This window comes from Oryzias latipes, chromosome 8 (genome assembly GCF_002234675.1).
Source record: "Oryzias latipes chromosome 8, ASM223467v1".
In the NCBI taxonomy this organism is placed as follows: Eukaryota; Metazoa; Chordata; class Actinopteri; order Beloniformes; family Adrianichthyidae; genus Oryzias; species Oryzias latipes.
Genome location: NC_019866.2, coordinates 20,689,125 through 20,907,882, shown reverse-complemented (window position 1 = coordinate 20,907,882; position 218,758 = coordinate 20,689,125). Strand labels below are relative to the sequence as shown.

Sequence of the window (218,758 nt, the reverse complement as noted above, 5' to 3'; positions counted from 1 at the left end):
CTTAAGATGCAGCTGCACATGTCTACAACCCTCTTCAGACCTGGACAACACAAAAACCCACAGCACCCATATGATTCAACCCCCCATACGGATGCGACGAAGGTTTTAGCCACAGCAGGAGAATCTGTACATACGATAACAGACTGAGCTGAACTGCTCTGCTTACTATCCAGGTAACCCTACAGGACTCAGGACGTTGATTGATATCAATGTCCTTCTTGTTAATAGATTATCAGTCAGCTCTTACCTGAATTCACCTGTTTTAGCTAGAAATCTGCAGTTGGAGCAAAAAAACCCCAAAAGGCTGAAATTGTATTTTTTATAAAGTAGCAACTTTTTTCTTATGTTCTCTAACCATCTTAACAAAAAAGGTACTTTTATCACCAAAAAATAATCATCAGTTTCCTCTTTTGTGATCCACAAATGAATCTGAGGTGTTACAGTTCAGTTTCACATGACATTAAAAAAACAAAAAGGTTGGTGAGCTTATTTCAGTAGATTTTTAATGAAATTATTGATTCCCAGCTTTAATCTAAAACACATTTTCTTCACTGGGAGGCTCAGTCATCACAGCTCTGCATGTTTAAGAAGTTCTTTATCCACTTTCAGCCTAAAACGTAATAACATGCTCTTACTTTTATTTGCCAGTAGTAATGTGGATTCTTTCCTCAAATCAAAGGTTTGAGCATTTGCTTGGAAAATCCATGACCCCGAAAACATGGAGTTATTGGGAAAACATCAGATGAGTTCAGATAAAAGCCAGAACCCGATCATCTTCCTCATCATTTTTCTGCTGGATCTACTGATTCACAGACTTCACAGGCTACGAGGAGTGACAGTAAGATTGGTTCAATGCTGGCATATTACTAAAAGCATGATATCACTGATTTGTCTAATCCAAACCGCAGATGTTAGTGTTGTTGCTGAGAGGTTTTGGCATCGGTGGAAACCCTTAACCTAATCCTGAGGGAGTTCTCCACAAAAACAGACAGCTCTGAAGCCACTACAAACGAAAGTCCATCTGTTTTGGCTTGTGGATGGGATGTTGATATACTGCTCCTGCTGTGCCCAGACCAAATCAGTCCAAAGGGGCCAACCAAAGTCTCAGTCAGCGCTGAAAATCAGAGCTTTGCTGTCCAATGACAAAACCTGCCAATATCAGGACCCGAAAAACCGCTTTAGCCAGAAATGCGGAGCGAAGAGACATGAGATGGGGCTGAGGTTTTGTGGTTCAGGTGCTTTAATGTGGCATTACCTACTTTGCTTTTCAGTTAGCAAATCCATAAGGGATTGACAGACATAACTAACAGAACTGCAGGGATCTGATCTTGAGTTGCACAACATTGACACTGGAAAGTGGTTCCTTCTCATGATCTGGGAGGGGGTGGGGAGTGAAAAGAGTTCTGGGTGTGTGTTTGCACTGATGAAGCTGGAACAACAAACGGATCATGATAGCTTTTGGCCTTCGTGTTACTGAAAGCAGTCGTACAGTTGGGGTTGGAGCTCCCTGCAGCAACATCGGCTTGGAACTTTCCATGCAGATGAGCGGCGCTGCTGCTGTGATTGTCCTCCTTGGAAAACAGAGCGGGGCAGGGCAGGTCTATTGGTGTGACATGCTGGGGCTGTCCTTGTGTGGTGGCAGGGTCGCTCCTGCTTGTGTGCTGCAAAGACAGCTGGCAGGAAACAGTCCAAGCTCCCCTGACATAAACTCAGTAGGTCTGCCGGTAATGTTGAGATGGAAAAGATCCTGATTTCTTTGTCAGATCGACCCCATAAGAACACACAACAGGGATTGCCTTCTCGCTCTCTGCTAACTAGTGAGAGCTTGGAGGCTTTCTGCAGTGTATCACATTTGAGACATGCACGTAGTTTTGTTTTATAACTCTATTTACAGTGGTCGTCTGGCTGGTATCAAATTAACCTAAAAAAATAGGCTAATCCAGATTGACAATTGCCTCTGAACCGCTTCACCACAGTGAGAATGACAGAAAAACCCATGATACAAGCAACAGCAGTACTTTTTCATTTAAAAAATGGACAAATAAATAAAGGTTAATAATTTTTTTCCAATATTGCACAACTGTAAAGTACACTGATATCTATTTTATGAAGTCTCATGTTCTAAACAAGTACCCACTGGTTCCAAGAACCCATTGGTGTTTTGTTTCAGGTCCCCCAGCAGGGACTTGAACCAGGGTCCTTCTGGCTGTAAGGGCAAGAGTGCTAACCACCGTACAGCCTCTATTGAGATATAAACAGCTATTACTCAGTCAGTATATTTGTCAGAATAGTCATTCCTGCTCTGCTAGCTTTATGTTCTTGATTATAATTTTTCCTATTTTTTCAGTTGTTCAAGCGATTTCAGTTATAAACTAGCCAATACGATGCAGCATGTGGTGACATATTCTCTTAAGCCCGCTTTAAGTGAAAAGGGGTGTGGACTTCCGGTAAGCTCACTCCTAATTCCTAATTGGTGAAATTCAATGGTAAAAATACACATGAACTAAAAGAGTACACACACATTCTCCCTTATTCTAGGAGACAATAGTTTCTTCTTCTTCAAAAAAAAAGGTCTTCAGGCCTCATACAAAGCCCTGGAGAAGACAAAAGTGCAATAATTTGCTTGCTTCGATTTTTTCTTTTGTTTTTAGTCAATTTTTCATGAGTTTTTGTACAGGCTGGCTCTGACTTCACCCATTCACTTGTGCAACCCGTAGAACAGTCACAGCTGCCTGCACTTTGCTTCTATTATTTCTGAAGTTATGGAGCCCTCTTTGTCTCCTCAGTGTCAGCTTGTCTTATGTTCTTTTAATGATTTCTTGTCTTCAAATTACTTTTGAGTTTGCCAGTTTTTTTTAACCTCGGGCATTCCCTACTACTTCGTTTTTTTTTTGTTATTGTATGAGAAGAACCTGTAAAAAGAAAGGTTCCAGAGAGTACAAATCACCACACCACAGTGCAGCCCTTTTCTTGTAAACAATTTCCTAAATTGAACATAACTGTAAGCTAATTTCATTCACTAAACTATTTAAATTTGGAGGCCCATAAAACTTAAAGCTTTCAAGATATTAGATGTACAGGATGCTTAACCTTTGACCTTGAAGAAGCTCACAGTTAGATATACTTTTTGTGATGAGGTGTGATAGTAAAATTGTTCACTTTCGACTAGTTTCATGCCGACATGGCAAAAACAGTTTCAAATCTAGACTTTGATCAATAAAAACCAACAGATTGTGTTTTACATCTTTCAGTCATCTCTTCTGCATTGTTTCATATAATGAAAAGCATGACAGAAAATTTGGAGCCCTTATAAAACGAAGGGGACAGGAATCTCCTTCGCTGACATGCACTAAGACAGAAAAAGAATCTATTTACCGAGAAGCTGAACCAACAAATCCTTGATTGACTTCAGTATGAGTTAACAACATTTTAATGACTGATTGTTCTTTCATTACACAGCATGAAAGAAAACAAATTATTGACATCTTCCAAAGCAAGCTGGTTTGCTTCCTGCCTTCAGTTACAAACATACAGCGTCATAATTTCTGTTTTCTATTCAGACACAAGCTCAGCACCTATGGGGAGACCTCATGGCAATCATCCTAATCAAGTCAGATTTTATGCATGAGATCAGCCTAGCCCCCTCTCTGATCTGGAAAACTATTAGCAATCACAGAGTTTTGTTTTGCAGAAACCCACTTGGCCTCTGTCTTCTTCACCCCCATAAACTGGAGCTGCAGCACAGATGCTGTTTTGTTTGCTCCCAGGCACCCAACTCACCAGAGAACAATCTAACACTGTGTTTTCTCAGCTGAATAAATGTATTTGCAAACCCTGTTTGCTCTGCGTTCTCCCAAAGACGGCAAAACAATCATATGTTTAGCAGTCAAAACAAAACTTGGAATCATAACTCTGAAAATTAGCTTGAAGACAAACACATCATGCTAAGTAAGCAATCAGAACTGGTCAAATAAAGATCAGGAATGTGGCTTGTTTTTGTGAATATGCTTTGCAGCTAAATGGCTTTAGCTTGTCACTCATTTGACTGCCACTCCTGCAGCCAGGTGGCAAGCCGCATTCCCACTCATTCACTCTGCAGCCCTCATTCACACGGAGAACTTTGCAGAATGGAGGATTGAGGCTCCATGAAACAAAGAATGAAGCACCTTTGGAGATGGAAAGGCTTAAAGAAGCACTTCATATCGATGTGTGAGACCGGCACATATATATATATATATATATATATATACAAAAAAAGGGCATACGTACACACACAATGCATCATGCCCATTGCCTTTGACGCTAACACCTCAGCGCATTCCCCACCTCCCCCTCTTCTTCCTTCCACTCACTCTTTCACTCAGACCGACACTGCCTCTCCATTTCTGTCTTTTTTTCCTCAATGCGCGCGGTTCAAAAGCTGCATTTCTGGCTTACCACATCGGAGCACAAAGACTTTTTTATCAGGCATCCTTGAGAAGTCCCACAAGAGAGGCCTCCATGCCATCCAGGACAGGAGAGGGCACACAGGCAGAGTTAGTTCTCGTTTTTCTAATTACCATTTCCATACAGGATTAAGCCACTTGGCTTTTGGATGCTGTGTGTTATATTTTTCACCCATAGTACCCTGCCTCCCTCTGTGTCCTTGTGGTCCAAGTTAAATGATCAGTATATAGTCCTTTAATTGGATGCATAAAACATTTTTCATATGCTGCTCTTGGCAACCCAAATTATGACTCTTTAATTTAAATAATTACTCTTTAAATACATTCAGGTTCTTTACATTTGCAGGAGTCAGATGGAGCATAAATGTAACTTTTCCATCTGATGTAAAGTCATTTAAAAACATTCCATGAAATGTGGAAAAAAAAAACGATTGTTAAAATCTGGTTTTCCTCTTTGCTGCTGGGCTGCAACCCCTCTTCCTTCCTCTCCTCCTGCCTGCCTTCCTTCTCCTCTGAATGCTCTGATATCTGAAAGATCTGGTTCGGAACAAAAAAAATAGTCATGAACTAGACAAAGAGCAAAGTGACTTCAGAGTCTGGGATCTTCAAACAAACTCTGCCTTGGTATCATGGGGACCAGGAAGTGGAATTAACTGCTATATTAGCTGACCTTCATCTCGTTGTTTGTCCCAACCTGCCTGGCTGGGCCTATGGCTGGCCCGTAACCACGGTCTCCCGGCCCAACAATGCCGGCATTTCCCTCGGCAAGAAAGCACAGAGCTCAGGGTTTACTGAGCAAACAAGATGAGCACTGCCAACGCTCCTCGCTCCCACATTTCACAACCGTTTTCTATATCACCGTTTCTCCCTCTTGTCCGTTGCCCATCCATAGGGAACCCAAGGCAGCTCTGGGTCGAGAGCGAGACAGAAGTTAAAGGAAATGTTGACCTTTGTTTGGATTTAGGGTTTGGAAAGCTGTTCGTGTTGACGAGGTCCATCTGTAACTCTCAAGACATCTCGTTTTAGTTTCCAGATAGGTGCAGGGTTCAACTGCTTCTCACATAAAAGATTGCTCATTTAAACTTCTAAAAAACTTTGCCAAAAACTTTTACTATGGGAAATTTCTATAACTTTAAACACTTCATGCTCTGACGTTCCCAAAAATAAGAAAATTGGATGCGAGTAACTGAACAGTCACAGTCTGCCCCTGGTTTTTATGCATTGTTCTTTAGGGTTTATCACCTAAAGAAAAAAAAAACTCTAAAAACAAACTGTGGGCTTAAGTCCTTAGTGACTTTGGAGTGTACACAGAGCCCACGGAGCCCACATAGACTACTTCTAAGACTTAAGATTGCAATGCAGCACATGGAGAGAAATCTGCATTCAAGCAGGATTTAACAGAAATGTTTGAAATACTTGTTGACCTCTCATCACTGGAAGGTGAATTACTCTTGATTTCACAAAATAATTTGTCATCTGGTATTCAAAGCAAACTTTTATCTGCGGTGCAGAAAAACAAAAGTTTAAAATGACACAACTACCACAGCTTTTTTGGAATTGGAATTAAAGTTAATTAAAGTTTAATGAAATAAAACTAAAGACAAAACACTAAATGCTTTAAATATTGTGATTACTAATTAGAGTTTGATAATTCTCTTGAAAGAGAGTGGATTTCTTTAAGCAAAATAAAACAAAAATGTGCAACTTGAGAAAATCGTAACATCAAAATATATCACATTTTATTGTATGAACGACACAAGAATGTCTGACGTAGTTTAATTAAGGTTAAACATCAATTGCCTGAAGTGTCAGGTTGTGTTTACAAACTGTCACAAATTAGTTTGAAACTGTCACATAGTTGGTTTAGATTGAATTGCTATTTAAACTTGTTTTTTCAAGTTATTAGTTTATCTGACAGGGACATTGGACAAAAGTTTATTTCAAATTTTCCCTACTTTAAATCTCCTTTAAAAAGCACTTAAATGTGTTTTTTCCAAAAATGTCAGAATTTTACATTAATGAAAAATCACAATCAATGTAAAAACATTTTTAACCTGATAGGTTTTTTTTTTAATCCAATCGCTTAGAGTTTAGAAGGTTTTAGCTGCTTTTGCCATTAGTCAGAATGTTGTTCCTTTCCATTGAACCAGACATAAAAAGCAGAGTTAAAAAGAAAGTAGTCCTGTGCTGCTTGTAAATCAGATCCCACTCATGCCTGAATACATTTGGGAGAACATGAAACAGAAATGTTGCGTAAAAACTGAAGCAGGAGGAAAAGAAAGGTATTTTTTAATTTTACAGCCAAAAAAAGGTTTTTTTGAATGTGTGTCAGTAGGACTTAAAGGAAAAGCTGGAAAATGTTTGTAGGGTTTGAGAGCCCTGATCTAATCCCTCAAAGTTTAGTGGATGTTTAGATGTGACACTTGATGGTACTTTTTGGTCAGTTGTGTGAACTTCCGCCTGTGTGTGTTTCACAGAGGGTGGTGGGATTCATTCTTCTCGCTGCATCAAAGTGAGGAATCAAAAGACCACCACCAGCAGGGGGATCAAACACCCCCGAGTCATAGTCATCATCCTCAAGGTCACGGAAAGAGGACGAGATGAGGGGGCTCCGAAAGTGAAATTCCAGTTTAAGAAGCATGCTTTTTAGGAAGTTTTATCAAAACCTTTAATTTGAAATGTTTTGTTCTGCAAACATCTAAAATACGTCAAATAATGTGGAGTTGTTGGTTTTCAAAATGTTTTGTCCTATGAATCAAACATGGATGTGCTCATCCTAACTGCAGCACACTAATTGATTTTTCTATAAAAAAGATTTAAATTGGCTTTGTCAATCAAAGCACTGGATGCACCCACGTACCATCTCAGTCTGGCCTCTAAAGTTGCTGCCGAAAGCAGCCTGAAAGATCCTGAGCACAAAGTGTACTTTTATTCCAGAAAAGATCTGGAGTGGCGATTTTTCAGACTACAATACACAGTATTGTAGCTGCAGACAAAGACTTCCCAAACTAATCCCTTGCTCATGAGGACACATCAGCTATTGATGAATGACAGTTCTTGATGCAGCACCGTCTGACAGGTCATAGGTCACAGGTGTCCAGCGAAGGCATTCCGCCCCGTTCTTCACACACGGAAGATTCCCATATTGTTGATCTTTTTTTTAGCATAATGTGAGAAGAAAAAAACATCTTCTCCAGAAAATTGTGTGAACCTCTAAATAAACAGACTCTCCATTATGTTTTTTTTTTAAATATATGCAGTTCAGTTCAACTCTAGATGAAAAAAAACTTTTTATCAGAGTTTTGGGGGAATGCTTGTGGAAAAGGTTTAACCGCTTGAGCATTTGAGTTTTTTACTGATGGTCAAGATAAATAGAGCCACATTTTTCTCCACAAAATCTTTTCTGTGCAGATGATTTCTCTAGTTTTCATTAAGGAACAGTTCTTAGGGTTAACCTGTATGCTAGGCTGGGGAAAAAAACCTCTTCCAGGGTTATCAGATACAGCAGCGCAGAGCAGTCGTGACTAATGTGAAACTCACATGTGCATGCACAAAAGAGCTGGCCATGCCTGTGAACCAACAGGTCCAACGTTTGTGTGGCGAGCAAACAAGCACTTCAGAGTCAAACTAATTTCACACCTGAGCCTTCTTTGTGTGGCAAGGAGAAACGTTGATAAAGCGAACACTTCTAACAACACGAACCCATTACCCGAGTGTGTCAGTGCATCCAAATGCTTGCACTTCTCTTAGGAGCAGGTGTGAATATTTTTGCACCTTAAAAAGCAGCCCCCATGTGTCCTGCACATTAAATACACTTAATGAATTCTGGATGAAGGAAGCTTTTGCATATTTCTGCAAAACAAAGCAACTGCGACATGAAATGAGGGGTTTTGATCACACCACCTGTTGAGATTAAAGCAGGATTATTTTTGTTCACCTTCATCAAGCTTACCACAGCCTGACAAGAGCTGCTTGTATTAAAGATATTTTCATTTCATCTCTCTGCTCTTGTTCTTCGGCATTATTAGAAATGCATCTGTTTGTTTTCACTCATCTCTCTTTGTGCCAGAACACCATCAGGAGCTGAACCTTAGACCAGCCTCCAAACAGGCCCTCCCTGGGTTTTACTGAGGAAGTGTGTGATCCATCTCCAGTTTGATGCAGATGGAGCTGGAGGATGTCACACAGGAGAAAGGAAAAGGGTGGTGTTGCATGATTGTCTGGTGCTTGTTTTCTGGCTGGGAGTGGATGAGGACTGCTGACAGACACGTTCCCCTTCAGATTCTTTCTCACAGAATCACCTCTCAGAACCATTTTAGACCAAACTGAAAGACTCAAAGTCATAAGTAATAAATGCTCATGTTTATCAGCAAGTTGAACCAATTCTGTACAGTGGAGGAAATAAGTATTTGATCTCTTCCTTATTTTGTGGGTTTGCCCACCCACAAAGAAATGAATAGTCTGTCATTTTAAATGGTTGGCCCTGTGCAGAAAAACACTGATCATAATGCTTCTACCTCCATGCTTGACAGCGTGGATGGTGTTCCAGGGGTCATAGGGAGCATTTCTCTTATGAGGGTCTAATTGGTCTGTGTGAACCAGAACTCTTAATAGTTACATGGGGATCAAATACCTGTTTATTTCAATGAAATACAAATAAATTCATATAAATTCCTAAAAATAGATTTCTTAATTTTCTTTGTGGTTTACTATTTTTCAATGTTCAAATGAAGATAGGGAGAAAATTCTTATTTCCTTCACTGTATTTGAAGCTACAGATTCACTGGAATTTTTAGAAAGGATTATCTTGATGGTTTACACAGAAAAGGAAACATTTCCTTAGTAGTTACAGTCCTTGGTGTTTTTCAGTTCCTTTTTTATTTTGGAAAGTTCAGCAGTCTTTTTGACTCCAATGCCTCACCCTTTCTTAAAATTGTTTTCCTTTTGTGTTTCTTCCAAATTACCTCCTTTAACAATCAAGTTAATGTGAAGTTGGCATAATCTCTTTCCAGCTTCATCTAACCTTTAAATTGGTTTTTCTTTTAACAAAAACACCCTGAATCAAGAGTATCAATTTAGTCTTTCCATTTATGTCCATCAGAAGCACCGAAGACTGAAAAGCTAAAGTATTCTCTCACTTAAACTAAAGTAAACAAAGAACCATAGTAGACGTTACAACTGTAGTATAAAGAATGAGGAGATATTTTATGAAGCAGAAGCTGCATTCATGTGAGTTTAAAGGGGCTATATCATGCTTTCTGTAAGCCTTTCAGAGTAAAAAAATAAAATCCATATACCGGTATATGATAATATATTACATTTATCACACTCAAAAGTTATTTTTGCAGCTCATTTTACTACCCAGAAGTAAAACGATTTAATCTCTGTGGCACAGCCTCAGTGTTGGTGAAGCCCATTTCATGACGTCAACCTAGAGCTGACCTTGGCCGCGTGTCTGTGTTTCACAACATCCACATTTTTACAAAGATGGATGTGCATATTGTGCATATCAAATGAAAGCATTTAGCCAGTCACATCTAGCTCCATGGAGAGTGTGTGTTAACCTGGGGCAGTGCTGGCAGCACAGACTCATCCTGGAAGGGGCTGTTACTCACTTTGTGACATCATTATGTGAGAACCCATCGTTTTTGTGGATTGGGAGGGGCTGGTGCTCAGAGCGCCTGTTTCTGGAGGAATGTTTTCAGAAATGAGTGAAAGGAGCAAAATACCGCTTTGGGGTGGTTTTTCGTGAAGAATTAACATTATAATACACTTAAAAGCTCAAAAAAGTTGATTTTTGCGTGATATAGGCCCTTCAACAGAACTACAAAACTGAAATATTAGAAAAATGAAAGCACATTAAAAAAATCCATGGGCTTAGCTAAAGGAGACGTATGAGGACTAAGTATGAGGAAAGGGTCACCTATAGTCAGGACTAGGGGTTGTCGATCTGATACATAGTCGACATGACTTAAAATCGATCCAGGTTGTCTTTAGCCACAAATTCAACCAGTGTGACTCAGAGACAAATGCCTGGATACTAAACAGTGCAGGTGAAGTTTTCCAGATTCCTTGTATTTCTTGCAATAAACCAGTATAAATTAAACATGTGTACAAACAAGAATTCATTTCAAATCCATTCACATTTAGTTTTCTAAAGTTCAGTCCACTGTTGCTTTATCACATCAAAATAAGAATGTATAATTCGAACATTCAACCCACACTGTATGGTCATGTCTTTGCTAAATTCAAAGTGTTTTCCCACACAGGTCTGTAATGATGGCATGATCATTTTTTGCTACCATCACATGTGTGCAGTCCACTGTGATTTCACTTTTTTCACTCACACTTTTATATTAAAACATACCTACCATGTCTCAATCCAAATGGTATTTTTCAATATCGATTAAATCGATTTATCCAATTTTGAAAGGATTTTCTTGGTAAAGTCGATTCAGTACAATTTAATTAATGACTTGTCAGGTATAGGATCGCAGGAATGGAAATCGATCAATCAATTTATTAATTGATTGATACACCCTTACCAAGGAATGACAGTGTTGCACATAAACAAAAGAAGATACTGATTATCTGAGTTTGAAACTCTTGGATCTTCTCAGACGATACTCCAAGAACAACTGGCTTCTGATGACTCATGGTTTAGCATGGCAGTGTGATCCATCTACACAATCACCATGTGCTTAACTAAACACAAAGGTCTATATAAATATATGGACAAAAATCTTTGTTTTTAAAAACAAAACAAGAAAAAAAGTTATCAAAAAAAATAAAAGTTGTGAATTGTTTGTGCCATGCATACTTTAACGTTTTTCAAGCTTGAACGGATCCAACTGCTTCCCAAAACTCCATTAACAAGGCGGATTCATTCTAAAAGCCTGTCAGCAGAAATATATTGTACAAAAGTTACATTATTATCAGCATCGATGCATCTGTTTTATTTTTAATAATGCTAATTGTGATGCCAAACAAACAATTTCTTCAACACATGGACTGCCCCACAGCCTAGCAAAAAAAGGCAGAAATTATGCTCAATATGGCATTTTAGTCGAGTTTCCCCTCATCCTTTTAGTCTACTTGGCAAAGTACTTACACTTAAAGTTCTCCCATGGATTGGAAAGTTGTGAAGATACATGTTTACTAGAAGACCAGTAAACTGACTTTTGAATTGATTTGATTTGATTTGAAATGGTTTATTTCAAGCAATCAAATAAGAATAGTACACAAAAACTTCACAATCATCAGTTGTACATTCATACAATGACGTATCAAACTTGGGATAATTAGACATAAAATGAATTAATGAATTCTTCTACATTATTATGCTTTATAATATTGCAATTACATATATTCAATGATAACCATTTTTAAAATAGGAGTTTTGAAGCCACAATGAGGACATCTGCATCCACACCTTTAACCCTGCTTTTCTTTTCTCTAAGTCTTTTACTGTGCTACAGGTCTTCACATCCACCTTCCAAACCCCTTACATGGACTTTGAAAGGTGAGACAATGACTCATGGCTGAGTTCATTTGAGTAAACAGAGGAGGAGGTCAAAACAAAGTCGAGTCCCTGACATCCAGAGACACAATCCCAAAAGTCTGATGGGGTGGTAGGGGTCAGGATTTCCACTGCAACAGCTGAAACACATTGAAAGATGGTAATAATTAACCCTTTTCAATGAGACGTCAGATTGCAGGAGTCAAGGCTACATCAGTGATGTAGTGAAGGGGGGTATATACGTGACTTCTACTGGAGAAGGCAGATCATATGCATGAGATAGATGTGAGTCCTGAACCCCTTTCATTGCTTTCTTTCACCTCACATGCGGCATTGATAAGAAAACTCTGTCTATGTGTAGACTCAACAATCAAAAGCTGCTAATATGTGTGTTTGCTGCAAAAACCTCACGCTTCAATAAAAGTGAGCATGGTACATGTGTCTGAAAATGCTCCTTTCTGTGTCTGATATGCATGCAATGCCTGGAAAAAAATCCTCCTCTCCAGGGGAAGTGAAGTGAGAAGCTGGATGGACATCTCTCTGCCCAGCATCTGGCTCTTGGAAGTGTCTGAGAACACATGGGCTCATTAGTTCCACCTCTGAGTGGACTCCTGCCTGATCCAGGCTGATCTGATCTCACAGGGTCTGGGCCAGCACTCCCCGGGGATCCATAACCACCCAGGCTCTGGAGTGAATATCTCAGTGCTTACTCACACTTCTTTATGGCAGGTGATTCTTTAATCCATTTCTACAAAATGGAATGGCTTCAAAGTCTCACTCTATTGTTTCACCCTTGATGTCTTCATCCTCAACCTACCTTAAAGTTCAATCTTTCTCTTTAAGGCAAGTAAAATTAGGGTCACCGATTGTTCCTATTTGAGTGTCTGCAAAAAAAGAAATCTGTATTAGATCTTCTAAAAGGTTTGTATCGATGATGACTCGTTGCTTTAAGTCCTAGAGACGCATGTCAGTCAGAAAAAACTAAGTGAAAAAAAAAGTTTTTGACTGAACAACAGACTTCCTGATATGGAAAACTGTTTTAGGTGACTAATGCCTTAGTCACAACCACCCTCATGGGTGGACATGGGCTGTCTGTGGGCATAAATTGGGCATACCTGTAAAGGGCACGCAGGTGTCTCGCATGTTATTTTAAGATTTCAAATCCGCTCGGTGAGCCCAGAGAGAGAAAATGTTATGCACTTTTTTTCCATGGGTATGCTGTGAGTGACAATTCATAGCAAACACTTAAACAACTTAGGGGTAGGTAAGGAGGAGAGGCGATGGCACGTTGTGCAGATTTTTCATTTTTCAAACCCTCCGCTGGGAGGCCCTTAGTGCTGTTTAAATGATGCAAAGAAGCATTTGAACACCCTGTGATTTAACAAGTTCAAAACCATGGAGGAGTCTGACATTTTCATCTTGTCTACTGTGAGAGACATAATTAAAAGAAATCTGGAAATCACATTGAATGCTTTTTTAAATCATTTTTTTATACACTACTGCTGCAAATAAATATTTAAACACCTATCAGCTAGAATTTTGACCCACAAAGACCTGTTGGTCCGCTTTTAAATAGTGTCATTCGACTTATCCTAAGTTAGAAGCACCTATATGAAGCTGTTAGCTGCATAAAGAAGCAAATTAAAGTTTAATATCGTGACGCATTTCTTCTTTATGTGCAGATTATAAACAAAACAGCTTAGTTTAAGTTTTTGCTACTCATATGTGAGTCACAGGGAAGTTGTGTGATCAGGAATTTACATTCTGTTTTTAAATGTGTGTTATTGTGACAAGAACAGGCAGACTTCTGGATCCAAATACAGCAGGTTCATTAGCTCAGCTAAAATTCCAAAAGCTAAGTCAGAGTCAGGCAGGCAGGGGTCATTGACAGGCATAAGATCATCAGAAGAGAGACAGGGTAGTCAGGATCCAGGCGAGAGTTGGGGCAGGCAGCAGCCAAACAGAGTCAGAAAAAGGGTCATGAGACAAAAGATCAGGTCAAAATATAACGCTGAGTAAGGAAGGCAAAGTGGGACAAACTTCACACTGAGCTTAACTCAGTGCATAGCTTACTTATGTTGTGGTTGACGAATGAATGAGAGTCAGGTGTGAGGCATTCAGGTGTGTGCTGGGGTTGCTGGGAGCTGTAGTGTGGTTGGAACACTGGAGACAGTTCCCACCGGTGACCAGAGGGGGAGACAGAGCTCTTACTTCTGACAATTAGGTTTCAAATTCAAAACTGTGAAATAACACAACAATTATGTTATGTTGAAGCGCAAATTATTAAGTGCCATACACGAATAAAACAAAATATATAACACACATGTGCAGACTGTATTAAGTGGAAATGAAGCTTTAAAATAGTTCCACAGTGCTGTTAAAATATTTTGTGGTAAATTATTGAGTCAAAGTGGACCATGTTCTCCACATTTATTGTCTACACTGTTGTTTGTAGCTGTGGTAGTAAGGTCTCTGGTGTTTGTTGTGGTGGCAATCCCCCAACCATGATGTGGATCCGAATTACGATATTCCATTAAGCTGAAGAGGTCCTACCAAGCCAGGCTGGTTGTGGGACTCCCCTGGTACCTCCCCTGGTAAGACAAAAAAACAACAACAGTAGGCCAGCAGGAGTCCTGCTAAAAATGTGAATTTATTCCAACAGGTGATTTCCCACACAGTGAACCTGTGTCAGTGACGTGCGGTGAGGTTAATGGCTGGTGAGGCACTGACGTCATCAGTCAGATTTACAAACATATGAACCATACTGAGTAACTTATTCACCATTTAATTGACAACAGTTAACGTGTTTTGTTTAAAATATCATTTCAACGTGTTTTTTTTTCATATGCAAACTGCAGCATAGAAAAAAGCACAAATGTTATTATCGTCTTACCTTTACTTGTAAATAAAGTCCATACGCCGCTCCTTCTGAAGAAAGTGACTTGCCGCTTGCTATCACTTCTAGTATTTTTTAGCGTCATAATCTCAGGGCTCACTGGCGCCCCCTAACATGAGGCACAAGAATGTCTGGCCTCACCCAGCGGCTTTTTCGCCGGCGTTTAGCGCTCAGCACAAGAAACACGTCCCTCACATACAGTTATTTATAAAAACAAACACTGTACATCATATACATCTCCTAAATTATGTAAACTCAGCTCATATAGTACAAGTGATTGAACCGACATATAGAGAGATAGCAGTACCGTCTGACTGCATAGGTATTGCGCAATCCAAAGTGAGGCTCAGCGGGCTGGTGCCTAATCGCACGTCACTTAGTATCTGAACGGCAAATGCGGAAATTCAGCGATTTTGAAAAGAAAAAAAACCCCAAAATGGTAAATTTAAATGGAAAATGACTGCAAGGCACAAATTACTTATTAAATATAATCATTGAATTTATTTTTTCTCTTTTCTTCCCATAATGACAGGTGAGGCACAGCCTCATCTGCCTCTCCTGACTGCACGTCACTGACCTGTGTACATAGTACTCACAACATTCATTGGCAGAATATGTTACTAGAGATTGATGTTCCACTGATGTTATCTGTTCTTCTTCTTATTATTATTATTACTTTATGTTTTTTGTGATGATCAGAGGTTTTCTTCTTTTTAAAATCAGAACAAAATTAAGCATCCCCGGCAACCCCCACCCCTCCCCGTCGGGCAGCGGTAAAATCCCCAGGGGTTGACCGGTCCCCAGCAACATAAAGGTTGGGGATCACTACTTTAAAGCACTCAACTTATTGTGTTCCTGTTCCTCTTTCTTCATTATAGTGTCTTCCGCCATTTTTTGCTGCTTAACTTTCATTCAACAATATAGCATTCAACCCTGCATTTTCTTCTGGAAATACAGCTCTTTCTAGTTAAATATGTGATTTTTTTTTTTTTATAACTTTATTTTTATTAGTTTTTGTTACATGAACACAAATCTCAAACAACATCACAAAAAAACAAGAGAGAAAAGAAAAAGGTCAAGTCTAGGTGTTCCCCATGTCTATCTGTTGTACAGTGTCCATTTTTTCCACTTTCGGTGTAATTGTGCCTCTTGCAGCTTCAGCCTGTATGTTATTAATTCCATTGAATATATGTTGTTGATTGTTGAAGTCCATTGCTCCTTTGAAGGGATCTCCGTAGTGCCCCAGTTTCTGGTTATTGTTTTTTTGGCGGCTAGTGACATGACTTTAAATAAATATTTGTCACTTTGGTGGATTAGGTTTCCTGAAAACATGTACAGATAAAACAGTTCTGGCAACAAAGGGATTGTGTATCCCAGCACTTTGCATGTGAGATCGCCCACCATATTCCAAAAACCTGTTACATTCTGACATTTCCAAAATACATGAGAGTGGTCAACATTTATTTCTCCACATCCGCGCCAACAGCTCTGATTTGTTTTCAAATGTTTGTTCTTCAGTTTAGGTGTTATGAAAAATCTAATAAGGTTTTTCCAGGCAAACTCTCTCCACGTTCGAGATCCAGTGGTGGTATGGTGGTGTCTCCACATATCTAACCAGTCCTGTTCAGTTATCCTTATGTTTAATTCTCTTTCCCAGTTATCTTTTACTTTCAAAGTTGTGTTTTCGTCATATTCCATTAATGATTTATATAGCATACTAATCCATTTAGTATTGTTGTCTTTATATGTCTTTGTTATTGTGTGAACTATCCCGCCTTCATCCCCAGAGGAGTCTCTCTGTATTGCTTTCTTATGGTAGTTTCTCATTTGTAAGTATCTGAAAAAATCCTGTTTTTCAAGGTGAAATTGTTTAGTTAAGTTCTCAAAACTCTCCAGCTGTCCGTCCTTTTCTAGCAAGCACCATGCTGTTATTCCTTTTGTAGTCCAATATTTAAAGGTCTGATCATATTCTGCTGGTTTAAATTGCCTGTCATATGCTACCCATTTTAATTTTTTTGCACTATTTAAGATTTTGTATTTTTGGAGTAGTTTGAACCATATAGTTAGTGTATGATTTGTTATGGGATCTAAATGCCTTTTCTTTGTTTCATATAACTCTTTATCACCAATAATGTTTTGAATAGGTTCTTGTAAAGTTTCACATTCAATATTTTTCCATTTTCCAGTATAATGGGGGTTACACCAACAGCATAAGTACCGTAATTGTGAGGCGATGTAGTACTCTTTTAGCTTTGGTAATGCCATACCTCCTTTGTTCTTTGGAAGCTGGAGGGTGCCATATTTTATTCTGGATCTTTTATTGTCCCATATGAATCTGGATATTGTTTTATCCCACGTTGCAAATTGAGTGTTGGAGACCTGTGCTGGTAGAGCTTGAAATAAAAATAAAAACCGCGGCAATATATTCATTTTCACTATTTCGATTCTAGAGCTGAAATCTAGTGGGAGTGTTGACCATCTTTCTATGTCTTTTTTTATTTTGTCTTGTACTTCTGAATAATTTTTAATGTTTATATGTTGAAAGTCTTGTGTTATTTCTACTCCTAAGTATTTAATACTTGTCATATTCCAATTGAATTTAAAGTTGTTTCTAATGTATTCAGAGGGAACATAGTTGAATGTTAGAGTCTGAGTTTTTGAAATATTAATTTTATATCCCGATAAATTTTCAAATGTTCCCAACAGTTTCATAAACTGTGGAATTGATGATTCTGGTTGTTCGAGGTACGCTATTAGGTCATCAGCAAACAATCCTATTTTATGTTCAACGCCATTCATTGAAACTCCTTTAATTTCAGGTTTTTCTCGGATTGCCTGTGCCAGAGGCTCAATAAAAAGAGCAAACAGAGTTGGGGAGAGTCCACAACCCTGCCTAGTGGATCTTTCCAATTTAAATGTTCCTGTTAAATTCCCGTTTATTTTAATTTTAGCCGTTGGTTGTGAATATATTGTTTTTATAATTTCAACTGATTTGTTATTAAATCCCATTTTTTCTAAGACTAAGAATAAAAATTCCCAATTAACGCAGTCAAAAGCTTTTTCCGCGTCAATACTTAAGAGAACTGTACTTATATGTTCTCTTTGGGCTCTTTCAGTTAAGTGTAAGGTTCTTCTAATGTTGTCGTGTGTCTGGCGACTTTTTATGAATCCCGTCTGGTCCTCATCAATAATGTCAGGTAAAAATGTGTTTATCCTGTTACAGATTATAGACGTGTAGATTTTGTAATCTATATTTAGTACTGAAATAGGCCTATAATTGGCGCACGACTGTTTGTTTTTCCCTGGTTTCAACAGAACTGAAATAATTGCTTCGGACCAGGAAATAGGCATTTTATTATTTTGTAGGGTCCAATTCAAAGATTTGTGTAATATTGGAGTCAGCTCATCTTTAAATATTTTATACCATTCAGCTGGAAACCCGTCGCTGCCTGGTGATTTATTGTTTTTCAAAGAGCTTATGGTTTTTAATATTTCCTCTGTAGTAATTTCAGCTGTAAGTAGTTTATTTTGATTTAATCCGATAAATGGCAGATCCATATTTTCCAGAAAGCTTCTTTTATCTTGTTCACAGGCTGAAGGAGGTTGTGAATATAGCTTTTTATAGTAATTAGTGAATATTCTCTCAATTTCCTCTGGATTATTTGTTACTTTATTGGTTTCGGGATCAAGGATTTCATAGATTGTATTCAGAGTTTGTTGTTTTTTAATTCTTTTGGCTAGTAATTTTGTTGATTTAGGCCCTACTTCCTGATAGCTTTGTTTGAAATAAATCATCTTTTTTTCTATTTCGTCCTCTAATATGTGGTTGATTTGTTTTTTAATATTTTGTATTTGTTGGTATATTTCTGTTGTATTTTTATTTATGAGCTGCTGTTCAAGTTCTTTTAATTTTACCGAGTATTCTTCATATTTTTGAATTCTCTTTTTCCGCAACCATGCTGTCTTCGCTATTAGTTTTCCTCTAATTACTGCTTTAAGAGCATCCCATAGCACTGTAGGGTCTACCGCTCCATTGTCATTGTCATCCATATATTGTTTTATGTCGGCTTTTATGTCCTTTATAATTGTTTCATTATTCAAAATCCCAACGTTCAGTCTCCATGTTGTTTGTTTCTTCCTATTTGATATATTTATTTTCATGTGCTGGATATTATGGTCAGACACATCTGCACCCTCAATTTTACATTCTTCTACTCTATTAATATCTGATTTAAAAACAAAGAAATAGTCTATTCGTGAATGTACTTTGTGACTTGCGGAGTAATGTGTGTAAGCTTTCTTACGGGGGTTTAAGCTTCTCCACACATCCAGCAATCCCAGTTCTTCCATGGATAATTTAACAAATTTGGCAATAGCCTTTTTATGTTTATGTTTACTAGTTGTGTCTAATTTAAAGTTTAAGGCTACATTGAAGTCTCCTCCACAGATTAATATACCCTCTGCCTCTTCAGCAATAACGTTAAACAGGGATTTAAAAAACTGTTTATCACTTTCAGGTGGGGCGTATACATTTACTATTGTCAAAACTGCATCTCCCATTCGTCCTTTAACAATGATGTACTGCCCGTCCTTCCCCTTTATGACTTTGTCAGTCTCAAATTGAGTTCTGTTTGATATCAGAATAGCGACTCCTCGTTTGCGGCTTTGTTTGTATGAACTGTAATATGTATTTCTGAATCCTAGTTTTTTAAGTTTCTCGTGTTCTTGATCATTTAAATGGGTTTCTTGTAATAGAGCTAATTGTATATTTTCTTTTTTTAATTTTTGCAGAATTATCCCCCTCTTTTTGGGTGTGGTTAACCCATTCACATTTAACGAGGCAATACTCAAACTACACATTTTATCTTATAACAATCATATTTATGCACCTAGACCGTGACCATGTAAACAAAAATTGTAAAAAACTGTAAAACCTGAACACAAACGTAAATTGTGACTTCCACATGGAGAAAAGATGATCCATCTCTCCTCTCTCGTCCCCGTTGGTGGGTGGGCAGGATGTCCTCATTCCAGATGGGAGCCTGCCTCTAGACATAAGTCTAGCTTTGTCCAACGTTCCTTCCTCCTCAGTCTGTGAGCTCCGTCTCGGCCTTTTTTGTTTAATTCGGCTCCATTTACGGATTCCCTGTGGTTATTTCCTCTGGTATTCCTGGAGCCTCTCTTGTGCACGCCGCGCTGTCCCTCCGACGCGCTGCCATCCCTCTGCTGCTTGGGTCCGGTCCGGTCCCCTGCTGCTTTCGCTGCTTGGAGTGTTGACATCGATCCCTCTCTTCTTAATGTCTTCTGCCGCTTCCATCGCGCTGTTGTAGCTTTGTACGCCTTCCTTCCAATGAATCCTCAGCTTTGTGTATGGGGTTTGAAAACGGATTCCCCGCTCCTTCAGAACTTTTTTAATGTCCGAGTATGAGCGCCTTTGTTGTACAATTTCTGCTGGGTAGTCGTGGTCAAACTGGATGAGCTGATCTTTCACTTTTATTTTCTTTTGCCATGCTTTTTCAGGATCGTGTCTTTCGTTGCAAAACTTAAGAAATTGACCACGACATGCCTCGGGCGCTGGCCTGCTTTGGGTTTCATCGGGGGGGTTCTGTGTGCGCGCTGCATCTGAAGATCAAAGTCCGTCGGAATGAGAAGCTCTTTTTTAAACAAATCGTTTAGATAAGTTATAACTGAGCCCCCTTCAACTTCTTCTGGTAGCCCGAAGATTCTAATGTTATTTCTCCGGGCTCTGGCTTCAGATTCCGTGACTTTGTCCCGCAGAAGTTGCATCTGTTTTTGCATTGTTTTCAGCTCACCGTTCGCCTCCATGTTGCTCTCCTCCAAAGTTGCGATGCGAGTCTGGGCTTCGGCTAGGTCTGCTTTTTGAATTTCCAGCGAGTTGTGGTGCTCCTTGAACTGTCGGTCCATATCTTGCCTGAGGGAAGATATTTCCTGTTTCAGTTCGTTCTTTGCCCCTCGCAGCTCTGTGTCCAAGTCATGGATCTGAGCGCTAATTTTTGCTAGCCTGTCTAGCATTAGCTTTGTGTCGCTGGGGCTTCGCTGGTTTTCGTTGTCCGAGTTAGCTTCGCTGGCCGCTTCTTCCATCTCGTGCTCGATATTTTCTGGTTCGGTCAGCTCGTTCACTTCTTTTTTTTTTCTTTGGCTTTTCCGCAGCGTGTTTCCTCCACTCATATCTTCTTTTCTGTTGTTTTTTTTCGAGTTTGTGGAGTTTTTAGTGAACCGAGTGTGGGAGCCTCAGACTGAGCGTGTCTCCTCTATGCCGGCATTCCGGAAGTCTAAATATGTGATTTTAAGTGCACTTGCCAAGGTTAATGAAGATACGTGATAAACAAAAGTTGTTTTTTTTATTCTAACTGGAAAGGTTTAAATTACACTAGAAATCCCAATTGTGATTCTGCTGAAGAATATTTAAGCATTTACTATAATACTTGAGGAATTTTAAAACCATCAATACACACGAATGTGATCCAGCAGCTAAATCAAGCAAAATGCATCTTAAGAGAACCATTTAAAAAAGAAAAAAAGAACATGAGTTTGAACTTGCGGATTAAAATACCAGCACTGGATCTGATGCCAGATGCTCATTGTAGGGCAGTACTTGGCAAAGAAGGTTAGAACACAATGGTTGTTTTTTTATGTCTTTGCCAAATTTTATTCAAAGTACAAAAATGGTAGATCTTTATAAAGTTTTTTTGCAGCTAAACCCTGTAAAGTTCTCTCACTCAGCAAAAATGCTTGTCTTTCTTTTTATCCAGAAAGGTGCAGCAGTCTCACCCACAACTGAGCTGAACCAGGCCGCCCCACACTTACTCCAAATATGTGCACAAGTGCACAGGAGAAACGCAGTGGGCCCAGAGGATTCAGCGCCGGATCATAAATCCACCTTCGAACCGGCAGGCTGAGCCGGAACATTCAGACGCAATGGCTGTGGGTGATGTATGGGTCCAAGTAACCTCTGGGTATTAAAACTAAAAAAAGCAAACCTCACCCACAGCTGGAATAAACGGTTAAACCATTCGGATGAGCGTTCAACCCTTTCAGCGAAAATAGATTCAAATTTTAGATTTAGGTTTTTTCCAGAATTGTTTCAAGGACCTCACCTGAGTAATGCAAGGAACTTTCTTATATGAAATCATTAATGAAAACATAAATTGAGGACACTGTAGAAATTGTTTGCCCCAAACGAGGCCCAAAAACCATTTCCTCATGGCTCTCTGGACCCAGACTCACCCTGCCAGGACCTCCTTTTCCAGCGATCTCCCCTACAGATCCCACCAGCACTAAAACCCACACTAAAACCAGCACCTGCAGGGTGTGGAGAGAGCCAGAGCTCACACTGTGACAGCACCTGAATGGATGAAGGCCCTGCTGCACATTAAGAGTGAATGATATAAAACGTCTCTGTGAATGTTCAAGTTCAATGGAGTATAAAGTTCTCTTTAATATTTCTAAAGGAAATAAAAGTTTTAGGAAGACAATGTTTTCAGCCTTCACCTCCTAGATTTCATGTATTTTTTTTAGCTGTTTTTTTATATTTATTTCTCACTCTAAATGACAAGTTCACATTTATAAAGTAGAAATGCAGATGGATCATGGTTTAGGAAATGATCACTGAGGAACTACCCCGTCCCCTCTGACCCCATGCAGCTGTCATCATCTCCATTAAACTGGCTAAGATGCGCTGCTAAACACTAATCATGTCATCGCCGCTTTGGTTTGGAGCGAAAGTCCTACTTAGCGAGATAGCAGCTCGTAATTACCCGGTCTTTGGGGGTTGTGGCTTGCGGTGGGTCCGGTCTTCACCAACATAGACAGTTATTATTTTAGAGTTTGGCCACACAGAGCTGCTGCTGCTGCTTCTGCAACTAATCATTGATGAAATGTTTCGTGTGCCTTGATGACTCTTTTCATGACCTTTTTTCTTTTCTTTTTTTACTATTTCTTATTATCATGTGAAAAAAGGTTAACTTCAGAGACTGAGGAATGAGGTTCTCCTCTCCATGTAAGCTAAACAGTATAACCAGAATATATCAGCCGAACACTTTTTTTTTTTACAAACACCAACATGTTTTAGAAAAAACTAACCTCTAAGTTTTAATCTTGGCAAGATGAAAATTAAAATGAAAACGCATGAAAATGTTTATATATTTGTTTTCTTTTGGAGCTATTTCTATTTGGGAGTTTGATATCCACAGAGTTACAGAAAAGAGAAAACCAATCTAAACACAAAAAATCCTCATCTGTTTGTTTTTGATGAGAAATCAAATTATTTATTGATTTTTATCTCTTATATCAGATGATCCCTTAATCCAAACATTTAAAAAACTTAACATCTTCCAATTACCAATTATTTAACTTGATTAAATTTTTTTTTTTTAAAAAGGAACATTTACATTTACCCTGTTATTTTGTCAAATGCAAAGCCTCTCTCTGACATTTTTACTTACAACTTAACATATACTATTTATAATTTAATGTCAATTTTTTTCTGAAAGAGGAAAAAATTCTAGGTGAGAACGAAAAAATGGATGCAAAGCAAACTATCATTGTGAAACACTCACTGTTGCAAAATACGGCAATAGTTTGGGGATTTTTTGTAACTAATAAAGATTTTAAAATATTTATTGTTCAAAAGTTTCATAAAAAAAATAGGAAAAATATATATGTTTTGTGACAAAGAAAAGCCTTTTGGTTACGTTTTCAGCTAAAACAAGGGAACCTTTCACTGAAATCTAATATTTGCTTAGCCCTGTTAAAAATGCTTGAAAATCTTTTTATTGCAAAATTTAATAATTCTTGAAACGTTGTGTAAGAAATACCATAACTAGTTATTTGAATTTGATAAAGTAGACCTGTAATTATATTATCAGTGTGTTCATAAGGAGGAAAAGGCTTCAAGTTTTAGGGTCAATTTCCCATATTCACACTTAACTTCTGAAATATCAAAGGCTTAAATAATCATCTCTACAGCAGATCATGCTGGAAATATGTTTTAGTGGATTTTTTTTTTTTTGCAGATCTAGATCAAGTCAAACATCATTTTTAAAAGGCTGGTTTTATTTTTTCATGTTTTATGTTTCAAGAGAATTCATGAAACCATCGTTCAGTGAGATTAAACGTCCTGAAAGAAACTGGACTCTAATCCTGGAAAGAATCAAAACTGTTTATCTCTGAGTGTTTGTCAGTATTTCCATTAGTTCTTAGAAATGTAATACTATTAGAAATATTTATAGCTCTGAGGTATTGTATTGGATTTCCTCCATTTGTTTCAACAGCTCAACTGACTAACATTTAGACATAATTTAAACAAAACAGGATTGTTTTATTATCATTATATTTACAATTATGCAGAAATCCCTGTTGGAACAAAAGGGCATCATGAACACCAGCCTGTTTCCTGCTCTGCCTACAGGAACATCACTGAAAAAATGAAAACTAGATATGTTACTTCTATTTTTTATTCCATTATTAAGATTTGATTGTGCTTTTTCAAAGCAATTTCTATGTACATAAAAGGTATTGTCTACAACAAATTTTGTTCCTGATTTGTTCAATTTTTAAAAAAATAAGGTGAAGCTCTGATAGCTTACCCACTTTGGGCAGAAACCATCTAGAGTCTTAGGACCCTAGGACCTCAGAAACACTGACATGCTGCCAGGTTTAACACAAATCAGCACAAAAGTGTGAATTCCAAACATTTATACAAATACTGTGTTTTTTCCCTTTTTTAATGTTTTTGTGGTTTTGTCAAAGCTTTTATTCCTTTGAAATGACAGTGAAAAACCTCAGCACAATGCGATTCTGCTATTTTGTTTAGTAATGTGTTAAAAATAGTCTTATCACCTAGCTAATTTGTGACTAAAACCACATTTATTTCCTCCAAAATCATTTTTCTGTTCTTTAAAAAATTTACCTGCAGCATTAATAAAATATGGTCTTTCATATCCGAATATTTTGGTAACAAAAACATTAAAATACTTACCAAAATGTGCTCAACTTTAAGGCCAACTTGCAGTAAAAGCTCTTGATTGGAACCGTTGAGAGGGCTTGGTTCTCTGACAAACACTGCCCCCTACAGGACTGAACAGGAACACAAAAGTCAACGGAAACAAATGCACTTTTCAGTCCATGTGCATAAAGACGTACAGTGTTTTTGGTCACTCTTCCCTCTGACATGAACATACCACGCATGCAGTTCTTTTGCTTTCAAATTTGGTCATATTTCACGCTGCCTTGAAGCCCCCCAGCTGCACACTGAAAGTGCTTTTTGCCTGGAGCCCCCAGAGGTCATTTACATCTAAAAAAGAATTATGAGTATTGCTTTTTCATTTGTCTTGTGCGCACATGAATGGATCTGCACCCACACAGCTGGGTGGTCCGCTCAGCTGAACGTGACCCCAATAAAGACCTTTGGGCTGAGCAGCTCTGAGCTGCGCCTGCCCCACCATGAACTTCGCTTTTGTCAAAGTGTCGGGGGGTAATGATTCACAACACAATATGCAAAACATAAAAGAAGAAGTGAAGGCTCTGTTTCTGACTGAAATACACTACAATCACACCAGCTTCTGTTATAATTCAATGACGTGAATTCCTTTTGTCTGTGTTGTGTGAAAACATTCACTCAAATGAGATCATGTTTTTTTTTCATTCGTTCACATCTAATATTCTTCTTTTATTCTTTTTTTCCACATCTTCCAAATACTTCAAGGTTTTTTTTTAAACATCAATTTATATTAAAAAAAAGAAGAAGTATGTACACTTTTATGTTGACTACTTTTTAGGTTTTGACAAAACTCAACTCTTTCAAAAACTGTGCAATTTGAAAGCTAAAAGATCTTTAGCTTTCTTTCTGCTTTAAAGACTAGTCAAATAATCTGGAAGTAGTTTAATAATCTGGTGGTGATATCAATTTTCATATGAATTAATCAGAATCAATCCTTTTTCTTGGCAACGTAAATGTTTAAAAACCATTTCAAGTATATTTTACCCCCTCTATGGTTATTTTGTTTATTTATTTGGCTTTTTTATTCAAAATTACTCAAAAATGAAAGAAAAATTAGCTATAATTCATCATTTATTTCAGCATTTTAAACATATTATGAGGCACTTTTAGCACATTTTACCATTTACTTTGCAACTTTTTAACCATTTTAACATTTTACATGTTTTATTAAGACATGTTTGGACACATTTTTTTCAAGTATTCCAAAATTTAGGACATTTTTCTTTGATTACAGTCATCTTTTGTCTTGTACTGTACTCCAATTCTGTTCATAAAAGCATTTCTGCTTCCTGTTTCAACCAAAGAAGTTGTTTTCTCGACACAATCCATTTTTTCTTTGTACATTAATCATATAACAGCATCGTAAAAACCTAGATTTCATTTTTCAAATTTTAAGAAAGAACTAAAACAAGTATGAATTGGTAGTGCTCTGTTGGCATGGAAACAGCGGATAACATCTGCTTCTTCAGCCTCACCTGCCCCTCCTTGACACTGTGAACAAAAGACAGTAAGGGTTAATCACGTTTTGTCAAATTATTGTTCTCTCCTTTGAGATGTGCAGATTCTCAGGATCCATTTGAAACCGTACTGACAGTCCTGCTGACATCGTCGTCCCCTGCTGCTGGAATTCAGGAAGTTCAGATTAGAGTTTAGAAATCACACAGCTTCATTTTTTGGTAATTAGGAGAAAAGTGATCTTTGGAAAATGTTTTAGTCTTGTAAACATTTAACTATCCTCAGTCTGCTTGCTGACACATTTGTCTTTAATGTTCTTCATAATAACTTGTCATTAAATCTTTGACTGAAATTAGCATCAACACTTACCAGACACTTTATTAGGTCCACCTTGCTAGAACCGGGTTGGACCTCCTTTTGCCTTCAGAACTGCCTCAATCCCTGGTAGCATAGATTCAACAAGGTAGTGGTGCTGGCCGTGGTGCATTGGTAGAGCGGTCGACCTCTGATCGGAAGATTGCTGGTTCGTTTCCCGCCATGTATCAAAGTATCCTTGGGCAAGACACTGAACCCCAACTTGCCTCTTGTGGAAGGTTGGCGCCAGTGTTCATCAGTGGAGCCGCCACCAGTGTGTGAATGTGTGTGTGACTGGAAAGCGCTTTGGGCCTTCTAGGAAGGTCGAAAAGCGCTGTACAAGTATACGCTATTTACCATTTACCAATATGGAAACATTCCTCAGAGTTTGGACCATATTGTAATGACAGCATCACACAGTTGCTGCACATTTGTCGTCTCTACATCCATAATGCTGATCTCCTGTTCCACCACATCCTGACGGTTCTCTATTTGGTTGAGATCTGGTGACTGGAGAGACCGTTTGAGTCCAGTGAACTTATTGTCATGATTTGAGAGCTGATTCCATCTTTATGACATGGCGCTTTGTCCTGCTGAAGTAGTCATCAGAAGATGGGTGCACTGGGTTCATAAAAGGATGGACATGGTCAGCAACAATACTAATGTAGGCTGTGGTGATGGAGCTACCCTCAATTGCTGCTAAGGGGCTCAAAGTGTGCCAAGAAAATATCCCCCACACCATTACACTACCACCACCAACTTGAACCGTTGATACAAGGCTAGATGGCTCTATGATTTCATATTGTTAATACCAAATTCTGACTCTACCTTCTGAATGTTGCAGATGAAATGGAGACTCAACAGAACAGACGTTTTCCAATCTTCTACTGTCCAGTTTGAGCCTGTGTGAATTGTAGCAACAAATACGTTCATTTGTCTGCAAGTGGATGCATTATACTGGAGCGGAACATTCACCAAGAATGTTTTCCACACCACAAATATGATTTCCTTCTAGCTGGATTTTTTCCTCTGCTCCTAATATACAATATTTTTGCTAAAGAAAACTCAAAAATGCAACTTTAAGCTAAGTTTTCTTCATATTTTTCCCCCAGCATCAGAAAAATGCCACAAGATCATGTAAAAAAAACACAATTTTCATTCGAGTGGAGTGGTCAGCAGGAATGCAACATGTGCAAAATGGTGCAGGCACAGGAACTGTCTCTCTGTGCTCTACCAGGACTAAAAATGTCCCTCAAGTGGACTGAGCTAGTGTGTAGCCCAACAATACATGTTGTGGTTCACCTTTCGGCACATCCTGTTAGGGGTCACCACAGCGAATCAGCTTTCACTGATTTGCACAGGTGGTTTGGTGGAGAGTTTTCATGCCGGTATTTTCACATTTCAGCATGACCCAGATAGGCAACAGCATAAAGGGTCTTGCTGAAGGACTCACACTGGATTTTTAGTTCATCAATTCATTCATTTGTTTATTTATTTTATTTTATTTTATTGTTTGTTTATTTATTTATGGTTGCCCTCCTTTCGGCGTATCTTTTTGCATTTCCTTTCAGGGCTCACCGCAGCAAAAGTTTACACTTCACCTCTCACATACTGATTTGTTGTGGCTTTCAGGCCTTCAAACATTTAGGCAACATTCAGTTCTAAAGGAAAGTTTCATTAATGCTTCTCTGCAGAAAGCTTTTTTTTTTATGGAGACTGAACCCTCCTATTATCCTTGGGGTCAATTTGACCCCATTCAATGTTTATCATTCAAAAAAGTATAGTTGACTTTTTTGTTTTTGCTTCATGCCTTTTCCTAATTTGATGGGGACAACTAATTAACCATAAAATGATCATGATGAAATTCTTCCAATGTGCTGAACACATATTGCATGCATTGGTGTTCCAATGGGGTCAATTTGACCCCAGTGGAAGAACTTTCCAGCACCATGGGCATGAAGGTGTGTGTCTGATTGACCTACCGTACTCACACCTGCCGGTCCCAAGCCCGGATAACAAAAGAGGAGAGGTGATTGAGATTTTATAGTGACTAACCACAAATATGTTACAAAAAAGGAGATAAAAACATGTAAATAAATGTGTTCAATAAATAAAAAAAATGTTAAATAAATAAGAGGAAAGTGTGGTTCACCAACATCAGCCAACTCGCCTTTTTCGTCATGCATTCAGCTCATAATATTTAAATTGCTGTTTTTAACTGTTAACTTATTTTGTGCTTTGGACTTTTATTGTTGTATTTTCATGGTTTTACATACATTTGTACTGTGAAGCGACCTTGAGTGTCCAGAAAGGCGCCATATAAATAAAATATAATAATATAAAATAAATCAGCCAATATGCTTCATTCTGTGGGAATCATGAATCTGCACCCCAAATTAGAAAAGATTCGGATGAAAGATTTTCAAGATACACTCTAAAACGGAAAGTCTGACTTGATGGTGGCACTACAGCAAAGGTCATATCATCACCAAAACCAATAGGGTACATACTCTTGTGGTCATTAGTGTTGTTAGTAAATTTGAGATTTGTATTAAAAAAATTTAAGATACGTTCATTCTAATTTAAAAGTTTGGCCTGATGCTGGCGCTAGAGAACAGGTCAACTCACTGACAGGTTTCATTATCAAGGGGTTATTTATAGGCCTGCACAAATATAGCACAAATATATCGTTGTCGCAATATCAAGCTGTGCAAGATGCATATCGCAAAAGACAGCAAAAATTGCAATAAATGGTTATCTTAAATGTGCTAAAACAATCTTATGACAACTTGAAACATTTAACAGATCAAATAAATCCCTTTATGCAATTGACCAAGCGGATGGATCCCTTCACGGTGTTGACCAATCATGTGGAGCCCTATTATGTTGTACGTTCGCCTCCTATGTTGACGAGGGTCATTTGGAGCATAATTTTTAAACTGTTGCAATGAAAAGGGGAAAGATGTTTTTGGTTGTTTTTATATTTGTTTATATACCGCAAATTATATCATTATCACAATATTAATCACCAATGTCGCATATCGCATATTCCCTAACTGCTTCCCTAACATAAACAGGAGAAAACATGTGCAAAAGAAAATGGCAGTTCACCCCTAAAACTTCATTAAAACATCACTACAAAAAAAAAGACTACACAGTGCATTGAACACAAAAACCACACAAACTAAAAAAAGCACACAATGCAACAAACAACAAAACAGGTGGAGAAGAGTACCAAGCTGCAGTGGAGACATGTTCCAGGAAATCTGTCATGGTGCCTCTGTCAGACTCCTCCCCCTCCAGCTTGGCTCCACCCTGCTCCTGATTACTCTCTAGCTGCCGTCACTCCACTCATCAACCTCTGCTGCTTAAAAGGAGACCCAACGCCACAAATCAACGCCAGATCGTTGCCCCTTATGGTGACTAGCCTGGTCTCGTTTAGCTCTAGCACATCTTGTCTAGTTTCTAGTTCTGGCTCTAAATCTTGTCTCCTTGTCCCAGGAATCCTGCTCAAGAGTGACGTCAGAGCGGACTCCACTGCCTGCTGTCAGGAAGAACCAGAGGACTGCCGCGTTCGTACCTCCAGCCGTGCCACAGCTTATCACTAACCGGATCACCTCTCGCCAACTCTCTTTGCCATCCTCGAAGAAAATAATAAATCCTTCTTATCTGCCACGTCCCGGTCCTCTTTCTGGGTTCCAGCATCTGGGTTTGCTCAGCCTTGAAATCATGACAAAATCTTCCTTTTCGTGGTCTGGGGGTCCACATGATGCTTTTTAAGGGGGCCTCCATCAGTTTGGGTCCAATGGGAGCCACTCCTTCATGCTCCCAAGAACAAACATAAACCAAAAACGGCCACAGCCGTAACATCCCCCTACCCAAAATGGAACTTCTATTTCCAAAGAAGCATTAATCCCTAGAAGGAGAATCTACAGAAAGCGGTTAGCTTTAACAGCACCCCACACAAATCCAAGACGCAGCATTCTTAAGACATGAAAGTGGCGCATGATTATCCGGAGTTTGTGTGATGCGCTTCTTGAGGGGCATGGGCATCTTCAATTTGTGTGGGGTGCTCTGTGAAAGACCTCTTGTGAAAGTTGGTTGGTGTTTCTTCGCATAATTATGATTTAATGAAAGCAGTAAAAATGCAAAATTGTGTTTTCTCTTGACATTCCTAAAATTTGGTTACATTTTGAGCATATGTGTAATGGATATGCAGCTACAGGGAGACCTAAATAACAAAGGCTTTTTGATGAACGTTGATTATATAAACACTTCACGACTGTGCAGTGCTGCATATCATTGCAAAGCTGTTTTTCTTTGCTTCAGAATCCGCTGGAATTCTGTTAATTGCGTTAAGGGTTGAAAAGTTGTAGTAGAGAAAGACTGTCAACACTGGAGCTAAAGCTCCAATGTTAAAGGGTTTTAAGTTTGAGGCAATGGAAGAAAGCAGTTCTGCTTCATTGCAAATGTTCTAGTTAGCCGGTTTTAATCCATTTCCTTATCTATACCAATGTAGTACCTTAAAAGTTAGGACTAGAAACAGAGAAAATGAGAAATTCAAGCTCTTAAAGGTTTTGTGGGTTGCTCCTAAAAGAGCCTTTGTGGGTCTTTGGAAGAAAAAAAAACATAATTCTGAAGCTGCTATGGATCTGCTCTCTCTGCAGGAAAGTGGAACATGAAGGAGACTCTCAGCCGAGGATCATCTCTGGAAGAGATGTTGGAAGAAAACTGTTTCAGGCCATGGCCTGTTTCAGGTCATGGTCATGGCCATCACATTGATGTCATGGCCTTTGATCAACAGATGACATCACAGTATGAGGCAATAACTTTTCTATGTAAGAAAGATTTTTTTCTTGTAAAAGGTTACAAGCAAAACTTGTAAATTTACGAGAAAAAAAAGTCGTAGATTAACGAGGAAAAAACACCAAAGATGTTTGTTTAGCGGAGCCTTGCTTGAAGATGAAAGATGTGGAGCATTTTGTGAAGCTTTATTTCCGGATTAGGTTTCAAAAACAAAGAAATTCTGAACCTTCTGGTGACTCAAAATCAGATTATTGTTAGTGTTGCCGCTTTTCCGGGGTTTGGTGTTGGTAAAGCGGAGTTTCATAAAATAAGGGGCTCAGAGACACATTTGGGTGAAGAGGAGCGTAACTGTATTTTCCTTTTCTTCACACACCCAGAAGTCCATTTGTCTCAATATGTCATGAACCTGTCATGCGCAGATGCCCCCTCCTCCAGATGAAACGACTGGTTTCAACATAAAACAACAAAGATGAGACTTGTCTGTTACATTAGCATTAGAACGTTGAAAATGCCAGAAAAGTGCGCCTCCTCAGAAGGAAGCGTCACACAGACTTAGAAATCTTGTCTTTTGTGGAGGAAGAAAGGATTGAAGTGGGCAGCTGCAGGGTTACCGGCAACTTCATCAACGGGCTGCAGAGATCCTGCAAACCACCAATCAATAAATAAAACATTAATAAATCCTAAAGCAAACAAATGAGATTCCAAACATGTGGAATTGGAGGCCATATTTATGCCATCCAGAGAGACTATGTGATCAGACAGAACATCTTTAGGACCTAGTGTAATGATCACTTTTTTCCTACCCGTTGTTTATGTCACTCATTTAATTAGAAAAAAGCGTTTCCATTGCAGTTTTGTGAAATATGTCCAGTTTGAAATGCCTCAAAAACCACCTCCTTCAAGCGCAAAAACGTATTTTCGATGAATGTGAGTGTTTTCAAAATTGTCGTCTTTCCATTAGACGGATTTATTATCGAAAAACAAATTTGCACAATTTCAATGTCAGTGGAATCTTTTGACATTATAGGTGTTAAAGGGTCGTCTACGATGGGCCTGAATTGGAAATCTCATCAACAAATCAGTCAGCATAAAGTCTCCATAAAGATCATAGCGAAAATTAAAAAAGCAAACAAATAATAAGTAAATATCATTACGTTTTGGAAATCAGTTAAAATTCCACAAATGAATAAAGAAATGATTTAAAAAAGTAAAAAATTAAACTTTTTTTAAGTCATTTCCGGAAATCAAAATGAATTGTTAAACACATTTTTTTTTGTTTTTTGTCCATCTTTGTGTGTTCTGTAACCATCAGTCATCAGCGGACTCAATCTTCTGCAGAACTGAATGCGTCAGAAATCTCAATCCTAGTAAGGCCGGGCTTTAAAATGCTCTCTCTTGTTGTTCCTGTTAATATTCTTAACATTTACCCTTTTTATTGAAGAATTAAATTTTATTTTAAAGCTGTAACTGTAGAATATTCAAGAAATTCAGTGAAAGAATTATGGTCAGAACCCAGATTCCTTCCAGCAATTGAAATGAAGACTTCAGCCGCCTTGAGCAGAGTATCTCTGTGCAATGTGAGCCTTTTGCTGCTTTGTCTTTTGTACTGCAGGTGTGAGTGGAGTGAGCCAGGTGGAATGACGCTGCAGAATATCTGGTGGTCTGTTGTAGTCAGCTGTTTGACAAAATACTTACAAAAGGTTCTGTTCCATTTTCTTGAGCGTGTGAGGGTTTCATCTCACCAGCAGAGGGCGACATAACAAAAGAAATCTGAAGTTGGCTTTGTCTTTTCTTCAGGTAGGAATCTTGATTTTACTCATAATTACCTTGTGGGTAAAAAAAATGTAAATATTAATTTATTGAACTGTTTTTCTGCATGAAGTTCTCAGAATTTCCTGTCTTTTTTTTACCCTAACCAGGAAAGATAGTAGGATTTTTACAGCTAAATTTAGTACAAAGATATTAAGCAAATGTTAAAAATTTGCTGACATAAAAACAACGCTGAGTGAGTCCTCTGTAAAGTAACAATGGGTCTCCAGCTGGAGAAATGTCAATTATTCATTTCTCTTAAAATAATTTGGACGAATTTGTTGAAAAGCAGAAAAATAATAGAGGAGAATTACCATGAAATTTGGATTAATAGAAAATACTATGATTGGTGCTCAGGCTGGTGTGTGGAAAGACATGAGCCTCCATGACTGCTTTTTTGCTGCGCCTTATAACAGACCAGAACAAGTGAAAATAGGACTGGTGGTGGATGAAATAGGGCATGAATAGAAATAGCTCTGCAGCCTGGCTCCCCGTCTCTCTGGAGAGAGTGCTGTGTCAGTCGTCTCATGTGTGCTGTTGAGCCGATGGCCGTCTCTTCTCCGTCCAGGTGCGCGTGCGGTGGATCTGGCCAGCGACTCACCAGCTTCTGGAGCCATGAGAAAGCAACAACAAAAAAAAAGCCTCTGCCAAAGGCATTGAGATGAAAGACGCTCACGAGGAATGTGGAACTGCCAGTTCTCAGGTGGGGCCCACATAATCTGGGACCTGATGGAAGCCAGGACTCACCCACTCACCACCCGCTGTGTTTGCTGAATCCAGCTTCGCTCGCTGATGAAGGAAACCATCTTTGTCAGACCTTGAAAAACTTCCAGAGCACTGTATTTAGTCAGCACTATAAACTCGACCACATTAGGATTTATTGATTTCCTCCTGGGGGCTCGCTGCTTAATTATTTCATGCTGGCATTTTGTGAAGAACATCAGAAGTGTCGACCTGGCCCCCAGAAGAGGACAGAAAAGGGGGGCACAAATATCAGGATGATGCCGCATTCAGACCATATCTATTCTGCTTTTGCACATCGGACACATGAAAAAAACTGTACACATGATTAAACGTCATAGGACTCCACGGTGGTCTAGTGGTCAAAGCTGTCGTTTCACAACAAGAAAGTTATTGTTTGAATCCCAGCTGGGATCTCTGTTGTCCTGGGTTTTCTCCGGGAAGTCCAGCGTCCTCCCACAGTCCAAAATCATGCTTCACGGGTCGATTGGTGTCTCTGTGTTTGTGCGATTGTGTGACCCTGCAACAGACGGGCGACCTTTTCAGGGCGTACCCCTCCTTCATCCCACAGTTGGGTTGGTTCCAACCCAGTCACTCCAAAAGGGACTCAGTGGGTTCTGAAGATGGAGGTATGGTTGGGAAAAACATCACAAGTTCCCAAAGTATATCAAAATCTTTGACATCGTGATGACATGAGCTAATTGAACCACATTTCATTCACAAAAAGAAATCTACAGAACTGAAAAAAAGCTTCATTTTGATAATAATGGCCCAGTGAAATTAAGTTTGGAACACTAAAAGACTTCTCAAGTAGATGCCACTAAAAATGAAATGAAACCCTCTGGAGGACAAACCGGCTGGTAAATCGGTTAACTGGAATCACTTCAGTGACACAGATGAGGTCTAGACAGGGACTCTTAGAACTGAAGCAAGATTGAGGTTTCAGTAACTCTAGGCATTTATTAAAGCTTTACAAACATATTGCATGTAGAAATGCTAACCAATTGCATAGGACAGGCTAAACAGTAAGTTAATGCTTTAATATGCATTTACTAACCTTAGTAAAGGGACCCTTATTGTAAAGTGCTGCATAGATTTGCATAACCCGTGATTGTTTCTGTGAGTTATTCAGATGTTCCAGGATAAGATTTAAACAAAATGTCCTAAGTCTGAATTCTTAAAAGAGAATATGTGGAAATCTCTGTATGCAGGGGTCATTTACATACATTAATACTGAATATCAATGTGATGTTGCCAACGTTTCTGGGCCAAAAACTGTTTTAAACCCCTTAACGCCTATTGATGCAAATATTAAATAAACCACCTCAGATCCAGAGTTAACTTAATTTTACATCCATATGAAAGCAAAGCATGAGTAATGTAAAGCTGTAAATAAATACAGGTATCAAAAGGAGTATCACAATGTGGTGTGACTAGAGTGGCCTGGTCAACATAGGAGGCAGATGACCTTAAAGTTCAGGAACTGTTTTTTTTATTTTTTATTTACAGCTCACCCACGCTCATCCTCCCTCACACTGAACTCCTGGCCACGCCCAAGAAAGAAGCCACTTTAACCAGACAATGAAGAAAATATGCAACAAAAGATAGAAATGTCTTGTAAATCATGCAGTTAAAGTCCTGTAAACAAAGAAAACATAAATAAACAACTCAAATCATTACAACTAAATGGTATACAAAGAAATCCAAATCCTTTCCACTTCCTGTGCCCAACTCCTAACCAGGAAGTGAAGGCCTTGGCCACCATTTTGGTCTGTGGGCACCAGGAGGAGAAAGTGAGAAACATGACAAAAATCAAACAAATCTAAACATTTGGTAGCTGTGTTTTACATAGGTGATGTGTCTAAAAGTGATGAGCAATTACAGACAAGTGACAAGTGGATACAAGTACTTTGTCAAAAGGGGTTAAAATTCTTAAATTCAGAGTAAAAATGGTTAAATGTGGAATATAAAATGGTAAAATCTTGGTGAACTCCAAACCATTTCTATTCTGGAATATGATGTCATAGAAGGAAACTCCAGATGAAATCCAATGTTTATTGTCTTGTGATATGTTGCATGTGCAACAACATTTTCTAGAGTCAATGCCTCATCCAAGCTTTCAACATGTTAGAATAAAATAGAAGGTAAATCTTCTCTTCCCTGTCCCACTCCAATCATCTTTGAATCATCCCCAGTGGTCTTTTTGTTATGACTATGCTTTTTTTAGCTAAAGTCAAAAAACCTGCATCGTCCTCTAGGACAAAGTTTCTGCAGAGCAACAGGAGTCCATTAGAAATTCATCTCTGAGTTGTGGGCAGGACTGTTGGCATGGAGCAACTGCGCCCCCCTTCCCCTCCCCATGCGTGGAGCAGAACGGGGTGCTTATGTCCTTCACAATGATAAAAATGACAAAAGAACACATAAGAAACACCAAAATCCACAGAATCTGGCGTAAATGGGAGTTATTTTTCTTTTGTTTTTTTTTGTGTTTAATAGATACTGCATAAAAACTATTCCATCTGTTTTGATGGAATGATCTCATTTGATTGAATTTATGTCCTGATGGTATTCTGGGTCAGAAGCCTCCTTTAGGATGCTTTGGGCTTTCTGGATGCAGTGTGGTTTGCCCAGTGTTAAGATAAGCAGCCATCAGTCTTTAGGACAAGGTTGATGCACCGCCTGGAAAGGTTCTAGACGCAGAAGAGATATTCGATCAACTGTAGACATTTGAGGCATGAAAGAAAATTATTTTTCCTAGAACTCTGCTGTTCTCCTCAGTTGATGGTTCTCCAAAGAAGAGAAAGTGTGCAGCAAATATTTTTATCAAACAGTGACATTTGCATCTCTTCCATTGTTTAACTTTTTTTTTTTTTAGGAAAAACTGGTAGTTTGAGGTTTGAATATTGATAAAGGAGGAAAACAGCCTCTGCTGTGCATTCATAGACAACGTAATTTTTGAAATTAGCTCATTAAAGCGTTTCTTACTGGCTCTAAAAATAACATAAAAGAGTGGAACAGAAGGCCAAAACAAGGGGAAACAACAGCCAGACCGAGGAGATTATTGCTTGGCTGCAGACTTCTCTGCACCGGAGGGCAGCTGATCAGAGCCGGCCCCAGGTCACTGCTTAAAAAAGAAGAAAGTTGGCTGCTGTGATCCACTTTCTTCGAGGAAACCGGTGAAAATGCTTTGATCCGGGGTATTGCTGGTCTTGACAAATCTCTGTTGTGCTGACAGCGTCTAAGCAAACCTGCAGCAAAAGGTTGTTGAAGGTTGATCTTGAAGGCAATCTGGAATTACAGAGACCACAACAAGCAGTCTGCTTATCCCCTTTGGAGGGAGACGTTTAATCAAAGTGTCTGGAGTCCAGCTTGTTTTGACTGTAAAGGTGACACATGCACTGAGGAAACATGTTTGGCCTGAGGTACTGCAGCAAAAAGAGGAGTTTGGCTTGAGAGGGGAGTTTCATTTATTGTGACCTGACCTCTCTTATATACTTGGCTCTGCTGCTCTCTGATCAGCTCCTGAAAGCTCAACTCTGAGCGGGATTGCTGCTTTCAATAAATAACAGCGTTTATGTTGCATTATCATCAGCACTAAATGAAGGCGAGCACAGCAAAGGCTGCCGCTTCTCGTGGAAACTTGGCCCTGCCTTCCTCCTCCTCAGGCTGCATCTGCAGCGATGACGAGACTCACTCATATTGCTTTCGCTCAGCACAACAATAAATCTGCTCTTTTCAGGCTTATTATAAGTGACACCCCCGTGTGATTAAACATATCTGTGTAGTGAGCACAGAGATAAGCTCTCCAATAAGTCATGGCTCGGTAATGAGAGTAAAAATCCAGAACAGTAAACTGTGATAAATGCCTTTCCAAGGCTTAGCTAATGAATTTTCTCTGAAGGCTGCTGCTGTCACTCTCACTGACTCACAAACAACAGACCCCTTATTTATTTATTTATTTATTTATTCAGTCATCTATTTATTTATTCAGTCATTTATTTATTTGTTTGTTTGTTTTCAGTTTAAGATTCATGAAGAAATTCTCAGTTTTTTAGATTCAATATCATCTATAGTTTTAAAACTGTGGCTTAATTCCTGGTCATTTGCAGTTTGTTTGTTTGTTTTTATTTATGCCAGAGATGACCCCCCCCCCCCCCCCCCACTCAGGTCCAGGAAAGAGGATCCCAGCTTTTTTAGAATTGGGGTGATAATCATGGAGGGCCCTTGTTGCAATCTGCCCCAAACACTGGGTAAGGTGCTGCAAAATGAGCTCGTAAAGTAAGATTTTTATTTTTTTAGTTATTCAGGAAAATGTTTATACATGGTGACTCTTTGGCTTTGAAGAAAAATAATACCAAATTAAATAAAAACCAAATTAAATAACTTATGGGATAGTTAATTACATTTTGCCAATTAGGTCTAGATTTTTAAACTTAAACCAAAAATTGAACTGTTTTTTATTTTGACCAATGAACACTGCTGACATTACACTAAATCAAGAAGCACTGAGAGCATTACCTTTACCGTAAAAGGTTTGATCTATTGTCAGAGTGGTTTATTATTAGAGTACATTTAAAGCTCATATTCCTATTTTATGTCTATTTGCTGTTCAGATGCCTTTTTCTCAAAGTATAATTGCAAATTGATAATCTGCTGCACAAGAAGATCTTATTTAGCACAAGAATTGTTTTATTTTTGAAAGAAACGTTTATTGAATAATGTTATTCAAATAATAAAATAGAAATATAAAATTGTTCAAATTCAAAAATAGTAAATATTTAAAAGCCACATTCTATAAACGAATGGCTTAATGGTTACAAAAACAAAAATAAGTGGTATTTTCCTAATCAGTGAGGTGGAACTTTGCAGCTCTTGCTGGTAGGTCAGGAAGAAACTGGTCACGTTTCATTTTTAGCTGATTAACAAGAAGATCTGCAGCAACATGTTGAACTTTATAGAGGCTTGCTGCGTTGGACTGGTTACCCATCCAGGCTGTACCCTGCCTATGCCTCACACCAGCTGGGATAGGCTCCAGCAAACACAAAAGGGATTGAGGAGACTGAGAAGATGGACGTATGAATGTAGAGGGTTGGTGTTATAAGATCAACGTAGAAAAGTCTGACCCTCCTGATGCTGTGGAGCCGCTGCTTTCAAATGGTTTTGCAAGTCAGTGCAAGTTTGAGAGGAAACTACACTTTAGAGGATTGGAATTAAAACACATTTCAATAAATGCTCAGACTTCTACTGATTCTGCACTGATATCTTGTGTTTGGGGACCACTGCTGCTCCTGCATGCCCAGTATGTGAAAAAAAATTTTTTCATTTAGGTTAACATTGAAAGCACAATCAACAAACTCCAAAAACTAGTTTTTCTGGGTTGAAGAAGGTGATGCTTTCAAGTATATAGGGAAGCAGAAAAGACCAGGACTTCTATCCTTTAATAGGAGATTAAACTGAACATATTTTTCTCTCATCCAAGGAGAAATGTCGGAGACAGGCAGAGATGTGTGATGATGCCGTCATGGCGTCCTGTGGATAAAGTGGAGCTGTGTTCCATCAGCATAATGGCACAAAAGCTTGCATGTTTCAGCTCAGAGAAGAGGTGTAAGACGGGGTTAGAAAGGGGACAAAGAATAGAACTTCGGATGATTGTTGTCCTATTTTATCCTGGTTAAAGAAGTGGTGTTACTACAAAAAGAGCCACTGAGGGATGCGTTCTTGGACTTCCATGTGGTTTCCACCAAAACTATGATACCTGCAGCCTGCAGACAGATCTTTCTGTAGTTCCTTACTGAAATTAAAAAACACTTTTCTTCTTTTTCAAATGTGCATGTGGGGAAGGGGTTAAGTAAGTTCAGGGGTCTGCAGCCTTTAACATTAAAAGAACCATTCAGGTCGCTTTCCTGTTGACCAAAACTTAGTGGGAGCCACAAAGTCTTGTTTCACCCTTTAGAAAAATAAAACACTCCTTCTCTTTGGTATTTGGACATTAATTAAAAAAAGGAAAAATAAAGAGAAGATAGAATTTTGCCCTGCCTATGAATTTGGTTTTTACTCTTGAGAAAGACACTTTTAAAAATGAAGATACCCTGCACTCCTTCTCTACTTTAAAAGTTGTTTTCTTTTGTTTTACATAAATGTAGTTTTGTGTGTCATCATGCTCTTCCCAATCTTAACCTGAGTGTAAATATGACTTTTTTAGTTTAAGATCCAGTTCTAAAGTATATACAAGTACATTTTTTCCCCTTGGACATCACCTGAACACTGTTTTACAGCACATAATTTTTTTATATGTTTCCTAATAATAAACAACTCAAACTTTTTACCAATAATTTGCTCAAAGTTTAAAATGTGTTCATTCTGGAGGAAAAACAAGGCCTGTTGATTCAACTGGAATTGTTTTTTCAGAGTTTATCTGGCTGTAATAGGAGCGTCTTAGCCATAAATTTATCAATGTTAAATTTAAATTAATGCTGCAAAACATTTATTTTCTTTCCAGAAAAAAGGGGGGGTTAAGGTGCCTTACAGACCCCTGGGTATGATCATCATCAGAATTGGAACTGGATCCAAAAAACGTCACAGATTGGTTTGACATCCGTGTTAAAATGACAAAAAAACGTGTTTTGTTTTTTATCCAACAGCCCTCTGTGTGCGCGTGGATGAGTCTGGGCTTTGGGCGCCTCTTAGCTGCGTGTGTGGAAGTGGGAGGCGCACTCGCACAATCAGAGGCATTTTGCAGGCGAAGTTGAGCGCTGCTGTGGAAGCGCGCCGCCGCGGCCCCTGTTGTGCTGGGAGTGACAGCCCTATCGGAGGGAGAATGAACGCCTTCAGTAAGTGCTAGGATGGATGAGGAGGCTTTGGTGTCAGGTCGGCTTGGATTGACAGCGTGCTGTTGTGCCTCCGCGATGGTGGCACCTTTGCGCACTTCGATCCGGAGAAGGAACAGCAGCGGCAGAGAAGCGGAACACCTGCGCTGAGACCTGCGTATTTCAGGTTCTTGTCATGGAGAGACAAAGCAAAGTCAGAGATGAAGCAAAGGAGGAGAAGCGCAAAGACAAGAAGGCGAAACCTGGAAAGCTCTTTCGGAAGAAATCGCTCAAGTCCGTGGGCAGCCTGATGAACAGAATCATCAAAAGTTTGGGCACTTTCACGCACTTTGGAGACACTGACACGCAGGACGCGGAGGACGACGATGGGGGGTTTCGAAATGGCGCACCTTGCACCCTTAGCGCCAGCTCAGGGATAATCAAAAACGATTCTCAGGGGGCCAAAAAGCCCCCGAGCACGTCTTCTTCTCTGTGCACCGGCAGAGAAAAACTACTCTACCAATACGGAGACAAAGTCCCGGGCGTGCTGGGGCTGAAAAACCACGGGAACACCTGCTTCATGAACGCGGTGGTCCAGTGTCTGAGCAACACCGACCTGCTGGCGGAGTATTTGGGGTTGGAGCGGTACAAGATGGACCTGAGTCAAAGCAGGATAAACGGAGTGGTGAGGAGCGGGGAGCCCAGGCGCGTCAGTGGAGAGGTGACGGAGCAGCTGGCCTCCCTGGTGAGGGCGCTGTGGACGCTGGAGTACACCCCGCAGCAGTCTGTGGACTTCAAGGTACCCCAATAATCATCTCCAGACGCACGTCAGCTCTGGAGTTCTGACGCAAAATGCGTCCGCGGCGCATTTCATCACTCAGATAGACACAATAACACGTTGTTACAGCATTAATACGAGCTTAGGGCACTAATTACAGGTCCCCCCTCATTGTCCAATATGTCAGTCGGTGTCTGGCACCAGCGTGCAGGACGGTGCCCTGTGACTTCAGCGCTTCCCTGCTGGCTGATAATGAGGCTGCTGCTTGCTGTCACACCAGTCTGAGAGCAGAAGTTTAGCAGGTGTCTGCCTCTGCGCAGGACTTTAGAACCCCAGTACTGAAATGTGGAAAAGCTCCAGTGATGTAATAATAGGCTGGTGCCACGCAGAAGGTGGGGTCCCACTATAAGAGCTTTCCTGCCAGTGGCTATTCCAGAGCAAGCAAAGCCCTCAGGCGTTCTCCTGCTCACACTGTGGCGGGAATGCAGTTTTATCTGCCTGCAGCTTCTCGCTCTGGATAGCTCTGCGCTGCATGAATGAGATAATGTGGAGCAGGGAACAAATAACTCCTCACAATGGATCTATTTTTGGAGATGCTAATTATCTGTGGGCATAAAATATCTTGACCACTTTTGCGCAATTTTGTGTTTTGTTCTCACATTAGAATAGGTTGTAAAGAAAGGATTATTTCAGGGTGCACATTTTTTTCTCTCTTGCTTTTGTTTTTACAGCTGCTGCGCTCTCTCAGAGCTCCCCGCTGCCAACCAGAGTTCATCTTACTGCCAATAAATCTCCATTTGTGCATATTCGTTTCCCTCTTATCTCCCAGGACTCTGATATCATGCTTTAGTCTGACATTCAGGCAGAACAGCTCAGAAATTCCTGCCTGGATTACATGAGAAATATTTAACAAAAACTCCTTTTTTCCTGTGATGTTTCTTGCTTTGGTGCTCGGGCGTGCACAGTCCTGCTCTTCTTGGCTGTAACTGGACTGTAGGAGGTCCTGTGTTTGTGCAGCCAGATCCCTTTGAAATTCCCTGTTGAGTAACACCAAAGCTGCTTGGAGGAAGGATTGGGAACTATCAGACAACTTCAGGATCATTTGGCTCAAAATGCTTTTACCAGGTTTTGTTTAAAATGGACATTAGTTGTTTTTGAGGTTTAGGTAATTTTTCAACTCCATGAGTTGTTTACCCGCTCTGGCCTGTTGTTCAGTCCTTGGAGCATTAGAAAGGCTTAACAAAAGCAGCCAGATTAACCCAGTAAGAGCTAAACTGAAAGAGTGGTATGAGACAAAGCATGTCTTCAGTGGATAATTTAGGTTTAGACTGTTTTTTTTGCATCACATGACTCAAAGATGGAACTCACCAAAGAACCAACTCCATGTAATAATCCTAGTTTTAGTTCAAAACTCCTTGAAGGTGACAGTTCAGTGTTATGCTACGTTCAAACTAGACATCTGACGTACTAAACATGCGTTCTTGAACACACATTTACACATTTAGTGTTCACACTGGATGAGAAGGAAAGGCCTTCTTCTTTTTCTTTTTCTAACGTTTTCTCACGTATGTCCGCCATCTACATTTGGAAGAGGCTTGGTATGAAATGATAAAGCGTTGCCAATCTTGGGAATCTTGCTCCGGGCTTTTTCTTTCCCAGCTCTATTCTTATAAATAAAAATCTTGGTGTCATAGAATCCCAGCCGTGCACAAACCCCCAATGATTAATTTCTCCTCCATGATTATTTTTTGAAATGGTTGGTACTTTAGTGAATGAAAAAGTCCCAGATTGGTTTATCTTTCAACACGTGTTCAGTGGCCATGAGTTTAGTACTTTGAGCCTGAAAACAGTCATAGAAACTTGCGTAGCAACACGTGGTTGCGAGAGTTTTGAATGCAGAAGCCCAAAATATACGCACAATTACCGGGACTTTTAATTGAAAGTACGTTGCCAAGGGCGGTGTGAACGTAGCTTTACATGTTTTACAGAAGCATCTTTAAATATTGTCCACTAAAGATGAAGTGTGCCTTACTGGTGAGTCAACTTTGACTTTCACTAGTTGACCTGGCCTGACATGGAAGGAATTGTTACGCCCCTTTTTATTTCTTTTTTTTTTTTTTTTTTTTTTTTTTTTTTAACTTGTCCTGTCCAACAGCTAGGCAGACAGATGAGAGCTGAGGGCCTCTTGGGTTGGACATATTTTACTTTAACAAGAGGGGTTATTAATCTTCAGACAAACCAAAGGTATGTCTGAATAAACCCCTTTTGTAATTGAGGCCAAACTTTATTAATTTCAAACATGTCTGAAAATCTTTGGTGTTGGACCGGACGGAAAAGGAAAGAGGGGAAGAAGAGAGAGGGACGTTAGAGAGAGGGGGGGTAGGGGGTGATAATAGGAGGGGAAGGGGGGTAAGACCATGAAGCAGCATAAAGCAGCAAGTTTACTGGTTGTTAATCATTATGGTAAGGTTCAAATGAAAAAAAAAACAAACAAAAAAAGAGGGCGGAGCCTGTCCACACACACACTCAAATGTTATAAACACACCTGTTAGTTGCAAAAATGTCCACCTGTCGACATGTACACAAAACAGATAGTGTTCACACGCATACTTATGCCTTAAAACCAACTAGTGTGAAATATTTCAGTCATTCAGTCTGTTGAGCTAACACCTGTGCTCAGGTGAGTTACGCCCCTTTTTAAGTCTAGGGGCCCCAGAGGAGCATAACATAAACAGTAATGGTTTTGTCACCAAACTTAAATGAACAAAAACACCAAAAGTATTGCCTCTGTACAAATATAATACATTTATTTACAAATGAATAAATAACAACCACCAAGAACTAAAAGTGAAGCAAAAAGACTTCAGGGTGAACCAAGATAACCAAAATAACAAACAAAACAAAACCAAACTGAAAAGCCTTCTTGCTGTGAGGCAAAAGCACTAATCACTGTGCCACCGTGCAGCCTTCTAATTTCTACATTTCCAACATTTTCAGTTTGTATTTTTAATTAAATTATGTAACATTTGTACTCATTTTGATATTTCCTTCCATGTTACTGTTATTAACGCTTTCAGATCGGGAGAATCCGGCAGGTTTAAAAAATTCACAAAAATGTTCACATGTTTATTGGGTTCAGATTACTGTCACACTGCTCTTTTTAGAGCAGCAAATCTGGCTAGAACCTAATATTTGTTTGGCTTTTTCCATCAGAAACTGGTGGGCATTCACTTTCTTTCCCTACATCAATCTGAAACCGCAACCTGCTTTTTCTTGGCTCCATCTGAATGTTCTGTTAAATGGACAGATTGAGTCTTCTGCATTCACAAGTTCATAATCCTCAGTACAGTTTCCCTGAACTAGTCTAGGTAGTTCAGCGTTTGAGGGTTTACCCCCCCTCCTCCTATTGATGCTGACTGATGATCAGGAGGTATTAGGAACTATTTCTACTGCCTTTAGTATGTCCTGACTGTGGATTTGAGTTGTGCAGGCTTGGGGCTGACACTCTACCACCTGACCAGTGCACTCGTCTTTTCATTTAAAAAAAAACATGTGGTTAAAATATTCCCAGAAGGATTGTCTCTCAATCACAGAGTTGTTTTTAGTATTTTGAACTCATCTTTGTCAAATTAACTGAAGGTCACTGGGGGCAAAAAGGGCATCTGACATACAGGGGGGTATCAATGGGAAGTGGTAGTCCTACTTTGGTTTTATCCATTCTTTTATGGTTGATTTACTGGTTGATTTTTAAGCAGAAGCTGGAGGTTGCAGAACTGAAGATGCTAATGTTCTTCACAGGAGAAAAAAGAATGGAGTAAATACATAAAGATCACAGCTCAAGGTAGATTTTCTGGAAAAAAGGAAGAAATAAGTCCAAATAACTGACTATTGAACGTGATTATGTCAGTAAAAGGAAGCTAAAGTTAGAGCTACTAGGAAAGAGCCCCAGAGATAGACCAAATAAGAGGAACGTGTATGACGAGAAGGAGGACATGAAGGGGTAGTCATCACGAGTGGGGTTGGATGAAGGAAAATGACTTGCCCTGGTGAAGAAAACAAGAATAAAGTACATTTTCAATGAAAGTTGTCTTTATTTTGCATATTTTATTTAGAATTCTGTCACAATTTGCTTCAAAAATTAAACAAAAAGCAATTTAAAATTTGGGATGTATTTGAGAAAAATGTGAGAATTAATAGATTATTTTAAATTATGATAAAGTGAGCAATTTTTAAAATGTATTTCAGCACTTCAGTTTCAAGACATTTACAAAATTGCACCTTAAGAGTAGAAAACAACATTTAATGAGCAGTTTGATAGAAACCATTAAAGTAAAAGGTTGTCTGGGCTGTTTGTATAGAGGACGTCAAAGCAGGTTTCTTTGATCATATTGACCTCCACCCTGTTTGATAAAGTGAAATCAGGTCTAAAAGGTCTAAAGTCTTTTTTTACTCAGTTGACTGTAAACATCTTTCTTGAGGAAAAACCTCTCTAAGCACTAAAGGGGTCATTTTCAGTGTTTTTTTTAAATATATATTCTTAAGTTAAATGCTTGCACACATGACACCCTGCAGACTGACCATTATGTTGCAGACGTTAATAGAAAGCATCATGGCTTTTTCTTCAGCCCTTAATTATATCAGTGGGACAATTGCCACCTTTAAGGAGCTCTCACTAATCACTGTTATTGCTGTGCTGTAAAGACCAGCTGCACAGCAGCTGAAGGTCAGCGCAGGTCACAGCTCCCTTTAATACCAGAGTACCACCTTAAAACATGCCTGTATGTTTAAGGAGCATCAGACATAAAATGCTATTTTAGACTCCATCTTTTATCGTTGTTGAGTCTAAATTTCTTCTTGTTGTCTTTGCAAAAAAATAAGAGGACTTTCTTCTGAATTTCTTCACTATAGTGCGATTCACAGAAATGCAATGTTACGTGTCAGCAGATTGTTTTTGCAATTCTTCTTTTTTACCGCGCCTTTTGAGTAAAAGTTTTGCCCCCACCACATACTCAAGAACTCTCCCAAATTTGCATACATTCAGGACCTGGCGAAAATGAATTTATGAAATGTTATGAAATGTAATTTATGAAACGCTGTCAATGTTTATGTTGCAGCGTCAGCTGCAATTTATTTGAGTAAGTTTCATAAAATTTTACCCACGCGCAACCAGGTTAAAGTCCCACTCCGATCATCTTTTGATGATCGCAAAAAAGTCCCAAGTCTATTACTGTTTTTAAGGAATTTACATTCTGTAAATGAAACAGCAATGATCATAAATGAATTCTCCTCCATATCAGACTATTCCATTAATTGGAATAAGTCTGTTTTATTACCACTCAACAGGAATATGGAACAAAGACTCACAATTCCAGTTAAAACAGGAAATATCAAATATCTGGGTATCTACTTTTCCCCCAAACTATCAGAACTGGTGCAGCTAAACCACACCCCATTACTGAAAAGCATACAGGACGATCTAACACGCTGGACCAACCTGCCTCTGTCCCTTATGGGCAAGGTAGCCACGGTTAAAATGAAAATCTTACCCAAAGTTAATTATCTCTTCTCAATGATTCCCACACAACCGCCATTAAAATGGTTCAAAACATTAGACTCATCCATATCAAGCTTTCTATGGAACAACAAACCTGCAAGAATTAGTCTAAAAACTTTAAAATCTGCAAAAAGCTGTGGAGGATTAGAACTACCTAATTTCCACAAATACTTTCTTGCAAATAGATTACAATATATCTTAAAATGGTTAAAAAATAATCCAGAAACCAACTCATGGTTAGACTTGGAACAGGTGTTATGTGGAAAGATCAACCTGTCACAGCTACCATTTATTAGCCAAACAGTTAAAAAACAGGATTGTTTCAAAAGCGTTAATATAAATGCCACCTTAACAGCCTGGTGGGAATTTCTCAAAATATCAAAATCATCAATTCAACCGTGCAAAATGACACCCATCTGGAACAACCCGGACATCCTTATTAACAAAAAAATGATTCACTTCCCAGCTTGGCAAGCAGGGGGCATAAAACAACTAGAGCACGTAATTATTGATAGAAGATTCATAACCCCCCAGGAACTTCAAGACAAACATGGAATAAATAACTTCTTGGAATATCAGCAACTTAAATCAAGTATTACTAAAAAGTATAAAATTAAAGACGACGATTTAAAGCTACCAGATGTAGTTACCACTCTGATTAATTTTTCAATGAATAGAACTCTCTCCAAAATATACAAACTTTTATGTAATTTAGATAACAATATTGCCCTTCCAACAAAAAAATGGGATGCAGATTTGAGCATCAGCACAGATGAAAGCTTCTGGTCAGAACTTTGTCTAAACACCTTTAAACTGACAAAAAGTCCAAATCTGCAGCTAATCCATCTCAAAACTCTTCACAGAATTTACTACACTGGACAGAGGATGTTCAAGATGGGTCTCAGTAACTCAGACATTTGCGAGCACTGTGATAATAATCTACCCGACAGCTACATGCACGCACTGTGGTTCTGCACTCCTGTCAGGGCTCTCTGGCAGCAGGTATGTGCCGATTTATCAGTCTGGCTTAAGGTTTCAATCACTGCCTCACCGTCACTTTGTGTGCTTGGTGACATGAGTGCCATCGATATAGAAGAAGGATTAGCATCTATCATTTTCATAACTCTTTGTATTGCCAAAAAAACTATTTTAATAAATTGGAAAAACAAGAAAAATATAAACATAAGTCAACACAGAAATCTGCTGTTTGATCATATCAGCTTGGAAAAAATGTCAGCCCAAAGCTCAAGTAACTTTGAAAGAATTCAGTCTCTCTGGTCTCCTGTGGTTGACTCCATGACTTAGGGGGTGGAGGGCTTGGTCGTCGCTGCTCCTTGCCCTTCTGCCGTGGTTTGGGGTGGGGGTCGGGGCTTCCGGTGCCTGGCGGGGGCGGTGGGGGGCTCCGTTGGTCGGGGGGTCGGGTCCGGTGCCTGGGTGGGGCGGGCTGGGGCGCTGCGTGGTCCTCTGGGCTTGGGTGTGGGGGTGCGTGGTGGGGGGGTGGGGTGGTGGTCTGGCTTGGCTTGGGGGGGTGGTCCCTTTGCCTGTGCTGGGGGGGGTTGGCGGGGGGCCCTGCTCGGGTGGGGGGGGCCCAGCGGCGCCGGATGGGCTGCCCATCTGCACCTGGGGCTGGGATCGGCCCTTCCCTGGCTCTGGGACGGGACGGGACAACCCTCTCGGGGCCCCCGGTCGCTCTGGGTGTCACCCGCTTCGGCTGCGGGGTCTGGGGTGGGGTGGGGTGGGGGGCTTGTCGGCCCTGTCCTGTGGGGGGGCGTTCTGGGGGGGAGGGGGGGCCCATTATTAGTACGGGTCGGGGGGGCTAGCGGGTCGGGGTCTCCGCTGAGGCAATCAGTGGTTGCCTCGGCCGGTTGGCCTCCTCGGTCCCGTCGAGGCCTGACCAGAGCTCTTCTAGGGCCGGCGTCTGGGGGTGGGGGCCTGGGCTTGCTCCGGGGGGGGGCGACGCTTTCTGGCTCCTCTCTCTCTGTGTGGGGTGGGTGGTGCCGGGCCTGGGGTGTCGGCGCCTCCGGGGGTGGGCCCCTGGGCTGGGTGGCCCTGGCCCCTTTGCTGGGGGTGGGCTGGGGGACGGCTGTTTGACCACCGGGGGACAGTCTACCAGCTGTCCCCAACTTACCCCCTTCCTTATATAACCTCATATTAGGGTGAGGGGGTGGGGGGTTTAGCCTGCGATGCGCCTTGGGGGGGGGGCTACTTGGGAGTGGCCCCCCTCCTATGGTTGCCGTATGGAGTGGGCCCCCCCTCTTTCGGTTTTATTTGCACCTTAGACACGTAGGGTCCTTGGTAGGGGGGGTGCTTGGACATCACTGCCAGCAAGCAGCAGATGTCCTCCTGGCACCCTACCCGCCAATTTTAACCGCACCTTAGACATTTAGGGCCCCTTGGTGTGGAGGGTGAGGGGACATCACTGTGAGTAATCAGGAGATGTCCCCTTAGTGCCCTACTCGCCAATTATAACTGCACCCCCCTTAGTACACACACCCCTCCCCCTTCAATATATACATTCAAACATAAACACACACACATGCACACAAACACCCTCTCAAACACCCATACACGCACACACATTTTACAAGGAAGGTGGGACCTGGGTCCATCTGTCCCCTACCCCGTCCCTGGTGGGGGGTGCGGGCCCCTTGGCGATGGCGGCCGTGTCCCTTGGGTGCCGGCTCCCTGGGCCCGGCGGTGCTCTCTCCGCACGGTGGGGGGGTTCATATTACACCTGAGCCGGGGGTGTTCGTGTCCCTGGGGGGTGGGTCCTGGTCCTTGCCCCTGGGCGCTGGGCCCCGCCAAACTTCCAACATGGCCGAGCCTGGTCGGGCCATATTTATAACATCCCTTATGGGCCGCCCTTTTTTCCCCGGGGTTCCCCCCTCCTGGGCGGGGGCGGCGGGCCCCTGCCTTGCTCCTACCTGGACCAACCGTGGGCCGGGTGGGTGGCTGCCTGGAGTGCGGAGCGGGTCTCCCTTGGGGGGTCCTGGCTCGTACCTGGGGTCGGGGCGGGGGGATGCCCGGAACTCCTGGGTGGTGGTGGGGTGCTCGTCTGGGGCTGTGGGCGTCCCTCTCCGGTGGGGCCCTGCGTTGGGCTCTTCCGGCGCGGCGGGGGGCTGCTTTCCTGGCTGGGCTGGGGCGGCGCTCTCTTTCCCTCTGCGCCTCCCTGCTCTCTGGCTCTGGGGGCCTCGCGGCGGTCCTGCTGGCCCTGGCCTGGGTGGCGGTCTTGGTCGCCCGGGGGGCGGTTGTTCCCTGCCTGTTCCCGTGTGGCGCTGGGGGAATTCCGGCTGCCGCTGCTGCTGCGGCGGGGGTATGGGTGTGGGGGTGGCTGGGCGCTCCTCCTCCTTCTTTTCACATTCCACCATCCATTTTAGAAGAACATAAACACTCACCTGAGCACAGGTGTTAGCTCACCTTTGCACTAATAGTTTGCATGATTGAATGAATGAAAGATTTCACACTAGTTGGTTTAAAGGCATAAGTATGCGTTCGTGAACATCAAACATGATTGAAATCAAACATGATTGAAATTAATAAAGTTTGGCCTCAATTACAAAAGGGGTTTATTCAGACATACCTTTGGTTTGTCTGAAGATGAATAACCCCTCTTGTTAGAATAAAATATGTCCAACACAAGAGGCCCTCAGCTCTCATCTGTTTGCCTAGCTGTTGGACAGGACAAGTTAAAAAAAAAAAAAAAAAAAAAAAAAAAAAGTCCCAAGTCCTTTGTAATGTATTGACTATGCTTGACATTTAAAATGTATTAATACAAATTCCTGGACTTAGGCCTCTCTTGCACGGGTTTTGCTTTATCCCATAGATGGCAGCACTAGTTATCCAATATGGCAGCGCCCCTGTTTAATTCAAGAAGGGCCCAAGTCCAGAGATTTTAGTTTGCTAGTCCTCTGAAATGATAAAAGTAAAGTGCTTCATATTAAAGCCTTTGTAAGCTATGAACTGGTGCTAAATCTGGGTAAAGTATTAATCATTTGGTGTAGCCTCTTTTGTAGCAGCTCTAAAATTAAACTCCTAGGAGTTTTGATAATCACCTCCTCTTAACTCCTCGAGCATCACTGAGAAACTACTTGGAAAAAACGTTGGCTTTAAACTTTGTAGAGTTGACGTGGCGAGCACGCAAAAGAGGCGTTCCTCTGTTCCTCGCAAATGTCTTACCAGAATATTATGAAAATGTAAAATGTGAATCGTTGGCTCAAACTGAACAAAATTATATGACAAACATATAAGGATTGTGGGCGGGGTTGACAAAAAAGTTTATTTTTTTTTTATTCTCTGGCTTTTTGTGAACTCTAGTGTTTTAACTTTCAGATCACTCACCCCGCTCTCCACTGAGATGTAATAGTCATAAGAAGCATATCCCACATTAGTGATTACTGCCGTTCCCTCTGCCATAATCTGTCATCGCCGACTCTGCTTCCTCCGGCTGACAGCTGCAGTTCATGAGGCTAATTCCTTGCTTAATTAAGCTGGGTGCCATTTGCATTGGCAGTCGCATGGCACTGTGTGGGAACTGGAGTTCTCTTTAATCCACTTTTAAGCAAAATGTTATTCAGAGCTCCCTCATGAAAGAAAAACTCTGAAAGTGACTGACATGATCAGCGCTACATGGTAGAAAATTATATAGAAGTGCATTCTGAAGAGACTAAAACAAAGGTTGACTTTCAAACCTAATATTTGAGTCAAACACCACCAAGTCATTAAAAGGACGTTGCAGATTCAAGCAGTGATTGGTGTAATTTCATTTCATTTTTCTAAATAAACCTTTTATTTCCAAAATCCAAAATTGCAAACTCTATTGTCTAACAATCTAGTTGAAAACACATCAATTGTGTCTTCTTTTCCCTTCTCTAGACAGTTGTGTCCAAATACGGATCCCAGTTTCGTGGGAATTCTCAGCATGACGCCCTGGAATTCCTTTTGTGGCTGCTGGATCGAGTCCATGAAGACGTCATCCTGGCACCTCACAATAACAACAACAAGGTCAAAGCTCCTGAGAAGGTGAGAACTACAAAGGCCATCAGTGTAATTAAAGGGATCATTCTTCAGTAAAAATGGACTCAGAAGTGCTAGCTCTTTTTGAGCTTGTTGTTATTCCAGACGCTCTAGAACGGTAAAGATCTTTACTGCTCATGAAATTATGTTGAAGCACCTTACAGATGCCTGAGGATACATATAACTAAGAATAGAAATAAAATAATAATGTCAAGTATTATAATGTGCTGCTGTAATTGTTGCGCAAAATCTGCCCTGGGAGTATATTTGCAATGCTCAAAAGGGAAACAGATCTGTAGCAGAAGCGGTGTAAGGGATATTTAATGGTGGTTCAGGTGCAGCATGTTCTGAAATTGTCCTCTAAGTTGAAGAGCCAACAGGCGAGTCATCAGTCATGCAGAGGATGATGACAAACTCACTGACTGACTGACCTGTAGACGTTCATAAGCAGTTCTTGTGGGAGTCTAGCTTTGAAAGTTGTCTTTTTGGTAAGCCAAGCCAAGTCCTAGATGATAATAATGATTTCTATTCACTTGTCTTCTCTTCTTTGTTGATGGCAGAGGGTGATGCATGGGGGGCTTCAGTTGGAGTTTAGGATCATCTTGCCTTTTTTATTGTGATAATAAAGTTATAGACTCACCAGGTTCTTCTTGTCTGCTTTGATGTGCCATGGTTGGTAATCATTGAGCCCATCTTTTGCAAACTGGTTGAGTTTGGGGACTGCATGGTGGTGCAGTGGTTAGAGCTCTCACCTCATAATGAGAAGGTCATGGTTCAAATCTCATTTGGGTTCTTTCTAAGTGGACTCCTAATGCATGCATGCATTAATTTTTCAATGGTTTCATCCTACAGTCCAAAAACATGTGTCATGTGTCTTTAAATTGTCCTTAGATGTACATGTCAGTGTGCGGTTCTGAAACAGACTGGTGACCTGTTTAGGGTGAACCCTGTTTTGGCCCAATAGTACCTGGGTTGATTCAAGCAGCCCAGTGACCCTGAAAGGCATTGAGTGGGTTCTGAAGATTGGTGAATGGGTTGAGTTGGCAGCAATAAGTGAATATAGATGGATGGGCTGAGGATCTCTGACTTCACTCCTAGGTTTTCTATCAGGCTCATTCAAGGGTAGTAAGTTTTAGGTCTAGGAAATCACCACCCCGATTAGATATGCATTTTGTATGTTCTTGTTTTAATGCATGCTGACAACTGTTTTCCCAGTTCACGTTTATGTTGTTTATCATCAAGCGCCAAAGTGTGACCGTGACAGCAAGGTTCGTCCAGAAATGATGTTATGATTCGACAGACAGGATCTACCTCTTTATCTCCGTCGGCATTAGATCCACATCTTTAAACTTGTTCTGCAATTTTTATGCAAGAGATGTTCAATGCACTCTCTTCTTCTTTGAGTCTTTGTCTGCGATCAAGAACTATGGAGATTAGATATTTTCTCTAGGCATGCCACCTTGTAGAGATGCGCCTGCAGGCGCGCCTCATCACGATTCTGATACTGGACTGGGAATTGAACTGCTTTGCAGTGAGCCGGTGAAAAGGAAGCCTTCATGTTTTATTTAAGACGTGTTTTGACTATACATTAATCTGTATTTTTAAAGAAAGGTTTGAGGTGAGAACTTTTTAAAGCATCAACAGGCTGCATAATTGCAAAGCACCTGGCTCAGTGAGTGATAGTCCCACAATAGTTTGAAAGAATGTGATTAGGTCTGCACAATAAATTGCAAATTTATCGTTATCGCAATCCAAGCTGTGTAATGTGCATACTGCAAAAGACAGCAAAAATTGCGATAAATGGTCACCCTAAATGTGCTAAGACAATCTTTTGGCAGCTTGAATTATTTAACAAATCAAATAAATCTCTTTATTCATTTGGCCAATTACCGTAGATGGATCCCTTCAAATTCATGACAAATCGGATGGAGCCCTTTTATGTTAGATGTTCGCCTCCGATGTAGACTAGGGTCATTTGGAGTATAATTTAAGATATGTTGACTCTTATTTAAATTAAACTGCAGTGAAAGGGAAATTCTGTTTTTAGTTGTTTTGCAATTTTTTCATATATCGCAAGCTATCGCAATTGTCATCATCACATCGCAAATCGCAACTTTTCCTCATATCGTGGACCCATAAATGTGATGGAGATTAGTGGTGGCAATTGCGGCTTTCTATATTTGATTTATTTATTTATTTTTTGTTTATTTTTTATTTATGGGGTTCAAGGATATTGTAGAACCCAGAGTATAAAATAGGGCAAATGCAAATAAAATGCATGAGTGGAGAAACCAAGCATTTTCCTCTATCAGTATTTGTGCAAAAATGCTGAAGAGGTGCGGAAACAGAAGTTTGCTTAAACACTTGTGTTTCTAATGAAAAATGTAAAAAAATTTGTCTTTAATCATTTTTCCATATTCAAATATGTTAGATGTGGTAGAGTCAATATGGACAGCACACTCTTGTGTGAGTGAAAATCTGATTTTGTTTCTGCTTTTTTACTTTTTATGCCAGACGTGTCCAAAGTCTGGCCTGAAGGGCCAAATGTGGCCTGCATTCAAATTTCCAGGTTCCTTTCATAGAATCAATAACATGCGCCCCCAGTATATTCTAAAAACGGTGACTTCGATTTCTTGTTTGTTTTTGGATAAATTATGTTTTTTAACTTTTGGGCACCTGTGACAACACTGTTGTGTGACTCTTCTGTGACACTTTCAAGAATATTTCTAAAATGTCAACTGTAAATAAAAAAGAAAGCAAATGACAGTAAGGGCCACCACTTCCAGACCAGTGGAAATTGGCAGAAAATTTCACTGAAAAAATTGTCAAATATTTTTATGAATTTAGACATTATTTCTTCCACAATGTATTGCTTTAGTGATATGTTTGTGCTTTACTGAGAAAATACACAAGTAGCCTGTCAAAAACTCTTCAACCTGCCCATTCCATCACCCTGCTCCACTAAACTTTATGTCACAAGAACAGGCAGATGGCTGGTTCCAAATGCAGCAAGTTTATTAGCTCAGCTAATAGTCCACAAAGCTAAATCAGGGTCAGGCAGGCTAGCAGAGGTAAATAACGAGCATGGAAGCATCAGAGAGGAAGCAGCAGTCAGGATCCAGGCAAGATTTGGGGCAGGGGGCAGGCAAACAGAGTCAGAGACAAAACATGGTCAGGAATTCAGAAGGTCAGATCCAGCTATAAAGCTCAGTAATGCAGGCAAAGTGGCACAAACAAATCTGTTAGGGGCGGCAGTGGTAGGGTGGCCGACCTCCAATCATAAGATTGCGGGTTTGATTCTCGCCTTGCCTGCCCGTGTGTCAATGTGTCCTTGGGTAAGACACTGAATCCCACCTTGCCTCTGGTGGGAGGTTGGCGCCAGTGGGAGGTTGGCGCCAGTGTTCGGCAGCGGAGCCACCACCAGTGTGCATGGGTGAATGGGTCTGTGACTGTAAAGTGCTTTGGGCCTTCGAAGAAGGTAGAAAAGCGCTATATAAGCATACGCCATTAACAAACAATATTTCGCACTGAGTGACTCTCAGTACAGTGCTTAAGTGTACTGTGAGTGATTGCAAACTAGAGTCATGTGTGTGGCATCCAGAAACTGTGCGCTGGGGTTCGCTGGGAGACGAATTGCACTTAGAACTCTGGAGACGGTTCCTGCTGGTGACCAGAGAAGGAAAAACTACCTCTGACTTCTGACACTTTGCTATGGGTAAGGTAAAACAGGGCTTCTTCTGAACCTAAACTCATCCAGCTCACTGGGGTCAAGAAGAACCACATAGAGAGGAAAGCTTCATTCAGCTTCATTTAAACAAAAGGATCTGCTAAATCAAACATGTAACCATCATCTCAAATGACCCACAAGAGTGGGGAATCTGTTCAGCTGCACTGCAATGGTTGAATATTTTTTAAATAATCGGTGTTGCTTCAGGAGGAAGACTTTGTGTGAAGAAAAGCAGATTACAACCGACAGAATATAGTTGATTTTCAAAATAAAATTCCACAGTTGAACTTTGGGGTTAACATGCATTTTCCTTCTGAATGGACTCCATTGGTGGCCACTGTGGTTCTGTAACACTCAATGAAAAACAACAAACAAGGCACCCCACTCTTCATGAACTTCAAACTGTGTTTTCATGCTCTGTGTCTGGACATTTACAAGAGAGAGACAAGAAAATGTATCACCCCACTATTCAATACTTTGAATTTTGAGCTTGATTTGCTTGGAGCTTCCCAAATCGGGACACCCATGTCTTGAAGCTTTCGTCTCGCCCTTTATTTGATCAAATGTTTGGATTGTGGATTCATTGAAAAAATTTAGGGGGCTTTGTATAGCTTTTAAATGAATCTTCCAAGTTACTCTTATTACTAAATGCTTCCAGGTATCCATAACACCACCTAAGGAAAGCGAAAGAGTATTCAGCAGGAATCAAAATACATTTTCAGCAACTTTTTTGTGAGTGATGGTAAATGAAAGACGCTCCTCTAAGTGCTTAATTTTATACGTCAGTGGCTTTAACACTTACATTTAGAAGATACAGAGGTGTATGTAGAGTGAACCTGTTTTATTTTGCAGCTCAGTGAGGGGAAATCCTACTCAAGGGGTCACGCTCCCTCTCAGAACCCTAACTGCAACATTAGTCTTGAAGCAACACAAGGAAATGGGGATTCATTAACTAGTAAATTATTAACGGTGACTGCAGCCAGGTTTGGATCATGTTAGAGTGTACATCTGGAAAGCCAAAAGCTGTAAAATGGAAGCCACGGAAATCTCTTTTGAGCCTTTAAGGAAGGATGGATGCATGAGCTTAGTAAAAACATTCCATATGTTCATTCTGACAGATTTACGGATGAATCAGGAAGATTGATATGTTGACAAGCTAAGTGACGTATTGTAAAATAACAACAGGAATAAAGACATATTCTACACCTAAGGTACCGTTTCTTCTGCTCTACAAGGTGCACCGTCAACGAATGGTCAATTAAGCGAGACAAAACTGTCAGATATCCGTCCATCAGTCAGTCAGACTTTATCAACTGTGTTCATAGTAATTGTAGAACTTGTTTATAACACGCTACACATTAGATTATTTACAATACCTGTAACTCCAACCATGTTTGTAGCACGTAAATAACAGACTGATACCGCTAAAACAAATGATTCTGTGAATACACTAACTCCTGACTTTGTTAGTAACAGTTTAAATAAAAAAACAAAGTCCTACACCGCTTTATGTTAGCCATGTTGGTGCGTTAACAACAAAACCTAAACTAATTTGCAACTTGTCAAAAACAGACTGACATTTTGACAGTCAAAAAACTGTAATGTAAAACAATCTATTACTTTTTTTGCTGCTTCTTTATTACTTAGGACAAATTGTTTGGATTCACATCAACTTGTTGGAATATTACAGTGGAGAAATAAATGGGTTAAGTCAAATGCTGGTTTGCAGCCACGACCACTGGGATGCAACATCAAAAGCACCAATGCAACACGGTGCAGTCAGTGTGTTATGTCAACACCCCTTCATACCCCTTGTTTTTGTCCAGTCCCCTGTTGCTCTTTTTCAACATTTTACAAAGTCAAGATTATCTCTGGTGTGAAATTACAGATCATTTCGGAGACATTTGAAGTCTTAATAAAGTGCACAAATAGATGTCTCAGCACTCTGACAGAGAGGGAGTGCAGCAATATGGTATTTGTCCAAAGCAGAAAATCTCCTGTGACAGTTGTCTCTTATGTTTGTCCAAGCCGTCTGCTGTCAGTAAGGGTGGGCTCTTTGCAGATATCAAAGTTGGGATGGATTTGACTTTTATCAGAGGGAAGTTGAAGTTAGGTTTTTCTCACTCAATGTCACTGTTAAATGGAATTTTAACTCTGTCTTCTTGTGACCCCTGGTTTACTCCTCTACAGTGGCCTTGTAGTGCAAATCATACCAACAAATCCCACAGTGCAAGAATATCATAAAGATCACAATGACAATTAACAAAGCAAAACCAATGTAAAAGAAATATAACATTTTATAAGTTAAAAAAAATCCACAAACCAAACAAACAAAACATTTTGGAAAACAAAAGTAATTTAAAAAAAATGTAACAAACAAGGTTGGTATTATGGGACATCATCTAATCAGCGAGGTCCCAAAAAAAACTTTTCCCATTATAACTTTTCTGGTTTCTTATTTTGTTTCATTTTTGAACATTTCATTTTGTTCATTTCAATTTGTTGTTGTCGTTGTTCTGCTTTTCTGATTGTTGTTGTGGTCTTTAGAAAGGTTTTTGCCCTGTGTGATTTGCCCTTCAGAGCCACCGTACTCCTCACCTTGACGAGCTCTCTTTGTCTTTGGCAGCTGTTGCACACCACTGCAGGAATGTGCACAGGAGCTGTGGCATGTAAGCACTGTTTCCCCAGTCAACTGGTTGGAGTATGAAGAGTATTTTAGGGAGATGAGGAGAGCTATATGGGTTGTTTTAGTGTCAAATAAAACTTTATTTCTAAAACAATTTGGAACACAATAGTTGAAAAAAGTGCTTTACAGAACAGAACATATGATGGTATGCAGCATTAAAACACTTAAACTCATACCTGGTAAAATCACGCGTTTTGTTGGTCTGTGGTCCTCAGCTGCATCTTTGCTGGAGCTCCAGTTGTTCTGAATGTCTGCCAGAGTCAGTCGGGGTCACAGCCAGTTTACCGATTTACCAGTCGATGCACGTTCTCAGTCACAGTCAAGGAGCCAGGGAGCTCCATCTCCTGCTGCTCGCCCAGAAGCCTATGTGCTTTGGCAAATTATTTTCAAGCTGGTGTTTTTGGTTAACTTTTATCACATTTGTGTGAGAAGCACCCTATCAAACATTACTCTCTGGACGCGGTTGTCTGTGTCTGATTTCAACAATGCGTCCTGGGAGGTTTAGGTTGTACCTTTGTGTTTGCGCTGCTCAGAGTCCCGTTCCAGAACTTACTGCTGACTCCTTCCTGGCTTTGACTCGAGCACTTTGGTGTGTTGACCGTTCATCGCTAAGGAAACTGTGCATGTGTGACTGTCCCTGTGCATGCGTTTGTGTGTCTCTGCTGCATGAATGTGCCTCTTTGTATGTTGTTAGAAGAAAAGGACATTTGTTTTTCACTCCAAGAGTACTGAGTAGAGTGCTAGCATGGAGGTGAAAAGTAAACATTAGTCTCAGAGAAATGGTGAAAATGAACATCAAGCGTGTAATCCTCTCTGGAAGCTGGATTGACAGTGTCCAGTGAAGAACATCAGTCTTAAGGTGAGGCTACTGTCAAAAAGCAGTAGAAACAGTAAGCTAAGTCTGTTATCAAAGTGGTCAAACAAAAGCATTTCTCACACAACCCAGTGTCTGTCTTGGGTTATGTAATGTCAGTGACCAGCATTCTGACACGTCCGACCCTCTGTGTTGTCACAGAAGGACTCCAAGTTTGTGAATAAACATGTAAAAACGCTTGTTGTCAAACTCAACACTTGGGTCTTTGTGTTAACACAAAAACACAGAAGGAAAATGCCTTCATGCTGCAACATCGAAGGCATTGATCCCATAAGATAGTTCTTTGTGTGCTGTGAAGCAAAAACTGTAATTAGTCAAATAACATCTGCATGCTTGTAGTGAATATTTATTTTCTTGCTATTGGAAATTCAGAAGCTGAGCTGCAAGAAGTTGTAGTGGTCAACACTCACGCCTCACAACCACAAAGAGCCGGTTTAAATCCCGCCTGGGTCCTTTTCTGTGTGGAGTTTGCATGTTCTCTTCGTGGATGTGTGGGTTTTCTCCGGGCTTCCTCCCACTGTCCAAAAACATGCATTATAGGTCAAATGGGGAAATTGTCCCTAGGTGTGAATGTAACTGTGTGGCCCTGCGATGGACTGGTGACTTGTCCAGGGTTTACCGTGACCTCACCCAGCAGTGGCTGGGATTGGCTCCAGCAACCATGTGACACCCCCAAAAGAGATTAAATGGGTTTTTAAAATGAATGGATAAGCACTTCATCTTTGTTACTTGATAAATAAACAGCACTTTGACAAAAAAAATAGTATCAATAACTTTAAATAGATGTTAAGAACCAGATTACGAAAACTGGGCACAAATAAATAAACAAATATAGTTAAGTAAAATATAACGGGATGGGACCATAAATATATAAGTCCTCTCCAAGCAATAATCATAATCTATTTGAAAATCATTGTTATTAATGGATTTAGTGGGTTGTGTGTGTGTACTGTATGAATGCAAATATGTCTATTTATTATTAGGGGTAATTGCAATGTCAAGAAGATAACATCATTATATTTCTTTTGATTTTCCCATCAATTTCATACATTTGATATATCTGTATGTATATATATTTTTTGGCTTTTTTTCCTTTCCTTCGCTTGTGCCATAACAAAAATGGTAAACTCCAGATGTTTTAATGGGTCTGTTTGTTCAGGGGGGAGGCACATAAATTCAAGACATCAGTAAATTCAGCAAGATCTCTAGAAAATATTTAGCATTATTGTGAATATGCAGAAAAAAAACAGAGATACCATACATACACATACTTGACAGATATTAGACTGTTTCCATTTGATTAAATTCTACTATGGGATCTGAATGGATGAATACAAACATGTATGCAAATCCAGATCTGCTCTCTGCTTTGGTTCTTCTAAATGAGGCTAAATCTAAACAAGGAGAATCCATGGATGAGCCAAAGGTTGATGTTTTGTTTTGTTAGGGAAACCTGTTCTGATAAACGATATGAATATCTAAAGCAGATTTAAAATTGTCTTCCATTCAAACTGCCTTAATTATGTCAAACTATCAGCATATAATGTTTTCATTTCTTTACCATAGCCACAATCTCCCCTTTCTTTCTAAGGGGATGTGATGTGAGCTGTGTTGGTGGTTGCATGCACAAATGAAATCATCAAATCTGTGAAGCAGACATTGTGCCAGAGTTTCAAACTTAGATTTTATTACTTATTCCAGTGGTACACAGAGTGACTCTTCAAACTCTTCTTTGCCTGTGTGTGGTCAGCGCTGCTCTCCATTGCTGCCCAGGCAGAATGTAAATGGTCCACTTGCGATTCTCGGGCCTTTTCCTCCTTGTGTGAGCGTCCTCTTCCCTCTGCTTTTGAATGGAACTTCCCTGCCAGAATGAAATGGTTTCCTGTGGTTCAAAGCAAGCCAGCTGGAAAATCTGCTTGCATGTGAGGTTAAAGCAGGACCGCTTCGTGTTTAAGGGCCTCTGTTGCCTTTAACTCACATTGGTGCAGATCGGCTTAATCCTGAAGCCCCTGACAGATGCTTGGATGAGCAATATCAGTTTTTGTAGTAAATGCTTACTTTGCAGCACTTATCACAATGAGAAAAACAGCATTCTAGTCGTTTTTAGAGTCAAGAAAAAGAAATTAACCTTAATTGGCTGTGTTTGAATTGCTTATCCCGTAAAGCCAAAAAGTGGTACTAATATCTGAGGGTATTCCCACAATGCAATGCTCTCTACTGTGATGAAAATGGCTGTTTTGTTAAGCATTACAGCTATCCGGTGTAGATACCATAACCGTTCGGCCTGGAACTTCCGTTCGGGGTCCTGGGACTAGTGCTGACGTCACATTATGTGATTGGCTGACCGTTGGTCCTATGACGTGTCAGATAGTGACTGGTCTGGACAAATTACGATACTACCATAGAAGAAGAAATTATGAAGTCTGTTGTAAACAAACACAGCTCCGATACAGAGCAAGATTGTCTTTTAAACGTGCCGTTATTATTGAATGATTATTGTTGAATGCATGTTCGCTTATAGTTTTTTTTTTTCCGTGCGCCCAGTCCTTAATAATTGGCAGAACGGACCTGAAAGAACAACATTTAGCCGTGCTAATAACATTTTATGCCACGGCTGAACTTAAACTGGAATTACAAGCGGATTGTGGCAAAATCTCTTTATAAAAATTACAAAGAATTGTCAGGATTTCAGTCCTGTCTCGCCATTTCTGCTGTTCTCCTCTCACCGGCTCCTGATTTCTGAATGGCTCCAGCTGTGACGCGGGGTATATGAGGTGGGTGTGTCTGCTCACTCGTTGCCAGTTCGAGATTCTTCACCCTGATGAACCTCAGGCCACGCATCACGCTCCGCTTCGGCACCGCACGCTGTGAATCTGGTCTTCTCGACACTCACACGGAGCCTGCCGCTACTGTCACGTAAGGAGCCGCCCCTCCCAACTCCCTACGCTCTTTAAGACTGTCTGCTTCTCTCCTCCCTCGGAGCCTGCTGTCTACACGGACCTTGCTGTCTTCGCCCGCACGGAATTCCTCGGCGGTGACGTCACACTGCGTCTCAAGCTCCACAGGACCTAGCAGTTTCCTTCCTTTGGACTTTGGACATTTTTCTCTTGGATTAAGGAACTCTCCAAATAAACTTTTTTTACACCCTGTGCGTGCCTTAACTTGGGTCCTCATTGACTTACAACAAGAATATTGTCAGACACAATTTATGAGGGAAAATAACCTTAGCTTACAAAAGGGAACATGAAATAAAAATTTATAGAGCCCGATCAGATCTCAACGTACGTAGTTTGTCCAAGCGGGGTTACCGTAGTGTGACGTTATCTTCAGTCGAAAGGACCCCGAACAGAAGTTCCAGGCCGAACGGTGTTTGTACCTACATCCCAAAGAGTGACAACAAAATCTCATTCTGATACAGCTAAAGTGCTTAAGTAATTTTACTCAGCAACATCTCTCAGTTGGATTGCACAGTGGTGTAGTGGTTAGCACTCTCATCTCACAGCCAGAAGGCCCTGGTTTGAATCCCAGTTTGCATGTTTCTCCTCGTGCATGGGTGGGATTTTCTCTGGTTCTTCCCACAGTCTAAAAACATGCTTCATGGGTTCATTGGTATTTCTAAATTGCTCCTTGGTGTGGTCCTGCAACAGACTGGCGACATTTTCAGGGTCTACCCCACCTTCACCCAACAGTAGCTGGGTTGCTCCCGCAGACCTGTGACCCAGACGGGATTCAGCGGGTTCTGAAGATGAATGGATGGAACTTCTCTCAGTTACTGAGTTTGGATCTGAAATGTTTCTTGCTTCCGGTGGCAGCTTTGTGGGCTTAGAATAGCTGACAGTAGTAAAGACACAATTAAACCCCTTATCGTCTGACTACTCCAGGCAAAGAAATACAAAATTAGTAGTTTAGCACACACACAAAAGAAACCCTGCTAAGCCAGCCTCATAAAGTTTGGACAGATGTGTAATAAAAGGCAGCGCTTACCTTTGTTTGACTTCTGACAGAAGTGGGACAAAGTACGTGACATGTTAAAGTTTAAATCAGTAGCATAGCAATAAAGGTCATTGTTGGAATGCTCATTAATTTGTCTTCAATCATGCACTGCACTTGGAGAAAAACAACCTCCTTCATCTGATTTTGTGAAGGGAAGCAGGTGAATGAGCTAGCTGTTTGCTATATTGCTATAAAGACATTCACTCACAGAAATTACTCCAGATTCTGCTGGCTCGGATTGGCATACAGTACCCGGCCCAAAAACCATTTAAATGATTCAGATTTGCTGAGCCAGCTCCTTCCAGAGGAGCGTGTCAATTCAATTGGCTGAAACCACACAGACTGGAGTGATTTAAAGAGTTGTTGATGGAACTGTTTAAGCAGAGAGGCGTGCCCGTCATGCCAAGTCGGATTTTAATGCCTTATCTTCAGCTGGACTGAGTCCTCCTGTCAAGGCAGTAATTGTCAATGCAGCTTCAGCATTAGATGCCAGTGTGTGTCGTGTTTAAGTTTTCTTTTTTGTTTTTTAAGTTGTAGCTTTCATTAAATTATTTAAGTTTCTGCTAAATTTGTCTTCCCTCTTCTGCATGCGGTTCTTCTGAAACCATTCTTTCATGTCACAATGATCTGACCACCATGGACCCAGCAGGAGCTTTCTGCAGTGGCAGCCCTCTGGCAGCCCTCACTACTACTTTCCCCTCGACCCATCTGACCGTTCTGACACATTTGAGGGGGATGCTCTGTTATCCTGCTTGTTCTGAGTGGTTTGACAGGTCACTCCTCAGCTTGCCTCTTCTGTCAAGGTCTGTGGAATGCCCTTCATCCTTCCTGTCTGTTCGATTTTTACACGTTCTGACATCCTGAAGTCTTTTCTCTTTTCTTCATGTTTAAGTTTTGTTCCTTGGTTTTTAAGTTAGGATTAAATTAATCCATTAACAGTTTTAGGAGCCTACTCTAAGAAAGGGAGGTTGATTGCTCGTCATCCCTGTCTGCACTTCAATTATGCTTTATACATTGTTTACATACTGGGAGCAGTTATTATGGGGTGGGATTACATGAATTTGCTTCTTCCCACTACCTTTCAAGTAATTCATAGTTTGAAAATTGTTATGTTTAATGGTTTCAATGTGTGTTTACTGTATGTTTGAGTGCAAACATGTCTATTTGTGGTTGGGAGCAATTATAATATAATATAACTTTTTTTTTCTCTAATGAATTTATGAATACATTTCTTAAATAGATTTGTTATATCTATGTTTTCTCATTTTTTAATTGCCTTTTTTCTTTGTTTATATTGCTGAAGTTGCTTGAAATGAGCCAAATTAACTAATCGGTCAATCCAAACATGTGCCGATACAGTGGATGGCCAAAGGACGCATCCTATTTTGCCTTTATGCATGACCAATGGTTGCAATGTCTCGTCTCTCTATTGATGATGTTCTGTCTCATTTCATGCCCAATCTTTTAATCCAGGGAAGGATGCCATGGCATGTGCCTGCAAGCTAGCCAGGTTTTCTGCTCCCAAAAAAAGAACAAGAGCGATCACAGCAACCAAACAAACTGTACTCTTGCTTGGTATAAAGCAGTGTTACCTAACTCTGACACTTATGACACACTGTCCTGCATATTTTCCATGTTGCACTGCTTATGCACACCTGAATCAGCTCATCATCAAGCTCTGGAGAGGGCTAATAATGACAGTGATCAAAGGCAGGTGTGTTTGAGCAGGTTAGAGTTGAAAAATTGCAGGAAATTAGCCACGGTTACATGGGCAAAATATCTTGATCGGATCAATGGTTGGATTAAAATTCAACCGTGCACATGGGCACAGAAAACCTTTTTCCGATTAGAACAAACGTTCACATGGGTCACACTTTCGGTCGGAATAAGTCATTTGGGCATGCGCAGTAGTGTTGAAAAAAACGGAAAAGGAAATGAGTCCCACAGTAAACAAACCTTGCTCTCATATCCATTTATGCAAACGTGCTTTTATTAATGTTATGAATATTATGTAGCGCCTGTTCGCTCATCATTTTATTTTTAGTCCCTGTGGTCAGTGCTTTTTTTGTGGAAGAACGGAGCTCCCAGGAGAGGCTAACATGCGCTAACATTAGCCTTGTTTGATGAACACAAAATCCATGAGGGAAATGCTGCAATCTGCATCTTGGCTGCACGTAAATATGTGGGAATAACATCAGCCTTTATTTTGTCGTGACACAACTGGAAAGACAACTCGATGTGATTGTTTGAACGGTTTCGAAGGACTGAGCGTCATTCTGCTTTGAAAAGTTTGCACACCGCCCCAAAGCCGCTGTGTGAGCTGGCGGTCCGAGCTCTGCTAGGACACACGGTTCTCCTGCGTCCGGCAGCCGCTAACCCAGAGCGGCGGGATGGATGATTGCAGTCCGAATTCTCCCACACATAACAAAACAACAAAACGCACACGTAACAAAGCATCCTCCCCTCCCCTCAAACACAAAGTTATTAATCCAGCTAGTCTGGTCAGAGACCCAGTTCGCTCGGTCCACCGGCACCCAAGCCAGGACCGCGCAGGGTCCAGACGTCACAGGGCACGAAGCGCTCCTCTCCGGCACCCCCTTTGCAAGCGGTGTGAGAGAGGGGAGAGGCGAAGAGCCAGGGGCGAGAGCGGAGCAGCGCTTCTCACCGGGCCTCCGCAAGGCAGCGGATCGGTCCTGTTTGAGCTCCAAAGCTTTCTCTGGAGCGAAACACCATCTATGCATGGCGTTAAACCAGAGCAGTAGTGACACACGATCGGAATGAACTGTTTACATGCACAACGATCGGATCAACAATCAGCATAACCCACCTATCTTGATCGGAAAGAAATTTTGATCCGAACGAGTCAGATCGGGCAGAGTATTCCGAACGGCGTGTTTTCTTTACGCATTTTTCTTCTGATCAGGCATTCTTTCTGATTAATTTTGCCCATGTAAACGCAGTTAGTGTTCCCAGAGGACCAGGGTTGGGAAACTGGTATAAAGGATGTCTTGTGAGTAAGCCCTATGAGTTTCCTCAAAGTGGGCATTCAGATTTCTGCATTAAGGTTTCATACAACTATACCTTACCCACTATTTAAAAGTTAGCAGTAACTTTACCTTTGTGTGGGTCGTCAGAAGCATGATGAAGCTCTCATAAAGGAATAAATGTTTTATTTAAATCTCAAAGTTGAAAAAAAGGTTTGTTGCTTGTAAATATGGAAGTTTTTTTGGTTCACTCTATACAAAATGCCATCCAGTCCATTTCCAGGGGAACACCCCACAGGGCATTTAAAGAAAGAAATACAGCAGCAGGTAATAAAGTCGGGTTCATTCTTGCAGTGAGTGAGTTCCTGCTGAGAATAAAAAGTGGTGTTTTAGAAAAATGGGGTGGCGGAGGAAGAAAACTGTGGCCGATCATGGACACCATTTATCATTTTAACTGTGTGGTCTGAAAGGCTGCTTTTTGCCACCTTGCTCAGCCTTCTTTCTGTGTGTTTGTCTGTGGTTAGATTATTTTGCAAGTGTTTTTGCCAGGTTTTTGTTTCATTCCCAGCAAATTTCCCTGTTAAGCTTATCTTGATGCACGACTCTTTTGTGTGAGAGTGAAGGAAAGATAAAAATCCCACGTTGGACAGTCCATCTTGTCTTTCTTTGTCCTTCTTTCTGTGACCATGTCTGTCTGATTCATTTTTTTCCTCTGCTCTTTTTTTTAATTGCTCTCTCTGAAAGTCCTTTATTTGGCTCTTGGTTGAGATGAAATTCAGTCTCCGCCTCGCCCTTTTATGGTGCACTTGATTTGTGCTTCAGCACAGAGGCCAGTAAGAGTCCCTAGGACACTCTACTGCTCGCACAAATTCTGCTTGAGCATTGTTGTTTCTATTGAACTAGAAAATGTAGAATGCACGACCCAAAAGGACTTTTGTACTCTATTGTCTTGGTAATCAACCAGAGTACTGTATTTTTAATATTAGGAATACTTCCTCACAAAGTTGCAATAAATCACTCTGGTTTCTAAGCATATCTGATGATAGCTTTGTTTTGGTCAGCCTAAGTGTGTTATTTAGCTGTCTTTCTTTGTGTGCTTTGGGACGAAGGAGCATGTTTTGTTTAGAGAAAAATAAAAGTGTTTATTTTCCATTTGACTTGTTTTAATCAATCAGCTACTCTATGGAGGACTCCCAAACAAAATTAACTTGGTACAGAAAAATCATAAAGTTACCACAATCATAAAGATTTTAACTGTGGTATTTATTATAGTTCAGTATTATTATTATTGTTGTTTGTTTTGCATTTTACTGCTATTAATTAGCTATTATTATCACCGCTCCCCCAGGATATAGGCCAAATTGGGTCCGTAAATTTCACACACCCAGGTGAGTGTCAACTAATGGTATTTTAACTTAAGGTAAAAAAAAAAAATTATAATCAGGTTCTTTAAAGGGCTTACATCATGCAAAATTAACATTTTGAGCTTTAAGGGTATTATGATTTTAAATACTCACCGCCCCAGGCTAACACACACACCCACTTTGTCCATGGAAATAACTGTGATTGGCAGAACGCTTTTGTAAGGCTCCTCAATATGAACATCCATCTTTTCAAAAGTTCAGATGCTGTTTGTTTTTGTGGGAGAAATGCAGAAATGCTGCTGAGGCCGACTCTAGGCTGACGGTATGTGGGCGGTACCCACAAGGAGCGAAAGGCGGCACCTCAGAGATCAAATCGTCTTACTTCTGGGTAGGAAAAGAGCCTGCGAAAATAGCTTCATAAAAAAATTGTTCTTAAGTGTGCCAAAGGTACACTATTATCATATACATGGATATAGTTTAGTCTGAAAGGCTTAAGAAAATGTTGATATAGGCCCTTAAAGAAGAATAGAGAAGAGGTTTTGTTTTACCAAAGGTTTTCCTGCAGATCTGAGTAATGGTCCTACGATCAAAACTTTAGAAGATAGATTATTTTATTAAATTTCACTTTATGAAACTAATTTTTCAGATGGTCAGTTAAAGTTTATTCTCTGATGTCTGGGTGCTCTGCATGTCCCTAAATAAAACTAAATGCAAGTTTTCACTCTCGGATGATAATGGGCTGAGAGAAAAGCCTCCAGCGTCAGTTTTATTTATGGACTCTTAAAATAAGAGGAAATGTACTGAAGAAGACTGTCCATTATTTATCAACACTTTGTATGTCAGCTGAACACGCTACATAATAACTCTTTGCTTTTATTCTTTCTGAATCTATCAATAAATACTCACATGCATTATCTTCTGCCCCATTTTTCCCGACTCTCCTCTCCCGACCCCCTCAGTTCGGATCACCAGAAGGATGGAGGTGCGGCTGGTTATATGTTCTCAGCCACTCCACTATAGTGCTCTCTTTAGCTGGATGTCCAACCCTGCATCGTGGTGTTTCCACAGCTCGTTTGAATTATTCACGTTAGGGCCATTACTCAGGTTAGCCTCCCCCCTATACTCCTGTAAACCCATCAGCATGAGAAAGGTGGTCGGTGAGGATGGGGTCACCTTTTCCTGGATTTTCGGCACAAGTGGCTGAATTCCTATACAGGGGGTTTACTCACTGAGGAGAATCACTCCACGCAAGAAACTTAGGGTGAATTATTGAAAGCCTCCTGATGGGGGAGAGTACTTCTGAAATCTGTGCAGTCTCAGACTTGCGTGAGGAAGTACTGATGTCCAGTAGCGAGCAGGGAGTTTGTCTGTGAATCTGAGTGATTACAGGAGAAAACGTTGCTTGATGAGAAGTTGCTAGGGATGTCCCAATCAGGTCTTTTGACAACAATCCAATTATAAGTCATTTGATTATATGTTTTGTAAAATATTGAAGATACACTCCAATGAAAATGGTATTTTTATTGTTTTTAACATTTTTTGAAAAAATTCGATTTTTTTTTTGTGCAAGGCCGTTCACATTTCCAATTAAAATGCGAACTTTTGTGATCTCCTGTGTGACCGTGAAATGACCCAGAAGTGACCCGCATGCGAAGAAAAGTCCTCAACAGGGAACAACGTCACTGATGTTTGCGGAAGTAGCTACCGTTAACAATGGATGTCAACAACAGTGTTGTCAACAGCGGAGCTCCTTTTGTATTATTACATTCATTTTCACAAAGGAGCCAGCACAATTACAATCTTCTCATTTTAAGAAGGCATTAGAGCCAGGATCGTCTGTACTCACTGTTGTGGAATGGGGATGTGTATGTGCTGGGGCCGCACGCGTTTGTGTGTGTGTGTGTAAGAGAGAGGAGGCATGCAGCGCAGTAGGGAATGACAGGGGCAGTGGGGGCGCGCATTCATGTTGTGTGTTATGGAGGAAGGAGAACGATAATAAAAGAAGGCTTCTACCAGAATAAATGCGATTTACTCTTTATTAACCCGCTCTGGAGAATCTAAGGGTCCGAACGGGGAAATGAACCCCGAAGGTGGATCCGCCTTTGGCCCTGGAGAATGTCTCCCCCGCACTTCTGACCACGGTTGGAAAGGAAAAAAAGTCATCGCGGGAAAGGTTCAACTGCTCGGCCATTTCGCTGGCAATCTTTTCAAAAACCGCCCGGTTGCGATAAGAGTCCTTGAGTTTGGCCTGAATAGAGCTGTCACCCTAAATATGAATCCAGAGTCACGTGATGAGGTGCCAGGAGGTGGCTGCATAGTAGATGAGCTCCGTACCCCGTCTTAATTTTTACACGTCAAATTACGAAACTCTTCCCGTCTGCATAATTTAAACGCAGCTAAACTTGTTAAGATACAAGATTTTTTTCCTCTCCCAGCCGAAACATCGCCATGAGTCAGAAAAAACGAAGTATACAAACGCGCCTCCCGACTGTTTCTACTGGCGAAGCTAGCTCTGCTAATCAACATGAAGGCCAGAGGACCGAAATAAGCGACCTGCTTGCAGAAATTACTAAAGTGGGAGCTACACTGAACGTGGTGGCAAGTGATGTTTCGCTTATTAAGTCTGACACGACAGAGTTAAAGAACGCCGTAAGTGCAATCCAACTACGGCTAACTGGAGCCGAGAACCGCATTTCGGACATGGAGGACCAAGTTGCTAATGTGGCTAAAGACAAGAAGCTGCTAGCTAAGAAGCTTGATCTACTTTGGGCTCGTGCGGATGATCAAGAAAACAGACATCGGCAGAAGAATATAAGATTGGTGGGACTGAAAGAAGGAATGGAAGGAAACGGCGCTCTATGTGATTACATTAGGAAGTTAATCTCCGACGGCCTCGGGCTGGATGGAGTGGAATACGAGATTGAAAGCTGCTACAGAAGCCCGGGACCACGTCCAGGACCTAACCAACCTCCACGCATCATACTGGTGAGATTTCTGCGATTTACAGCCCGGCAGAAAGTCCTCATGGCTGCCAAGAAGAAAAGAGGCATATTGTGGGAAAACTGTAAGCTGTCATTTTTTGAAGACCTGACCAAGGAGCGTGTGGCTCAGCGGAAGCAGTTTTCCCCAGTGATGAAGCTGTTGTGGCAACGCCAGGTGAAACACACACTGGCACATCCAGCAACCCTCAGATTTACATGGAAGCAGGAACGCATGAGCTTCACAGATGCGAAGGAAGCTGAAAACTTTGTTAAAGAAAACATGGCCGTGGAGACGGAGTAATGCAAGAAGAGGGGAGAGAGGAAGATTTTCACACATGACGGGGAGGGGGGGCATCGAGGCGTGGCTACATCCAGAAGACAGGTGGAGGACAGGTAGAGTCTTCAGAACCCACACGGACCAAAATAAAGTCTACACTTGGTTGGAGAGTTACTACACTGCCATGTTCTGTTTTAGTGCAGTGTTTAAGTTTTCGTTTTTATATTTTTGTTAATTATGGGAAATTTTCAAACAGTGAGGAAGTTGTTTATGTTGCATGTGTATTTGTTCTAAAATGTCATTGGATTCTAGGTCACGTTAAACGAGAAGCTGATTCTGAAATTCTATAACAATGGGTAATATGGATATAAACCTGGTGTCTTGGAATATAAATGGCTGCAGCACACCGATTAAAAGGAAAAAAGTTCTCAGTTACCTCAAATCTCATGGTACTGATGTTGCATTTATCCAAGAAACGCATTTTGGAAAAGATAAGGAAGCCTTAAAAATGAGAAGAGACTGGGTTGGCAAAGTGTTTCACAACTCCGTGTCGAGTAAAAGCCGTGGTGTGATGACACTTATCAACAAAAAACTTAACTTTGTATTTCTAAAGCAGCTTCAGGATGATGATGGACGACTGCTATGCATTCAGGCCCTTATTAATGGAATTAAGGTTGTCTTGGTGAATGTATATGCCCCAAATGGGGATGAACCTGACTTTATTTACAAGATTAGTAAGATGCTGAGTAATTTAGAAGGACATATATTGATAGGTGGGGACTTTAACCAGGTGCCTGATGATTTTCTAGATAAAAGTACTAACAATGTTAAGTTCAACACCAGAAAAGGGTTAGCATTAAATTCCCTTAAGGAGGAAATTGGGTTGGTAGATATCTGGAGACTTGTGCACCCCTCGGAAAGGGAATATACATTCTACTCACATTCCCACAAATCTTATTCCCGAATTGATTATTTTCTTATCTCAAACTCTAGCACTGAACTAGTTACTAATTGTGAAATAGGTGTTATTGCTCTCACTGATCATGCACCAGTGGAACTACACATTCAATTTCAAATGGGTAAAATTAAGCGTGGTAGATGGAGACTAAACTTGGGTATCCTGCGTGATGAACAGTTTGTAGCATCATTAAAAGAGGAAATCAAATGTTTTTTAGATATAAATATTGGGTCAACCGACAGACTGGCCACGGTATGGGATGCTCTCAAGGCATTCATGAGAGGAAAATGTCTGGGCTATAGCTCTAAAAAAGCAAGAGAGAGCAGGGAGAAAATAAAAATACTGGAAAATCAAATAAAGGAATGGGAAAAACAGCTAGCACAAAACTATAATGAAAGTACATTTAAAGAAATTTGTAAACTGAAATTTAACCTCCATGAAACATATAACAAAAAGGCGGAATATGCACTTTTTCGGCTTAGAACAAACTTCTATGAGAAGGGTGAAAAGACGGGAAAGCTACTTGCTAGACAACTCAAACAGCTGGACAATCAAAACGTCATCACAGCAATAAAAAAGAATGATAGACTGGTGACATCATCTGGTGAAATTAACACCGTCTTTGAACAGTTCTACCAAAAACTGTATACATCAGAAATTGCTGCTAGCACAGAACAGTTAGATGCTTTTTATAATAAGGTGACGATACCACAGATTTCACGAGAGGGGAAGGATGCAATGGACTCTATTTTAACGGAAGCTGAGGTTAGGAAAGCAATCAGTAAGATGAAAACTGGGAAATCACCTGGGATAGATGGCTTTCCAGTTGAATATTACCAAACATTTACAGAAGTACTGTGCCCATTCTTAACTAAAGTACTTCAAGAAGCCTATGATTTTGGGACACTCCCTGAAAGTTTTAACCAGGCAATAATATCATTAATACCAAAAGGTGACAAAGACTTAACGGACCCAGCCAATTACAGACCAATAAGTTTAATAAATGTGGATTGCAAAATACTATCAAAAATATTAGCAATGAGGCTAGAGAAGGAGTTGCCAAAGATTATTCATAAAGATCAAGTTGGTTTTGTCAAAAATAGACTGTCAGCTGATAACATGAGGAGATTACTACATCTTCTATGGATGAATAAACATAGTTCGAACCCCGTAGTCGCAATATCCCTCGATGCCCAAAAGGCTTTCGATAGGGTTGAATGGAATTTTTTGTTTACAGCACTAACAAAATTTGGATTTGGAGACAACTTCTGCCGGTGGATTAAGACATTATACTCGAGACCAAAAGCTGCAGTTTTCACAAATGGGGTACTATCTCCTTTTTTTGATATCTCTAGATCAACCCGTCAGGGATGCAGTCTCAGCCCGCTCTTATTCACAATATTTTTGGAACCCCTGGCTATCCAAATCAGGGAAGACCCTAGAATTAAGGGCGTATATGGAGGAGATAGGGACCATAAACTATTTCTGTATGCGGATGATATTCTAATACTGAGCCAAGACCCCGCTAACTCCATACCAACTCTACTTGAGGTTATGAATGAATACTCCAAACTTTCTGGGTATAAAATAAATTGGCACAAATCAGAGGCAATGCCAGTATCTCAAACTTGCACCCCAAGTTTGCTGTCTGGCTTTAACTTTAGATGGGTAGATAAAGGGATGAAATATTTAGGTATAGAACTGAACCCAAGTATTCTTGACATTATGGCAGATAATATGGAAAAATTACTCACCAAAATTAAAACTAATTTAGATAAGTGGAGTAAGTTAAACTTGACATTATGGGGTAAGGTTAATACAATAAAAATGGCTGTGGCCCCGCTAATTAATTACTACACCGGAATGTTACCAATGAGCATCCCAAAACAAATCCTACTAAGATATAATAAAATGATTAAAGAATTTCTTTGGAATGGCGGGAAACCCAGAATCAGTATGGACCGGCTTTGCCAACCAAAAAAAGATGGTGGATTAGCTCTACCTAATATAGAACACTACAGCATCTCCTTTGAGATGTCAAGACTGACAAAGCACTGGGTTGGTAGAGAACTGGACGCAGACTGGGTCCTAGTAGAACGGGGCATTACGTTCCCATTTACACCGATGGAGATATTAGTGCAAAAGCCAGGTGAGCAGAGAGGCAGGACCAATAACCCAATCTTGGAATTCTCAAAGATGGTGTGGTTGGAGGTGCATAAAAAGTGTAAGCTTTCTCCACATCTGCAAAAGTATGCATCTTTATGGCACAACCCTAAAATTAAGATTGGTAAGCGATCTATCTACTGGGCACAGTGGTTGCAAAAAGGTATTAGAACAATTGGGGATGTATTCCAAGGGGACATTTTCATGTCATATGATGACATTAAGATGAAATATAATTTGGAAGGACATGGTAACTTTTGGAGGTATTTACAACTTAGAGATTGCTTAAAAGGGAAAGTCGGACTGTCGCAAGATGGGAATCCAATAGAAAACTTTCTAAGACTACCCACACTGCTAGGCAAGGCATCCAAATGGTATAAAATCTGCCCATGGGCTAAAAAAAACACAAGCAAAGGACTTAAAACAATATGGGAAAGAGACCTGCGTTGTATAATCGATGATGATTCATGGCAAACAATTCTTTCTGACAATGGAATTTACATCAGGGAAGCCAGAGGCAAATTTATTCAATATAAAATACTTAACAGGTACTACTACACTCCATCTAGACTTCATGTGATCGGAATCAGTGAAAATGATCTGTGTTGGAAGTGTCATAAGGAGAGAGGTACCTTTATTCATGCAATATGGGAGTGCCCACTTATTTCTAGACTTTGGAGTAAAGTGTTGGAATGCATACAGGGCTGGATAGCATGTGAACTTCCCAAATCAGCAAGACTATGTCTCTTAGGGGATAGAAAAGAGGTGCCGCTACTAAGCAAAACTACTTTCAGAGTATTGAATACTGGACTGGTAACATGTGCTCGTCTGATTTTGAAATTATGGAAAGAACCCCAAATCCCAACGCTAAAAATGTGGAAAGAAAAAATGATAGAAAATAGCGCCTGTGAAAAGATGTTAGGAAGAGTGAGTTGCAAAAATATATATGTGGCTGAAAAATGGGACAGCTTTTGTCTTTACTTATCAATGATGCCTTAATGATGACACGTTAATACACTATGTATTGGAAATTGTTATCGGTAATCCTCACTTGTGTATGTTTATGTTCTGTTTTTATTTTTATTTTATTTTTATTTTAGTGTTTTTTTGTTTTTTATTGGGGGGATTTGTCATACATGTTAACTGTGAAAACTCAATAAAATACTTGAATTAAAAAAAAATATGAATCCAACCAGTGACCTGGCTTCCCTTCCACTGACTGGTCTCAGCAGCATTGTCCGCCATGGTTGATGTTTATGTTCTCGTTCCCGCCTACTTCAACGCAGAATTATGACGTTTGTAGCGTATTAATGACATACATTTTGGACACATGTGGCCTGGCCGTTCAGACGGGGCATTTCAAAAGATTGGATACGTATCGGATTCAGGACAACATACCCAAGTGCCCTGGGTCGCATTTGAAAAGATCGGATCCGTGTCGTCCAGACTATCATGAATAGATCAGATACAGGTCGCATAGGGGCAAAAAAAATATATATATATTTTAAAATAATCCATCAAAAAGTACCCTCCTCACTGAGAACTACGTGACTTGATTGACATGCAGAATGGCCGATTGAACATTCCTTCAGACATACGTCATTGCACACGCGCTTTTAAATAGACTGAGCACGAAGTCTTTCTACCATCGGAAAGCCGCTACTCAAAAGCAGCTCGTATGCCAAAGAAGTATGGCCACCCCTGATTTAAACCTTTCAAAAAATGTTTCAAAAATGAAATACATAGACTGTGATCAATATTAGAAAATAGCATTTGGATTGAGGCATGATGGGTTTATTTTACCGTAACATAAAAATGACCAAGTGACATCACAGTGAACAACAGACATTTGAAGGCAGCAAAAAATGATCAGTCCGTCATTTGAATATTGTAAGACTTGTGACCATAAAGTGTGGGAAAATGTTCTAATGATGTTCAGTTCATGTTGAAAAACAACAGGTGAATGGATTTGCCATTCATTCTTGTTTACTTGTTTGTGTGTACACATATTTAATTTACACTTAATTACAAGATAGACGAGATTGGGACAACCCTAGTTACTGGAAGACATCTACCTTACAGAAAGGAGACATATCAGCTTGAACACATAATGTTTAGATCATGTAAAAAACATGTCTGATTTTTAAATTGTGCCCTTTGCTGCAACAATCCAGACTGTGTTGATGGTGCTCTCTGGCACAAAACAGAAAAAATGAAAATAAATCAGAAAAATGGAAAAGTTCCTGTCCTATCCTTTTATTTTATGTGACCATGACATCTTGTGGTCTTTTGATTGACATGAGACATCACATCCAAAACTCCACAAAATGGCTTTAATGGCCATGTTCCAACAACTGACAGGCTGCTTTTTTTCCTCCATCTGTTTGCCCAATTTCAGATAGAACAGGTTTGATGGGGTCCCATCCTGTCGTAAAAGATTTTTCTACACAATTTTTTTACATCCGCAATCTAACTTATCATTTCAACGTGTTTCTCAACCCCTGTTTGTCTTTCATTTTTAATTATTTAATTTTAGCTCATTTAAGAGACACTAAAGCAAACCCAAGACTTCCTAGAAGCATAAATTCTACCAGGCAAAAAAAACTATTCAAAGCCAAAATAAAGATTTAATCTGAATAATCTACACTGTTCTAGTGGTACGACTAAGAACAACATGTTTGCAGTAATAAAAGTTAGCTAAAACAAATGGGTCTTTTCTAATGAGTCAGTCAGACCAAGTAAACTCGTGACCTAAATAACACACATTAGCTGCGGTTACATGGACAAAAGTAATCGGATTAAACGCCTGATCAGCACAAAAACGCGTCATGTAAACACACTGTTCGGAATACTCTGACCAGATCAGACTCATCCGGATCAAAATTTCCTTCCCATCTAGATAGGTGGGTTAAGTCAAATGTTGATCTGATTGTAGTGTTTTTAAGCATTTTATACCGATTGTGTGTAATTACTGCCCTGGCTTTTATGCCAGGCATAGACAGTGTGGCGCTTCAGAGGAGGCTTTGGAGCACGAACAGGACAAGCCGAAGGGTGCTTTTTTGGGGTGTGTGGTCCGGAGGAAACTTGGGACCACAGTCCGACTCAGGAGAACCGTGTCTCCCGGGAAAACTGTGTCACCAAGCAGAGGAGGGTCTTTGTGTGTGAGCTGGCGGAGGCAGCTTTTGAATGCAGGAATGCCGCTCCGCACAGTCCTGAGAAACCGTGCCAACAACCGCGTGAGTTTGTGTTACCAATCGTGTCCAGACAAAATACAGGCTGATGTCAGTCCCACATATTTATGTGCACCCAAGATGCACATTGCAGCATTGACTCAAAACTAAATGTTGTTGGCACGTATTAGTCTAATCCTAACCCTTCTTCTGGGTCTGTTCGGACAAGAATAAAGCACTGGTTGCACAAATTCAGAAAATTATAAGCGAACGCGCACCTAATAATAATTATAACAACAATAAAAGCGTGTTTAGAAGATTATCTCGTTCTATGCTACAGCTTTGTTTGTTGACAACGGAACTCGCTAATTCTTCTTCTGTGACCGTTTCCGGTATTTCAGATAGTTCTGTGCATGTCAGAAAGATTTATTCCAATCAAAAGTGTGGCGTACGTAAACATTTGATATAATCAGATAATGTTTTTCTGGGTCCGTCTTTGATCTGATCGAATGCATTTTGCACATGTAACCGCAGCTTCTCTTTGACTTCCATTAATTATTCGAGCATTTATGCGATCAACATGACTCCGCTGATTGTGACGTAGAGAAAAGTGTCTTTTCGTATTGGCTTCACGTTAGTTCGGGGTTGCATAATAGCACAAAGCCACTATTTCTGTGACAGAATCAGTTGATTTAGGATGATTACAAAACCACTTCACTACTGTAAATTGTTGCACATCAGGCTTTTCTCTACTTCTAAATTCGAAAGGGGTTACATTTTGGTAACTTGATTTTAAAGCAATTTGGCATATTTGAATGCCAGCCTTTTTTAATCATCTAATTGTTACTTGGCATTTATTTTTGTACGTTCTTTTTTTTTTGTTCTTTTTGATTATCTTGACTTGGGAAAATCAGCTGATTCCAGCTTTCTGCCACTGCTTGCTGGCCTGTTTGCTGCAGATGCTGCCTCCCCATCTGTTGTCGGCATCTCTCTCCTACAGTGACGTTCTGGAAACAGCAGCAACGCCGGGACTTTTATTTACATCTTAATAGTTTTGTGCAAGACTCACAAACATCCTTTTATATTGCGTCTCCTCACTGGATTTTAATAATTGTCCAAAAAAAAGCAATAGTTTGAGTCTGACTGGAAGCTGCTTCCTTTCTTTTCTGTGCTTCTGATTAAGGCAAGGGTAGTTAGAGCTCAAAGTGTGTAATTTCTTTAAACTTTGGTCATTTCTGCATATTAAACACTCAGTCTGGCTGTAACGCCAGCAGCTATTAAGCGTGCATAAGTCAGTTTAAAAAAAAACATCTGTCTCACAGTGAGACTTTTAAATTAAGGCTGCCTGCATGTGAAATCCCATCTCAATTTGTGGGACAAGAGAAGTGAAATAAAAATGATGTACATTTCTGCAAAACGACACTTGGTTTTTCCTTGCAGCTCTGTGATGATGAGCATAAATCAATCTGCTCCTCTCTGTTCCTCAGCTTAAAAATCACGCTTTGAAAAGTCTGGCCTTATGCCAGCAATGCAGAGCCAGCAATGAGTTTCACGCCCACCACTCAAAAACAAGCTGCATCTTTGTCATTTATCTAAATCCTAAAAATCTATACGTAGAGGAACAATGAAGTGAGCATTAACAGAAATTATTTCACGCTGTGGAAGCCTGAATCGTTGCTTTCGCGAAGTGCGTTGATTTCTGATAATGCACACTTCAAAGGCCATTATCCCGCTTCTACCATGGTCACTTAAAGAAGAAATAAATATTCAATCAGTTTTTAGTACTTTATTCTTGTCATTTTTTTGGGTTCAGATCGTTTTTTCACTAAAAGGGGACTATTTGTTACATAGTGTGGTGCGTTGACATCACGGTAATTTGACGATGCGCTGAGCAGGCACGGACTTTGACTGCAGCGGCAAAGGAAAGCGATATATATGCTGATCATATATATCTGATCGTCACGATAGGTTAAAGGAAGCATTAGTTCAGAAAGAAACTCTTACCTCACCTCTTACCTCTTGTTGTTGTCCAGATGATGAAGCAAAGGTTTGTTTTGAAGAAGCCAGCGCAGCTATATCGAACATTTAAGCTACAGTACAGACCAAAAGTTTGGACACACCTTCCCATTCATTAGAACGAGAAGGTGTGTCCAAACCTTTGGTCTTTACTGTATGTGAACGGAACTTCTTTTTTAGGCGTGCGGTTATCACTGTGGACTATCACTTTTTATACCATGGTCCAGGTGAATTCTCAACTCTGATTGGCTGCTGGGTGTGCATGAAAATGTGATATACCACTGAATTCGTCCTTCAAACAGAACACACCTAGGTGTGTGAAATTTGTTCTCCGCATTTGACCCATCCCCTGCGGGAGCAGTGAGCTGCAGACACTGCCACGCTCGGGAACCACTTGGTGGTTCAACCCCCCCAATCCAACCCCTTAATGCTGAGTGTCAAGCAGGGAGGCATTGGGTCCCATTTTTAGAGTCTTTGGTAGGACTCGGCCTGGATATGAACTCACGACCTTCCAGTCACAGGGCGGAAACTCTAACACAAGGCCACTGAGCTGGTTAAGAAACCCAAACCTAGAGGAACAACTAACCTGTTTACCTCTGATTTCATCAAGATTAAAAAACTGTTAAGGCCCGTTCACACCGGGACGAATTTCGCCGGCAATTTTCGCCGACGTTTAACGCCTCGTGACTAAACAAAGGGCACCAATGTGAGTGTGCACACCGAGGCGAAAAAACGCCAAGCGCCAAAGCATCAAAAAAAAACAACGCCTCGGGTTCGTTTTTTTTTTCCGACGCGTCGCGTCGAAATCTATTCGACCAATGAGAATGGCGCTTTTGCACACGTTTCTGGAGCTTCTGAAGTTACAGTAAAACACAACTTGGGGGCGCTCAAACACAAAACCGCCTTGCTGAGCACACATACCAGCGAAGAAGTTAGACGCCAAGTAGCGTCTACACTGCCGCGAAGAAATAATGACGGACATTCTTAAATATCCCCTTACCAAGCACCAGTTGGAGCTACTGATGCTTGAAATATTCATGTTTTCTTTGTATGATTCTGACAAGCGCGTAAATACTTGCTCTCTTCTTCTGAGTGAAAAGCGACTTTAAGAATCGTAAAGTTACGCAGCGCCACCTTGTGTACAGGAGTATTTCTGTTTACATTAAGCGCCATCTAATGTCAGGGAAGGAAATTGCATGTTCGCTCGGCTCATCGTCAGCGAAAATCGCCTGGGTGTGAACACAAAAGACGTGGCGAAAAACGCTGGCGAATAACGCCTGGCGAATATTCGTCCCGGTGTGTACGGGCCTTTAGAACAGACTGTTTGATGTGTGCGTTTGTTGTGCCTCTAGACAGTTAATAGAGTAGCGTCAGTGCAGCACAGACGCTCCCTCTGTAACCCGGTGCATCATAGGAGAAGTAGTGCAAAAACTGACACCAATGCCAGACAGACTCATGTCTTTGAGCTTAATTATTTTATTTTATTTTTCCACGGTCTGACACCAAATTCCACAGAAACAGCTACACTGCTTGACACGAGTTTTAGCTGTAATGTTTGTTGGAACTGAGAGACTTTATGAACCACTTCTGATTGGTCAGAATGATGACGTATGATTAAGCCTCCAAGTATGATTGGTGGAGACAGTTAAGGGGGGGGGGGGGGGTTCAAAACAGTGCCCGCGGTATCTGCTAAAACTGAGGCTAAATCACGGTACTGTCATTCTGATCAAAGTCTCTTGTGTCTTTGATAGAATTAAATATACACGAAGAAAAAAGTATTTTAAAATTTTTCATATTCCTGACTACTCAGTGTTTAATCAGGGTCTGTTTGGATGAAGACAGCTGATATCCTGGAAATGGTAATTGTGTTTAGATCAGGGAAAATGAGTCCTTTCTGAGTCGCTCTGAGTCGTTGTATCTATGGCAGTGGCGACAGTATGTTAACGTTTGACTTTGATAAAAGTAAAAAAAAAAGTCTCATTAGTCTGACATTTAGTATATAGAAATAATTTTGTTAATTGTAATTGATCTAAAACAGGAAAAGTTTACTTTAACTTCATGTCTGGCGATGAGAGAAAAAAAAGCATAGTTGTGTTTTTATTTGTGGAACGCTGGACTTTATTTCATTGAAATAGGCTGTATATTCAGATTAAAAAAAAAAACACAAGCTCATAGTTCATGAAATGTCTCATCTAATGTATTTTTTTTTTCTTCCTCTAAAAAACATGTCTGATTTTGTTTTCCTCTTTATGGGTCCAGCCTGTTAATGACATTTTTATCAGGCATATGTTTGCAGCAGGCAATTTCCCAGATAGCATCTCAATTTTAGTCTGGCACTTCTTGGGGTGATTCCCTTCATTTGGTCGGGGTTATTTCTCATCTTTAAAAACGTTTTTTAGGACCAGAAGCAGCTACAGCTTTCTCCTTTCTGGCCACGATCGTTCAGATCACTGAGTTCTTATCAGAGCTGCATGTCAGCAGGCATGTAAGGCTGTCCCTTCTCCTCAGCGAGCCTCAAAGCAGATGCTGTTAACTCACAGCTGACACCTCACAGGCCCGGCCAAGCCGGCCTGGGCTTTCTGAGAGGTGATAAGAAGCAGCAGCTCTGCACTCAGTGGCCTCTTGTTATCTCAGGATGAAGATAGCAATGGCATCTATTACCATGTATGTGGAAGGAGTAAAATGTTGTACTCAACGTCTGTCCCTCTAACTAAAAACTGCTAACCTTTCACGTGTTTTTTTCATTGTGGAGGAGGAGAAAATACAACATTTGAAAAGAACATCTGACTTCCAGGAAGAAAAAGAGCCAAACTTTCTCCTTGTATTTGCCTAACCAAGCACACATTGAGAGGGAGTCGAGTTTCCGTCCTCAGCTTGGTCTTTCCGAAACGGAAATGTCTTCACAATATGAGTCTTCTGTTTACGCACCTCATACTGATTTCGTAGAAACACACAAATCCACTGCTTTCTCCTCTGCTTTGGAAACTCTAAACCATCTCTCAGCTTTGTTTGTGAGTAGATATAATGGTGAGCCTGACAGCTTGGGAACAGTGGCAGCCAGTAAAAGGACCAGGAGATCTGAGAAATAGTAAACAGAGCCAGGAGCGTGTGTCAACAGAGAAATCTGGGAGAGTGCGTTCCTTTTGGCCACATGAAAAGCACAGCCGGGACGATACAACGACTTGATGGATTCTCAAGTACCTGACGTGCGGGACTGAGTCCAAAACAAGAGAGATGTTATTATTAGTCTGCTGCAAAATAGCATTTTAATTAGAAATGGGAGGGGGAAAAACCACACGTAAAATGCTGTAAAGTCTGGTTTTTTATGCAACTCAGAATTATCCAGACGCCATTCTATCTCATCAAAAAACCAAAGCAGAAGCAGATCCTGAGGCGTGGGAACCAAAACTTGACTTTAAATGTAAATTTACTTTTAAAGATTGCCCAACCTGTAAATATATCACATTAAAAGGAACAGCAGATGATTTTATTCAGAACAGGGTATCAAATTTTGAAAAAATACATACTTGAAGAAGCAAAAAATGCTGCAGGATCTTGAGTTTACCAGCAAATATCGGAGAAAATCTCACTATTGGTGGAAGCTGAATGCCTTGGAAAAAAAGAAGGAATGAACGACTCAGAATTAAAAATGAGAACATGAACTATTTCACAAAATGATGAAATGTTTTGCCATTTTGTTGTAAACTTACTATTTGAATGTTTTAATCATGCAAAGGAAAAAAATACTTTTATTTTTTATGCGGGGTTCTACATATGAAACACATGACATATGATTAAAGAAAATTATTAAATCCTTCTAATACAATAAAATTAAATAAACAACCATTGATTAATCAATCTAACAATTTTAAAATTAAACTAAAATGCTTACGGAAATCAAAAATTGTTGCCAATCTCTCAGGATAAATTGTGTTTAGTATGAAAATGATTTAAAAAGACTAAACAAACTAACCTTTTAGGCAGGATTATTTAACGAAAGATTAAGATGTTTGTTAGGTTCTAAGGCTTAGATTGTTCAACCAATGATACATACGGGCAAATCTGAACATTTTATTAGTGAAAAAATTTCATCTGTTAAGCATAGTCATCACAATGTTTACAGTAAGCCTATTTATCTGTGACCTGAAGGAATTCAACATTTTTCATTGTTCAGAAGCAAATCCTCACATTAACCACTTTTCCATATCAAATAGGAGTTTGCATGAAAAAGTCTGAATTGTGCACAATTTTTTAAAATCAGTGTTAGAACACCGGCACTGACAGAATGCAGCTGGAGATCAATGTATTATGATCTGTTTTATTCACTTGATAACAGAGTTATGGTATCAAGATAATTGTCATGGTTTGAGTTTCTTTTGTATTGGTTTTTGCTTTCTGTCTTGTTCTGTCATGGTTAAGTTCTGTTTCCTGTTTTATTTTGAAAGGTTTCCTGTCTTGTCTTGTTTCTTGAGTTTTACTTCCTTTGGTCCCCATCTGCCCTGATTGTGTTCACCTGTGTCTTGTCTGCCCTGTCTGTTTATAAGTTCTGTCTCTGCCTTCCTCCTGTGCTGGTCCATTAACTTCTGGTCGTGTGTTTAACGTCTTCATGTGTCTTCGTCCGTTCATGCCATGTTTCATGCCCCGCCACAGTGAGTTTTTGTTTTGTCATCCTGCTCTGCAGCGCTTTTTGTTATAATTAAACCCGTTGCCCTTGAATCCGTTTGCCTCCCGTCTCTGCGCCTGGGTCCTACCGGCTCTCGAGCCTCCACCACATGACAATAATTGCCCGGTTTTGGGGTCAATAACATTCTAAAAAGCTCTATTTTGTTTTAGTTTAACAAATTAACTTCAACACGCTTAGGCAAATTTGACCAATCGATGTTTTGAAACTGGATGTATGTGTCTGTGACCCTGTGGAGTTATTTTAGACAGTTAACAGGGGAAATTCATATTCAAGCCAAGCAACAGTCATATTCAAAACAAAGACAAATTGTTCACAACAGACATGTTGAATGTTAAAGTAAATATTGTATTCATATTTTTGCTGCAAAGTTGTCTTAATGAACATGTTTCTTTTTGACAAATTCCTTACCTCATATCCTGACAATTTCGGAAAGAAACTCGCATTTATCGAAAAAACATTTTTTCGCTCTGAGGACGTTGTTTCTGCCAGCCTGCAGAGTCCACAGAAAAAGACAAATATTAAGAGAAATGAAAATAACCAAACAAATAGATTATAACAGAACCTGACAGTGCAGTGAAAACAGTCATGGTGCCTTTTCCATTTTAAGCTCATTTTTGCAGCAGAATTCAGTGATTAAAGTCAGAGGTTATCCATCTAGTGTTTGTATGTCTGTGGTTACAACCCACAGTTGAGAAAAATACAGTCTTTAAAGTCCCTCCCTACCTTTTCTAGGCAGCAAAATTACCTCACTGCGTTGCAGAAATAAATAAAAGGCACATTTTAGATAGTGTTTCCATCTAAGTGTACGATTAAAACATTTATAAAAAGAATTATAAGATATTCCAAATTTCTTTTATTTCAGACTTGGTCAATATTCAAAATCTTTTTTAATGTAAAACTTGTAGAAAGGTCTAAATGTTATGAAAAAAGTCTGAGTCTGTGTGTGTGTGTGTTTTCTTTTTACTGGAGCAGGTTTTCATCCTGTTGTCATTTATTGCGCACAGCAGTGTGTGAAACTCCCTGTGTTTAGTGTCCCACACTTGTTTTTTGACCTTGCAAGCCTTCCACTTTTCAGACTCAGTTTCTCTTTATTTCTAATTTGTCTTTAATCAAGGTCAGCCTCCTCTTTGCTGTGAGGGGAATAGATTCGAGTAAAGATGGGGCCTCTCAGGGGGGTTTAGGCAATGTCAGTTCTCCATGCTGTTTTTTATAGGGGTTTTCAAAATAAAACAGTTACTACAACATGTATGACAGAGAAAGCCACTTTTTAAAATGTGATATTGCTTAATTGGTGTGTCTTTGAAGAATGTGAGTTCTGTGTTCACGGGTGACCTCCTTTCCTGCAGGGTCCCGGTGGTGCTGATGAGGACCCTGATCCGAACCAGTGTCAGCAGCTCAGGGTCCAGCACAGCTTTGTCCAGGAACATTTCCAGGCCCAGTATAAGTGAGTTTGCTCTACAAACACTCCATTCACATCTGCTTGAAATTACATCTGCAGCAGCAACAAAGAAACAGCAAGGTCCCTCAATCTTGCAGACAACACAGAACACTGCCTGCTATTACCATGTGATCATGTGCCGGAGTAGGAATTATTCACTAATACAATCACTATCTCTAATACTATGTCACTATCTCCCTCTGGTCTTTTACTGTCAAAGAGTAGGCCTCTGTATACAGGAATCCATCTGTCAAGCGTTTTTTCTCAATTTTCAAACAAACGTCTCATTTTTCTCTTTATCAGTCCATGATAGTGTGGTAATAACAGGTTATTGGATTTTCTCACATTGAATTGTTTGTGGTGTTTACTCAAAACACAGCTAAACCGTCATCCTGTCAGATGATCTACACGTCCTCTTTATAAAAGCTTAAATAAAATAGATACTGCACATGCACATTTCCAACTCATACTATCAAACAGAGATTATGCCAAGCCAAAAGCTGCAAAAATCCTATCTACTACCAAAAGAAGCATTTTGGCCTTCTAGTATGCCACTGCGTATATTGTTGCTTTCACACCAGGTCACAACCAGGATTCGATAGCAGGGAACCAGTACTTTTGCAAAAAAAAATAAGCAAATGTTTGGAACAAAAAGACTTGTCAGTTTTTAAAACAGCATGGAAGGCTGTTCTGGAGCCGACGATTTATCAGCTACTTGTCAATCAAACGACCATGCCCTCAATTGAGCTGTTTCAATTTAAAAATACATTTTCTTGACCAAAGGGGGTCAGACGAGACAAAAATTCCATTATGATGATAACATTATGAAGTTCATAAACAAACCAAACAATTACTCTGCACAGTAAATAAAATTGAAAAAAGGGGGAAATTAAATCTAAATATGTTAATTTTATGTTGGAACAGACTTAATTGTGTAATAACAAGCCACTTTTAATGACTTATTGGAAAACCAGCTTCAGGGAGGATAGATAGATAGATAGATAGATAGATAGATAGATAGATAGATAGATAGATAGATAGATAGATAGATAGATAGATAGATAGATGACTTTCTTAATCCCACAATGGGGAAATTTAATTTATCTGTGGCAGCAAAAAACGACATTCAGAAATAATCTTTATAATATAACATCAAAAAAGGAAATCGAAAATGACATTCATATTAAATTATTAAAGATTATTATGAAAATTATTATCAAAAACGAGATTCATATTAAATAAATATATAAATATTAAATAAATAAATACAGCTGTGAAAGTGTAAAAAACATGTGGTCAACTGCAAAACATGTGATCAACTATAAAAAAAAAACATGTAAAAACGTTTTTTTTTTAAGTACAGAAATAAGTAAGTAACAAAGTACACACCAAAAAAAACAACTGTTCAGGAACAAAAACAATTGAAAATTGAAAAATAGCAACAACTGCAACAAAAGTAAAATGAATAAATTAGTGAAAGAAGAAAAAACACCCCTGGGACCGTGGAGTGTCACTTTAACCCTTTAACAACAAAGTGTAGCCCTTTGGTTTTGGCGCAAGTCCCACGCTCTTTTTGCATTAATGCATAAAAAACCTGTTCAAATTAATTTAAAGACCCTCTTTAATGGATGTTGTATTTTTGGTTTTTCTAACATGTTCTTGTAGCATTTTATGATTAAAAAAACAGCATTTAAGTGTATCTATTTAAAATGATTGATAAAGCTTGTAAATTTTTACATACAAATAGCTCCAATATTGCTCACCATTTTTGTTGCTCCGCTAATGTTAGGTAAGGGTTGTGAGGGGCTGTAAGCTAGAGGGAGAGAGACACACACAACTCAGAGGCAAGTTTCTAATGAACTCCTGCCTTTCTGCAGAATCGGTCTTAAAAATGCCGCAGGTCTTTTGATTTTACCTAAATCTGCATAATCATGAGTAAAACACCACTGGGAAGGCTTTCTCAACAGATCAAAAGATGGTTGTAGTGGGACTTTAAGCTGTCAGTGTGTCAAACGTGATGTACAGACTTTAAACACTCTTGTGCCAAAATGGGTGCAGAAAAAATTATTTCATTTTTAAAAATATTAGGAAGTTGCTTATATAAAGCCCAATTATGAAAACAGTGCATTTTCGATCCAGTGTGGACGACAATAAGGGATGGAAACCATGAGCTTCTCCTCTCGTCTCGTATCCCACTTATGTCAAGCATTTCATCAGTTGTTCCATAATTGTTTTATCTTGATATTTTGGGCATTAAGGGGAAGGTCCCACATGTGGAATCATATCTTGAGCTTTGCTGAGATTTCCACACCCATGTAGGAATATTTTCACGTGGGCTCAAAGTGGTTCGCTGTTCTGTGCGTGCTCAACATTACCAGCTAAAGATGTAGAGCTGAAAGCGACTCACAGAGGAGAGAACACAGAAATCTCCTTTGATGACTGAAATTCAGGACCATGCCAATGATTTTGAAGGAAAGAGCCACTCAGAAGAATAAATCCATCACACACTATTTGATTTCAAGGAAAGTTAAAGCTTAAAAAAAACAGTTTTTTCACCCTGGTGTCTTGTTCCACCACATAAGATGTTTTTTTTGGGGAAGAAACCCAACATTTCTAATACCCAGCAGGAATAAAAGTAAAATAAACTCCTGGAGAAGAACTCTTTTCATTCTTGTTGAGTGCCTCTTTCCTCACTTGAAAGAATTGTGCGGCCAGAACTCAAGTCTTTCCCTTTCAAAAGTTCTCATATTCAAATTGCTGAATATCATTCTCAGCTTTGATGTTTCCAGTTGTATTTAGATGAACAACCTTCCCATCACCTCTGCAGCCAGTGGTTTTCCCTGCTGTAGTTTTTTTTTCTCCCTTATGAACCTTTAAAAGGATGATGTAAGTCTTCATTCCCTGCGTTTCCTGTTGCAAAAACTCCCATCACTGACAGGATTTAAATTAATAAAGCGCTCCTCAAATGCCCGATTATTACATCCGAAAGATCTAAAGTGATTCAGAAATCCTCTCAACCCTGAGCGGTAAACGTCTTATTTGGCTGTACCTCATCCCATCTGCTAATTCCTCAAGTAACTGACAGCTCTGTGTGAGTACCAGTAGCACATCTGTCGGAGCGCGTCTTTTAATTGCTACGCTTGCTGTCAGTGTTTTCAGCTCTGACACGTCGGGTGTGTCTGCTCAGGAAGGAGCGGCAAAATCTGCCCCGATTGAAAGGGCAGAGATGGGGACTTTACCCTGCATGGGCCTATTTGAGTGACGCAAAGATTCCAAAGAACAAACATTACGAGGCTGACGTGTGAGGATGACAGGATCTCTGAAACTTAGCTCCAAACAAATACTCCTCTTCCTCCTGTCCTTCTTTTCCCCTGAAAGGCTTTGATGTTCCACAAAAGCCTGTCCAACAATGCAACCTCTGATGTGATCCAACATCTAGAGTTGACAGAGCGGAGCATTATTCCTGTAATAGCAGAGTTTGTCCCTACGCAATCATCACAGCTATTAAACATGTTAAAACAAGTGAAATCCCTGTTTTATTCTCATGATCATATTTTTTTCTCATTTAATTTCGCTGTGATAAATTCAGTGTTGTGTGTTTGTTTGTTTTTTGTCATCTCTGATTTATAATCCTCATCTTCTTTCCCCCCTCTGGTCAAGAAAATCAGATTAGCAGGAGATTGACATTTTTCAGCATGTGAGTGACTCCCTAAAGTTTGTGAACGCTGCAGTGAAAATGTGTGGGGAGCAGCCTTGGCTGTATGGAAGCCGGCGGTGGGCAGCCGAGCGTTTCAGATTACAGACGTGGTGCAGTTTCGGGGGGAGTGAAGCTCGTCTTTCTCTGATGCCACTTTCTCTGACAGATCCTTCACTCTTCCTCAGATCACTTGAAGCGAGCTCCTGTTTGGTTTTATTTTGACATGCAGCGAGGGATTTGAGTGGTTTCATGGCAAATCTGGATGTTCACCCTGATAACATTAAGTGAGTTAATGCCCCCTTAAAAAAGATAAATTCATTCTAGGCTGTAAAAAAAATTCACTTTGACTTATTCCAAGTCAGATTTTTGTTCCTTTTTTAAAAGAAAATTAATTATATCAGCAGAATCATGTTTTATCTCCAATATGCCAGAAAATGTTTTAACATTTGAATAAATCCCAAAAAATAAAAAAAGAGGGTGATCTTTCACAACATGTAGTATTTCCTCCTCCTTCATTTATGCCTGAGAACCAGGAAAATGTTTTCAGTTCACCTCTCAGATCATTTTAGTGGACTTTGACCTTTTTACAGGACAGGGACAGGTTTAAAGTCATACCATATTTTCACCTCTTCCTGTAAGAGGTCGCTAAAACTGGTATTTTCCAAGTATAAAAATAAATGTTACATGTTTGAACAATTTTAGTAGCCGCATCCTCGTAACATTAGACAGCTGCATCATTATTACGGTGTTCGGGAACAGCTGTCACAATAGATCCATATTTGGAGTAATAACTCCTGGTTTTTGTCCATTAAATGCAGCTCTCTTTTATTTTGAAGTTGAAGGCTCTTCTTCTGTTTCCTCATTGGCTCTTTTCTGTAAAAACAAACTGTTGAATTTTATCTTTATGGAATGGACACAAGACCGAACGAGGTGACGTGCATCAAGAACAGATTCAGATGTGGTGAACAGAATCTAGTAGTTTTTCAAAATAAAACTTTCTTCAGAATCAGATTTTAAATGAAACAGAAAAACTGTAGTTTTTTTTTCTTTTTTGTAATGCAGTACCACCTGTCTGGACCGGTGCGGTCCTTGGCTGGGGGGTTGGGGATCACTGCTTTTCCATAGATGCAGTTCTTCACTTGCTTTAAAGCCTGCATGCCGTTCACCTATGATGCCTTCTACAAATGTGCAAGTTTTCCACTCTGTTGACAGTGATTCCCCACCATGTTGATGATTCAGAATCTTTCTTTTCAATGAATGTTCATGAGCTCCAGAATGTTTTTACCACATGTCATGGTTTTTTAATTGGCAACATTTTTTAACTGTCCTAAAATGTGTGTTTTGGTATCATGTTTTTTGATGTTCTCTTTCATATGATACATACTGAGCTGTATTTATTGCAGCTGAACTGCTCAACTGGATGTTTGCAAGTGACCTGAAGTTTGTACTTTATATTTCATGACACTTACTCGGTTTTAGGGCAATTCTCCCTATGATCAGGACACACTTGTGTTTTTGGTTCACCTACGCCTGGAGTAATCTAATCTGGCTCCACTTACAGTTGTTTTCCAAATGTCAGTGCAGGTTAGAACCCTGTTAGTTAGTCCTGACCCTTCAAATTAAGAGTTTATCAAAACCTAAGATGACATTTAATATGTGGTGGGTTTTCTTGTCTGCTTTTTCAGAAAGACTTGTCGTTTTTTAAATTATTTTCTTTTTCTTTCATGGTTTTCAGGTTATAACGAAATCTATGGTTTTTGCACTATAAGTTGAGCGCCCCCTGTAGGTCAGAAAGCTACAGCTGTCCCGTGCCCACCATCTTCTAAAAGTTGAACTCTCTTGCTAACGAGACAGATGCACAAAACCCCATTGTGACAGGTCAGGACTTTTATTTTGAAGAATTCTGTCTAAAAATTGGAAATCCATAGAAAGAAGGCTGTGGTTTAAAAAAGCAATAGAATCCCAGAAAAAAAACAGCAATTACAACAGGATTTTCATTTATCCTTATAATGAATATTAATTATTTTCATGTCAGCTGAAAATTGAATCATGACCACACAATTTTTTTTTAACTACTGTTGCAAATATCACACAAGTCGAAGTTTGGAAGAGAATTGTGTTTGTAGGGACTGGGACAGTTCTTTTGGTGCTGTAAATGGGTCACAGGTAGTTTCTTTTTTATTATTATAATTATTATTATTAGGTGTCATTGAATGCTCATAAAGGTTATAAACTTCTATGTAGCAAAAAGTCAAAACTTGAAGGTTGCAGGCATGGATTGTTAGACTACTGCCTTGTCCCCAGCGCACAGGGGTTTCTTATATTCCTTAAGAAAAACTTTTCATTATGAATGTTATTAGTATGTTCTTGTTTGCATAATTATACACCCATTTTCTTTCATTGTCCAGCAGAATGGCCATAGTTTCCGCCCTGCTGTTAGTAGTTTGTTTTAAAACTGCAAAAAAGAACAAAATTAACAGAACATTACCTCTTCCTTGCTTTATTCTGCTGTTGTGTTGTAGAGCAGCACATCTATGTTTCAGTGTGATTTGTACGCATGGAGAGCCACAACTCTTGCTGTTTCCTGGTGAGAGTAAGACATCCGTAGGGCAGCCATTCTACTCTGCAAAAGGGAGACATCCACTAAGAGCCCTTTTCAGATGGGCTTTATTGAATAGAGCCCCCCCCCCCCCCCCCCCCCCCCCCCCTCAACTCTGCTCCCCCATGAGTTTGTCAGGTGCCCTCTCATGGAAAAAACCCATTTGAGCACTTCATCTTCGCCTTATTTCCTATACATTCACCAAGTGTAAAGGTCAGAGGGCATTAGTACAAAGTTTAAAGAACTATGCAATCTATGAAGGGAAAGGAAATAAATAAAAGAGGTTGCTCAAAAATTTGGAGTTTTTAAAAAAGTGATAAGAAAACTAGAATTCACAATTGCTGGGGGGAAAAATGCAGAAATTGTGAATCTAGACCAGACACGTAGATTTCTTTCACATAGAGAACTAGCAAAAAAATATCAAAGGAAAAAAAACTAAACAGCATAGTAATAATAATAATAACAATAATAATAATAATAATTACAACCCCAGTAGCAGAAAAAAAATTCAAAATGTTCATAGTTTAGACTTCAGAGTTTCATGTAATAACCGGTTGCACTTTTGTGACGGTGACACATTGTAAACACAAGCTGCATTGGTTTGCTCCATTTCTTGAGTACTTGTTGCTTTTGAGAGACTCTTTTAAAAAGTTCTTTTTTTTCCCTATGGGTAAAATTGCCCCAACAACTAATAACTCAAGTAATGAATGCTTGTCCAAAGTACGTTCAGGTAAGTTAAGTAAGTTTATAGCTTTGATTTAAGACTGGTCGCACATTGAAGAAAGCTGAAACCTCATAGGGAAAATCAGTTGTAAACTGGGTTTTAGTTAGAAAATAAAAATAAAATTATTTTTAAAAATCACCAGTTTAAACAACAATCTGCTTTACGGTAAAATTAACAAAAAGGGGGAACACTGAGGGGTGGAGGATGCCAAATTTTAATGGAAACAAAATCTGCTGATCGAAGCAAATGGATAAACACACTTCTACTGATTTTGCACAGAAAAAGGCTCACCGTACTTTAGCAGGAAACATTGTGGACTCTCTAGCCTTTTCTTTAATCCTGTGCAGAACTTGTGGTTCAAACAGGAGGAGGGCAGTTTTTCAGAGGCTGCGGTTGCTGATCTAGCGAAAGCTGAGCATGTGCACGTCAGTAAACCGACACTTTAGGTGTTCAGTGCAGGAAAAGTGCGTCTGAGAAAGGTCAAAAACAATTAAAAGATGCAAACGGCAACATCTAGATTTTTTTCATGCAGCTCACACATTGATTAACCTGCATGGGCTGGACTTTATTTCTGTTCTTTTAAGCAGCTCGGCACCAACTTGCTCTAAAAGCCTGAGTTGTAAATCAAAACACAATCATTCCATCTCGATTTATATCACCTGTGCTGCCAGTGTACAATAAGCTCTTTTCTGCAGTTACTATTGATTTATTTCTGCAAACATCCATTGTGGCTTTCATTCTGGGCAGAACAAACCAAATGATTGGGAATGTGTTTACACCTGTGCTGATGCTCCTGCTGCAGCGCCCTTCATGCTCCACTCACACTGAAGCTAATCTAATCTTAACTCAGATCAGAGTTTCCCTTACACCGTCCCCAGGGTCTATCATCCTGCGCGCTGTTCATGTTACCCCACTCTAACACACCTGATTCAGCTCTTCATTAAGCTCTCCAGCATCTGGGTAATGACAGTCATTAAAGTCAGCTGTGTTTGAGCAGAGAAACTAAAAACAAGCAGGCTGCCGGGCCTGCAGGAAAAAAAAAAAAACCACAAGATGTCAAGCTCAGCTCCACGTGTTTCCAGAGTTCTACCTTTCTGAGCTGGCCTCTTAAACCTCAGCTTTTCAGCTCGATTTTTAGCTCTAATAGAACTGTTAAACCTGGTTTAAACCTGAGAGTGAAGCCAAGTCTTTCAGTAATGTGAAAACCAGAAGCAGTTGACACTGTTGTAAAATCAAGACTATATAAGACTGAAAAAATAAAAAAAATCTTTAAATGAAAATGTTTTTAAACTATCAAATGGTACAGATTACAAATTTGCAATCATTACCATTTGATAATTTTTGAAGGTGTGATTTTTCAAAAGAATTTGAAGACCCACTCTGAAGGAAATTGTTTTTGGTGGGGTGCAGAGTTGCTCTGTGCCAACAGTCCTGCCCACAACTCAGAGGCAAATTTCTAATGAACTCCTGCTGCTCTGTTCAGGGAAGACACAGGTTTCTTGATTGTAGCTAAAACAAAAACATCACTGGAATCTCTTTACGATAGATCACAAGATGATAGTAATGGGAATTTAATGCGCCTTTACCTAACAGAGATATAAATGTCTCAGCTCCACACCTGTGTGGAAAACTGCAGTAGTTGTTGCTTTGTGTGTTTTAAATGTGAACACATTTTTAAGCAGGTTGTTTTCCTGGTTTAGTTCATATGTAAACTTTAGAAGTTTAAATCTGACAAAATGAGTATTGAATAATAATTAAACATCTTCACTTGCAGCCTGCTCGGTGGTGCAGTTGTTAGGGCGATGTCACACTGCCGCTACGTACATTTAGCGCATATTGCACGGATGAAAATTGGTCATACGTGAATATACTCGGAAAAATTGAGAAAAGTTTTGGTTCTTTATGTGAAATTTTCACAGATGAATCACTAATTAACCATGTTAAAACCACAGATGAAGTACAAATAAACCATACGTAGAACATGAGCCGTGCGTGATTATTGCGCTGTGTATTTGCAATTCCTTAATGATGTGTGTTAATTGCTTAATTGTTAACGTGAGATGTACCAAAGTAAAGTTATAAATTGGTGGTACATGCGTGAAAAGTCAGTTGGACATACGTAAAACGGTCGTGGAAAGCCACAAAGTTGCGTATGCACAATTGCGTGAGATTTGCGTACACACATTGACAAAATTTGTTGGTACCCTTTGTTTAGTGAAAGAAAAACTCACAATGGTCACAGAAATAACTTGAATCCGACAAAAAGTAATAATAAATAAAAATTCTATGAAATTTAACCAATGAAGGTCAGACATTGCTCTTCAACCATGCTTCAACAGAATTATTTACAAAAGCAAAATCATGAAACAGGCCTGGACAGAAATGATACCCCTAGAAAATACTGAAAATAATGTGAGCAAATGATATGTTAATGTTCACTAATTAGTATCATAGTTGTCTACAATCTTGTAATCAGTCAGTGGGCCTATCTATATAAAGGGCAACAGGTAGCCACCGTGCTGTTTGGTGACATGTACCACAATCAACATGTACCAGAGGAAAGAGAAAATTATAGACAAGCATGTTAAAGGAAAAGACTATTAGATCCTCTCCGAGCTGCTTGATGTACCTGTGAATAAGTTGCACATATTCTTCAGAAATTGTAAGATTCATGGGACTGGTCGAGGCAGCAAGAAGAAATATTGACGACAAATCAAGGAGATGGATAATATGAATGGTAACAAAAGAGCACAGAAAAACCCCTTAAGAGGTTAAAGGTGAACTTCAAGCTCAAGGAACATCAGTGTCAGATTCCACCATCCGTCGTCGTTTGTCACAACGAGGACTTAATGGGAGACGAACAAGGGGGACACTATTGTTGAAAACCAATCTTAAAAAAGCCATCATCTAGATTATCTACAAAAATTATTAAAAGAAAAGTATACTTTGATGTTTGTGTGATTTTTTATTTGCATGCATGCTTTTTGTATGTTGCGTTTTTTATAAAGCAAAATACTTCAAAGTCCCACTCCAGTTTTCTATTGGTCTATTCTAAAAGTCTATTAATTATGATTGTTGTTTGTAGCTTAAAAAAAAACAAGTGTAGTTTTCTTGGACATAGTTTCTGCAGAGAAGCTCATTAGAAACTCACCTGAGCGTGGCAGATGGTGCAGAGTAACCCCGCCCCCCTTCATCTCCCCCATTGCTGAGAGCTCTCCATTTAAATTCTCCCACTAGCGTACGGCCCCTCACAACCCCAGCTTAATATCAGTGACACAACAAAAATGGCGATCAATATCGGAGTTATCCAGCCGTACAGTTTTGATCCAGATCTCAGCTATATTTTCATTAGAGTGGGCCTTTGGAAATATTGTTTTAGTTGTTGTTTTTACTTGATTCCAGATCTAACTGACTTTATCTTCCTTGAAACAAATTAAGAGCTTTTTTAAATTTTCTTGACTTGAAAAAAAAGTCAAGAAATTTTTTTTTTTACTATATAGCAAGATAGAATAAATATTATTATCTACCTGCTTATTGTTCTCTTGGTGAGCTCATGGGAACCAGTTTTAGAGAGTTTTGACAGTTTATTCCTGATGGGAAACTGTTGCAGCAGGAACGTCTCTGCTGTGCGGCTCATGCGCTCGTCTCTACTCACATGCAAAAGGAAAACGAGAGTGTCACCATGAAAGGTTCACTCAGTGAGAGTGACGCAACAAGATGGAAACCTCCACTGTGTGTTTGCCTTTGTAGCAGCATTTACCCCAGGGGGTGCTTCTCGTGCTAATTCCACCACCCCTTCCCTGGCCTCTCTTGTTCTCTCATGTTGCATCACTCATCCTTTCGTCTCTCACAATCAGATCAAGGCCGAAGGCTGGAAGGATCTCTGTGTTCATTCTCACTTTGTCGTCCACTTTGATAACCAGATTAAAACATCTGTGTTGCTGGCAGACATAATTAGCAGGACTTTGACTTTTTTGGACTATTTATTTGTGTATTTGTCGTGTTTTGACCGTTTTCTTGTGTTTCCTCAGATCATCCCTGACCTGCCCCCACTGCCTGAAACAGAGCAACACCTTTGACCCATTCCTCTGCATCTCTCTACCTATCCCTCTCCGCCAGACCAGGTGAGCCCATATTCAAATAATTCACTTTGACATAAAGTACTCACATTTATAAACACTCTCTGATATTTCCAATTATACTGTTCTTTATTATTTGCTTTTCACAAAATCCATATATTTGAAGTAATAAAATATTCCCTTTTTAATCATTTTCATATTTACTGTTTTAGTAAGTTGCATGAAACAATTTTGTGAGTTTTTGTTTTTATTAGACACTTTACTCAATTTCAACTCTTTTATTTCTGATTGAAGTAAAAGCAAAAAGTGCCTATAAAGTAATAAAATTACTTTATTCACCTATTAACTCAAAAAAATACAAAGATACAAACATATTTTAGTAAAACAAAAACAATTTTATTGAAAGGAAAAAATTCCTTAAATAAGCAGCATAACATGGGAAACACTAAAGGTACTCGTGTAATGGTTTAATTTTTCTTAATTTGTACATAATCTGACCTCTGTTCACCCCTGTGCTCATACTGATCTCTGAAGGCAGAACAAATCTTTGTGAAAGCAACCAAAGTTGCTGGAAAAAACTTGAAGAAATTATTTTTTATTCCTTATATGAGGAATATCCCACCACAGTAACATATTTAGCACACATCAGTCCACACATCTCTACTCAACAGCAAAATGAGCTATTTAAAAACCTGTTCTTTAAAGCCCAATTTTGCATAATTATATGCATGTACAAATCTAAAACAAAAGCTTCTTTTTTAAAGCTTAAATCATTTATAGATCAATATTGGTTTTAGCAGTATGACAAAAGCTCATATATTCTGATTATTTTTTAACCTAAAATTCTTGAATGTTTATGGTGTTAGTTTAGTTGTTGCCTCAGATATTCATGCAAGTTTGTTTAGGGAAGTCTGTGTTTGCTGAAGTCCTGATGTCCTGTCCTGTGGAGCTGAGCTGTTAGGTTTAAATGGAGGAGCAGCGGCGCTCCTGCTGAGACAGCGAGTGTGAGCTGTAATGAGGCAGATGAGCTCCTCTCACCCCACCGTTACAAACACACACATCAATGCAGAAACACCGACGCACTATCCTTAAGGCCCGCACACACCGGGACGAATATTCGCCAGCCGTTATTCGCCAGCGTTTTTCAACACGTCTTTTGTGTTCACACCCAGGTGATTTTCGCTGACGATGAGCCGAGCGTACATGCAATTTCATTCCCTGACATTAGATGGCGCTTAATGTAAAACAGAAATACCCCCTGTACGCAAGGTGGCGCTGCGCATCTTTACGCTTCTTAAAGTCGCTTTTCACTCAGAAGAAGAGAGCAAGTATTTACGCACTTGTCAGAATCATACAAAGAAAACATGAATATTTCCAGCACCGGTAGCTCTAGCTCCAGTTCCAGCGATGAAGAAATTATTGTTCTGTTGAATGATGAAAGACGCCGGAAAAGACGCCGATTTTGGGTACATCCCATAGTTACGAGAAGAGAAGAACATAAGGAGTTTTATCGACTGGTACAAGAGCTGAAAATGTATCATGAGCGTTTTCTGGGATATTTTAGAATGTCCGTCAGTGAGTGCATCTTCTTTGTCTTATTTCTTAGCAGCAGTGTTGACGCTACTTGCCGTATATCTTCTTCGCTGGTATGTGTGCTCAGCAAGACAGTTTTGTGTTTGAGCGCCCCCAAGTTGTGTTTTACTGTAACTTCAGAAGCTCCAGACACGTGGGCAAAAGCGCCATTCTCATTGGCTGTATAGTTTTTGACGCGGCACGTCAAACCAAAAAAACGAACCCGAGGCGTTTTTTTTAAAATGACGCTTTTACGCGTGGCGTTTTTTCGCGTCGGTGTGCACACTCACATTGGTGCCCTTTGTTTAGTCACGAGGCGTTAAACGTCGGCGAATATTGCGTGCGAAATTCGTCCCGGTTTGTACGGGCCTTTACACTGATCCTCCTTCACCCACACAGTTAACAGCTGTGGTTCTCCTCCGTTTTCAGGTTAAAGCTGTTTGATGTACAATTATATTGTCAGTTTAAGGGTGCTTTCACACCAGCAGGTTTGATTCACATCTGGATTTGTTAGTTTTTATGATCTGCAGAAGTGACAAACGTGTGAACCCTGGTCCCCCTGGGAGCCATGGTCTCTGTTCATCTGCTGGTAAACCATAAAGTGAAGCAAAGAGAGTAAGGCTACACGCTGCAGGGCTTAATGCTCTATTCCGATTTTTTTTTTTTTTTGGCAAGGCCGTTCCCATTTCCAATTAAATGCAAATTTTTGTGATCTCCATGAAATGACCCAGAAGTGACCCTCATGCGCAGGATAGTATAACTGTGAACGACGTCACTCGTTTGCGGAAGTAGCTAATATTAACAATGGATGTCAACAACAGCGTAGGGTTTGGCGATGTCCCTTAAATTGGCCGTTGACGATGTTTGCTGTCAACCATCGGGATGGATGATGATATCGTCGTGGGGGGGGGGGCTATTTTTAATATTTCGGTCTTATATAATTGCTATTCGTTATTTTACTTTATTACTTTATTTATTTTATTTCCCAACTAATGACTCATCCGCAGTACTGAGGGAAATAACTTTAACAAAAAAAGTAACAAACTAGAAAAGAAACGGTTTGCTCCCGCACTTAACTAGTCAAGTGGACCGGCGGAGCGCGGACTTACAGCTTTGTGTTTGAGGGGAAGGGGGGGGGGGGGTGCTTTGTTACATGAGCGGTATGTGGGAGATTTAGAACTGCGATCCGTTCCGCAGCTCTAGGGGAACGGGCTACCGAACTCAGAACCGGGTCTAAAAGTGTGTGTCTGAGCAGAGGATCGTCGTGAGCACACACACAGCGCTTTGGGGCGGTGTGAGCTTCAAAGCAGAAAGGCCGCTCAGTCCTTAGAAATCGTTCAAACAATCACGTGGATTTGTGTTTCGAGTCGTGTCCCGACTAAATAAAGGCTGATGTTATTCCCACATGTGTAAATGCAGCCAAGATGCAGATTGCAGCACCACCCAAAGCTAATGTTGTTAGCCCGTGTTAGCATACTGCTAATTCTGGCTTCTTTCCGGCTCCGTTTTTCAACAGAAAAAGCAATGACCACACGGATTAAAATTAAAACGATGAGCGAACAGGCGTTTCATAATAATCGTAACATTATTAAAAGCACGTTTAGAAGATCGTCTTGTTACAGAGCTGACATATCAATGTATATAGCCGCTCGGCAACATTGTTTTGTATTGAATTGTTACATTCAATAAAGTTTGAGAAAAAAATAGCCGCTCGGCGGAACTGATGTCCGCTTCCGGTTTTTCAAACCCTACTGCGCATGTGCGAATGATTTATTCCGACCAAAAGTGTGAGCCATGTGAACGTTTTTTATATTCTGAAAACATTTTTCTGGAACCATGTACACGTTTGGATTCTAATCCGACCATTGATCCGGTCAAGATATTATTCACATGTAACCGCGGCTTATGGTGTCGACTCGCAGCGTGGCGGGGGCGTGGCATCACGATGGTGTCTCTCCATCGGGATGTCAGTCACCCATCACGATGGACGATGGTATCGTCCATCGGCACAACCCTACAACAGCGTTGTCAACAGCGGAGCTCTATTGCATTACTACATTCATTTTCACAAAGGAGTCAGCACAATGAATATTTTCTCATTTTAAGAAGGCATTAGAGCCAGGATCGTCTGTACCCACTGTTGTGGAATGGGGATGTGGATGTGCTGGGGCCGCACACTTGTGTGTAAGAGAGAGGAGAGAGCGCATGCAGCAAGGTAGGGAATGAGAGGGGCAGTGGGGGGCGCGCATTCATGTTGTTTTATGGAGGAAGGATAACAATAATAAAAGGTTTCTCCCAGATTAAATGCTATTGACTCTTTATTAACCCACTCTGGAGAATCTGAGGGTCCGAACAGGGAAGTGAACCCCGAAGGAAGATCCGCCTTCGGCCCTGGAGAACCACCCCCCTGCTTGGCCGAATCCGAATTCATTCCCTGCCTCTCTGGCTCCTCCCTATTGTTCCAATTGTAGGGGCATTTGGAGCTTTATTGGTGTCGGAACTTGTTTTCTTAAGGGAAACTATTTTCTTCACGTGCGTGTGCTCTAAAGCACAGAGGTTTACACCTAAATCATGAGGGTTTTTTTAGCATGACTTTTTAAAGTCATAAAACCGATAAGTACTTTCAAAGCGCTGGCAGGTATCCGCCAACATAGATGACAGGCGACTATTGATGACGCCAATGATTGGTAGTAAAGTCTGAATTTTAGGACACTGTTTTTGAATAGGTGTTCTCTTGTAGGGATAAATGTAGGGATATGGAGAAGGCGTAGGGGTATGGAATCAATTTGAATTTGAAAAAATGCTGCTGAATACTCACAAAAAATCAACACTTTTATTTTATATAAAAAAAGGGCTCTTAATATATTCATGTATAAACAAAGTAAGTAATAATCAAAATAGTTGTATTTTAAACTAGACTTTAGGTTATAATATATGTGTAAAATTGGACTTTATAACATGGGAGGAAAAGCAACATTTATTTGAGAACTGAATGTGTTCAATTTAACAAGATACTTGCAACAAAGAAATGGGGAAAGTTATATAGATAAGGTGAGTTGAGGATCAACAGGTGTTTGAATTATTCCAAATACATGGGTGAACTTGATAGTGGTGAAATAACCAAACCTCTTTAATTACAACCAATGAGAATTACATTGTATAATGTACAATAATGATTACGGAAATGTTTTAGTTACAATTAATAATCTATTGATTTTCTTTACTTGATCTGCAATGTGCAGCAATAATAACTAGTTTAATGTTACCGTTACTGGTGACCGTTAAAGTTAACTGAAATCATGAATTCATGTTTTCTGAAGATAATCAATCATCAATAAGCCCTGGATTTTGTAACTTGAAAAAAATCTATCTGATCAGAACTGGATTACAAAAATTATGTAAAACCATAAAATGAATTAACTCTAAGGGATGGGATTATATAAGATCGATTCTTCCCACCCCCTTTCATGCAATAAATCAAGCTCTGCTTGAATTTAGTTAATGATCACTGTATTTAATTAAGCAAATGTGGTTTAAGTGTCTTTTTATATTATTTATTTATTTTTTAAATATATGACTTTTTTTCATCTCTGTAATGAGTTTGATAAATCCGTGTAAATTCTTTGTTGCTTTGACTGAATAAATCAAATCAAATCAAACAGCAACAGTAAATAAAACTTTAAAATAAAAACGTGTTAATTATATATTTACTTTTATCATAAAGTGTATCTGTACAAAAACTACTTAATGAATTTTATTTCTCACTAGTGTGATCTTAAACAACAATATCTATCAAGGTGTTTGGAGATAGTTGCATAAACTCAAGGACTAAATGAAAATGAATTTTAGAAAGTTAAAATTTGAATTTTCAGAAAATTTAATGTTACACATCAAAACTCTGGCATCAAAATTCAGACAAATAGTGAAAAAGCAGAACAAACGGTAGAAAGGTAAGTTCCAGGTGTAACAAGGTGGGATCGTGAGCAAGATGCACGCCTGATTAACAACAAAATCCAGAAAACAAACCTTTGATTTCCGAAATGAAGCTCTTGAAAAATAAAATCAATTAAACGCAGTACACCTGGTTACCAATAGGTGTTATTCACACATGTAAATCAACTCCAATTTTGAACAATGCAACTTGATAACACTAACACCATTAGCACACCTGGCTTGTAAACACTTTTCTATCTGTGGAGTCAAAATTCTTGTATTTTAGTTATGTTCTTTTTGGTTTTATTTTATAAAGGCTTGCAGACGAGTTTTTCTTTTTTTTAAATCTAATATCTGACCATTTTCAGAAAGGTCAGAGTTTGATATATTTGTACAAGATGGTGACCACATGAGAGCTAAACCAAATGACAGAACAGTGACTCAAAACCAACCAAAGGGTGATCTGAGCCATCCATCTCTTACAATCGTTGGACCCGGCTGAACACAGGGGACAAATAAAGCCACAAGACAAGCATCAATAACAGACAGGTCCACAAAAAACATGTTATTGCCTAAAATGGTGTTGGTCCCCACCAGTTTTTTTTATATTTGAACATAAAGCTGCTCTAGAGAAAATCAGCTGCTTCAGCATCGATCTAACCACTTTTCTTCACTTGTGAAGCTTTTTACATGTTTTACTTTTTGCACCAAGCGGAGACTTTGACTTCCACTAGTTCTCTGAAAGCTGTGAGCCTGTTTTCATTGTTGGCATCCTATCTGGCAACCCAGGGGTCGTCTGAAATATCTGTGTGGGGGCGACTTCAAGTGCTTTTGGCAAAACAAAAGAAGAATGTTGACTTGAGAAGAAGCACAAACTGTTACTCTGCTGTCAGAGGAAACATTTGATAGCAAGATCTAAAGCCACTTCTCTTTGAAAACAAGTGATAAAGTTAAAAGAAAATATATCTCATATCTAGTTTTTAAAAAATAAGACAAGTTTCTTGTGCTCTTTAGGCGGTAATGAGCATTGGAACATGTTTCTGCACAAAGGTGCAAAACTCTGTTAAAACTTTAGGAAATACCCTTTAAAAAAACACTTAAATTCTATATCCATTCATTTAATCAAAAATAATGACAATTTCATGCAGTCATGAACTCCTTCACTAGTTTATTTTTTGATTCACACCTAAACAAAAATAAATACAAACACATTTACATTTACCGTCTTTATTTCAAGCCTTGCAAAAAACGGTTTTAGTAAATTTATGAGTCCTTTTTGTTTTATTTATTCATTCATCGTCTAACCAATTTTTTCCCATTCGGGTTCACCTTTTCGGGCTGCTGGAGCCTATCCCGGCCACTCGTGGGCAAAGGCAGGAGAGATCCTGGACAGGTCAACAATCTATCGCAGGGCCACAAATCAAACGCCCATGAACACTCACATTCACACCTAGGGACAATTTAAAGTAACAATTAACCTATGAAGCATGGTTTTTGGATGGTGAGAGGAAGCCACCATACCCCCTCCCACCCATTGGTGTTCTGTTTCAAGTCCCCCAGCCAGGACTTGAAACAGGGGGGCTTCTTGCTGTGAGGCAAGAGCGCTAACCACTGCCCTTAAACCAGCCATGTCCAAAGTCCGGCCCGTGGACCACATCGGGCTTGTATTCAAATTTCTACCAGCCCACTCCAAGCTCCTGTCATAAAAACAATTATATGTGGCCCCCAGCAATTTCTAATAAGTTTGTGTAGAATGTCTTGATTGTTATTGGCTAAATTTGTTATAAGTCGTTTATTCTAAAAAAGACCATGTGTGAACTTGTGACTAATAATCAATCCTTCTTTACATCTCAAAGTTGAAATTGTTCTGCTTTTTAGACGTCAGTTTTTATTAACCAGATTATCTAATAAGCAAAACATCATTAATTTTCCATTAATGCAGTAATTCTTTTCCTCTAAATGCACCTAAACTCTGATCTAAAGATAACATTTCCAAGTTTTTTTTTCTAAGTCTCATTGATGCGCTTTCCTTCGAAGCTGTTACTCATTTCAAGATTTCCTTAAAGTTCAGCCAACATCCTTCCTCATTTAGGAAACTGGAAAAGCTGCGTTTGGACATCATGCCAGATCATACCTCTCCTTTTTTCTGCCTGCATTTAAAGTGAAAAAAAAAACCTAATGAGAGACGGAACAGATGGAGTTTTTTCATGCTTTTTTCTGAATAAGGAGTCTAGCTGTAAACTCTTACTGTTTATCATCAGAGTGACATTTGCAGGGCTTGGCAGGCCTGAACTGGGCCAAATCCCACTTCCAGCACGAATACTTTTTGATTTCAGGTTATTTTTACAGTTAAAAAAAGCTTTAAAGTAAAAACAAAAAGAAATCAGAGGTACATTTTTGACCAAACAAAGCGACATTTCACTCTAAAACAATGATGAGGGAAACTGTCAAGATAAAAGTAGTCCTGTAAAATGACAAGTAAAATTGTTCATTTAGTTTAAAACTATGAGAATTCTTGCATGGCCCATTCTGATTAAGCTGAAAGTTTTGGCACATAAAGTAGCCAACACCTGACATCTGTATGTTTCAAAATATGAGATTGATCAACAGATTTGTTCTCAAACAGGTGAAGCACAGTGTGTATCATAAGTTGTGCTAAAACATTTTAACAGATTTTTGAGCGCAATTTACCACAAAAAAAAATCAATGGAGGTCAGTAAGCACAACTAGCATTCAGTGCCACCAGATTATAAGATTTTCTATTTTTGATCAAGTTAAAGGATTTTAAGTGCACCTTCTGGTTTGAAAAATACAGTAAGGGTCACTTAACTGGCTGGGATTTCCTTTTGGTCAGTTTGATTTACAAATATCTGCCTGAGGTGCACCACAAAAAATGAAATAAACTGTTTTTTATTTAAATCACTGCTGACATTATGCTATACTACTACATTTGCTGCAGTGAAGAGTTCCTGTGGAGCAGGATGTCTTATTTTGAAAGGAAGCAATGAGTCAAAAGTTATAAACCATTTCATTTTTTTCTATTTTTAAAAAAAAAAGGCTATTTTCTCTTTGTTTTTTTTTAATGTCATACATTTTTAAAACAGTAACAATAATATACATATAAAGCAGTGTTTCATTTTTCTGAAGGAAGACTTTGTGGCTCCTGTTGGGTTGCTGTCAGTAAGAAATTGACCCAAATTGTTCTTCTAAGTGTTGAAGGTTGCAGACCCCCGATCTAAATGTTTCCTGAAAGATTTCCTCAAAAAAAAGACATATTTTCTTAAAAAAAGCAGTCACATACAAACCTGAACATGTGGCTTCTGATCAGAAGTGAAGGATCTGAGCTGTCTCTGTGACTGACAGGTGGGATTTCATTTCAACCTTTAACACGTCTGCTCTGCCTTTATCTCTGCTGCTGACGCCCATGATGTTACCCCATGAGACGCAGATCTGTTTCTTTATATTTATGTCTCTGAACCCCCACTTGACTTTCAAAAGAAAAGTGTTTTACCGGTTAATTATATAAATCCTTAAACCACAGGGTCACCAAATTAATACAAATAACAAATGCGCTATTATGTAAGTCTTTATAAGCACAGGTTCCATGTTTGTCTTGAGGTTGCTAGAATGACAGAATTCAAGCACCGCCACCAGGTAACAGATTCCAAACCACAAAAGTTCAGAGAAGGAGAAGCCGCAGGTATGGATTGTTCATATGGTCCCTGTGTTAGTTATACCTGAAAAAAGAAAATGAATTCATAAGTAAGATATTTAAATAACCTCTAAGACCGGAGCTAATATTTCAACTGTTATTTAATGTTATTTAGTGTGGAAGTGCATATTATTGATATGAATATTGAAATGCTTTTTTTTCCCTCCTGGACAACATTTTTTCAGTCAACGAGCAGCTTCCTGCTTTAACCTCTTTAGACCCGAGCTAATAATTGAGCTAACCCTCTTTACACAATGCCCCAGTTCAGCAGAATTAACTACTGTGGTAATGTGATGTCCATGCATGTGGACACCAGTTCTTAATATGGATCTATTTTCATATATTTTTCATTTAAAACCCCAAAATTGATTACTTGTAAAACTAAATGTTTTTGTCACATCAGTTACATAAACTGACTAAAATTGAAAATATTTATCAGTAAAATTATGAATTCTTACTTTCAAATCAAATTAAAATCCGATTTTTTTTCTCCAAAAAAATGCAAAGAAATTACTAAAAGAGTTTGAAGGATCAATTCTGCATGTTCTAATTAAAAATCAATTCATTATTGATTGCCTTTTTTTCGACCCCAGTCCTGTGTCCCTTCAGTCTTCTGTCTGTCAGTCATGCTCTGATGTTCCAGCTGGAGACGCTGCCCCAGAACCGGTGAGAGCCACGTGCTCCTCCACATTGTTAAAAATGCAGCTGAGTTTCCATTATTTCCCACACACAAATCTGAGTCCTAATCATCCATTATTGATATTAAAAAGCATTGATTCATTTATGAAACTCTTCCATTGTCTTTTCTGCTCTGAAAACAAGACTACAGTAGAACAGGAGCAGAAATCTGAGCGGAGCCCGTCAACTCTCCCGCTGTTCCTGACTCTGTTTTTGTCGGCAGGCCGCTGTGTGTGACGCTGGTGTTCAGCAGCAAAGGCCAGAGGTATCTGCGGGTGGGACTGGCTGTGCCTCTGTTCGGCTCTGTGGCCTGCCTCAGGAGGATGGTTGCTGAGGAGGGGAAACTCTCCCTGGACCAGGTAACTGAACACAGAACAAGTTCACATAGTTGTAAAGGCTTTTAACAATAAAATTACAATAATACACTGCTCAAAAAAAAGATGGAAAACCTAAATAACTCAATGTTATTCCAAGTCAATCACACTTCTGTGTAATCGTATTGTCAAATTAGGAAGCAACACTGATTGACAATTAATTTCACATTTTTGGAATAGACAACAGGTGGGAATAATAGGTGATGACCAAGACCCCTTCAATAAAGGAATGGTTCTGCAAGTAGTGACCACAGAAAACTTCTCCGTATTTATGTTTTCTGGCTGACATTTGAATGCCCACACTGTTTTCACTCCAGCAGTTCCATGAGAGGACATCTACAACACAAACAAAATAAACAATAAAGAAAAACTCAGACATATAATTTTGTGTTAAATTTTTCTCAATTATTTCCACTATCATCAGAAAACAACAAGAACAGAATAACACCGTTTTCATTAAAGTGGGTCTTTAAACGACTAGCAAGAAGTGAACAAAGCTGTTGGAACAATAAAATTCAGAAAGATAATAAAGATACCATCATAGCTGTTAAAAGACTCACTTTGTCTAAAAGAATTTAAAAGGTTTTGTATGCATATGACAGAAAATGGGTTTTTCATGTATTTGCAGATGGTACAACACACATTTAATGTTTTCCTATCTTAGTTCCCAATAGTTGTTTTAAAACGACACCCTATTCGGTTTATGTTCCACTATTTAACACTTTTGAAACACAAAAGCAGTATTGTGCACTAAAGAATGCCAAACAACTTGTTGCATTTAGATCTACTACAAGCTTTCCATTTGTTAAATTGTTCCATTTTAACCTTTCTCTTTTCTGTTTTGGTTTTTTGCCTTTTTTAACCAAATGATGGCAAATAAAAGTTCTGAGTTGGGGTTTTTTTCTGAGTGTAAGTTTCACTCTTGCAATGGATCAGAATGACGCGGCATTGGGAAGTAAGTTTGTTTGTGTTTGTCTGTTGATCTCCAGGTGATCCTGACAGAGGTTTACTCCACAGGATTTCAACGCTCCTTCTTTGATGAAGATGATCTGACGAGCATCGCAGAGAACGATGTCATCTACGCCTTCCAGGCTCCGCCGCTCTACATCAGAGGCGGCTCTGCCCGGATCTCAGGTGGAGCGACTCGGGCCTCAAACTTGACATTCAGAACGTCTAATTCCAGCATTGTTTTTGCTGCTTCATGACTGTTTGAATGTAAACATTGGTGCAGATTTGTTAGAAAACACAGCTTAACGTTTTTTTCTTCTCAAAGAAACCTTAAGGGGGGTTAGCCCTGCCACAGGTGGTCCTGGGGGAGCACATTAAAAGCATACATTTCCCAGTGAAGATTTCCCATGAGTCCATCAGATTTATTTCTTCATCATTTTTCACAGCCCAGGTTACAAAAAAAGTATTCAGAAGTACTTCAAAGTATTATCTCATCATTTCTTTCCCACCCCCGTTCTAGACCCCCTGGCAAATCACTTCCGATGTCTACAGCAGGTGGAAACCCAACACTTCTGTGTGCACAGCAGATTGTTCTGTCACTCCTAGTGACATGTTTTCCCAGAGAGAATACACGTTTTATCTTCAGATGAAATTGCAGGAGTAGTGTTAGAAAAAAATCCACTGCCACCCTGGTCCTCCATCTGTGTTAGCACAGGTATCATGGAGGCACATGGTTCTGATAGAAACCCGGAAATGTGATTACAGAAAATCCCTGCTAACAACAGAGGAGAGAACTGCAGCAGTGACATTTAGTGTCAGGTATGATGATGAGCCAATAGATAACAGCCTTAGGAGTGAGAAAGGAAATTGGGTTTGGATTGGTTTGAGCTCAGGAAGGGGCTGAGAGTCAACCGGTAGTGTAATAACAACAACAAACCACTGGGGGTGCAGAATTTCCACCCCAGGTAACTAGTACCTTAAGATGGGTCCCAAGCATCAGAGAGAAATTGGAACTCCTGTGCAAAAATTTCATAATCTGAGATTCACGGGAAAGTGCCAAATCAGAAAATCCAGTCCAAAATCCAAACAGGAAATAAACAAACCTTCCCTTGTTGTAGAACAGACAACACGAAACTCATAAAAACTTGATGAAAGTTGAGCAATGGCTGTTATGTTTTACCGAGAACAAATATGTTGGACTAGGAGTATAAAAGGGAACAGGAAACTTGGCCAGAACAGATCCTGAGCGCAAAATTACCTGCCGTCAACAATCGACACCAGACGACCAGCCAGGGTCCCAAACAAACCAGTCGATGAGAACAGGATCCAAAATGCAGGGACAGGAACCCAGAACCTTTCTTCAGGACCACAACTCTCCCAATTGAACCTGAATTTTTCAAGGAGTGTAAGGGGCCCCATTAATGAACTGGGTGGACAGCAGAGGCTTGAAAGGTGGATCCAAACTATCTGGTCCAGGCAAACCTGATACATGCAACGTCAAGTGTGGGCCGGACACATCCAGGTCATAAAAAGACTTAAATAAACAGATCTATCACTTAAAACATAAGGAAGGGACCAATGAAATGAGGGGCCAACCCTTTGGGGGGGGGCCCAATGAGGCAAGTCAAGAGTGAAAAGCCAAACCTTCTGACCAACCTGATGAGAAAGCGCAGAACCCCTCCCCTAGTTTGCCAGCAGTCTACAACCCTTAATGGTGTAAATATGTGTTTGTCAAACACGACCCCAGGCTCAGTGAAACCATAACCCCAACCCTGACAGATTGGTGAGCCGAGAGAAGCAGCAGGTCTAATTTCTGAGAGCAAAACAGAGAAGATTCAACCCATGAAGTTTGGAATGGAGACAAACTTGTGGCAGAGGATGGAAGAGAACTGTATAGCCAAGTAGAAATGTGCCTTTTTCCATTTTGATAGGGCTTTTCTCCTCGTTTGCTTTATTTGTGATGATTTTGAAGCATTTTGTCAGAGTTTAGTTGGAAAAGATTGTAGAAATTAGTTTTCATTGGCTTTACTTTTGTTGTTCAGTAAAAGTACAGATGTGAGGTAAAACATGTCTTCAAATAAGCTATTTACATACATGATCAATGTCTTGACTTTCTTCTCACTCAAATAAGTTCAACAAAATCTAGGGGGCCACAGTTTTAAATCCTGTTCTCCCTTCTAAATACTTTTAAATTCCTACATCTACATTCTTCTATACTTTATACCAGTTTTCTGTTGTCACATGAATTTTCAAATCAACCTTTGTCTGTAAAGTTTTACTGTATGTCATGTAATGAGGTAATTCTTGTAAAACCCCCTCTGCTAAGACAAATATTGAGTGAACCACGGTTAACATTTTAAAAGCTTATCATCATTTTAAAGGGAGGAAGATGTTTAGCTTCCATGGATACTGCAAGTGTTTGATGAAAGCGACAATAGAACACAAAAATTAGTGTGTTACAGAAGGATCAAGTCTTTAGCATGAATGAAGCAAACTTTCCTCTAAAGGATAAACTGCCTCTTACATTCACCAACTTAATCAGTGATTAAAATCTCATTTAGTGAAGACATTATGTTTCCATTGCCCACACTCTATTCTAGTTCGGTGATTCTTTGATGAGCTTGTGTAGTAGGGCTGTTTTACACTCAGCTCATGGTAAGAAGCTCCAACTGTGTTTGTTTGCAGTCCATTCTTATTGACCAAATCATGACACGTTTTAAGTGACTTGAGTCCAGACAGGCCTTAGTGCTTCTTTAAATGAAAATGTGGCAGTAAAACAAGCTGGGGTGTTTAAAGAGATCCTGGATTTGAAAAAGTCTAGCAAGGTGACACACTAAAGGTTGAAGATTGCTTTAATCATCTCTTATTTGTTACTGGCCAGCGGGGGCGGAGCTACAGAGCTCAAGATATTTGAATTTAGAAAAACAATATTAATCATCATAAAACTGAGGAATGCGTATTTTTAATCCTTTCATTTGTAATGGCCTTCCATTTTCAGGAGGTATTTTGCCACCTTTCCAATGTCTGTTCTAGCTCCGCCCCTGCCAGCCAGTCATAGAAAGTTGATTTCTTGTTTGCTTTTGAACTTAGAATTGAACATTTGAGATGGTTTGAAACTTAAAATGAGCATTCTTTGTCTCCTCTCTTTTCCCACAACGCCGTTGTGCAAACAGGTTATTAGATTGTGGGATTGAAGCTGTTGCTGTGTGACGAGAGGATCCCTTCAGATTTAGAGGTGTTTAATTATGAGCTTTCATGTTGTCTGGCTGTGTTTGGTGTGGCTCTGTCTGTGTGTGTGTTTGAGAGTGGAAAAAGCCTGAGAGTGTGATGGAGTGATGACTTCACAGGATTCCTGTGGTGACTTTGAATTAGCTTGAGTTCTTTTGGGAATACGAGATTATGATCAACAGGTGAGTTGACAAAACCACCAATGGAGTCTGCATTTCTCATGGTTTAGTGATGGGAATAAATGATGAGTGTAGCACAGTTAACAGAAAAACAGCTTCCTTTAAATCAGGACAATGTTTAAGTAAAAACAACTTGTGTAAAATACAAAAAACCCTCAATGTTTATTAGCCTGAAGATCCACCTTCAGCGTAGTGCTTAAAATTATGCTTCAGATAGCTTCCTTTCTGTATTTTATCATGTTTAATGCTGTTATGGGGATTTTTGATGCAGTGGTTGTTACTTTGATGTTTTAAACATTCACTTATGCAATATAGATGTTAAAGCATTTTAGCATTCAGTGTGGACACTGTACTATCGCTACCCAATACCTCTATCACACTAATTCCCGCCGGAAACAAACCGCAATTATTAATTTCTCCTTCATGATCAATTTTCAAATGGTTGGCACTTCTGCGACTTAAAAGAGGACAGTATGTGTCCCCACCAAAGCCAAGATCCTGATTGGTCAACTTGGTTTAACCTTCAATGCAGGTTCCATGGCCACGGGTTTTTACCTAGAGCAAGAAAACTGAATTTAAAACTTGCCTAATGACACGTGAACATGAGAGTTTTGAATGCAGAAGCCTGAAATGCACATTTATGTGCATTTACATAGACTTTACATTGGAAGTAGACGCTTGAATGTGCGTTTCTGATCATAGACTAGGTGCAAGAAGAGCCAGCTAACAAGGTAATGAGCACTAGGTAAGGCAAAGACACTTGAAAAGCAATCAGGACATTGGCCTTTAAGCTATAGTAACCTATAGTAAACTATATCCATATATGTGATCATACACTACCTTTGCCACTAAAGAACAAGTTATTAATGAAACTTTACGTATTTTTATGAACTATTTTCCTACTTGGAAGAAAGACGACTTGATATCTGAGGCTCCGCCTTTCACTCCTTATGGGTGCGCCAATTTCATGATGTCATCTTAAAGCCGGTCTCGGCAGCATATCTGTTTTGCCTAGAAAAAAAACATCTGAACTTTTACAAAGATGAATGTGCATATTGTGCATTCCATATATCTGCTTTTAGTAGCCCCGGCGTTTATTCCATCAAGGACACAACGGTGATGACTAATGGGTTCATTTTGCTGTGAAATTTGGTCACAAAATACAGACAACAACACAAGATGAGGAGTTCAAGATTTATTGAAGTGATGAGAAGATTGTATTGTGCTATGATTAACACTGGCTATGAATGTTTCTTTTCTCTTCGAAGCATCGATCTCATAATCAAAAATCATGTGGATCATTTTCCTGGAGACACGCGCATCTTTCCGTCGTTGCTCAATAATGCATGTTTGTGATTGGTTCAACTCCTGCCCATGTGTCATGATGTGAGGGTTACTTTTACGAGCTGTGGAAGTGTTTTGCAGAGTCGTGTTGAAAGAAGTAAAAGTAGTATATATACGATAACTTAGAACAGTTGGTTTTGTGACTTTTTAAAATTTTTTGTCAAAATCTTTGTTATAGTTATGAACATATTTTACAAGCCATCAATAAATGTATTTCATTAGCAGAAGCTGTGGAAAATGTGTCCACCCACTCTGACACTTCATGAACAAATAGCAAGGGAAGATTTTAATAAGGTTTTTGTTTAAACCATAAATCTTTTTCAAAACGGTGTCAAGTCATACCCCACAAAAGCTCACAATCAAGTGATGTTTATCTATGTTTTCAGAGAATTAGAGTGAGAGGTTTAAAGACTTGCTTGATTAGAACGACATTTGTTAATGAAAAGCTTTGAATACTAATTCATTGTTGAGGTCAGGACGTTGCAATCAGAACTTTCATGCTAAAGGTTTGGCAGTTTACACTCTTAATCTTTCTTCTCACTTTCTGTGAGAAATCTTAATTTTATTCCTGAATAACAGTTGTGGAATTTTCTCAAATGACCTATACTAAAGACTGAAATCACTTGATCTGGTCTGCATCTCGCCCGAAGGACGCTCAGCCGTGACATTTGCCTTATCGGTGATGAATCGGGTGTCAGGTGTAAGCAGTTGGGTTTAATGAGACGTTGCAGTTTGGGGAAGACGCAGCCATTGTGACCGATCAATATTTTCCTGTCCATGTCTGTAAGTCTGATTTACCATGTGATTTATCACTGAGACTCTGCAGAGGCAGCCTGTGTGCGAAGCCCCACATACCGTCAGGCATGTAATGAGTCTCTGCTGACGTCACATATCGCATCCATCTCCTAATCTCTTCTTCAGTCACCCTCGTCCGTGGTGGCAGAGACACGTTGGGAGCGCGCTGAGCACGCTTGGCACCCCACCAGGACGGGATGTGCAGAACAAGCTGCATCAGATAATGCCCCCTGCTGAGAGAGCAGGCATCCGTCTGTTTTCCAAACTGAGTCACTGCTCCCCAAATAGAAAGCTTCAGTCTCGCGCCTTTACATAACTAAATTCTTCTCTTCATCCAGTTTTTAAAGGCTTAGTTTCAGTGCTGATATTCCTGGTAGATGAAATCTGCTTCTTTCAAGAAGAGCGTGAGAGTTTTGTTGTTTAAAAAGGAAACGTGTTAGTATTTCTTTGACTGTCTTTGACTTTGACTTTACTCTCACAGGGTACCATCACAGCCTGCCATCATCGCCCTACTTTACTGGTCCAGAAGGTCAAAGGTTACCTCCATCTGGAACGTTGTCGTCAGAGTTCCTTAATCAGGGAGTTGCCGTCAAGATTCTGCTGTTGGTGTGCAACGCTGCAGGAGCCGGCCAACAGACTACAAGGTGATTAACCAACTTTCTGCCACATCCACACTTCACTCAACAATGCGGGTTCAAGTGGCCACTTACAATGAAATGTCTATGTAAAGGCACGTAAATGCACGCTATCACATTTAAAACTATCGCGTCCCTACTCAAGCTCCTGCGACAGTTTTTGGGCTCTACATGTGGCCATTAAATGTGGGTTGAAAGTTAAACCAGGTTGAACTTTGACCTCTCAGGGACTTGAATTTGGTGGTGTTGTATAGATGGTGCATCTTTTAATTAATAGAAACATTTGAAAATTGATCACGGAGGAGAAATTAATAACTGCGGTTGTTCTGCCCAAACCTAAATTAATAAGTTTGGATTTGTCTGCGCTTTTTCAGAAGTTCAAAGCGCTTACAATTTGTCTCCATCATTCATTCACTCCTCATTTATACTTTGGGATGGTGAGCTGCGGGTGTAGCCACAGCTGCCCTGGAGGCAGACTGATGGGGGCGTGGCTGCCAGTGCGCGCCTACAGTCCCTCTGACCATCACCGGGACACAGAGGCGCAGCTACCTAATTTCATAGGGGTATGCGGCCACATTAAAAAACGCCCCCCACCTCACCTCTCACACACACACCACACAAAGACAAAGACATAAATGCACATAATAAAACATCCCATCCACCCCTCCTAAGGCTATCTAAACACCCACACAACATTTTTATTTTTAAATGTATAAATTATCTGAATATGGATATGACCCAGCAGAACATTTTGTGAACCATTTTGAACCGTGTATTGCTTTAATGATTCCCCAAATTTATGTGGTGATGGCCATTCAGAAGAATCTTCTGAGTAATGTCTTGCCCCAGCCTTCTCCTCTGTACCTCTCTGTTCTTCCCCCTCTTCATCATCATCATCATCATCATCATCTGAACCTCTCTCCTCATTCTTCTCAGTTGGGACTGACTTGTCATGAATTTCTGCACTTTTTTTCCCAAAATAAGTGAACAGGTGGTCAGCAGAAGTTTAAACCAGAATGTTGTCGAACATCTCCAAATGTTCAACTAAAATCCAAAGTGTCATTCAGCCAAAGTGATATTAAAAGCAAAAGGCTGTAATTTAAAATCAATCCAAAAAAAATGTATTATCCAAACATTTAACAATATAAAAAGAAACAAAAATACCATCTACACCACCATCACACATACTTCTCCCTTCTGCCCATAGGACAGCTTTTATCATCATTTAGTGCTGTTACAGTTATAGGATAAAAACCTTTTCAGTGTTTTGGTACATCTAAGAAATTATTTAAAACAAAATCAGCACAAACAAGCTCCCTTTTCTCTCTTTCTGATTATTGAGGCTGTAAATCCTGCTCAGTACAGCTGCAAGAAGACACTTTTGTCACCATTTTACTGGTAACTTTAACCTGAATGTTTTTCAAGACGGTTTTTAGCACTGCTATAATGTTTCTGCTGACTCAACCATTGATATAAACTTTTCTTCATTCACACCACATCTTTGTCCCTTGTGCGTTTGCTGTTTTGATCCCCGATTGTTTGTTTTTTTTGCCTTTCCATTTAATCCAGTCATCAGATGATCACACAATTTAAATAAAACAATCAACAGCGCGCCCTCGCGCTTGTCTCCACAAGAGCGTGCTCCAGCATGCTCTCTCGGACATGTGCTGGGTTGCGCTCTCTGTTCAAGACCCGAGGGAGGGGGGAGCGGCTGCGGCGGGGGTGCCCCATTTAGTTACGATGTGCTTCTGTTACTGATCATATCATGTAAATGTATGTGCACAAAAAGCTGTGAAATTTAAAAATATGGACTATAAATAATTTTCACAACTTCGGTTTGGCGCCCCCTTTGCCCGGTGCCCCTATGGGATGCATATGCTGCATACTTTTTGCGCCACTGCGGGGACATTCATACACATTCATGTTCACTGGAGGCAGGGAGGGTGAAGTTTCTTCCCCAAGGACACAACATCGGTTGACTGGGGGAGAGGGGGGATCGAACCGCCGACCCGTCGATCCTTGGCCAACGTGCTCAAACACCTTAGCCACTGGCGCCCATAATATGACATACTATTACACCAAGTCTTTTATTTATTGGAATAGAGCTGTGAAAGAAAAAGGCTGGAGCAAGATTCATGAGATTTGTGCCACTTCCACATTTTACACCAAACCTGCTCCAATTGTGGGGGATATGCTGTGTGAACACCATGGGATAAAGGTGTCGTAGAATAAACGTGCGTCTCTAAACACACGTCAAATGCCAGGTAGCTTTAGTCACATGCACCTGTATGGGAAGTTGAGCCGTACAGGTTTTTGGTTTGTCCAGACCTGTGGAGGGTCGTAAAGAGGAGCATCTGAAGGGGAGCGAGGGTGTGTCTTTCAGTTCCCTTGCGTATTGTATAAGTGTTCACTACAAACCTGTCGCCAGTTGCATGCCTACAGTTGAAATGAGAAGTTTACATACACCACATAAAAACATACATATGCTTTTTTTATCTCACCGTCAGACATGAATTAAAAGTAAACTTTTCCTATTTTGGGTCAATTACATTAAAAACTATTTAAATTTGCTAAATGTCAGATTAATGGGACCAGGGTTATTTTCGACAAGTTTGTATTACTTTTATAAAAGTCAAAGGTTTACATACGCTAAGATCACTATGCCTTTAAAAAATTTGGGAAAGCCCAGATGCTGGTGTAATCTCTTTGGAAGCTTCTGATATGTTTGACAACATTTGAGTTAATTAGAAACACCCCTGTGGATATATATTAGGGCAATATATATTAGACAATTGTAGGAAAGTGTAAACATCATGGGGACGTCAAGCCATCGTATCACTCAGGAAGGAGACGGGTTCTGTGCCCCAGAGATGAACGTACTTTGGTCTGATATGTTCAGAACAACCCAAGGACAAAGGCAAAAGATGTTGGGCTGAAAGGGTAGTCTGCCAGGCAGAGGCCATTGCTCAATAAGAAACGTAGAAAAGCCAGATTAAAGTTTGCTAATGCACACAAGGATAAAGACTTTCATTTTTGGAGACGTGTCCTTTGGTCTGACGAAACTAAAATGGATGGCCACAGGGACCATCGTAATGTTTGGAGGAAAAAGGGGGTAGAAATGAATTTGTTAATTGTAATTGACCTAAAACAGGAAAAGTTTATTTTTATTTCATGTTTGACTGTGAGGGGAAAAAAGGCTTTGTGCGTTTTTATGCGATGGATGTAAACTTCTGGTTTCAACTGTATAGCAAAAAAGTGCATACAAATCTTTTCTCTGTGGGTTTACAAAGCGGTCTATGACCTTGATATTTTACGCAAACCACTTGCACACTCTGTAAAGATTTGCCCGTTTCCACCCCAAATGGCAGTTGTGACTGAAGCTTGAGACAGCTGTTATTTCATGAAGAGACAAGAATCGAAGCAGTGAAAGTCACTCCGTGTTTAGATGGGTTGCAATAATATTGGATGAAACTTTAAAGGATTAAAGTTGGAAAATGTTTGTTCTTTGTGTCATTTTTTGTTGTAAATATCAACCTTAAATTGTTGCACAGGAAAAAAAAAAGTAAAAACAACTTTTCACTTTATAGATAAACACTTTTTTTCTTCAGAAGTGCAAAGTTCTGCAGAAAGCAGCAGAAGTTCCGCCAAACGACACTTGGATGGTAAAGGGGTTCAGATCCTTTGCACTTGACTTTATTTGCTTTGGGAGAGAAAATTCCACAGCCTCCAGCTGAAAGTACATTACAGCGAGTTGTGCTTCCCAAACCGATCATTCACCATTCTTCTACTCTCTTATGAAATTGATGTAGACTATTAAAAGAAATGTGATGAAAACGGAGGGAAACTGTAACATGCCTTTTTTCAAAAAAGTGTTTAATTTGGATGCTAAATCTGCTGTTCTAAAGATATTTTATTTGTCTGGTTTTGCACTAATAAAAAGATGTTTTTAGTTATAAGAACCTTTAGTTGGCGCCTGCCCAAATTTTGCAAGACATGAATGTTTTAAACAGAGTTTCACCAACTAATCACCCACTAAATTAAAAGCACCTGTTCCTCAGATGCCGTTAAATTGGTTCAGTTTGGTTCAGTTGTCTAAGTTTGGTTAATATGGGAAAGTCTTCAGACTTGACCATCCAGAAGACCATCATTGATCCCCTTCATGGTCTGGGTAAGTCACATAAGTTCCTAGCTAAGGATCCTGGCTGTTCACAGAGCGCTGTGTCCAAGCAGATCAACAAAAGGTCTAATTAAAGAGCAAACCATGGCAGGAGAAGCAGCAGTAAAAGAGACGGCCGTCGACTTCAGTAGATAATCAAAAGTACAAGATTCAAGAACCTGCAGATATCCAGAAAGAGTGGAATGGGTGAAGGAACCGTTTCAAAAACCACCACATTCAGGAGATAGGCTACAACTGTCGGGTTCCTCAGGTTAATCCACTTCTGAGCCTGGGCCAGCAGAGGAGAAAGAGGACTGGACTGTTGGCCAGTGGTCCTCGGTCCTATTTTCTGCTGAAAGTAAAGCGTGTATTTCATTTGGGAATCAAGGTCCAAGAGTTTGGAGGAATACTGTTGATGAGCAGAACCCAAGTTACTTCAAGTCCAGTGTGAAATCTCTCCAGTCAGTCATGATTTGGGGTGCAATGTCCAACTCGGGTGTTGGTAAACTCTGCTTTCTGCAATCCAATATCACTGCAACGATCTAGCAGAATGTTCTAGAGGACTTTGTGATTCCTTTTGCTGAGGATCTGGATGGAGAGGCAGATTCCAGCAGGACCTGGCCCCTGCCCAGACTATTAAAGTAATGCAGATGGACATATCATTTAGAAAATACTATATTTTTGATAGATTTGGTGTGTTTGTGGTCTTTCTCTTTTTGCAAAAACAGAGAGGTAAATGGGGATTTCTCCACAGTATTCCAATTATCTGAAATTCTGTTTTTGTGGGTTTTATGAGCTGTAACCCCAGTTTATGAAAAAAATGAACAAAAAAGTGTATGAATGAATGAGAACTGTGACTGGGAAACACTTTTGGCCTTTTAAGATAGAGAAGTGTTTTATACGTTTACACCAATTACCATTTCAAACCATGCCATGTCTTAAAAGGTGGTGCTATTTTAAAGGAAACCTTTTAAAAACTAGATGAGCTTAAAATAGTTTCCAATTCCAAATCATTCAAATCCGCAAAAAGCAGCTGCTCATTTATTTCACATTTCCTATGATGGAGAGAACCGTGTTTTTTCTGACACCAAGAAAAGGAACACATTTTACTGTGTGGTGGGACTTGGGAAGATTAGTTCCAAGTCAAATAGCCAAGGACTCGAACATCTGGTGAGATGTAGAGATCCATCAGACCCCCGTTTCCCTGACGAAGTCCAGAGAGATCGATAGAGGTGAGAGCAGGAGAAAAAACTCTGATCTCCCCTGTGAGCGCTGATGTCTTGGTTCGTCCTTCATACGCCTCCCTCATTGCTCAATCCACCCACATATCTTGCTTTCATCAGATGACAGCTGGAGGACTGGACTGTGCCAAGAAAATGACATTGGATGCATGCAGTTCTTTCTCGCTCCGAGTGAAATTTCAGATTAACTTTTTAAAATGAAAAATTCTGCTTTCTGTATCATACTGACACTCATTTTAAAGAAGCCAAAATGTTCAAAGCCTTTGCTTTTTTTTGTTTTTAAGTTGACAACGAACCTGGCTTCTTCATCCAGTATTCTAGAAAAAATAAGAAATATAAAAACAGCTTTATCCTGCTGCCTTGCAGTCTGCAATTTAATTCATGATAATTTCAGGTCTTTCTCCAGTCCTTCCTCTGCCCTCTGTTCTTATTTTGCTCCCCAGCCACAACAACACTGTAATTATCATAATCCTGAGCAGGAACTCAACTGATATTAGTAGAAGAGAAAACACTTTAGAGCTTTGGGTTTCAAACCTGCAGGAATATGAATGCGCCGTAATGCAAAGCTCTTCCTTCTTGTTTCAGGTTTGGACCTCCTTTTTTAATGAGAGAGGACCAGTCTATTTCCTGGGAACAGCTGCAGCAAAGCATCCTCAGCAAGCTGTATTACCTGATGATTAATGGAGCTCAGGCGCAGGTATACTGATCATTATTTGATGATGATTAAAATTTTATTTTCTTCTGATGTTCCTACTTCTCCATCAAGCAGAAAAGAGTACAGGTGCAGGAGCGGCTGTACGCTCCCTGATGTGTCAGCAGCACTGCAGACTGTATTCAGGGTCTCCAAGGAGTCTGCTTTATTTTATTTTTATTTTCATTTTCTGATTGGTTTATTAGAAAAATATGGAATCAAACAACTTTACTGACTGAAAAGAGAGCACCTTTCTGTAGCGAGAGTTACAGAAGCAGCCCAAATAAAAAATAAAAAATAAAACTAACTTCATCTTTTAGCTCCTCTCCTTTCTATTCAATACAAACAGTTTCAAGTGATGACCTCACTCGCTCTTGGATTAGGTCTCACCTGATTGGTCAACTTCTCTGATACGACCACTTAAAACGTTACTGTTGGTGCTTTCTGTCTTTTGATTGGGTCACTGTAGAGTTTGTCTGCACAGAAACAGAGAGGCAGAGGGAACTGTGTAAACGGTGAGAAAGACTGGGGCTATGAGTTCTTCTGCAGCTTTAAGTAAAAGTATTCAAGCTTTATGAACACTGTAGACACATTTACAGAAAGCAGTTATTTCCTTAGTCACAACTGTCCTTACGGGTGGATATGGGGAAACCTGAATGGGGTCCGCACAAAATTTTAGGATCGTAGATCGCTCAGTGAGCCTATAGAGTGAAAATCTCCACGCTCATTTCCTGGCGGACATGGTGCAGGTGCCAAGTCGTAGGAAATGCTTAAACAACATGTAAGGGTGAAGTAGGTGAGACGCACACACGTCGTACGGATGTTTCATTTTTCCAAACCCACCAAAGACTGCGCAGTGTGCAAGAATCCCCGGAGTGCTGTTCAGTTAATAAGTGTGCTCTCCTCATGCCCCATTTTTTTGCAGCTTGTCTGTCTGTAATAAAGAAATTAGACGGAGTGTAGTTTGTGTGGACATCCTACTGACACCCATGCATCACCCACACCCCCCGTACACACAGTATGTGTGCGCAGTCAGTAAGGTGTCAGCGTGCACCTCATTTATGAATGGGCTGGGCAAAGTACAACAACATCACACCTACATCATAAGTGTGTGTATGCTTCACAATACACTTATCACACGCACAACAATGGTATGTTCCATTTTTATAATCTTTTTTTTTTCTTATTATATATTTATTATTTTTCAACATACTAACAGGACAAGACAAAACAGAACAGAACAGGCCCACGGATACAGAAATTAAATGTGCTGGAGTCATAACCAAACCATACATCAAAAAGAAAGATCAAACAACAGTAGAGCCGGTGTTGTACATACGTGTTTGAGGTCAAAATACAAATGCTCTTTTAATAATTGTGGAAATGTCTAGTCCAACATACACCAAGAAAGGTTCCCATATCTTTCCAAAAACATTTCTGACAAGTTAAATAGTCGAGAGACATGTAACTAAAAACAGTTTTTTGCCATTGTGCTTTGAAGGGAATTTTGACAGAGATCCAGTTTATAAGGATACACTTTCTAGCACAAAAAGTGAGCATTCTGTAAAGTTTCTTATTATATTTATCACTGATAACAGGGTCAGGTAATCCCAGCAGCAAGAACAAGGGATTTTTCTTCAAGTTAGCCGATAGAACTTTATTCATTTCCAGACCAATAACACGCCAGAACTGCTGAACTTTTGAGCACGACCAGAAGCAATGTGTTAGGGTACCGAGCTCAGTTTACACTTCAAGCACAAGGAGGAGGAGCCAGGTTTAAATTTCTGCCGCTTATAGGGGGAGATGTGGGCTCTGTGGAGAGTCATGAGTTGAGTTGCTTTGACTCTATTACAAACACACAGTGTTTTTACACCTTCCCAGACATCTTTCCACTCCTCCTCAGTAATCTCTAAACCAAGTTCTTTGTCCCATAATTTTTTCAATTGTAGCACGTTAGTTGAAGTCTTACATTTAAGAATATGATAGAATGCACTTATGGAACTTGCTGGTTTTATCAAAAAGACCTGTCTCTCAACATCTGATATATCATAAGAAAGTGGATGTCTTACATTCTTGCTAACAAAGTCCCTCACCTGCAAATATTGATAAAAGTCAGTGTTTGGGACATTGTATTTTCTGACTAACTGATTAAATGACATCATTGTATGCCCCTCTAAATTTTTATAATCTTAAAGTGGCCGCACTGAAGACACACCTATGCTTCCTTTGCAATGCAGCCGCTCCTCTCTACGGTCTGGACAACCCCAAAACCCGTAGCACCCATTCCCTAATGGTCAACCACCATATGGGTGCATGTGACTAAGACTTAACCCACTACAGAACACTGGCATCAAGAAGCAGCTGTTTGCTGTGGAGTTGTTTCTTTGCACCGAGAAGTATTCATGACAGTGAGAATTTTGTCTTCTTTTTCATGTGTGGGGCCCGCTAACTTCTCACTGCACAAAACATCCAGAAGGGATGGCTTAGTTACACATCAGTGAGACGTTTTCTGTTTATGTGAGTTCAAAACTATATTTAGAAGCATAATAACATAAATAACAATTGTTGATCTGCTCAACACATTGAATCACAGCTGCATAACTTCCAAAATTTAAAAAGAAAAGATGAAAACGAACATCTTGCAACTCTCCTTGGACTTTATAAAATATTTACATCTACTGCTTGAAATTTGTTGCAGCTGAAGAAAATGTTCTTGTGGGGAGAAAATTTCACACAAAGGACCCCGCTGGGATTTAAACTACAACCTTTTTTTGCTGTGAGGGGGCAGTCCTAACCCCCTCCGCGCTCTGCAGCCCCATCAGAAACATACTGTGTAGGTTTTGTCTGCGTGCGAGTGTGGGCGGGTTTGGAGCTGCGACTTCCTGCCAGGCTGGCTGGCACACACCTGTTTCTGAGCGGGTCTGTTGGCTCAGGACAGCAGAACATCCACCCACAAAGTCAGCATGAGAAAGCAGGAACTCCAGGTCCACTCTGCACCCACCAGCACCACTCCAGAGCCAGGGGAAGCAGTGTGGGCAAGGTCATTTTTCACTCCTATTTCACTGCTCAATATTCAGCATTGAGAATCGTGGAACTCCTTTCAAAATGGGATATAAAACAGTATAGGGAGAGTTGTGTGAATATTTTAAAATATTTATTGTTAAAATGGCTGCTATGTGCCATTTTTTATGACTTGAATCACATAAAAATGCAAATTTCCTTCCATTGGTCAGATGTGCTCTTATATGTTAATTAAATTTTGATTGATTTTGGTCAAACATTTACTGGTTGGACGTTTTCTTTTAAAACTTTTGGAAGGACTGATTTCTGCCCCTCAGTGAACATTAGAATAGATTTGCATTTATATTGCTGCGACAGTCAGTGAAGCATGGTAATGAAGTCTGTTAAAGCAGGCTTGTTGGCCTATCAGCCTCCTGCGCCTGGGTTAAGCAGGAGAACGTCGGCTTTGTTTAGAAAACTGTAAAACAAAGGAGATGATGATACAAAAGCAAACTGTAGCTCTTTGTCAAATCAATTATTTACTTCTCTGAGGACAAAGGCTCCATTTTCCTGCTTGTACATTCCAGCGTCTTTTCTGCCGTGCGCAGACGCAGTAAACAGGCGTTTAGAGTGCAGGCAGGTTTTACAAGAAATCATCGCCTCACTTGCTGCTTCCTACTCTACTCCTCTTTGAAGACAAAAGAACGGAAGAGAAGAGGCAGGTGCAACATTTCCTATATTTTTGTGCTCCGTTCTGTCAGCTATGTAGTTAAAGTAGGCTTGTAGAGTTTAATGGGTCTGGGAAAGGCAGCACTGCTCAAAACAGACATTTTTTCCTGAAACCTCGCTCTTGTTAACATCATCTGTAGTTTTCCTTTTCATAAGTGGGAGCTTTAAAGATGTTGAAGTGACAGTCATGCTTGGACAAGATGGAATGATGCCTCGCAGCGCAAAGATGTTTTTTCAGCAGCAAACTTTATTACAGAACCAATCTTTTTTTTTCATTTAACTCCTCTGTGTTTCAAGAGCAGACCCACCAAGGCTGGAACAGTACTGGAAAATTATATGGTAGAAAGAGACAGCACATAACAGCAATGCCCAATGGCTGTTCTCTTTGAGAAAAGAACATAGCAACATCCCTGTGTTATGTTGAATGGGGCTGGACCCAGAAGCAGGATAGAAACTGTAGTTTGATGAAATCATAGTCTTTTATTTATTTTTAAATATTTAGTTCCAGTGGTGGTAGAGGATTCTTGCTTGAAAGACGTGGCTTGGATGGATGACAAAATGGATGAGCTGCTGGTCTGGTGGAAGTTGTAAAAAACTGAAGAGTGGAGCCTGGCTTGGTGTCCCGTTGGAAGACAATTGATGGCCAATGGTGGAGGTGAAGCTGGTAGCAATCCCTGAAGGGGCAAAACACAGAGTGGGTAAGGATGCAGGTAGAATGTGGCACTTGGCATAAAACATGGCAAAAGGCTTGGCTTGAGAGCTTAGAATGAGTCAGTACTCTACCCCAGAAAGCAGACGGACTGACGTCGTCTGAAGGACGAGGAATCCAGATAAGTTTATGTATATGATAAGTAGATGGATAGCAGGTGTGAAGATGAACCCACTGTAGGTGTGGGAGGAGACCAGGATCCTAACACCTTGAACAAAATTAAGTAACCATCACAGAGGCAGACATCCAAGAAAGAGTCACAGATATGAAGAACTGGACAGAGCCGGGCCCTGACATGATGCATGCCTACTGGCTAAAGAAACTCACTGCACTTAACGTAGGGGTCGGCAACCTGCGGCTCCAGAGCCGCATACAGCTCTTTTGTTATATTCTAAGAAGGTCCTGTTTCCTTTAAAACTGTCGGGAAGTGCAAGCGGGCAGGAGGAAGAGAACAACAAAAACGTGCAGAGGGGGCGTGTCTACGACTGTGAAGGCTGACCAGAGTCATTATGGGATGGAAGTTCTTCTAAAAAGACAGTACATGTTGAGTGAGGCTGAATGAGAAGTGCATAAAAGCCTCATCATGCAGAACCTCTTCGGGTAGTCTGTCGACCAGCTGTCGACTAAGGTCGGCAAGCAGTAAACAGGAAAGATTCATAAAAATACTTTTGTTTTTAAATAACGGGCCGAGTATTAGGGTTAAAAAAAATCTAAATGTAGACATTTTCTAAGTAAACTTCTATGTGACTATTGACCTGCATCACCGCCAAGACTCCCATTGGGGTGTAATCCCAACAATGTTCCAACCTAGGTAAGACAACTATTTGAGAAATTCGAGAAAATTGAAGTTCCTGAAGAAAATAGTATGTTTTATGGCACCTGGGCAGATTTGTTTGCTTTCAGCAACTTTACCAGTGTGAATACTATGTAATGAGGAATTAGCAAACAACAATGTCTCAAATGTGGCGAGACATTCCAGAAAAAACACACAGCTTTTGCCCAAAAACGCTCTGTCCCCACTGCTGTTCTCCATAGGTCTGAACCCCTTCAGGCAAATAATCAACAAGACTGGCTATGGATACCGGCTCACAAATGGGGCCAACATCATTCCCCTCCTCTACATGGATGACATCAAGCTATATGCTAAGAGCGAGCGTGACATTGACTCCCTGATCCACACTACCAAGATCTACAGTACTGACATTGGGATGTCATTCAGGCTCGAGAAATGCAGTCGGATGGTGACAACAGACATTGAGGACAGTTACAAGTACCTTGGAATTCCGCAGGCAAATGGCAACCTGGAACAGGCAACAAGGAACGCTGCAACAGCTAAATACCTCCAACGAGTAAGGCAAGTCCCGAGAAACCAGCTCAATGGCAAGAACAAGACCCAGGCAATAAACAGCTACGCACCACCAGTTATCAGATACCCTGCAGGAATAATAAGATGGCCAAAGGAAGAGATACAGGCCACGGATGTTAAGACACAAAAGCTCCTCATCATGCATGGAGGGTTCCATCCCAAATCCAGTATTAGAGACTGTATGCTGGCCGCAAGGAAGGAGGCCGAGGACTAGTGAGCATGGAAGCCACTATCCGGGATGAAGGATCCAAGATGCAGTGCTGGGGGACAGATTCTCATGGTAGGACAAGCCCCTGCATGAGATGTACCACCGGACCATAACTGAATTGGCTGACATCAAGTCCTACCAATGGCTAGAAAAAGCTGGCCTAAAGGAAAAAAGGTACAAAGTAAATAAATATATCTTTAAAAGTTGGGTTCTCTGGATTTAATGATGGGTAGATTTGCTGTTTGTCTGTGTGGCTTTACCTCTTGTGATCTTGTTTTTAAAAAGTGGAAACATTTCCATTCTGTGGGTGTTTTCCAACACTAGCACTCAGTATATCAAGTAAGAAGGCACAATACAGAGTGTGTATTGACTGGTTTTATAGCATGTTAACAGTTACATAACAGCGAAAGTGTTATAAATGGTAGACTTTCCTTTTTTTTACACTAAAAAGATCAACGAAGATCACGAGGTTTGTAGCAGGAAACAAAACCTGTAAAAAATCCACCTGTAAGTAACACAAAGAGACTGACTGGTTTTGCATTTACATAATAACATGGGAAATATGTATTTGCATGTAAACATTTACACTGAACATTGTAAAGTAATTCAGCTTTGACTGCACAAATGCCGGCAGGCATCAGTGGCATCAATGTTTAACCTAGTTAGAAGGTGGGGGAAGGTTAAAATCTAGTTAGTAAAGTTTGTAAAGCAGCAGGGGTGTGAGGTTTTTCTTCAATAGACGAAAATACAAGTTTTCTTATTGCAAAGCAGTTAGGAGCTCGCAAGTCTTTTTAGCATGTTACATATGAGCAAAAAGGCTAAACAAGAGGAAGAACATCCTTTTTAAAACCTATTTCAGTACTTCATTTCAGCATTTGCTGAAATATGCTCTCAAAAAATCATCTCTGGTGCCCGAGATCGGCTCGTCTGCAGCTCACTGCTCCCCCAGGGGATGAGTCAAATGCGGAGAACAATTTTCCCCATTCTGGGATAAACAGCCAACTTTTATTTATTTATTTTTTTTCAGCTCTGTTTCTGTTTATTGCTACATGCGTCCTTTTTTGAAGTAACTCTGCTTTTACTTAAACATCCTTTTTGGATCCTCTCCTCAACTAATTGTAGGAATCAAGCACCACTGCATGCTGGGAAGGTTTATGGTCTCCATCTTTGAACATTTGTGGACCAAAGTTATAGCTGAAAAAAGGTCCCAGTTCATTTCCAGGTGAACTTTGGTTCAGTCCAGCAACACTGTGGACTTTTCAATGGACCAAACTGTGACCTTCAGTCATTTCCAAATCCCCAAAAAGTTGAAAAATCTCCTCTTTATGAAAGTTATTTAGCGCAGAGGTGCATTGACTGATTCATATTAATATGGAAATGCTTTTTTTTTCTCTTGGACATTTCTCCAGTAAATGAACATTTAAGATACAACAACTGCTATGACTGAATGTCTTTTGGTGATTCTGTATTTGGTAACTTGCACCCGGATTTGCTTTTGTGTTTCAGGACTCTGTAATTTGTTCGTTTGTACTGGGATTTGTTGCTGTATCTTAAATCTAAGTGTGTCTTGCACCTCTCAGCCACCGTACAGAGGAGCAGCTTCCTGCTTTAACCCCTTTAGACCCAAGCTAATATCTGAGCTAACCCTCTACACACGTATGTACGGGGCCCCAGTTAGCCAGAATTAACTACTGTGGTAACTTAACCCAAAAAATGATGCCCACGCATGTGGACGGCAGCTTTTTAGAGGTTAACAGTGAAAAGAGGAGAGCAATTTGTCCCAAAATGATAGGTGTCATAATTTATTTTTGAACTTTAAGAAATTATTTTGGAAATATATCCCTGTGACTGTCTTTTTTACACTCTGAAAAATACGTATTTGTCCTCATATGGTGGGTAGGCATTGTTTTTTTTGTTTTTTTTTACCTTTATGGATTCTCATCGTCATGGATGAGAGGCAGTAATTCAGAAATATTGTGTCCCTGTTTTCCAGGATTTGTACATGCCGGCAGCTTTTTTTGTTGGACCTAAACAAAGTGTTCCCATTGCACTCACTGGGATGTGGTTCCTGATATCAGAGACTCAGCGGGGCTGAAGCTGCCTCTGAAGTACGGGGTGGCTGGTTGTTTGATCTCAGCCAGTGCGTAACTCCAGACTTCAGGAGAACAAGAGGAAATCAATTTCATTTCTGCAGAGTCTCTCTTTATTCCTAAAGCCCCTCCAATCTATGCAGATCTCTGAGTAATATCCCTTCGCTTCAGGCACGGAAAAAGATATTAGCAGCGTGTTTGCATCCTCATCTTCAGCTCGAGCTTTTATGCGGTTCTGAGGATTATGTGGAAAAAGTCTGGTGATTTTAGGGGTAAAAACTGATAAATGCAGGTCCAAGCCTGTGTTTTAAGACATCTTTTTTTTGCTCAAAGCTCAATAAAAACGTCTGGAATCCTCTCAAAGTTTGCTTTCTTGCTTTGTTTTTCTGGAATTAATTGGCGGGGAACACATAGATAAATAAGGTAATTCCCAGATTTGCTTGCAGCTGCATGGAGATGAAAAAGAAGACAATTTTACTTAACTTTTTTAATCTTCAGATGAAACGGTAGACAATAAGGAAACTCAGTGCATTCTGCACAAATTTATTTTGTTGCCATTATTTATCATATAATGGAATTTGTGCCTGCAACAGACTGGCGACCTGTCCAGGGTGTCCCCTGCCTTCTCCCATAAGTGGCCGGGATAGGCTCCAGCAGCCCCGTGACCCCGAAAGGGACAAACGGAAGAAAATTAATGAATGGAATCCGTGCAACTTATTTTATCATTTACCTAGCAGGAAGTTTAAAAGTCTCCATAGAGTGCAAAATGTGTTAAAGTAAAAGGAAATTGATTTTAAAAATGATGTGACCAGCCAGAAGGATCTGGAATTTAGAAGAGTCTTAGGATGGAATGAGAGTCAAAGTATTGATTTAATTGTTCTGTTCTTTCAGAACGCCAGGGTGCTTTTCAACATCCGTGTGGTGGGAGGAGCCGCCTTTTACAGCTACCTGTCCCCCCAGGATGCCCGGCCGCTCTACCACCCCGCTGTGGAGAGGTAAGATTTTTTTTTTAAATCCCAAGTCAGGATCTTTTGGGGGAAAATAACTCTCATGCAAGAGCTGCTGTTTGTGCCCAGTGTGCTAATAAGAGGCGCCCAGAACTGATGAGAAGACTTTATAATTATCAACTGTTAATCTGTGGCTGTCAGTCGCGCTGCCTCTGCAGCTTCTGTCACAGCACAGACTTTTCTGCCAGGAAAAGAAATGACAGACAGACAGGAGCTCGTCCCCTTCCCCCTTGTTGTTTTCTGACAGTCTGCTTCAAAAGATTTCCAGGCAGTGTTCGGACTCCATCTCTGTCTGTCTGTAGCTTTTCTTTTTTTTTTTTGAATCTTGTATTTTAAAATACACTTGAACACCTTGAGATCTTCCCCTTAAATTATTTTGTCAGATCCTCTCAGTTTGGATGATTAAGAAGCTGCTTTTAGCTGAGACACAAGACAGCAATTTAAAGTAAACATGCATATGAACAGTTTATGCAACATGTGTGTAGCAGAAAGCAAAGTGGGCCACAGCCTTGCACACGCAAATGATTCAAAAGGTCAGAACTTCAGGGACCGCGATGTGACATCTTCACACCACTTAGTTCTATTTTTAGCTCAGATCCAAGGGTTTCAATAATCCTGGGATTCAACCAAATAAATAAAAATATCCTTTTCCAGTCAAAAGCCACAAAGGTGGGAGATTCTCCAAGAGAATATGAAAGAAGGAATTTGATTTTTTTTCACCACGTATTTACATTCTGGGTTGTAACATTAATAAGTTTGCAGTGATGCTATTTAACCAGACATGTTGCAAAAAGCAACAACTATAGTCAAACGGGTGTGAGGTCATATTCTGTTCGCTAATCCTTCAATGACGTTTTAGCCTACTAGATTTTCCCTCTATGGTCCAGCAGTATCTAAAACTTTCAGGAACACAGAAAGTTACAGGTTTGAGCGCCTCTCCAGATGTGGTAAACAAGGAAAAAGGAAATGTTAAAAAATGAAACCAAAAAAAAAAACTGTTAAAGGCAGGTATTATGGGAAAACGTTGTAAAATGTGGACAGTGTTATGGGATAACGTCATCCCATAACACTGTCCACATTCTCAACCGAAAGGTATTTGGCATGGCGATATCTTCCGACAGATCACATTTATTTAAACATCTGGCCACAGTCACTGCAATTTTGATCAATCAAGTCTTTACTACAGTTCGGGGAAAACATTCTTCTTCTCATCCAATCGGTGATGTCCCATGATACCTACGTTCTCTGGTTTCTTATTTTGTCTCAGTTTTTGACATTTTTCCAGTATGTTGTTGTTTTTACGTTTGGGTTGCTAGAATTTTGTTTTGATTTAATTTTTTTATTATTATTTGTTTTGCTTCTTTAATTGTTGTTGTGACCTACTTTGATGAAAATTTTGTTTTTGGTGTTTTTACCATGTTCTTGTGGCCTTTTGCTGATGATGGAGAGCGTTTATTTTGAAAATTAAGCTTCAAATTGCATTTTTTAGGTATTTTTTTCTTTAAATTTTTGTGAATCAGGAGAAGTAGAAAATGCTGTTTGAAAAAGCTTGTAGCTGTGACATAGGTGCTACATCGCTGGGCCACAAGCACCCTTTTCTGCTCCATTCTGATGCATCCACTTGTAGACAAATAGATCCATGAACGTCTTTGTTTTCCTCATCTGAGCTGACATCTAGGTCAAAACTGTGCGCCCGGGTAGCTCCAATATTGCTCGCCATTTTTGTTGCACCGCTTTTGTTAGCTTTGGTTTGTGAAGGATCCTTAGCAGGAGAGAGTATAAATAGATGGATGACGGGAAGTAGGGGCAGGCTTACTCCCCACCAACAGTCTCACCCCTAATCTCTAACAATTATACTTTCTACAGTAAGTCTGACCTATAAAGCATCACAGGTTTTATTTTTATTTAATTTTTGCTAAAAACAGCATAATTATAATTAAAAGACCACTAGGAATGCTTTGTAAATAGATCAAATGATGATTGGAGTGGGACTTTAATAAGTTTTTGCATTGAGGGATTTGTAGATGTGATTTGCACTTTAGGGCCACAGTGAGGATGATATTTAAGTGGATATTTAAGTTATGAGTATTTGTCACAATTATTGTGTCCTAAACATAATTTAGTTATTTATTCCTACATGAATTGTCAGAATTATTTTGCAAACTTCTATTTTTTCAGTGACAAAGTTAAATTTTGAGCTTTTAAATTTCTACATTTAACTTCCAGTTTCATTCATCCAAAAAAAAAAAAAAAAACAATGCTGTAGAAAAAATACAAATAAAGCACGTGGGAGTGAAGTGTTAATTTTTAAAGGCAGCTAAACTTGAGATATTTACTGGCTGTTCCTAAGAAGTGATTAAGACAGAGGAGAGTCTTCCAAAAGGTGGGATTTCTAGTCTTTTATAATCGGATGATTGGAATTCACCTTAAGACAAGGTGTCTGAAAAACAGGCCGCGTTTATCACCTGCCAAACTCCTAATCTTTAATCCAGCAGAACATCTTAAAAACATTAAGATTTTCTATTTTTATGAGCTGAAAAAATAAAATAACCCTTCCAAATCCCTGTGACTTACCAGCTTAACTACAAAATATCACCCCAATAAACACACAAATTTAGTTCAATGTTTCTGTCTTGACTCTGATCATGTTTCCAGAGGCATTCTGTTGCTTTGGTTAACCTGTTTTTTCTTTAATTCCACAAAAATCCCAGAATTTTTTCATGCAGAAGTAGATCAAATTGTTGCATGCACACATCAAACACACCAGAGTGTGTGTGTGGTAAACTGCAGTAGCCTCTGATGAAGGATCCGTCCTACTGATGCCTGCGTGTCAACCTTTGGCCTCCTTTTCCTCGCCGGTTCTGAAGTCTTGGACTTGATTTCCAACTGAAATGCTCCGGCGTGAGACGCGCTCAAACACTCCTGTCTGATGGCTTTCAGTTCCAGGAGGGAAGTGCGGTTTCAAAGAGGTGATTTGGAAGGTCTTGAAAGGACATCCATTTGGGCAGCTGTTAAGCACAGTTCATTCTTTCACTGAATGCTGCTGATGGGGAAAAACGCTTACCAAATCTTTTGAAATGCAAATTCAAAGCTGAATGTGTCGCAGAAAGTCGGGTAATGATGGTGTTTGAACTCAGAAATATGATCTGTCCCCAAATCAACCGTATGGAACTGTCAAGGCACATGTGGCCAGGCTGGTGCCCTAGGGGTGTTAGGGCACCTGCCCTTTTTGCCTCGTAAGAAAAAGTGCCGTAGTGCCCTCTGTTCTTTTTTTTGTTTTGTTTTGTATTTCTGCATTATGTATTATGCATTTCTGTTGGCCATACTAAAAAAGTGTGGCTACAAAATCCTGGTATTCAATTGAACCCACTGTCTTGTGTCTGAGTTTGTGGGTTCTGTCTTTAGGGCTCCACTGGGACTCAGAGCCACCAGGGAGAGTTAGGGACAGCCGGGGGCAGTGAGAGAAGCTGCTGCCCCACAGAGAACTGAAGAGACGTGACAGCGCAGCAACCTAAATCTGAGAGTTCCGGTCTAACTAGTTGCCGTTTCCCTCATTTAACAAGCTTAAACATGGCTCATATTTTAGAAAGACACGCTATATTAGTCAAGGAGTCCCTTTTAACTAATCGTGCAGGGACAGGAAGTTGGGTACTAAGTTCAAAATTAAATCTAGGTGGAAATTACAAAATAAATGAACAGTGTTTATGGCGAGTTCATAGCTTTCTCACTATGGGTTCTGAGAAGAAGACAGTATGGGTCAAATGTCCTATAATTGAAAGTCAGAAAATGAACAACTTTTTAAAAAAGTCCCAAAAAGACTTTTTAGGAGTCTTTTTCAAAATATTAAGACAGGAAAATAACTTAATTATAATTAGTTGTAAAATGGGTCGTACATACAAAGCCTCATTTTTCCCTTTATAACTGTTTTGACTCTATTACTATTGAAAAATCAATTCACTCGCATTACTTTGATTAATTCCCCCCATTTTTTAAAGACCCACTCCAATGAAATTAGAGTTTTTTTGGTGTTTTCAACGTGTTCTTGTGACATTATTCTGATGCTGGAGCACACATATAAAGATAAATAAGATTAAAAATGTATTTGTGAGTTTTATTTATTTAAATCGTTATTAATCAGGAGCAGCTGGAAAAATGGCATTTGAAAAAGGGCATATTTGTCCTGTAGAATATATGCTAGGCGGGCCAAAAGCTCCCTGCTCCGCTCCATTCTGAAGCATCCTGCAGACAAATAGATCCATGTTTGTCTTTGTTTTCCTAGTCTGATCTGGATCAAAATTATACGCTAATATTAGGTTGGGGGTGTGGGAGGGTCTGTGAGTTAGTGGGAGAGCCTGTGAACAGAGAGCTCTCAGAAGGGGAGGGGAAGTGGGGTTACTCTGCAGCAACAGTCACGTTACACACAACTCTGAGGGGAATTTCTAATAAATTCCCTCTGCTTTGAAGAAACTGTGTTCTAGAAAACGACATTGTTTTTTTATTTTGACTAAAATTGGCAAAATCATAATATAAGACCACTAAGAACACATGACAATCTTTATACACTTTGTCAGAGGTTTTGACTGCATTTACTCTTCTTGAATACAGAAACATTGCCAAAGGCATTACACAAACCTGGCTTTCTGAGATCTGTATGCCTGTAAGTTTAAAAAGCTGAATTTTTGTATGTTTAGTTGTCGGCAGCAAAGACAACTAAACATACAAAAATACTAAACTTCACCACACCTGACCATACTTTATTTAAATGTTACATAAAACAAATAAATACAAATCAACCAAAGGAAAAATTCTATCCAAGTTTTAGGAAGTCTCATGAATCAGCAAAGCTATTTACTCACAATAAAAATGCTGCTAGTTTACCAAAAAAAAGAACAGGAATGTCCAGAGCTGAAGACTTTTAATCTGTACTTAAAAAACAAGGAAAATACAGCATTCTGTGGCTCTGATTAAAAATGGTCCAAAATACAAAAAGGCAATAAGAGAATTGTTTATCTTTCTTTGACGGACAATGTGGATTTTCCTGATGAGGTGCAGCAATGCTGACACCTAGTGGTTACAAACTGGAATACACAACCTTTATGTGATGTTCGGGAATCAACTCTTGGAGAAATAGAACAGAAAAAAATTGTAATTTTTTTTAAAGAACTTTTAGATTTGAATCCACTCGACCGTATTTCTTGTCACCACTTCCTGTCTCGTTTATCCTTTCTAGGGCCCTGAAGCTCTGTGGTTCTGGTGGACCGCCTCATGTGAAGCTGATTATCGAGTGGGAGCACAGAATCAAAGACTGGTCAGAGAACCTTCTGTTGTTTTCAGTGCAGCCGGTGTGTTTTTACTCAGCAAACCCTGACTTATCCCCTGTTCCAGCCTGTTTGGTAACATCCATGAGGAAGTGGTGAAGGATGCAGAGAGCGTGAGGAATCTGCAGCAGCACCACGTCCAGCAGCACAGCTGCACTTTGGACGAGTGCTTCCAGCTCTACACCAAAGAGGAACAGGTCAATTTTACCTTCAGTTTTTCTTTTCCAAAGCCAAATATTGCAACAATGTATTTGCATTATTATCATTTTGGTTGTCAGTATTTTTTCAGCTTGATGTACTGTTTTTGTACTATTTGTGTAGCCTTTTGGTTTTGTAATTGCATTTTTCTCCTAAAACCTACGTAAAACCTTTTATGCTGCAAAAGATTTGTATGTTTTGGAAGTTGGAACAACAGGAAAAACCTAATATTGAGAGATAGGAAAAAAGGACATGAAATATGGATTATGATGAATTTGTCATTATTCTTCATTCTTTATTGACTATTTATACATTTAATATTCACGTTTTTTAATTTTCAGTTTGTAACAAATGCTTAACAACATCCATTTCCATCATTTTACCTGTAACGTCCATCAAATTACCATTAAATCCAATATATATTATTTGAATATTTAGGCAGCAGATCTTATTACCAAAAATAAAATATATTAAGATATTTTTGTATATTTCTGTTTTTTATTTTGTCAGAAAACTTTCTTTTTCTTGATTTAAAACAAAACTGAGAAAGTGTAATATTTCTATAATTTGATACTATTTTATTAGTGGTTAAAATCAAGAAGGAAATGAAAATTAACAAAATGTCCTTAATATATTATCAGATCAAAAATAATGTTTAGTAGTCAAAAAGAGTAGCATCTGTTGCCATAACAACAACTTGTAAATTTTCCACCAGCTTTAAGTTGATCTGAGTAATCTCTCTGCAAAATTAGGAGGATTTCCAGTTTTCTGACATATTTTCAAAAAATAATACCATAGATTAAATTAGATTTTTATTTAGTTATTTATTGAATATTCAAGAGTTCTTGATTCCTTCTTTGTGTGTTTTCGTCTGCAGCTTGCCCCAGACGATGCCTGGAAATGCCCCCACTGCAAGCAGCTGCAGCAGGGCATGGTGAAGATGAGTCTGTGGACTCTGCCGGACATCCTCATCCTCCACCTGAAGCGCTTCAGACAGGTGGGCGAGCGCAGGAACAAGCTCACCACCTTTGTGCACTTTCCTCTTGCGGGTCTGGACATGACGCCACACATGGTGCACCGCAACAACGGCCCCCAGGAGCCCCTTCTGCAGCCCGGATGGAACCAGTCCAGAAGGCCAGACCTGACTCCCCCCGACTTCTTGTATGATCTGTATGCCGTCTGCAACCACCATGGAGGGATGCACGGCGGCCATTACACAGGTGCGGAGGAATACAAGACTAGATAACGATGATAATGAAACGTTTTTCACACCAGTCAAGCATGCAGCTCTTCTGCCTCCAAATCTGCAGCCTTCTGCCGTAACTCTGTGGACGGTCAGTGGTACAGCTATGATGACAGCAGCGCCGAGCCGGTTCCAGAGGCCGAGGTGTGCACCAGAGGAGCTTACATCCTCTTCTACCAAAAAAGAAACACCATCCCTCCCTGGTCTGCAAGCTCCTCCATTACTGGTTAGTCCTCTGCTTGCTGCTTGTTCTTCTCCTAACCTGTTGTTAGTGTTGGTTGAAATAAAAAGAAGAATCAACATCTCCTCGACAGGATCCACCAGCTCGTCCATCTCTGACCACTGGCTGGTGCGACTGACGGAGGGCAGCAAGAGGGGCAGCATGGGGTCAGCAGACCCCAGTCCAGTTCTTTTGGATCCCAAACAGGCTGCAGAGTCTCCTGAGTTACCAGTGTTTAGAGATGAAGCCCCCAGAGCTGTAGAAACAAGTGGGTAAAGGGCAAATTTTAAGTATAATAATGTTTATTCTAAATAATTAAATTTAAAACTGTGTCTCTGTGTTGCTGCTGAAGTCTGGAAACACTTCTTGACTTTTCATTTTTATTTGCTTTTTATTTAAATAAATTATTTCTGATTACTGTGGTCCTTTCTTGTTTGTTTGTTTTTCATGTTTATTTTGTTTTTTTTTCCTATTTATAATTGTTTTTTGTTAAAAGTAAAATGGTTTGGCAACATTTATTTTTTTCATTTTGTCATTTTTAGCATGTGCAGCAGCTTTTGTTTGGTTATAAGTGCTAGATATATATTTATATTATAACTATTGACTATTCGATGATAATTATTCTACACAAAATATCCCACAAGTGGTTGGAAATGAAGGAAAAAAAATTAAAAACTACAAAAATATACTATTTTCACATGTATTCAGCTTATTTTTTCCAAATAAGTCTCACTAATAATCTTTATAAACGTTTAAAAAGCTGTGATAAGGTTTTTCTTTTTTACGTAAATACTGGGCAGCGTGTTTCATGTGTTTTTTTATAGACATTTTCCTTCCTTGTCAGATGCTGAGCTCTTCACTCATCTGCCTGCAGGTTCTTTTGGAGCAACCCGTTTTATTCGAGGAACCCAGGGCAGGAGTTTAAGCATGAGATCACCAACTACGCCTAAAGAAACCCTGAACAAAGTTCTCCCACTGCGGTGGTCCTTTGGGTCCAAAGACCGCATCAAGAACTCAGCCCAAACCCAGTCGGAGGAGCTGGTGGAGTACCTGGAGTCCGGCCGCAGACCGAGATGCACCAAAGACCCCATCATAACACTGGTGGCCACGCCGCCGCTGAGAAACGCCCATGGAAGGGTCCTTCAAGTGGGGCAGGAATGCAGCAGCCCGAGCGGCAGCAGCCTGAGCGGCACAGACAGACTCAGTGCCGATATTTGTTACTCCCCTAAAATCCCGGAAGGAAAAAGCAGAACCTGCGTGGACAGACTCCTCAGCCTCAGAGGAGCCGACGGAGGTCAGAGTGCATCCAGAGAGGACGACTCTCTGAGGCAGGGACCGCTGAAGAGACTGAGACCAGAGCAGGGCAGGCTGCTGGACTTCCAGCTCCACAAAGGGGCCATTCTGGGAGGTCAGATGAGCTATAGTGCTCCTCCAAGCAGAGACTCCACACTGAGAAGAACCAAGGTCCAAACAGGTGGGCCCCCCAGGGGCCAAAAAGACTCATTACAGGCTGGACTGCAGCCTGAGGACAGGAAGGATCAAGGAGGAGAGGAGGGTTCGAGTCAAGACAACCTCCTTTCATATTTGAAGCCTGTTTTCATGAAGAAAGACGTTCCTCGGTCTCCGGTCAAGCTGCAGGACGGGCGAATGAACGGACACCTGGGGAACCTGGCGAGCAGCAACTCAGCCAAACTCTCCCTGTCCAATGGGACGCTGACCGCAGCGGCGCTGGAGGACAAGAGGGGCGGCGGCATCCACAGCTGCGACAGCCATCTCAGCAGAGCACCGCTGCTGAACGGGAAGGCCGGGAGTCTGGACCCTGTGGACATCCAGCGAGCTCACAGCTCCAGCAGCATCCACAACAAGCTGGACTTGACTTTCCGCAGGTGTGCCTCCCTGCAGAGGAACGGGGAGGTGGCGGCCCCACCGGCGCACCGCCTTCTGCTGTCAGACAAGCCGGGCTCCTCCCCCCTGCAGGGAACACGGTACAGCACCACCTCGCTGGGTAGGCACAGACTGGTCCCTGAGGCCTGCTCCTGAGAGCCCAGGGCACAGCTCTTCTGTTTGAAGGGAGGCGTGTAAGCACAAACGGCAAATGACTAAAGTTTCAGTTAAATAGCAGTCAACGCAGCCTTACCTGTCAGTTCTTCACACCTGGATGTTTGTCATAGTGTGATTTGTCACAGCCTATCACACAACTCATTGTGGCTTTTTTTCTGTCGTAAGTGCCTATGTGACAGTCCAGAATGAGCGCTGAACACTAGGACCTCCCCACTCACGGCTTCCAGAGATTCACCCACGTCTCCCAACAGGAGGCGCCGCCGCTTGACACCTCCTTCTCGCTCCTCCTTCTCGCTCCTCTCCATCCTAGGTTCTGTGTCTTAAACTCAAACTATGCAGAGATTCCAGCAAGAGAATGAGGGAAAACACGGGGCAGCGATTTGTTTTGTTGTTGACAGTTCTTCACGTGTCTCAGTCAGATGATCGTTGATGTGGTATGTTTTACTAAAACAGGAGGATGTATTTCGGAGAAGTAACTGGTTTTGGGTTCTAGACTGTTTTTATTTTGAACCCAGAGGTCCGAACACTGTGGCCTGTCTGCTGTAAGAACATCGATCTGCTGCATTTTAAATCTGGTTCTCTTCATGCAGTTTTATTGATGAATGATTTTAAAAGCTTCATTTTGAGCTGTTAGTTAAGGATAATATTTGAGACCATATTTGAGTTGTTTTGGTTTTTATTTAGTTCTTCATTTTTTCGATATGTAACATTATTTTAAGTTAGAATTTTTTGTTTGTTTTGTTGTCAGTTGTTTTATTTACTGGGCTGGCATGAAGTAGAAGTTTGAATTTTCTTCTTCTTTTTCTATGCAAAGTTCTTTTTTTTGTTGTTCTTTTTCTTTATTTTAAAACCTTTATTATGTTATATTATGTTTTGGGGTCTTATATGAAGTTACATTAACATACGCTTGAGTGAGATTTTTTATTTTTGTTTCATGCTAAGCTTTAGCTTTATTTATAGAGCACTTTTCCTGCTACAGAACACCTCAAAGTACTTTAAGTAAACAATAAAAATAGTAGTAAAAAATAGTGATCGTAATTTTTAAAAGAAAAGTCTGTAAAATTAAAATGCGTACAAGAGGAAGTATAAAAAAAAACTTAAAAGCTAAGCTAAAAAGATAATTTTTAAGTTTTGATATGCTGTGCTACATTAAAAGCACTTTTAACATCTTTCATTACATAACACAAGATAATTGTTATTTTTTATTTTTTTATGTTTTGTTTGACACTCTTGTAGTTAGCTGAACAGCTGGTTTTGGGAAAACGCAGGAAGGGAAGGATAAAAAGTTACACACAAACGTTTTCTCTTAACGTGGTGAAAAAAAAAAGCAATAAGGTTTGTTAAAAACACCAGCAAACAAAAAGATGGCGGAGAATAAAACTCAAACACAGCTTTCAAACAAAGTCCACTTTTAATATTTTTATTGGTTTCTGTTTTCAACAATCTGGCTCAGATCTTTAACGTCAAATGAACAGAAAATGACAGAGCATGCGTCGTTTTTTTGGGCAAAAATGTATCATTATCAACCTCAGCAAAGATTTGATCAATACTGATTTATTTATCAATAAAAAAATAATGTATTCCTGACAAATACAATTACGATTCAACTGCTAATACTGACACCAAAACTGTATTTTAAAGCTAACAACTTCTTCTGGTCGCTTCAGTTCATCTCTGTAGTGAAGCTGATGGATGACGCTAATGAGGAAACCCAGTTTGACGGAGGAAGACCTCAGCAGAAGAAAGATGACCATCTGCTCGGAGAGGAGGGAGGGAAAAAAATACAACTAGGTCAGGATTCCTGCTGCTGTGGGGGGAACATGGAAAATAAATTTGATACAAACTAAGGAACATGGACAGGGTTGACCTTCACCAAACATCAGCATGTCCAAAGTAAAGGGCTTCACTTGATGGTATTTTTAGACAGACTCCAACCTTCCCAAATAACTCTTATTTCTAAGCATGTTTTTGTGACACTTTACTGAAGAGTTTAATGCAAAGACACCCCACAGCCTCCAAGAGTTTCTTTTTTTTAAGCATTGCACAGTTGGATGCGGGAGCGGTTTGACACATAATGTTACATCGTAGAGGAGGATCGTAGAAAGATCAACATATTTTTTGCATGATTCATTCTAATCATGAAGCTTCCATTGGAAAAAAAACATGTGAAACTTTTTTTTAAGGTTTTCCTACCAGTTTGATTATTTCAAATTTGTTTTTCACAGAAATCTATGCATTTTGCATTTCAAATTGTTGTTAATCTCCACTAGTTTTGCTTTTTGTGTAATGGTTCAGATTTGATCTGCACCATTGTTACTTCTCAATTAACCTACATTTTTTCATTGTTTATGAAGGATGACTGAGACATTTATTAGAAAATTATGCTACTTATATTTTAGTTACTCCGGTAAAAGTCTACATTTTCTACTCAATGTGTAAGTATGTAATTTAAAGATTAAAACCAAATGTTTTGGTGTGTCGGGTCAGAGTTTTTCAAGAGCTAACGAGGATTTCTTGATTAAACTAAAGTTTCTGCATTGGCCTGTGTGTAACACACATTTAGTGTACTGGAAGTTTGAAAGACTGCAAATTAAACACAGCTTTTCTCACAAAAAACACAATTGAATTTTTTTCTGATTTATGTATGTGGCAACACTTGACTACCCACACACTGGAAAATTAGTCTATTTTTTATAATTAATTCTCATTAATATTAATTCTCATTTATTAAATTGATTTTTGTATTTTTTCAGAATTTTATTTAATTCTAATTCTGCCGTTTTAGTCTTTACTGTCATTTAGAAAATTCTTAGTTTCTGCAGAAAAAGCTGCTTAAAACCCTTGTGCTATCTTAAATGACCCCAGCCTTACATTGACGTGTTCTCCCTACCATGACAAAGGTGGATAAAGGTGGAAAGATTTCTTGTAATCCATGGACACCAGTGAGGTTCACAAATCATTGAAGAAAAAAGGTTCAGAGCACTTTCTAGTGGGTCTAGAAGACCCAACTCCCAATGTTAAAGTGCCTAGGTTACTTCTCACACAATGTCTTCATACCAATTTTACACCCAAACATTTTGTGTTAAAGACAATTTACAATCACTTTTCTGATGACGTCAAAAAAACATAGAGAAAAAAAATGTATGTAAAACTGGAGAACTTCTTGAAAGGAGATTGATTATAATAACAGTTGCCACTTACTGTTTGAAGTGGAGATTTCTCTGTCATGAGGCCTCGCCATGAACAGATGGTGTTTCCTTAGGAGCTGTGCTCGGTCAGCGGAGGCAGATGGCAGTTTTTGATGCCGATGGTGGCTGGCAGCAGCCATGGGTGGCCAGAGGAGTGTTGAGCTCTGCACAGTCACTGTGACAGGCAGCATGTGTCACAGAGGCCTTCTTGATGGGTGTGAAGGAGCTGCCGTCAGACCAACTCTACCATCGGTGGGTGGGAGCAAGGTCACCTCAGAAGATGCCCCAACGACAGAGCCTCTCCCCAAAGGGTTCACTCAGCACTCAGTGTGTAAATGTAAAGGTGGATACTGTTATTCTCACGACAAATATTGTGGTAAAAAAATGTTTACCTGACGTGTTTTAGAAAAATACAATGAAGTAATCCCTCCACTAGAGGGCAGCATCGTTTTATTTCCTTCATCATCTGAGTGGTGTCTAAAATAAACACAGATGTGATGTAACTGTGCAAACGGTTCAAGAAAAACATTGAATCTTCATGTAATAAGTTCATACTTGAAAATAAATATAAATCTATTTCATTTTCCCCTAAAATGTATAAAGTCAAATATGGAAAAATATTGCTTTGATTGATTTCCATCCTCACTAAATTCAATATAATCTAGAAATAGGTGCTGAACTGTAATTACTTTTAAGTAGTAATAAATGTAGAAATAAACACTTGAGAACTTGAAACATTTTATTTAGTTGTGTAGAAAATACTATTTTTCATACAATTATCATAAAACATTCAAAGCAAAACCAAATTGTATTTAAAATACACCTAAAATTATTATAAGAAAAAGGGAAGAAAAAGAAGGAAGAAGTAGAGCTTCATTTCTTTAGGGTTTTAAACACCCAAAAAGGGTGTGTTTGGTACACAGTGTGGGGGAGTTCTGTGGTTTCCTGAACGTTTTTGTTTGTGTTGTTTTAACAGTAATAACTCATCATAAAATTTCAACACAAACAGATGCATAACAAAAAGACATTATCAGTATGTAAGTTATTGTTTTTTGCAGCAAGATCTTCATTTACAATTGATAATCAGTGAAAACAACATCTTAACAGTACAATAAAAGTAATTTGACTCAATGTAAGTATTTTAGTATATATTGCAAGTGTAATGAAAAATATGGTCCATTTCTTTCCTTAACTTTCAAAATACTAAGGTCCCTGGAAGGTTGGGCTCCTTCTTTGTCCTATCAGATACGGGTAAAAATATGCTGGAAGTTGAAATTGAAATGACCAGTGAAACCAACTCAACTGCATTTACTTAGCAAGCTTTTGTAAACAATAAAATATTTGTTTGTATAAGTTTTACTCCCCTAAAAAGCATTGTTCATTTTAGACTTTTATCATAAAAACAAATAGAATTTGATAAAATCACTGTACTTTAGTTTGTAATATTTGCACCACTAATTTAAGAAATGCAGTGTAATACTCGCATGTCACCAATGTTGACAGACGATTACATAATAAGGTTCATATCTTTGTGAAGAATTCTTTCGGTAAATCTTGCCAAAATAGCTTTACTTTGATCGCACAACCAGCCTAAAAGGTAGTATATCATGACAACGAGGGAGTTTGGAAATCTAACAGACAGACACAAGCTGTTTGTGAACCTATGACTTCCAAAAACAATTCTGAAAAAAAAAAAAAAGAATTGCTGGATTAGGAATTATGAGAGACATTGTGCTCTATCTTTATCATAGAGCCCTGGACATGACACAAAAATAATAAATATATTTAAAGCCTCAAGCAGCATTGTATGGCCTGCTGGCGCTACTCGCCGAGTCGCCGCCCGCCTTTACCCACCACCGTCGTCTTTATTGCCCGCCTCTACACACCACTGCCGCTCTTACCACCCACCTTTGACCCGACCTCACTTGCCACAAGGCACCCCTGACTTCCTTCCCCCATCTCTTTCTTTAAGGCTGTCTGAGTTGCATGTGGCTAAAAGTGCTAGCATTGCGATCATCTATACCATCTATGCAACATGGTGGCGCTATTGTACTGTTGATAAAGAATGTCCCTCGGTCAATAACTGTCAATACACTAGTGTGTATAGATAAGCCATGCCAATTGGAAGCCTCAGTATCTCCCCCCTTTTGTCTCCGTCAGGCTGGTCAGAGCTGCAGGGGACAAGTTGATGTAAAATCCACTTTTTTCAAATTAGTGGCTTTTGTTGTATCTCCATAACAACCATTTCCTGTTTTGGTCACCTGGGGATTTTGGAGAGACTGGCATCAGTTTGAGGAGAAGAATCTACAAAAGCAAACGTTTGGATTTCCTTATCAACAGAGGTTATATGCTAACCTCATTCCTAATATAGTCATATCTTATGTTATATCATTAAGTTTAACTCTGGCCAGGAGTTTGTGCATTCAATTCTCATAGTCATCTGCTAAAAAATCTGGGAGTAAAAGCAGAACGCCACTTTTGGGAGTTCGCCACACGCACACTTTTCAACTTCTACTTGCAGCATTTTTTCCCCAATTACTTCACAACGACATCCGAGGAGTTGGGAAATGATCGATCAAAATCCCTAGGACAAGTTTTCATTTGTAGCTGGTACTAAAGGTGTTTTTTTTTATTATTCAAGGAGGCAGCCCCTTCCCGAGGTAAAAGGTCGACAAAACTCCAGAGGAAGCTGGCGTCACGTGTTTTGAAATTATGTGAAAATCGCGTGAACAAAAGTTTACTTTTCCCATATCGGACGCCAAGTTGTGTGGCCATCCCATAATAATTTAAAAACTTCCTTTGGATAACCCCGACAGATGTTCTTTAGTTTTGTTTCTGTATTTTGAAATACTGCTTTTTCTTTTTGGCTCCATAAGCAAGTTTCAGGCCATTGTTCTTTTTTCGCGGTTTTGATTGCAGTGATGTCATTGTCTTGGGAGGTGTCGTTCTCTATGCCCAAAATTTATTTTCTCCAAGGACTAGGCGTGTGCAAATTTTGGTGACTGTTGCGCATGTGGCGTGAGTCAAATTTTTGCTCAAAGGTGCAGAAATTATTGTGACCTTAAATTGATCATTTGTGGCAAAGGATTAGAATTTTATTTGCATAACGTAGCATTTTTTTGTGCGTAAAGTAGCATTTTCTGAACATAAAGTAATATCTTAGTATCATCAATGAAACACTAATTTGTGAGCACGAAATGCAAATTTGGGTGCACAAAATACATTAGGCAGCCGCAAAATGTTCATATGTGCAAACAAAACACTAATTCTTGGCCACAAAGTACAAATGTATGCCCAGGAAATACAAATTTGTGTGCAAAAAACACAGAATTGTGCCCAGAAAATATTAATATGTGGCCACAAGATACTAAATTGTGCGCACAAAAAACACAAATGTATCCAGAAAATACTTATTTGTGGCCACAAAATGGTCATTTGTGCCCACAAAATACAAATTTGTGTGCACAAAATAGTGTGCACAAAAAAACAAACCACATTGTGCACATAAAATACTCACTTTGCACATGAAATACAAAATTGTACCTAGAAAATACAAATTTGTGCCAACAAAATACTCATTTGTGTGCACAAAATACAAAATTCTGCCCATAATATACTAATTTGTGTGCACAAACAAACATTTTTGGCCACAAAATTCAAATGTGTCCGAACAAATACTAATGTGTGCCCACAAATCTATGCCCGAGTAATACTGATTTGTGCACATTAAATACAGAATTGTGCCCAGAAAATACTCATTTGTGGCCACAAGACACTAAATTGTGCACACAACATACACAATTTTACCCAGAAAATACTATTTTGTGTGCACAAGATGCTAATTTTTTGAAAATGCCCATAAAATACTAATTTGTGAATACGAAATACTAAATCATGTACACGTTTTTTGAGGTAACAATTTGTTGTGGGGTTTGTTTGTTTGTTTGTTAGAATGTCACATCCAGGGCTCCGTACATAAGTGAAACTGAAATGATTTTCTTTATTCCCAAAAAACTATAAGTGCAGAGGTTTTACCAGTAAGACTAGCGCAAAATTATTTTTTGATGTTTCCGATTCCGTAAGTTTGAGACTGCGTGCCGTTTTATTTTTTTTTTTTATTTTTTTTTAGTTTTTTTTATACCAATGACTTCTGTAATTCTACTTGAGTAGCATTATCTTGAAGTTGCGCAAAAGTCTCGAGTGTGTTTCCAATTTTCCCCTCTGCCTTCAACAATCCACCGTGGGACTGGGGACGCTGCGGCAGACCGTCACGGAGACTTGTCCTCCTGTCTGATTCACGAGCCGAGCGGAGCTGACAGGGAGGAGCTCCAGTCCCAGCAGCCCGCACAGCCCCGCAGCTCTCGGTGGAAGGAAGCGGAAATAAACGTCGAGAGCAGCGTCTGCTACCAGCTAGCTTCAGGCTCCGAAAACGGGCTGTGAGCGATTCCTCCTCGTCGGTTTGCTCTCCATAGGAAGCAGGGAGAGCTTAGTTTACACGATATCGTTTGGGTTATTACGGAGACCGATCTGAAACGGAATATCGTGAACAGTAAGTTAATCTTGTCGCCTTTTCCTGATGTGAAAGTTGTACTTTTATTTTCTCGACGCCTTCAGTGGTGATATATCTAGGCTAACTCTGAGTTAGCACCGAACAGCTTTGCGGTGTAGGGAAAAAAAGATGTTTTCTTCCTTTCACGTTTTCTATTTTGTAATCGCACTTGGGGATAAAAGTTGTGTTCGGCCTCGTCGTTTTTAACCGGTCACGGCTTTTTACAGGTGTTACCGCTGATATCGTTGTTGGTGTAATTAAATTTGGGGCAAGTTTGATAATGACACCGCACCGCAGTTATTGTTGCTCGACCGTTAGCTGGCATGCTAGCTCTAATGTTCTAGAACAGTGGGCGCAGTCTATTCACTGGAATTGGTTCGATCTACTACATCACTCCTAAAGACGCGATCATGAGAATTGGTTGTCGTTAAATAAAACAATATTAAACTTCATCCTTCGTGTTCATGTCTATAAAATAACTGTTTTAACTATGTAAAGTGACGAAAGTCAGGACCTCCTGAAACTAGCCTCTCGCTTCGTTTGTTGTAACGTTTTAACTTTAAAATCACCACCGATTTTTTCTAATTCTTTTTTTTTTTTTTGCTAGTCTTTTGTCTGCATGTAATTATGGAGGGATTTGCGTTACTTATTTATGCTAAAGGAAGCGGCGCCACGTTGACAGACACTACATTTTGGAGAATTGCTTTTATTCCGACTCAAGTTCTAATAGGCGCCGGAAGACGTGGAAAAATGTGCTAATTGGCGAAAGTAGCCTGTTGAGTGGCGCTGTGTTTGTTGTTCTTTTGTTGTCATCTGGCTTGCTGTCAGCTTTAACGACCTTACTAAGTACTGAGTTGTAGTAGAGTGAGCTCATCAAAGCTGTCCGGTAGAGTATTAGAAAACGGGATAACGAGTCTCTATCTATTTAACTGGACAACTTTAGCTACTGTATCACTGTCAACCCTGCTTAAGCTAACCAGTGCTTTATCTTTGCAGGAGCTTTAGATTAAGGTCTTTGGGAATTGTCACTAGTTATTGAGTGACTCCTAATTCTCTGACTGTTGACTAAAGTTAAAAAAAAAAAAAAAACTGCGGAAGTTCGCTTTATTGAAGATCTTGAGATCATTTTGAGGACATAAATGAACCATTTTTGGATAACATGGAAAAGTATGTGCAACGTTTGTTTGACATGAACCGGGTTCGTCTAAATTTCTTATTGGTAATATGTCAAAAATTTGCCTCTTATTGGTTGTCAACACATGGTTTTTGATGGCAGAAGGGGATTTTTCCCTCTTCCTCTTAACCACTTCTTTCTAGCACCTTTTTCTGTTTTTTTATAGAAATAATGAGGAAAGGGTTTCTCTGGGGGGGGGGGGGTACAAAGCACAACATTGTTCCATATATGCCCTTATGTCTTAAAGTCCCACTCCAATCATCTTTTGATCTATTTGCAAGAATCCCCACTGGTGTTTTTATTATATTATTTTTATTCAAAATCAATAAATCGGAGTCGTTTTTTAGGACAACGATTCTACAGAGTGTCAGTAATTCATTAGAGGTTTGCCTATGAGTTGTGGCTATAACTGTTGGGTGTGGTGTAAGCTTCCCTTGATTTCCCATCATCCCTTTGTTTACACTCTCCCGCTCTAGCTTACAGCCCCTCACAACCCCCAGCTAACATTAGCGGTGCATCAAAAGTGGGGAACAATCTTGGAGCTATCCAGTCGTACAGTTTAGAGCCAGATTCCAGCTCAGAGGAGGAAAACGAAGGCGTACACGGATCTATTTGTCTGGAAGTGGATGCATCAGAATGGAGCGGAGCAGGAAGCTTGTAGCCTGCTGACTGTAGCGTCTGCGTCACATCTACAAGCTTGTTCATAATCTTTTTTCGTCTGCAACGCGATTTGAACAAATAACTACACAATATGCAATTCTAAGCCTAATTTTCTTTATTTATGCCCTCCATAGTGGGAAAAAAAAAGAGTAAATTAAAACACAATTTTCATCAGAGTTTAAGCCCTTACAGTTGTGCAATTTATCTCATTTTTGGAGGGGTTCTTGAAAAGAAAATGAAATCCTGGGCATAAACACTACTGAAGATACAAAAATGATTTTTTTTTAAACTAAGTTGATTGTTTAAGTTTTTAGGGTGACAGGATGTGATTAGTATGTCATCAAGCACTATATAACAAATTTAATGTTTTATTTTTTATTTAATATGCCTTCAAATACCCTTGAGGATACCCATATTTGAGAACCACTGGTTTAGAAGTGTCTCAGCTGCAGTAACAACCATCGAACTGATCACCACGTCTTTTCTGATCTGCAGGTACAGCCCTGTGACCTTTATGTGAGGTGAAAGTCGTAAAGGAGCGGGACGGGAGGAGAGACTCGGAGAAAAGCATCTGCCCACGGTCGTGTGGATTCTTTTAGGTTCAGTCGTAGAAACCCAACTGCATCCAGATCCATTTCCAGCACGCAGCTCAAACGATGGAGGCCGTCGCCAAATACGATTTCAAAGCTACGGCCGATGATGAGCTCAGTTTCAAGCGTGGAGAAGTCCTCAAGGTAAATGGGAATAGTGTGTTAGTGTGTTACTTCAGGATGTGAAATAGTAATTAAGTTTTACTGGATCAAAATGTAGTTTAGACAGCTTCTTTACTGTTCTCAATAGTTAGATGTATTAGATCAATGATTTGGTTACATATTCTTCTCCCCGTTTTTTTTAGATTATAAATTCAAACATATTGTGTTACTGTGCCGTTTCCTGCACAGTAACGTGTCAGGCTAACATTCACAGGCTGTCTGTGGCAAAAAGCGATAAAGGGGAAGTGTACAAATGCAAATGTGTTTCTTTTTCCGTCCGCATAAATATGTGTCAGAGTTTAAAGTCTTGAGGATTGAATTATCTTTTGGCATCACGTCATACTAAGATCTGCCTTTTTGCCATTTATTTTGCCATTTATTTTTTGGGGCTTTAGTCCGCCTTTAACCAGAGAGAATCCACAGAGAAGATGCTTCTCAAAAGCCCCACTCTTAAGCTGCTGTCTGATCACTGACTGTGAATATGAAGTGGACACACTGACCCTTCCTCCCTAGGCTGTGTCCATTTCTGTATTTACGGTCTATGTGTCTCACTGTAAGGAGTCGTGTAAATATTTTAGTTTTGTTGTGATTTCGGCTTTAAATTTCTTCTTGTTTAACACACTAATGTATATAGAATTGCTTGAAGGAGAAGAGATTTTTAAGTCAAACTTTTGCGCCACAAATGAGTCGGCTGCTCTGAAGGGGGATAACTTTGCTGTCTTACCCTGAAAAGACATTTCACCAGGGTCTTGAAAAGACTTCTTATCTCAGCAGGAGGGGGGCTGGGGGCTTAAAGGCAGCAAGAAAAAGTCGGCTTATAAAAGGCCGGCCAAAAGCGAAGCAAAGACGTGAGCTCTGCTAAATTTGCATTTTAAAAAAATGACAGTAATTTTAGTCCAAGTTCAACAGTTTGAATCAAAACGTGCTCTCCTTTTCACCAGATTTCAGACTCATCCAAGAACGGTCTCATCTTCTTTCCCCAGCTGACATCATTAAAGATTAAACCTGTCTGTGGAGGCATAAGTAAAAGCTGGCACTGAATATTATTCAGGAGATGCGTTTTGTAACACGTAATGGACTGATGGGTTCCAAGCTCAAAATGGGGTTTTCACTTCCCTTTAGTCTTTAATTCCAGCTCGGGTTAACTGTGGTTAGACACGTGTTGCTTTGCATTCTGTAAATGTTCAACATTAAAGCAACATCAAGACTGATTCTGAGGAAGATATCTTTACTTTTATGGGCCATTCCAATGACCCAAGGAAGAGTTACGAGAGAGATCATCTAATTAGAATAATCCACCATGCTGGGTGATCTGGACAAAAGATCTCTGTAGGATTACAATTTTACTTTTCTAGTATTGTTAAATACACAATAACATTTTTTTATTTATTTGAAACTGAAAATATAACATAAATGGTGATTGCATAGTAAATCTTTTTTAAACAAAAAAACAAAACTGACACAGCCACCTACAGGAAATGGCAGTTTTTGGGGACAAAAAAGAGGGAAAAAACATTTAAAACATGGATTCATGATGTTAATTAAAGACCCACTCCAATGTTTATAACTTATTCTTGTGGCATTTCTTTGATGATTGAGGACATTTATCAAGAGAATTTTGCTTGGAATTGAATTTCTAAGTATTTCTTTATTCAAATTGCTGTAAATCAGCAGCAGCCAAAAAATGATCTTTGAAAATGAGCTTATTTGTGATGTAGAAAATACTCTGGGTGGGCCAAACGCTTCCTGCTCTGCTCCATTCTGATACATCCACTTGCAGTCAAATAGATCCGTGTACGTCTTTGTTTTCCTCGCCTGAGCTGGAACTTGGATCAGAACTATACGGCAGGATAGCTCTAATATTGGCTGCCATTTGTGTTTCCCGCTAATGTTAGGTAGGGGTGATTGACGGTATATAGAAACTGGACAATCTCACCCTTTCACATTCCAATTTGGAAGTACCTGCTGGCTTCAAAGAGTCGAAATCCCATAGACTCCTATAGAGAACTAAACAGTTGTTATTCAGTCATTCTATTGGTCAGAATGACAGAATTCTTGCTCTGATAGCTTTTTCTTTACATCTTCTTGCTAATCCTAATTTTGTCCCATGATATATTGTCTTTATCACAAGTTATTTAAGATAAAAACTGACCAATCGGATGCCTCAAACATTTGATTGACAGATTCCCCAAGTCTGGTTTCAGTGGAAGGGGTGTGGACTTCGAACATGCTCACTACTGATTGGCGATGGTAGTTCCCATAGAACCGTAGACTCAGTTCTCTCTTTTACAGCCAACAGTTGGGGGTGTGACCTATCAAGAGAGCGTGTAAACAGAGAGCTCTCAGCAACAGTAAGGGAAAGGGGGTTGGGTTGCTTTTAGCCAACGGTCCCCTCACAAATCAAACGCAGAAAACGACACAGGTTTTTTGATTTTAGCTAAAAATGGCATAATTATAATTGAAAAGCCACTGGAAACGCTTTTACAAAGACGATCGGAAAGGGACCTCCATGCTTTCAGTGCTTTGTTTTCCTCTGCTATGAGAGGAACCACAGCCATAGTTGCATCTGTCCCCACTTCTCTTGCTGCCTTGCTCATATGTTATCATTCTCTTGTGTTCATTCATGTCTGCTGTAGTTTTGTTTGCTTCTGTGGTGCATCAGCTACTGTTCCATCAACTCCTTGCATATTCTGGACTCAACTCATTTGCTGTAAATCAGACCAGATGAAACCAGAAGGTTCCAAACGGCACCAATAGTTAATCTGCCACTCTGTCTTCTTCTCCCAAAGTGTCCATTAGAAGCACATTGTGGTCAGTAAATGTGGTCCTCCTCATTTCATGCTGCATTCATGTGAACCGTAAAAGTTCACTCGCTCCTTTAAAGCTTCATTTTACCGGCATAGCAATCTTTGAAAATGATAATCGTACGCCACATTTGGGTTGTCTACAATCCAATATCTTTATATCTTCCAGGCCTACATAAACTAACAAAAACAACAAAGTTCTCTTGGTTTTCTTTTCCCAGAAGATAGAAATGCAGAGTTTCACATTTTTACTGAGTGCCTCAGCAAGACGGAACCAAAAGCTGATGTTACAAAAACTAAAAATCTTCTCAGCCAGCAGGAATACCCACCATTGGCCTCCAGAGCACCAGAGACTCCAATTGACAGGAAGAAACAGGTTTTTGGTGTTGACATACAGAATCTTTGCTCGTGTGACATCTTGGGTTCAGTGTGTGTCATTGTGGTATCTGGGGTTAGTACAGCAGTTATTTTTCAGAGTGCTTGTAGGTCATTTGCGCCTAGGTTGATGTTTGGATCACAGAGCTGATATGAACAGAGGTGTAGCCTCTCTCAGCCTTTGGCAGCAGCACCAAACTAAAGCCTCCATAACATGCCTAGAAAGTGGAAGGGCCGATAAAGCTGCAGCTCGGATTTTCCTCTTATGTCCTGACTTACTTTGCTCTCTGCATTAAGCTTGTTCAAACCCGTTGAAAGTGTTATGTAACTTGCATTAAAACCAATCTTATAATAAATTCAGGCATCTCCTGACAGAATGATGATGAACAGAAGTGCAGACTTGCATGCAGAAAAGTGTTTTAATGAAAAGCGGAATCTGTGTGTTTTCCAACCCTTTTTATGGACTTTGCAGTGTTCCGTTACACATGAAGTAAATGGAGCTGGAAATGGAATATATAGAATCTGTTTTGTTGTTGGGTTTTTTTGTGGTTACTTATGTTCGGTGCGGGCTCTTTGTGTCTGTCACTTGTGCCGTCTGCTGATGCCAATACTAAACAGTTCTGCTCCCGGGACAAAGGCTGCCTCTCAGAGGAGGGCAGCTCTGTGTGTAGGAAGCCTCCTTCAGCTTCCACTGCTCCACAGTCACGTCGAGATGGTGGCTGTCCTGCAAACTAAACCCTCATGTTGACAGTTTACAACAAGAAGCTATTTTTTTATAAGTGATTAACTGTCCGAAAGACCCACTCCCTTGAAATTTGTATTTTTTTGTGTTTTTAACATTTATCTCATGATGGAGGACATGTATAAAGTAAATTAAGCTTAAAATTGCGTTTCTGAGTACTTATTCAAATCGTTGTGAATCAAAAGCACGCAGGACCCTTCTTCCCTTCTTTTTAATAGTTCAAGATTGGAGAAAACAACCTTGGTGGTGCAAGTAAAAGTTGGAAGTCTGTTCTAATAATAATAATTTAAAAAAAATCTTCATAAAGCCACTTTTTAAGTTGTATTTTGATCTTTTTCTGTGCCATAATGTCCCAAATTTAAATAGAAATACCTCAATATGAAGCTTTTCGCAGCAATGATCTGGTAGAGAATCACTGCGAGTAAAGAAAGATTAACTTATTAGAGGTCACGATTACCAATAAAGCCTGAAGCACAATAAATGTCACATCTGAAAGTGCGTGAGTGAATGGACATAATTGATTTTAGGGATGTGTTAACACTTTAGTAGTCTGGAGCAAAAGTCTTTTCCTGGTGCTTATTTTAAGTCTTCCCGTCATGTGTTTTTTTTGTCTTTATTTTTTTCCGAAGGTTCTCTGTATTTTGTTGTTTTCTTTTGCCGTCCAATAACGCAGTGGCTTTAAATGAGGCTAACTCTTGAGGAATCTGTTCTTTAATTAAAAAATGTTGCTGATAAAAAAGATTTTAAATTTGAACAAGGTGGTCAATTTTTCCCCTCTACTGAAGTCCTGACTTTGTACGCCACTAATTTCCTAAGAACAGCTTTACAAACACTTAGAGGAAAAACTGTTATTTTTTTGGATTGCATTCAGAGTAACCACTGAAACTTCTGTTTTCTAAATTAATCATTGTGATGTAAGTTATTTGCAGGAACAAACCGTTTTTTTTTTTCCTTTCCATTAAAGGATGTTGGCAGTAGCCTGCTTTGGTTTGCAAACACTGATTGCAGTGTGTTGGGTCTGTTCTTTAAATAAGTGCAGAATGTGTCAAGAAATGCAACTGCAGCTTAAATCTCTTTGAAATCTCTTCTCACCCTCAGTCACAGACAATGAAAAAGCCGACTTCAGAAAAACAGATTTTTTTATTGTCTTTAAAAAGTCTGCTTTAATGCGATACGGTGAAAGATCAAACTCATTATTTACATCCGTGAGTCGTACGCCAACATTTATTTGTCTCATTAAGTATTTGGTGTCAATGAGGCTGTTGTAAAGTCACAACACTTTTCAGAAGCAGTAGTTTAATGTTAGGAAATATTCGGTCATCATTTAGCATTTAATAAAACCTCCACAAATGTTTGATACAAAGAACGTTTTTTTTTTTTTGTGACAACAAAGTCTTTATCTAATTCTGAATGTCAAGTAATGCTGCAGTCCCAAATATTTTTTGAAAATCGTTGGCATGGTCACGAATGCAGACGGCGGCAGGCAGTCAGGCGGGGACGACGCCTTTATGAAGTCAGGTGAGAGCTGTGGGCCCACGGCACGGTGGCAGCCGGATCGCCGGCTGGCAGCAGCTCTGATTGCACAATGTCTACATTTTTCAAGATGGCAGCCGTCCATATCAACTGCCACCGGCCACCCTATATAGGAATTTTGTGCGGCATCAATCCCGTCCCCCCATTTAAATGCAGGACCCTTGCTGGCCAGGATTGCCAGATTGTCCTGCGGTCATCCTCAGGCCCCCAGCCCATCTCAACAGCCCTCGCCGAGTGTCTGCGCTGCTACCGTACGATATTTAGGCAGGGCGGGTGGCTGGAGGTTGGCAGTCTAAAATCGGCCGATCATCAGACGATGATGGGGACCTTGGCGGTCCTCTCATCAGTCAGTTGTGTAACAAATAGAATGTAACGAAAAAATCTTTCTGTTATTTCGAACCTTTTCCTAAAACCTTGGCAGCCGTCACACGCCGGTGTAAAAAGGCGACTGCTGCCTCCTCATTACAAATGACAACTGCCAACTTTGCTGAAAAGCTTGCATTTAGGTCACTGCACTGTGGCATTTTGGGATATGTGACAGTAGTTTAAAGGTCATGATGCACTCCACCTTCTACACTTCCAAGCTGCTTCAAAGTGTCTGTCTAATGCAGCACTTTCAATGTGAGGGGGACCACTAAGTTTTACAAGAGTTCGATTGAGGCCACTGTAGTAAAAGAGGATTTGACAGCAGGAAATATTGTAAAGCACAAATGTACAGAATGTGGATCCAGTACATTTGCATAGTGCAAACTTGCATAGTTTCCCGATGTGCTTTCTCATCAAGCATAAACCAAAAAGGGGAAGTTCCACGTTTTATATATAACCTCTATACTGGTTGATTAGCTCAACCTATTTGAGTTATTTCTAATTAAAGATAGAACAAGGTTGCAGAAATGTGAGGTTTTAAGATGTGGGGTTTTTTTCTGTATATTTTTAATCCAAAAGTATTATGGGTTAACTTTTTATTTTCCCTGAAACAACAAGCAGATGTAAGCCATTTCCCTGAATAAAGATTAACCGTCCTTGTAGCCGAGGTCTTTGTACTTTGCCAGTGAAACATATTGTGATTTATGTCCACAAGTTCAAGCCTTTCACCTGTTTTCTTAACATCTGTGTTACCTTGGTGTCTCTAATGGAAAGAAAGTCTCAAACTATTTCTAGCTATACACAAAAACCCAATAGATACGTAGCTTTGACTCATCATGTAGAATATAAGTTTTTCTAACTTTGTGTGGTTCCAAAAAATTGGATCCTTTGGGACTTTAGGGAGAAATTGCTTATTGGAATTTTCCTATTTATTTTGGAAGTAACACCAAAAATCTCATCAATTGGTAAACTGGTTTCCAAACACGTTTTAATTTGAGAGCTTTCTTTTTTTTTTTAGATTGTACCAGAATGGTGCAGAGTAAAGTCAAGTATAAAAGTTGATAGTGTTTATTGAAGTGAATCTCATCCTTCAACAGTTTTCCAGTCAGCCATTCTCTGCCCGACTTTAGTGAAAACATTTACATTAGGGCAAGCCTTTGTGAGCCCAAGAGTCTGAACTGGGCTGGGTTTTCTGTAAATTTGTCTCGACTCTTCTTGCATCTGTTCGTTCTCATGTTAATGCTATGATTGAGCTTCTTTCACATCCTGTTTGATGTGTCTTCCAACCCCCAGAAGCTTCCTGTCTCTCCAAAAAACAAACTCCAGCTACTCTAGCGTCAGCAGTGAACACGCCACAGCAGTGGATTTTCACAGGCCAGCACAAGCACTTCCTTTCTGACAGTTTTTCCAAGAGAAGTGTTGCAAACCATTTTACTAGAACCGCACAGACCCTTGTTCCTCCTGGGGGTTGCAATATTTAAAAAAAAAAAAAAGGGCGGGAATTATTTACCCAAAGGTTCATTGATTTTATCTCCGTCCACTTAAAGCCAGTTGAGCGGAACAATTCACCAAAATGTTCTTAAATATCTTGAAGCGTATTATCTGTTGTTCAGTGCATGTTCTCTGGAACAGATGCTTTTCCGTCATGAAAAGGGTTTGTGTGCAGTGCTCAGTAAATGTGGGGAAAATTCAAATATTGCCTGAGTCTAACATTGGAAGAAAGTGTTTGCATGAAGCGCTTTGCACCTCATCCTGTTTCATTTGTGTCATTATTTGAGGGCCTCTGCTCAAAGTCAACATCCTCCTCTCTCGTTCAGGGGCTGCTCAGCTGTGCAGAGTTGAATAATGTGCTGTTGGGGAAATCTGCTCTTTTCAAACTGACACTTTGCTCATTTAGATCCAAATTTCCTGCAACGTAGACAGTCATGGCTTCATTTAATCAACTCAAAGATTGGGGCTGTAGTCGTCTTCTGCATTTCCTGAGGGCAAAGGTACAAAAGATGTCCGCTGAAGCGAAACCCTGTAAAACTCTATCGAGTCATAATCCCTGATGTACTCATAAAGTTTTTTAAATTGTTTTATTTTGCTTTAGTTACAGCAACTATAAGAAAGTATCATTACAGTTTGCTTTGAATAGATTTTTTTTTTCCATTAATGCTATCAAAGTTTCCATCTTCCTTTTATTCTCAACCACTTCAACTTGTTAACAGCTTGCTGTGGCCTCCTGCTTTTACTAAAAGTCAACCCTTCATCTATAACCATCATTTCTGCCACCAAAAGGAGTAACCTCTTTTATTTTTATGAGCCAGTGCACTACTGGGAATATTTCATGTTTTGTCTTTAGTCGGGCTGTGGATCATTACTTAGGTGCCAGTCGGATTCACGAATCGAGATCAACAGTTCACAGATAAAGTGCTTTGAATGGTTGCTACATGCATGTCTTTCTACTGGATTTATGAAATGTTTTTTTGTTTGTTTTTTTAAACTATAACTTAAACCTTTATTTAGAACAGGAAATCAGAATAAACCTAACCGCATAAAAACACAAAGATTTGAAATAATGAAACAATATTTGTCACAATCAACAACGTAACACTCAAAGAATTTTCTGTCCACTTCCTAGTTAACTTCAGCTGCAAACACAACATGAACACCACTGTTGCTTTTGTTTTAAAATCATTACACAACAAATCCTGAAAATGTTCTCCACAGTTTTTCTATCTTCTACATAAGTTCCAGTAGATAGACGACAAGAAGATGGTAAATGAAGACATGTTAACATCTAAATAAAAATAACAACTCACAGTCCTTTTAACTAAACAGTGGTTCCAACAGAAAACATGTTTTATCAACTGACGTTATCATCATTAGTGGAAGTACCAAAAAACATTTACATGAACATTTTACTGACACAACTTCATGCTTACAGACAGTCACATAAGTCATCACAAGATTTTCATATTATTCTTAATTAAGGATTCATTATATTCTACATTTAACTTGTTGGCTGTATTTAAAACAAAATTGTTTTTTCAGAACCTATTTGAGTAAATTGAACAGTCTCTTTTTTTTCCATGTACAAAAGCACTTGATACTTTTACTTTGAAAATGAAAACCTCAGTCATCACTTTACTTTTAAGATTTACTTCCAGATTCAGCAGCGCATGCAGTTTGTTTTAGTTTACGTATTTCAAATTATTAACAATATTCTGCAATTTTAGAGTGATACTTACATTGTGTGTTGTGTATTTTTTACTGTACTCCACTATATATTTTTAAAGATCACAAATCTGTGATAGTATTTTTTACAATTATTTGTACTCGTTTTTTCTGATATCCGAGTACTTGGATATTCTTTAAAGCAAAAGTATTTTGTCTGTATCTAGAATAGCTGTATTCACCAGTGTGGAGATCAAAAGGCCTTAGAAACAGTTTTTTTTCTTTGAAATAATAATAAAAATGAATAATAATAATCAGCTTTTGCATGATATAAAAGAACTAAAAATACTTAAATGTACATTAGATCTGCTTGCATTTTGCAGGAACACATTAAGGTTAAATTAGATCAAATATTAACTTTAGAGGCTGAGAAACTCTCCGCCAGAGCTCTCCTCGTCTGAACAGAAGTGGCCTCATTTTGATATTTGCCTTTGGATATTTTCTCAAGCTGATCACAAGGACTGTGATTCTTCAAAGCACTCTTCTTTCTTTTATTCGTTCCATTTTTCCCCCCTTTTCCACCTTCTTGTGTTCCTTACTCAATTTTCTTGTTGCTGCTGTTTTTTCTTCTTCATGTTTTTGCTGCTTTTTTCTAGCTCCTTTCCCCCCGGTGAGCATTGAGTCAGAACTGTAATTACATCTCTACATCACTCCCTTCTGATCTGTACCTTACAGATGGGAGAAGCTGTACTGTACTTACATTTGCATCTGTGAAGTTTTGTGCCTCTTCTGTGTTGCTTTTTATTTGGCGTTTTTGTGGTTGATGGCATCAGTCCAGCTGTTGCTGTCAAACCCACATTCATTGAATTTCTTTTGGTCTTCAAAGTAAAGAAGTGTAACATTTGTTTAAACCTCCCAGCAGTCTAACAAACCACCTCAGCTTAGAGGTTTAATGTGTGTGGTGTGAGAACTACACCTCATGAGGGGACTTCCACTAGTGGCAGGGATCTCGCATGTTATTTTAACACCACAGTATGAACGTATTGATTTACTAAACATTTGGATTAACCTGTATGTTTGATAAATTTTACACAAAAACACTAACATTATATTTATGTTTTCTGTAACTACACAAAAAGTGAAAATGCTGAAGTTTTATTAGTTTTTCTCTTGTCTTAATCAAAGATGAAGTCTTTGAAAACTTTAACAAAAATGTTTTATTTCTTTTTAGATGATTAAATCGTTTCAATTTAGTTTAATTGTGTCTGTTGGCCACTTCACCTTAATCCTGTTTCTTAAATGTTTTTATTATTATAACTATTCTTAAATTTAACATATAAAATAATCCAGACCTTATTAGAAAAGTGTTTCAGTTAGAAAGATGACTTGGACCAAACTCTGGGATGTTTGGCTGTTAATAAACACAAACCTTGAAGGAGAACTAAACTGTTGACCTCTGATTTCATCAAGAAGATTTAAAAACTGTTTCATGTGTGTTCGTGGTTTCAAGACGTTTAACGGGGAAGACTCATTGTACGCTGAGACGCTGTCACTTTAACCCAATGCATCATGGGAGATGTAGTGCAAAAATTGACGCCGAAGGCAGATAGACTTGCATCTCTGAGCTTCATTGTTTTGTTCACTTGTTCCACGGTCTGATACCGGATCCTGCGGAAAGATACACCGCTAAAGACGAACTTTAGCTGGTATTTTTGTTGGAACTGAGAGACTTTACGAGCTAAATCAGAACAAGGAAGTGAAGACTTTAACCACTTCTGATTGGTCAGACTGATGACGTATGATTAGGGGTCCAGGAATGATTGGCAGAGACAGTTGAAGGGGCGGGACTATTCCGAAAACAGAGCTGAAGCTCGGCTAAATGCCATTACCTCCATTCTTATCAAAATGTCTTTAATACAATCAAATAAACAGAAAGAAAAAAGTATTTTACTATCTTTCAGATTCCTAACTACGTAGTGTTTTATCAGGACCTGCTTGGATGAACACAGAGCTGATATCCTAGCGATGGTAAATGTTTTTAGGTCAGTGAAAATGGGTAATTTCCCATGGTACACCTGACAATTTCTCACCGCACACTAGTGTCCCGTGACACACCGGTTGAAAAACACTGTTATAGGTAAACCAGCTGCCTGAGATTTTTTCTTTACGTCGACTTTTTCTTTTTCTTCCGGTCTATCAATATCCATCATTCTTTATCTTCAGGTTATTTATCTTACTAATGCATAGGTGATCCTTTTAAAGCTTTAATCTGGTGTTAACCACATATTGTTCTTTTACATTGTGTGGTTGAGAAGTTGAATAGATTTTTTTCTTTTTGTGACATCTAAACTTGTTCCTTTTTATTGGAACTTCTATTTTTGTAGAACTGGAAAATCAGCTGCACATCAACACAGTTGACACTTAAAACTGAACCCAAATCAGTTTACCATATATTCCGGGCTATAGAGCACACCTGATTACAAGCCCCACCCATCACATTTATTGAGCATATACCATAATTTATACACATAAACCTTTTGAACATAAACAAAACCTTTTGAACGTTTGAAGTCATTTCAGTGAGCATTGTGGACTTTCTTTCTTTCACTGAGGGGTACCAACAATTTTGTCCACCACTGTAAATGGGCTTGTCGGAAATGAGAGTACGCATCTCATAGCCTTCTCCTGAGACTGTTTGGAGTCGAGACGTCTATGGGTCACAGATAGTTTTCCATAACAGTTAGTTGTTTGACGGCTCAGATGACTGACAGCTGGAGTAATGGAACATGCTGGTCTTTTTTGCATGTTCCATAAGTGTCTGCTCGTGCTGTTCATTCTCAAAGCAGGAATTTGAATTAAACGTATTCCCCCTGTCTCACGCTTACCTTTTCTGCTCGAGTGCCCCTAGCGGCCGTTAGAAAAAATGCATAAATTAGCCGCTTCATTGAATAAGCCGCAGGGTTGAAAGCATGTGACAAAAGTTGCGGCTCATTATTCGGAAATTACGGTAATTAATCCTTCTTTTCTTTGATTAATTAAGTCCCCTCAAAAATGTGATTAGTCTGGCTAAAATCACCTTAAATTGAAGTTCTGTTGTCTTTAAAAAGGCAGTTTTATCTCAACAGTAATATGTTTAATCAAAGTGTACTTACCGAGTGCGTCTTTACTTTTACTTCACTCTGATACAGAACCAGTGAAAGACGCAGCCCCCCTAAAAAAAAAAAGGGACATGATAGCACGCATTTGTTCACAAACAAATCAACCACGTGCAGCTTGGATTGCATGTAAAGAACAATAAAGATCTTTTGTTTATTTCCATTTCCCTCCAACTTCCTTGTTTGTTGGATTTCCTGAAAGGTCGGTTCAAAGCACGTCTCGCATGCTCTGTGTCATAGTGTTTCTATCTATCACTGCAGGAGGCAATTAATAGTTTGCTGTATTAATGATTGCAGCTCTTGCACACAAATAGGACAACAGTTGGATTAAACCACTTCTATGAGCTTTTACCATCACTAGACCAGACTGTGCACGAAAACCTACTTATCCACTCAAATCTGTAAATCCGGATTAAACTAGTCTTCCACGACTTTTGAACTCCAGCCCATGGAGACAGTTTTTTAAGAATCTTAGCAAGTCATGGAAAAAGGTTTTGAATCTCTATTGTATACAGTTCTTACATACTTTAAATAAATCTGGTATCTGGTAGGGTTTTTGTTCCTAAAGCTAATCTTTGTGACTTCTAGAATAATTATACTGTTGCGTCAGCTAGTTAAGCTCAATAATTAGATAACTAAGATAACTAAGCTGGTGTAAATAGAGAACAGGGGAGGTTCTACATTGAACAAACTCATGCTCGTTTGTTTTTCCATCGGACAGTGCTGCTTCACATTCAACACATCAGACAGTAAACCATGAATGCTGCTCATGGTTTACTGTGAGTTAGCTCTATATGGACATTTATGTTCTGATCTGTTTGAGCACATCATTCTTAACATGTTCTTAAGAACAAGAATTAAGATAATTGAGTTCAAAATGTAGCATTTCTTGATTCAAATCGTTGTGAATCAGGAGCAGATTTGATTGAGATTGTATTTGTGACGTACAACATTTGCGGGGAGGGCCACAAGCTCCCTGCTTCGAGCTCTCGACAACGGGGAGGGAAGGAGGGCAGGGTTGCTCCGCTTCAATGGTCCAGCCCACAACTCCGGCATATTTCTACTGAACCACTGCCGCTCTGCAGGAACGATGTCCTAGAAAACGACACAGATTTTTGATTTCTGGCTAAAATTGGTATAACTGTAATTACAAGACCACTGGGAATGCTTAGAAAATGGATCAAAAGATGGAGATGACCTTTTATTTGAAGCAAGGCCTTGTCCTAAATGCTAAAAAGCTTGCCTTAGATTTGAAAAACCTTCATTTGGGAAAACTTGGGGACGATCAGTCAGCTGTTTTCCGTTGCGCTGACAGGTGGAGGACGAACAAACCTCATTTCACTATTATGTTGAGAGATTAGAGCGAAACTATAGAAGGGTGTGGATGTGCGCTCAGTGTCGCATCTTGGTTAAACCCTTTCAATAATCCTTTCAGTGATCCTCAATTTGCTTCACCTTCTTGTGTGAATGACTGTTTCTTAAGATTTAATGATGTTTCCAGAGTGAGTTAAGAAAGGTAAAAAAGACCATTTTGGTGCTGTCCCGATCAGATCTTTTGGCCCAGATCGTTAATTAGTGATGTGAGAACGTTTGGTAACTGTGGCTTTAGTATGTTTTTTAGTATCTGTGAGTCATTAAAAATGAAAAACAATGACATCTTAAACTGTTTTTGAGCGATCAGGGATTATGTGATCGAATCAAGACATCCCTTGAAGATTAGATGGAAAAACTCCCCCTGTAATGTCAGCACTTTGCTATTTTGTGCTTTGTTAAATGTGTCTCTAATAATACAGCTCAAGATGTGATTCTCCTTCTGACTTTTACTTGTTTGTTTGTTTCATGTGCGGTACTGCATTTACTGTATATTATTGTTTGCCCATTTTAGCTAATGTAATTACAGGGGATTATAATCCGACATGGTGGTTATCCATGTATACTGTCAGTCATGAGGCCATGAGGGTGGAAGTGCTATATTATTTTGAGTGCGTGATTAAGAGAGATGTGGGGGAGGAGGAAGATGACGGTGGCAGCTGTGAAGAGGATAATCCAAAACCCAGACTGGAGCTTCCCCATTGTGGTTCAACCAGATTAAAAAGACAAAAAAATAAAAAAAGATCTCACCAGAGGAAAGGAAGTCATGCCACTCGCTGAAATGCTTTGAAGTGGGGTTTCAGGCCGGATTAGATTGAACTCGGACAAAACGCTGACAGCGTCTTATCTCTGTGGTTTAGAAGAAAAAGAAAGAAATGAAAATGCATTTCTACTTCTCCTGATATGTTTCTGTGATTTCATCAAAATCAAGTTAAAATTTCTTTTCAGATGAAGGATTTCTGCTAAATTAATGAATCAATTTAATGTTTTGATTCAATTTATATCCTGATATGATCAATGAATGTCCAAATTTGAAATATTAATCCCAAACCAACTTTCTTAGTTTGGGAAAAACTATTCTTCATTATCTATTAGTTTCAACTGTACAAAAATTAGAACATTTTCCAAGAGATTTTCAGAAAAAAGCCCAAGAAACTGCCTAAAAAGAAAATCAATTTTTATATTTAATTAATTAGAATTATTTTTGCTTAAACTAAGAGATAATTCTGTTTTATTATTATTATTTTTTTTTTTTTACAAGCTACACTCAACTGGGTTCACTGTGGCATATTTGACTCTGTTTGGCATATCTGTTGTTTTGGTTAAAACAAATTATTTCATTTTTTAACCAAAAGAGACCAGAATGTGAGGTTTCTTCACATATCATTATAACACAGCTCTTCTATTTTACCACTTTTGATGCTCCCTCCACCCATCAGATCTTGCTTTTATTTTTACATTTTAACCCCTTCACAGATTCTGCCTGCATGCCATAAGAAGGATTTAATCATTTAATAATATTTAAGGGAACATTCCTGTTGTGTGAAATCTCACTGTCACAGTGTAAATTAAGATTTTTGTGAAAATCTTTGACGTATTAAGACCCCAAATGGGAAGCAGGTTTTTCGTTTTCTCAACATTCAGCTGATGTTGCAGCTGCTGATTCCAGATGGAGAGAAAAAAATTACCGTTTTTATGATAATTGTTACCAAATTTGCACTGAAATCTAGTTACATGCTAAGGTCTGAGGACTGTCATTCATGAATGGAATTTAGAGGAACATGGTAGGACATTGACACTTAGGTTGATTCAATGGCAGATGTGGAAAAGTCCTGATGGAAGGTCACTGGTTAAAATCCCAAGTCCAGTGGAACCGGACGTGGGTGTGACAGATGTTTATGAGTATTTGCCCCGCCCCCTTTACCTCACAGGGGAGCCCTAGAGCAAGGCTTGGATCGCCCCATGGGTGCTGCTGGGTGGCCACAGGTGAATGTGTGCTTGTGCTAGACGGCCTCTAGGAATAACATGAAACTTTGTGGACACATCATCATCAGGAGGGAAAAAGTTTATTGTTTTGTTTTTTTACTTACAAGAAAAGTCTGTCTTTATTGAATTTTGTCTCTGCAAGAATAGAAGAACAGGAATATCTCCTGAAGGGGAAATGGACATTTGTTTATCATAACTTAATATTCTCTAGTTCTGTGAACGTTCAGACCTTTTTAGCTAAAAAGTACATCCATAAGCTGATTGTAGACTTTCCTACAGGTCTTTCTTTTTTGGTATCCCATAGCTAGAATCCATTGCATGGTGTGGCTAGGTAATTTGAAATTGAACACAGTCCAAAAAAACTCATCCAATCTTGGTTAGCATGAAATATTTTAATTTATTTTGTATCAGTGGAGATTCTTCAGCCAGATAAACGGAGCTGTTTCTGCTTTGTCCACAAACAGAATTAAATTCATGTCGTGAGGATTGATCTTCCTCTCTCCTTAGTGGTTTTTATTTATTTTTGGCTTTACTCATTAATTATTTTCCCAAACGGCCCACGGGAAACTTTCCTAGAGCTTGTCTTCTTGCCTTCCTGCATACATAGATGGAGCGGATCTGTCACTTCCAGCGTCACATGTTGCTCATGACTGCTCAGGGCTCGCTGCATGTGTCTTGGAATTGCCGTTTCTGTGAGGTCATGTAGGACTATTTTCATCTGACCTAGAAAGGATGTATTAGATCCATATTTTGGGGGAAAAAAGGCAACTGATAAAAATGGGTCAAAGAAAAATATTCCAGTTGACTGCAGAGGTTCTGCTGCGTTTGTTAATGGTATTGTGGTTGCAGCTTAATTGACCTTTTCTTTGGTTTCTCTTGGACTTTTTATGCAAATGTGGTTGGGAGAGATTTCCACAGCTCTGCTGACATTCTGACGCCATGAATGAAAGGACGCTAGTGTCTATTCTTTTGGTCTAGTTCCTTAACAGGGGCATTACCTGCTACACCCATGCATATAAACTGCTGCCGTGTTTCTTTTATGACAGTCCGTTGCAGAATTTAGCAAAGCATCTTGGCAAAGTAGCACAGCTTCACGAAGCTGCTTGTATTGCTGTGCACCAATTGTGTTTTCTGTCCCTGGTTAAATGTCGCCCTTGGGCTCACGGTGACGATCAGTTTGCAGAGAACGACTTCATGACAGCTGCAATCTATGCAAGCTGCACGGCTGTGCACCGCTGTGTAGTTCGTCTTCAACACGCAGCACAGAGATGTAGCCCCCTTTGTTGAGGTTTATCTGAATCATCTCCTACCCTATTATACACGTCTCTTTTTTTTTTTGCTTCTCCTCAGTTTCTGTAATTAAACTGTCACATAGGGACATATGTGCACTCTCAGTCCCAATTCCTGTCCGCTTTTAATTTCGATCCAAAGCCTCTCCCTTATCCTGTAAGACTGTTCTTATGCAGAGTTAACAGCTGGGATCCAGCAGGGGCAGCTGGCATTCAGCAGGCGCTCTGGAGCAAATGGACCTGGGTCACCCACGCTGCACAGGCACCAGTTGGACAGCTGTCCTCCCAGATTATGAATTGAAGTGGAGAGAAAGAGTTTGCACCTACATTGTTTCCTTTGACCTAAGGCAGTGTGCAAAGAGCGCTACAATATGTTTCTCCTTTGGCTCACACTAAAAAACATGACGGTAGAGCTGCCACGCACAAAACTAGCTTTGCTTTGGGAGGAACTTACGGTTCTTTGTCTTGCCCAAGGGGCACTTTGTGGGGGGAAAAAAAACACACAACTCCTGAGACAAGCAGATTCATCTACAGCCTCCTCTTTCTTTCTCAATGCTCTTCATGCAGTTTGTTCATCGTAAAACAGGCGGGCTGAAAGATGGAGCAAAGAGGAAGTAAATGTTGAGCAACAAAGACTGCCAGGAAACCTCTCAAGAGATTTCAACTAAAGTCCAGCTATGTTTCACATACATTATACCCCTAATAAATCTAGTTTTTTTTCTTTCATTGTAAAAACTGGATTTTCTTGCTGGGAAATACTTTAATATTTTTTTTGATTAAATTGTGTGCTTTTAAAAAAAAGTGAAGGCATTCTTTAGTAGAAGATAATGAAGTAGATGAGGCAGAGTAAAATGAACTCTGCTTTACTTGGTTCATGTGTAATGTTTGTGTCTTGTGTCTTTCCTTATCGGCGTTCATATCCCGCTAATATGATCCTGATAAAGTCAGACAAACATTGCTGACTGAACTTTGACCATTTCCTGTAATGTCATTTGAAATGAAGCATCATGGCCGTTCCGCTTTCACAGTTTTCCGTACAACGCTTTTAAAAGAAATCCTACCAAGAACATCGGACAAATTCTTCTGAACTAAAATGCTTGCACTGCAGTCCTACCTTGGTGCTGTTTGTTGGGTTACTGTAGAGGCACACAAGACCACAATACACAAAAAAAACCATGGTTTTGTACAAAAATCTGTTTTTCTCTTTTGTATTTGTATTTTTAGGTATTAAATGAAGAATGTGATCAGAACTGGTACAAGGCAGAGCTAAACGGGAAAGATGGATTCATCCCCAAGAACTACATAGAGATGAAAGCTCATCCGTAAGTACAGCATGCTGTCTGATCAGACATTTTGCATGTGACTAACAAACTGGCATTCCTTTTTCCTGGTAAAAAAAACAAAACTATTCTTAGGAAACACACAATACTGGATGTGTGTTGATTAATTTCTTACAGGTATGCTGACATCAATATCTGACCTGGAAACCTCCGTTTTCATTTTGTGAAGATATAACATCAAGTCGACACAGCTTTTAAATCCACTTCTATATGGACCATTAACCAAATCAGCTCTAAAGAGCACTAGATGAACGTTCCCTTCCATACAAACACATCTTGCCGTAGTTACACTCATACTTCAAAATCCGTTTCTTTTTTCATTAAAGAATGCATTTGGGAAAACATTTGTTAAACAATAAATGAGGCTTTTTACAATTCAGCATTTTTTCCTGTCCAGCTATCTAAATATTCAAATCAAGTCCAGGTTTGGGTACCTGGAAACTTTAAATGACTGCAGAAAAAATGGAAGCTAATGGAGATGGAGATGTGAAACTTTACCGAGTTTTGTTTAACTGCTGAGGCTTGTGCTCTGATGCTCAAGTGTTGCTCCTGTTCTCTTCAACAGCTTTCCCTTTAGAGAAGGGTTTTGTTTCAAAAGTTACAGGGAACCACAAACAAATGTACAAGTCCAGCCAAAGTCAGCAACTCACAGATGTAAATTTAATGTATATTACGAGTGTGTTCTTAAAAAAGTATTTATGCTGTATTGTATGAAAATTGTAGTACAGCATAAGGGAAAAAATAACTTAATATTAAAGACAGAGAAACAAACATCAAATTGGCTCCTTCCCTGTATTCAACTGGATCTAGCATTTTTCATATATGCCACCTTATTTATTTACTTCAGACACAATAACTGAAACACCAATAAAAATCTGTGCACTGCAGTCATACTGAATACATTTATCAGAATTGTTTGCTTTGAAAGCACGCTGTGCATACGTGCTGTAGTTGATTGTGCCCAAGGGGAATACTGCTTCAAGGATATTGATCAATATTCCCTCTGGGCCCACACTCAATGCCAGTTTAGCTCTCTCTTTATTAATGTGTTAGAACCTCATACACTTAATTGAATATTGACCTGACCGTATGATTGCCTGCTGCAGTCAAATGCAGTTCTCTCTTAAAGGGGAGACATTATCACAGGGGGGTTTACTACTGCTTCCTCTCTGTTAGCTATGCTAATGCAATGCTGGCTAAGGTTATTGAGGTGACCCCATTTCACAGCTGTTTTGCAAAATCTTAGCAAAAAACGAATGCCCTCCTGTGAAGGATCGGCAAACACCTGAAGCCACGGCAGTCACTAAAAACAAGACCCAAGCACAGAGCTTTTCGTCTAATGACATACGTTCCGGTTGGGTATTCTGCCTTAAGCTACAGGCAAACGCACCAGGGCCTGACCCATATGGGTGCTGCGGGGTTTAGGGTGGTCCGGGCCCGTGCAGGGTCATGGAGAGAAGCCGCGGTTCAAGGAGCCTCTGGAGGAGAGTGTAGGCCTGACTGACAGTTCGCTTAAGACTCTTGGAAAATAGGAGTTTTGTCACAACTGCCCTTACAGGTAGATATGGGCTATCTACAGGTGAGAATAGGCAAACCTGCATGGGGCGCGCTGAACCTGGCACTTATCAGAAGAACGGCCCTAACAAGCCTCTTACGCTGTGTGCAGTATTTGGGGAAGGGCAAAAAAATAAAAAATCTTTACAGCATCCCTTCATCTCACTTCTTTCATGCATGTTGTATTTGCTGCAATCTGTCGCTCACGGCTTACCTTTTAAAAAAAAGTGTGCCCCGTACGGGTTTCCCCATTTTCCCCCCGCAAAGTCCCTACTTTTAAAGGGCAGTTGGGACTAAGCCATTACAACCTGTATAGATCGGCACATTAAAGCTTTGGATTGCACCCCGTTGTTGTGCTTTAAATTTCATAACACTGTAAGGAAGAGATTTCGCTATAAGGCTCTCCTGGTTTTAGTATCAAAAGTAGTGGTTGCAGAGCACTGAGATGTCCCGTGATTTCCTATTGTCTGATAACAATGTGACGCCAAAGTACCAGGCTCTCCTCATGCCTCCCAACAGACCCACAAACACAGCTTTGTGCGCAGATCTTAGTCCAGCAAAGTTTTGTCGTTCTGTGTAGCCACAGCGCACAGCTTTGAAACATGTGAGGATCAGTGCTGCTGAGGAAGGCACTTGTTCCATTAATTGTTTGGTTTTTATCGAACAGCCAAAGAGCTTTTGTGTGGAGTCTCCAGCAGCTCACAAACGGAGTGGCTTATTTCAGTATTGATTTCAGGCACCATCATTTGACGGCATACTTTTGAATTATTTAAACGTGTAAAAAGCTTTCAGTTGTTTTATCTCACTTTACCCCCCTCCCCATCAGGGGTATGTCGCATAGTCGGATTTATTAATAAATGTCACTGTGGAAAAGTTTTCCACTTCAAAGCTTTTTTTCACACAGATTCTGATAACAGGTCTGTTTCTAACTTTTATATCTTGTCTTTTCTGCTCTGTTGACGCATGTAGATGTGTGTCAAGCTACAGACACACCAAGCATGTTATGTGTGTTCAGGAACATGCCAAATGCAGGTTCTTAATTGCCCGTGGTGTTCCCACTGGACAAGCAGGGAGGGGATTCTTCTTTTTCTTTTTTGCTATCACATGTTCAGGTGTAAAATGTCGGAGCACTGCAAACCTCACAAATCTTGCTCCAGGCTTTTTTCTTTCACAGCTCTAGTCCAAAAGAATTCTGGCGGGGCACATACCGCAGTCATTCATCTTTCCTTCACGATCAATTTTCAAATGGTTGGCACATCCATGAATTAAAAGGGCCGCTAGCCACCGTTCATCGCTACCAAATCAGAGTCCCTGATTGGTCAATAATCAACCAGGTTTAACTTTCAACACGCATTCAGTGGCAGCGCGTTTTCTACATGGAGCCTGAAAAATGGTCGTAAAAGCTTTCATAGCTACGCGTAAATGTGTGAGTTTTGATTGCGGAAGGCCCAAACCCATATTTAGGAGCGTTTCCATAGACTTTTCATCTGAAGTGGATGCTTGAACCTGTGTCGCTTAAGGCGGTGTGAACGTAGCATCAGAGGTGTCTTCCATACGGTTTCTTCTGCACGTTTGCATCAACTTAGTGATCCCAAACCAAAATGGTTATTGATTTAAAGTCCCATGTGTAAACTAAGTTCTTGTTGTGTTTGCCGTCCTCCAGGTGGTTCTTCGGGAAGATTCCTCGCGCCAAAGCGGAGGAGATGCTGAACAAGCAGAGGCTCGATGGGGCCTTCCTCATCAGAGAGAGCGAGAGCGCACCGGGGGACTTCTCCCTGTCTGTCAAGTGAGCGGCCGCACTCTGACGCCACAATCCAGGAAAAAATTACTCGCATTAGTTTTTCCATTCATATTTTTCCCCTTCAACCTGGGCGTGACGTGCTTCCTCATTTCTGAACAAATTTATGTTCTCGGAGTTTGAGTCACTTGTGGTTTTTCCCTTATTTCCAGTTTTTAAAAATGTTTTTAGAAAACAAATTTCTGATAAAACTACAATTTTTCTGCTTTTGTTTTTTCATTTAGTAATAAAAATGTTTTTAGGAGCATTTTTTTTCTTTGCTTCCCTCCACTCTCTTTCATTTAGCTGCTTCTCCACCACACTGTTCAGAGTCTGAGTTTCTGTTCTCTGCAGGTTTGGAAATGACGTGCAGCACTTCAAGGTTCTCCGCGATGGAGCTGGAAAGTATTTCCTATGGGTGGTGAAGTTTAACTCTCTCAATGAGTTGGTCGATTACCACCGCACCACCTCAGTCTCCCGCAATCAGCAAATCTTTCTGCGAGACATAGAGCAGGTTCCCCAGGTAAGACATCCCACTAAACTGTTCTTTAAAAATGGGGCTTAAGGATTGGTTTCTGTGTTGATGGAGCACACTGACTGTCCATGTGCACCTTCTGTGCAAATACATGAAGACACAAATGTCCCAGCATATGGGTTTGCAGCCCGACCACATGTGAGCTCAGCGGAAGACCTGCCGTGGAGCGGATCTTTGGCGTGGAACCGTGGGTGTAAAAAAACCACTCTGAGGTCACCACATGCCGAGGTCACATGACTGCACCTAATGCTTCTGATTCGCATCAGAGCTTTCTTTCTTTTAGCTGATCCATTTTTATGATGCATCGTAAAATCTAAATGTCACAGGTTTTCTTTTTAAAGACTTTATGGACGTAAACTAGAGCAGAACCTTTTTTTTGTTGTTGTTGTGGTCGTTTTAACTTTGAAAAGTATTTCTTATTGCAGCTACGCTGTGCCATCGGCCACATTTCAGTGTCACAAACGGTTAAACTGACATTTGGAGTACAGGATTACACAGAAGCGCTTTAAAGATGAATGTGAGATCATTTCATTCCTGCATGTTCATATTAGTCACAAAGGTGTTTCATGGTTTTGTGGAGAGCAGCACTGAAAATACTAATAACAATCAAATCCTAAACGCATTCAAGACTATGTACCATCCAGACTTCATCGTGGTATGATCCAATACATGGAAAGCTGTTAAAAATGCGTACTTTTATTTATATAAAAACTTACATTTTGACAAATTACTGTATCTTTTTGGACTATGAGTCGCTCCAGACTTGACAGTCACAGGAGCAAGAAAGAAGAAAAAGATCACAAATGCGTCACACTTCACGCCAAGCCTGGTGTTGGACTGAGCGCCACTTCTTCTGTCACGCTGTCAGTAGGAAATGCTGATGCGCACATCTACAGCGCCCTCTCGTGGTTGTTGCTATTGATTTTTTTTTTTTATACATATCAGTCGCACCTCAGGACAAGTTGCAAACTCAGCCAAACATATATTTATGTGGTATGTGGAGTTTAATTCTGCAGAAACAAAAGAATATAGTAGTAAAAACCTCTCCTGCTCTGCTGCACTCTGTTCTTTTTAGTCACAGTTGTTAAAAATAGACATTCATGTGAATGTTCTGTGATGGATTCAAATCAATTCAGATGTTGTAAAAGCAGCTCTTCAATGCTTGTGCGCCTTCTTTCTTTTGCTAAAAGCTTTTTCTCGTGATTGGATTGAGATGGCTGCACTAAACAACACGTTTGGTCCAGTTCTGAGTGAATGCATCGACATTAATGCCGCCGTTTAACGGGAAACATTCAGGCGTGGAGCTGTGGAGGCTCCGGCGTCCGACCACGGCCTCTCAGTCCAATGCATTGGAGATCAACTGTAAATGCAACGGAGAAGACTGCGATGCTGTGACGAAGAATCAGACAAGACGTCTAAAGCAGCGGTCCCCCAAACCCAGGACCGGTATCAGGGTTAGGGTAGCAGACAGAACAAAAATACATACTCCAACTCCGATTATTTCTGTTTTGTCTATTTTCTGATACTAAAGGAAGTTTTATTTTGGAAAACTACCGAATTTTGTTCACCACATCCGTCTGTCTGGACGCGTCACATGACTTTAGGCAGCTGTTCAACGCTTAAAAGCTAATAAAACCAACAAATAAATGTATTTGGAAAGTTTCTTTGGGGAGAAAAGAGTCTGCAGGGAAACCAAAGAAGACTCTTCCAATTCATCGAAAAATTGAGACCTTATTTACAGACAAAACCAGAAGTCTTCCTCCAAATACAGATTCACAGTCGTTCCCGCGTACCAGAAGCCGCTCTGCATAAATCTGATAAAGATGCAGACACGGTGGATTCACGTTTATTACGTTTAGAAAATACTTATTTTTACGTTAAAGGACATTTACGAATTTTCCTACAGCATGGATGAATTACGCTGGCATGTGTTAAGAAACTCGGCACAGAAAATGTTCCTCTGTGTTACAAAAAAAACACGATCAATCAGGATTTATGTAGAAATGAAATATGAAAAATCTTTTGGTCCTGAAAGATGATCAGAGCCTGGGTTGAATTCTCTGTGTTAATGACGTTTTTATTCAATCATTCTACAAATCAGCAACTTGGTTTCATTGAACCGTCATCACCTGTAAAAGTAAAAACACAAATATTTTAGATTTAGATTCAGAAACCGGAAGCTTAAACATATGAAATGCAAACTTTGGCCCCCTTTGGACCGGTCCTTGAAAACATTGTTTGACATTGAACCGGTCCGCTACCTGAAAAAGGTTGGAGCCCCCTGATCTAGAGAACAGCAGCAGAGAGGAAGACGGAGGAGGGAGGGGCTTAGTGAGATGAAGATGGACGTTCTGTTTGACTTTGCTTTAATGGGAACATTGAATATGAACATTTCTAAAATGGAGATCTTTCTTCCTCCTCTGGTCTCAGCAGCATCCCACGTACGTACAAGCGCTCTTCGACTTCGACCCGCAGGAGGAAGGCGAGCTGGGCTTCAGGCGCGGCGACTTCATTCAAGTCCTGGACAACTCGGACCCCAACTGGTGGAAAGGAGGCTGCCACGGCCAGACGGGCATGTTCCCGCGCAACTACGTCACGCCTGTCAGCCGGAACATGTGAAGCAGCCAGCCGCGTTCAGCCGCAACCATTTCCGTCATCATTGTTTTTTGATCTCATCACCCCCGCCTCCAGCCCCGGTCCGGCCCCCACCCACCACCCACCCCCCGTCCCCACAGAAACAGCAAACAACTGAAAGAGAACACGAGCACTGCTGTAGTAGGCGTCACTTTGCGGGTGACAGCTGAGCAAAGTCGACTCTCATTGGTGCCGAGAATGTCCCCGCCCCCCGTGGAACGCCTGGGGGGGGCTGTGTTTGAGGGCAGTCTTAACGCAGAGAAGCCTAAAGCAGCGAGGAGAACGGAACATGTCTCCGCCTCCTAACATTCTGCCTTTCACTCCTTCTTCTTCCTTTGCAGCATGTTTTAATCACTTTAATGAATTCCCTTCAATAAATCCTCTCTTGTTTTAAAGGAGAAAAATATTGAAAAAAACGGAAAAAAAAGAAATTGTTTTAAAAATGTACAAAAAGAAAACTGATGTCAACAAAACAGTAGGTTTCCATGTTAAAGACCATTGGTATGTGAGCATTGTACTTCAGCCGTTGGCTGCATAAATGAATCAAGTATAGAGAGAATCCATTTTTTAAGAAAATATATTATATATTTGTATGTTTGTTTGTTTTACCTCTCATCACAAATTATTTTCCATTTGTAAATTATGTTCAATCTTCTGTTAGTCAGGGTTAAGACCTTGTAGCTCTAGAATGTGATGAGTTGTCTTTTTTTTTTTTTTGTCTGAATCTATCGGAGGTTTTTCCAGATCAAACCGCACGACATCCGAGGCGCCAAAAAGTTCCATTCGGACGAGGTTTCTCTGGTCTGTAACGCAACTACAGTCAGTTCTTTCAAGAATCTAATGTCGACCAGCAAGAGGACCGCTGCAGAATCAAACGGACCCTCTGAGGACCGCTTAGGTTTTGAAAGCCGATTTATTTATTGCAGCCGATCGACTCGGGCCGTGAATGTAGCTGACTGAATCTGTAGACGAACATGAGGGAAACGCAGTCAGAACCACACAACCACGCAAGGGATTTGAAGTCATGCTGAAATGTGGTCATTTGTAGTGAGCGCTGACAGAGGACTTGTACAGGTAGACTCCTTTTCAAACACATTCATTACTTGCATGCATCAGCAGACGCTCTCCACCTTGTACGCGCACCAAGCAAAGGGGTGGAGTTCGGCTAACCACGCTGACTAATCACCAGTGAAAACCTGCAGCTGGCACAGATTCAGAGTTTGGAGAACTGTGAGATTGTCTGTTTTCCTATTTTTTTTTGCTAACATTTGAAAGACGAGCTGAGATGATGTAAAGATGTTTTTTTGTTCCTAGTCTTTTTTTCTGTTTTTTTTTTCCATCGTGGTGTGTGGTCAAGCACTTTTTATTTTATTTTTTTGTTTTGTTTTTTTGTCAAGCCTAAGTTTTGTTCTGGTCCAAATGTGTGTTTGTTTACTGTGTTTGTGTTTCTTTTTCTCTCTGGATAGTGCCTTTCTCTCTGGTGTTTTAGTGTCTCTGACCTGCTACTTTGAGCCCCCCCTCCCAGCCCCCTGAAGCCCCTTTTTGGGGCCTGCCAGTCCTGCAGCCAGAAATGATGTAAATAATATAAAATAGAGAAAAGCGCCCCTCGGTGCCCCCCCTGCCCTGTTTTACTCCTCCTACATGGACCCGCTTCACCTTAGGTCTCACCAACATGGAACTCGCCTTGTCTTATCTAATGATAATGTTTTGTTTTTTATTTGCATTCTTGTTTTTTTTTTTCAATGAATTAAAAGCAATTATTAAACTTGTGCTGAGGTCTCCTGATTTTTTTTCTCCCACAGTCCAAAAACGGGCTTCACAGGTTCATTGATGACTGAATAGGTGTGCATGTGTGAGGGCGAAGGGGTGGGGGGCCAGCTGCCCTCCCAGCAAAAAGCCTTGCCCCCCAGGAGCAAAGACCTGTTTCCTTTCACTATGACATTTCCCTCTGCACAGGTAGCCAGTTTGCATGGGTTTTCTTAACCCGCGGGGTTGCCTCAGACCGTCCCGGCTCCTGTTGAGCGAAGGAGGGAAACACCTGGGACAGGTCGCCAGCCTGTCGCAGGGCAGGGCCCATGGGGCTCTAGACGAAATCTTGAGGCCCTCAAATGCTGTTTCCATGCTATGGCGAGAGGAAATTTAGATTTTAGGAACATTCAATGATAAAGCTAACTTTAAAATAGCTTAATAAAATCTGGGAGCTCCACCACTGCCCCATTGGGAGAATGTTTCTTTTCATTTAAAGAACTTTTATTTTGAGTATTTTTGACTTATTTGGGGGGGGGGGGGGGCTGTCTTTTGGCGTTTTAATGTGTGACCCTGCAACAGACTGGCGACCTGTTCGGGGTGTATCCCACCATCACTCAACTCTAGCTGGGATAGGCTCCAGCAACCCCATGACCCTGAAAGGGATTCGGATGGATGGATGAATTCTCAATCTTAAGTATTGTTGTTCTGCTGGTGTACAGAAATGTTTTGGTCTTATTTTACCAAGATTCCAACATTTTAACCAAGCTCTCATGCTTATGGTTGATGGTTTTATCTTTATTAGACGCTGAGATATCAAAAGGAACTACACTGTTTACCTAAAACATACTATTCAGATCACAAAATGTCAAATTTATCAAGTCTCTTCTGCAGACGCAGGAGAACCGTTTCCAGTTTGGTTCAGTTCCGCAGCTAAAGAAACTTTCATTTCTTGAAGACCAGCTCCTGGTTTCTCTCCGTGTGAGATGTTTAACACCATAACCACGCTCTGATGCAGCGTCTGCTCCTCATTCTGAAGCTCTTCCATTCACTCTGGTTGCTCTCTGCCTCCAAGGCGGTCGCAGTCCGCCTTAAACTGCTGCTGATGCATCAGAGTCGCTGTCCTCTTTTGAGTCTTCTCAGCTGGAATCATCCAGTGAGATGAAGCCTGAAAAGATCCTCCTACTCCAGAGCAGCTGTTCATCACTCAGGCCCATGGTGCAAAACACGCAAGCATTTGCACCCCGGTGTCTGCAGCTCAGACAAAACCCACAAGGAGCTTCTTTTGTGTGTGTGTTTGTCCGCATTAGACTCAGTGTGTAGCAAACATAAAAGCTGTCCTTGGAGCTCCGCTGCCGTAGGGGGTTTGCCCCTTACGCCTGAAGATGCTGATCGCCAGATGGTGCTGGCGCAGATAGTAAAAGTCATAGCTTTAGTAAGAACTAGCAATGCTAGTCTCTCATTATTTTAGTATTATTTTCATCACATCACTGGATGAGCCTTTTTTGGTTTAAACGGCCCTTTTTGAGTCACTCTCCCACATCAAAGGCTGACGTTTTCTGCCAGGGTCAGGGCCTGGGGGGCTGTTGTGGCGGCACAGCATCACAGCCGGGGTGAAACTGGCAGACCACTGTGACCCCAAAATCCAAGTCAGAATGGGGTTAGTTTTTTAAATCTGGAAAAAAGAGGAGGGCTTCTCAGCTGTGGTTTTTCCTGAACTGACCACTGGAAAACCTTAAAGACAGAAATCTGAAAAGGTACAAAGGTAAGATGGAATATCTTTACACCCATAGGTGTGATAAAGATCTTTTTTCTGTATTGACGATGATAATCTTTTGATCTTACGGAGGAAAAATGTTCAAGCTTCAAATGTTAACACCTGAGAGCTCCACAGAGATGAAGGTAAATCCTAAACTCATGCAAACAACAGGGATGTCTGCGTGACATGCAATAAAGTTATCAGATCCCTTGTTTTAACTGCATGAGCAGATCCATTTATCTGGCATGCAAAGGTTGAGTCTTTCCACTCCACTCCCCACCGGCATCACAGGCAGATTAAATGATCTGTGACACAACTCCAGTGGCTTGCATGGCATCGTTTATGGTCGCTTAAGGTCATTTTGCATGTCAGAAAACTATTAAGATGACTCTTTCCAACTCCCACGCCAGCCCCCACAGCCATCAGTCAGATGGTGTCAGAACACCACGATCGCATATTTTTACATTATCAATCTTTATTTGTTTTACTTTTATCTCAAACAAATAGGAGTTTTTTGGGGTAAATTCTCAAAGGTTCACAACACAACAGTCTGAGATTTGACCATTTAGTGAAAGTCAACTTTATTGTCAACATCTATAATGTTTTCACACACATAGAAATTGTAATTCCGTTTCTCTCAAGCTCCAGTCTAAACAGGGAATCTAACTTCAAATTACAAAATAAAATATAAATATAAAATAAGACGAAAAAAATATAGTGACTATAAAAAGAAGAAAAAATGAAGTGACTGTAGTATTGTTCTTCATTTTTTACAGCACCGGTGAACTGGTGGAAGGTGCAGTTCAGTGCTGATGAGGTAGAACAACTGGTGCACAAGACCCCGGGGACAACAAGGGGGCAACAAGGGGAGGGGGGGGAGGGGGGGTCAGCTTCCTGACAGCCTGATGGAGAAAACTTTCTCTGAGTCTGCTGATCCTGGCCTGAAGACTACGTAGTCTCCTCCCGGATGGCAGCAGACTGAAGAATCTGTGGGATGGGTCGGGTCGGGTCAGGTCATCTGCAATGCAAAGGGCTTTGCGGGTGAGATGGGTGCTGTAGATGTCCTGGAAGGAGGGGAGGGGGGCACCGATGATCCTCACGATGCCTTGGAGGGACTTTCAGCAGGACTATTTTACTGTCAATTACATTTGCTCCACAGAAAAGCTTGGGTTGACATTAAATCAATCAATATGAAAAAGTAACCAAGGAAGCATCTTCCTCAAATCCATATGTGAAGTGGGGCCAAATAAGTACCGTATTTTCCGGACTATAAGTCGCTCCGGAGTATAAGTCGCACCAGCCCAAAAATGCATTATAAAGTAGAAAAAAACACAGTCGCACTGGACTATAAGTCGCATTTTGACGGGAAATTTATTTGACAAAATCTGAGACCAAGAACTAATAACTTTCACAACCTCAAATGACACAATCATAGCAGAATGTTTATCTCATAATTCCACAGTAATTCTTTCTCAAACTTATTTATTTGTTCCTTTCATGAAGCATCATTGTCCAACCAATACTCTGTTTTCATCCTGTATTTGTAGAAACAGTTGTCATTTTTATTGCATTTCTGAATCTATGAAATCATTGGAAAATAGAATATTATGTTTTTAGCCTTCAAGATCTTACTGTAAAAAAAGGTTTGCTGATTCTCTGAGTCACTTAACATACTCTTAACACTTAACATACCTCATACATCAAATTGACCCAAGAACATCATCTCTGTTCCTCACAAAGAAACATAACAGGAGGGTTAACAATGTATTTTTTTCAATTTAGTTCTAATATAAGTGGCTGCGGAGTATAAGTCGCACCCCTTGCCAAACTATGAAAAAAGGGCGACTTCTAGTCCGGAAAATACAGTATTTATCAAATAAGTTCCACCTAAAATGTTGAGTTTAGTCTTAAATGTTCATCATAAATACACTTCAACGGGGACAGAATATAACATAGAATCCAGGAAATCATATTGTTTATATGAATTCGGCCCTCACAATCCTAAAATATGAACATTTTCTTTAAACAAACAAAAAATTGACCAATGGGGCAAGAAAAATGGTCAACCCAAGACTCTTGTTTTTGACGGGGGGAAAAAATCTTGCCACTAAGACAGACTTTCTTAAACCAAAATTATTTTGCTATTATAAGATTATTTTTCTTGCAAAACAGAAGAACATTTTCTTGAAATAAGAGCCTTTTTACTTTCATAAGATTTGATTTTTTGCAGTGCACAGATGTATTACTTCGTCTTTGAGTATCTCTTTTATCCTCCTGTATCAAGGTCACCAGTTTGAACTGGTTATCTGTACAAATAGACACCTGTCGACACCATTAAACCTCTCCATCATGACTGAGACCATGGAGCTGTCAAAGGACACCTGAACACACCTGAGTCATCTGAACAAGACTTGGATGAACTAATCTACAATAAACAACCAGCTTGGAGAGAAAAGATCCACTTTTGGATCTCACCTGAACAAATGATCTTAAAAACGGTGAGGAACACCCCAGAGCTACACATATGACCGAAAGAGAGCTGGACCACAGTAACAGAGGTTACCATAGTCACACACTTTGTCATCATTGATTCAAATCCTGCAGATCTCCAAAGGTCCTCCTGCTTTAGACCCGTCTAAAGGTCTCCAGAGACCATCTGGATGCTCCAGATGAGGACTGGTTAAATGTTATGAGGTCAGATGAAACCAAAACCTTTGGTACAAACGCCACTCGCCGTGTTCAGAGGGAGAAGAAGGCTGCGCCTAGGGATGCTCTGTCACCTGGAGAGAGCTGGGAGTAGAGCTGCTGTTCCTCCACACCGAAAGGGGCCAGTTGAGGTGGCTCAGGCATTAAGAGGCTCCCTGGATGCCTCCCTTGGGAGTTGTTCCATGTACGTCCAACTGAGCGGAGGCCCCGGGGAAGACCCAGGACACGCTAGAGAGACTAGGTCTCCTGGCTGGCCTGGGAACGACCCACCCCCCCAAAGGAGCTGGGAAGAATCAGTGGAGGAAACTGAAAGTCTGTTTAACAGCAACAGCCTCAAAACATCACAGCTTTTGAGAAGATCTGCATGGAAGAATGGACCAAACTAAGGTTACAGTAAAGCATTGAGGTGAACTTTTGTTATTGACCAAACTGAACAAATTCTGTAAAGATCAATGTTGTTTTCTTGATTGTTTTGATTGTGGTGCAGAGGTACAGCGGTCGACCTCTGATACACGGATCGCAGGTTCAGTTCCCACCTGAGTGTCCTTGGCCAAGACAGTAAACTCCACATTGCTCCTGGTGTTTATAGGTTGGTGCCAGTGTTCGGCAGCTCTGCCTCCATCAGTGTGTGAATGTGTGTGTGCAAATGGGTGAGTAGGAAGGTAGTGTACATCATTTACCATATATCTTTACTGTTAAATGTTTTTTTACACTCTTTCTCTCCCAGTTAAAGTGTTCCTATGTTAAATGAAAATATGTTTTGTCCCACTGTACATGCTGAAATCACTGTTCGCTCTTTCTTATTTCATGTGTAGTACTGCCCCCTAGTGGACTTTGCCTCTATTTTTTGAATTTTGGCTTCCGTTGCAATGTTTTGGCAATTTTTATACTAAAATAAATTTCTGAAATGGTTTAAGATCAATTGGATTTTCAAATTCATACACTACCATTCATACACCAGTTAAAAAAAATCATGAATGCACAAATAAATACCGCTAAACCGCTCTGTGGTTTTCCAGACAGTTCCTAGACAGTTCCTACAGATACAAAGGAATTTATTGCAATATGTCAAAGGGAAAGAAAATATTAGCGTTTGCAGGTAAAATGTTGTTTTTAGGTCATGAAACTATGCAGAGAGACCCCACGTAGATTACACAGCCATTTACTTGTGGTTAGGCAATACTCAGCAGGCTGATTGCTGCAGGTTTGAACATGATGAGATGTGATTTTATTCTCACTGATAACTGGCACAAATAGCAATAGTTAAACACTCCATGGTGTGCAGTGAATTGCTTCCACTGAATCACTTCAATGGAGAATAGAGAATGAGAATGAGAGGATTGGGCTGCAGCTGCTGGAACAAATAAATCCGTCTGCAGATGCTGGAGATGCTGTGGAATCAGCTGTTTTCTTTGACAGGAACTCAAACGCGGGACACTATTGTAGCTCATACATGACAGCTGAGATGGAGGAGAAGATCGGACTGTGTGAAGAGACAAACGTCCAAAATAGATTGGAAAAAAAGAGGAAATAAAAAGACATCACTGATGTTGTTTCTCTTTCGGCTTTTCCCATCAGGGGTCGCCACAGCGAACGAGTCGCATGGTAAACTTGGCAATGATTTATGCTGGATGCCCTTCCTGACGCAACCTTCTCAAAGCAACCGGGCTTGGGACCGGCACAGAAGTAGAGAAGGGAACAGGGAGCAGCCCGGAGTTGAACCCAGGTTTCACGGACGGAAGGCGCCGCAAACCAGCACGAGCTAAACCGGCTCCCTACTGAAATTAACTTTAATTACCATTTCAGACTTCATATCAGCTCCAAACTCGGATTTTTCTGAGGGGTTTTTTTTTGTTTTGTTTATAACATCACTCAGTATACGCTAGCCAAATGTCACATACACTAATACACACATAACTTCACTCCTTTCAGAAATAATAGCAAGAAAATAAAGCATTTACTGTGTATTCCAGCTCTATAAGTTTGAAAAGCAGTAAATAAAAGAATAATGTATTTGATCTCCTCCCAGTAACTAAATATAGCATTTCTAATTTATTCCCAGTGGCCAATTTACTGTCAAAGTATTTTGCTGAACCATCATTTTTATGGATACAGATTTATCATGTGCTCTTGCTTGTATAAATTTATTTTCCTAAAAGTATTTTGTATTGATATGAAGTTCTGGTTCTCTCGGTTCCAAATGTTTGAACATCTGTTTCAATCTCACCTGTTTCATTGATATTTTTGGATAATGATATTATTTTTCAGCTTCCCTCAACATGTGAGTTGATTCATCTATATGTGTTTATGTTTAGACTCATTCTTCATCTTACTTCTGTCTAATTCCTTTTTTACTGTTGTTTTTTGTGAACAGCTGCTCATCTGGAATCTCTAATAAATGTTAGCAAACAGTTTTTATCAAATGCATGTTTTCCTATTTCGACAAATTCATCATAAGCCTGATCAGTATTGTGCAAACAAAACAGTTTTACTCTTGAAACTTAAAAATAAGTGCAATCAAAATGATTTTCACTACAGAGAAATTCAGTCTCTTCTGTACCGCCTTACAAATGCGCCACAAACGCCAGCCAATCACAGGCAAGGACAGGAAGGATGATGCTGATTGCTCAGAAAGGATTCCAATCTGCTCTTAATAATCGGGTTTGTATGCGATTGCTTTGTTTGCACATATTTGCACTTTTCTGATTTGTGCAAAATAAATTTTTGAGCACACAAAATTTTCAAGGTTTTACGCTCAAAACAGTGGAATAGTGGTACAAAAATCACTCTATAAGTTACTACAATTTAAATGTGTTTTTTGCTATCCGTTTTTCAAAAACGTCTTAAAACACATTTTTATTGCCAGGCACATCATGACACTCTGCTCTGCCCGTGTGTTATCCTGTTTTATTGTTTTCCTTTGCTCTTATTTGATGCTTTTACATTTGTACATCACTTATTTATACTTTTTTTATCTATAATTGTTTTAACCTTTTAGCTGTTGTTTTTATTGTTTTTTGAGGTCTTAATGTTCCGCACCTTGTTTGTCTGGCGTCATTTTAAGGCGCCATGTAAATTGAAAAACTTAAAAATGAATTAAGACTTAAACTCTTTGTCTAAGAGTGTTCAGTTTAATGTTGTAGAACTATAAATAAAATAAAATGGGCATTAATTTTGTTGTTTTTCTGATTCTATCTTTGTTTGACCAAAAAACTGACATTTTTAAACCAGCACTAATATCATTTTTAACTATTTTACTCAAACTTGAGTCATTATTTGGAATGACCACAGTTTAATACTTACAGTGCCTTCCAAATTATTATGCAAATTGCATTTAAGTGCCATAAGAATAAAATTCCTTGCTTTTCAATGAAACTCGTGGATGATATTGTGTCTTAGGGCACTTTGTATCACTGACATCAATCTCAGACAGACACCTTTGATCATTCGTTTGCAAGGAGAGCAGGTTCAATTAAAGGAAAAACGACTAAAGAACGTTCCACAATGTTAAGCAGACAAACATTTTCAAGCAATAAGGGCAAGAAAAAGGATTTCTGCTGCGGAAAACCGTGAAAACGTCTATTGCTTTGGAAAAAGTATAAAAACCTAGGATATTACCCGAAAACGTAAGCGTCATCATCGCACTATTAACCCTTGTGCTATCCTATCACCTCACCCTTACATTGACGCGTTCTCCCTACCATGACAAAGGTGGATAAAGGTGGAAAGATTTCATGTAATCCATGGACACCAGTGAAGATCACAAATCATTGAATAGAAAAGGTTCAGAGCACTGTCTAGTGGGTCTAGATGACCCAACTCCCAATGTTAAAGTGCCTAGGATAGCACAATGGTTAAGAGATTTGTTGCTGATTCAGAGCAGACACAGGTTCATGCAGATGAAGGCAGAAAGAGGAAGGTTTCTGCCTGACAAATCCACCAAAATAAGAGAGCAGCTGCTAAAATATCATTACTAAGCAGCAAGCACAAACTTGAATCTGCTGGTGTCACTGGAGTTCCACAAGTATCGAGGTGTAGGATCCTCAAGAGGATTGCAATTATACGTAAGCCCCCGTAACCCTTGTGCTATCCTAGACACTTTAACATTGGGAGTTGGGTCATCTAGACCCACTAGACAGTGCTCTGAACCTTTTTTCTTCAATGATTTGTGATCTTCACTGGTGTCCATGGATTACATGAAATCTTTCCACCTTTATCCACCTTTGTCATGGTAGGGAGAACACGTCACTGTAAGGGTGGTGTCATCTAAGATAGCACAAGGTCTAGACAACACTCGCACGCAGAAAGGGCTGCAGCTGACCCAGACATACATGAAGACTTATTTTCAAACAGTCTTCTTCACTGATGAATACAACCGTAGACAGTCCAGATGGACGGAGTAATGGGTGGTTGGTGGATGGCCACCATGTCCCAACATGGCTGCAACGTCGACGGCAAAGGTATAAGGCAGAGTCATGTTTTGGGCTGGAACCATGGGGAGAGAAAAAATAACCCCTGAAAAGTATGTGGAGTTTCTGACTGACCGTGTTCTTCAGTGGTACAAAAGGAACTGTAACAAAATCATCTTCATGCATAATAATGAACCATCTCATGCTGCAAGGAATACCTCTGCATCATTGGCTGCTATGGATATAAAAGGAGATAAACTGATGGTGTGGCCCCCATCCTCCCCTGAACTCAACCCTACTGAGAACCTTTGGAGCATCTTCAAGCAATCCAACATCCAAACGGCAGCTCCTGGAGGCTATTCTGACATCCTGCAAAGAAATTCAAGCAGAAACTCCAGAAGCTCACAAGTTCAATGGATGCAAGAACTTGACCTATTAAGATGTTTTTCATTAGAGTAGCTTTTGATTTCAGTAAATATGACCTAACAGCAAATTTAACAAATGTCTATTTTCAGTTTGTTAGAATGATTAAAATGTTGTGGAACTCTGTTCTGCGTAAAAATGAGGAACAGAGAATTTGAGGGTTTTTATCTAAAAAAAAATACTGTTATCCTTAGGTTTGTTCAATAATATTTCATATATACTCTAATAGTTAGTGACTTGAAAATTATGCTCACTGTCATTTACATTTAGTATGTAGAAAAATAATTGAAAATATGATTTGCATAATAATTTGGAACGTGGTGTAATTGGAATTTAATAGAATTACAAAATCTTTTTGTTGATCCCACTAAGAGAAAATTTCCAATCTGAAATTTTTTTGAAGAAATGCTAGTCTTACTTGAGAACAATCTTCCAAAACTCCGCCCACCTTTGGATTTTAATTGTATTACCTTCAACCCTGCTACAGACTAGCGACCTGTCCAGGATGTCCCCTGCCTTCGCCCACAAGTGGCTGGGATAGGCTCCAGCAGCCCCGTGACTCCGAAAGGGACAAAACGGAAGAAGAATGTATGAATGAATTAATGAATGAATGAATTCCTTCACACAAAAAAGAAAGAGTAATTTGTATGTTTTAAGTTTGAGCATAGGTATTTGTTTCACAAAAATCTCATTATATGAGGAAAAAAAGTTTGGTAAAAAAACAAAAGTCTGTGTTTTTTATGAGGAAACAACATAGATTTGTATTAGGAATAATACACCATTTTAATAGAAAATACAATTCTTGTTTCAGTAAGATAAATTATACACAGCCTTCTGTCAAAAAACCTTAGAAGCTGCAATAGAGAAACATTTTATTGTCTATTTGACATAAATACTTTAGTCCCTATTTAGAATTGATTGCATTGTTTTTACTCATCAACTGGAAGGAAGTTTTTTTAAACACAATAGTTCTTTGTTTTTTTCAGCATTGTGATTTTTGCATTTTTCTTCATCAATAAAAAGTTCCACCTAAAAACTATTTTATCATTTAAGTTTTTTTATATAATTAGAAATTAATTTTTATATGAAACGGTCATTTTTAAAGACTCACACTGAGGGAAATTGTGTTGTTTTTAACATGTCCTTGTGGCGTTTTTCTCATGATGCAGGACATATAGAAAGAAAATTAAGATTTAAACTGCATTTCTGAGTATTTCTTCATTCAAATCATATTGAATCAGGAGCAGAATAAAAAATGCTGTTGGAAAAAGGGCTTATTTGTGACGTAGAAAATACGCTCAGTGGGCTCCCGCCCACAACTCAGAGGGGAATTTCTAAAGACTCTGCAGAAACTATGTCCCAGAAAAAGGCACAGGTTTTTGGGATTTTGGCCCAAAACTGCGCAACCTGAAATATTTGAAAATTGATCCAAATATGACCGGAGTGGGACTTTTTGAAAGGCTTTTGTAATATATAAGTATGTTGTAATGTTTGTATTTTTATCTGAATAAAGTGTAGTACAAATGCTGCAATAAACTGTTCAATAAACTAGTGATTTAAAGCTAAATTGGAGATTATTTGTTGTAGTTTATGTTGTCACTTTGCTCATTGTTGCCTGAGCGCTGGCAGCCAGCAGAGACACCACGTGACTCTACACCGTAGCGAGGGCCTGCTGCTGTTTGTTCAGCCTCAGAGGCAGAGAAGAAAAATGGCGGCTCAAAGCGGATCTGGACGGGACGCCGGGCTAACGTTTTGAGTTTTTATGCCCGAAGAACACCGGGGGCTCCACGGGGTCTCCGCACCGTCGCGTCCCTTGCCGGCTGAGCTTCGCGGCCGTAGCGGTTTCGCTGGCGTTTGCGTATGCCAAACCGACGCACGGAGGGATTTCAAAAATAATAGAGACCTCGTCTATTATCATGAGAGGGAAAAGGGGCAGGCAGGCCAAACCGCTACAAACCGAGGAACCGTCCCCAGCTTCCACCAGGGGCTTACGACCGAGGAGGAACCTGAAACCCCGGTTTCGGGACAGCGGGGATGAGGACGGCGATAGCCCCATAAGGGAGAACCCCAAGCCGACTAGAAGGAGGAGAGGGGGATCTGGAGCGTCAACACGGGGCAGGGGACGAGGCAGAGGCGGCGGCGGCAGGGGAGGCAGGGGCGGACGGGGTGGAAGGCGGACGGGGGCACCCAAAACAGTGGTGTACGACGACCACGAGAGCGACGAGGACGACGACGCGGTGAGCCTGAGGTCGGAGGAGGACGAGTTTGTTGAGGAGGAACCCCAGTCTGAGGAGGACGAGGCCCTCAAAGAGGACTCCGACTGCCTGGAAGATGATGTGCTGGACGAGGAGGAAGATGCTGCCAGCTACTGCACGGAGAGCAGCTTTCGGAGCCAGAGCACACACGCCAGCACTCCGGGTAAATGAATGCACACTCACCGGCTCGAGCAGCCCACTGACATGCATTTTGGAGAAAAGAAACAACAACCCCTTTCTGAATGTTGCAGGAAGCTATAACCTTATCGTCCAAAATGGAGAATGCACTCTGGATGAAAACAGGCCTCAGTCTGCTAAATGAAGCGGCTACATGTGAGCTGAGGATGCAGCCGCAGATCAGCTTGTTGCCATAACTTAATGTAATCAAATAATACTAAAAGATTGTTTTTACAATCGCTAAAATATTATTTTTTACCCATAACGCACCGCTGTATCCTTATCAAAACCATAGCTGTTAGCATGCTAATGCTAGCAAATAGCACAGATGTAGTGTTACCTGCTTCTTTTAGTGTGTTTTCAGCCTAATGTTATATATAATTTGATACCCAATAGTTTACGGCTATTAAATATAAATAAAAACACAAATGTGTTCATTTAAACCAATTTAAACAACCAATAAAGAAGCCAGCTAACCTAGCATGTTAGCCGTTTTTCCCACAGCTTTCACTACTTTGTCAGTAAATGACTTAAATGTTTGGGTTTGGACTTACTCACAGTGCATTTACCCCACTGCACAGGATAAAATATTCGTGATGCGGTCACCGTTGGTGAGTCCAAACACGTCAGATCGTGTTTCCCTGTGTGCTGCAGGAGGAGGCAGACTCATTAAGCTAATGATGACAGTGAGGAGCCATGTGCAGCAAAGGTTTATCACAAGATCATCAGTGTGATTTCACATCACATTAGGCTCGCTCTTTTTTTTAATAAGTAAATATAGCTGCAAGAACTCATAGAAATGCAGATTCATGGCACCTAGAAGCCATTCTATTCTTTAAAGACCCACTGATGAAAATTGTGTTTTCAACATTTTATTGTGGCATTATAACTTTTAATTAAGGTTAAAGTTGATTTTCTGAGTTTTTCTATATTCAAATCATTGCGAATTAGGACCAGACGGAAAAAAAAAGGTGTTGAAAGAACTCTTGTGTGACATAATAGTTACTACGCCAAGCCACAAGCCTTCTGCTCCGCTTCATTCGGATGCATCCACTTGCAGACAAATAGATCCACGTACGTTGTCGTTTTCCTCATCCAAAAATCAGAGGTGAATTTCTAATGCACTCCTGCAGCTCTGCAGAAACTATGTCCAATAAAACAACAAAGATATTATGATTTTGGCTAATAACAGCAAAATCATTATTAAAAGACCACTGAAATTTTTTTGAAATTTCAGTGGTCTATCAAGTTCTAAATATTAGTTTCTGGTGAGGTAAAATGTGTTGTTGTTTTTTTTTTACCCTTCAGGGAGGAAGAAACTTCCGGTTCCCCGTCCTCGTACTCCCATTCTTGAGGACAAAGAGATTCCTTCTCTTGAGCTTCCAGAAACGTCTGAGGACCTCCTGGTGCCGAACGAGGAGCTGCTCAACATCACCTCCATCTACGAGGTCCTACGGAATTTTAGCACGGTGCTACGGCTTTCCCCCTTTCGCTTCGAGGACTTCTGTGCAGCGCTGGTCGGACAGGAGCAGTGCACGCTCATTGCAGAGACCCACACATCCCTGTTGAAAGCCATCCTCCGAGAGGAGGACTCTTCCAACACCACCTTCGGCCCTGCGGACCTTAAGGACAGCGTCAACTCCACTCTGTATTTCATCGATGGGATGACGTGGCCTGAGGTGTTGCGGTCTTACTGCGAAAGCGACAAGGAGTACCACCATGTTCTGCCACACTTGGAGATGGATGGTTATCCCTGCGGTCCTCTAGAAAGTAAGATCAAGGTGCTACAGTTCTTGGTGGATCTGTTCCTCACCACCAACATCGCTCGCGAGGAGCTGATGTCGGACGGCACGATGCAGTACGATGACCACTGCCGCGTGTGTCACCGGCTGGGCGACCTGCTGTGTTGTGAGACCTGCTCAGCAGTCTACCACCTCGAGTGTGTGAAGCCGCCGCTGGAGGAAGTTCCTGAGGATGAGTGGCAGTGTGAGATCTGCGTGGCGCACAAGGTGTCCGGGGTGTCGGACTGTGTGACAGAGGCGCAAAAAAACAGGCCGTATATCCGCCAGGAGCCCATTGGATATGACCGCCACCAGAGGAAGTATTGGTTTCTCATTCGGAGGATTATTGTGTAAGTTTGGAGCTCGCTGTCCTCCATGTTTACTTTCTGCACCATCAGCGAGGAATGTGGCCTAAACCACAGCTTTACCTGACCTGTGTACCAGATGACAACATGGAGTCAAATTTAAACCAAAAAAAGTCAACCTGAGGAATTGTATGAATGATCTGTTCTAGGAAGGGGTGACTTCATTCATTTGTTGTTTTCAGAGTTTTAGGGCCACCATAAAAGAAGAAGAATAAATCTAAAAAAAACAGTTTTAAAATTATAAGGAAAAAAGTCAAAATTTTATGAGACCAAAGTTATATGAATATGAAAAAAATTAAACAAATCCCAAGTTTTTGTTTTTACAAGAAAAAAGTCGTGCTTTTTCAAAAATGAAATATTAAAATTAGCCTTTTAAATTTTTCAGCAAAGCTAATCAAACAGGCCTGTTTATTTGCGTGAAATAGGAAGGGCGAATCTCGCCAAATCTTTATTTCATCAAATGTACAACTTTATTCTCATGAAATTACAATTTTATTTTTTTCAATGATTTTTCCTTGTAAAATAGCTTTTTTTAATCAGAAAGTTATGATTTTATTTCTCGTTTTTTCTTAACTGTACAACGTAATTATCATACAATGTAGACTTTTCTCCTAATTTAATGACTTTTTATCTCATCATTTTCTAACGTCGTGCATATTTGGTGGCTTTCCTTTATAGTGGCTCTGATACTCTTGCAGAAGTGTCGTCCTGCTTAACCAGAAAAATATTTTCTAAGAAACAAGGTTGTATGTGGCCAGCCTGCATCAGCAAAATTCACGTCAAACAAAGAAAAACACATTTTATCTCACGTCTACCTGGGACGCTTAAATTGTCGCATCAATCCGCAAACATTTACAAGTAAAGGCCAAGTTTTCACTAACGGAAAAAGTGCCATATTTCTGCACGTCTTTGCAGCCTTTATGGCGCTCACGATGAGCGGTTTAGCCCTGATGCCTCGCCCAAAAGATAAACCACATAGATCCTTATCTTGTTTTGTTATGAAATCACTTTGACCAACAAGACGGAGGCTCTAAATCAGACCAAAGTGACACAAACTCTGCAAATTATGGTTTCACGCTGTCTCATTTGTTCCTGCTCTGTCTACTTTTGCCCAGACTAAATGTGAAACAGCTGGAAAGAAAAACTGGAAATTCTTAGGACAGTTTCTTGGCGTATAAAATGCAACAATCCTCCAAGAATTTGGTCATTTATTTAGTTTGTAGAGACGTGTTGTCCAGGCTCGCAATCCTCATCTGCAGTCATTCTCCGTTGATCAGTGAAATAGTTTGCACATTGCCGCCACTTGAAGCTCTTTCAGAACAGCGAGCATGTTATGGAAGAGAGCTCCTCCTCACCTCTGAACGTGCTGTTCCTCCTCTCCCCAGTGAGGAAGACGGGGAGCACGAGAAGAAGAAGATCTGGTACTACAGCAGCAAGGTGCAGCTGGAGGAGCTCATGGAACGGCTGGATAAGGAATACTGGGAGACTGACCTGCACGCCACCCTGGAGGAGCTGATGGAGGAGGTGCAAGCTCACATGGACATCACCGAGGAGCTGACTCACAAAGCCCGGGGCAACAATAAAGCCTACCTCACAGTTGTCAATGGTAAAGAGCTGACCTGTTGTTATAGTTTAGAAGGTAAAAGCACATTTTTCACCACTCCCCCAGGGGATGGGTCAAATGCGGAGAACAGATCTCGCACACCTAGGTGTGTGACAGATTTAGGGATTTCATTTAATTTGTCTGCCTGAGCTGTGTTCAGGAAGCACCTTAAAGCGTTTTTTTATCACTGTCAGTCCCAAGTAGCAGTTTTCCCCTCATTTTCCCTCTTCTCAGTCAGTGGTCAAACTGAGGAGTTTGCTGCTGAAGTCTGGACAGACTTCAACATCTGGATGTGTTGGTATCAAACTTTCTCCACGTGACCCTGATTCCCGCTCTGACAGATAGCAAGGTGCCGGTCTTTATCTTGCACTAGGATCCTGGTAAAAAGGAGACTCGATAAGGTTCTCCGTCTGCTAAAATACACGAAAATTTGATTTTTGGAAACTTAATATTTCTAAAGAAGATTTATTGGCCTGGTGGTCTTGATCTTTCTTTGGTTTGTAGCTGCTTCAGGACTTTTACTTTGGTGTTTACCTCACAGACATGCAGTTTTTCCTAAAGAATTTAGACTCATCTGTGTTTTTGGAAAGGTTTTTGCTATCGTTACCACTGATGCTGCTTACACACCAGGGATGTGATGCGAGCTCAACGAGGCGCTGAACGAGCATTCTTGCATGTGCTTTAGCATACGGTGTTCACACTGGACTGTCACTACCCGACACTAACGGTATGAGTGGAAGTGGGGCAAATCTCGCTCCTGGCTTTTCTTTCCAAAATATGAAAGACTTGGCACAAACACCAATCCTTCATTTCTCCTCCATGATCAATTTTAAAACTGTTGGCACTTCTGTGTTTTGATGAGTTCAGGTGGTTTAAGGTTCAATGGTCACATGCTTTGTATGTACAACCCGAAAACGGACGTGAACATGGAATCCTGAAACATAGTTCCGCGTGTTTACATAGACTTGCTTCCGAGCCCGGTTGCATCAGTTTCATTTATAACCTAAATCAGCCTGAAATACAACATTTTTTCTGATGAGTTTTTAAAGCCAAATCTTGTTTCTCTGTTTTATAGTTTTCTTTTTGTCTACAACAAGAAGCAGCTAGAAGCCCCTAAACATGTTTTCCTCCATTCTGCATGTCATTCTCTCAATCACGCGGGGAATGTACTTGAACCCTGGTCTTGTTGGAAACGGCGCCCTCCCTCCGTTTGTCTCATGTTGCCCTCACGCACAGATGTGTTGTGGTTGGCTGCCTGGATGAAAACAGGATGTTTGTTTGTAGATGTGGTCACGGAGCGTTTGAAGATCCGGCGGGCGGCGAAGCAGGAAGCTAAGAGGCGAGCAGAGGAGGCGAAGCAGGAAGCCGAAAGCACCTCCATAAATCCAGCAGAGGAGAGAGTGGAACCCTCATCGGAGCCTGAGAAGGCAGAGGGATCCGAGTCGATGGAAGATGGGAGCTCACAAGGTAATCCTGGGTTTGTCCTGTCTGTGTCTCATCTAAAGCTACTGGTGTTTCTGCACACGCGTGGACCTCAGTTTGCTGCAGAAATGTCAGGCCAGTCTGTGCTCGATGTTCTTCTCTTCATTGCAAACGGACATCCTGACTCTCCCGGTACTGTTGGCCCTTTCTGCTGCTCCCCAGCCGCTTCTGTTCAGCCTGCAGCAGGAGATTGCCCCGCCTCTGCTCACCAGGACCCCCCTGGACCTAAAGCAGAATCATTTGATTCCAAACATAATGAAGCACAAGCAGCAGGTACTCCTGAGCCAGCCCCTGAGCCGTCCCCACCCCCACTGCACGTCCCAGAGCCTTCGTCTGGCTGTCTTTGTTGTTTGCAGCATGCTGGTCCATGTCATGCTCTCCGTCTGCAGAAGCACCTGTTTGTTAGCAGGGCTTTAGGTCAAATACCAGCACAGGCTGCCGCTAAAAGCCTAGTTCTTCATTTCCTGTGTTTGCATGTTTGTTTTTGGCATGAGATCTTTGAGGAGCTCCTCTGAAGGAAACAGAGGTCATCTTTCATTGCCCTACACAGAAACCTATTTAAAAAATGAACCCCATAATTCCTACATCTGGATAAATGATCCTAAATGAACTTGGAAGTGACGGATGTAGCTGGTATAGCAGGTTTCAGTTTGTATTGTCAGTGCACCTGTTTCTCTCACAGAAAGAGCTTGTTTTCTTCAGTTATGTATCATCAAAGAATTTTGCTTTCAGCCTCAAACTTCAGGCATGTCTGAAGGAATCATCTGGATTTTGTTAGACGTCAACACTTCTTAGAATTTCTACAAAAAAAGCCCTTCAACACGAATACTCCTCATTCATACTTGATGACGGAGGGCTGCTGATGGAGCCACAGCTGCCCTGGAGGCAGACTGACAAAGGGGGGGGGGGCGCCTACAGCCCCTCTGACCATCATATGCATTCATGCGCCCTGGAGACAGGGGAGGGGGAAGTGTCTTGCCCAAGGACACAACGACGGTTGACTGGGGGGAGCGGGGATCGACCCTCGGATCCTTTGACCATTGGCCTACCTGCTTAACCGTCTGAGGCGCTGCCGCCCAAAAAGAGAGTGTCCAAAATCCATCTCACTTCATGATGTCGCTCATATAAAATGTCTTCACTGTTTGATGTTTTCTCCACACTGCAAATGTTTGTCACACATCTTTTATTCCAATTGCTCAGTTTTGCATGCAAAGGACTTTTTCTTATGCATTAGAATAAAAACAGTTTTCATTCTCTTTAAAGCATGTTTCTCATTAGATTTATTTTCCTTCAGACGAGCTCAAAGCGGACTCTCTCACACCAACCCAAGATCCACCACATCAGCCTAGTGACCAAGATCCTGCAGGTGTGAGCAGCACAGAACCAGAACTGTCGGACCTGGCTGACAGGTCCTCCCAGTCCTCATTCACCAGCCAGGACAGGACCGGTAAGCATCCCTGTGGAATGCTGACAGAAAGCCGCTCTTGTGTGTGGGGGCCCTAGTTGTTGTTGTTCTAATGTTATCTGTTCCCTGAATGACAGACGACAACGAGAGGATGAAGAGCAAGAGAGCTGCAGGGTCGGAGCTGAAGGCCCAGACATCCAGAGGCAGCAAAGAGGTGAAGGGATGCTTTCAGCCTAAAACACAGATGGAAGACTGAACCCATTAGCTGTTTCTGAGTGAGCTGCACAGGAACTGCAGCTAAAAACCCATCATGTTTCCTGTTGTTTCAGTCGTCCCCCGTCCCCTTCGACTGCGACAGCTGGCGCCTCAGCCTCCTAAAAAGAGAACTCGCGTCAGGTTTGAACACCTTGTTCAAACTGGGTCAAGAAGGGAAGTACAGGGTCTACAGCAACCAGTACAGCATCAACCTGCTGGCACTCAACAAGCATCAGCACCGGGAGGACCACGACAAGAGGCGGCACCTCTCCCACAAGTTCAGTTTGACCACGGCGTCCGAGTTCAAGTGGAACGGCTCCATTTACGGCTCGAGGAGTCTCACCGTTTCCACGCTGCGTCTCACCATCATCCAGCTGGAAACGAGCGTCCCGTCTCCTTTCATGCACCCCAACTGGGCATCACACAGGTACAAACACAGGAATGAAGGCTTTGGCTGGAACTCTTCACAGCAAAAGTTTTTGTGTTTGGATTTAACTTTGATGTATTTTTAAAACGGTTGGTCTTTGTTTTCCACAGAAATAATTGGAACAAAGCGGTACAGATGTGCAGCAAAGCCAGAGAATTCGCTTTGGCTTTGGCAATCCTGGAATGTGCAATCAAGCCTGTGGTCACGCTGCCAATCTGGAAAGATTCACTCGGACATACAAGGTAGGGGGAGGATGAGACGGTGTGGGTCTGAAACGGCCATATTTTTGTCATCTTGGGTTACTTTCCTAAAGACTGAACCAAGGTTTTCGCAGGCCATTAAAAAAACAAAACACAAGATCTTCAGTTGCAATAAAAATCCAGCAGATTTCAAGAACTTGTGTGAATCCATCTTCTACTATTTACCCTGTGAGGGAAATATTGAAAGACCCACACCAACGGAAATGTTGTTTTTGGTCTTTTTAACATGTTTTTGTCGCATTTTTCCGATGATGGAGGACATGTATAAAGAAAATTTAGCTTAAAATTACATTTCTGAGTAGTTCTTTATTTAAATCGTGAATCAGGAGAAGAAAAAATGTTGCGTGAAGAAGAGCTTATTTGTTATGAAGAAAATACGCTTTGCAGCCCACAAGCTCCCCGCTTCGCTCCATTCTGATGGATCTGCTTGGAGACAATTATTTAGCTCGTCTCTGATGTACAGCTGCATAATGTTAGGTTGGAGGTGTGAGGGGCTGTAAGCTAGCTGGAGAACCTGGTAACAGAGAGCTTTCAGCAACAGGATGGGAAAAGGCGGGGCGGGCTTGGTTTGTGCCAACGAGATCGAGAACGAGAGCTCCACCTAAAAAAGAAAAGCAGATCCTCCAAGAGTGGATCAAGATATAAAGTGCCAGGAGTACAGAGAGATTTTGCAGATTTTTTAGAAATAAGTAAAGGTGTGCTGTGTGCAGAGCAACAAGATCTGGAAATGTATTTAGTCAAAAAAAGTCTCTAAAGCTTTCAAAAAAGAACAAAGACCAGACAAAAACAAAAACATCATGATGTATCATTTCTCAAAATTTTAAAATGAAAATAAAGGTTTCCTGTTTTTAGCTTCTCTGCTGTTTCTTTTCTTCAGGCTGCATCGCATGACTGCCATGGAGCGGGAGGAGAAGGAGAAGGTAAAGAAACGAGAGAAAAAACTTGAGGATGAAGAGATCCTGCAACAAGCCACATGGGTGAAGTACACCTTCCCCATCAAACACCAGGTAAAAGGGCCCTCCGCCCATCAAGTCTGCATGTTGGTGCTTCATCTAAATGTTGGTTCATCCAATTTTTTTCCCGCTGTATCTAAAGGTCTGGAAGCAGAAGGGCGAGGAATTCCGAGTGACCGGATATGGGGGCTGGTGTTGGGTTAGTAAGACACGCGTGCCGCGGTTTGTCCCAAGGCTTCCAGGAAACACCAATGTGAACTACCGCAAAGACCTGGAAGGTAACGGCCAGGCCAGATTTCAGGAACATCCGTCCACAATTGCCAAACCCGACTGCAGTTCTTTAGAAGATGACAGCAAACCTCAAACCATCAAAGAGGAGAAGCTGGAAAAACCAGAAGAGATAAAAGAAGAGGAAAAAATGGAAATTGAGCCACCAACTTCTGCTTCTACGGAGATTAAAGGTAAAACGAAACAATGCTATCAGGCTAGCATATGTTTGTGTTTTTTTAATGTGCTGATGTCTTTGGTTCTCTGATGCAGAAAAAGATCAACTCAAATGTGCTGCATCCCCGCCTGCTGAAGAGGAGGAAAACCAGAAATGTGAACCGCCCAAGAAGGAGAACACAGAGTCCAAACTTTTCTACGACGTTGTGAACGTCAGCGAGGGCTTCCAGCTGCGGACAGCTTATAAGAAAAAGGTGAAGCCGTCCAAACTGGATGGACTCTTGGAGCGGCGGGTCAAACAGTTCACGCTGGAGGAGAAGCAGAGACTGGAACGGTTGAGACTGGCGGCCCTCCAGAACAAAGCAGCAGCGGCTGCAAAGCCTACAGCTGCAGTTAAAACTGAAAGTTTCAAGAAACAAGAGCCTGCAGTGACCCCAGGGGTCCGAGCGGAGGAGGAGAGTCTGCAGGTGAAAGACCACGTGGTGAAAAAACTGGAGTTTGATCAGGAACACGCCAACATGACCAGCAGCACAGACGCCAGAACACAAGCAGTCCACGGAAACGGCGAGGACACCAGTATCCACAAAGAACTGAACGGAAAACCCGAACCAAACCGCCACAAGAACTCTGAAGACACTCCGATGGAGGAGATTTCTAAGAAACGAAGCTTCGAGGAAATGAAGCAGAGCAGCAGAAACTCTGAAAATGAGAGTTCAGAGGTGACCCAAAGCAAGAGCAGTACATCACAGGTCAACGGAGAAACTCCACAAGAAGATCCAAACAGGAGCTCCGACTCTGCCAGTCAAGTCCAGGAGGGCGTGAAAGAGCCTCCGAGAGAGCATTTAAAGTCTCTGATGAATGGGAACCTCTCCAACATGGCTCATCCACCCCCTCTTAAAGTCCCAAAGGTAGAAAACCACGTTGGAGATGAGGAGGGGCCCCCAAACAGGGATGGGCCCATACCTGCGAGGCTTGAAGCGCCAGCTTCTCTGGGGAGTAAAAATCCAGAAAACTGCACCAACAGTGAAACTTTAAAGACTCCCATTCCTAACGCAGCTCCACAGGAACCCAAAAACCCGCCCCTTCATGACACGCCTGACGTGACGTCCAGCAGGTCACTTCCCCCCAACAACCAGCACAGTTCGGGAGTCGCCTCTTCCCTCAAGAAAAGATTTGGCGACGCCAAAGTCAGCACTTCTGCCGCCGCACCAGCTGCTTCCATGACCATAAGCAAGGAGTACTCCACCAGAGACCGCGTCACCCTGCTCAAGTTTTCCAAAACCAAAAAAGCCCGCTCTGGAACCGCCCTGCCGTCCTATCGCAAGTTTGTGACCAAGAGCAGCAAGAAGAGCATCTTTGTCCTCCCGAATGATGACTTGAAAAGGCTGGCCAGGAAGGCCGGCTTCAGAGAAGTTCCCATCTTCAACTACAACGCCAAGCCGGCCACAGACATCTGGCCGTACCCGTCACCAAGACCCACCTTTGGGATCAGCTGGAGGTCTGTCGCACATTCAAGGCGCTTTTACACCATATGATGCTTCAGAAGTTCCAAACGTCTGCACGGTTTCTAAGAAATGCCTAGAAATGAGATAATACAGTTAAAATGAAAGAAATGAGAGGAGTGAAGCCATTTGCTAACACTAATCCAACGCCTCCTTTCAGTCTAGGCGTTTCAGCATATTCTACACACAGAAAATACCTGAACCCCAGCAAACCTATACATTACTCCCAAACATACTGACCGGATGTCGCAGTAACTGCTAAACCAATTGTTATTAATGTTAGACATGTCTTTATTATCTATACTTCAACAGTTTCGACTAAAATTTGATAATTGTGTCGTTATGCTATGATTTCTTTACTATTTTCCAATTAGATTTCCACTCGGATCATCTTTTCCAATCTACTGTGGTTTTATGAATAATTATGCCATTTTTACCCAAATTTATGTAAAAAAAAAAGTCGTTTTCTAGGACATAGTTTCTGCAGAGTGGCAATCGCTCATTAGAAATTCACCTCTGAGTTGTGGGCGGGACCGTTGACACGGAGGAACCCCCCCCCCCCTCCCCTCCCTGTGGCTGAGAGCGTGAAACGGGGAGCTTGTGGCCCACCCAGCATATTTTCAACGACACATATAAGCTTGTATTCAACGGACTTTTTACTCCTAATTCACAACAATATGAAAAAATTAAAACTCATACATGCTAATTTGAGCTTACGGTAATTTCTTTCATAAAAGTCCTCCATTAACAGAAAAAAGACACAACAACATGTTCAAAATACCATAATACAATGTTCTTCAGAGTGGACCTTTAAATAAACGCCATTGCTGTTGATTATAAACCTCATCCTGCTCATTTGCTTCTGTACATTTATGATTTGTTTCTTGTAAACCCTAAAACAAGCAAGAAATCCTCCGGCTGTTACCTGTAACTTAGATTATTTGTATATTTTTAAATCCGCTAACAGTGATTGAAACCATATTTTATGAGTAGAGTTTGACTGTTTGATTGAGGGTGGATGTAATCCTGAAAGGAGATCTCTTCTGTGGGTTCAGGTACCGCCTGCAGACTGTGAGATCTCTGGCAGGAGTCAGTTTGATGCTGCGACTGCTGTGGGCCTGCCTGAGGTGGGATGACATGGGCGTGAAGCCGTCTTCTGCTGTAGGAACCACCCGCAAAGGTCAGAAACGTCTGCTTTTAACCCTTTAACACCAGAGATGTCGCTAAATAACAGACGTTCTTTGACCTACTGTGACTTTTCGGCTTTGCACCGATACCATCTGAAAGGGGCAAAGCTGCTTTTCGCTGCAACAGAACCAGCGGGTTAACGTTGATTTTGTAAACTCTTCACCACTTTAAAGTGAAACCACAAGGCTCTGGTGGTAAAGGAGTAACCTCAAGGGGGAAACTTTGCCCTCAGTTTGCATTTCCTGAAAGCTGAAGCTGCTTTTGTGTCTATTTTGTTTACCTGACGCCTTTGATTTTTTCTATAGAAACCACGGACACAGACATAATCACAACTGAGATCATTAAACGAAGAGACGTGGGGCCTTATGGCATCCGCTCAGAATACTGCATCAGGAAGATCATCTGCCCCCTGGGGAATAGAGACACCCCCAAAGGTAAGAAGAAGAAAAATCTTATGTTGAAATATCAACACGCTGTTGAACATTTTCAGAACGTTTGTTTGTTTTTTGGGGGGTTTTTATTAGCAGAAACTCCGACTCCCCAGAGGAAAGGTCTTCGTTCAAGTGCCTTGAGGCCCAAAAAGCAAGAGCCAGCCAAACTGTCTGGACCTGTCGCCGTGGAGACGTGGGTGCCTGAAGAGGAACTGGAGTTATGGGAGATCAGAGCTTTTGCAGAGAGGTGGGAAGCAAGCGGTCCTCCGTGCCTTTTTATCAGGAATTCCCTTCTCCTTCTAGCCTTCACCTTTTTTTGTTGTTGCAGACTGGAAAGGGAAAAGTCCCAAGGAATAGACTCCTCCAAAAGCAGCAGCACTCTAAAGACAGCAGATGAAGTGAAGGCCCATTTGGAGCATCAGCTGAAGCAGGCCAGACTGGCAGCTCAGCAGGTGAGTTCGGCCAGAGCGGCTCCTGCCTTCTCTGCTTCCACATCCGCACCCGTCTGACCACCAGCACCAACGTCTTCTGTTTGTAGAAACGCCTCGAGCAGCAGAGACTAAATACGACTGCTGCCACTTCCACCACGACCACCATCACCACCACTGCAGCCAGCACCCCCACGACCCTGAGGGCAGGACAGGCGCCCACCGGAGCTAAAATGGTGCTGGCCTCCAAGCTCGGCTCCACAGTTCCCTTCCAGCAGGACAAGAACTTCCACCAGTCCTTTGCTTCCTGGGTTAAACAGGGTCAAACCACCAACAGCTCTGGTGAGCAGCAGCAGCAGAAGGAGGAGGAGGAGGAGGAGGTGGAGGAGGTTATCAGGAGTTAAAGTCTATTTTGACTACTTTCTCGGTTTTATTTTAGTTTTCAGTTTTTCCCCAGTATTTCATTTTTTAACATTAGGGAGCCGGTTTAGCTCGTGCTGGTTTGCGGCGCCTTCCGTCCGTGAAACCAGGGTTCGACTCCGGGCTGCTCCCTGTTCCCTTCTCTACTTCTGTGCCGGTCCCAAGCCCAGTTGCTTTGAGAAGGTTGCGTCAGGAAGGGCGTCCGGCGTAAAACGTTGCCAAGTTTACCATGCGACTCGTTCGCTGTGGCGACCCCTGATGGGAAAAGCCGAAAGGGAAACTACATTTCATTTTTTAACATTAGAATGTTGGTCAAATGGGCTTACAGCCTCTTTGAATAACACTCTGAGAGGAATCATCTGAACTCCAGTGAACCATCAGATTTTCCAAATCCCAGCTCCTGGGATTGGACACCACAGACCTCATGGTACGTGGCACAGCTCCTTTCGGCTGGCAGCGGCTCCGGACCGGCATTCCTGCTGCCCTCTGCTGGGAAGACCGTTTCCTACTCCAGAGAGCAGGAAACGGTTGTGCTTGGAGCTCATGCCTTCCAAATGTTGCTGATATGAAGATGTTTTGATGCTGCTTTCACACCGAGCGCGGTTCACGCAGCAAATCTGCATCCGCCACAGCTGTTGACGCACGTCAGATTCCCTGCTCCTCCAAAAGTGTGTCCTGCCGCGTGTGGGAGGAGCTACTATCAATAGTTTTGCTGGCACGTGAAAGACGCGGATGACATTGAGAGACCAGGATTATTTATTTAGAAGAGCTCTACAAAAGCATCGGTCACCACGTCTTCACGTCTGGGTTCATGAGATCATTCAGAGACTCTCGCGGTACGGCGAGCTTCACCATCTACTGCAGCAGCTGCGTCTGAATGACGGCGCTTTCAGTGGTGCTTCCATGTCTCTGTGACCCAGGTTGATGACTTTCTGTCACAGGAAGGAGAAAAAATTAACATAAATTCAGAGGACCTTTTTTTGTTATTGTCTCGATCCAAATAAGAAAATATCATAAAGTTTAGGAGGGGAACAAAAAGCAACAATCAGCTTCCAAGTCTCCATGTTGGTTTTGGACTTTAGCTGCTGATCATCAACGTGTCATGGACCAAAGCTGAGTCCCTGATTGGTTGACAGGATGCAAGTTCCAATATTTGAACTTTTCGCCTCTTTGCCCGCTCACTTTTCGCAAATATTATGCGAGCATGAATGAAACATGCTTGACCTGTGTGTGTTTGTTTGCACAAGCATGAGCTTGAAAGCTGTATTTGTATTGTGTACATGTTGATGTATGTGTGTGATGGTTTTTTAGAGCCAACAGGTATGTTTGTAATATTTGAGTGTGTCTGTGGAGATTGATCGAGGTCTTCCACTTTCGGCTTCTCCCATCAGGGGTCGCCACAGCGAATGAGTCGCATGGTAAATTTGGCAATGTTTTACGCCGGATGCCCTTCCTGACACAACCTTCTCAAACCGGGCTTGGAACCGGCAGAGGTAGAGAAGGGAACAGGGAGCAGCCCGGAGTCGAACCCGGGTTTCACGGACGGAAGGCGCCGCAAACCAGCACGAGCTAAACTGGCTCCCCTGGAGATTGATCGAGGTGTTGTTTTTAAAAAAATGTCAGGGTCGTTAATTATTATTATCAGTAACCAATATTTGGTGCTGATATTCATTTGCAGTGAAAGTGCAAATTTTGATATTGGCATCAAAATTTAGAATAAAACAAACACCAGCAAATAACTTTGTTCATTTAAAAATAAATAAGTCAGTAAAAAAACAAATAAATCAGTACTGGTAATTGGTCGACCCCTACTTTTGACTGTCATCTACATTTGATCGTAATTATGAGAAACCTCCAGCTACTTGTTGCCTCTTTTCATCCTCTACTTCCTTTATCCTCTATCTCTAACATCCCACTGTCTTTCTCTTTGCCTTCCCGTCCAGTTAACAAGAAATCAGTGCAAATTACTCATTACTAAGTTTAGTCTTAAATCCAAAAGGGGTTTATACAAATATACACCTCGTTTGTCAGAAGATTCATAACCCGCTATTGAACCCACTATTGTAACAGAGGCCTGCAGCTCTCATCTGTTTGCTGCTGGACAGGGCAAGCAGGAAAAAAAAGTTGCAGAAAACACGCTGCCTCTAGAGAATCGTACTGCGCCCGCCGCTCAATAAATACCTCAGGATTTCTCACCATTTTTCTCTCTTTTTGTTTTTCAGTAAAAAGCCATATTTCTTTGAATTCTTGTCGAAAATCAAACATACACGTTTCATTGAATTACTTCTGGTCTAAAATAAAACTGCTGTTTTTTGAGGGCATTTACTTCAAAAGGGTGCTGCTCTGTCCTCATCATCCATCTTTCTCCTCTCATCAACAGGTGCAGGTCAGCAGAAAGTTGTCAGTATTTTCCCATCTGGGCCTCCAGCAAACCTTAGGACCTACAGCGCACTACACCCTACAACGGGCAACATCAACCTCAGATCTGCGCCCCCGTCCTCAAACGCTCAGCAGCAGGTGCAGTGACGCTCACCCCACCAGCTTTGCTTTTAATGAAACGCAGCTCCAAAGGACGCTCACTAATGTTTGAACTTTTGTTTTTAGACCGTCACCACGGGAGGCCTGACGACCACAAGCACAGCGGCGCCCGTTTCTCCATCTACCTCCACCATGAGAAATTCAGCTGCAGCTCAACAAGGTTTCAACTTCTGCAAACTAATGTTGTTTGTGTTGTATGTTAAAAAAAAGAACTAATCAAATGTAAACTCTTGGTGCAGCTTCACCTCAGCAGGCTTTGACCCAGATGAAACGTAATCATCAACCAGCCGTCACAGGTTCTGCAGCAGCATCTCCTGCCCCTGCAGGACAGAACTTTGCTGCTCCGGCCCAAAAACCCCAGCAGGGTCAAGTCAAGCTGACGATGGCTCAGCTTATGCAGCTGACACAGGGGGCACAGGTAAAGGACAACCCCTTTTTCATTTAACCTTGAATGTTGTCGTTTATGAGGCTGAAGATGGGTTTTGTCTAAAACTATGCAGGGAGGAAACCCAGGACTAACGGTGGTGATCCAAGGTCAAGGTCAAACCCAGGGGCAGCTTCAAATCATCCCACAGGGCGTTACTGTCATCCCCGGTCCTGGTCAGCAGTTAATGCAGGCCGCCATGCCCAATGGTCAGGTGCAGCGCTTCCTCTTCACGCCTATGCCCCCGTCCTCCTCTGCTGCCCCTTCCCCAACTGCTGCTCCTGCAAAACCTGTCCCCGCCCAGACCCAGATACCCACCCAAGTCCAAGCACAGGTCCACACAACTCCATCCTCCATGGCCCAAACACAAATGACGGCACCACTGCCCGCTCCTACACACATGTCAAGCCCATCACAAATTTTAAGCTCCGCCCACAGCCCAGTTTCTGCCTCTGTTCAAACCCCAGTGGTTGCTACTTCACCTGCTCTGCCCCAGGCTGTGGCTCAAACTGCCCTACAAACACAGATCCCTGCCACTGCACCATCACCTGTCCCTACCCAGTCACTGGGTTTGGTTGGAGCGCAGTATTTAACCTCCCCCTCTCCATCGGTTTCAATCCAGCCTCCCTCAAGCCTGAGTGTGACTCCTAGACAAGTCGTGGTCTCACAGCCCCCACAGAACCAAACCAGTACCCACATCCCTGCTCTGACACACAACACCACCCTAATACCCAACACCGCCCTGACACACAACACCACCCTAATACCCAGCACCGCCCTGACACACAACACCACCCTAATACCCAGCACCGCCCTGACACACAACACCACCCTAATACCCAGCACCGCCCTGACACACAACACCACCCTGATACCCAGCACCGCCCTGACACACAACACCACCCTGATACCCAGCACCCCCCTGACACACAACACCACCCTAATACCCAGCACCGCCCTGACACACAACACCACCCTGATACCCAGCACCGCCCTGACACACAACACCACCCTGATACCCAACACCGCCCTAACACACAACACCACCCTGATACCCAACACCTCTCTGGCACACAACACCGCCCTAATACCCAACACCGCCCTAACACCTAATACCACCCCAATATCCAACACCACCTTGACTCCCAGCTTTGCCCTGACACCTAGCACCACCTCTACGCCAAACACCACTCTAGTTCCCAACACCGCCCTGGTGCCCAACACCACCTTCACATCAAACACCGCCCTGGCGCCCAACACCACCTCTACACTTAACACCACCTTGACATCCACTGCCACCTTTACTCCCAACTCCACCTTGATGCCCAGCACCACCTCTACACTTAACACCGCTCTGACACCCAACAACACCATCTTTACATCAAACACTACCCTAATGCCCAACGCTTCCCTGACATCTACCACCACCTTTACACCAAACACAACTCTGACCACCAACACCGCCCTTATACCTAACTCCACACAGATGGCCAGCACCACTTTTACACCCAACGCCACCCTGACGCCCAACACCACCCCTGTTAAGAGTACATGTTTGCTTTCAGTCCAGAGATCTCAAATCCACCCACAGCCCCTCAGTCCTGCCCAAAGCTTAATTCCAACATCTGTTCCAGTGCAGATGTCTGCTCCTGCAGCTGCTTCATCTGCAGTTACCGTCAGGTCTCTAATACAAGTTGCTTCTGCAGCAGCTCCATCCAACTTGAGCCAAATCCCAGTTTCTCCCTCACTACCTTGCCCTGTCCAGGCTCCAATGTCTGCCCTTACACCTATTTCTGCCCCAGTCATGACTGCTCTGTCTGCTCAAAGTCCCGTCCCATCACCAGCCAAGCCAGCAACCCAGATCCTCTCTGCAGTTTCTGTTCCTCCACTTACAGCTGTAGCAAATGCTGTTGTGACACCAGTCACAGCCACCTCCACCACACCTTCAGTGCCAGGTAAGGACGATTTCCACACCCTGAGTGTTTCCTTTGAGGATGTTTCTTTAAGCTGGTCAAACTTTAAAGCTTCACTTCTTTCCTGTTGTAGCTCGGATAGAGCAGAGGGCAGCTCAGCCCCAAGGTTGGCCTCCAGCTTTCTCAGAACCTCAGACTGCAGTTCAGACGGCTCAGCAGGCTGCAGCTCCAGTCACACCACCTGCCCTGGTGTCTGTACCTGGCTCTGTATCAGTCCCCACAGCCTCCCCCATTACTCCTTCGCCTCAGCCACCCCTGACTCCGCCCACTCGAGCACAAGTCCAGCCCACTGCTTTGATATCCACACAGCAACTGCCGCAGACCATCTCAGCAGTGCAGGTTCATGTGAAGGGGATACCCGTTTCCTCTGTGGTGTCCCCCACAAGACCCCCACAGCCCCAAGCCCATACTCCTCTTCAGCTCCAGACCCAAATGTGCGCACAGGTTCAGCAGATGCCACACATCCAGACTCCTGCTCAGATTCACCCCCAGATCCAGGTTCAGTTCCAGCCCAGAGCACAACTTCAGCCGCAAACCCAAATCCAGCTGCAGTCCCCAACAAAAAGTGTGGCCCCGCTGCAGACTCAAACCCAAGCACAATTCCAGGCCCAGCTGCAGTCCCCGACCCAGGTCCAGTTCCACCAGGTACAAGCATCATTTCAAACTAAACCACAGACTGAACCGCAGCTTCTATCCCAGCCACAGACCCAAATTCAGCTTCAACCTCAACCCCAGATCCAATCCCACCTCCTTCCCCAGGTCCAGGTCCAGCTTCAGCAGCAAAACCAAGTTCAAACTCACTCGTCCCTGCAGCCCCAGCTCCACATTCAGTCACACGTCCAGACGCAGCCCCAGTTTACAGTGCAGGCCCCACAACCGGCCCGGGTCACGCAACAGCTTCAGGTCCAAGCCCCAACCCAAGTCCAGGCGAAACTCCAAGTCCAGTTCCAACCTCAAAGTCAGTCTCAAGTCCAAACACAGCCTCAGATCCAGGTCCAGTCCCCCATCAGGCATCAACTCATCACTGTTCCAGGTCTCCAACAGCCAGTCCAGCTGCTGTCCGCTCTACCGCCGCATGTTGCAGCTCAGATCCAGGCCCAGATCCAGGCGCAGGCCCAGCAGCAGGGAGGCGCTGTTCCCCAGCAAATCAAGCTGCAGCTCCCCATCCAGATCCAGCAGAAAACCGGCCCAATTCAGGCCCACCAACTCCAGAACATGGTGACCATTCAGGCGTCAGCAGGAGTTCAGGAGCAGCTTCCAAGGATTCAGCCACAGCAGCAAGTCCAGCATGTGCCAAAGAAGAAGAAACACAACGAGGCTAAAAGGGAACAGGAGCAGAACACGCAGGTGTTAAGTCCTAAAGACGGCTCGCAGAAGCAGGTAGGCCCTGAGGAAAACAAGATTCCTTTGCAGGTGATTTGTATTCTTATTAACTGCATTTTTCTAATGAATATTAGGTGTTAGTGAAGCAAAATTCTGCAGTAGAACAGCTGAAGCAAAGGAAGACCCAGGCTGCTGCAGAACGAGAGGAGAACCAGAGGTTTGGGTCTCCTAATGTCACATTTACCCAATCTGAGTTTGATCTCACTTCATTTCTGAATGTTACATTTTCTGGAAGACTCCTTTTCTCTAAACCAGACAACGCCTCGCCTCACATAGAATTTTCTGCCCTCAGAATGATCGTGTGCAACCAGGTAATGAAGTTCATCCTCGACAAGATAGAAAAGGATGAGAAGCAGGCCGCTAAGAAAAGGAAAAAAGAAGAGGTGGTGGAGCAGAAACGCTCCAAGCAGAACGCCACCAAGCTGACCGCGCTGCTGTACAAACACAAAGAGCAGCTGAAGGCTGAAATCCTGAAGAAGAGGGCGCTGCTGGACAAGGAGCTGCAGCTTCAAGTGCAGGTCTTTAGAAATTCCACCACAGAGATGTAAACTCTGTGAGACGGGATGCAAAGTTTCTGCAGTACATGAGCAAAACAGATTATTCATGAATGCTTTTCCTGTCAGGAGGAGCTGAGGAGGGACTTGGCGAGGCTACAGCGAGAAAAGGAGAAGGCCCGGGCTGCCATTACCCAGGCCGCCGCAGCAACGGTGAAGGCGGCTGCCGCCGCCCAGTCCTCCCACCTCGTTCAGCCGCCACAGCTCCCCCACGCCACGGCGCCTCCGTCCTCCACCCACAAGCGCAAGAGAGACGACGAGAGAGACAGAGAAAAAAGCAGAGATCGAGACAGACACCACGAGAAGACCAAGAAACGGGACAAAGACAGAGAACGGGACCGGGATCAAGAAAAGGAGCGTGATCAGGAGCGCGACAGACACCGGGAGAGAGACAAAGACGAGGACAGGGACAAGGACAAGGACCGAGACTCCAAACACAAAAAGAAGAAGAAGAAACTGTCTTCTACCTCAAAAGATCACAAGAAGGACACCAAACTGTACTGTATCTGCAAAACGCCCTACGACGAGTCCAAGTACGCTCGGCACCAACCATCTCCTGCACATCAGACATCACTGATGCCGGTTGTTGTCGTAAAAGTTGCCTTTTTCTCCCAGGTTTTACATCGGTTGCGACCTGTGCTCCAACTGGTTCCATGGCGCATGTGTCGGCATCACGGAGAAAGAAGCCAAGAAGTTGGAGGACTTTGTGTGCAGCGACTGCAAGCGCAGCCAGGAAGGAGGCTGCAGCGAGGAGCTGTACTGCATCTGCCGGACGCCGTACGATGAATCCCAGTAAGGCTCGAAGGGATCCACTGAAAATTCGCCGTCTTGTTCCAAAGCCGGTACTGATGCACAGCAATGGCTCTCCTGCAGGTTTTACATCGGCTGTGACCGCTGCCAGAACTGGTACCACGGGCGCTGTGTGGGCATCCTGCAGAGCGAAGCCAATCACATCGACCTGTACGTCTGTCCACAGTGTCAGTCCACAGAAGACGCCATGACAGTTTTATCGCCCCTCACAGACAAGGACTACGAGGGCTTAAAAAGAATATTGCGTTCATTGCAGGTCGGAATCCTCTCGTCTACACACAACACCTTACTGTGGTCCCTCGGTTTTCTCAGGAGTTATTTTCTAATAACACCAACACCAGACAGTAGGAGTATAGATGTTTTGAGGCTGTAAAACTCCTCACTGCACGCTTTCTACTCTTTTCTTAAACAACATTTTCCCTTTTCTCTCTTGTTTAAACTGTCAAAGTTCTAGTTTTATAGAATGAAAACAAAGATTTGATCGCATCAAAGAATTATGCAGCTCTGGAAAATGGAACGCTTTCTCGACAGGAGAGACGGCACGGAGATTGATTGACAGTAGAATACAGCCAAGCACAACACTCATTACAGTTTGCTGTTATCCATTAATTAGTAAAACATGCAAGTTTGCCTAGAAAAAAAACTGCTAAAGGTGAACCGCAGTATAGCGAGGGATCTCTTTAATTACTGTTATAATTTTAAATGTGGTTTTCATCCCTTTTTTGTCTTTATTGTTATTTTGCTTTTGTTTTTGCAGTCACACAAAATGGCGTGGCCTTTCCTAGAACCGGTGGATCCCCACGACGCCCCAGATTATTATCGGGTCATCAAGGAACCAATGGGTAGGAGCGAACGATGAAAAACAAACCGCAGAAGGAAGTGAAGCACGGCTCACTGACGCCATTCCTGACTTTCAGATTTCTCCACGATGGAAACCCATCTGCAAAAGCGACATTACCAGAAGCTCACGGAGTTCGTGGCAGACGTGACCAAAATCTTTGACAACTGTCGCTACTACAATCCCAACGACACCCCCTTCTTTCAGTGTGCGGAGGTGCTGGAGGCCTTCTTTGTGCAGAAGCTGAAAGGGTTCAAGGCGAGCAGGTAAGACGAGGCAGCGGCTCTGACGGAAGGTTCAAGCTCGGCTTTTTTCCTCTGCCCTCCGCTTCTCGGCTCACTGCGAGCTCTGACCGGCTTCGCTGGATCAGTCCTGTCGCTTTTCCTTCTCCTTCCATGACACTTTGTTTTTTTTCCTCCACCATCTGCATGTGTGTCTTAAACTTACAACACTAACTCAGTGAAAGCTGGAACCAATTCTACACACTCGGATAGCAGTTTCTTTTTAATGTGCTCATGGAATTCATATGCAGTCATTTACAGAAAAAGCTTAAGGGCATAAGAATCACAACTAAAGCAGTAAACCAAGAAAAATGTCATTAATTGAATTTAAGAACAGAAATAAATGCCAATAGTCCAGATTAACTCCTTAAATGCAAGAGATTAAGGCTAAAACCGAATTATTCCCACACTCCTACATTTATCCTTCCAAGCAGAGAGTTATGGAAACATAGTGTCTCAGAAACTCAAGTTCTGGCACCATTACAGCTCCAAATGCCCCTACAGTTGGAGGGGTAGGGGTAGTATTCAGATTCAACCTTAATACCATTCATGTTTTTACAGGGACTCTTCAGCTCAGAAAAATGCCACAAGAACGTGTTAAAAACACCAAAAACACAACTTCTTTAAAGGTTAAAGACTTCCAGCTGTCAGGCACTGATCTAAGATGGTTTTCATTGTCAGGACTGTTAGGTAGAATGAAGATAAGCCTTCAATTTCAAGTAAATCTTATTCTGAAAAATGTTTGAAGCAACATTAACAAAAATCCATTTTTACAGGTTTACTTTGGAAAGAAACACAATGTCAACTTTTTGTTTGCATTATCATTTAAACACTTCCTCTTAGCTTAGCCAGAATACGCTCATATTTGAAACAAGTCACCATGAAGGGGTAAACATGCATTAATTAAATATAACCTTTTATTTTCTAAATAAAAGAACAATTGTTTTATATTTTACATCGTATAAACGTATTTAGTCCGACAAAATGTTTTCAAATGTTTCTTGCCTAAAAGCAGAAAAGTAAGCTTCAAATGACATTTTTGAGAATTTCTTTACTCAAATTGTTGTGAATCAGTAACAATTATTTGTTACTTAGAAAATACACCGGGTGGGCCTCAAGCTTCCTGCTCCACTCCATTCTGATGCATTCATTTGTGCACAAATAGACCCATGAACGTCTTTGTTTTCCTCCTCTGAGATGACATCTGGCTCCAGACCGCACGCCCGGATAGCTCCAATATTGCTCGCCATTTTTGTTGTACTGCTAATGTTAGGTTTAGGGTGTGATGGGCTAGCAGGAGAGAGTGTAAACAGAGAGCTTTCAGCAATAGGAAGTGGAAGGTCCTGCCCACAATTTAGAGAAAAAAATTACTAACGAACTGCTGCTGCTCTGCAGAAACTCTGTCCTAAAAAACAACACCATCCAAAAGGATTTTAGCTAAAAACAGCATAATGATAATTAAAATAGATCAAAAGATAATCAGAGTAGGACATTAGACATCTTTTGGATTGTTTTTATTAGCTCTTTAGAGTTTTCTCCTTTTCACAAAGCAGCCATAATAGAGTTGAAGTTTTCTGTCCAGCATCGGTCACATCAGGATCATTTGCATCGTCTTGCATTAGTGTCTGTTCACCTTTGGTGCATGCTTTTGTTTGAAGCCATCCCATGTGTTCTTTCTTACAGATTGTCAGATTCTTAAGTGGGCCAGTCTAGCTGGAGTCTGGACTGGATGCCGGGGTCTCTAGTGATCTTTAAATCTTCTTTTTTTTTTGTATTCAAAACAGAAAAAAAAAAGATCCCAACTACTGATAATGAAAAAGCAGCCATGTCGACATTTTCATTTCCCTGTTTTCTGATCGACACCCAGTAGGAAGGATTCAGTGGGATTTTAAATACATTTGGGTTTCTAACCTGTATTTATTTGCTAAAAACATCTCAGTTTTGGATTAGATATGTTAAATATGTTGTCTACAATGTATAAAGCTGCACATTTTATTATGAGAGAGATATATTTATGCAACTTTTCTATGTTCCTTCACCCTCAGTTTGACCCGTCTGCATACTAAAGTGACTATGTACGTTTTAAATAATGATGAAAACCAAACATTTTAGATTTTGTTTTTTACATTCTAAAATGTACTACAAGAAGGAGGGATTTGTTCCCACTGCCCCTGATTTTGTAGCTGTGGAAAAAGAAAAAAAAAGCACCAATAAATGCATTCCAGTGTCATCACGCCAACATGGCTGCATGATCCCGACTCTTGCAGCTTCTCTGTCTGCCTTTAAGCTGTACAGATGTGTAATGTGAAGAGCTCTCAACAGCTGCTCTCTCTCCACATCCTGTAGGTCTCATAACAACAAGCTTCAGTCTTCTTCAGCCTCTTAGAAAGCGTTGCACATTGAGCAAACTAAATGCACTTGCCTAAAAAAAAAGGCTTTTCTGAACTGAACTCTGTGATGCTCCGGCGTGCAACCAGCAGTGCTGCTTTCACAGGACCAGTCAGGCGGGGCCGCCCCCCTTCCCGTTTAAAGCTGTACGGGGACCTCTCTGGACCTGTCTCCATCTGCGGGCCTGAACCGAGGAGCAGAAACACCTGAGGCATTTCAGGAGAAAGTTTACCTCGGAGAAAACTCTTAAGGAGCTCTCGTATTTCCATGTATCTTTATTTTTTACCTTTTTTTTTTTTTTTACACTTTGTGGAAAGATTTCTTTCGACCATTTTTGTGGTCATCATGTCTGCTTAACCGCTCAGTGGCTGAGTTCTACTGAGCATCATGTCCAAATGTTCAGAGTTCAAAGTGGAACAACGTTTTGCATCCATTTCCACTCATCCTTCAGTGGCATAAAAGACTGTTTTTGGGACGTTGCTAATAAACTGTAAAACCTACTGAAAGTGCAGTAAGAAGCTGAGGAGTTGCTTTGCAATTGTGGCCGTCTGACGAGGGTGAAATAGTTGAAGGTTCCTGCCCCCTTTGTAAAAGTCATCAGATTTGAACTTGATTTCTTTTTTTTGTATTGCAGCTGAACACATATTGATGTATATGGAACTTAATAAAACTGAAGACTGATTTTGTCTTTGTGTATCTTTAGTAATGTAAAGCAGTCATGATCAACTTTAAATTGCAACAAGTTTTTAAAATGAATTTAAATATAAATATCAGTGTACCTTGTTGCTTATGTATATTGCAAAACTATTAAGGACAAAACATGAAAATCAAAAAGAATATTTTTTTAAGATGAATGTGAATGTTGGTGTTTGTTAAAAAAATACACATACTTTTAAATATCTTTGTTTTACCTGTTTTGTGTAAAATGTGTGTATTTTAGATATTAATATCCACAGTAGTTTCACGCAGAATTAATTTTTTTTACCAAAATGCATTAAAAATAAAATTATAAGCAAAAGAAAACATTTTTTTGCTTTAAAAACAAAACCTGTTGTTTAAACACATAATTTCAAATAATCCAAAATAACGTTTATTTTTTCCAGCTATATTGAACATAACAGAGTACAAAACACAACATCAAGGAATCACATCGATCATCATCAGCAACAATCATTGCCATCATTCCGAACTTATTTAGCCACATCAAGTAATAAACGTATCAGAAATAACTTTTAATTTGAAATCTTTTGATTAAAAAGATGACAGACGCTTTAGACATCGTCACAAAGTCAAGTATCGCGATACTTCTAACGTGACGTCACTTCCCGTCAGAGCCTTGATTTTTTTTCAAAGAAGCCAATCAGCGCCCGCGGTCAGATGCTTTCGCTCGAACAACCCAATCAGAAACCATTGTACCGACAATTTAAAGGTCAGCGCAGCATTTTCTGAACATTTCCTTTTCTTCAGAGGAGAGGTGAGTTAATTTTAAGCTGTCTTTCTCAAACCTACGAAGAATTTCATGTAATTGCTCCCAAATGTTATGTCTTTCAAACTTTTACTTTGATAAACGTCGCTTCACCCAAACACATGTCACTTTTGGAAGTCGAATAATGAGCTCAGCATGCGTGCTTACATCTATTTTAGGACAGTTTGTACTTAATATGTTAATCTTGTGTTTTGCAGGTTTTACATTTGATCAGGACTTAACTTTGCCGTTTTCGGCTCGTTTTTTTCCAATCAAAAATGTCTGAAACTCCACGCTTGACTCAGTTTAAGAACAAAGGCAAGGATGCCAACGTGAGTTGACCCAGGCCGGCCTCATGATCTCAAAGTACGGCATGTCGTCGCTGAGTGCAGCCGTGCAGGTGTGTGACGTTTTCACGTGATTGTTGCAGGAGCTGCGACGCAGGAGGGTGGAGGTGAACGTCGAGCTCCGGAAGGCGAAGAAGGATGATCAGATGTTCAAGAGGAGGAATGTGGCGGCGGCTCCGGAGGAGGCCACTTCTCCTCTTCAGGAAAGGACTCAAAACTGCCAAGTAAGCTCTGTTCCAATTCTTTTAAGTAATAACAAGGAGCAAGCAAATGTTAAAAAGCGCCAGTTGTGACTATCAACTGACCAAAAAAACTAGTTCTTCTCTGTAGTGAAACATTGTCTCGTTTAATTTTCTTAGATTTCTTCATAGTCACTAATTGCTCCACATGTGATTTCATGCAGAACTCCAGGCAGTGGACGATTGAAGAGATCGTCTCTGGGCTGAACAGTGGCAGCCGTGAGTCCCAGCTGCAGGCGACCCAGGCCGCACGGTAACACCTGCCCCCACCCAAAAAAATTTAAGTGTTCTGATCCACAGCCAAGTTATAAGCTCCAACTTTTCTATTTTTTAATCCAGGAAACTTTTGTCACGCGAAAAACATCCTCCCATTGACCAGATGATCAGCGCCGGCCTCATCCCCAAGTTTGTGGCCTTCCTGGGATTGATGGATTTTCCTCCCATCCAGTTTGAGGCCTCCTGGGCTTTGACAAACATCGCCTCCGGAACGTCCGATCAGACGGCCGCTGTGGTTGAGGGCGGGGCCATCCCCGCCTTCATAAACTTGGTCACGTCCCCCCACCTGCACATCAGCGAGCAGGCGGTCTGGGCTCTTGGAAATATTGCTGGTAAAGGAACGACTGTTGGGGAAAATTGTCATGAAAATGTTTTCTTGGCTACAAGTCTCTTCCTCCTTCAGGTGACGGATCAGCTCTCCGAGACAGAGTGATCAAGCATGGAGCTGTGGCCCCTCTGCTGAGCCTGCTGGCCGTCCCTGACCTGAATGTGTTTACTGTAAGTTTCGTTTCTTTAACCTCTGGTGGCGTCCCGGCACGTTGAGACGTTCCAGTTTCACAGACATATGTTCATTTTCTTTGTCTGGATTCTTTACAGCCTGGCTTTTTGAGAAACGTGACGTGGACGTTGTCGAATCTTTGCCGCAACAAGAACCCATCCCCACCCATAAGCGCCGTCCAGCAAGTCATGCCCGCCCTCATCCGGCTTCTCCACCATGATGACCGGGAGGTGCTGGCTGACGCCTGTTGGGCCGTTTCCTACCTGACAGATGGTTCAAACGACCGCATAGAGATCGTGGCCGGGACGGGTTTGATTCCCCGCCTGGTGAAGCTGCTCGGCTTTGAAGAGCTGCCCGTAATTGTAGGTATCCGCTTCCTTCTGCTTCTAGTGAGGTTTCGCAGGATTGCGAAAGTCACCTTTGACCTTTCCTCCAGACTCCAGCTCTGCGTGCCATTGGCAACATAGTGACGGGTACAGACGAGCAGACTCAGGCCGTTCTGGATGCCGGGGCCTTGTTCATGTTCCCTAAACTGCTGCGGCACAAGAAGCCCAACATTCAGAAGGAAGCCGCCTGGACTCTGTCCAACATCACAGCCGGGAAGGACTCTCAGATCCAGGAGGTCATCGATGCCGGCCTGGTGCCGTACCTGGTGGACCTGCTGGTGCGGGTAAGTCACGAAGGAGCGTTCGGTCCGATCCATAACAGTCAGAGCTCCTTGTCACATTCCTGCAAAACCCTCTGTCCCTGCAGGCTGACTACAAAACCCAGAAGGAGGCTGTGTGGGCAGTTACAAACTTCACCAGCGGGGGCACTGTTCAGCAGGTGGTGTACTTGGTCCAAGCAAACGTTCTGGAACCCCTGCTGAATCTGCTCTCCTCCAAAGACTGCAAAACCGTCCTCGTCATCCTGGATGCAATAACCAACATCTTTTTGGTGAGTAGACGTTTTTGTCGATTACGTTTATGACTTTGCGTCATTTTTACGCCCAAACGTTTTGTTTTGAAAGGCTGGAGATAAGATCGGGGAGTCCGACAAACTCAGCCTAATGATTGAAGAATTTGGCGGCCTGGACAAGATCGAGGCGCTGCAGGCTCATGAGAACGAGATGGTCTACAAAGCTGCTCTCAATCTGATTGAGAAGTACTTCTCTGAAGAGGTTGGTGGTGTTGTGGAGCGCGGAGACTGTCCTCCCTCTGAAGCTCTCTGACTGGGTTTTGTCCTCATTTCAACAGGAGGAGGTGGTGCAGTGTGTGGTTCCACAAGCAACGGATCACTCGTACACTTTCCAGATCAGCGATGACCAGAGCACTTTCAATTTCTAAATGGCTTCTGCTGATGTCTGCACTGCCGCCTCTATGCTACTGTTTGTCGGTTTTCTATGTTTTGTACAAAAACTTTTAACACAAGTTTGTAAATAAAGTTATTGAATCTTGCCATGTTTGTCATAAAATGCATTTTTTCATATTTAAATTCAGATTTGTGCATTGGTGGATCATATCTACGAAGCGACGGTTAGAATTTTAATCCAACAATTCAAAGGGCTAAGAGTTGGTCCAAAAATGAGTTTTTGGGTCAGTTTTTGACCATCTGGATTTGTAAGTTCTACCTATTTAAAGGATTGTGTTGCTGTACTGTGCTCCTCAGTGAATGAGTTCTTATCCAGATGAGTAAAACAAAGGTATGTGGATCTGACTAAGTGGATGCATCAGAATGGAACCATATAGCAAAACTGTAGTATTTCCTTCACTGAAAGTTTCTTCAAATGGCAGTTCTTTTGTCTGCTCCTGATTGACGTGAGAAAAATGCCACCAAAACATGTTAAAGTCGCCATCAGAGTGGTTCCCTAAAGGCGGGTGTTGACGCTCTGTGCTCCCTGAGTGACCTAGGTAAAAAGTTTTAATACCGGTTTCATAATCCCCATCTTATAAATAATCTCAAACTAAATCAGACCATGCTTTGTAAAGGGGGATTTTCATAATCTAATACAATAATATTCTAATAAGCTAAGTTATTTTCTAAAAAAAAGTGGTTTACAAAGACGTGTATACTTCTCAGGAAAGGTATTTCACCCAAATTGTTTTATTCATTTGACATGTATTCCAGTAACAGGGGATTTTGTTTATTTGTATTGATTACACTTTTCTAAACTTCTTTTGAAAGTTCAATAATTATATAGTTGTCATACTAAAAAGCCACAAATTAAAATGCATTTGCAGTGAAAAAAGTGGCATCTATCTGATCAATTGGAAAAATGCATATGCTAAATTTACAGGTGATTATTACAGATGGCCACTAGGTGTCACTAGAGAGGAATATCAGACACTGCAGCCAGACAAATTTTTCAACTGTTAGTGTTTCATGAAACCAGCTGGCTGTGGCTGACGTTTGCATGCTGCAGATTCCTTCCAGCACGTACACACTGGCCATAATGTGTTTCTTTGAATGCTCAGTCTAATTTCCTTTAGATGTGAATGTTTATCTGAACTCTGGTGTGTTTGACACAAAAGTGCCCTGATCCGCTTCTGAATTCTCAGTTCACTTGTAAACCGAAGAATGGGTTGAACCAAATGGCTTTGGGACTGTGCTCCATAAGTAGCAAGGAAAACAGGTCTCACTGTAGATTTTATTCAGATGGTAAAGTCCACTTCACTACAAAGAATGCATGTGTGAAAGCAATATTTGATCTTTTTTAAGCATTTTCCCCATTTTAACTGAATCCACAGGACTGTTTTAATGTGAAAGTAACCAGTACTAAATAATGATCACCCTTTTCAAGGATAAAAAGGAAGTATTTAATATACTTCACAAAATGTCAATTTAAACAATATTTATCTGTGTTATTGTTTATTCGCTTTCATAATTTTATTGCTTAAGTTAAAGGATCCCTTAGGCCTTAATAAATTCAGCAACACCCCTGTAAAAATCGTAAAAATTATGCTTATGTTCCCTGCTCCTGTAAAATTCAAACCCCGAGTGTAACCCTGACTTTTGTACCACATGACACAAGCGTCTCTGCGGGTCCCCCTCGCCCCCACCCCCCGGAGCGTGCTGACGTCATCCGTCTGCTCCCCGCACGCCGCCGCAGCCTCCTGAAGCGGGATCTACCCCCAGAGGCTCAGCAGTTCAACTCTCGACAAGCAGAGAGGAGGACTCGGCGGCTCCCTCTGAAGATGTGAAGCCCAACGGCGCCAGCACGTCCACGCGGCCTGACAGGAGAAAGAACCGTCACTTTGTAGAAATGCCATCTGCGCCGCGATTTTTTCTTCATGTTGTGAAAAGACCATTTTTCCACGTTTACTAGCTTCGCTATGGCAGTTCGGTCCACATCCGGGCCACAGTGCTCCATTATTATAGTCTAAAACTAGCGGAGAGGTTCAGCGACCTTTTTTTTAATATATATATTATTTATATTTTACTTTAATATATATTTTCAGCAGTAGAGGTTGGAACCAAGAGGAAATGTCTAACCAAGGAGTTCGGCGGAATGGCCCCGTGAAGCTGCGACTAACAGGTACCGAGCGACGCTTTAAATCTCCAACTCTATTCCCACACACTAGCTTGGAAGGTTGGGTGTATTTGCTGGATGAACCGTTCCCATGGGTCGCGGAGTTGGCTCGCTGCCTACCCTTTTCCTCCTGTCATTTACGTATTTCATTTCAGTAGCCCAAATGTTATTTAAAATGTGTATATTTTCCTATGCTGTTTCCACAAAATGAATAAATATTCTCGTGGACGCGAAATGTACCCCTAAATTGTATTATATTGTTCTTGGAAATAGTCTCAGCCTTGGGATTGAAATGACCATAAATAACACGGATCCCACACAGAAAGAGCGTAGGTCTGTCTGTGTTCGTTTAGTTTTATTTCTGTAGGATACAGAAATTAAAGGTGGTTTTTCTTGCATTTAAAATAAACATAAATTGCTCAGAGGAAACGAGAGTCGCCTGGGAGTCTGTTCCGCCGGCAGACGGACGGGTTCACGGTTGTAGTAGCTGACGTTAGCTTAGCCAGCCAGTCACCCCGCCAGTTGGCCACAATAATCGAGCCTTTATGCCCGCTGACCGCTCCAGCCCCGGCTAAAGTTGACAGGCAGCCCCACAGGTCACCAGCGTCTACAACTGCCATTGAGCAGTGTGCCATAATATTTACTGGCAGACAGCTGCCGCCTTTGTTGTTGCTAAAGCGGGTCAGTGTTGAGTTTCTGCAGACGGAACCACGTTTTCCCCCCCCAAAACCCCTAAAAATGCAGGTCATATACGGAGGAGGTGGGTCATTATGGAGCTGTTTAGGTGGCTTGTTTTCAACAGGTTTACGTGAGGGCAGCGCTGTTTTGACTGAGACAGGCAGGGGTCAGACAGCTGCCTTTTTGTTGATGTATGGCCAAAGCCTGACCTGAATTTGGTTCAAGGTCTGACTTGTTCCAGGAGGAAGCATCCAGTTAAATATTGAAGCTGGGGCTGTTTCTGAAAGGAACGAGAGGATCAGTCAACAAGCAGAATTTTGGGATATAGAGTATTGATGTACAGGTTGCAGGTTTGGCCAAGGACAGCAAGCTTTTCCACATTCATGGTAGATTAGAGTTCATTACTCAACAAAGATGGGTTTTTGGACTCTCTGCAGTCTTTCACTTCACTTAAAAGCCCCACTCCGATGAAAATAGTGTTTTTAACATATTTTAAGAAAATGAAGCTTTTAATTGCATTTTTGACTATTTCTTTATTCACATTGTTGTAAATCAGGAGTGTATTAAATAAAAGCCATTTGAAAAAGCTTGTAGCTGTGATGTAGGTACAACAGGCTTCCTGCTCTGCTCCATTCTGATGCATCCACTTACAGATGAATGGATACATGCACATCTTTGTTCTCCGTGTCTGAGCTGGAATCTGGCTCGACGCTGTACGGCTGGATAGCTCGGATATTGCTCGCCATTGGTGTTTGCACCTGTAATGTTAGGTTGGGGTTGTGAGGCTGTAAGCTAGCAGGAGAGCGTGGAAACAAATCGATGATGGGAAATACTCAGTGTCAACAGTCGCATCTACAATTCAGAGGCAAATTTCTGATAAACTCCTGCTGGTCTGCAAAAGCTATGTCCTATAAAATGAGACAGTGTTTTTTTTTTGTTTTTGTTTTTT

The 218,758-nt window shown here is 40.8% G+C and overlaps 4 protein-coding genes across 8 annotated transcripts; all 4 read left to right on the top strand.

Moving 5' to 3' along the window:
• Positions 1–40,754: 40,754 nt before the first annotated feature.
• Positions 40,755–140,862, top strand: LOC101155518 (ubiquitin carboxyl-terminal hydrolase 43). The gene is made up of 15 exons (XM_011478550.3): positions 40,755–41,651; positions 52,057–52,203; positions 85,421–85,518; positions 96,564–96,656; positions 106,730–106,865; positions 107,870–108,014; positions 113,856–114,018; positions 119,992–120,103; positions 129,091–129,194; positions 134,437–134,514; positions 134,592–134,721; positions 135,600–135,942; positions 136,033–136,191; positions 136,280–136,453; positions 137,060–140,862. The coding sequence occupies exons 1-15, from the start codon at positions 41,049–41,051 to the stop codon at positions 138,223–138,225; spliced, it is 3,651 nt and encodes a 1,216-aa protein (XP_011476852.1). The 5' UTR covers positions 40,755–41,048; the 3' UTR covers positions 138,226–140,862.
• Positions 140,863–145,576: 4,714 nt separating this feature from the next.
• On the top strand, positions 145,577–174,959 carry grb2 (growth factor receptor bound protein 2). Of its 2 annotated transcripts, none has more exons than XM_023957983.1 (6): positions 145,577–145,983; positions 148,313–148,551; positions 166,574–166,671; positions 169,907–170,029; positions 170,375–170,543; positions 172,989–174,959. In XM_023957983.1, exons 2-6 carry the CDS (start codon positions 148,474–148,476, stop codon positions 173,172–173,174), a joined length of 654 nt encoding a protein of 217 aa, XP_023813751.1. In that variant the 5' UTR covers positions 145,577–145,983; positions 148,313–148,473; the 3' UTR covers positions 173,175–174,959. The 2 variants fall into 2 exon arrangements, with proteins under 2 accessions (XP_023813751.1, XP_023813750.1); XM_023957982.1 differs by having other exon boundaries at positions 172,986–174,959.
• Positions 174,960–185,913: 10,954 nt separating this feature from the next.
• Positions 185,914–211,478, top strand: LOC101155276 (nucleosome-remodeling factor subunit BPTF). 4 transcript variants are annotated; one of them, XM_011478546.3, is made up of 30 exons: positions 185,914–186,650; positions 187,973–188,795; positions 190,196–190,416; positions 191,698–191,880; positions 192,058–192,168; positions 193,190–193,342; positions 193,438–193,514; positions 193,630–193,982; positions 194,093–194,224; positions 195,120–195,249; positions 195,338–195,656; positions 195,736–197,137; positions 198,197–198,321; positions 198,635–198,763; positions 198,857–199,007; positions 199,089–199,212; positions 199,299–199,530; positions 201,989–202,125; positions 202,213–202,306; positions 202,386–202,564; positions 202,647–204,525; positions 204,617–205,923; positions 206,001–206,083; positions 206,219–206,444; positions 206,550–207,013; positions 207,096–207,272; positions 207,354–207,546; positions 208,048–208,132; positions 208,208–208,394; positions 210,756–211,478. In XM_011478546.3, the coding sequence occupies exons 1-30, from the start codon at positions 186,149–186,151 to the stop codon at positions 210,793–210,795; spliced, it is 10,218 nt and encodes a 3,405-aa protein (XP_011476848.1). In that variant the 5' UTR covers positions 185,914–186,148; the 3' UTR covers positions 210,796–211,478. The 4 variants fall into 4 exon arrangements, with proteins under 4 accessions (XP_011476848.1, XP_011476847.1, XP_011476849.1 ...); XM_011478545.3 differs by having other exon boundaries at positions 198,854–199,007; XM_011478547.3 differs by having other exon boundaries at positions 198,854–199,007; positions 210,093–211,478.
• A 654-nt stretch (positions 211,479–212,132) lies between these two features.
• LOC101160561 (importin subunit alpha-1) lies at positions 212,133–215,060 on the top strand. Its single transcript, XM_004071820.2, has 11 exons — positions 212,133–212,271; positions 212,481–212,594; positions 212,693–212,833; positions 213,013–213,101; positions 213,188–213,456; positions 213,528–213,622; positions 213,722–213,985; positions 214,060–214,293; positions 214,377–214,559; positions 214,633–214,782; positions 214,859–215,060. Exons 2-11 carry the CDS (start codon positions 212,541–212,543, stop codon positions 214,946–214,948), a joined length of 1,569 nt encoding a protein of 522 aa, XP_004071868.1. The 5' UTR covers positions 212,133–212,271; positions 212,481–212,540; the 3' UTR covers positions 214,949–215,060.
• Positions 215,061–218,758: the final 3,698 nt, after the last annotated feature.

Bases quoted from the DNA above. Each gene is read 5' to 3' on its own strand.
- LOC101155276 (XM_011478545.3), top strand. From the start codon at position 186,149: ATGAGAGGGAAAAGGGGCAGGCAGGCCAAACCGCTACAAACCGAGGAA. The intron at 188,796-190,195 runs GTAAGTTTGGAG...TCCTCTCCCCAG, and splicing joins CTCATTCGGAGGATTATTGT to TGAGGAAGACGGGGAGCACG. The intron at 191,881-192,057 runs GTAATCCTGGGT...GCTGCTCCCCAG, and splicing joins GGAAGATGGGAGCTCACAAG to CCGCTTCTGTTCAGCCTGCA.
- grb2 (XM_023957982.1), top strand. From the start codon at position 148,474: ATGGAGGCCGTCGCCAAATACGATTTCAAAGCTACGGCCGATGATGAG. The intron at 166,672-169,906 runs GTAAGTACAGCA...GCCGTCCTCCAG, and splicing joins ATAGAGATGAAAGCTCATCC to GTGGTTCTTCGGGAAGATTC. The intron at 170,030-170,374 runs GTGAGCGGCCGC...TGTTCTCTGCAG, and splicing joins GACTTCTCCCTGTCTGTCAA to GTTTGGAAATGACGTGCAGC.
- LOC101160561 (XM_004071820.2), top strand. From the start codon at position 212,541: ATGTCTGAAACTCCACGCTTGACTCAGTTTAAGAACAAAGGCAAGGAT. The intron at 213,457-213,527 runs GTAAAGGAACGA...TTCCTCCTTCAG, and splicing joins GGCTCTTGGAAATATTGCTG to GTGACGGATCAGCTCTCCGA. The intron at 213,623-213,721 runs GTAAGTTTCGTT...GATTCTTTACAG, and splicing joins CTGACCTGAATGTGTTTACT to CCTGGCTTTTTGAGAAACGT.
- LOC101155518 (XM_011478550.3), top strand. From the start codon at position 41,049: ATGGAGAGACAAAGCAAAGTCAGAGATGAAGCAAAGGAGGAGAAGCGC. The intron at 120,104-129,090 runs GTATACTGATCA...CTGTTCTTTCAG, and splicing joins TTAATGGAGCTCAGGCGCAG to AACGCCAGGGTGCTTTTCAA. The intron at 136,192-136,279 runs GTTAGTCCTCTG...TCTCCTCGACAG, and splicing joins TGCAAGCTCCTCCATTACTG to GATCCACCAGCTCGTCCATC.